The sequence below is a fragment of the Ambystoma mexicanum genome, chromosome 5q, assembly GCF_040938575.1.
Source record: "Ambystoma mexicanum isolate Mex_15411 chromosome 5q, UKY_AmexF1_1, whole genome shotgun sequence".
In the NCBI taxonomy this organism is placed as follows: Eukaryota; Metazoa; Chordata; class Amphibia; order Caudata; family Ambystomatidae; genus Ambystoma; species Ambystoma mexicanum.
This window is the reverse complement of record NC_090933.1, coordinates 354,022,805-354,311,162: the sequence shown is the minus strand read 5'-3', so window position 1 is coordinate 354,311,162 and position 288,358 is coordinate 354,022,805. Positions and strand designations below refer to the sequence as shown.

The 288,358-nt window shown below is 46.0% G+C and overlaps 1 long non-coding RNA gene across 1 annotated transcript; it reads left to right on the top strand.

Annotated features, from left to right (window-relative positions):
- Positions 1–56,871: 56,871 nt before the first annotated feature.
- LOC138497390 (uncharacterized) lies at positions 56,872–192,615 on the top strand. The gene is made up of 3 exons (XR_011278572.1): positions 56,872–57,074; positions 156,422–156,484; positions 189,332–192,615. It is a non-coding gene; the product is annotated as an uncharacterized lncRNA (long non-coding RNA).
- The last annotated feature ends 95,743 nt before the right edge of the window (positions 192,616–288,358 follow it).

The window sequence follows — 288,358 nt, the reverse complement described above, 5'->3', positions numbered from 1 at the left end:
ACATGTGCCATCCTTGGTATTTGTAAGACGTGGGGTTGAGGAACGTCTGCCCCAGGGTGTCTTGACAGTGGCTGTGGCCCATGTTGCTGCTTTCAGACAGGCTGGTGTTGTCTGAGACAGTTCAGCTCCACAAATGGAATCTTGTCCTTCCTGTGATCCGTGGATTCCGCGTGAGAGTGCCGGCCTACATGATGTGGATCAATTGGAGCCTTTTGCCCTTACAAGTTCTTGAGGGATTTGCACATTTGCATGTCTGGTAAACAACACGAGGGCCCAGGCTGCTAGGCCTGTACATAGAGGGGTGGGTAGTGTGTTAGAAATAAATCTGGCATCTGCATGGTTGCATTGGTGTGAGAGCGTGGCAAGGGATGGCGGTCTAATATCTCTGCCAATGTGTTTAGTATTTGCCAGAAGGAACATGTGTGTGCATAGGGGCATGTGTGGTTGGTCTTTGGTCATGCCTTCAGACAGCTCTTAAAAATAATAATTTAGCATTTGTATAGTGCTACTTATTATTACCCACAGTGTGTGGTGCTCATTTATCGACCTCGGAAGGATGAAAGGCGGAGTTTGGCCCTGCCAGGATTCAAACCTGCATCAGCAGGGTTTGCACAGATGTCAAAGCGAGCGCTCTACTCACTGTGCTACCGGACCGGCATCACTCTTATTCTGTGTGTTTTCCATAGCACCCTTGTGAGGGTTTTATTGCCGCGCTGTGAATGTAGAATTTACACCAACGCATGTCTGCTTCTTTTCCTTATCATATGTGGTTTCTGGCCCATTCACAAGGAGCGCAATGACATTTATGTGTGATGGTGGTGTTGTCAGGGCAGGAGTCCTGTGGGATGCATGCAGTGTCGAGTTGGACCAAAGTGCCCAAGTACTGGTGAGGTAGATGGGTACGTAAAGGGGCTAGTGATGGGCGGCAGTCTGTATTGCATGTACAAACACTGTCTCCGATACATAGGCCTGCTACGGAGTGGCCTGCGATGAATAAGAGTCTACTTGTGTGTGAGATAGCAACAACACTTATCAATTGATTGCAAGGCCATGGACCATGAGGTGCTTCTTGTAAAGTGAGACTGTCTCACCGTTGCCAACTGAGGTGTACTTGCACTAGGGTGCACATTGGTAGTTATGCAGTGCACATGTACACATGGACTGAACTTAACCTGGCAGGATAGCTCAGAGGCAACACGCTCGCCTTGGAAGCAAGACGACGTGAAGCAACACAGGTTCTATCACGCACTCCAGGCAAAATGGAACAAGAGGACACACTGAAAAAGTATGCCAGTGTGTTCTGAAACATATATGGAATCAAGTGAGCAGGCAGCGCTGCAAAAGCCCCAAATTCCCCTTCAAAATGTAACTTTTGTCACCCTTTCAAAATGCTGTGTTATGATATTTCCATCCGTTCATTCTGAAACGACTGTGATGGAAATGGTCCTGCCAGGCCCAGGATAATTAATTGTGACTCAGAAAAACCGGGCATAATTCCTGAATGACAGGTCCTGTCAAAGTAGATTTGAAAGAAATCAACAAGCATCTTTCTTTTCACTTGCACGTTTATTTCTTGCCAAAATGTATCCAGGCGCAGCAGTTCAAAGAGACTTTTAACTCTTTGAGCCCCAGGTCAAATGCAAATGTATCTATACTTTGGATAAAACTCCTGCTGCAATGAAATTACTACAGCTGCAAAGACAGTGTGGGCAATCAGATGAGCTGCAAACCGAATTAAAAAAAAGAAATGCTAGCAGTTTTTAATATGGAAAAATGGGCTGTGCTGATTGAAGAGAAAAAAAATTGTTTTTGAAAGCCTGTTTACTTAGCAATATAAAGGGATCATATTAGTGGTGATAATACACACATAGGCTATCTTCTCTCACAGGTTGGTTTAAGTCAAGACCCCAAAGTAAGAAATTAAACAGGTTAAAACACATGGGATGGATTTGCAAACTCTCAGAAAAACCAGTCATTCCAGTTGCCAGCCATGAAACTTCACAAAGGAAGGGAAATACACCATAAATGCAGGACATGTAGGTGTGAATTGCCAGCTTGAAAAAAACTTTGAATGGGACAGGGTAATGAAAGTTCACACCCTCATCAGACATTCGTCTGTGCTCCAGGCTGGGACAATAGCAGTCCTGGGACATTCACCTGTCAAGTGTGAAGGGACAATAAAACCTTCAATTAAGAATGGAAACCCCCTTGCCTGGAAGGAAATGAGAGCTGCTTGCAGTTGGAGGAAGAAAAAAAACAGGATCTAGTAACAAAGGGACTGCCTTGTGGTTACGAAGACTATGTTATAAATACATTTTAAAGACTTTTATTTCTGTAGTAATAATTAGCAAACATTTTAAAGTTTGCAGTTTTAAATCTAATTTTGTGGGCTATCTTTTAAAACTTGGTAGAACTCATTGCCACATGGGGAACAGAAGTTACGAAATATAACAGATTCCAAGGAAAGTATTAATGTGGCAAACATAACATTTTGTACATACATCACTGGGGACAATTCGCATTTGTGTATAAAATTGTGGATTTTTAGGCCACATTTTTAATGTGTAAAACTACCAAAATGTATCAGAATAGAGAAACAAGGTCGCACAGACCTGAGGATTGGACTGATCTGGGATGCACATAATATTTAACCTGTGTGTATAATTTGCCAAGAGATTGCAAGTGAAAACATTTATGTTTTTGGCAATATCAGCTTTGAAGTAAAGTAAATGTGGGAGTTTTTGGACATTATAAACCTCACGTCATAAATCTGACATCATTCCTTTAGAAATCCAACCAACTGAGAGCGAGGTGGAGACTAGCTCCCCTGCCCAATCCAAGTAGTTTAGGGGAGGGCGTAGTTAACCCTGCCCAGCCTATACTTTGATGATGTCATTTTGCATTATAAATAAGGGTCCCTGACAAGACCCTAGACAGACACTCTTCCTGATTTCCTGCACTGCGTTTTGGTTCCTGTTTCATCTTTCAGACTCCAACTAAGGCCAAGCATTGCTGATCCTATTCCTCGGCCCATTGCAAACCCCAAGCATTGCTGATCCTGTTCCAGCCAGGCCTACCCTACAATATTAAAACCCACTATTCTCCCAGTAACCAGGAGAAACTGTGGTACATGTGGGATCCTAATCCAACTTGGCTTGCCTCCACTCACTGCATGCTGCTGCTATCCTACTACCCTGATGACCTATAGTATCCAGTAACCTGAATTACCAGTCCAGAAGAACTATCCTTTGGTATCCAGTCCCTGCGCAGCTGATCCTGTCCCACTGATTTTGTCCAGCTGTCCTTTGTTAGACCAGATCCGTGTGGTGACCAGAACCGCTGAACGTCCAAAATCCAAACTAAAAAGTGGACTTTGAGTATCAATAGGAACCATAGAAAATCATAGTATACCTTGCCTTGCCTTGTCCTTAGGTCCACTCTCTTAAGTCACCCTATCCTTATCCTGATGACTTGTAATATTGTAAAAAATCATTCCTGAAACCCTGCCTTTGATTTCTTGTGCTAGCGCCTATATCTTTAATAATTTTGTCGTGTGAAATCCTAAACCCTTAGTCCTCTTTCGAGTGATCGGACTGGTCCGCCAGGGCGGGTGCGGAGGTGCTAGGGTTGAATTTGCGAGTCAACCCTGGTGTTTACCGTGCCTCAATCTGGTAGCCTAGCCTGAATTCTCTACTTAGTGTAGAGTTAAATTGTCCTTGTCAAAACTGATTTCTTTTTCCTTTTTCGTGCATTCATTTTCCCAAAATGCACCTGACTACATCTTGCATAACTCCCTCAATTTACCAGCTGGAGACCTTTTTCACTTCCATATTGTACCTATGATCAATAGCTACACTCCAACACAAAAAATGCATCGCGGTTTACCCGCTATTTACCAACATTTCACCCGTTTTTATTAAAAATCGTTTTGGCAAATTCAGGCGGGAATTGCAAAAGTTTGCTAAATTTACAACGTGTCATTTTGATTATAAACTGTTTTAAATCTTCCATTCAATTTCAAATTGTATGCTTTTGCTCAATCCATTGCTTGTGATTGCTAGTATCTTTCCAGTGTTGCTCCAGTAAAGAATTGTTTTTGTTTCAAGAGTTTTATACACATTCATTGTTTTATTCATCCATTTCCGAGGGTGATTTTTAGCATTGCCAGGGTTTAAAATCCGTTTTCCTCTCTTGTTTGGGGAGGGAAAGTCGGATTTCAATTCTATTTTCCTTTTGTCATTCCCGATTACCTGCTGCTTCTGTTTATCCACTTAGAATTGATTATTTGTGGGTTGAGGGAACATTGCAGAGGGAAATTCTAACTCAAGTGCTATCTTACCTAAAATCAAAAAGTGTTCCTATTCCCTGGTGTTTTGTAGTTGTGTCAATAGAAGGTTAAACTAAGTGCATTGCTTACATTCCTATTGTTCTTATCACCCCATTGGTGATTGCTGCCCCATATTAAACATTGTATGATTTCTTTTGAATTTTAAAATAAATAAATAAATATTACCTTTTATCAACCATCCTGGTTCATGGTCCATTGTGACCCGGGGTATTTGAAAAGGGTGTGTGATATGAGTAGTGTATCATCTCAATATTGAATCTAATATAAAACATAAACATTTCAATTGCGCGCTGCATACTAGGCCGAGACTAAGGTGTGTGTTGCCTGATTGACATCCTTAACATATTTGGGGGCTCGAGTCCGGGGATTGATTTGCTTGCCACCCGTGACAGTCTAACACAGCAGACTAACCTGCAGGGTAGTAATAATTTGTGTGGTGTGAATACTGTGTTACACTGTGCAAGGACCTCCCAAAACAAATAAACTAAGCAACAGGCCTGTCTATAAAAGTAAAATTAAATCAACCCCAAAATAATTAATAAAGACAGAACATTTCCAAAATGGCTGTTCCAGTAGAGATCAATATGGCTAGGGAGCACCCCCTGCACAAGCTATTTGTCAGAGCTGAGTGGCCAGAACAGGATGAGAAAGTCTGGCTACAAGACATAACCCAACAGGTCACTGCCATGACCTGGATACATGGCAGGACGGTGGCCTATTACACCAAGCTCTGAGCGTGCTATATATGACCCCACAAATTAAAGAGGAGCAAAGCAAAATTGCCAAAATCACGGTCTAACTGTATCTCCACACGGGAGTGATGCAGGAAAGGCAGCAGGAAAATTTAATTTTAGCGCAGAACCAATCTGAGCTGTTAAACAAAATCCAGATTGAGTTAAGTTTAGAGGAACAAACATTACAAAAGAGCCAAGAATTAGAGGTAGAATCTGCAACCTACATCCTACAGCAAAATAATGTCAGGAAAAGGCTGACTCTCTAGAAGAGAGTCAATGGAAGCTGACTCAACAGTTAACCTATAACAGGGCCTGCGCAGAGCAGATAGTTACTCTACAAAATCAGATAGATGAACTGAAAGAGGAAAATAATAATTTAATCTTGAAAGACCTCCACTCTCAAACAGAATTTGATGAAGAGCGCCAGAAATCCAATGCCATCAAAAAACAAAGGGATGACCTGGCTGAACAGAGGGGCACCCTAAGTCAAGAGAAAGATGCCCTAGGCCAGGAAATAAGCAAGTTAAAAACCGAGTTAGAGGAAAGAGAGTTAGCCCTCCAGGAGCTCAATGAACTAAAAACAGAGTATGGGAAGCTACTGGGGCACACCAGACAGGTAGAGGGTGCTCTGGAAGAGAACACCCAGACCAGGTGAGTCTCCTGCAGCAGAAATTGTCCCAGTATTCCCAGACCATACAGGAAGCAGAGAGAGACAATGAGGCTCTCTGTGAAAGAAATGATGAGCTCCACCAACAAGTGGCAGCGCAAGAGCGGATCATTGAGACCAGTAAGGCCTTGATAGATGACAAAAAAGGCTCAGATCTTTGCTTATTACAAAGAAGTAGGGGCTGAAAAAGAAAAGCTAGCAACGTTGGAGAAAGAGGATGCTAGACTAAATCCTAACTGGAGGGACCCTGAACATGCAGAGAGGGACAGGCCAACCCCTGATCATAGCATAAGGACCTCTGTACTCAGGGGCTCAAACCTATTCAATACCATGAACACTGCCGACTTCATGTCTACTAGCTCACATGAGCCGGGAGCCATAGGGCTGGCAGAATTCAATAGGTTTGGTAAGATGGGTCTGACAGATCAGCACCCCCCAAAAAATTATGGATGGGCATCCCTGTACAGATGCCCAAATATTAGGGCTGATATCTCTGACAAGGAAGACTCCTATGAGGGGAGGGTCAGGGAATCAGATCCACTGAAATACCGCCTTCCAAGGGACCAGTTGGTTAAATTTGATAGGGAACTAAAGGAAATAAGGCCCAAAAAGAGCATCCTGAAGACCTCTACCGAGTTATGGCAGTGGGGGGATACTCCACCAATCCTGGGAGCAGGGAAGAGTCAGAAGACTCTTCTGAGCACCACAGGAGTAGAGAAACTAGGCCCCAACCGCGAGCCCTTCTCAAGCTCGCAGAATACGGGAGTGCCTAGAGGATCAAGAAGCGACTTCCAGTCTGAGGGCGAGTGGACTCGGGTGACTAAAACAAAGAAGGCGAACAAACTTAAGAGAGCTATGAACAAAGATCCCATTATGCAGATTAAGGCGTTTAAGAGTTTCACAACTCCATATCATAAAAATGCAAAGTATTCTGTTTGGGAACACTTAGAACTATATGAGCAAATGATGGATACTTTTCATATGAAGGACAGCCAGAATTGCAGAGAGTATGTAAAATGGACCTTCTCCCCTAAATACTCCAGTTTCGTTGCGGAACTGGAGGACCAGAACCACTCCAGATGGTCCACCTACAGGGCGGCCATCTTGAAAAAATATTCTGCTCACAGAAACCCCGAACAGGGCCGCAAGGCGGCCTACAATCTGCAGTGCGGGGAAGATCAGGCCCCCCAAGAATTTGCGCAGGAGCTCAAATGCGCCTTTGCACAGACCACCAGGAGGATGCGCACAGACAGTCGCGAGTTCACCACCACCTTCTTTCATGCCCTACCAAAATATATAATGACCCAGCTGGTGAGGGACTTTCATGAGAAAAGATCGCTGCACTGGTTCATAGAGTAGGCGAACTGCATTTATGAGGTCCAAAAACCTGCAGATAACAAAAATCCAAACAAAAACCCCAAACCAGCCGACACCCCTGCTGCTGCTAAGGTGGCGGAGGTGAAGGTTTCCCCCATTTTAGATCTGGAGATGGTGGGTGCTAAAAATATACCTGTACCAAATCAACCCAATCAAAGACCCAGAAGGCACTCGGGCCAATCCCAGACAGGTGGTAGTCAGGGGGATAATCCCACAAATGGGACCCCTAACTCCCCTGATTACATCAGCCCCCGATACAAGGGTAACATACCCATCCTGGGCATGTATGGACTCCCCCAGCACAAGGGGGGATCCAACCAGGTAGGTACCGCCCCAGGAAACTTCCCTCCTAACTTTTCCCAGGAGGGCAGTAATACCCCAAATACCAGGTTGAGTTTCTTTCCCCAGTACCCAGAAAACCCCAACCTGCAGGACAACCCTCCTTTCTGTCCCCGCTTTCAGGAGCCCAGACAGCCCAATCTGGGATAGGGGAGGCCAAGGGTGGAGGGTTACCAAAATACTCAATACCCAGGGTACTATGGGAGAATGTATAGCCACCCTTCCCGTGATTTACCTAGGGTTGACCAGAAACACCCGTACCAGCCAGAACGGGTGTCACAACTGGAGTGCCAGGTCCAGAACCTATCCCAGGATCTGGTTCGCATGTTGAGTGCTCAACAGAACCCTCAGAAGAACATGCCGGCTCAGAACCACACCAACCAAGGGTCTGGTACTCCAGAGCAATGACGGGGGAGCACCCTGATAACGCACTGGTTCCAGAGGAGGAGGCACGAGGGGAAGGGAGGTGTGAAGCCCTAGAGGAAGCTTCCTTCCTCACCTGTGAAAAGCCCCTGGACACCCAGGAACCGGAATAAAAATCTCCTGCCCCCGAAAGTCTGCAACCCAGGGAACAGAGGGTGGGTAGGAGAAATAAAGAATCCCAAAGAACCCATTTTGTGGAGGAGGTTAGTGTCCTCCAGTTTGAAGGGGAAGAATCCTCAGAGGATTCTGGGAAAATGTTCTTCTCTTTCAGGGAAGTGGGGGACTCCTCCCAAAGAAAAATGGGTCCCAAGAGATCCAAATGAAGACTGGGTGGGAGTGGGGACTGATCCTGAATCGCCTATCCTTGAACCCCAGAATGAGCATCAAGAAGACCTAATCATAGAAGGGGGTGCCCAAACTCCCCAAAGCCATTCTGGTGGCTATCTCCAAAAAAGGGGGGACGGGGCAGCCCAGAATCAGAAAAGGGAAAAAATTTTCTTTCAGATTCCCAAACTACCCAACTCCATTCTGGGGGCTGCTTGCTAGAAGGGGGAGGCAGCCCAGAACCAGCACAAGAAGATTCCCAAACTACCCAACTCCATTCTGGCGACCCCCTCGTAGAAGGGGGGCTGCCCAGAACTAGCACAAGAGGATTCTCAAAACTACCCAACTCCATTCTGGGGACCGCCTCCTAGAAGGGGGGTAGCCCAGAACCAGCACAAGAAGAACCCCAAACCTCACCAACCACTTCTGTTGACTGCCTCCAAAAAGAAGGGGGAGGCAGCCCAGAATCAGAAGAAGGGGAGCCTGAAACTCCCCAAATAGCGGTGTGTCAAAATTATCTGTCAGATTCCCTAACTCCAACACAGTATTATACCCAAACTATCCGTGTGTCGGAGTCAAAAATAAGGAAATTGATTACACAGCTTGCCCATAATGCCCATTACCTTTGCCCATTGGAGAAGAAAGAAGGTAGACACTACGCCTCCGTCCAAGTGCAGGGGCAATGTGCAATTCCAGCGCTGTTGGACACTGGATCCCAAGTCACTCTTCTGTCAAAAAGAGCCTTTGAGCAGCTAAATTCAGGAAGGGGGAGAGATACCAGAGCCCTCTCACGCATCTTCCTGGACAACTCCAGAACTTCGACGGGAAGGAAATTCCTGTCGAGTGGACTGCAGAGCTGGAAATTAAAATTGGGCGACACAAGATGAAGCACCCAGTCGCAGTTGTGGCTCCAGAGGGAACCCCCTGTCTATTAGGGAACGACATCCTCCGTAGGTTGTCTCCCCTAATAGATTATGTGAAAAAGGTACTCTGGACCCAGACTCACAGGCCAATAAAATTAAAACAGAGTGTCAACCATGTTAGTCTAAATGGCATATGCCACATTGTTGAACAAAAACCAGATCAAATTAAGTTTCATCTTCAAAATAATGAAATACCAGACGTCGCCATAATTGCTGTGGGACAACAAACTGGTGATGGGAACTCCTCTCCATTCCTGACAATCAACCTTCCTTCCAGTCTCAAGTGGCATTCCACACTGGAAGGAAATACTTTGAAATTGTATACCAATTCACAATCTGAAAATCCCAATGTTATAGACAAAATTGATGACAAACCAGCACCAAGTGTAGCTGGCATTCAGAAGAAGGGCGAACAGCTCTTCCTCCCGATTCAGTTAAATGACGGGAAGGAGTCTGTCCTCGCCCGAGTTGACTTGAATAGCGAAGAAAGCTTCATCAGCGAAGTATTATTCAAGAAACTCCCAAAAGACCAGACCCTGCCCACTGTTGAGTCAGTTTATCAATGGGTATGGGGCCTGGAAATTCCGCGTTCAAAACATCTTCTGCTTAGCAGTTGTATGATCAAAATTTCTAGAGGTGACAAAAGCATAGAACACAATTGTTGGGTCGTGCAAGGTGTTGCTTCTGCCTTTTACATGGGCAGTCACATCCTCAACCGACTCGAGATTAATTTGGATCCCAGTTATTGCCAAGCCCGGTCCCAACTGGAGAGCAAATCTCAGGGCCCTGGCAGTCCTAAAGAAAGCCTTCCAGTCAGCCCCAGTGCTACCGCAGGAAGTTGAAGTTCAGAAATGGAGGAGAGGTCACCATCCCGGACCTAGCCTACAGAATCCGCATCCCCAAAGGCAAATTGACAGAAGAGAAATGGGTGTTATGCTCACCTGGCTCCCACAGGGGCGTTGATCGGAACTGGACAGCTGCGGTCCCCCCAAACGTGATGCGTAGTGCAGAGATGACAGATTGGACTGGCCCGCCTAATTTCATCTGCTTGATCCGTAGAAGTATTTTCCTGAAAGTGGAGAAAGGGAATTAGCCTCCCGTGGATTTGAGTGATAACACCCCACTGTTCTTCCCACTAATCACCTCTGATATCTCCTTTCATAGTCTCACCTTATGTTTATAAAAGATGAGCTCTACATCCTGCGTGGAATGCAGGGGCGTGTAGATAACCAGTTACTTCACTGGTCCGAAGGAGTTGGGAGAGTTCCAGATCAATATTGACTCTGAGGTGCCTGGCGAGGAACCATAAGTATATAGTTTGTAAGAGTTCAAAATGTCTGATATTCACTCTTGTCCGATTCCTTTTGTCTTGCAGCTTGACCCAAGAGAAGATTGCCTTATGGCAGCTGGTAGCGTTCAGGTAAGAGTCTGTATTACCCAACACTGTCCGGTAAATGATACCTGTGTTTAATCTGTTGCTTTCCATCCTTTTACAGGTGCGAGGTGAGAAATTATGACGTCTTGATGAATAATGCCTCCGGCGGTAAAATCAGGTAAGTCTATGGTGGTAAAACAGATTGTCTTTGTTTATTCACTCGGCTCACCTTGCTGTTCTTTTGTTTTCCTTAGGTGACGGAGTTCGGCGAAGATGAGATGGAGATTGCAGCGAAGCGTGTGCTGCTCTTCGGGTGTGGTTTAAATAGCCTTCAAAGTAGTCCCAGGTAAGAAGTTCCCCCAAGACCACACCCGAGTAAGAAAATAGTCCCTGAAGTAAAGTAGTTCCCTTCAGGCTTCACGTTGGCTTGGATTCTTAGCAGCATGGTCTGCATGAGGTAAGTGTAAGCATATGAGCCTGGCGCCTATGGCGCCAGGACTGACCCCTTCTATGAGCCTGGTGCCTATGGCACCAGGACTGTACCCAGATAGCCCCTAGCCGGGGCTGCTGGGCTTTTTCTAAGCATCTGGATGCCTGCTCCCAGGACTGATGGACCTGGTCCGGATGCCCGGGGGTAGGCATCATGACAGCACTCCCCCCCAAGGCCCCTCCTAAGGTCGTTCTTCCTCTTGGCCCTGGTTTGTCTGGGAAGTTCCGATGGAATCTTTTCACCAATCGAGGTGCATGAACGTGGTCACTAGGCTCCCGTGACCTTTCTTGTGGTCCGTAACCTTTCCAGTCAATTAAATAAAAAAGTCTTGAGTTCACTATCTTAGAGTCCAGGATATTTTTCACTTCAAATTCGGGTTCCCCATCTATTAGGATGGGGTCAGGTGGTTTGGTTAATCTTGTCCCGGGTTGAACTGGTTTCAGAAGTGAAATGTGAAAGACGGGATCGATTCGCATGTTAGAAGATAATTCCAATTTGACGGCCACCGGGTTGATAATGGCCTTTATAGTGTAAGGTCCCAAATATCTAGAGTTCCTTTTAGGGGTATGTGTTTTGTAGCCAGCCAAACTTGATCCCCAATCTGGTATTGTGGAGCATTACTCCTATGTTGGTCAGCATTTTTTTTGTATTTTTCTTTTGCTTGTCTTAAATGTTCTGTTGACTCCTTGAAGGCTTGTGTAATAGTAGAGTGCAGATGATTCACCGCGGGCATTTCTAGGTGTTGGGGCGAATTGAGTTCTGAAGTTTGAGGATGATGTACATAAATGGTATAAAAGGGGCTTTGTCCAGTTCCTGAATGTACAGAGTTGTTGTATGCATATTCGGAAATCCACAAAATATCCTTCCAATTGCCTTCGGTTTGGTGTAGCATGCAACGTAGGTATTGCTCAAAAGTCTGGTTGGTTCTCTCCGTCTGACTATCGGTCTGGGGATGGTGGCTGGTAGATAACCTCACGTCGATTTGCGCTAATTGACAGCATTTCCTCTAAAATTGCGAAATGAATTGACTACCTCGGTCTGAGACCAATACGGAAGGGAATCCATGTAGTCGAACAATATTTTCAAGAAATTCCTTGGCCAAAATCGAAGCGGAAGGTAATCCCTTCAAAGGAATAAAGTGGGCCATCTTGGAAAAAAGATCCACTACAACTAGAATGTGTTAAATCCACTACATGGAGGCAGATCAGTAATGAAGTCTAGGGACAAAGTGTGCCATGGTGTAGGTGGAATATCCAAAGGTTGTAGAAGACCGGCTGGTCTTTTCTTCAGGCTTTTGTTTTGGGCACAGATCCAACAAGATAGTACAAATGACTTTACGTCTTTTCGCCAGGTGGGCCACCAAAATTGTCTCTTAATTTTAGCTTCAGTTTTTGCGACTCCTGGATGTCCTTCAATCAGCACATTGTGATAATTGGAGATAACCAATTCTTGTAGTTCCTTGTGTGGTATGAATAGACAACCTTGATAGTAAGGTAGGTCATTGGTGACTGAATAATCTTGGCCTTTCTTTACCCAGACCTGTAGGGCTGCTGGATCGAAAAGTTGCTTGATTTTTAGATGAATATCTTCTAGAGTCTGTGGAGTAGTTATGCCAAGTATTCTTTCTTCTGAAATTATAGGTACCGGTTCTGGGTTCGAGTATGCTTCTGCCATTCCTATTCGGGATAAGGCATCTGCCTTGCCATTTTTACAACCTGGTCGATAAGTGATCACGAAATCGAATTCTGCAAAGAATAATGCCCACCTAAATTGACGTGATGATTGGGCCTTGGCTGTCTTCAAATATTGCAAATTCCTGTGATCGGTGATTACAGTGATGGTATGCCTGGCGTCGAGAAGATAATGCCGCCGAGCCTTGAAGGCAGATTTGATGGCCAATAACTCTCTATCAGTAACTGCATAGTTTAATTCGGGCGCCGAGAATTTTCTGGACCAGAATGCTACTGGATGAAGTCGGCCGGTTTCAGGATCCTTCTGAGACAGGACAGCTCCCATGGCTAAAATGGATGCATCCGTTTCAACTACGTATGGAAGCTCGGGGCGTGGGTGCTTTAAGACAGGTGCAGACGTGAATTTCAATTTTAGATCTTGGAAGGCTCTTTCAGCTTCTTCGGTCCACAAGAAGCGCTTGTTCTTTTGCAAGAGTGCTGTGATGGGATGAACAATATGTGAGAATTCAGGGATAAATCTTCAGTAGAAATTAGCGAAGCCAAGCATGCTTTGTACTCCTTTGAATGAACTGGGCGATGGCCATTTGAGAATGGCGTCCATCTTCCGAGAGTCCATTCGGGCTCCTTTTGGGGTCAGGATAAATCCAAGAAATTCGACTTCTGTAGAGTGAAAGACACATTTTTCCAATTTTGCATATAACTTGTGCTGGCGTAATTTCTCAAGGACTGCACAAACGTGCTTAACATGGTCTGATTTTGAGGAGGAGTACACTAGAATATCGTCTATGTATACGACAACACAGACGTCAATGAGTTCACGAAAGACATCGTTCAAAAAATACTGGAAGGCTGCCGGTGAATTGCACAACCCGAAAGGCATCACCTGATATTCGAATAATCCGTACTTGGTGCGAAAGGCAGTCTTCCATTCATCGCCTTTCTTCACACGTACCAGATGATATGCCCCTCGGAGATCTGACTTAGTGAAGATACAAGCATCCTTAACTTGGTCCAGTAATTCGGGGATCAGAGACAATGGGTATCGTTTTTTTACCGTAATTTGGTTTAATGCACGGTAATCTATACATGTTCTAAGGTCACCTTCCTTTTTAGGCACGAAGAATAGAGCTGAGGATGCAGGAGACTTGGATGGGCGAATGAAGCCATTAGCAAGATATTGGTCCAAGTATTGCCGTAGGTGAAGGTTTTCGGGCTCCGTAAGGGTGTAGATCCTGCTGCATGGGGGTTGTGCACCGGTAAGAAATCGATTTGACAATCGTAAGATCTGAGAGGTGGTAAGGTGTTTGCCTGTTCTTTCTGAAAAAACATCCTGGAATTCTTGATATTCCTGAGGTAACTGCTCGACTGGATTAGTGACTGTGGCCAGGCCTTTGTTCAAGGTTTTTTCCGGGAAACAGGTGTGTGCACAATCTGGGAAGGTCACTCTCTTCTCTCGCCATTCGATACAAGGATTATGTGTTTCCAACCATGGCAGTCCCAGAATTATTTGGAATTGCGGAGCCTTGATTAGGTCAAACACAATGCTTTCTCGATGCCCATCTTGACCCAACAGTGTCATCTCTGTAGTGGAATGAGTTACTGGCCCAGAGGCAATTTCAGTTCCATCGGCGGTAGTGATGACGTCTGTAGTGGTCCTTTTGCAAAGAGATAGGTTCATCCTTAAAGCCAGTTTGTGGTCCATGTAGTTTCCTACGGCCCCACTATCAATTTACGCTCTTACTGCGTGCATACATGATGTCTGCCTTGGATCAATAAGGACCATTGGTATGATTAGGTGCGAGGTCTGAGTGTCCTTCTTTAAGCTCGGCAAGTGGACCTCTACTCTTGTCGGGCGTGGTCGTTTCCCGAATCAGACTCTTTATGGCTTTTGTCCGCAACTCCTACCACCTTTTTGGGTGGTTTTACCGGGCAATCCTGTAGAAAACGTCCCGAGGTTCCACAGTACAGACACAAGTGCATCTGCCGTCTCTTTTCGCTTTCCTTCTGAGTTAAAGGTCCTTTAACCCCCCGATCTGCATGGGTTCTGGTGCATCTGTTCCTTTGAGGGTAACGTTGAGTTTAACCAACACTCGATTCTCGAACCTAGCTCGATCAGCCTTTCTTTTCTGAAGTCGGTGATCTATCTGGACCACTAAGTCTATATATTCAGTGCAATCCTGAGGTGGGTTCATAACTTGAGCCAAAACATCTTTGAGTTCCCCTCGCAGCCCACGATGGAATAATGTAATTCATTTTACCTCAGGCCATCCGGTTTCCACCACCAACCTATTGAAGGTAGCGATATAGGTTAGCAGATCTTGGTTACCCTGTCGCAGGGACAAGAGTTTGGTATCCAGGGCCTGTCCCTGTGAATGTCGGGTGAATAGTCTTTCCATGCTCATTCGAAAACCCTGAAAATCCCGAAGAAGATGGTCATCCTGGTTGACTAGTGGAACTCACCAATCAGCTTCGTTGCCACTGAGGTATGATAGTACAAAGGCTACTTTGGCTTGGTCGTTTGGAAAGGCTCAAGGTGTGCATAAAAAGTGCAGGCGGCATTGGTTCATAAACACAGCAAACCTTTTGGGGTCCCCAGCAAAGCATTCGGGTGGAGCTAAAAGAATAGTTCCTGGTAGAATTACTTGCACAGGGTTGCTTGATGAAACAGGAGTTGGGTTTCCGCCGAGTCCAGGTAGGGGTGTTTGCCCAGCCTGGCTTTGCAGTAGTTGTCTAGCAAGGTGATCAGTGCGCTCCTTTGAAACAATCAGTTCTCTCCTGTGGGCATTAGTTTCTTGGCGGGCAGAATGTACTTCAGACCTAAGTTCCCCTAATAATTGAGCCAGTTGGTCAGTTTCAGTGGTCTCCATAACACCCGAGTGGGAATTTGTAGGGAGGCTTCGCGTTCTGTTACACTCACCTGGCTCCCACAGGGGCGTTGATCGGAACTGGACAGCTGCGGTCTCCATCAACGTGATGCGCAGTGCAGAGATGACAGATTGGACTGGCCCGCCTAATTTCGTCTGCTTGATCCGTAGAAGTATTTTCCTGAAAGTGGAGTAAGGGAATTAGCCAACCGTGAATTTGAGTGATAACACCCCACTGTTCTTCCCACTAATCACCTCCGATATCTCCTTTCATAGTCTTACCTTATGTTTATAAAAGATGAGCTCTCCATCCTGCGTGGAATGCAGGGGCGCGTAGATAACCAGTTACTTCACTGGTCCGAAGGAGTTGGGAGAGCAGGAGGATGTTGAATTGCAGGCGCGGTGAGCGTTACGCTGCTGGATGCAGAATAACGCGAAGCGTGTGCTGCTCTTCGGCGTGGTTTAAATAGCCTTCAAAGTAGTCCCAGGTAAGAAGTTCCCCCAAGACCACACCCGAGTAAGAAAATAGTCCCTGAAGTAAAGTAGTTCCCTTCAGGCTTCACGTTGGCTTGGATTCTTAGCAGCATGGTCTGCATGAGGTAAGTGTAAGCATATGAGCCTGGCGCCTATGGTGCCAGGACTGACCCCTTCTATGAGCCTGGTGCCTACGGCACCAGGACTGTACCCAGATAGCCCCTAGCCGGGGCTGCTGGGCTTTTTCTAAACATCTGGATGCCTGCTCCCGGGACTGATGGGCCTGGTCCGGATGCCCGGGGGTAGGCATCATGACAATGGGTCCATGTGAATAAATTAAAGAGCTGTCACCCTAGGCACACTTTGCAACAAATTAAGGAGCCCAGAGAGAATCTAACAGAGGAGACATCGGAAACATGAGAATGAGGAAAAGAAGAACCAGAAGGGAGCCGATAGGATTTATAGATATGATCATGTAACAGGGAGTATTTTCTTCATTATCAATTGTTATTATTAAATACCTCTGTATCCCACTGCTGTCAACCCAATTGGTGGCCAGTTAGTGGGAAATTGTCATAACCGGCTTGTGTTGTCTGTCATAGGTTTGTACTGGTTGCGCCTATCTAACAACCAAGGGGGACTGCCGCGGCAGCCTGGAAGGGAGAAACCAAAGCGGATCCGGGAGTGTCGCTGCAGAACCATGATAGGAAGATCCCAGGGAAAGCAGGGAGTGACGTTCCACATTTCGACCAGAGACAAGAGGAGCAGGACGCACCGTTCTCTGATGGAAAAGGGACTCATACTTGCCGGATCTTGCTGTGGCCCATGGAGAAATCCCACTTGCCCGACTCCCCCTCGACTTGGAAGCCCAGGAGAAGTCGGGGGGATGTGTGGGATATATTGACCCATTCAACGAAATTGCACCACATCACCAAGCTTCATTTGCGCAAGAAACAGCAACCCGGCGGCGCTGGCTCCTGTGCGCACCAGGACCTCAAAACTGCATCTTGGCAGCAACAAAAAATAAATGGCTGCACCAGCCTGCCTAGCACACTTCAGGCAAAATGGAACAAGGGGATACACTGAAAAAGTATCCCCATATGTTCTGAAACATATATGGACTCAAGTGAACAGACAGCACTGCATTGCTGTAAAAGCCAAAAATTAGCCTTCAAAATGTAAGCTTTTTCCCCCTTTCAAAATGCTCTGTTTATTTCCATGTGTGCATTCTGAAACCACTGTGATGGAAACGGCCGTGCCAGGCCCTGGATAATTCATTGTGCCTCAGAAAAACCGGTCATAATTCCTGAATGACATGTCCTGTCAAAGTAGATTTGAAAGAAATCAACAAGCAACTTTCTTTTCACTCGCACAGGAACACACGTTTATTTCTTGCCAAAATGTATCCAGGCGCAGCAGTTCAAAGATACTTTTAACTCTTTGAGCCAGGTGTGATGCTGGAAATCCATCGGAGCGACAGGGCCTCCGTATCCTTGTCCTTTACTGCTTTTTATCGTGTGTTCTGTCGTGTTTTCCGCACAGGAGTTCATGTGGGACTCCTGGCGGTGCAGCTGTATCTTTTGGTTTTGGTGAACAGACCCATGAGATACCCTTACGGCACCCATGGGTGGGGGTACAACCCTGTGCCCCTAGTATATGTTTTTGGGCACCTGTGTGTGGCCCACAGAGCAGGGTATGGGCTGGTGGCATTTCCAGGCTGAATTTGAGAGGTGCTCTGAGTATCCTCCATTTTGGGATACCCTGGCCCTGCCATTGGAATTAGTTGATTCCTGATAGGAAACAAGATGGCCCCTGTGGCCTCTTGTTTTCTATTGCCTGTTACCTTGTTTTCCCAAAGTCATGGGAAGCCCTGACTCTGTCCCTTCCCCCTGACTGGCTGTTGAGTGGAAGTTCCGTATATGGTGTTGTTAAGTCCAGGCCAGACTGGCTGTGACTGTATGTTGTGGGTACACCCTGTGGGTGGGACCTGGGTGAATGGAGTGTGTGATTAATACGCATTCTGTGTTATGGATGTCTAGTATCTGGTGTTTGACACAATGACTGAGACAGCCCTGCCCGAAACTGGTATGAATGCAGTGTGGAGTGTTGAATGGCTGGGTACTTGTCCCAATACACATACATTGTTATGAGTGTCTGGAAAGAAGTGAATGGCCTGAATGCACTATGCACCTGATTGGATGCCTGCCTGCATGAATGCCCTTCTGACCGATTGGTTGCCTGAGTGTGACCCAGCAGAATGCATGGGAGATCAACTAGTATATCTGGGGGCCTCTCACTGCTAGAATTTGTGTTCAGAAGCTGAAGTCCAAACTACGAAGAGTAACTGGAGTGAAACTGAAGCTTGACCTTGAAGCCCTGCTGGAAGAGAAGAATTGCTGTTGCCCTTCTTCATCAATCTGAAAGCTGCTGTGTCTCCAAGGACTGACCCAGAGAGGACCTGGTAAAGCGCCCTCTTCCCGAGCTACAAGGGACCATCGTGCACCAGCTGGTCTTTGCCAAAGCTCCCTGGTAGACAGACCTACGACAGGCTGCCGACCGGAGATGGGGACTGCCACGGAATCCCAAAGAGAAGTGCCCGGACTGCTGTCCACCACCATCGATGACCGCCGTCGCCGACCGGAGCCGCTATGCTCCCGTTGCCTAAGAACTTCATTTGATCCAAAGACGCTCTTGCCTGCACCGTCGCCCGCCTTATCCCGCTGGAGAAGGCCAGGCCGTCGATGCGCAGAGGAGCATCCGCCGGTGGGTTTCCCGCCACCCAAAGACCACAAAGACGCTGACGACTCGACACCTTTGCTGGGCCACAGTTCTTCAAACTGTTTGCGGTCCAGAACTATCGACATTGAGATGCACCGCACGCCTCTTCCTTGCAGGACGTTTATGCTTCCCCGTCGACGAGCACCGCTAGGAACAAAGCTGCCACCTCACTGCGTAGTTCACCGTGTTCATCACCGGACGTTCAACGAACCGTGGCTCCTGCCTTAAAAGGAGTGCACTCAAGAAGGGCCGTTGATTTCCCAACGAGGAACTCCACAATACCAGGTACTTTGGGGTTGCAGAACTATTGGAAAGTCTCTTGTGAACAATATATGGACTGGGCTTGTGATATATTTTTATTATACAGTTTGCCCAGGTGGGGGGACCTCCACACCGAACTGTGTCTAGGTATCGGGGCCAGTATTCTGCCAATTGTACTACCCAACTGCTTCCCCCTTATATCTATTGTTGGTTTCCGTTACAAACTGATTTGTGTGCCATTTAACCGTACAGTTGATGCACTTTAAAGAAATCTAATAGTAATTGTGGTACCACGTAGAACTGTATATTTGCCATTATAGATAGCCGAGTACAAAGTGAGTTATTGTGATATTGTACATAACCTTGAATATTAATTATATAAAGACTGTGTTTTAACTAATACAGTGTGCAGACAACCCTTTGTGGGGGCTTGGGGACTACACTGTACTTAGGAACCAGCCTGCATCACCTCCTGAGAAGCTAGGCCTTGATTGCTCGACCACGTCTACCAATAATAGATAATCTTGGCTGGTGTCCTCTGTGCTTCTCCTCTGCATATAGAGAGCAGAAGTACAGACACCCCCCTCTGATCCTTACACCAGGTGAAGTGCAAATGTATCTATACTTTGGATAAAACTCCTGCTGCAAGGAAATAACTACAGCTGCAAAGACAGTGTGGGCAATTTGAGGAGCTGCAAACCGAATTAAAGAAAGAAATGCTAGCAGTTTTTAACACATGTGGAAAAAAACATAATGAAAGCCTGTTTACTTAGCAATATTAAGGGATCATGTTAGTGGTGATAATACACACACAGGTTGGTTTAAGTCAAGACCCCAAAGTAAGAAATTAAACAGTTTAAAACACACGGGATGGATTTGCAAACTCTCAGAAAAACCAGTCATTCAAGTTGCCAGCCATGAAACTTCCCAAGGGGAGGGAGATACACCATAAATCCAGGACAGGTAGGTGTGAATTGACAGCTTGAAGAAAACTTTGAATGGGACAGGACAATGAAAGTTCACATGCTCTTCAGACATTCATCTGTGCTCTAGGCTGGGACAATAGTTGCCCTGGGACACTCACCTGTCAAGTGTGAAAGGGCAATAAAACCTTCAATTAAGACTGGAAATCCCCTTGCCTGGAAGGAAATGACAGCTGCTTGCAGTGGAGGAAGAAAATAAAACAGGATCTAGTAACAAAGGGACTGCTTTGTGGTTACAAAGACTATGTTATAAAGAAACTTTAAAGACTTTTATTTCTATAGCAAGAATTAGCAAACATTTAAAGGTTCGCAGTTTTAAATCTAATTTTGTGGGCTATCTTTTAAAACTTGGCAGAACTCATTGCCGCATGGGGAACAGAAGTTACGGAATATGACAGATTCCAAGGAAAGTATTAATGTGGCAAACATAACATTTTGTACATACATCCCTGGAGACAATTTTCATTTGTGTATAAAATTGTGGAATTTTAGGTAATACTACCAAAATGTATCAGAAAGGTGAAACAAGGTCGCACAGACCTGAGGGAGGATTGCACTGATCTGGGCTGCACATAATATATAACCTGTGTGTATAATTTGCCAAGAGATTGCAAGTGAAGAAATGTATGTTTTTGGCAAAATCAGATTTTAAGTAAAGTAAATGTGGGAGTGTTTGGACATTGTAAACCTCACCTCAGAAATCTGACATTGTTCCTTTAGAAATCCAACCGAGAGCGAGGAGACTAGCTCCGCTGCCCAATCCAAGTAGTTTAGGGCAGGGGTAGTTAACCCTGCCCAGCCTCTACCTTGATGATGTCATTTTGCATTATAAATAAGGGTCACTGACAAGACCCTAGACAGACACTGTTACTGATTTCCTGCGCTGCATTCTGGTTCCTGTTTCGTCTTTCAGACTCCAGACTCCTGCTGCAAAGCCAAGCATTGCTGCTCCTATTCCAGGGCCCATTGCAAAACCCAAGCATTGCTGATTCTGCTCCGGTAAGGACTACCCTACAATATTTAAACCCATTAAGCTCCCAGTAACCAGGAGAAACTGTGGCACCTTTGGCATCCTAATCCAGCTTGGTTTGCCGCCACTCACTGCATGTGCTGCTATCCTGCTACCCTGATGACCTATAGTATCCAGTAACCAGAATTGCCAGTCCAGAAGAACTATCCTTTGGTATCCAGTCCCTGCCCAGCTGATCCTGTCCCGCTGATTTTGTCCAGCTGTCCTTTGTTAGACCAGATCTGGGTGGTGACCAGAAACGCTGACTGTCCAAAATCCAAACTAAAAAGTGGACTATGAGTATCAATAGGAGCCATAGAAAATCATAGTATACCTTGCCTTGCCTTGTCCTTAGTTTCACTCTCTAAGTCATCCTATCCTCATCCTGATAACTTGTAATATTGTCAAAAATCATTCTTGAAACCCTGCCTTTGATTTCTCGTGCTAGCGCCTCCATCTTTAATAATGTTGTCATGTGAAATCTTAAGCCCTTAGTCCTCTTTCGAGTGATCGGACTGGTTCCGCCAGGGCGGGCGCGGAGGTGCTACGTTTGAATTTGCGAGTCAACCCTGGCGCGAACTGTGTGTCAATCTGGTAGCCTAGCCTGAATGCTCTAGTGTAGAGTAAAACTGTCCTTGTCAAAACTGATTTCTTTTCCTTTTTCGCACCTTCATTTTCTCAAAACGCACCTCACTGTATCTTGCATAACTCCCTCAATTCACCAGCTAGATAATTTCATTTCCATATTGTACATATGATTCATAGCTACACCCCAACACAAAAACCGCATCGCGATTTACAATATTTCACCCGTGTTTATTAGAAACCGTTTTGGTAAATTCAGGCGGGAATTGCAAAAGTTTGCTAAATTTACGTGTCATTTTGATTATAAACTGTTTTAAATCTTCCATTCAATTTCAAATTGTATGCTTTTGCTCAATCCATTGCTTGTGATTGCTAGTATCTTTCCAGTGTTGCTCCAGTAAAGAATTGTTTTTGTTTCAAGAGTTTTATACACATTCATTTTTTTATTCATCCATTTCCGAGTGTCATTTTTAGCATTGCCAGGGTTTAAAATCCGTTTTTCTCTCTTGTTTGTGGAGGGAAAGTTGGATTTCAATTCTGTTTTCCTTTTGTCATTCCCGATTACCTGCTGCTTCTGTTTATCCACTCAGAATTGATTATTTGTGGGTTGACGGAACATTGCGGGTGGAAATTCTAACTCAAGTGCTATCTTACATAAAATCAAAAAGTGCTCCTATTCCCTGGTGTTTTGTAGTTGTGTCAATAGAAGGTCAAACTAAGTGCATTGCTTACATTCCTATTGTTCTTATCGCCCCATTGGTGATTGCTGCCCCATATTAAAAATTCTATGATTTCTTTTGAATTTTAAAATAAATAAATAAATGTTACCTTTTATCAATCAGCCTGGTTCATGGTCCAATGTGACCCATGTTATTTGAAAAGGCGGTGTGATATGAGTGGTGTATCATCTCAATATTGAATCTAATATAAAACGTAAGCATTTCAATTGCGTGCTGCATACTAGGTGTGTGTCGCCTGATTGAAATCCTTAACAAGGGGGAGGGAGAAAAATATGCATGTTTTTACAAAGATCTCAATTTTGTTGTGATCTAAGATCTCAATTCTTATTGAGTGGCAGAAGAAAAGAGAAAATACATCACAAACATCAAATGATATAGTGTGGCAAGTACAGTTAGGGTAGAGGAGTTTTTAGGTGATTCAGAAGAAACAATGAAGATCTTCATTTTTCAGGCAGACAGCGCTGAGGATCTCAATTCTTATGAGTGGTCAAAGAAAAGATTAAATACTTGATAAACCCCATGTTGTGTAGCATAAGAGAACAAACTGAAAACAAATTATATGACATCAGTTATGATATCAGATAAAAGGTACCATTACTGGTGGTGGAATCTATAGCATATCAAAACCCTTGACATTCAGTGGAAAATGCTCTAGTTAAACCACAGTTAAGGTGAATAAGTTCAGTGGAACAAAACCCTTGACATTAATTGAAAAAACTTCAGTTGAAGTGACATAAAGATGAAAATGCAATTGAATCAAACCCCTAAAAGCCGGTATCGGTTGGGAACTATGTCATCTTTAATAAGAGTCCCTCATTGCGCAGTCCCTAAGCACTTTAATATGCATTTCTCGTGCCACCAAAGAGCAGCATTGAAGGGTCCTGCTAGAATGCTCGGCATGGAGCGTTCATGAGTCATGGCTTGGAGCAGGTCATCATCAGCAACAGGGGCCTTGGCTGTTCTGGTTTCCATGTGCTGTGAGTCCCACTCCACAGTCTCAAGGGCCAATGTCAGTCCTTTCCTTGGGCTCCCAAACACAGGGGAGGCAGGCACACAACTTCAGGGAACCTGCAACACGTTGAGGTCCTATGCAACAGGGTAGCTGGCAGAGAGGCAGGCTTATGGTCTAGCAGCAGATTTCACCCCCAATGGTCTCTGGGGATGGTTAGGGGACAGAGCTTGCCTCTACCTTTGGAACACCTGCCTTTACCTCACTAATGGAGGTCTTTAGAAAGGACTGCTCTCTCAGAAGGGTCCAACACATCTTCTCGAGTGATAACACTAAGATGCTTCAAGATCATTCAAAGAAGTGGTGGGAGAGCTCTTTTTTATAGGCAAAGGTCTCCAGGTGATTGGCCTAAAGCTAGACTACTTTAGGTGTCTAATCCCTGCTCTTGAAATGAGTGGACCTTGCCTTTCTGATGTCACACCCAAAGTGGAAGTCCCCTTCTCTTGAACAGAGTTTCCCTTGACTTCTCTAACTCCACCGATTGCCTTCTCGCTAAGAACATAGGCCTTTAGAAATGCAGTACCCCGGTGTAAGGCCTGGTTCTCTGTGAATGGTTGTGCCTCTTTGGTTCAGTTCCCAAGCCAGCGTCCTGTGGAGTGGCTGTGCTGGGGGAAAGCGTGTTACCTGCACTTTCAAAGGAACAAAGGGAAGCAATTCCCTTAGGATACAGACAATGTTAGTGGACAGGGGTGGGCCTTGTCTTGAAAGAATGCACATAATCCTTGCACAGCAGAACTGGCATCACAAGGCTGACACATGTGCAAAATCAATGTAATGTGGCTAGGATAACTCTGAGAGATGATCGCCACCATAACTTAAATCAATTATGGCTTATATTTACAGCTTAGTGTACTACCAGGACATGATCTCCGTAGTTATACAGTTTTTGGATAGGGTGCACATTTTAAATGCAGCCCCTGTGTTGCAGAGAGTTGGGTGTCACTGCAGCTGTCAAGAGGGCACCTGTGACCTCTGAACCTACTCTGTAACACTGGTAGGGCAGGTGCTGTTAATCAGGATACTGATGCAGCAGGGCATACTATTACACTATGCTCTTGGCATGGGACTTTTGACAGAGGAATCTGATTAGCAGGTTTCGCATTCAGAGATGGAATTACCCGCATCATTGTATTACTTAATACAAATCAAAAAAGCCAGGGCTTTCACACCCTTGCCAGGTGGCAATTTAACGCAGTCTGCGTGTGAGAAAGTGAGTGTTTGTGGGCTTATGTGTGCATGTATGTAAGAGTAAGTATGTGTGTCTGGATGAAACATTCAAGCAGGTTAATGTCGGTTTATTTTTGGTGGTGCTGATATAGGTGTGTTTGTGTGTGTTAGTTTACATGTGTCCCTGAATGGGGTTCTTTTGCAGATGTGTGGTGTGTACATCCACGTGAGAGAGAACAGCACGCAGTCACACAGAAAGAGTGCTGGAAGGGATATGTGCAAGTGTGTGTCGAGTAAGAGCATTGAGTTTCCATGCGTGAATGACTTAATTTCGGGGGTGAATGACAGTATTGTTTTTAACTAGTCATAACAAAATGTAACAAACACATAGTACATGCAAATATATCAGGGTGGGGCTGCTTATGCAGACTTGTTGAAAAGGAGTAGAGCCAACGGCACCGTATCTTAAGAGTCTGTACCAAGGAAATCCGGCATTCTCTTTTTTTCACACATGTACCCAGTACGCCAATATATGGAAATGGTGTTCATATTAACTGCACAGTGTACAGTCCAATGAGTGTGTTTTTAACAGCTCAGTGTACAGTCCAAAAGGTGTGTTTTTCTATGACTCTTGCAGCCTCCACAGTCCTGCCGGTTTTCAGCACAATAAACAACAGGCATCATTATTCCAAATCGAAAGATGCTCTTCTTCTCATCCTTGCATTGCTGAATGGTTGAAGCAGTCCAATTGGGATTTCAGCTCACGACCTTCAGGTTTCTCACAGATTTCCGCAGCAGGTGCATTAACCCACTGGCCCATGCTACCTTGCCCAGCTAAAGCAAGTGCTGAGCTGGGAAGGCAAGAGGCTTATGCTAAATTCTCAAAAAGCCATTTCTTGCAACAGGGAGCTCATTGCCAGTCAGTCGAAAAGAACTGGGTTGGGTCGATTTCCTGCTAAACTGTTGATATCAGATCACTGCTCTTGATAATTATTGTAGAGTATACCCATTGGTTATGTAGGAGACATGCTGCCATATATTTATGTTGTAATTATTGTTGCCCTGGAATTGAACGTCTATGTCCCCATTTCTTCTTACAAAGCATATCAGCTGGTATTTTGATGGTAGATACCAGATATCTGATGTTCTTGATACCTTTCTTCACGCCCCAAGAGGTCCCCAAAATGGAAGATATTGCTCGCTATTAGACCCCTTTACAGTTCATTAAATCACATGCCTGAAAGTCACAAGGACTTTATTAGAATGAAGGTATGAATGGAGAGCTATATAAAGGTGTACTTTAAACATAAAATATGTTATTTCATGATGTATGTGCTTGACATGCATTCCTTGTGCTCTCTGAAGAGTCGGGATGTGAATGCATATTAATGACCTATACAGTGGGCTTCTCCTCCAGGCAGGTATTAGCTTTATTCTCAGAATGTTCCACGTGACATTGCTCTATGATTCAGAGAGGGTGATTAGTCCGAGAGCTTTTTGTTAATCAGGCGGCTTTGTTACTCTGCGAGCACGGATATTTATAGCTGTTGAGGACGAGTGTACTATGGAAGTTGTGATTCTGAGTGTACTGCTTTGACACTATCACTGAATCTTAGTTAAAGGGAGGGCTTGAATGTTGTGACATTTTTTTTGCTCTTGGATATGTCTTTAATGATAGGATGTCAGACCTTGAATTGGATTCCATTATCACTGCTTGTTAAGAGGATACTTTGTTAAAAAGCTAAGGTTTATGCGGGCTATGAACGGAAGTGGAGGAAGCACAGAACTCCTAGCTACGCGATCAAGGTCGAACTAGCTTTGAAAGAATGCAAAGTAGCGATATTTAAAGCAAAATCTGATTTGTCACATAAGCAAATAAAGGCAGCAAAGAATCATTCAAGAGAACATTTCTCAATTATTTCAAATGCCACCTGAACTGTGCCTGCCATCTGAGGAACCTTTTCTGGTGCAGGTTGTAAGTGGTTTTAACCCAGCACTCCACCTAAGTCAATGCCTAGCGTGTGATGCCCAGCTGGAACCCTTAATTATATATTGTTATGTCTAAAGTTCTTTTATTTCTGAATGATGTACCCTTATATCACGCCCCTCTCTTTGAATCCCCCCCGGTCTCACAGCCACCAGAACAGGGCATTTCCGCTCTGACTTTTGCCCGCCGAGATACTTGTCTTTCTTCAGCAAATATATTAGTGCAAAGATGATATTATCACTACAATTAACAAAGGACTATATGGATGAGGGAAAGATTCAGAACAGACAAAAGAGATTCTACCATGCAGTTCTAGATATGCTAGAATGGGTTGGATAGGATTACTTAAGGATAAGAGATTGGCTATGGACAATTCTATGCTAGATACTCACAACTATAGTTTTGGAATAGGCCCGTCAGGATCTGGTCAAAGGTTTTGGACTGGAATTCTGCTAGCCCACCAGACAGGATTCAAGCACCCGGTTCTGCACTCAGCACGGCACTCTGGTCTCTGCACGGCACTCTGGACTGGATCTGACAGGTTGATTCTAAAGTTTACAGCTATCTGGTTTCAGCTCTGCTCTACTGGTTTGGATCTCTGGGTTCTGGAAGGGTTCTTGGCAAGAAGCAGAAAACAGCACAGTCAGGCTGTTCCATTTTTTTTATGTGCCCCTTGGAAGCCTGTGGTTAAAATCAGGTTGTAAGTTTTTAAAGGCCAAGCTGAGAAGGGTTCAGCTTTTGAATTGGGCCTTCTGCTTTCAGAGTTTTGGAGTCTTGGATATGGGTTCTCCTGCAGAGTGCTTCGCCAGTAAATCAGTTGATGGGTGAATGTGTGTCTGTCTCTAGGCCCTAAACCACTCCCTATTTATCTATTTCCCAAAGGGGTGGATAGGCTGATTATACTAAGCCCACCCTCTAGGAATCCGATTGGTCAGAGTATTCCCCTTCTCCTGGTTTGAGAAGGAAACTTAGTGTCATAGTGATGCTGCAATTTACAATCCAGGGAAAAACCTCCCCTTTGTTTCTACCCAGAAAATCTATTTTTCATAGAAAGCATATCTACAATATCACCAAATTGCTAATAATACATATTCACATCACATATTTAATAAAGCACGTATCCGTCCGAGTCCCATCCTCTTGAGTGTTTCGGTTCAAAACTGACAGTTTTTCGCACTTTTGGTTAGTTACCCAGTGTCAGATCTGTACACATTTTTCCACATACATGCGCATGACATCTGAGCATAATCCTGTAAACTTTCATATTCCTAGCATGATCACAATTGCTACAATATCAACATTTTAGTAGTCCGGTCACTGAATATCGCACAGGGTTCAGAGTAGTTTCAAACTGTGAGCACCATTTTCATATTAACAACCTATAAAATACAGATTTTTCCAAATTGTTCAAAGTTTCCTAAAGTCTTTTTTCCAAAAAGATATTTCCCTGGAGTTTCAGATACACATATTAGTCTAGCACCGCCTATAACGTTTGGCTGGGCCAAGAGCAACCTGAGCCTCTCTTCCTTAGCAGTTGGTTTCTGTTGACGCCCGAATTTGCATTTCCTTTCAGTCAAGGGAGTTTTTTGTCCCTACTCAGAGCAACAGGCCAACATCTCCTCCCACTTCATTAACAACTCAATGCCAGTTCCTGAGCAGAGAGCAGGAGGAAGATTCCTTTGTTTGGGAGCAGCTGTGGAATGTCTTTGAAGTCCAGTGTGGCTGACTTTAGTTCACTTTAAAACACTGTTTAAAAATGGGCTTTTCTAAAATACAATTTACATTTTCTACAAATATACACACAAATCTCTTCATTCCAATCTTTTTAAAACATAGAAATTGAATTGTAGCAACCCATATTGTTATTGATGGCAAGTCTCTTCTTTTCTACAATTTGATTTTAAGACACAAGTTTTAAACTGACAGTATAAGTAATGACAGCTAGGACGCAGGCGAGCGGCTGTACTGCGCCCAACTCTGACATATTTTTCCCATGCCAGCACCTTTTGAATGTGGATTTTTTTATGATGAATGGTGTTTCTCCTGACAGCTTATGGGCATTCCTTAAATAAGGTGATGGTGAACACCCCACAAGGATGTTGGATCTTCTCTGCTGTTTGGGAGCCATAATTTCGCACTTTCAACAGCCAAGGAAAGGCAGTGTGGTCTCCTGTTTTACGACTGACATAGGCAAAAATAGATTTGGCAGCCTATTTTTCAGGTTTACCTGCGCACTTCTCACAGATTTTTAGCACGCATAAGGCTTTCCGGCGGGCATTCTGTGGTTTTTGATGAAAGCAGTACACAGTGATGTTGCAGGGCATAGACTAGTGTGTCAGAACACCCCACAAGGTTAATACCTTCAGTGCATTCTTTCAGAGAAAAATTGAACGGAAATTCAGTCGAATTTACAGCCGGCAACTGACATAGACTAATTTCAAATGAAACCTCCTGCTGTGGTGGGATCGGGAAATCCTCATTGTGCCCCACCTTTTGAATTAAGACCAATATCAGAGGATACTATCCAGTCTTTACTTGAAGGACTCAAGCTCAAAAATGACCTACTCTTTCCATTATCAGCTATCGCCATAAGACGTCTGGCACCTGACATTTCCCTGTTCATGACCCTGTTGTTAAATAAATCATTATCACATGGTGTAGTACCTCTGGAGTTGAAAAGGGCAATTGTTACGCCCCTACTGAAAAAACCTAACCTACAACCGGACAATCTACAAAACTACCATCCAGTGGCCGGCCTTCCATTGCCGGGAAAGATTCTAGACAAGGTAGTCACAGCTCAATTACAGGTATACGTTGTGAAAGAGTGCCTACTGGACACCATCCAATAAGGTTTTTGTCCAAAATGTGGCACTGTGACAGCTTTATTAGATTTCTGAGACGGTCTGCTGCAGGTTGCTGGTCAAGAAGAATTATCACTACTGGTTATGTTGGATCTTTCTGCATCGTATCTTATTTAGCCGACTTAGAGTGACTGGAAAGGCCACAAAGCAAGTCATCAAATGGATTCAATCATTCTTAACAGATCGGCAGCAACACATGAGATCCAGTGGGTTTATCTCAGACCCTTTACCTCAGAGCTGCGGAGTACCACAGGCGTCCTCCCTATCTCCCTTGCTATGCAATAAGTACCTCTGCCCATTGATGGACATTTTGAGGAATCATATAGTACATTTCTACTTGTATGCCGATGATACTAAGATGCTCATTAAAATAGGTAATGTGGAGGAATCATTCCTTAAGGTCAAACAGTGTGTGGACAAAGTCAGCCATTGAGTATCTTCCAATTGGCTACAATTCAATCCAATCAAGAAGGAAGTAGCACTGTTTGGGACTAAAGATCTCCTTGACACTGAGAAGCACCCTCACTCTCCTTGCTTTCGCAGCTCTGAATTGACCTTTGCCACAAAGATCAAAAATCTGTGTTGCTTCTGGCAGGAGAACGTGAGCAGTAAATGTCAGATAGGGGCGTTTTACAGACGTTTTCGTGGTTGGGGGCCTGTATGCTGATCCACTGGCATGTGCGCCATGTACGGGATTTGTGCGCTGTTCATGGTGCACAGGGAGGGGTTGGGGCGTAACTGCGCTGCTGCAGGGTCGCTGCGCTACTCTGCGCCACGGCTGGTTATGGATGTTGAAATCCATGAATACGCTGTGCGCGGAAATGGATTTTGGCACACGCTGCTGGCGCAGACTGCCACATGCGCACACTGTGCACCAGCCGCGTGCGCCACTTGTGCACACTGAATTCTATGAATTACCCCCTTAATCGTGAGGGAGAAGATATAGCCTAACAAAGCCCTTGAAATCAGTGAAAACACTTTAACTAACACAGATCTGATTTCTCTCACCAAAACCCCATAGAATTCGGCAGGTGTGTAAAGTACTAAACGTCTTTACTCATGCCCCCGCTGCTGCTCAACCCATGTACACATACATGAGATCACAGCACGGATCAACATTGAGATAAAAAAATGCCATCATGGAGGGCATCTAGGGGGCAGGTCGGAGTTAAGATGGCTGTCACTTCCCACACCCACAGAATTTCATGGGTTTTGTTACGATAAATCGGATCATCATCTCTGTCTTGAGAGCAATTCAGCAAGAATGTCAAACTGGATGGGCTCTTCCTAAAAGCTCCACCACTCCAAAACAATTTATATATTTGCTTAGATCATCAATAGTAAAAAAATGAAACTACTTTCCTCATTGCAAAAGATTTAAAGAAGAAATACAAGGAAATAACCAACGTTTTGCTGACTTGCTTAATCATGGCTGGAAAACATGAAAAAGGACTCACATTGAAAATGTCAGTGAAAGGGAATACAACTACATTACCCACAAATGTGTAGTTTAGCACAAAAAGAGAAGAACGTGCAAACAGACAGGTAAAACATTAAAGTGCAAGTGTGCAAAAGCATAAGGTGCTCAATGCTAATTAGAACACTGAAGGGGGCCGCCAGCAAATTGGGAAGCTCAGAATGCGGGCTGTACTGTATGGTACACGCCCACATTCCGAAGCTGCCTGAGCAGTCAACGCCCCTCCCCCCGCCCCTCCTTCCCACTCACCTTAGCACCTGTGTAGCTCCTGCACAGCTTCTAATGACGTCTTTTTTTCAAAAACAAAACATAAAAGAAACGTACCTTTCCTGCACAGCGCCGGCCCATGCACTGTTACTGTCCCCCAGTCTGTTTTCATGTTGATGACGTTGCAGTCATCAACATTGAAAACGGATCCCGGCTTCCAGTAGCACTCTGCGGCCTGTTTGGGGCCGCACAGGAAAGGAACGTTTATTTATTTATTTATAAAAACAAAACATTAGCACCCGTGTGGCAAACTACACGCGTGCTAATGGCCATATGCCCCCCTCAGCACAAGCCCACCGTTTCGGTGACAGCACTGTCGCCCTTGTTAAGGGACCCTCACTGCGCTCGGGTCCTTAACTTGGCGGCGGGCCGTTACCTACAGGTCAAACCCTAGAGCTGAATGAACTCGAACTATCGTACAGACCATGTTATGCAAAACGAGGTCACTTTCTATTTCCTGGATTCTGCATGTAAAAACCTGACTGGATAAGATAAAGGCACATACATATTTTTTTCCAGAGATAACTAAGACCAGAAAAGGCTGCAGTTTTTAAAGGAACAGTTGGTTAAGACATCTTGTGAATCAGCGGAATTGGTAAAGCTTTGCAAGAGCAAGCATGTTATCTTATCAACTAGTACCATTCGGTAGGATCTAACATGGACGCATTATGCATGTGAGAGTTGTCTTGTGGCCAGAGCAAGATTTAACTGTCTACCCTTGAGATTTGTTACTGCAGTGTGGTCAGGCCAGATACATGACCATTATGTATATCATGCAAGGCTGTTTTTGTCCAGCTTTCAAAGATATTAGATCTAGAATATTAAAGCCTATGTTATGAGAAGCAGCCTTTGCTCACTGTCGGCCAGCATTTCTCTCTTCATTAAGATCAGAAACACAGAGAATGAGCTGGAAATTATCTCAGACAAGCTATTTATGTATTTGATTGTTTTTTTATAACGTGCCTAATACCATACCTGAGTTCGGTTTCTAAGCACGGATCCCAACCTCTGTTGCTCTGCGTGGGCTTGCTTACAAGACCAGCACGTTGCCCCTGTGCTATCCTCCGTTCATAAAAAGATGGGGAACTGCTTACTTATCAACGGCTAAGGGAAATGTGACTCATTGATAATAATGAAATCGTAATGTTGCTCTATTTTATATGATCTGATAATAGTATGAAGTCTTTATTTGCATTTCTAAATACCTGATTTTACTGTATTTATGTTTGGACTTTGTATTTTATCAATGTGATGTTTTTATTCCTTAATGAACTTGTAAGATTCGACTCGATATTCACTTGATGCTAGGTTATGGTGTGTCTAATGACATTCAGCTATCTCTCAAAAAAGTGCAGTGAATGGCAAGAGAAAGCGATACATTGTGACGTATTAAAGGACATGTACAGAATAAATATGAAAGTTATACAAATCATAATGACATAATAATGGATCTCAATTAAAATGAAACGAGGAACATCAAATTGGACCAGAAAAGACACCTAAAAATTATGAACAACTGGTTAAAAAATATCTTTCTAAAAGGAAAATTGAAAGGAAGAAATTAACAAAAGAGAGCGCAATGTAATAAATTGATAAACAGCTATGAAAGAGCAGCCGGAATTCTTCAAAGTATTCAAAAGCAGATTGAAAAAGGAAACAGATTGTGCGATTTTTAAAAATGCTTGATGTTTGTACGGTAGGCAGCGTTTAATAGTACATGCTGCCTGCCATGCAAGCATGGCAGGCAGCTTGTACAATGGATCGCCATGGAGTCTGCTCGGCGGGCTCCATAGGGATCCCCAGCATTTGCGCCCACATGAAAATGCATGCCGGCGCAAATGCTGAGGCCTTTGTATAATGCCGAGGAAGCGAGGCTGCGGAAACGCAAGTTGCGTTCCACCCTTCCTCTCCTCCATACAAATGAATGAAAATGGGGAGTGACGTAAGAAGCATGTGTAAAAGCCTTGCACTTATGCATGTTTCTTATTTTGCGCCCCCCACAAACATGAGCCACAAGATGCCACACATGAGTTCACGGTTACCCTCACGTGGGTTCATGGGGCTTTGGTTTAGGCACACTACAGGATAATTTGCATCTGTTTTTTTTTTATTTATTGGTCTTACATGTTCTATAGCAAGCATTTTAATCTTCCATATTGCACTCCCTATATGAAACCTAGGACAGGGGCATAAAAGACCATAAACAACATGGTCCTTATTGCAGTGAATGTTATCTCTGCTCTAGTGCTTCCACTTAGCTCCCAATATTTCACGTCTTTAGCATTAGTTTACAAAGGCTGCATGGACTCCCGGGAAAACACCCAGTGATTGTATTCAGCTCGTTTAGAGAGAAAGTGAGAGAGAGAAAGAGAGAGTGGTGCTATGGTGGGTTGAAAAAAGCATGAAAGAAAACGTCTATCTATAAGGGAAGAGTATGAGTAGCAATTCCAGCTAAGCCAGACAGTAGAGCACCACTCAGTAACTACCCCAGGAAGTCCACCCCCAGTTCGTAATCACAGGGCAATGCATTGGGTGTACACACATTGGGCCTCATTACGAGTGGGGCGGTAAGGGATACCGGGCACTGGTAAGGAGACCGATGCCGGTAATCCCTTACCGCCCTACTAAGAGTTCCCTTATCGGGTCCCTCCTTTAACGCCTGGTCTGACCAGGCATTATGGACGGGACCCGTTAAGGTAATTCAGAGCCAATAACGGTACCGTTATTAGCGCCTTCACCATTCCCATTGAGCCCGGTCCCGCAAAGGTCGAACTACACCGGTAAGTCCCCATTGAACGAGACCAGTTCCGGAGACGTTATTGGTGGCAGTCATGGTGCAAATAGCGACATGACTACCACCAATCTCTTAATGAGGCCCATTATCTCAAAAGCATGATTTTGCATCCAGAAATAAATTGGCCTTGTCTATTATTAGGGCAGTGCTCTTTGAACAAGAGAGCACATTAGAATTGCAATGCTGCATTAGGTGAAACTGAGAATCAAAACCCATAGTGAACCGTGTACGCATTTGGAAAATACAATTCTGCATGTGGGAAAACTAAGACTGAAAATCCAAAGTGTCTGTTATGTTGTTATGTTATCTAGTCTTCTGCGATGCACTGCTGCCACTTTCATGGTCTCTTGGCTCTCTGGCGGATCTGCCAAGGAAGGAGGGTTGGGGGCTGCTATAGGGATTGAGAGGGAGAAGAGCAAGAGAGCTTTGATGTGCTGTTGGCAGCTTCATTTCAGAGAATACGGTTATTGAGCTGTGGTGCGTTTTGGTTGGTAGTCGTCATGTGGTGTTGAGGTATGATTGCTCATGGGTGCTTTGTGTGTACTTGTGTTTGGTTTCATGTAGAAGGTTGTGAAGTGTGTGCGGTTTGTGGTGCGATAGAGGTAGGACTGTGTTTGGATTAGAGTGTGATGGGCCATGAAGATCAAATTAAAGGTCTGAGCACAGCAAGGCTTTTTTACAAGGTCTTCGGGCCCATAACTCCGAGTACAGCCCAAGGGTGTGATCTATAAAGCTATTATGCCCCTTGAAAAAATGTAAAAATAATTTACAAAAAAACAGTATGCCTGGTGTGGTTTCTTCATGTACGAGGAAGGAGGGGCAGAGCTTAGAAAGAGCTTGGCTACTTCTGACAGGCGCAGCCCGGCGAACAGTGAATGCAGTAGGAGGGAGCGGATGGCTGTCACCCCACCTATCCAGATAAGGAGTGGAGTGCATGTTTTTCAGTGTGCCTGGGCCGTGGCACTCATGTGAGGCCTGGGCAAGAAGAAGAGCACCACTGTCATGGAGGCATCCGCACCTCACTTGATGCACGTAAGGAGTGGGTGGAGTGGGTGCATGATTTAGGTGCGCGGGCCATGGAGGAGAGCTGCACTGACTGAATGGCTGTCAGCGTGGCGCTCCCGTGAAGAGTGGGAGCATCACAGTGAGCTAGCCACATGACTGACAGCACAGCATTACCGTCATGAGGGAACACTGTGCTGACAGTCATGCTGTCAGGGCAGCGAACCCCGTGGAATGACGAGGCCTTCCCTCATTGGCTAATCTCCAGGCTATATGGATTTACAGATATATACCAGCTCATATAACCCGGAAATTGGTCTATAGAGGAGCTCCACACCAATTTCTTCGTGACACATTACCTAGTAAAGCTATCTTTAACTATACTTCTGAGCGTGTCTTCAATGTGCATTCTTATCGAGTCAATCGCAGTGTTTGTGTTAGTGTATGTGAGTATGCTTAATTTGCACCTGCACTCATGTCAGTGTAACTGTGGCTTTATTGCACATGCCCTAATGCATATTTTTTTATTTGCAAAAGGGCATTCGGTCCACCTCTGAGCTGGGAGCATGCTGAATATTTTGAAAGTCGAAGCAGTCAATTTTGAGAAGGTTTTCTGAACGTTTGTTTATGGGTCCGTTGAAAACCTAACGCAAAGAACATAATTTTAAACACCTTGGACCTGATCGAGGAGACCCATAGTCGTCCAAAAGTGAAAGTATAGAATCAGTATTTGTGCGCCGTACATTAAGTACCGAAAATATGGTCTTGCCAAATACTGAATCGAGGAATGCAGAAATGCTCTTCTGAGTAGTCAGAAGTCGGTGGGCACCTACATGTAAAGCGTCTATTGACTACCAACTTACCTAGATATCCACCCGTGCAGCCCAAAGTGACTATGCCAATTACAAACGCATCTTGCCACAACAAAGGGCAGGCACTGCATTTGTAGCTCTATTTGCATCGTGTTTTGCGTTTTATATAGCGCAAACCTAGCTAAGAAGCAACGGAGCACTGTTGGTGTGCTTGAGGGTAGCATATGAGGTAAGTAGGAGGGGTTACACTTTTTGGTATAGGATGATCTAGCCCAGGCGGTGGGAACTGATGCAGGAATGCTAAGAGTCTAGATGGCACACATGTATCAACTGAAGGTCTTCAGTTTCTTCCTGAAAAGCAAGTGCGTTGGAGTGCTCTGGATTGCCACCAGCATGGTGTTCCCATTGGCAGGTGTTGGCAAGGGAACATTGGGCCTCATTACGTCTGTGGCGGTAAGGAAACAACGGTGCCGGTAGCTTGTCAGAACCCTTATTTCCCCAAATGAAGCACATCACAAGAAAACGTAAGAAAGAATGGGAATCTCGCACTAGGGAAAGAGCGCTCAGCCAATCAGTAGGCTTGAACAGAGGGTGAGAACACACTATGTACCGCCCACTGTTTCCAGCCACCCGAGGCCCTTCCCCAGGTGGCACCCTCTTGATTGTGGGGAGGCTACAGGGAGCATCTCCCTGTTGCCTCGCCACATCCCCACCCTTCCCCCAACCCCAATGACATCCAATCTCTTTCCCCACCCTATCCCTCCCCAATTACCTGCTTTGTGCTCTGGTCCTCGGTGCTCCTCCTGTCCATGGCCACCACGGAAATGGAAAAGTCCTTTTTCCTATGGCGGGGGCCATCTTTCTTTTCGCCTTGTTGTTTGGACCTTAACCCCTATTTGCAGGATATTTGCGCTGTGCCCTCTGTGGGCTTTTTACCTCGACTTGTCTGGATGGATGCAGTTCATTCAGTTTTTCAGCGTGTAGGTGAAGATGACTTTCACTTCATTGTCGCACTGAACTTTAAGTTTACATTTCCTAAAATGGTCCGCTTCTTTTCATCATAAAAAAATTAATCACAGGGTGGTGCTAGAGAGCCCGAACACAAAGGCGTCTTCTCCTTGTGCTCCGAGCGGAGCTCCATAAAATCCTGAAAAAAGCAGGAACTGAGGCAGTGCAGCTGTCACACACAGCGTGTCTGAGAGCCCCGAACATCCCTCCCTATGCTGGGTAGCCTCATGTGGTAACCCCCGCTGTGGCCACTTTGCAGTGCGGAATGACCCGTCGGCGTGTGGAGGAGCCGACATGCAGCAGAAGACATTCTGTGCCTGACCACCAGAGGAGGCGGCGAGAACCAAGGCACCCTATCCTGTGAGGCGAGCAGGAGTTGGGCTGGCAGAGTAGTTGGGGTCGTCCTGTTGAGCGGCCTATGCGGTGCTGAATCCAGCTGAGCCAGTGTGCAGAGTTTATCAGCCCGCCGGCTTGAGGAGGAGCCGGCAGCCAGTGAAAGGTGCTCTGCAGAGTTGGATAGCCTCGCCGGCACAAGGAAGAGCCAGCGGGCAGTGGAAGGTGCCCTGAACCCGACCACTGTTGGGAGAGTGGAGGAGCCACGGCACCCGCACCTGCAGGGAGTATTGCAGCCAAGCCGGAGTGGATGCCCGGGCTATCCTGATTTGGACTGGGCAGAGAGGAGAGAGCGAGGCACTGGTAATCTTGAGCCAGCCTGGGAGCTGAGGCAGTTCAGAGCCCACCACCGGGACCGGCGGTAGGGGCTGTGGCTGCGCTGTGGTCAGCAATTTGGAGGTGAGCGGGCAGAAGTGCTGGGCGGCAGGATCCATCTTCACACACCCCCCCCGGAAGTGTTGTAAGTGGTGCCCCACGCTCCCGCGAGGAGGAGCCGGGACTGGCCCAGAGTCTTGATTAGGGGTGCCGGTCGGCACACACAACCTCAGGACTGTGGGCTGTGGCGCTCCTTGGGGGGTGGTGCAGCTGGCACCTTGCTCCATCCGAGAAATAGCATCCCCTCAAAACCAAGTCCCATATGCAGGGAGCAGAGGCAGTTTGGAACCTGCACCCCGCCACAAAATCACAACAGATTCAATAAAGGAGGGACATTACAGCAGGGAAAGGACCCGGTGGACGGGGGCCCAGGGCTGGTGCCGCCCTCCTGGGCATGTTTGATAGCGGCGTAGAGTGGTGCCTAGTGGAGACCAAGGGTCATTTGAACTGGTGCTTGGAGTGCAGGTCAGTCTGACCTGAGTGTGTTGGAGAGCAGGCCGGTCCAGGAGTACGCAAGGGGATGGCACATGGACTAGTGGGTGTTCCTGCTGGGCAACTCCACCTGGGAGAGGGACCAGATAATCAACAGCAAGCCGCAGGCAATATACCTGATCGCTGAATAGATTGAGGGGGCGGCCTGGTCACTGCCACTTGGGGGAATGCCGCGGTCCCAATAAAGAGTCTGTGGACCCTGTGGACCCCATTTGATAGGCGCTATCCGGGCCCCTCAGGGGTGCATGACACAGGCAAGACACGAGGTGAGGTCAGCGACAGAAAACCTCAACACCACCATTATTTCCGGCAAGGGTTCCAGCGAAGATCCAGGCCTTCGCCAGTCTAGATCTGTGGCTGGACCACCCCCAGTGGACTCCCCCATCACCTGGAGCAGGGGGAACCTCCTGTAATGTGCACAAACTCACTTTCGTGGGGGGAACATCCTTTAAGACACCTAAAGCACAACAACAGGCTGAGACATCCGAACTTGCGGGGGAGGGGATGAGGAAGTCGCTGTGATCCCAATATACAAAGACCTAGAAGGGAGAGCCGGGAGAAATATTATACGACTGGTGGGGTTACGGGAGAGGCACACCAGCTCAAAATGGAAGAGTTTGTAAAGGCCTTATGTAAGGAGCTCTTCGGGGGAACCAAGCTGTCCCCATTATTCCTGGTGGAAAGAGCTCACCGCATAACTGTGGCTCCACCGATACCCAGGGCGGCCCCCTGCCCTATCATCGCATGCCTCCTTAACTACAGGGATTGGGATATGATTCTGCGTCTGGCCAGAATGAAAGGAGATCTCCAGTACGACAGGGCCAAAATCCACATATATCCAGACTTTTCTGCCGTAGTGCCGGCCTCGCAGCGGTCCTTTGTGGGTGTCAAGAGATGACTGAGAGACCACGGCATCCAATACTCCATGTTGGGTCATGGTCCAACTCACAGGCTACCAGGGAGCAACCATTATCTGGGAAGGAGATCTGAATACAGTGTTGGATTCCATACAAGATAAATCCAGGGTGAATAGGGGCGGCACGACTAAGGCGAGCCTGCAACTCCGAGAAATGTGCGCAGTATATAATCTAATTGATGCATGGAGACACCAACACAGGGAGGTCGGAACTACACATATCACTCATGGGTTCATGGATCCAGTTCTAGACTGGACTACTTGCTGGTGTCCCGAGAAGGGTCGTTCCAACGGGGCGATAGTCATATACTCCTGTGCACCCTGTCGGACTACTCCCCGGTGCTTCTGGAATGTAGCTTGTGGGGGAGAGGACAGGGAGGATACTTTTAGATGTTCAAGACAGGCACAATTAAGGACCCAGTATTTTTCTGGGAACTGCGGGAGAAAATCCAGACCTTTCTTTAGAAAAACAAGGGCTCCTTTTCCACAGCGGCCGTACTCTGGGAAAGCCTCAAGTGCTATATAAGAGTGACATGTCTACCCAAGAAGAAGGGGATTCTCCGAGACATCAGGCGAGAGCTCACAGGCGCTAGAGAGACAATATGCAGTGACAGCAGACTCACGGACGCTGGTGCGGCACTGTGAGGAGTTAGAGAAGTTCAGGATCAATGCAGACCGGGAGATTCGATTTCTAGCTCACGCCCATCAGGTACGCCACTACGGAGAAGGGCAGAAGCCGGGGGCGCTGTTGGCATGGCTAATAGCTGGCCGATAGGCGACCCCAGCTGGTGGATTGTGTGAAGAACTCATAGGGAAGGCTGGTGCACTTGGAGGAGGAAATTACGGTGGCATTCCAGTCCTTCTATGAACAACTGTATGGATCCCAGCACTCGGGGGACCTGGATGCCTTGCATGACTATCTGGAGGGAACAGAACTCTACTGGGTGGATGCAGCCCTCCGAAAGCCTCTGAATCAAGAGATCTCCATAGAAGAAATTCTAGCAGCAATCAAGGAGCTCCGGGGATCCAAATCACTGGGGCCTGACAGCTTACCAAGCGAGTTTTATATGGCCCATGCCCCTATTTTGGCCCCACTGCTCCTCAGGGTGTATGAAGAGTCACTGGAGATGGGGTCTTTACCCCCTACATTGTGGGAGGCAAACATAGTGCTGATACACAAGCAGGGGAAACCACCCGAGAACTGTGCCTCATACCACCCAATGTCCTTAATAAACTTTGACAACAAGAAAGTCCTGGTGAAGAGACTGCTGCCTCTGATGCCCAGCCTCGTGCTGGTCGATCAGGCTTGGTTTATTCCCAGGCAGACTACCACCTACGGCCTTCACCGTCTCTTCTGGGTTATTGAGGCACTTGATCCCTCATCCCAGGCGGTTGCTGTGTTTTTGGATGACCCAGTCGAATGGCCCTTCTTATTCTAGGTACTTCAGAAGATGGGGCTCAACCCCTACTTCATTAAACTGGTCTCTCTCCTCTACACTGGCCCCTTAGCAAGAATAGTAATGGGGCAAGTGCGATCTGCAGGCTTCGTGAGGGGTAGCCCCTTCTCTCCATTCTTATTTGCCCTGGTAATGGAACCACTGGCTGCATTCCTAAGGGATCGGCATATTCAGAGGGGATTGAGTGTAGGGCTGCACAGATTGATAATATCGCTGTATGAGGATGACGTGGCCCTCTTCGTCAATAACCTATGCTGGTCATGAGAGAAGTGTTGAGGTTTGAGGCTTTCTCGGGTCTGAATGTTAACCACAGTAAGTCTGTGATGTTCCCCCTCATGGAGGTGACCAGGGCATTCGCAGAGGAATTTGGCTTCAGGTGGGAGAACACCAGAGTCTGCTATCTGTGGATAATGGTGTCCCATAGCCGTGCAACCTTTACCGGGACAACTATTGAAGGGTCGTCGGGAACCTTCAAGAGGCTGTGTCGAGATGGCAGCAGCTTCCGCTCACGCTAATCGGGCTTGTCTCCTTGGTCAAGATGGTCTTTCTCCCAAAATTACTTTATCTCTTCAATAACGTCCCCCTACTGTTATTGGGCACCTTTTTCCAAAGGTTGGGAGGGCTTGTTTTGACCTGCTATGGGCCGGGAAACCAGCTAGAGTTGCATATATGACACTTATACAACCAATGACTAGGGGGAGCTGGCTTCTCCCGATCTGGAGAGATAGTACTGGGCTGCGCAAGCACAGTTCCTTGGGCACTGGTATGCCACACAGTTTGAGAGGCTGCACAAACAGGTGGAAAGGGCTCTGGTGTCCCCCGCCCTCCTGCGAGCAACGATCATTGGGGAGACCAGGACATCACCTATAACACTAAATATCGTCAGGATCACTATTTTGTATTCACCCCTTATACCAGCATGGTACATCCCAGTGTTGGCTATCATTAGCGAATGTGTATATCTGCAGTGGGCAAGTAAACTGGGAATTGAGACCCTCAGAGATCTCTTCATAGAGGGGGTGTTCTTCATGGTACAGCAGACGAGAGAACGAGGGGGTATCTCGGCGTTGGATTTTTGGGGGGATTTTTGATTGTGGCTGGCGATTAAAGACCTACTTCCCACATTTCCCAAACAGCCCCCGGTGTGGCCATTGTTGCAGGGGGTGATCCAATCACAGGGGGAGGGCCACAGGTTTCACAAATCTATAAAGGAATTGTGGTTTCCACGCCACAGGAGGGGGAGGTCCTGCGAAAGAGGTGGGAGACGGCTCTGGGCGGCCCTATCAGGGACGAGGACTGGATTTATGTACTAAAACAAACCCAGAAAGTGTCTTTAAATTCCAAATATAAGCTCATGCATTTCAATTTCTTGCACCAGATCTATCACTTCCCGGCCAGGATTCACAAACATCATTTTGAGTATACGCAGTATGTAAGGTTGTTTTTTACATTTTTTCAAGTTCTGTATTGCTTTTGAAGAAGGGGGTTTCACCCCGAAACGTCTCATTTTACCACAGACTGCCTGACTGTATGAAGATACCGACTTCATTAAACTACGACATTACATTACAATATTTTGATATATCTTCATGTATTGTTTATTCTTTTCTATATCATTATGAGTCTATAATCTAAATTGTTTGATGTTTTGTTCAGCACTATAAAGTGTGCAGGGAGACGCGAAGGTCCTTTCCTTGGACCATCTTTCTTCTCCAGTATTTCATGTGACCTTGTGCCAGGGTCATAGTTCCTTCCCTGCACCTTACATTTTTTTAAATATTTAGTCAAATTGCAATTTATATGATTTAAAAAGGTGTGCACTAAAATGTTTACGCTTTGGGCTTTCTCCATCTGGCATGGGAGTACCCACGGATCGCCAGGTTCTGGGTAGAGGTGCTAGCGAAAATATTGCAGATTATTGGGGAACCGCTGGAGCCTGATCCTGTTGTTGCCCTGCTGGGATGCATAAGGGCCCTGCAGCCCACATTGAGACGACTGGTGGGACTGCTGCTCGTGGTGGCGCGCAGGAGGGTGGACATGTACTGGGGAGGGGTCGCTCACCCAGTCCTCATGGGAGGCTTCAGGATGTTGCCTATTGCTATAATACTGAGACTGCCTTTATCCGGGCCTTACCCCTACATACTCGCCCCCGGAGATCGGGGGCCTGTATGTTCAATACACGATTACAACTGCGGATTGATAATGCTGAATGTTCCAATCACTGCACCGATATTTACTTTTTTGTGACTGTGTCTTATGCTTCCTGTCTGAAAATGTATGTTGGTGAGTGGCACCGAGAGGGAATTGGACTATGAGTATTATTTTTTGTTGTTGGCAAAATGCAAAAATAAAGTTTAGAAAAATATATAAATGAATCACATTTCAGTAAATTTGCCATGTGTGTTCTGCTGTGCTCAAACCATTATTTCTCCAAATATGGTTTACATTTACGCACAAGGTCAAAGATTTGAGAAGAAAATGTTTTCACATTGAAGCTCATTTTTTTTTAACTCCTCGTAATTTGGCAGTGGGGAACTGGAACATTAGCACTCTGGCATAACTATCTCTCAGTCACCAAATGTTTCGTCATTTGCTTGTCCAGGTTCCCTGGAAGGAGTGATTGACTGTGAGGGTGTGTAAGGCAAGAAAAATCCATGGCTCATGATACAAGGCGCTGCAGTAGATGAGGGGGCTGTGTTGTTTGAGATTTAATGTATTCCCCCACTCCACACCCACCAGAGTGTTAATGGCTCCATCGAGTCACTGAGGCCACCACAGGAAAAGGACAATCAAAATGGGGAGATACTATTAGTAGCTTATCTTGGGAGGGGACATCGTAGTAGTTGCCAAGCTGCAAACAATGCAACAGTCCGTCAGTGGCATTCACATTCGACTTTCCAACTTTTGGCAAAATTGACTCCTCAGATTCCCAAGTATTTTCTTGCAAGAATGTCTGCCCACTCCCCCCCATTTCTGCAAAATGGAAGGTGAAATCTATTAATGCTTTTAGGGCAACCATGTACGTCCCCTTTTGCACTCCAGGGGGTAGATAGAGTAAACACTGCCAGCTATGTACGCATAGCAGGCATCTTTTACAATGGATTCCTATGGTGTCGGCCTACTTTTTGCACCAGCATTTACGCCGGCATGAAAATACATGACCACGCAAATGCTGGATTATTTGTATCGCGGAGAGGCAAGGAGCGGCTGAAACGCAACTTGCATTCCGCCACTCCTCTCAGCCATACAAATGAATGAAAATGAGCCGTGGCATGAATGGATGGCTTCAAATCTTTATGCAAGACTTTTATGCCACCCATTTACATTAGGGCTCGAGGAAAATGAGCTCCATTGTATTTACAGTGCTGCATATGTCCGAGCAGAACAATGCTTTCAGCCAATTATGTCGCACATATTTATTTGCTTTCCATTCACATACCATAGTTGTTTGTGAATTGCTTTTTGACTTCATCCAGCATCACAATAACAATGTATGAGCCCCGGAGTGGCAAACCAAGTGTCAAACCAGAGCATGGAGCAGTTTACGCCTGCTTTACAGCTCTGGGAGATTTTCCTTATTTTTGAAAGTGGATCGTTGTTTTCGTTCTCCCCTGTTCCCCTCCCTTTGCTTGGTCGCGCTCTGAAACACTTGTGTACGAGCGCGACATGAATAAAATATCATTAATTTGTACCCTTTCGTGCTCTGTCTCCAAAGAGCATTTGACTTCACGGAGGCCCATATTTTTATTCTGTTTAAACGTATTGATTCACATGGAATCCGCATGCATTCATCTCCTGCTGAAGGCAGGCGGATTCCGCAGAAATCCTCTGTAAAAGGTATAGCGGCTAAAACACTTTTGCAGACCCTCCTGAGTGGGATTGTGGGATCTCTGGAACAAGTGGGTGATAAGTTTCTTGGATCTAGCCCATGGATTGGAGAACTTTGGAATTTGGAGCCTAAAATTTGCACATAGAATACCACGGGTGTTTACAGCATATATTTCATACTTGAATCATCAGACTGTTACGCTCACCTGGTATCCACAGGGACGCCACCCAGCCGGGTTACTCGCTGGTATGCTTCTCAGCTTTGCCCTGATGTGGTCTGTGGGGAAGGTTCTGCCTGAAAATACAGGAGGACTGTGTTCAAGACTGACCGACTGGGGTAGGTATCCTCCGTCCACCCCCGTATGATTTCAGTCCCTCTGGCGCCCTCTCCTCACCTTGTGGTAGAATTAGGTGTACTCCCCGTCCTGCCTTCTTTGCAGGGGCGCGTTGTGTTTCATGCGCGAGTGCAGTCCAGTTACTTCACTGACCCCGGCCCCTTTGATATTGTTCAGGTAGGTCTTATTGCTGTTCTTTAGTTTTGTTTTGTTGCTATCCTACATGCCTTTCTTTGTTTAAAATGTCTCTTTTTTCTCCCTTAGGAATGCAGAACTTCAGCGCGGCGAACTGCCTTAGTTGAGCCCCGCTGGCAAATGATGGTGCATTAAGAGCGCTATGATGCGGTAAGTAAGCGCTATGCGCAGCGCTGCAAAGTCCTGCCTTTGCTAACCTGTGTTTTCCTTCCTTGTAGGTCGTAGTGTTCTTCAGCGTGAGTGGAATGTCCGGAGTGGTGCCAGCCGAGAGGCGACCAGCCAGGTAAGCCTTTTGAGCAGTTTGTAATTTGTAAATGTCTTTAATGTTGCCTCTATCTTCCTCTTTCAGGTCGTTCTGTCCGGGAGGCGTGCAAATTCAAGGAAGCTGTTCTCAGTAGCTGCGAGTGTTTAAAGATGAAGACTGCAGGTAAGATGCTGCTGCTAATGATGTTCCTTTTGTCTCCTTGCAGGTTTTGCTTTGCCGAGGTTCAAGGGAATAGCTGGACACGGTGAGCATCACGTTGCAAGCTGCAAATTAATGCAAAGCATGTTGTCTTGCTCGGGTGTGGTTTAAATAGCCCCAACAAAATAGTCCAGGTAAAGTAGTCCCTAGGCTACCACACCCAAAACACTAGACCGCATAGCTTGGTTCTTAGGAACCAAGCTATGTGAATGCCTCCATGTTGGCTGACAATACAATAAAGTAGTTCCCAAGCACATTGTTTTTCATGGTGTATGAGCCTGGCGCCATAGATGCCAGGACTGGCCCCATGATGGCTTTTGAAGAGGATGCCAGGCTCTAGAGGCCGAGTCCTGACTCCACCTGGCCAATGGGTTTGCCAGAGGGGGTTTTGGGTGAGGGTCGTGACAGCACTCCCCCCTAAGAACCCTCCCATGGTGTTCCTTCTGTCTGGCCCAAGTTTGGTTGGGAAGTTCCTGATTAGACGTGGTGTGTGGATATTCTCACTGGGCTCCCAGGATCTATTATGTGGTCCAAATCCTTTCCAATCGACGAGATGATATAGCTTGGTCCTAGGGTATTTAGAGTCCAAGATATCTTTGACTTCGAATTCTGGTTCTCCGTCAACAAGTATGAGCTTAGGTGGTGTCCCAATCTGTGTGCCGGGTTGCATTGGTTTCAGGAGGGACACATGGAATACCGGGTGGATGTGTAGATTAGGTGGTAAATCCAGTTTCACGGCTGCTGGGTTGACAATTGCCTTAATGGTATAGGGTCCTAAGAATCTGGGATGAAAGGTCCGGGTTCCCTTGATGGATACGAATTTAGCGGCTAACCAAACTTTGTCTCCTACTTGATAATCAGGGGCCTTTTTTCGGTGTTGGTCGGCGAATCTCTTTTGTTTTTCTTTGGCATGAATAAGGTATTTCTTTGCCCTTTTGAAAGCCTGAGTAATGGTTGTGTGTAGAGTCTTTACCGCTGGCATTTCCAAGCTGGCTGGAAGGTCTAGTTCAGAGGTACGTGGATGTCTGCCATAAAGGGTATAGAAGGGCGTTTGTCCCGTGCTTGAATGCAAAGAATTGTTATATGCATATTCGGCTATCCATAGTAGGTATTTCCAATTCCTTTGTTCGTGGTGCAGCATGCACCGCAAATATTGCTCGAGTGTCTGATTGGTTCTCTCAGTTTGGCCGCCCGTTTGGGGATGGTGACTGGTAGATAGCCTAACGACGATCTGCGCCATTGCATAACATTTTTTCCAGAAGTATGAAACAAACTGGCTGCCTCGATCAGAGACCAGAACCGAAGGGAAGCCATGTAACTTAACCACGCCCTCCAGGAACAATTTTGCTAAAGTGGCTGCGTCTGGGAGGCCTTTGAGAGGAATAAAATGGGCCATCTTCGAGAATAAGTCCACAACTACAAGGATGGTGTTGAACCCTTGGCTTGGAGGTAGATCAGTGATCAAGTCAAAGGAAAGTGTGTGCCATAGAACTGGAGGAATGTCCAATGGTTGTAGGAGACCAGATGGTTTTTGTTTCTGTGATTTATTTTGTGCGCAGACACCGCAGGACTGAATATACTGAATGATGTCCTTACGCCAGGTAGGCCACCAAAAGTTCTCTTTCACCTTAGCTAGGCTTTTGGCGATCCCAGGATGCCCTTCGATCAGTGAATCATGATAGTTTGAAATAATATGCTGTTGTAATTGCTTCTTGGGTACATATAGGCGATCCCTAAAAAAGGGTAGATGGTCCTTGATGGTATATTGTTCTCTTTGAGTTTGCCATACGAGGTAGGCACCAGGATTCATTGTCCGTTGGATTTCTTTTAGTAGTTCTGCTTGTGTTAAGGCGGTCGTGATTCCCAAGAGTTTGTCTTCAGGTATAATAGGTACTGGGTCTAGAGTTGTATATACTATTTCATCTATGCCCATTCGAGATAAGGCATCCGCCTTTCCGTTTCTGACTCCTGGTCGAAATGTGATTACATAATCATATTCGGCAAAGAAAAGGGCCCACCGTAATTGGCGCGAGGACTGGGCCTTGGCTGTTTTGAGATATTGCAGGTTTCGGTGGTCTGTGATGACTGTAATGGTGTGTCTGGCCCCCAGAAGGTAGTGCCTCCAGGCTTTAAAGGCGGATTTGATAGCCAGGAGTTCCTTGTCCATGATGGCATAATTAATCTCTGGAGGTGAGAACTTTTTCAACCAGAAGGCCACAGGACGTAGCTTGCCGGTTTCCAGGTCTATCTCTGAAAGGACAGCCCCCATTGCGAGACTGCATGCATCAGTTTCAACGACATCAGAGAGGTCTGGACGAGGATGTCGCAGGATTGCAGCGGAGGTAAACCTTTGTTTAAGTTCCTGAAAGGCTTCTTCTGCTTCTTCGGTCCAAGCAAACTTTTTATTGTTTTTTCGTAATAGTACTGTGATTGGGTGCACAACCTGAGAGAAGTCTGGGATGAACCGGCGGTAGAAGTTCGCAAAGCCCAGCATTCTTTGTACCCCTTTCAGAGACGTCGGTGAAGGCCATTTCAGAATGGCATCTACCTTGTGCACGTCCATTCTGATGCCTCCTGGAGTAAGGATAAAACTAAGAAATTCTACTTCGGTAACATGAAAAAAGCATTTTTCAAGCTTTGCAAACAAACAATGTTGACAGAGCTTGGTGAGGACTGAACGAACGTGCCTGACATGATCTTGTTCCGAGGCTGAGTATACTAAGATGTTGTTTATGTACACTAAGGCGCACACATCAATTAACTCCCTTAAGACGTCATTCATGAAATATTGGAATGCCGCAGGAGCGTTGCATAACCCGAAGGGCATGACTTGATATTCAAACAAGCCATACTTAGTATGGAAGGCGGTTTTCCATTCATCTCCTTTTCTGACTCGGACCAGGTGGTACGCTCCTCGAAGGTCCAATTTGGTATAAATCTGGGCATCTTTAACTTGGTATAACATCTCAGGGATAAGTGGCAAGGGGTAGCGGTTCTTCACAGTGATCTGGTTCAATGCACGGTAGTCAATACAGGTTTTCAAGTCTCCTTCCTTTTTTGGTACGAAGAACAAAGGACTGGCTGCGGGGGACTTCGAAGGACGGATAAATCCGTTTGCAAGGTACAGGTCTAAATAGGATTTCAAATGACGGTTTTCTGGTTCTGTGAGAGCGTAGATCCTGCCGCAAGGGATTTGTGCACCAGGAACAAGGTCGATCTGACAATCATAGGGCCTGTGCGGCGGCAATGTGTTAGCTTGGTCCTTTCGGAAAACATCCTGAAAATCATGGTATTTACTTGGCAAGGTATTAGTTGCTCCCAGGGTTGATACTGTCGCTCCGGGAGTCATGGGGATACAGACGTCGGATTTCTCCTCTTAGTTATAGCAGGCAGGGGAGCAGTCACCGGGGAAGGTTAATTTTCGTGCCCGCCAGTCTATCAAAGGGTTGTGAGCAACCAACCATGGCATCCCTAGTATTAGCCTGAACTGAGTTGCCTTGATGAGATCGAATGAAATAGACCCCGATGTCCGTCCTGGTACAGCAAGGTTACCCTGGCTGTGCACTGGGTTACTGGTCCGGAAGCGATTTGTGTCCCATCCACAGTGGTTACCTTGTTCATAGTTGGCTTGGAACACAAAGGAAGCCCCATCTCTGCTGCCAGTTCTTGATCAATATAATTTCCAACTGCTCTGCTATCGATGTATGCTTCAACGGCATGCATTCTTGACGACTGTTGGTGGTTAATTAAGATGACTGGTATTGCAAAGTGCGAGGTCAGCAACTCTTTCTTCTCACTCAACAAACTGACCTCTACGTTTGTCGAGCTTGGTTGTTTTCCGATTCCTTAGCTTCATCCCTCTCTGTGGCCCGGACTGTTCTTCTTGGGGGTTTTACTGGACAGTCCTCCAGGAAATGGCCTGGTTTCCCACAATATAAACAAAGCTGTTGTTGTCTTCTTTTGTCCCGCTCTTGTTTTGTTAATGAAGGCCGTATCCCTCCAATCTGCATGGGCTCTACAGCATTTACAGATACACATGGTGTGTTTTCCCTTGGTCGAACATACACAGTCCGAGGGTCCGTCTTAGACCGGTCTGCCTTTCGGTCCTGCAACCGGTGGTCTAGCTGCACGACCAGATTTATGAATTCTGCACAGTCTCTGGGTGGATCAACCACCTGGGCTAAGACGTCCTTTAATTCGCCTCGTAAGCCTCGATGGAATAACGTGGTTCTTTTGTTTTCTGGCCACCTAGCTTCGGCAACCAGTCTGTTGAAGGTAGCAATGTACGTTAACAAGTCCTGATTCCCCTGTCGGAGGGACAAGAGTTCATTGTCTACTGCTTGTTTCTGGGTATGGCGAGCAAAACGTTTTTCCTTTTCTCTCTGGAACCCCCCAAAGTCATGTAATAGAGGATTGTCATGGGTTACCAACGGCACCGACCAATCTGCGGCACTACCAGTCAGGTATGATAAGACAAAAGCTACCCGAGCTTGGTTATTTGGAAATGCTCCAGCCCAACAAAGAAAATGAAGGCGGCACTGATTGTGGGTTGCCTAAGAACCTTTCTGGTGGTGCCAGGGGCACTGTTCCAGGTAACGTGATCTGTACCGGAGTGGGTGGTATGGCGGGGTTTTGCATCTTTGGATTGCTTCCAGGTAGAGGTGTCTGTCCTGCCTGTGATTGCAAGTATTGCCTGCTAATCTCTTCGGTGCGTTCTTTGGTCACTATTAGGTCTCTCCGGAGGACATTAGTCTCTTGTCGGGCAGAATGAACCTCAGCATGAAGCTCTCCTAGTAATTGGACCAATGGGTCCATTTCTGATGTCTCCATGGCGCCCAGGTGGATTTGTTATGGTAGGCTTTGCGTTCTGTTACGCTCACCAGGTATCCACAGGGACGCCACCCAGCCGGGTTACTCACTGGTATGCTTCTCAGCTTTGCCCTGATGTGGTCTGCAGGGAAGGTTCTGCCTGAAAATACAGGAGGACTGTGTTCAAGAATGACCGACTGGGGTAAGTATCCTCCCTCCACCCCCGTATTATTTCAGTCCCTCTGGCGCTCTCTCCTCACCTCATGGTAGAATTAGGCGTGCCCTCCGTCCTGCCTTCTTTGCAGGGGCGCGTTGTCTTTCATGGGCGAGTGCGGTCCAGTTACTTCACTGACGCCGGCCCGTTTGATATTGTTCAGGTAGGTCTTATTGCTGTTCTTTAGTTTTGTTGCTATCCTGCATGCCTTTCCTTTTTTAAAATGTCTCTTTTTCCTCCCTTAGGTATGCGGAGCTTCAGCGCGGCGAACTGGCTTGGTTGAGCCCCGCTGGTAAATGATGGCGCAATAAAAGCGCTATGACACGGTGAGTAAGCGCTATGCCTAGCGCTGCAAAGTCTTGCCTTTGCTAACCTGTGTTTTCCTTCCTTGTAGGTCGCGGTGTTCTTCAGCGTGAGTGGAATGTGCGGAGTGGTGCCAGCCGAGAGGCGAGCAGCCAGGTAAGCCTTTTGAGCAGTTCGTAATTTGTAAATGTCTCAACTGCTTTCTTTAATTTTGCCTCTATCTTCCTCTTTCAGGTCGTTCTGTCCGGGAGGCGTGCAGATTCGAGGAAGCTGTTCTCAGTAGCTGCGAGTGTTTAAAGATGAACACTGCAGGTAAGATGCTGATGCTAATGATGTTCCTTTTGTCTCCTTGCAGGTTCTGCTTCTCCGAGGTTCGAGGGAATAGCTGGACACGGTGAGCATCACGTTGCAAGCTGCAAAGTAACGTGAAGCATGTTGTCTTGCTCGGGTGTGGTTTAAATAGCCCCAACAAAATAGTTCAGGTAAAGTAGTCCCTAGGCTACCACACCCAAAACACTAGACCGCATAGCTTGGTTCTTGGGAACCAAGCTATGTGGATGCCTCCATGTTGGCTGACAATACAATAAAGTAGTTCCCAAACACATTGTTTTTCATGGTGTATGAGCCTGGCGCCATAGGCGCCAGGACTGGCCCCATGAAGTCTTTTGAAGAGGATGCCAGGCTCTAGAGGCCCGAGTCCTGACTCCACCTGGCCAATGGGTTTGCCAGAGGGGGTTTTGGGCGAGGGTCGTGACACAGACTCATCCATCCAGGATTGGATATCTCAATTTTCAATGAAAGATCACGTGTGATCAACATCATTCAGACCTCAATTTGAGAGACATAGAGATTTGTTATGGGCCTTGAGAACGACCAGTGGTCGAAACACATGTCGGCTGTGTTTTCTTGCTGAATTAAAGACATCCAAATTAGAAAAGCACTACGCAAATGAATTTCTTGGATTGACTTTGAGTTATTTTGAAGATTAGTGATGTTGAACTTATATTAAAGTTAAAATTAAGATTATGGGCCTCATTACACGGTAGGCGGTAACCATGACGCTATTAGCGCCATGGTTGCCGCCGGTACCGTACCGAGTCTGCCTTGGTGGATGGCGGAATTACCGCCCTACTCCAAGGTGAGCGGGGCGGTAATTCCCCATTCACCAAGGCCCTTCCCCATTCCCATTTTTGCCCCATAGGACATAATGGGAATGGGGAAGGTGCTAATTACGGTACCGCAAATTGCGGTACCGTAATTAGCTCCGAGGTCCCTTTGCGGGTCCCGTCCTTAACGCCTGGAAAAACCAGGCGTTAAGGGAGGACCCGCAAAGGGACCTTGTAGTAAGGCGGTAAGGGTTTACCGGTGCCCTTACCGGTACCGGTAAACCCTTACCGCCTACCGTGTAATGAGGCCCTATGTGTATGGTGTGAGTGCGAGATATCCTCCCCAACAACGATTTTCCTCCTGAGTGGGAACCATCCCAGAAACCCGATTATTTGGCAATGTTCGTTCTCAGTAGAGGGGCTCCCAAGATTTTGCAAAAAAAAACATTTCAACTTTTGACAAACGAAGTGCAAAACCAAGGCGTTCATACAATTGCCTGGTTTTACACTCTGTTTTTGCACTGGGTAGGGGGTGATATTTTACAGTGTGCCGGAACATAAGAGTAAAGCTTAAAATGTTGTTATGCTTTACTTTCATGCTCGAGCAAATTTTGCTGCTGCACTTCCGAGATGCAGGAGGGCGGCATATCTTCTTTGCTTTCCTCCTCCGTCTCTGAAGAGCATCTGCTTTTACACCTGATGGAAATTTTCATGCAGGCTTAAAACTAATGGGTGCCAAACGAATAAGCCTCTCGTTAGCAGCTGCTAATGGAATAATAATAATAATAATGTATTTTTTATTTAGCGTTGCAGACCCAGAGGCCTCAGAGCACTTAAATAACAGAACACATTATTATCCCACAGAGTGGTACTTCATTTATCGACCTTGGAAGGGTGAAAGGCTGAGTTGACCCTGCCGGGATTCGAACCTGCCACAACAGGCTAAACACTGATATCAGAGGCGAGTGCTCAGTTCACTGTGCTATCTGAACGGCAATCCCTTATAAAACCCCACCTGCAAAGCGTGTTTTATTTCTCTCAAAGTGGAGACTAAAAGTGAACAGTAAAGGTGATTTTGCCCTCATTTACTCTTTGGTGTTACACTCCGCTTTGTGAGTGATTCAAATAGGTGGTCCCATGCAGGCAATTACCAAATGTTGCAAAACGACCCTTCTCCGCACATTTTATAAAAATTGAAAACTACATGCAAGGGCCCCAACAGCACAAAAGTACTAAGGTTAGTTCTCTTGGGCATGCAATTTGCTTTTTTAATGGAAATGACCCCACCCTGGTTCCGACAGCAGGGTGCCACATCGTGCCTTTCAGTGTAGACGGTAAAACCGTTAAGGGATTTCAGCTTTCACTTTGCAGAAGTGATGGGAAGTGGGCAGACGTTCCTGCTAGAAAACACATGGGAATCTGAGGAGCCAATTTTGCCGAAGGTTGGAAAGTCGAATGTGAATGCCCTCTGTACTGTGTGTATGCATATCACTACTGAATCCTGTACGACTTCTTTGTTGTGTAACATATTTTGTAACCAGCTAAGTGTTCTAAGCAATCTATGCTGTGATAGCTCCAGGTTTGGGCGTGTAATAATGCAAGCAATAAATAAATAAATAAATAAATAAATGCGACTGACGGCATGTTGCACTGTTTGAACTGGTTGCAGCTTGGCAAATACTACACTGCCCCCTTCCAAGATAAGCTACGAATAGTAGCTCGCTGTTTTGATTGTTATTTTGCTGTGGTGGCCTCTGTGACTCCATGGAGCCATTAACACTCTGGTGGGAGTGGAGGGCGGAGGGGGAATACATCACATTTCAAACAACACAGCTCCCTCATCTACTGCAGCGCCTTGTATCCCGAGCCATAGAGGATTATGCTTGCCTCACACACCCTCATAGTGAATCACTCATTCCAGGAAACATGCTAGTTATTCATGGCCCTTCCTTATTAGTACTTGTGTTTCTACTATTGTAAGTGCTGCAATCCCAATGATTGGCTGCACTGGTCACTGTTGACCTTTGGTACCTCCTCTTTTTTCTGCAGGATGGTCTAGCAAAACTAGCCTTTCCACTGTGCCGTTAACCAGAAGCGTAGGTGGACATATCTCAAATTGGCCAAACTAGGTTCATCTGCCTCTAGCAAAGCATGTTACTCCCAGGGGCAACTGTGGTTTTCTTATATCCGCTCCCACTGCAGAAAGGTACCACTGAATTTCTCACTGCAATGCCCCCTTCCTTTGGACTGGATGAGGCTTTACAGTGTTATTAGCTACAAAGATGGGTGACAGTGACCCGCGTCTATCTTTGCAATGTAAACAGTGTATTCACAGTATAGAAAGAGAGTAGCCATACTGATTGAGCAATGCCAAGCTCTGGGGGTTCAGGGGCTTGATGTTATCCATTGCCAGGTGGGTTAGTGGGGTGGCAGATGTCTCTTGCCACAGCTGTGGTCGAGGGTTGACTGCTGTGTTTGTCCAGCTGAATGTTGTTGGTGCGGTTGGTTGTTATGTGTCTTGTTGGTGTTACAGTCTCAGGGGGTCTGGTTATTGAACACAGTAGTAAGTCTGTCACTGCTCGGGGAGGGGGGTGTTAGCAGTCAGAGCTGTATTGGCAGGTGAAGATGGGGTGAGGGCAAATACAGTGCAGAGTTGCTTGTCCTTACCAGTTATACAGAACATCACGGTATTTTTTCTTGGTTACTGTCCTTTTTTCTTGGGCTTTAGGACCCAGCTCTCTTTTTGGGTCCGCCGCCTTTTGATTAGGAAAGGGTGCATGACGGAGGGTCAGTATACACCTGCCTGGCACAATTGGCGTTGTACATCACTATATTCCTTCTAATCAGCAATTGATGCCATCAAGCGATTATATCTTCAAAAATGCAAACACACAATAACTTCACGAGCTGTTGTATCGTTTTAGATTTGGGCTTTTGCAGGCGAATGTGTACCTCTTTGCACTCGAGGAGGGCAGGTATTATATGCCTTGCCCTGCCAGGTGTTGACTCTAATATTTCGGCTGTTCGGGTCTCATCTACTTGGCCAGCTGATGCAAGTCACGAAGGGCCATAGATGACTGAAGCAATTGCCTTGATTGGCGTTTTCATTGTAGGTTTGTAAGTGCTCCCAATATTAATGACAGTCGCCCCTGATAGGGACTCACGGAACCAAGCATCGAGGGTCAAATTCTCTAATGAAAAAACCTCCAAGCCCCTTATCCAAAGGTCTGCAACCTGGGGCTCAGCAAATGTTGTGAACTACACCTCCCATGTTATTTCACCATTGAGTATTTTGGCTAGGGCTGATGGGAGTTGCAGTCCAAAACATCTAGAGAGACCCCGACACTAATCAAATCGTGACATTCATCAACCAGCAAACGTGCACAAATCAGTGGTCCTACCACTCTAACCATCCCCTATAAGACAAGTACAACTCTTCATTCACCGACCATCGCATTGCTGCACAGTCCTTCAGACCCACTGATGCTTGCAACGCGTATCATGTCAGTACACAACTGACAAAAAATACTGGAGACTCCTGTACAGCAAGATATACCTCACGTCCCCTACTGTTCACACCTACAATCACACTAGAACATAGGGGTGGTAATGTTTGTTTATATAGCACCTATGCACAGACAAGTGTTTCAAAGCGCTCAACGAGGGAGGGAACACAGGGAAAAACAACAGTCGCTCAGGGCCCTTGAATTTCTGAGACGATAACGGTCTGCACATGGTCGGAATGACGGCCATTGTGTTTCATTTTCTTGAAGCCTGTCTTTGGGAAGCTCTATTTCAGGAACAACGTTTTGTTTTCTTTTTTTATTTCTGTTTACCAGCAGAAGCAGGCCACAGAGATGTCAGCTTGGAAGCACATTTCCCTTCCCTGGAGACTGTCAACCTCTTGACCAACAACAGAAAATTCGGCGATTACAGTTGCGGAGGAAAGAAAAAAACTTAGGTTACAAAAGGTTGAGCACGGATCTGACATGAGATGTGCTGCAGTCTTAAGAGTCAAACCAACATGAATGCTGCTGTATTAGGTGAGGCCAGACCAATTCACCTCTGCGCTGGTCTCCTTCGATAATTGGCTCGAACTTGAAAACTGTACACGCTTGCATACGAGATGTGTTTCAGCGGGCACTCAGAAGCGAGAAAGAATATTCGTGTCACATCGCTCAGACATTGCACAGTGAGGTTGGTATGGTAACCTACATCTACTTATGATGACACCACCGAATACTGGTTGACACCGCTTTGCAGTGGAAACTAGATAAGCAATGACACATCCTCTAAAACAAGCTCCCAGCTGCAAGCTGACATGTGGGCGGCTCCACAAAGGGCCAACGCAAGTGAGCTATATACCTAACTTAGACAGGCCCTGAAAAGCTTTCTGTTTTAGATCTTACTCTAGTTGTCTGTCCTACCCTGTACTCCTCATGCAAAGATGCCCTCGAAGGAACGTGCGTGCTATAAATATACATAACATAACTACTCTGAAGTTCTTATGATAAGCTGGAAGCCAGGGTTGGCCTGGCCAATAGTGAGCTCTGGAGATTTCCTGGTAGCCCTCTGCACCCTGGGCCTCTTTTGTGTGGTCACCTATTTTTTTCCAAATGTTCTCATAGGAAAAAGGTTGGGCTTGCTGGAAATGTGTAATATAGGTCCACTTTGACATTTATTTCCAGGGCCTCTTTTGGTTCCCAGTCCACCTTTGCTGGAAACCGAAACAGATCTCCTTAGAAATGACTTCATGAGGATTTTTTTTTGTTTTTTATAAAATTATAAAATTTTATAAAATTATTTCTTTTTGTACATTTGGAACAATCCAACAATAAATACAACCCGCCTTTAAACCAAAAAAAAAAAAAAAAAAAAAAAAAAAAAAGAAATGACTTCATGAGTAGATAAGTCCACTCCTCCCTCATAGGTTTCAATGTTTTCGAAAGTGTAAAAGAACTTTTACATTACGGGATCGCCGAGGCGGGTGAATTTGATTTGAACCTGTCCTGTCGATGTGCATTTTGCTTTTGCTTTGCTGCAATTAAACATTTACCAAGCCTACCTCATTCATTGTTGTGACATGAAACATGGCCAGCCCACCTTAAGGAGAGAACCACCTTAAGGGAAAAAGAGGGAATCCAAGGAAAAGGGGAGGAGGGAGGAAGAGGAGGGGCAAGTAGAGCCCAGGGACAGAAACCCGGAAAGGGAAATAAAGGAAGGATGCAGAGCTCCCTGCCTCTGTGTGTTTATGTAAATGATGTGCGGGGCACAGGCCAGTGGCACAGGAAGAGAGGCAAACTCGGCCACAACATTCAGCATTTGGATCTCGTGCCTGGATTATTCCCCTACAGAGTGTTACTGTGTCATGCTTCAGACGACTCGGGCATTGATTGTTTGAAAAAAGCATAAAAAATAGGTTGTATGTTTACGTTTATGTTTATTTTCGTTTGTAACATGCACAATGCAAACTGAATGAGCTCTTGTCGCTTGCAACTATGGGGCGGTGAGGAGATGGGCGGGAGAATGTTGGAGGGACGAGGGAGGGGAGAGGAAGAAGATGCAGATGAAAAGGAAAGGTGAGAAGAGGAATGTGAAGAGGGGCTAGCAAGGAGAGCAGGGTAGAAATAAGATAAAAGAGGAAGGGGTTGAGTGCTTCTCTGAACTGTATGAGTGATTTGAAGGCTCTCACCTGTTACCTGGAGGGCAAGGTGTTCCAAATGAGTTCTTCATTCTCTGATCTCTCTCGTGCAAGTTACTCCACTCTTTTCTGCCTCTTCCACACTATCCTTCCACTCCGGTCCCTTCACCTCCCCCTGGCTTGCTCTCCTCCCTGTTCTGTATTTGCTACGCTTCCTTGCTGCGCGTTGCCACGGCTAGACTCCTGATGACACCCACCGCTACTCACATTCCAACACCAGCTTAGATTCAAGCCATCTTTTATAGCCACACAGACCCACCTTCCAGGTCCACGAATGTCAGTGTGCACACAGCCGTGGTGCGGGGAGAGCTGGGTGCAGTGACAGGTCATTGGAATTGGAATTTGCCTTCTCTGGTGTTGTGCATTGTTCTACACTTAAAGAACAGACTGCAATATCAAGGTTTACTGTCTGATGGTGCACTCTAAAGAGCTTAAGGCATCAATTAAAATCACTCATTAAACGTCTGTAAAAAAAGTTCTGTTTATTCATGAGAGCATTGTAAATATGATCATTGTTGGAGCACATTGGGATAAAATGTGACTCTGGCACCAAAAGTCGCCAATATGCAATCACGAAAAAGAAAGTGTCCCAACTTGGTGGACACTCGCTTTCCCTATTCATGAGAGCATGCCAGGGCTGGCACAATCAAAAGTAACCACCACATGTAAACACATGTAAACAGTTCTGTCTGTTGTGCAAGTGTCCATTGCAAAAACCAAGGGATATGTTAACATCTCAAAAAGGGAATTTTCAAAATCCCAACATGAAAAACAACATAGTCAGTGTATTCCAAGGTATAATCTCAGTGAGAATAAATGGCGTAACGCAATGCATTGCAATCCAAATGACCCTCTCCAGGAGCCCAAAAGGTCTAAAGAATAAGAGATGGGCATGACATAACAAATACATATCGCTATCACTTACATCAGCAATAAATGAAAACGCTAATGCATGAATAACAAGTAGAAGGGTGCTATTAACTCTGTGTAGCAGAGAGGAGCCATCATAAATAAATATCCAGTGAAAGCGAGGTTACATTTCCTTCATAAATAAATAAATGCAGGATTGTAAATACTGGGATTGTGATGGGGCAGGGGGAGTGGGGTCATTGCATTTGGATTGGGTACCTCCCATATCAGCTTCAGCCATGAATATCCTATCGCTAGCTATGATATTGTGCCCCGTGGGACCATGAAGGGATAAAGATCTCAGGTCTGGAAGAAGGGTTAGGTTAGTTAGGTGAGGTTGCTATGCTGCCTTCCTTGACGTGCAAGACAGTGAATACATCACCTCTGTTTGCCCTCTTTAGAATAAACGATTGCACCTGATATTTTCCACAATTCGAAAGTCCCGATTATAAAGAAAACACTGGGCAACCTTCAAAAACACACCAACACCACACAGGAGGGTCTGTACATCCAAGGAAACCAATACATAATCCACTCCTCAAAAATCTGCAAGCCAGGCAACCTTAGCTACAAGTGTAAACAGCAAACGTAAATGTGCCCAAATAAGAAAAGTTTTAATTCCCTAACATTCCAATGTAAACCAGACGCCTTACGAAAGCTCAGCCAAACACGAACATGAGGCGAACTCATGGTCTGAGTGTGTACAGGCCCAGCGAAGTGATCCCCAAACCAGAAAGAGAATAGAAACAACATCATGGGCGCAGACACCCATAAAGAAGCAGAGAGAGGTCCAGGTCCAGCCTGGCGGTGAATGTAGTGACGTCACTGCGCCAGTACGAGCGCATAGCTCTCAACTCACACGCTTTTGGCGGGTGTCACCCGCCTTGTAAACAGCTGACTCAGCCGCCTAGCCTCCTGCACGCCCATTAGTTTCAATGGGCCTCTCAACCGCCAAAAATAAAATCGTGTTTTCACCCCTTTTCCAACATAAATGGCTGAGAGCTATGCGAGCACTGACGCCACTGCAAATCAAAGACAGCCGTAGAGCGTGCAATACAGAAGGCCGCGCTATCGCGAGAATGAAGATGGAAACAAACGACCGCCCCACCAATGAGAGAATAAACACAAACGAAGCGGGAACAAATCAGTCTGGAAAATGTGAGCAGCCATCATTAAGATGCATCGATGTTCAAATGAAATGTCATCTGCAATAACATGCACAAGTGCAGATATACTTAAAAGCGCCCGAGTTACAAGGGAATTAAAATAAAATCATAAGATCAAGGTACAAGCATTAAAAAATATATGTGTATCATAAATCGTTTGCAAATAAACCATCAAGTTGTAGCAATGCATAAAACCCAACAGATGAAGAAAAAAATGACATCTTCAAGCAATACAATTTAAGCAATAAGCGACGCCATAAAACTACGGGTTCTGCTCGCGGGTGCCTTTTCACCTGCCAGGTCGGACCTGGTGGGCGGACCGGAACGCCGCGAGCAGAGCATGTCGGATGCACCGGCACCATCCGACCTTCCCATTCCCATTGATCCCTATGGGGCTCAAATGGGAATGGGGAGTAAAAGTTTCCGGCCCCGGCAATGGGAAATACTGGGTCCACCAGGGGCTGGAAAAATTCGCAAGTTTGACGGCAGCCTGCCCGTTTTACCGCAAGGCTACTGCCAAACTTGTAATGAGGCCAAATACGTCTGTGAGAAAGGTTAAGACAGTTTCCATGTGCAATAAGTATGATGATGTAGCACAGGGAACACCAAGAAGTCGGGCAAGGAAAATATTCCCCTTCCCTACAGTAGGGTCTCCGAATTCCCACGGCCCAATAGCTCACACTCATAAGCCCCAACACCTATCGCCTACCCCATAGATTTCATCATATGTTTAACCGAATACTGCCTCATTGACTTGGAAACTCTAAACAAGCCTCCAATAACTTGGTTCATTTTGGACCTTTGTTTTTCAATAGTGCTCTTGCAGGTGAGGCGTTGATTGAAATTAATCCCAAGGTAAGCAAAATCCTTGCAGACAGGCAGCCTATGACCATCAACAATATTGGAATCTGGAGAGATCTTCTTGCGGCACTCGAGAAGCGCACAACAAAGTATATCCCTGCATTCGCCATCAAACCACAATCTCGTATGAAGCTGCCATACATATCAACAAGTACCTGCAAACATTTGGGAGTCCTAGCAGGTAAAACTGCCTTGTCAGCGTAACTTAAGAAGGGCAGCCTTCTGCCTCCACTTTGGGGGGCATCAGTGTTTGTGGCTTCTTGGGTGGATGTGAGGCACTTTGTATAAAGATTAAACAAGATGGCCGCAAGAACACACCACTGCCTAACTCCCTTCCCTACCTCTATGACATCACTTGATACCTCCCGCCCCTGCCAGAAAGAACCAAGGCTTTTGCATTGGTATGAAAAGCCTAAGTCATCCAGATCAAGGCCAAGCCCAGGTCCATTAAGGCCACATAGACAGGAGAACCCAGAAGGAGCGCATATTTTGCCAGAATCAAATATAAATTGAGGGACTGATTAACAGTGCCTTTACCCACCCTAAACGCTGGATGTGTGTCTGTCAGGAGATTGTGCTTCCTTAAGCAATCCTCCAGTTTATTTAGTAATATCTCTGCAAAAATCTGGCTGACTGGATGATAAGAAGAAGCAGTGGATGGATTGCCCTTCTTGAAAATTGCCAAAATAATGCCAGTGCTCCAGCTGTCTGGAATGTTTCTAGTAACAACAAGGGTGTTAAAAACCTGTGTAAGGAAAGGGGCTCACAAGTTGGGGTTAGCATATAAAAGATGTTTTGGCAACCCATCAAAACCAGCGGCTTTACGTGATTTATGTATCCCTATTGCAGATGAAAGTTCCCTGACCAAAAGGAGAGGCAGGGTCACTTCCATCTCAATTGGAAACTCCGCCCCTACCCACTCAGATTCACAGTTTCAACCGTATAAAGTGCTAAAGTTATTCATCCAGTCCTTCTCTGATATGTGTACATCTTGGACTTCCACAGACCCTAAATCGAGCCTATCCAGGTTCCTAGCTATAATCCTCCAAAATGCTTTTGTGTCACGAGTAGCAGCTGCCGCGCATAGAGCATCCCACGGTTCCCTAGTAATCTCTGCCCTTCTATTTATGAGTTCCTGTTTAAAATCCCACCTCCTTCCCCTAGTGTCGATAGCAATAGAGGAGAAGCATTTTCTGTGTGAAACTTGCTGAAAGCCATGAATTTGATCCAGCATGGCTACTAATCTTTGCAGGCTTATTGATCCTAAAAATACTCCTGCAACTGCCACGAAGAGGGTAGAGGAATTAATAATAACCACCGGGGAAGACGAAGGATTTAAGCAAGTCATTAGGACTGTCTTGTTTAAAACGACTAGCTTAGTAGATAACTTGAGCTCCCTATCCGCTTTCCAGTGGAGCACCCGGCCAAGTGAGCCCTTAATTATTAGTTGGTAGTAAATATCGTTAATATCAACCACCTCCCTCCCAACACCCAATTGAGGGAGAAATGAAGGCTGTCACTCTCGAACCTCACAGGAATCTCAAAGCAACGAGTACAACCCACCACTTCATACGAATCACAATAAAGTCTATGAGGCCTAGGAATCTATCTTAATCAAAAGTGAAGTTTCCTGCAGTATTTGAATGGAATCTACGGTTTACCGCTCTAAAACCAGCCTTCATCAAAATATCCGAAAGACCTAAAGCACTACTTGAAGTAGTGGGATCCACGGAATATGATTTTGGAATTGACAATGCAGTTTCTTCTTCATTATCATAGAGAAAGTCCTCCCCAGATACTAAACGAAAATAACTAACACCCCCGCTATTACAGAAAAAACAGGTCCCTTACAGTTGTGACTATTTAACATAATATGTTGCAATGATTTTAATATAGGTTACCATCCCCTCGTCACTTTTATTGTTATAAAAGTTAAACAATCCAAGTGATTTAGCTAGATAGGAATTGGGTCTAGCACAGAGAGAATATTTCCATTTGATTGGACAGCTAATTGAACATTCCAGCCCACAGTGATCGAGACATAAAATGCTACACCCAAGATGTACGACCTTTCACACTGGTCCTTACGGCTGGCATATGAAAGAGACAGAACCTGTGAAGATAGACAGGCTTAATTGTCCAAATTGCCTGCGACATAACTTGATAGTCATTAAAAAACTCCCATCAGGCATTGTCCTGGACTTTGCTATTTAAGTCTGCAATGTTCCATACCATAATCTCCCAACTGACCCTTTTGGTCTACCCTAGGAATTCTAACAACATTCCCCTTAAATAGCGTTCGCTTCATTCCCCCAGCTAACCCCCAAGTCTCTTTTGAGTCATCTGTCACTGCCAAAATCTAAAAAGAGACAGTAGATGGAGCAGCTTCCTATACCTGGTCCTCCTGTCAGTCGACCTTCTCCAAACCCTGCAAACAATCAAACCTATTAAAAATCATATGGTTCAGGGTAATATTCCCCAAACCCTTGGGCCATAAAAAAGATCTGGATTCTGCTGATGGCCTGTCTTTGTCCTAGGTAACCCAGAATGGACAGTGGCCAGAGCAGTCCCCACGTCTGATCATCCCCTCTCCAGCTGGTCTATAGAAAAAACACAGAGAAAGAAATTGGATATTAGATGGGGCCTAACAGCTTTGCAAACCTCTCCATAGCAGGTTCAAAATCTAGGTCGGATTATTTAAAGTAATAGTATGCAATCATACGGAAACATTTTCTCTGCAGCCTACCCAAGTAGAAAATCTTGCCATCAGTAGCTTTCTCTCCCCCTCAGTAAAGCGACACCACCTTATGCAATGATTGACCTTATTCATAAGGGAGAGGAGTCCTCTTCATTTGGGGTAGTTAGAGTTGGGATATTTGTCATAACAACTAAAGAAGCTGCCTGGAGGGGGGTAAATCTACGGTGGTTTCAACGATCCCTGTGAGTCTTCCCCCACCTGCACCCTGGCTGTCTCAAGTGCACCCCTGTTCTCCCATTCACCAAATGCTCCAAGCTTCCTTGCATTGATACTAAGCTTGTAAAATCTATAATTTCAGGGTAACAATGCCGACTCCCAAGGTTCAAAGTATGTATATTCATGAAATTGGGTTCCTTTGCCACATGTTTACCACAATCCTTTATGTCTGACCCGAGTCGCCTAGCATTACAGCTCTTAATGGGCCTAAACAGTTGATATAGAACCCTGTGATTAACCATGCCTAAATGGTTAGCTCCCGAAGCCCCTTGTATTGACCCGAGCCGACCATTGTGTAGTTCTGCCAAGTGCCTAACAGACTGGTTGCTACCCTATGGCATACATTGCTTAGGGTTATTCCCATCCACTCCTGTGCCCCTTACAACTCCCAAGAGTGAGTCTATTTTAGGTTCCAGTCCTGAAAAAACCTTGTGAATATTTAATACCTGGCTTTCCATAATCTATAGCCACGTCCGAAAAGTATATTCCGTATATGTGTCCTTCATGTTGAGTGTTTGAGCAAGGTCAGTCTTGGGGTTACTAGTCATTGAATGATTATACGTCCCACCACCATCACTCACTAGAACTGATTCCAGGTACCCTTCTGCTGCCTATAGTCAGGGATTGTAGGAATGTTGCTACTCTTAGGGTTCTGTGAGAAACCTGAAGGTGTCTCCCTAACTAGTCCCTGGGGATCTGTCATCCAGGTGACCAGGACATGGCCATCGCTATTGGATCCAGTTCCTGGAGGAGGACCAGTGAGGGAGGGTCACCTGGATGGGGGTCCACCGGGAGTGAAAGTGGTACACCAATGGGTGACACGTGGTATTCCCCTTCTTGTAACCCCTCTTCCCCATCCTACCACAGAGGATGCTCAGAGACTTTCCCCCCCTTCCAACATGAACACTTTCACATACCCCGGAAGACAATGGTCTAACACCAGAGCCGTTTACCTGACATGTCCAACCACAAGGTTCCAGCAAAGTCAGGCAATTGACCAGAATCACACACATCCGAAGGCCCTTTCCCTTCCCCACATGGATAAAAGGTGGAGCGTGAGAGCACACTACGAGCAAGGCAGACCGCACAATGAGACAGCTATCCCAGAGCGGCAATTCAAGAAGGGGAGGAAGGCGACGAGAACCAAAGGGGCGACAAGAAGAGAAGCAACCTTGCCCTTTATGACCCAGACCCGCAAAGCCTCTGTGGAATCAACCATAAAACCGCGAACACTAGCCAGCATGTGTTGCAGCAAATGTCAACGGTACACGGAGCACGCCTACACTGATAATCAGGACTGGGAGAGACGCTCGATACCATGGTACCGTACTTGACTTCAGAGACAAGAAAAGTCAAGCGGTTCATCACAGTCAGTGAGTCGAGGGGAGAACTGATAAGAAACCGAACTGCGTTGAATGAAAGTTATGAATGGGAAATTAAGAGAAGTTCAAAGAACTGTTAAACTCTTAGGGGAAAACCAGCTGCAGAGGGGTCCAGCACATGTGGGTGCTCATTCAAGAGACTCTGGTTGATCCCCCATTTGCTGAAACTACCGATACAAGAAGGTTTTAGGAGAGCCACAAGGAAGGGGTCAAAATGGTCATACAGGGGTCTAGCAAATTCCCTTGTACAGTCCAAAGTCTTTGACCAGAAAACCATTGGAAAAACTAAGAGAAATGAATCACACATATGTGAGGAAGTAGAAAGAATTACAAGGTTGGCAAGCGTGAACCCGACGAAGGGATGCCTGCAGAACTGTGGAAACGTGGTTGGAGTAGAAGCTCCTTGTTATTGGACCGCAACGATCGCCTGTAAGGCAGTCTCCTGATAAATGCTCCAAGATAACTAGAAGGAATACCTGCAAGGCATTTGTACACCAGACAAGATGCTTTGAAGGGGATTCTTTGATGGACAGGGAGCCAGTGCAGTTTCCTCCGGGCGTTGGAGAAATGATCTTTCCGTCCAATGCCACATACAGCTCTGACAGTCCCTTTTTGAATAGTCTGCAGTTTCTCTTAATTTGCTTGTGTGGTGCAGATTTACAGCCCATTGCAATAATCCATCCTAGAATTAATGGTAGCTGTCGCTATCAAGGCTCAGTTTCCCTCTGACACATATGTCTGAATCTGATATTGCAGTTGAGTTATATAAGTGCAGCTGAAGTTTAGGTAAGAGGCATGTTTATTGAAATTTTAATTGCAATCAATTTTGTAAAGGAAGAGCCAAAAGCCCCTACCAAAAGCTCTGCCCCCATGTTGCTTATATGTTGGGAACCGGAAATTGCGACACGTGCATTACCAGTGAGAATGCCTGTACCTCAAAGGATTCTTGAAACAAGGTATCCATTGAGAAAACCCTATATGCATTCACAAAGATATGATGCTCTTCTGGACAGAGTCCCGGAAGAAGTGTGAAAATGGATGGAGAAAGAGGACTGGTGATGTCATGAAAAGCAGCACTGACGCACCAGAAAAGACATTCTATGAGATCTGAAGAGGAGGTGTCAAATTTTGGGCTCAAGATGAAGATGCTCATGCATAGAAACGTTGAAGAAAATGCAAAGTCATTTTACAATTGTATAGATGCAGTAACGCAAGTAGACAAAGTGGTCTTGAGGCTGGCTACCTAGTGAATAGATTGCAGCAATGCGCATATGTATGTACATATGAATGTATTTGAACCTGGATGTTCCACGATGCACTTTAGCAAGGCTTGAACCCTGTGAATTGAAAGGGTTTTATTGTGGCGCAGTTGAAAAACAGCTAATGGCGAAGGAGAATCCAAGAAAGGCTGGCTGGCCCAGCACCAAGAGTTGAGGCCACCGTGAGCCTGGTTCTCTGTCAATTAGCTACATGAATGTGAGAAAGAAACAAACTTCTGTTTGAGGTGGAATGAAAAAAGACTTAAGGCGTCAAGAGTTTATCATTTAATAATATTATATACAGCAAAAGAGCTCGAAAACGTGGTCTCCAGTCACATGGCCAGATTGTTTTGTTTGTTTGTTTGTTTATTTATTTGTATTGCGCACCAGAGCTGGAGGTAGCAGGGCACAGAAGAGTTACAAGACAATTCACAGCTTAGGTTACAGAAATAAATTACATTGGAGGAAAAGCACAACGTCAGGCAAGGGTACTCATTAAGCATAAGCAAAGGTTGCAAAATAAAGTACACAAGACAAAATAAGGAAGAAGGATAAATAAAAGGTGGTAATTGAGCGTCGTCAAACAGAAATAAAGGATCAGGCAGGAGCAGTGTGCGGGTGGCGGGCCTTAGTGGTCTTTGGACTTGAGCCAATTAATGCAGTTAGATCTAAAGGTCTGGTATGGTTGATCTGCTCGGAGTGGGGGCGGCAGGGAATTCCAAAGCTGGGCTGCTTTGACAGGAAAGCTGCTGCCCCCAATCTTAGAAAGTTTAAACCTAGGAATAGAGAGGCAGTTAGAGTTAATTAGTTTAGATAGTCTAGTAGAAGACCTTCTATGGAATCACTCAGATAGATAGATAGGTGCCGCATTGTTCAGTGATTTGTGAATGAGCAAGGTGGTTTTCAGCCAGATTTTGTCCTTAGTAGAAAGCGAAAGCCAGTTGTTTTGTTTCCTAAATTCAGATATATGTTCTCTCCTGGCTACGCCTAGTGCTGCTCTGAGGCTGTTATTTTTTGGAGAGTTTGGATTTTCTGGATGATGTATTTGTTGGAGCCGATGTAGAGGGGGTTACAATAGTCCAGCTTGGAGAGGATGAGGGCTCTGGCTAGGATAATGCAGCTATTATTAGAGAAAAATAAATGGTTTGCCAGTTCTAATGAGTTTACAAGTATAAGCGGTAGCAAAGGCCAAGGCATTGACTTGTTTAGAGATGGTAAGAGTAGAGTCAAGGTAGAAGCCTAAGGTTTTAACCTCGCTGGCAACTTTGATAATATTGCCATCAATTATGAATGAGGTGTATTCATGGCCTCGTTTTTTGAGGTTCGTGGGGATACCCAGGATGATGAGCTCTGTTTTGTCATCATTGAGGCATAGACCATGAGTAGCCATCCATGCCTAGATGATGAGGTAAACTCTATTCACCAAGGTCAAATCCTCACCGTAATCCCCGGAAAGTGGGAGGAGGATCTGAGTATCATCTGCATAGTTAGTGTAGGTGATACCAAGACGGTCCAGATCATCGAAGAGGGGCTCAGTGAATATGTTATACAATGTGGGGGGACGCAGGATCCCTGGAGCACCCCACAGGTAATGGGAATAGAGTCTGCAGCTGCCGTGGGGGAGAAGACTCTCATGGTCCTATTAATTAAGAATGACTTAATCCAGACCACCGCCTCCTTGGAAAAGTGTGCGACCGAGTCTAGATGGCTGCAGAAGACCTTGTGGTCTACAAAGGTCGAATGCAGCCAAGAGGTCAAAGAGGAGAAGGAGAGCTGAGGTTCCCTTGTCCCTCAGCTCATTAACTTGGGCCTTCAGGTCGATGAGGGGAGCATTGAAATAGACTTTGGGTCGAACTACACCAAAACCAGAAGATAAAACCATGCCACACTCCTTTTTATTCTCAGGCATAGAGAGCTTCTGCAAGGCCAAGTTCAAAACCTTAATTGAATAGCAGACCGCAAGAGGGATGATAGATGTCAGACTAATTGGGTGTGAAGCAATGGTCGAGACCAGCCCACAGGCACCTGTGGGTACCAGCCTGCATGCTGCTAGCTTGTGGAATATTCCAGAAGGGTACAAGCATGCTAACCAATTATAGAGGGCGATGTAACAGAGAGCCCTATAGTTTTTATAAACAATGGAGCGTCATGTATTTTATAACGATGAAATTGACTTGCTCTAGAGGAGGGCTTAGTTGTCCACCTGATGTTAGAGACCCAATCACTACCCCGGTTAGTATGGAACATATACTTAGATGTTCCCTGCAAGGCTATCACATCCCCAAGTAGGTTTTTGTAGTTTGCCATGTAGTGTGACATCACTGATGATGAAGTTTGACTATAAGCGTTGTGTTTTTTATGAAATTCACTGAGACTGTGCTTTGCGATGTCCGTTGCTGTCTGTTGTAACTCCCTGTTTTTCGACAATTGCAAATAAAACAGCACTTAGTTTTGCCAACTTCCTGAGTCAGTTTGATTATTAATGTATCAGTAAGTTCTGTATCCCCATCCATCTCTTAGTATAGATACCTCGTCTTAAAGGACCCAGGTCTATGGATTCATGATTAAGATTTGTGAATTCCACACGTGAAATTGTTTTGGAAAAAGCTGTGGTGAACCCAAGGAAAGAGGCAAAGATTTGAGACGGGTGTGAGCCCCGAAGAAGGGGATCCAGCGGTAAAAAACAATCATCCAACATACATACAGAAAGGAACATTTTGTTTCTTATTTTATAACATCAGGTCCTCTGAGACAAGAGACTTTTTGTAGAAAAAAGACTTAACCACTGGAGGTCCTGATACCTGAGAACGGAACTGTACTTTTGTGCTGGGAAAGTTTGAGTGTGTACTGTGCTCCGGAGTCCCGCCTTGTCCCTTGCTCAAAACGTGGGGAAGGGAGACCCTGCCTACCACATCTTGACTTATCATTTGTGAACACTTCTTTCTTTCTTGTGAACCCTATCCCACACTCTTTTGTATTTAGTTGTAAGGATTGGCAACAGGTTTTCTTTAGTATAGGCCCTTTTATTTGACAAGACGCCACTAGGACTGCCTTATTATTATTTGATTTTCGTAGCTTTCTCCCATCTTAGATTTAGGTTTAGAATAAGCATTTTACTTATACCATTTAAAAAAAAAACCTCGAACTGTGGTCACTGTGTCTGTCTTTGCGGTTGCAACCATGAGTTCCTTACAGTTTTCTGCCTGATGAAGGATATCTTCCAATTAATCTGGGACTGTTTCAAGTACATACTTGCTTGTAATTGATTATTCTTCCAACGTGATTTTTGCATTCAAGGCTGTACCGCTTTCTTTAGAAATGTGCCAGCATACCATACCCATTACAGGGGGCTTGCTCCTGACAATTCCATTTGCCACCCCTCCCCTGTTTTCTTGGGGGCTAAACATCCTTTAATATTTCTTGCCACATTTGTCTTATTTTTAACTGTCAATCCCTGGTTCATCTCAAGCTTTGCCGTTGGTCATCTTAAAAGATCGACATAACAGCCCAATTAGGAAATGTCTGCCAAAATAGAGCAAATGGGAATATAAAGAAGCAAGACGCAAAATGCATATATAGAGGGAAAGTACTTATGTGTTTATATGATTGATGTCATAAGCAATGCAAAACCATATATATAAAAAACACAGTGCAAAGTGCCAATAACAAGAGTCAAAGTGCTGGTGCATAAAAACCCAAATGCAAATTCCCCAAACTAGGTTTAAAAACAGATAAATGGAAAAATAAAAACTCTTCTTGTTAAAACTCTAAGAAGCACTAATTCACACATGTGATCAACAATCATAAAAACCAGAAGAGACATACAAACGGGAAAAGGTTGTTAATATAATAAAAGTGATACACAAGTAACTGGTCCACACAGCAGAGAGCACGCACGACTGGCTTGGGTGGTGTTACTGAAGTTTGTCTCCTACCCTCACCAAAATAGGGGCTGAGTTAGTAAAAACCAAACTGAGAATCCAACAGGATTAGAGCAAAGTGAAATAAAAGGGGACAAATCCAGCTAACTGAGAGGCTTCATTCGCTTCTCCTTTCTGCAACTAAGTTTGCAGAAACTGATGAAGGTTGTTGAGAGCTTTGGGACCACTATGAGCGGACAATAACCTTATAATTGACTCTGGTAAAACCATCCTTCCGCCTGTTTCTGTACGAGCACTCTGTCACAGAACCAGAGTGTCGCAGTTCCCCAAGTTCACACAATCTACAAAAAGACACTTGATACAACACACTCCTTCCCCATCCACCCCACCTCCCAGCACGACAAAGAAGGTGGTGGTAAGGGCAGGCCCTAAGCAGACATTATGGAAATAACAGGGAGATGAAAAAATACCTTAAATCATGCTGGACCTGTACCATCCCACCATGCCTATTTTCTTGTTCCAGGCTTCACCCCAATGGTATCAAACTCTACTCCTCCTTCCCCAAGCAGCCATAAGCCAAAATGTGGAGAGACCAGAGGCAGCACGCCAAACACGACAACACGCCAACTGCCCCAACTGCCAGCACCCTTTAACGTGCGGGCTTCATTGCAAGGGTCACCAGCAGTACAACTGACAACAAGTGGGTATGGCCAACGAACGTTGAAAGCGTCAGAAATAGGCTCACTCTGACTTCTCACCCCTCTCATCTATGCCCCAACTGCCAGCACCCTCTAACGCGTGGGCCTCGCTCAGAGGATCACCGCAGTACAGCTGGCAACAAGTGGGCGTGGTCAATGAATGATTTTCACGTCAGATATAGGATCCCTCTGACTCCTCTCCTCACTCAAATCTGACCCAACTGCCAATGCCCTTTAATGCCCAGGCATCGCTTCCAGGGTCACCGTAAGCGCAGCTGACAACAAAGGGGTCTGGCCAATGAACACTGAGTGCGTCAGCGCTAGGCTCCCTCCGGCTCCTCTCCTCACTCTCCTCACCTCTCTGACATGTACAATACAAATCATCAATCAAAAGACAATGAAAATGACCAGTCTTTGAAAGAGGTGAAAACATTTTTAAAATCAATATCTAAATAGGTACATTACACATGTCATAAATAGATAATTAAATAACCATCAGGAAAAAAAGCTACAGGTACAGGAAAGAATGACATCGACAATCTGAACCCTTAACGAAAAAACAATAATTATAGCCAGAATTACAAAAAAGTGAAGACAAATATAAAAATAAATCAAAATAAATATACAGACATAAACAAAATATCAAACATATAAATAAACTCCTGAACACAAGAACAGAATCAAATAAAACAAGCAAGGTCTTTTTTATCATTAGTACCGGGCAGGGGTCGGGTGTGGCAGCCTCCCATCCAATGAGGAGGCTCAGAATGGGGGAATTACCCCCCATTGTAATCCCCCGCTCTGAGCCTGCTCATGGCTGGAGGCCCCCACCTCCCTGGCCGGGGAATCAGGCAAGTGCTAACGTCCCTTCCCTCCCCCTCCACATATTCGTCCCTTCCCTCCATTTACCTGCTTTTTCACTCCTCTTCAGGAGCGTAGGTGCTGGAAACACTTCGGCCTCCAGCGCGTCAGCCCCCCATCTGCGACACAACGCCATGGAAAGGAAGAAGGGACTACATGTAGTTCCCTCTCCCATTTCCATGGCAGCCATTTTTTTGTTTACTTTTTTGTAATGGCCACCATTGAAAGTGAGAAGGGACTTTGTGTAGTCCCTTCACCCGTTTGCATAGCGGGCATTTTTTTTGTTTCCTTTTTTTTTACTATTTCTGATGGCCGCCATGGGGAAAGTGAGAATGGACTACAGGCTACGGGCTTCACTCAGGCCTGTAACTATGGGCCCCGGGGCTTTACTTGAAGTGGTAATGCCCCCCCCCCGTTTGGTGCTTATTGCTTAATGAAGGCCCTTAGGAGTCAAAGATGATAGAGTCTTTTTCCAACATGCTTTACCCATGTCCAGTAATTGATGAGCTAATGGGACTGCTCCATACTCATACAGCCTATAAGGTAAGGGTAATGAGAGAAGGAGCTCACACTAAATCAGTTAGGACACACATAGAGCTCAAGCAGGGCTGCAACTTAGCGCCAACACTTTTTAACCTTTATTTGTGTGACCTTGACCATTAGTGGAAATAGTCAGGAATGTACGCTCTAAAAATAGGGAAGCTGCGATTGCACTGGTTAGCTTTTGCAGATGACATCATCTTGTTAGATCTCACACCATCAGGTCTACAAGCGAAGCTCCACTGCTTTGAGGAATTTGCTCACACTCATAATCTCAGGCTCAACGGCACGCTAACCAAACCAGCATGATGGTGTTCAATGCAGAGAAAAAGTTGAAACATTATGAATGGAAGATTGATGGAACCTATATTTTGCAAATTTCTGAGATTATATATCTTGGCTACTATATGAGCAATGCATCTTCCATTAAACATTGGTGTGACAGGCTGCAATCAAAGGCTAGACCTCTGTTTTGTCAAATGAAGGTGATCTTTGCGAAGTATTGCTAATTCTCTCTAATTCCTTTATGGGTCTTCCTTCTTCTCAAAGTAGAAGATGTGCTGCTTTATGCACTTGACATGTGTACGTTAGACATGCATAAACAACTAAACAGCACCCAGAGGTGCCTAATGAAAAATGCACTACACCTAGCCCTCTCGATACCCAATTGTGTAATTCGACAAGAGTTTGAGCCGATTTCATTGTCTTGCAGAGCTGAATGGCGAGCTTTAGCTAATTATTCAAAATGTCTTGATCCTCCTAAAAATTTTCTGTATCTGTATCTGAAACAAGTCCTGCAGGTAAAAGGTGCAACTTCCATAAGGCAATATCAGACGAGAATGCATGGTATTCTTGAAGAGCTTGCGGTGACAAATTCTGACTTATGCCTTAGACCTGCATTTGTGAGAAAAAAAATGATTTGAGATGGACTGGAGTCGTACGTTAGAGCGGCTCAACGAATATAGTACATAAAGGGACTATGCAAAGTACACCCGGAAAAGGGTGCCATGTTGGACCTATATTAGTATTTTTCCCTGCACGGGAACTCGTGCGTACTATTGGCATTTTAAACGTAATCAATTTCCCACTCATGAACAGTGTAGGTATTGGAAAACTAATAATTGTAAAGATCAACTGGAGAACTGTCGATTTCAGGGCTGTAAAGAGCCAACAGAAGAACTCAAGCACTTAGTGCTTGAATGTCCACAGTTCATGGTTCCTAGAACTAAATTCCTGATGAAATTTGTTGAAGTCCATTTTGACGACTCTCTTGGACTGCTATGGGCAAGGATGATGTTTGGTAATCATAAATCTCTTATCTTTGCCTTTGTACACCTATTATAAATCATTGAATTTTATCTAACGAAGAGTTTGTAACTGATTGTAAAGGGAGTGATATATTACACTGACGATCATGAGTTGAAAGAACCTAAACATCTATTTTGTGTATTTAAAGCTCAAGTTGTGACAACGTCATTATATGAATTGCTGGTCTTATTGGCATCAAGGCAAATACGAGCCCTTTTAGCCTATTGTAATGTATGTAACGCCATTGGAACGATGGTCACATATGCAACTAATGAAAATGAGGTCTTACTTATGGTTGTGTTGTATCATGCTTGTAGTCATTTAAGCAATTAATATGTATGTAATGACCAAGAAATGTAGTGTCTCACATGAATTGTGAATTGTGTAACAGCTTGTAGCCCAACCCAAATGGGAAACAATTATTTTTGAAAAATGTTTTTATGTACGCATTTATAAATTGTATATATGTAAAACTCTTAGGGCCTCATTACACGGTAGACGGTATGGATTTAACGTTACCGATAATGGAATATCGGTAACGTTAAATCCCCATGCGAATTACGACCCGTCTCACCGTTATTAGAGGCACCGCTAAGTACGGTGCCACTAGTAGCGGGCAGTCCGCGTGCGCGCGTAAATTACGGCATGCCGCTATTAGCACAGCATCACGAGGCGAGCGGACATGCCAATAGCGGCATGGTAAAGCCCCCAAAACCCCTTACCGCCATGGTGCAAATACCGGCATTGCGAACCACACGTTAAGAGAACTGAGCAGTGTTCCCACCTGCCACAGGTGGACACAATCAGCACAGGTGGAGGCAATGGAGACTGTGGCAGCTCAAAAGGAGCACACCACACTCCTTCACACACCCCTTCCCACACCAAGATGGTTCCAATACTAGCAGCATTATATGGGCTGGAGGACATGATTGCAGCGCAGCTGCAGCAACAGCAGGCAGCCCAAAGGAGACGCAGGAGGAGGAGGGCAAGACAGGCACAGCAAGCACCACCACGGCACCTAATCATGCCACAGAGGCACCCACCAATCCCCAGGATCAGAGCCAGTCCATTTAACCTAACCCCTGAGCAGATACACACCCTGTACCGTCTGGACCGGGATACCATCACCAGCATCGTGGACATGATACACGACGACATTGTGAGCCTCATAGATATCAGAACTGCCATCCCCCCTCTACTCAAGGTGGTGACTGTGCTCCACTTCCTGGCCACAGGCACCTACCAGCATACAGTGGGCCAGATGCATGGCATCTCACAACCAGTATTTTCACGCACGCTGAACCAGGTACTGGATGCCCTCCTGAAGCATGCACCTGAACACATATTCATGCCACAGACTGCCCAGGAGATTGCCAACACCAAAGTTGGCTTCTATTCACTGGCAGGCATCCCAAGTTGCATTGGGGCCATCGACTGTACACATTTGGAATTGGTGGTCCCACATCGTAATGAAGTGGTCTACTGAAACAGGAAGCAATTCCACTCCATCAATGTCCAAATGGTATGTGATGCCAACAAGATAATCACACATTGCTGTGCCCGATTTCCCGGATAATCCCATGATTCCATGGTCCTGCGGAACTCAACTATCCCACGCTACATGGAGCGACAAACCGCACAACGTTTGTGGCTACTTGGTGAGTAGCAGGGCAAGCACATGGCAGTGTGATTGGGGGGGAGAGATACATACTCCAACTGGGTGTGATTGGGGGGGGAGACATGCTCCAACTGGGTGTGATTGGGGGGCGAGAGATGCATACTCCAACTGGGTGTGATGGGGGGGAAGACATGCTCCAACTGGGTGTGATTGGGGGGGGCGAGATACATACTCCAACTGGGTGTAGCTTGTCGTCTGTCTGCAAAAAAATGCACATACAGATGTACGCCAATGTCCATCTGGGAAGGCCGCAACGTACTTGAGATGAACCGACGTGCAAGTATGAGCTACACAACACAGATGACATTTCAGGTCTAGTAACATCAAACACCCATCCACATACACATTGCACAACATTCCACGCCACAAAATACACAGATTTCATACGTGCCTTCAGGATAGTCATCCGGAATCAGTCCAGCACAACATCAATAATGCAATGTGCCCTATGATGCATGCAAAGGGATCAGCCCTAGCCATAGACATAGCATTTCACCCGCACCTTTACCACCACTGAAGTGATGCCTCACTGCATGGCAACATCTATGTTGGAATGGCAGTACAACAGCAGTGAGGAACCAAATCTGCCTGGGCCCAGGGACACCTAAGACCTTGCGTCGCCCAGGACATGTCAATTACTGTTGGAGGCATCAATGGGGCATGTCTACTTGCAGGGTCGAGCTCACCCTTGCACATTGCTGTCACACAGACCATCTGCATGTATTCTGTTGACTGTGTACTTGAATCACAATGCAATGTCAATTTGTGTGACATGAACAGGCCGCTCTTGAGGTGAACAGTAACAGGACCCCATTCGTTCTATCCCCTGAAGAGCTGGCTCCTCACACCTGTACGGAACTCACAGAACAGGCACGAAGAGAAATACAATTTTGCACATACCCGTACCTGCATCGTGATCGAGCAGACTTTTGGCCTTTTGAAGTCACGGTTTAGGTGCATTAGCAGGTCTGGTGGCGCTCTCCTGTATGGCCATGAGAAGGTGGCCAAGATCACCATGGCATGTGTCATGCTGCACAATATGTGTATCAGACGGAATGCGCCACTCCCCCCTGACGTTGCTATAGAAGCACCTGATGAGGATAATGATGGTGATGAGGACGGAGGTGAAGGGGATGCAGGTCTTGCAAGAGGGGATGGGCAGGAGGGACGTGCTGTGAGACAGCATCTGATCAACCAAATATTCTGAGGAACATGTTTTGGTACTGTCACATGGACATGGGTAGTAATGCACTGGTGTATGTTTAGAAGCATGCAATGGACCCTGTCGCCAATAAAGTACACATGCACAATGAAGATGTCCAAGCCTGTGTTTTGATCAGACACCAGTGTATTAAGTAACGGAAAGATGAAAAAGTGCATGTCCCCAAACATCCCACCACCCTTCAACCCACCCCCCACAACAGACCCATAACACCCTTCCACCCACTCCCCACAACAGACCCATGACACCCTTCCACCCACCCACCCGCAACAGACCCATAACACCCTTCCACCCACCCCCCACAACAGACCCATAACACCCTTCCACCTACCCCCCACAACAGACCCATAACACCCTTCCACCCACCCCCCACAACAGTTCCTCACATGTCTGCCATGTTTGCGTTGGCCCATGCACGCAGAAGAATCACCATAAACCCCCTATTGGCCATTATCTGCAGCAGCATTTGGAGGATGACCAGACATGCGCCTGGTGGTGCGTTTTGAGCGGCGGAGGGAGCTTGTCTGCGTTGACCCGGCGGATGACGACGTGGCAGACTGTCCTGGTGGTGTGAAGTGGCGGTCCATTTTGTCAGCTATTCGAGTGAGGACCTCCCTTAGCCTAGCTATCTCCTCACACAGCCTGTCAGTACAGGCCTCCATCCTCTCACTGGAGTGCCTTGCCGTCTGTACAATATCCTCCCTGAGATGGGCAGCCTCCTCAACATGCTGGCCAACCAGCACAGTCAGTTCCTGTTGACACTGCCGGATGGTGGCCAACTCGAGGGCAGTGCTGGGTGATGGTGCAGTGGCTGCTGTGCCCTCAGATGCATCCATGACAGCAGGTGAAGCCACCATGGGGGACATTATGGCTGGAATGTTGTCCTCACCAGTAACATCAAACCCAGGTGTCTGGAATAGTGCTGGCTCAGGGATTCTAGGGGGGCTTGGGGTGTGCATCTGCATTTTGCCAACTGTTGTGTCCTCAAGATCAGATATGGGCGCAGTGGCGGCTGCCTCTCCTGCGGAGCTTGGCGCTGCTGATGTTGGGCCCTCGGTGGCTGGTATTGGTGGTTGTGGGTTCACCTCCGGTGGTGGGGCTGTAGTTGGTGGCGTGGCTACTTCAATCCTGGCAGTGGCACTCCTCCGATGCTTCACACTCATCATGTGGAACCTTCCCCCTTGCCCCTAGATGTCGTGGGGGTGTCCTCAGAGTCCTGTGCCCTTGGTCTCTTACTTATAGGCGGTGCCTGGGATGCATTTGCGGCATCCTCACCCTCTGTATGTGAGCTTGTCAGGGACAAGAAGGGGGATGGCATTGGTTATGTTTCTATATATATATATACATCAATAATGCAGTTGTGGCCATTGGGACTTAATAGTTCTGGATGCAGGTGATGTGTCAGTTCAGTGCCTCATCCATGCATGTTTGTGTTTGGCACTTGTCTCTCGTGATGTGTGCATGTGTGTGTGTTTGGGTCTGACACTGAGATGGGCAGGGATGGATGCATGTGTGGATGTGTGTCCAGGCATGAGAGGATTCTAGGCCCACATTTCAGGGGAACAGTACATTCACATAGCATCCTGTCATGTGTACACTCACCTCCATCCAAAGTGGTTCCCACGCCTTGCTCCATAGTGCCTACTCCCTCAATGGATTCCACTGCGATTAGGTCTGCACAGGTCTCCTCCCATTCCTTTAGTCTGATGGGTGAACCGGCTCCACCTGCAGTGGCTATTCAGTGGTTTTCGGCAAGGATGCCCCTCCCCCGCAGTCTGAGGTCGTCCCACCTTTTCCTGCACTCACGCACCGTGCGGGTGCTGGTGCCCACTGCACTCACTTTAACCGCAACTTCTTCCCAGATGGCCTTTTTTTTAAGTAGTGTCGGCCGCCGCATGTCGTTGGCAAAGACAACCTCAGCATTGTCAGCCAGGGTCTGGGTCAGCATGTTCAACTCCTCTGAGGTAAATTTTTCTTTGCGCTGCCTGTCAGTGCTTTTTTTTAAATGCCTTAGGCATGTTGAAGGTGTCCAGGATGATTTGCAACTGCAACCTACTCCAAACAGGTCCAGGGGGCAGTGGATGGCAATGGACTGTGTTTTTAAAGATGGCCGACGTGCTCTTTCCCATTCCTGGGCGATGACGCTATTTCCGGTTCCGCAATTTAACGGTCACCGCTAATTGCGGTGACCGCTATTTGCATGCAGCATGTGGGCAGAGGTGCTATCTGCACTTTCGTTGAGGGCAGTAAGTGACTTTTTTGGGTCTTTAACGGCATGGCGGTAGGGTCTTTACCGGCATGGCGCTATGCTCGTGTTCACGTACTCGTAATGGTACGCTATTAGCGCCCTCTTGCGAGGGCGGACACGTTAAGAGCACCATGCCGGTAATTTGAGGTTTTTACCGCACAACGTGTAATGAGGCCCTTAGTTTTGTAAAGATTTATTTTAACCTTAAACAAATAAAAAAATGGGGATTTAAGATCCTCTTTTTGAATTCTAGAGCATTGCTGCTTCCTATGTATCTGGGCAGAGAGGCTGATCTGAGCCCCACAATATAAGCCACATGGGCAGCAATGGAATCAACAATGTTTGAAGAATTACATGTGGCTTATTGGTGAAGCCAAATAGCTTTACCATTATACAGACGAAATGTTCTGTCATCTTTAACAATATTGTGGCAGTTTTGCAGCTGAAATGGAAAAGTACCAGAGTTCTTAGCAACTATGCTAATTGTGTATCGTGGGGTGTGCAATCAGCCCATATGTGAGTCAAATGAATATTATTACAGCATGCATAAGTGCATGTAGCTGTTGTTGGAAACAATTTAGCAGTGCATTGGTCTAGTTGTAACATTTGCCAATTGGTACAAATAATGTATGCTATTTGTGAACTCTGAAAAGGGTATGCACTTGTATGGGTCACGGCAGGGCATCTCCCAGCAAGTGGAGTTACAAGTTGCTTTTATGAAAATGTCTTAGTTTTAACTAATTGAAGATCACAGTGGACAGATAACCCCACTGCAATAATGATTAGTCATCCGGTTTTGTTGTATATGCAGTTCAATATTGTTAGACAAGAATCTTTCACCATATATATGAATTGGGAGTACTAATTCCCAAAGGGTTGGTAAAGCCCTAGGTCCTGATTGCACGCCAGGTGATATATTCAAAATAGATAACAAATTATGATCTGCAGGGGAGCTAAGTCAGCGGCTGAACAAGATGGCCACAGTTCAACAGCTCTGCTGATCCCAGGATGGATGGGGCCCTGAGTTCCCCCTGGTTGTGGAGCGCTTGGCTGACAGTGCACTGCTTTCCTACAGGGGGACTGGGGCAGTTCACCGGAGCAGGGTCTTGGCCAGAACCGATGTCGGTGCTGGGATTGGAGCCTTGGGCCTGGTGAGCCACATGGCAGTCTGACTCACCACGGGCGGCCGAGCTGGTGCCGCCGCCGGAGTGGCACAGTAACTGGAGCATGGAAGCGGGAAGAAAGGGGGCCGGCATGTGGTAAGCCTGGGCGTCTCTGTTAAGCAGTCTCGCCAGAAAGGGTTGAGGTGGAGACATTGGCCGGCTCAAGGAACGTCCGCTACTATGTGCAGTGTCAGTGGCAGAGTCACTGAATGCAGCAGTTATCCAGCAATGTTGAAACAGGCCAGAGCATGGAGAGGGACTCCGGGACTTGCTGAAGCATGTGCAGAGTCACGCCTAGTCTGCTTCTTCCCTGTGTGATGCAGAGCGGCCATGTGGGGCCCCGTGGCCCTTCTGAGCCTCACTGTGGACTGCTCATCGGCTCACAAGAAGTGTGCAGTAGCCCAGGGGCCCCAGTGGTGACTTCCCCCTGCTGACTGAGGGTACAACTTCTGCTGCCCTGCTTTCTCTCTCCCTCTGGGGGTGCGAGCTACATGACTGTGTGCTGTGGGTTAGGGAACTGGGCTGTGAAGGTTTGGTGGAATGATGGGCCGCAATCAGGCAGAAGGAAGTTGGCCGGGGGTGTTCTGTGGGTCCTGTGGAGTGCACCCTCTAGCTGCAGTGCATGCCGGCCTTCCAACATGGGAGGCTGAGCTGTGTAGCCCATTGTCTGACCGGGGCAAGAGCGGGGGACTTGAAGATCCGCTTTGTGCTGAGGTGTCTATGGAAGTGTGGCTTGATACTATGAGGGTTGATGGCCAGGAAGAGACACATGGCTGCGCTAAGATCTGGAGAGTGTGGAGGAAGGCCCAGGGGCGCCAGCTAAGTATTGGTGGTTGATGCACCCATCTGCATGTTTCCCCATAAGGCACAAAAGAAGCTGCAATTTTTGACATCACTGTGGGCTCCAGTGTCAGAGTCTGGAGACACTGGCAGTGCGGGTAAACAATTACGTGAGAAGACCTCTGTGGCAACGATGGTGGGTGCTAGGGATTCCCCTTCACAAAAGCAGATCGTCTGGAGTGCATGACCACCTTAGAAGAGAAAATCTCTACCTCAGTCAGAAAGGAGCCCACATCGGCAACAGAGGGGCTCCAAAGGTCCATGGACTTTCTCTCTAAGGAGCTGAAGCAGATTAATACAAGAGTGGGAGATGCTGAGGAGTTTCCCTGCAGGAGGACGTCATACATCTCAGCTGGGTGAGCTGGCCAGAGCTAAACAGGGAATGGAGGAGGTCATCTCCCCTATTGAAAATCTTGAGAACAGGCACAGGTGAGGACCTTAGAATTACAGGCCTGGAGGAGGCAATGGAAGGAACCGACTTGTAGGCCTGGACCCTATGCCTCTTCAAGGATACCTTTCTTGGCATTGCTGCAGACCCCATTGTACTTGGCAGGGCCCATTGAGTAGGGCGCCTGCATAAGAATGCGTGGGGTCAGACTAGAGTCATCATTATGAAATGTCATGCCTTCACTGTCAAAGAGGAGATCTTCTGCGCCGCCAATCAATGGGAGATATCACCTATGGCTCACAGAAGCTTCTCATTTTCCAGGACCTGGCAGCCCTAATGCTCCAGAAGCACCTAGCGTTTCAGCCAATTACAGGGTGTGAAGGTGAACCAGTAGTGAACCAAACAACACAGTATCACAATCCAAAATAGAGGGAATGTCCAATCAAGGTTTCTGTAAAAATATAAGCACTTTAATAAACTACACCATATGCAAGTAGAACGAAAAGAGATTACTAGGTGCTATCATAAAAAGGATATTGGGTTGAAAGCAGGAGAGATCGTGACCTAACCAGTCTCTAGCAAGTAGAACAAAAAGAGATTACTATACAAAAAGAGCACCCCCAAGGAAAGAACAGGGAAGATGTGACATACTGGCGAAAGTAGCACGCTGAGTATAATTCCAGGGGTGGTAGGTAAGGTATTACCATAAAAAGGATATGGGTTGAAAGCAGGAGTGATCACGAACTAACCAGTCTCTAGGGTCCCATTGAACCATGGGGTCAGTTCAGTGTCACAGTACCTGGATTAAGTTCTTGTTGGGCTGACACATCAGACCCGGGTTCGATCGATGATGCAAGCTGATCAGGTTCAGTTGGGCATGTACAATCACGGAGGCCCTGGCAGCAAGTGGGCGTAGAGTAAGGCCAAATGAGGGTGCTCTGTGCGGTCGAACTGTGGTGGTTGAACACTTGAAAGTTGGACAGGCCGAGTTGAGCTTTGGCCGCTTGGAGAGATCTGTGAGGGTTCCGATAAGACCAGTGACGCGCAAGGCTACACCTCCACCCGTTCCCAAACGAGAGTGAACATATAGAATAAGAAAACTAGAGTAAGATATCATTTTGTGTATGCCACCGCCAAGTAGGATGTAATGCAAGCAGAATAGAGTTAGTTTGCCACACTGTAGGGAGCCAGTTGTCACACTGTAGGGAGGGTTATGGTGCTGATTACATAAAAAGGGAACGTAGTGAATGGTGGTATGCGCAGTTAGATAGGCCCAAATAAATAAATCAGCATTATAAATGATAAGAGAAACAATTTTTTTCCTTTTGCAAAGCCCTTCACCACATATAGTTAATAAAACACAGCATTGCAGTTTAAATAGCTAAAAAGGGATATATGTTAGTTTACGACGGTGTTCGGACAAGTGAAAATGCCATGGCTGAGAGATAGGGAGGATATCTAAAACTGCACAAGTGGGTATTTGCCATTGTTTCAGTTTAGATACGGAACAATAGAGTGAATTGTGTTGCTAGCCGACAGAATTGTACCGAGTTAATTGCCAGGTGCACATGGTAATGTTACCAATAACATACTAGCAAGATATATCCACAGCGCCTCCAGTGTTGAAAGCAGTTCAATGCACGCATGAAGAACACATTGACAGTTTGAATACATTGAAGCTCGAAAGTCCCATATACTGGCCTCACACTTTAATGAATAAGCTATGCACGTCATAACCCAATTAGATCAGACACTTTCCAGCAGCAGTATGTATCAAGGGAAGTACAGAACGAGTTGTCCAAGGTTGGGCAAACTGTCTGGGAGATTAGGGCCCGGCATGGCACAATAAGAGTGGAGTAAGTTTGATAGTTCTTTCGCTAAGGAAATGTTTCAAAATCTCCTTTCCCACCAGATGTTAATTGGATTGTTGCGAATACGTGTTACACCCAAGTCCATATTAGTAACAGACCCCAGTATTTTAACGATGTCAGCATATTGTGGTGCCAAGCCAATCAATTGAAGCACGGTCCAATGATGTCTGAGACATGCTGTCTAGCATAGTGAGAGAGACCCTGGGTGGCCTTAAAGATAGTGATTACCCAATTACAAGAAGAAATATATATACAAATGCATGTGACTTTATTTTAACAGCCAATGGTAGCTTGTAAATGTAATTTTTTATGAATATGACAATGTCATGTGTTGGGTTTGTAACCCCTGAGCAACCAGGAAGTGAGTGAGAACACCTGTGGAACTTCTATTGGCCGAATGTATTGAATAGAGCTGGTTTCTTCATGCTACCTGGTTTGCTCCCTGATTTTGGTTGGTGTGTATTATTGGGAGCTTGTTTATAGGTCGGCGAGTGACACTCCACTGGTTCGAGCCGGCAGGAGACAGCAATTGAAGTGGTGATCAAGGGTGCATCAAGGTACAATCAATGAGGCAGCTGGGCTGAGCCATGGTTGTAACCTCTGGATAGAGTCGGCAATTGACCCTCCAGGAATTCAGTTTGGTTGGGAATTGGGCAGACACTTTTGGCCTTAAAGGTGACGTGCTTCGATAGGACACAATTCAGTGTTGAGCTAGTTTAAATGTAGTGCAATAGTTTGGCTGTTTGGAGGAATACAGACACAACCACCAGCACCTTCCCTATTGTTCAGGATTCAGGGAATACAGAGCAATCAGTTTGGTGTGGGAGAATGGGGAGTTTTGGCTGGTCTGGCCTTCGATTGCTGTGAGGCCTTTACAAAGGACATGGACAGGATGCTCCAGTTCAGGGTCTGCTCTTCTGGCACAGAAGATCCATTGCTGAATGATTGGTCCTGGTCCACAGCACTGGTCACTCCCTATGTCCCCTGTGTGTGGTTCGGGGAAAGATCTTCCTTCTGTCTTGGACGGCTCCTTCTTCACCTCCAGCGGAGGACTTTGGACAGTGCAACTATCCCAAAGGAAGCCCAGGTGAGAATGTTCAAAAAGTCTCTTCGGCCTTAAAAGATCCTTGAGGAACTGAGGGAATTCTACTAAAGGGGTGCAATATTGCTTCTTTTAAGAGCACAAGTTCCCAGGTGATTGGTCTAAAGCTAACCTGCTTTAGGGGACCAATCCCTGCTCCTGGCTGGAGTGGACCCTGCCCTGTTGATCTTGTACATAAAGTGCTTTGCTCCAGAGGAAGTGGAAGAGACAGGAAAGAGAAAGAAAGACAGGAAGAAACAAGATGGTGGAAGGCTTATTCCAGTGTCCAGAGCACACCTGCCTATCCTACTCCTGCCCCCTCTCTCCTACTAACAAAGACCTTTGTATATGCAGCACCCTGGTGTGAGTCTACTCCTCCTGAATGGGTGTGCTCCTTTGATACCTGGGCCCAGGAAAGCTGCCTTCTGTGCCTCTGCCTCTGGGTGAGGGTGTAAAAGATGTCCCAAAGAGAAACAAAGAGAGGCTGGGTCCTCGGGTTTCGGTCCTGCTGTTTGACAGTACTGGCCCATCTATCCCGAATACACATTCCCTTGCACAGCAGAGGTGACTCACAGGAGCTGACACATGTGCAATATCAATTGAGATGTGGTGGCCATAATCATAAGTATCGCCATGCACCATGTCTAACCTCAGACATTGCTTATTCTTAGAGATTACCCTGCCACCAGCATGGGTTATTCATGATCATTATAGTTTGGGTACAGTGGGCATATCTCAAATGTCACCCTCTGCGCTGCAGTGACTTTGCTGTTGCTGCAGCAGTTGAGTGGGCATCTTGGGACCTTGGAACCTGCTCTATACCACAAGCAGAGCAGGTGCTGTGAATCAGGCTATTGATGCAGCGGGGCACAAGTACATGATGCTTTTGGCATGGAGTTGTGACAAAGGGGGATGTGGTTAGCAGATTACCCCTTTGGAGAAGAAATCACCCGCATCATTTTATGTTATAAAAAAAGTTTTAAAAAACAAAGCTTTTCACCCTTGCCAGATGGCAATTCATCACAAGCCCCTCAGCTGCTAATGGAGTATGGTGATTGTTCCACTTCCTGAAAGCCTCTGATGTTATTTTATTTTTTATCTATTGAACATTTGTATGACGCCTATACAGCAAAAAGTGTTTCTAGGCACCACAAGACAAAAGAAGGGGTGGGAACAGAGGAGAACAACAACAATAACGATCTTACGAGGCCTTGTGACATTCGGATCGCGTAAGTGCAGTATCAAGAAGTGCAAAAAGCAGATGGCGTGTAGATGAGGGCAAATGGGTGGGATCTATCTATCTATCTATTCTGGTTTTTATATAGCACCCTATCGCCCATAGGCCTCAGAGCACTCACAACAGAGACAGAAACCATGTAAAACACAAGACTACAAAGAGAACGAGGTAGAGATTCTAGTAGACTTCTCCTTCGTCAAACAGATATGTCTTAAGCAGTTTCTTAAAGATGGTAAGAGACGTGCTGTTTTTCTTATGTGAGAAGGCATAGCATTACAAATCATCGGAGCCCATTGAGTAAAGTGTGTGCCACCAACTCTTTCCAAAGTTTTCAGTGGTTGTTGTAGATTATTTTTTCCATTATATCGTAGAGTTCTTTCAGCCGGGGCCTTAATTAGTCTCTTAGTGAGATACTTAGGAGAGATGCCTGTCTGACATTTGAAGGTCATAACTGAGCATTTGAATTTTATTCGCTGTTGAATTGGTAGCCAGTGAAGGTTTTTCCTGGCAACTGATGTTTTCTCCCGCTGGCTCAAGCCCCAGACCGCCCTAACTGCACCATTCTGAATGGTCTGCAATCTCTTGATGTTAGCCTTAGAGGTGCCCATCAAGAGACTATTGCAGTAGTCCAGTTTGGAGTTAATTATAACTTCTGCAATCAGCGCAAGATTTTGTTGTGATAGATATGGTCGAATTTGCCATATGAGATTGATGTAAAAGGCGCATGTGGATTTATGATAGGAGACCTGTCTCTTATACGAGAGATGCAAGTCCATAAAAATGCCCAAAGTCTTAACATGCTTCGATACTTCGATGAAGCTATTGTTTATCTTGATTTTTTTGTATTGTTGATCTAGTTTCCCTATTTTTTGAGGTGTGCCAAGAATTAAGAGTTCTGTTTTTGCCTCATTGAGGGCCAAAGATTTGTTTGCCATCCACTTTTGGATAGCATTGAACACTTTGTTTATTCTTTCCACGTCCTTTTCATAGGAACCTGACAATTCAAAGACTAGCTGGGTATCATCAGCATAATTTGTGAATTGAGCACCCAAGTCGTTAAGCATATCGCATAGGAGTTTTGAGAAAATGTTAAAGAGCAGAGGTGACAGGCATGAACCCTGCGGTACACTACAGAAAGATTTAAACCAATTTATTGCTAGGGGGAACATCTGCCAATGGATTTCAATCTCTCAGCCAAGAGATCATGGTCTATAAGATCAAAAGCTGAGGAAAGGTCAAGAAGCACAAGTAGGGCAGTGTTTCCTTTCTCAACAGTACTAGCAATGTTGGCCTGGAGATCCAGAAGCGCGGTCTCTGTTCCAAAGCCGGATTGGGGATAGGTGTAGATGGAGAAGTCCAGAAGGAAGGGGGCTGAGGGAGGGGGCCCAAGAGGCTGGCCAAGTGCTAAGGGGTGCTCAGAGGGGCAAGTGCCAGGGAGAACCAAGGCAAAGGGATGGGATAGGGAGAGGGTGAAGAGGGAGAAGTGCAGGAGGGAGAAGGCCCAAGGGTCTGGGAAGTGCTAAGGGGTGACCAGAGTGCAAGTGCCATGGGGAACAGGGTAGGGGTAAACTAGTTTGATGATGGGGTGGACCAGTTTCAGAAAGCTAGTCAGGGAAGAGTGCCAAGGGCAAGTGCTGGTAGGCAGGGGCGAGGAGGGAGAGCTGGACGAAGGAGGGCCTGACCCCAGTAGGACTCATAAGGGGCAAGACACCAGTCACATGTCATGATGCCTACCGCCGGGGACCCAGACCAAGTCCAGCAACCCCGGAAGCAGGCATCAAGTTATCCCAATTTGGGTCCAGTCCTGGCGCCCATGGCGCCAGGCTCATATGGAGAGTCAGTCCAGTCGCCATAGGCGCCAGGCTCATAAATTAAAACTTACCTGATGCAGACCATGCTGCAAACTTACCTGATGCAGACCATGCTGCAAGAGCTCCAAGCCAAAAGCGGCTTGGAAGGGACTGCTTTACTTAGGGACTATTTTTTACTCGGGCGGGGCTGGGGAGGAATACTTACCTGGGACTACTTTGGAGGCTATTTAAACCACATCCGAAGAGCAGCACACGCTTCGCCTTATTCTGCATCCAGCAGCGTAACGCTCACTGTGCCTGCAAGTCTGCATCCAGCCTTCTGCCACGCCCGCCTCGAGTTTGGAGCTCCTAGAAAAAGGGAGAAACAAGGAGAAAAGGTTAGAACAAGAGCAATACCTTTGATCCTTACCTGAATTCCCGATCCATCGCGCCTTCGAGCTGGAAGAAAGAAGCTATTTATGCACGTCGCCTCGCCTGCTGCAGCGCCGCGCTGAACTCACCAGCCTTCGCAGCATCTTCACATTCCACCACATCCTCCTGCATGTTCCCGCCGCACTCTGGCACCTAAGGAGAAGACAAGAACAGCAAGGTGAGCCAAAGGAATACACAGAGGAATATTAGTTACCCCCCCATAGACTTACCTGATTTTACCACCGGGGGTACTATTCCTCTTCACGGGTCGGCACAGCTTCCACTGCATCTTCGCCGAACCCAGGCCCCTAAGGGGAAACAAAAGGACAGCAAGGCGAAACAAAGGGACTAACAAGGGGAACCCTCCTCACCACAATAGACTTACCTGATTTTACCGCCAGAGGTATTATTCCCCGAGACTTCATAATTTCTCTCAGCGCCTGAATAAGGGAGAAAGCAACAGGTTACATATTGACATTATTTTATCGAACTGTGTTGGAAAATACAAATCCTTACCAGAATACTACCGGTTGCCACAAGGAACTCTTCATTAGGATCAAGCTGCAACCTGCAAGGAATCGGACAAGAGTGAAAGTCAGGCATTTGAACTCTTACGAACTTTATACTTACGGCGTCTTGCCGGGAATCTTGGAGTCAATATTGTTCTGGAACTCCCCAATTCCTTCGAGCCAGTGAAGCAACGGGTTATCAACGCGCCCCTGCGCTCAATGCAGGATGGAGAGCTCATCTTTTCAAACCATCAGGTGAGACTATAAGAGGGGACATCAAAGGTGATCTGTGGGGAGAACAGCGGGGGTGGGGGATTTACGCTCAACTCCACGGGTGGTTAATTCCCTTTCTCCATTTGCAGAAGAATATTCCTACGGGCCAAGCAAACGAAGCTAGGTGGGCCAGTCCAGTCCGTCATCTCGGCCCTACGCGTCACATTGGTGGAGACCGCAGCTGTCCAGTTCCGATCGACGCCTCTGTGGGAGCCAAGTGAGCGTAACATCACAGCAGTGGGGGAGACTAGCAGGGGAGGGGATCAGGGAAGGTCCTGAGAAGCTTCCAGAATTTAAGGAGACCCGGCTCAAGTCAGAGAGGGGCAGGGAGGCCGTTCCAGAGGGAAGCTCATGCCAAAGAAAGACATCTACCCCCCACTCTCTGATTTGGGAAGCGTCATATCTGCAGAGAGTTGGAGCTAGAGGATCAAAGGACTCTAGCAGGGAGGTATTTAGGGAGGGAGAGTTGGATGTAGCGTGGTCCCAGGCCCCAGAAAGCCATGTGGATGATGCAGAGGGTCTTGAATTTGATCCTTGCAACCACTGGGAGCCAGTGGAGAGATTTAAGGGCTGGAGAGATGTGGTCCCTGGGCTTGATGCCAAGGATAAGCATCACAGTCCTATTCTGGATTAGTTGAAGAGAGCAGAGGGAGGAAAGAGGCAGATTAAGGAAGAGGCTGTTGCAGTAATCAAGCATGGAGAGAACCAGAGCTCTGGAGCTGTTGAGTTTCTGTATACGGTGAGGAAAGGGAGAATGCCTCTGAGGTGGTGAAGCTGATAGAGGGTCTTTTTGGCAAGGTCAGCCATATGAGAAGAGAAGGAGAGAGAGGAGTCGAAGATGACACCCACATTTTTAGCCTCACGCGAGGGTATGGGGACGGGGCTCAAGGAGGGTGGCCAAAGTGTAGGAGTAAAGGACAGGGTAGGAGTCCCAATGAGAAGGATCTCCGTCTTACTGGTGTTAAGGCAGAGATCGTTAGCAGCACATCATGTCCGAATAGCAGCCAGACAGTCGGGGATGAGAGAGGAAGGAGAGGAGGAAGATGAGGGAAGATTGAATGTGAGCTATGTGTTTTCTGCATAATGCTGCAAATGGGGAGAGAAGGTGGAGATCAAGTGGGCAAGAGGGGCAAGGTAAATGATGAAAAGCCTCAGCGAGAGGATAGAGCCCTGAGGGACGTCACAAGTTGAGAGGGAGGTAGAGGACAGAAAAGGGCCCAATTGCACTTAGGAAGGGCCGATTTGAGAGAAAAGAGGTCAGCCAATCCAGTGCCGGGCCCGTGATGCCCAGGGTATCACAGAGCCGATTTCAGGATGGAATGGTTAACAGTGTCAAAGGCAGAGGAAAGATCAAGGAGGATAAGGGCGGAAGGAGAGTTTGAGTTGAGGTTTGAGAGCAGGACATCACAGGTCTTCAGGAGAGCAGTTTCTGTGCCTCTGGCTGCTCTGAAGTCAGACTGGTGGTCATAGAGGCAGCCAACATATTCAGTGTCATGGATTAATTGGAAGATCACCAACTTCTCCAGGAGTGTGCCCAAGAAGGGGGTAGTGGAAGTGGGGCAGTAGTTAGCTGGGCAGGAGGGGTCTGCAGGTAACCTTTTTAGGAGGGGGTGCCCAAGGGAGTGCTTAAGGAGTGAGGGGAAGGAGCTCGTGGCAAAAGAGTGGTTACAGAACTCAGCCAGGGAGGGAGAGAGAGAGGCAATGTTGTCCTTGATAGTTCTAGAGGAGCAGGAAAGCACCTGTTTGGATGAGACTTTCATAGAGCAGACTGTCTTGGTGATCTCATCCGCTGCTATGGGTGAGAAGGAGGAGATTCGGGGGGAGGGTAAAGGGGGTCAAGGGAGGCCTGCATGCAGGCAGGGGGGGCATAGAGGTGAGAGAGGATAGGATGTCCTGAGTTTTGGTTGTGAAATGGGAGGCCAACAACGTGCAGATGGCCTGAGAAGGAAGAGGAGAAGTGGAGACTGCAGTAGGATTGGCAAGTTCCTTGCAGATTCTGAAAAGTTATGTCTGTTGTTAGTGGAATCAGAGATGCAGGCCTGGATATGGGCCTCTTTCTTGGAATGGATGGAGAGTCTGTATTATCTTTGGAGCAAGCGACCGTTCAGTTTGTCAGAGGATGTGGTAGAAGCCAACCGCTTCCGTCTGCAACTTTCCACTTGCATTTCAGGGAAGCTAAGTCCAACTCATACCAGCTGTTGCACTTGGAGGCAGGCCTCATGTGGACCCTCATGGCAGGGAAGGATATCAAGGGTGTTGAAGATGGAGAGGCGGAGATTAGGAAGAACTGTGCCAGTCTGAGAGTGAATAGTAGGAGGAGGGGGATGAAGGAGGCAGCAAAAGCAGCTACTGACACTCGCTTCATTGGTCAGATGACGGAGAAGGAGACTGTTAGTGTGGTCAGAGGCTTATCCGGGGAGTCCAGGAGCTCAAAATTGGAGGAGAGGACAGCGTGGGCAGGCCAGGAGACAGGAGTGGTGAGAGGGTTAGAGAATGAGATATCAGCTGAGATTAGCGCATCCAAGGTGTACCCGGCTGAGTGGAATGGGCCAGAGGGAAGAATGGTGAGGGAAAGAGAGTCACAGAGGTTGCGGAAGAGTAGAGTTGCTGCATCAGGAGAATCCAGATAAGTCTCTGGGGAGGAGAAGCTTAGGGGTAGAGGTCAGAAGAGAAGAGGTGAGGCCATCCCACTCTGAAAGGAAGGGGGAGATCAGCCCATGGGTCCTGTAGATGATAGAGAGAGTGAGCAAGATGGTAGGAGAGATACAAAGCTTCCAGACAAGACATTCAAAGGAAGAGTAGGATTGAGTGGCTATGATGGAGGCAGGGACCCATTCAGGGAAGACAATGGCCACTCCACCTCCAGACCATTTAGACCTGGGCTTAGAGAGGATCTTGTAGTCCTCAGGAAGGAAAGCGTCAAAAGCAGTGACAGAGCTGGCATTGAACCACATCTCAGTGAGAGAGAGGATGCCAAGATCAAAGTCTTCAAGGAGGTGACAGATGTCAGAGGAGTGTTTGACAGCAGAGCAACAATTGAGTGTAGCTAGGTGAAGCTTGTTGCTGTCTTTAAAGGACTTCCGAGGCGCAGAACAGGGACAAGGTACATCCGTTGGTGGGGGTGAAGAGATATGGGGGGTGGCAGCCGGAGGGAAGGCAGGGGAAGGGAGGAAGTTGATGAGAGATGGAAGGTGTCTTTCAAGGAGGAGGTTTGGCTGAGAGCCCTGGGCCATGACAGTGCCATTCTGGTAGACATTAATGATGCACCTAGATGATAGGAAGTATGCCAAGAGAACTTCCCACCTGGTTCCACCATTAAAGGGTGAGAAAAAAGGGGAGAGTATAGAGACCATATAGGGAATCCATAGGTCAGAGGAGGCAACAGTAAAGTGGCTGCCAGTAATAGTCTGTTTAGAGGAAACATTGTCAGCAATGGGCAATCCTGGGTTGGAGACCAGGAGTGGTTTCTTAAATGTTTTCCTTCCAGACTTCGAGAGAGGGGTAGGAAAGGTGATAGAGTAGTTATTAGAGTAGATCGGAGAGATGGAGAGCATCATAGTTGCAGGGGTGTGGGGGGTAGAGGGCCGATAGAGGGACTGAGGTACAAGCAGGGGGAGCACCCATAAGTCACAGTATGAGGGGCAGCCAGTAAAGTCAGCAACCAGAATGAAGTCAGGCAAAGGAGAAAGGCCTAGCGATTGCCAAAGCAGTAGTTTACAAATAGTACTCAGATTGAGCTTCACAAATAGGTAAAAGGGCCTAGTATATGGCGCAGCACAAGGATTATTCAGAACAACAGGCTTTGAATAGCATGAAACCATCCAAAGGCCAAGAGTTTGAATAAGGCCATCAGATTTAGAACCACAACCAGATTTACAGAATGGGTGAAAATCAGCAGAGTAGCACCCAGAAAGATACTTGTAATACGGGAAGAGGCCTTGCATTCAAGCACAGCAATTGTATACAGTAGAGGTCTGATAAGGCTCGCAGGGCAGTGTAGAAAGCCTAACAGTTTAAGGGCAGCAACTGGATTTAGAGCATCTAGGTTAGACTAAGACAGTGAGAAACAATTGCAAGAGCTATTGTTGGTTCAAATATAGATTATTTTTGCAGCCTCCTAGTTGTATTTAGCAAAACAGAGGGGAATAGACTACAAGTTTCCAAAATGGGGCAGTGAGGGTGGTCATGGGGCTATACCACCAAGACCATGTCTCGGATGGCAGACGAGCACTTCACTGACTTTCGTTGTTACCGCCTGTTAGTGTTTACGTTTAAATGCCCCCCTCCCCTGCACTTGTGTGATCTCAATATCCCCTGGCCTAGTTAGATAATTTTCTATATCTTCCCTCTTGTCGCCCTCCCTTGCCTCGTTGCGCGTTGAAACACTTGTGTACAGGCACGTTATAAATGCCATATCATATCATGTAAACAGGGCATTATGCCTATTTATTTTCAGGATCTCATTGTAGAAAAAGGTCACAGCAGATCCCTCAGATCTAGCAACCATAAATGTGTAATGCTCCCTAGGTGCAGAACCAGGAAGGCAGAAAAGGGAGCTTTGTACATTGCTGGGCCTAAAGCCTGGAACAAACTTCCACTGGATCTTAGATGTCAGTTCAATATAGAATCTTTCAAGAGAAAGCTGAAAACGTGGATGTTTGTATTACTTCCTCTCCTGGTCTACTCCAAATAAGCTTCCTCGCCTTTTTTGCTAGTGCTTTGCTTTTTTGTTTGCTAGCGCCCTAATGTCTATGGGTCCAAGGTCTGCACTTTATAAATGTTTTAAAGTAAAGTAAAGTGAAAAGAATGAAAGTTGCAGCATTTGGATAGGAAAGCAGAATAAAAGACATCTAGATTTGACATTCAGCCATACAGGAAAAATGCAAAACATTAAAAAGGTTAGCAGAATAAAGACATCGAGATTCTACCTTCAGCTATGCAGGACAAATGCAAAACATTAAAAAGGTTAGCAGAATACAAACATATAGATTCGACATTCAGCTATACAGGAAAAATGCAAAACATTAAACGTGTTGCAGAATAAAAAACACCTAGATTTCACAATCACAAACATTTACAAAGGGCAGCAGAATCAAGTTGGATGGCCTTACAATTATGCATAACCAGTAGAAGCAAACATACTTAGAGATTGGTTTACCAGATAGAAGAAGAAAAAAACATAAAGTAGGTGTAGCAGGCATATGACCAGTAGTAGGTGTCCAAGGAACAGCCAGCAATTAGATAGGCAGTTTTAAACAGATATAAAAAACATAAATTTGCCTACTGAGTAAGGTATCAAGTGAGCAAGATTTGGGGTGTCAAGTAAGAGCGCTGTCTTGTGTGGAGGCCCGGTAGTAGATTGTTATGCAGGCCAATGAACACAGAAGTGAGGGTGACCAGCCAGAAGGCCAGTGGCAAGTCCTGTAGCAGTGTGACTTGAAGATTGGTAGAAACAGTGAAGTTTGTAATAAACAGAGTCAGAAGCCTAGGGAATGCGAGGGTTAAGATCATCAGGAGGATGAGGTCAAGGACAATGAGGCCCTACAGGCCAGGGCCCAGGGGGAAGCAGTAAACTGGAACCCAGGTGGGAACCCGCAGTGAGCATGAAACAACCCCAGGATGAGGAGAGGTGGGGAGTTGCTTACCAGTGAGGCAGAGATTCTGGCTTCGATGGAAAGCAGCTCTGGGAAGAACAAGGCGGGAAGGGCAGAGGGACCTGCAATGCCCGGATAGGCCCAGTCAGGGGAGCCTCAGCCCTTTGATGGTGGCCCTTAGAGGGGGGTGGCATTGCCTGTCGGCTCCCGGGGCTGCTGTGATAAGTGAGAGTAGAGGACCAATCAAGCGGCTTGTAGGAGGCAGGTCGAGTGCCACAGCAAAGTTCAGAAAGCCTGCGGGCCATGTTTTGATAGGGAAGGGGAATTTTGATTCTCACAAGGTTGCAATTTGTCTGCCTTTGATTGATAATGGCAGGATTGAGCGGAATCACACCCAGCATTCTGCCACCACCACACAAAAGAACTAAGAAGAATTTATTTCTACAGATAGAATATTTCCATGCGGGACATTTTTCTGTTTTTGCTTATATTGCCCTTGTCCTGTCCAGAGTTGGGGATGCCCTGAAGTTTATATTCTAACATGGGTTTCTAGACACAGCATGTGCTGGAAATACCTCCAAAGAACTGGGACTTTGAAATTGTTTCTCACTACAATAGGCCACCATTACCTAGAGCTGGCGAACCCACATACAGCAAAGTGGTTGGATGTAAGACCACTTTTGCTCACCTGTAATGCCTCCCCTGGGGAAAGGAAAGCCAGCAGTTGGCCTGGGGAACCAAGCCTTGGGAGCCAGGTAAGGGAGAGAGCCAATGGAGAGGGAGGTGGGAGGAGTAAAAGGGGAGCAGGAAACAGGAAGGTATGGGTTATTAGGGTGAGATCAGGAGAAGGGAAGGGGGACCAGAGGAAGGGCCATATAGAAGAGCATGGAGGAGGATTACTGAAGGAGAGCACAAGGTGAGGTATTGGCGTGTGGGGGAAGGTGGTTATTTGGTTTGAATGAACATGCAAGGTTAGTCAGTGAGACTGATGGAGGGGCAGTAGGGAGTGATTGAGAAGATAACTTGGGAAGTGAAAGGAGAGTGAATGTGAGAGAAGCCTTGGGTGGAGAGTATTGGAGTAGAGAGGGGAGATTATTTGTGTAGTAAAGGGAAGATTAGTAGTAGTGGAATGGATCACAGTAGTGGAGTGGGGAGGGGAGGGTAGCTTTGATGTGCAGGAAGGAGAGTGTAGCAGAGGGCAAAATCGGATGTTTGTGATAGGCAGAAGAGAGGGGAATATCAGAGGCATAGAATAGGAAACATGAGGGAGAGAAAAGGGAGATGGTGGGTGAAGTATTGGGGAGGAGAGTAGGAGAAGGAAAGGGAGCGAGATATCAGGTCTGCTGTCGAAGCCTAGGACCTCTCTCACCTGCATGGTGGCAATGCCCTTTTGGAAGGCATTTCAGCTACTATTCTGGTACCCCTGAGATATGTCCTGCATGGGTCATCATGACTCAACAAAGAACTCTGCAAATTCAATCACATCCCCACAACCCTCTTCAAACTGCACAGGCTCCTTCTGCAAGCAGGTATCATATCTAGATCCTGCTGCATCCTCTACAAGGTTGTCACCCTGACGTCCCCAAGCTACCTCACTAAGAAACTCTGCATCTCTGGAGGCCTGTGATCCACCATAAATAAGGACATGTGCAGACTTGAACACAGCTGATGAAGAAACGAAAGAACCAGAAGACAGGCCTTCTCAGTCTCTGCCCGAAGACTCTGGAACCTTGTCCCCGTCAACACCAAAATTACCCCCTGGAATATACATTTTAGGAAGGAGCTCAATACCCTGCTCTTCGAGGAATGGCTCCTCCCTAACAATTAGGTTCAGAAGTTGATCTCCTCCCCCTGTTTCCTCCCCTGGTTGCTTGTAGATCCATTGCTGCGAAATTGCTCGCACTCCATTTCCCAATTATTAGCTCCCTGCTCCCCTCTATATCTGCTTCCCTCAACCATGTTCTTCCCCTTATGATTTGTAAAGCACTTTGTTGCTTCCTGAACCTAGGTCTGCACTCAATATTATAATAATAATAATAATAATAATAATAATAATAATAATAACTTTACAAAAGCACTCCTAGGCAAAGCTTGGTACCAGTAAATAATATTGCAGGATCACTATATTAAGGATTCTTAATTAAGCAATAAGCCCCAAGCTGGGCATGGGGGGCATTACCGCTTCAGTTAAGGGCCCGAGGTCCATAGTTACAGGCCTGAGCGAAACAAGCAATAACGCAGCAATAATCCAGCATCTAGTGCCCGGATACTAGAGGTCAGAGCTTCAGTATCAATGTGAAAACCATTTATAATTGTGCTATTTGTTTGCAGATAAACATTTACTCACGTTAAAGTCCCAAGTTATGTTACTCTGCTGGGGCAATACTCACACCTAAAAAGTTCACCATAGGAAGGCAGATTGCAAAAGGTAATAAATCAGATATTTTGTAACTAGCACCACACCCACACTTTCCAACATGAAATCGGGTCACTCTCTTTAGGCAAACCTTAATGGAAGACTAGGCATGCATGTCTAAAAACCCTTCCAGACCTAAGCTAATTGGAAACTGAGAGTTGAGGGATTATCCAATACGAACTGATGAAATGCATCCCTTCCTCCGGCGTTACATGGGTGGAACATTATAATGCATTTGACTAGACATAGGGCCTCCTCACGAGTGTGGCGGTCCGAAACAAGGGTTTCCGGGCTGCATACTACAAGTCTGCCCGCAGGGGCCGTGGGCTTTGCAGGTGGGACCATGCTGAGCGCAACGGCCCCAGTAGGCAGTGTTGTCACGAAAGCACCAGCACCATTAGAAACAGCACCGGTGCTTCTGAGTCCCCATCCCCATGGAGTTCTAGGGGACTTGAATGAAATGGGGACTTACCAAATCCAATGCATGACTTACCGCACTGCCGAGGCTTGTGTGCCAGAAAAAGTGTGTTTCGGGGTTGGTGGCAACCTGCTGGTTTCACCTTTACAAAAAATCACGGCAAAAATGTTGTGGTTTGACTCCGTAAAGATGTACCCCATTATACCATTTAGGGGAGCAGGGGTTGGTCTGGGGGTTGCAGGGGTGTCATGTATTGCATCGGCAAAACCACAGCCTTTTTACCACGATTTTTGTGTAAACTACCATTTTTGCAGCGATTTTAACACATGGAACCCTTTCACATCAATCACACAAATCAATTTGCTACTATTAACCATGCTAACCAGGAACAAAAACCATCACTAGCTACTGAAAGCACTCTGCAGGTAGGCAGCTGGCTTCCGCAATAACTTACACGATCAAAAGCTGTATAATCCCCACTACAGAAAATCTGTTCAAGTGATCAAGCCTCCAATAAAAGTAACAGTAACAGGGGTAATCATATTTTCCCCACCCAAAAAAGGAAACAACAGTTCCAAAAGAAAGTTTTTTCTTCTTGAATAACCTGAAAGATCAGGCAAGGGAAGATGACAAACAGAAGGTGGTGGAAAGAACTTAACCATCGCTGGTTACTGATGAAAACAAGTGCTTTTCTCTATTTCCAAACAATGGCTCACTCATTGTTTTCCATACAATGAACTTCCAATACTGGCCCGAAAGATGATTAGTAAGCATTGTACTGTAGATGGCCTCATCACTTTTCTCATACATTTCATGACCTCTTGAAGGTGGTTTTATTGCAAAGACAATACATCCTGCAAGCAGTATGGCAGTTCAGATGCCACTAGTCACCTCATACACAATGCACATTTACCTAGAATCATGCAGATATACACATACACTAGAGAGTGACAGGCTAGTGTACCTGCATACTCAGGTACACATTTAAGCCCATTAAGCCATTTCTCGATTTACCAGCATTGAACCACCATAAAGACTCTTGTGCACCTTTAAATGTACCTTTGAGCACACACTAGTAGTGGTAGATGAGTCACAGCTCAGCGCCCCATTTCCAGTGCATCATCAAATAGGCGTATGGTGTAAAGTTCAGAAATGCCTCCAAGTGGCAGCATCTACTCCTGCTGAGAACAGGTAGGAAAGGTCCTTTTCCCACCACACCAGCAAAAGTTCCAGAAGGCCGGGCCCCTCTGGACGTAACACCTGAGCAAGTTAGAATGAGTTTGAGACAGATCTCAGCCTGCCTACGAGTCAAGGGGAAGGGAGCATCTGGGATTTTATATCTCAGGCAACTCTTTCCCTGAACCAAGAAATGGTGCAAGACTCCTATCATCCTTAGCGGTTCACTTAGGATAATGAGTGACGCCGCCCCTAACGAGACTCATCCCCTCATCTGCCAATTCCCTAATCCATTTTGTGCACTATGTACAATGTATCTTTTTGAGAAAGAGATAGAATGATGCAAAGCGAGAGACAGAGAGGGTGGTTTGGGAGTGGCAAAGTGAAAAAGTGATATGGAAGCTGTCTGCTGAAGCCAGTGGTAGCAATACGGCAAGTAGATCAAATTGCTTTTCCTTGTTAGGCATATTCATGCCATCCTATGACTTTAAATGACATGCTATGCATTTGTCTTGTTGCTGTAGGCCTCGCAATTCTACTTTCTACCTCATACTGTACTGCTCCCAGGCATACCATTGTGATTATGCCCCAAGTTGTCCCACTGATGTTGTGCTTCTAGGTGTCACTTTGTGATTGTGATGGGAAGGAGGGATTTTTATTTGTCCGACAGGTATTGTTGAAAGAGACTAGCAATAGGAAGGAATAGAGTCAAAGCTACCCCTATTCTTAGACGCACTGTAGGTACGTGCAAGCTGCAATAAACGAATGATACTATTCCTGAGTAGTAAAGGAAAATGATCTTTTATTTTTCTGCCACACTATTCTTCTGCTACTAACCCACACGAAATGTATGACTACTTTTGTGATTGATTTTGCTTCATCTAGACCTTTCTGTCTCTGGTCTTTTTAGTTCGTCCAGTGACTAATTAAAATATACCCCTGTGGATCTACTTCCCTTCTCTGTGATCTTTCCTTGGCTAATATTTGCTAAAACTAGCCTATGGTGCAGCTTGCACGTACCTACAGTGCGTCTAAGAATAGGGGTAGCTTTTGACTCTATTCCTTCCTATTTCTAGTCTATTCACCCTCTAGAGTATGGCCCCCCTTCATCAAAAAAGAGGGTACCCCCCTTTGCCCTACTATATCTCTGCTATTGTTGAAAGAGATACATTTTTAGTGTTTTGCAGAACTGAGGAAGGTGGGGGCAATCTCTGCTGCGATTGAGCTCCAGATGGTTGGGACATCCCAGGAGAAGGACTGCTTATTAGTCTTCCCTTTACAGGCTATTTTAGACTGCAACCTTTTGTTAGTTTTGCTGAATGAGTTGAGAAACCTCCAGAGGAGGTGGGGAGTTTAGCTGCCAAGTATGTTGGTGTTCCGTTCCAGACTGTTTTGTAGGTGATACATGCAGCTTTGAATATAATCTTGGCTCGAAGGGAGAGCCTGTGAAGATCGTGCAGTTTTGGAGGTATACAATTTGCGTGCACCTGTGACAAGGCAGGGTGTGGAGAGATGGTCTTCCTTTAGGGAGAGATGTGTGTCTGGAAGCCCAGTAAGGAGGGTTTTTCCCCTGTCAATGTGGAAGATCACAAGGGCTTGGACCCCGTGCAGAAGTCACGCAGGGGGATGAAGGGTTTGATTTTGTGGAGTGTGGAGATCTGCATCTGTTGGTTATGTACTTTTGAAAGGACAGTTAACGGTTAAGCCCTGGGATTTGGCTGAGTTTGACAGGTGAGGGCTAAATCCTTCCTAGCACGTCATCCAACCATTATTGCATGAGTTGTTGTTTGGTCAAGGGCTGATGAAAGCAAATGTGTTCTTCTTGGGGTTCAACTTGAAGTAGGTCTTTGACATCCATGTTTGGAAGGTACTCAGGTATTTGCTGAGGCTGGTAATGTCCAGGGCCACTGGTTTTAGGGTACAGCTGATTGTTGGCTATTTTGGGATCATTTAGGAGATTTCCCAAAGGTGCCTTGGTTAGATTGAAGATGGATGAGGAGAGGATGGAGCCTTAGGGGACCCCACACATGACTGGGAGTCAGTTGGCTCTGAATGAGCCAATTTTTACATCCTGGTGTCTGCCGGATGGGTAGGACACAAACAATTTTTGGACTGTTACAGAGAAGCCCATCATATCACCATGGAGGGATAAGAGTGTTAGGTGGCCAACTTTGGTGAAGGCATTCAAGAGGAATTAGAGGACCAGGAGGCATGAGTCCCCTGTGTCAGTGATACGCAGCGCAGCAGCCACTACATGGATGGTTGCAGTCTCAGTGGTAACTTTAAGGTGGAAGCCGGACTGGTAATCATGGAGGCGGCCAAGTTGGTCAATTTTGGAAAGCAGTTGGGTTGCAACATACACGTGTGTACAGACATGTTATAAATGACATATCCACCATATCATATCATACACTCCCACTGCCCCTATGTCCACTGCTGAAACAGATGCAGCCCTCTGCTGATCAGCAAAATGGTCCTTACATTTGGGAGGGAGCTACATATCTTGAATCAGGGATTGCAGGTGATGTTCTATGTGGAGTCTCCAGTCTGCGAGGAATGGGTTCCAGGAAGGCGAACTGCATGGTTGTGGGGCCACGGATGCTGGTCCACCTGACGATGTCCCTTCAGTGAGCTCGTCCTTGCAGGGGCATTATCCATTGCCACCCACTGACAGGACCTCAGTTTGATCACAGGCCCTGTCTGTAAATTATCCTCCATTGCAGGGGCTAAGTTTGCTTCTGCTCACTGGAGAAGGCCTCAGTTTGGTCTGATTTCCCTGGCTTTCAATGCGATGCTGCATGGATGGCTGACTATATCTCGATCATGGGCACCTGAGAGTCAAAGCTGGCCATATTCTCTGACTTCTGCAGAATTTACAGTCTGCGTCTTTCTGGCAAAAGTCTGAAAATGGGGCATAAGTGCACACACATGTCAACATGTCCATTCCATTCAGGGGATGATAGTCCATCCCTGGTTTGAACTTTGCACTCTGGGACCGGTAGTACCATTCGTCTGTCCAGGAGACCTAGACGTGAACTTAATGTAGTTCCATTGTTCCTTTTCAGTTGCAATAGTTTTCTTTGCTTGTTATGTGTATGTCCTTTTTGTGTGGCATCCTGCAAATAGCAAGCAGGCATTGCCAATGAGAGTTACAGAGCTTTGAAGTGTCTGAGCATTCCATAGTCCCTAGGATACTGTTTGTACAACATAGGCAGCATGGTAATATGAATTCCATTTTGATACGTGCTGTTGTAATGTTTCATAAAAAGAGTTTGTATTTTAATATGGGCTGCTTTTTGAGATAAGCCTGTTAAAATATGTTTCACTATCGAAGATACACTTTTAATTAAAAAGCATTCACCCTAAAATTTCATATAATTTAAATGAAATGAGTTGTGCTTTTATATTTGCCGATTCAGGCTCTAGAAACGTTGCTAGCCGCTCCCAGTATTTCTGAACACCAGAAGCCTTCTGCACAAAGCAGCTCTTCACACACAGAGAAGTTGGGATTTGCATGTCCAGTTTACTGTGTGCCCTAATATATGGCTATGAAACATAGCTGGTCTGGCTATTTTTGTTAATGCTTTTAAAGCCAGTTTGTAACTTACATATATTAATAATGTTATGCTATGTTTTTCCGTTCTTATAATGAAGGACACTTTATAATGTATCAATGCCTTGAAAAGGAAGGACAGCAGACAGTGCACATTCTTTGCTCACTGTTCAAATGCTTTTTGTTAAATATTCGTGAATATGCCACATGATGTTAGAAAAGGAGGGGTTTCCAGCATGCAGATGGCACACCAGTACAGCATGCACCATTGTTAGAGAGGCTATTGGAAGCACTTGCATGTCCATTAGTTATCGCCATGGTCAAGTGAGTAGTGCATACAAGAGGAGCAGGCATGATTTCTTGTGGCAACAAATCTGTGGATGCAAAAACCAAAATGGCAGCATATTTTCCCAAGATACTAGACATTACAAGTGTCCCAAACAAATATACACGTACACGATACATGGTGATGACAGAAGGCTTCAACACCACACTGCCGATCACGCATATTGTGGAGTTGCAGGGACGCACTCCGCAAGAAGAACAGGAGTTGTGGAGGAAGAGCGGGGTGCTCATTTTCCCCCATTGAATTAGTCTGGTGCCTGGATAGCACAAGGAAACCTGTTATGCCTGTCGAGTTGCTCACAGTAGTGCTGGAGCAACTGCACTACACAGCACATATCACCAGAGGATGTCTTGCAGTGTCGTTTTTGGATGACTGGTTTGTACCCAATTTGAATGAACATGTGACACATTTTATTTTAAACTGCATGACATGTCAGAAATGCACTGCTGACATACATTGAGAACTTTGAGAGGCGCAATAGCCCATCCTAATGGACCATTTTGGAATTTGCATATTGACTATGTAGATATGCTTCAAATATAGAATTGTAGTCATATGCCCTTTCTCCCACTGGATCAAAGCAGGTCCATGCACACATTCAGATTCCATATCAGTTGCAAAATTCCTCGTACAAGGTATTTCTTAGATGGGGAGTATGCAAAGTGCGATGCTCCGACAACAGACCGCATTTTGTAAACAAAGACATAACATCCCTATTGGGAATAAGACACACATTCTCATCTGCCTACCACCCACAATTATTTGTGAGCACCTCAACTGCCTTGCAAACATAAAAGATACATTGCATGAGAATTGGCTGCATTGCCTTCCCCTTGGTCTTTCATGGCTTACCAATGCCACGCTCTGACCACCACCTGACACCTCATGAGCTGGTGACAGGACGCAGAATGACTACCCCAATTGCTCCTCCCACACTGGCACAAACTGATGCTGAGAACTCAGATACTGTACTTGGTAAAGAAATGCACGACTATTTGATGGCTATGACTAACTGTCTGAAATGTATATCCAAACAGGTGTAGGCAAGACGGGGGGGGGCTCAAGAGTCACTGAAGATTCAACTGGACATATTGATGTAGATAGTTTGTTACAACCCCTCCAGCTCCATCCAGGGGATGAAGTTCTTTGTAGTAATGTTCAGAGATGTTGGCACAAGCATAGGTTCGAAGGACCTCACGTTGTCGAAGCAGCAACCTCTTCTGCCATTAAAGTAGAGGGATGGAGAGCCTAGCTTCATTTGAGTGATGTCAAGAAGCACAGTCATGATGCCCCCCTGTTCAACAGCACGAAGGTCGATGGAGAAGAAGAAATTTGAAGACCCCAGATGCGGGCGATGGCCAGAGCCAATCAGCAGCAAGAGCAACAAGAAGCATAGTGACTGAGTGCTGTTGTTTCTGTCCCATGAAGACTTTGATCATTCCCCAAAGACTCTTTTGAAATGCCCCCTTTTTAACGATTCTTTTGAAAAAACACTGTTTTATGACAGTCTTCTTTAGAACAATATATACAATGATTTATAAACAAGAACTATCTTTTACCTTTTAAATATGTTTTTCTGTTGACACTTAGGGGGTAATTCATAGAAATGAGCGCACAAGTGGCGCACGCGGCTGGCACACAGTGTGCGCGTGCGGCAGTCTACACCGGCCGCGTGCACCAAAACCCATTTCAGCGCACAGCGTATTCATGGATTTTAACATCCAAACCAGCCGTGGCTCAGAGTGGTGCAGCGACCCTGCAGCAGCGCCAGTTATGCCCCCAACCCCGCCCTGTGCGCCATAAACATCACACAAATCCAGTACATGGCGCAAAGGCCATTGGACCAGCATACAGCCCCCCAACCACGACAACGCGTGTAAAACTCCCAGTGCACCCCTCAGAATACACGTACCCCTCTAGCGCTAGCGAAAACGTGTGTAAAACTCCCCGCGCACCCCTCAGAATACATGTACCCCTCTCCTGCTATCGAAAACGCGTGTAAAACTCCCTGCGCACCCCTCAGAACACACGTACCCCTCTCGCGCTGGTGAAAACGCATGGGAAAAGTACCCCCTGTGGTGTGGACTGCCTGTGGGGCATGCACTGGGGTGCTGGGCTGCCTGTGGGGCATGGGGAGGGTGGATGCTGCATGCGTGTATTCTGAGGGGTGCACGGGGAGTTTTACACGCGTTATCGCTAGCGAGAGAGGGGTACGTGTATTCTGAGGGGTGCGCGGGGAGTGTAACATGCGTTTTCGCTAGAGTGAGAGGGGTACGTGCATTCTGAGGGGTGCGCGGGGAGTTTTACACGCGTTTTCGCTAGCACGAGAGGGGTACATGTATTCTGAGGAGTGCGCAGGGAGTTTCACATGCAATTTGGCAGTGTGGGCCCTCCCTGGTGTGTCCCTACCCCCCTCCCCATGCCCCGCAGGCAGCCCGCATGGCACCATGCACCGGGAGCCCTGACACATGTCCCCAGGCCCCGACTCATGTCCCCCCACCCCACCCCCAGTGACGGGCACCTGCCAGCAGGCCCCGACTCATGTCCTCCACCCCACCCTCAGTGACGGACACCTGCCAGCAGGCCCGACTCATGTCCCCTCACCCCACCCCCAGTGACGGGCACCTGCCAGCAGGCCCGACTCATGTCCCCTCACCCCACCCCCAGTGACGGGCATCTGCCAGCAGGCCCGACTCATGTCCCCTCACCCCACCCCCAGTGACGGGCATCTGCAAGCAGGCCCCGACTCATGTCCCCCCACCCCACCCCCAGTGACGGGCACCTGCCAGCAGGCCCCGACTCATGTCCCCCACCCCACCCCCAGTGACGGGCACCTGCCAGCACGCCCCGACTCATGTGCCCCCACCCCACCCCCAGTGACGGGCACCTGCCGCAGGCCCCGACTCATGTCCCCCCACCCCACCCCCAGTGACGGGCACCTGCCAGCAGGCCCCGACTCATGTCCCCCCACCCCACCCCCAGTGACGTGCACCTGCCAGCATGCCCCGACTCATGTCCCCCACCTCACCCCCAGTGACGGGCACCTGCCAGCAGGCCCCAACTCATGTCCCCCCACCCCACCCCCAGTGACGGGCACCTGCCAGCAGGCCCCAACTCATGTCTCCCCATCTCACCCCCAGTGACGGGCACCTGCCAGCAGGCCCCGACTCATGTCCCCCCACCCAACATGACATCACGATCCAGACTCATGGCCCTTATGGCCACCCAAATCCCACCCCACGCCACCCCAGTATAAACACCCAACCAAGCCTTCCATCCTCGCCACATTGAAATCCCCATGTCATGGTAGACCCCACATGGCAAGTATGCCAATTAATACATGTCCGTCAGACACACACAATGGCCATACATGAATGAGAAAACCCAGATCGTGACATGCACGAAACCAATGAGAGAATACCACACAAATGAAGTATGAAATAAAAATGTATTATATACAAAATATAAGGAACGAAAGAAAATCACACAAGAAAATAAATAAGAAATAAAAGCCTGAATGTCCAAAATGAATGAAAAAATGTCAATGTTGATTTCAATTAAATCCAAAGTAAAATTGCTCCAAAGCGTACCTTCATTAAACCAAATCCAAAAAAAAAAGAGAAAACCATTGCTCCATGGGAAACAAAAATATGCAGTTAAATCCATTCCAGAACTATATACAATGTAAAAATCCAGGGTCCATGAGCACAACAATCCAAAGGAAACCTACAAAAAAACCCTACCTAATAAATAACTATATACAAAAAGGTGGGGCATAGTCCATGCGCCCCAAATGAAAGAAAAATAGAAAGGAAACTTACACCTACATAACTATTTGCAAAGGCGGCGGGCCAGTCCCACGACTCATTTTGTGATGTTCCGGGCCAGGGCATCATTGAACTCCATGTCGATGTCCCGGAGGTGCGCCTGTCCTCTGGCCTTGAGGTCTCGCAGGGATGCAGCAATTGAATCCCTCAACTCCCTGCGAGTTTCCTCGAGGCCCTCCGCCCACCATAACGCCTGGAGCATGGAGTTCTCCGCCCTGACCATCCTGAGCCGTGCACTCTCCGCCCGCCGCCTCTCTGCATCTATTTGCCGGCCTAACCGCTGCCACACAGAAGACACTCCCAGTCAGGGGTCCTCCTGCCCCTTGGCCGATGCCTGCCCCTGGGGGTGTTGATGGCCCCAAGCCATGATGCCTCCCACACTGAGCCCGCTGCTGCCTCAGACGCAACTGCCTCTGCTGCCACGACGGCCTCTGGGCAGATGTAATCCCCCGGCGCTGTCGTGCACATGCCCTGCCCGATGATGCCGGCACATCCTCCATCTGCTGGGGTCCAGTTGCTGGGGTGGCCACCCCTGCTGGACCTCTGACTCCCGACTGTGGCAGGAATGGGATCTCCACCAGGCTGGCTGCGTTGTCATGATCCTACTAGGCCAGGTGTCATTCAGATCGCGCAAGTGCAAAGGGTAGAGGGGAAGGGAAAAAGTGCAAGGGGAAAGGGAGAGGGGAAAGTGCAGTACAAGGTTAGTAGAATACAAAATAAATAATAAGGGCCAGCTGGTGGCAAGTGCAAGGAAAGTGCAGGGAGGAGGGGCTGTAGGGATACAGAGACAGTCCCGCAGTGCAGGGGTTGCCAGGGAGGCAGTACAGGGATGAGTGGCTGGGCCAAGGACCGAGATCGGTGAGTGGACCAGTTGCGGATTCAGTGCAGGTTCAGTGATTTTAGCAGGGGAGAGGGGGAGAGAAAGCGAAGGCAAAGAGGAAGGTTTTGAGGGGCTTCCGGAACCGGAGATGGTTCTCCTCAAGTTTCAGGGAGGCAGGAAGGCTGTTCCAGAGGGAGGCCCCTGCTGCGGAGAGAGATCTACCCTCAACTCGTTGCTTGGAGAAGTGGCTGACCCTGAGGGAGTTGGAGGCGGATGAGCGAAGAGCTTGAGAAGGAAGATATTTAGGAAGAGAGAGTTGAAGGTATTTTGGCCCGAGGCCCTAGAAGGCCTTTTGGACAATGCAGAGGGTTTTGAACTTAATCCTCGCAGCCACTGGGTGCCAGTGTAGTGATTTCAGTTCTGGAGAGATATGGTCCCTGGGCTTGAGGCCAAGGACAAGTCTCGCAGTCCTGTTCTGGGTGAGTTGCAAAGGGCGGAGAGTAGAGGCATGCAGATTTAGATAGAGGCTGTGACAGTAGTCCAGCTTCTAGAGAACCAGGGCTCTAGAGACAGTGAGCTTCTGGGGGAAGGAGAGGAAAGGAAGGATATCTCTGAGGAGGTGTAGCTGGTAGTGTGACTTCTTAGAGACGTCAGAGATGTGAGGAGAGAAGGAGAGTGTGGAGTCGAAGATGACCCGAGGTTTTTTGCCTTGCAGGTAGGAGCAGGAAGAGGGCCGAGAGAGGCAGGCCAGAGAGCTGCAGGGAAGGAGAGAGTGAGTGTGCAGATGAGTAGCATCTCAGTCTTAAGGCAGAGGTCATTGGTGGCACACCATTCATGGATAGCAGAAAGACAGTCAGAGTTGTGGGAAGGGGAAGAGGAGGCCGAAGGTAGCCTGAAAATGAGCTTGGTATCAACCGCATAGCACTGAAAGTTGGGACAGAGAGCGGCGATGCGGTGGGCAAGAAGTGCCAGGTACTGGTTGAAAAGCCAGGGAGAGAGGTTAGATCCCTGGGGGACACCACAGGTAGAGAAAAAGATGTCAGAGAGGAAGGACCCCAGTTGGACCTGGGAGGGTCGATTGGAGAGGAAAGAGGTCAGCCACGCCAGAGCCTGACCAGTGATACCCAGGTTATCACGGAGACGTTTGAGCAGGATGGTGTGGTTGACAGTATCAAAGGCAGAAGAGAGATCGAACAAAATGAGAACACATGGAGTGTTAGAGTCAAGGTTCGAGAGCAGGTCCTCACGGATGTTCAGGAGAGCAGTTTCCGTGCTTATGGCAGCTCTGAAGCCAGACTGATGGTCATGAAGACTACCAACAGATTCAGCATGGGGATTAAGTTGGGAGATGGCCATTTTCTCCAGGAGCTTGCCCAGGAAGGGAGAGATAGAGATTGGGCGGTAGTTAGCCGGGCAGGAGGGGTCGGAAGAGGGTTTCTTAAGAAGGGGTGCACAAGGGAGTGCTTGTGGGGGATGGGAAGACACCAGAGGCGAAGGAGTGATTGCAGAAGTCAGCCAGGGCAGGAGACAAGCAGACGATGTGGTCCTTGATAGTTTTGGAGGAACAGGGGTGGACCTGTTTTGATGAGACTTTCATAGATCAGACTTCTCTCGAAACCTCGTCAGCAGAAAAAAGGGGAAAGGCAGAGAAGGAGGGAGGAGGGGTGGCTGCAGAAGGGCCAGAGGAAGAGCAGGGAATAGAAAGGGGGAGGTGATAGGAGGAGTGAGGACAGGATGTCCTGAGTTTTTGAGATGAAGTGAGAGGCCAGTGCCGTACAGAGGGCCTGGGAGGGGACAGGAGAGGTAGAGACTGCAGCAGGATTGGCCAGCTCCTTGCAGATTTTAAAGAGTTCGGACGAATTTTTAGATGCCGCAGAGATGCGGGCTTAGATTTGGGCTCTCTTCTTGGTGAGAACGGAGAGCCGGTATTGCCTTTGGAGCAGGCGGCAGGCCAGTTTGTCAGAGGATGAACATGAAGCACGCCATTTCCTCTCTGCCACCTTGCACTTGCGTTTAAGGGTGACGAGATCCGAGTCAAACCAGGAGTTACATTTGGCTTTGGGCTTCAGGCGGTTTCTCATGACAGGGGCAAGGATATCAAGAGTATCAGATATAGCAGAGTGGAGGGTGGAGAGGGCTGTGTCAGGGTGTGAGTCAGCCAAAGGGGGAGGATGGGGCTAGAAGGTGGCAGCGAAAGCCTCAACTGACACGCGCTTCATGGGTCGGATGACCGAGAAGGAGGGTGGCAGTGATGAGGGTGGCTTTGCCCGTGGGGTAGGGAAGGTGAGGTGGGAGGATAGGAGAAAGTGATCACTCCAGGAGTGAGGAGTGGAGAGAGGTACAGAGAGGGGAAGGTCAGAAGAGATCAGAGCATCAAAAGTGTGCCCTGCAGAATGAGTCGGCCCAGCCGGGAGAATAGAGAGTGAGAGAGAGTCGCAAAGGTCGCGAAAGAGTCCAGAGGGAGGGCTGGAGGCATCCAGGTGGATGTTGAAGTCTCCAAGAAAGAGGAGTTGAGTGGTTGAGGACAGGAGTGAGGAGGAGAGGTCCGCCCACTCGGAGAGGAAGGAGGAGATTTGACCAGGTGGCCGATAGATAGTAGCCACGGTAAGGGAATGGCTAGGAGAGAGAGAGAGTCGGCAGACAAGGCATTCAAAGGAAGAGTAGGTCTGCGTAGGAGTGACAGTGACAGGAATCCACTCAGGGAAGATAAGGGCTACACCCCCCCCAGCACGGTTGGGCCTGGGCACGGAGAGGATCTTGTAACCGTCGGGTAGGAGTGTGTCAAAGCTGGTGACAGAGCTGGCCGTGAACCATGTCTAAGTGAGACCGAGGATGTCAAGGTCCAGTTCCTCAAGAAGGCGACAGATATCAGAGGAATGTTTGACGGCAGAGCAAGAGTTAAGTGTGGCAATGTGGAGAAGGTTGCCATCCTTGAAGGACTTCCGGGGAGGAGTACAGGTCAGAGGTACGCCCTGCGGAGGTGAAGAAGGAGCCTGAGAGGGGGCAGGGTAGGAGGGTGGAGGCAAGGTAGCCGAGGACAGAGGAGAGGGGACAGCAGGAGAGGAAAGGAAGTTGATGAGGCGTGGGAAGCGTCTATCAAAGAGATGGAGGTTGGCCTGAGGGCTTTGGACCAAGACGGTCCCATTAGCGTAGGCATTAATGATGGCCTTAGAGGAGTGGAAGGAGGCCAAGAGGACATCCCAACGGGTGCCACCATTAATGGGAGAGGAGGAGAAAGGAGAGAGCACAGAGACCATATGAAGGGTCCATAGGTCAGGAGAAGGCACGAAAAAGAGGATGTCAGTAGGAGTTTCCTTGGAGGAGGCACTAGTGTAGGTGTCAGCGATAGGGAGGCCTGGGCAGGATGTCCTTTTTAAACTTTTTCCTACCAGATTTAGTGAGGAGAGCAGGATAGTCAATGGAGAAGCAGTTAGAGAAGATAGGCAAGAAAGAGAGCACCATGGAATAAGGAGGGAGTGGAGGGGAAGACAGACGAGAGCAAGCGGACAGGAATGAGCGGCAAGCAACAGTAACACAGTAAATGCGTATTAGGTACCCAGTGGAGAGGCCACCTAAGTTTGAGAGTCCTGCGAGTGGAGAAAAAGCCCTAATTATTACCACATTTCAGAGCAACAGTATCACAGTAAATGCGTATTTGGTACCCAGTGGAGAGGCCACCTAAGTTTGAGAGTCCTGCAAGTGGAGAAAAAGCCCTAATTTTTACCACATTTCAGAGCAACAGTATCACAGTAAATGCGTATTTGGTACCCAGTGGAGAGGCCACCTAAGTTTGAGAGTCCTGTGAGGGGAGAAAAAGCCCTAAGATGACGTGGACCCCCCCCTACCTGAGGACGGGCCTGGGATGGGGCATCCCTGCTGGTGAATGGTGGTGCAGTCACAGTGTCAGGGACAGTGACATGCACAGGCCCCTCCACAGCGACCTGTGCTGCCTCCTGCCGCTGGCCCTGGACTGCACCACTTGCACCAGTGGTACCACCCCACCAGGCCCCATGTGCGCCTCAGTAGCGGCCTCCTCCTCCTCTGTGCACACCACCAACCTGGATGGCTCCACACCATCTCCCGCCGTCGCAAGCCCCTGTGGGGGCTCACCCGCCCCTTCCGCTGCAGCCGTAGTGGCAGATGCGGCACCAGTCCCCTTGCTCCCGGATGATGGTAATTCCTGGGAGGGTGACTGGGCCTTTTCCCCACCGCTTTGCTCCACAGCGCCGTCTCCGCCCTCTTATTCACTCGCTGTGTGTAGTGGGAGACATAGAACACAAGCATCAGGGTACTGTACAATAGTCCCCTAGACAGGAAGTAATAGCACATGAGTGGCACTGTCAAATGTCCCTTCCATCATGTCCCGCCACAAAACATGGGCCAGTGCAGGCAACACACATGCCGAAACAGGCATGGCGCATGCAATGAACAGTCCAAGGAACTGTTGAGACATACAATGGTGGGTTGAAACTCACATGCATCATGGGTAATACTGATCACATGCACACACATCACTGTAGTTTCATGCATCTGGCCTCGTACACCCCAGACACAGTGGATACAAGGATGACTAGGCTGCATCAGTGAATCAACACATCGTCACGGACATGTGTCATGCATCCATGGTGTTTACAAGTCACACACACGCTACTCAGACACACAGACATGTACACCATACATGCCCATGACAGCAGCACCCATCTCTCACACCCCAACCATGTCCAAGAACAGAGACAGGCATGCATTCATGTGTGCATTCCGCATGCTGCTCCGCTTGTTGCATTGTAAGACATACACCATCCATGTGGTTCACGCATGACTGAACTCACATGCAGCACCATCATGTCCCTGCACACACACATCATACATGGCCCATGTCACACATACAGGCAAGTAGCTAACTACCAGCACACTACAACATGCCCTGTTTCACACAGCAATGCATGGCCACTTACCGCTCGACTCCAGACGGGTCTGCATCCTGAGGATCTGGTGGTGAAGCACTGGGCGAATGCGCTCCAGGACCCTCATCTGCTGGTTGGTAAGCTGGCCCCGGTGCCCCACTGCACCCGCTGCGTCTAAGAGGTGCCGGGCCTTCTTGAGGGTCCTGGACTTGTAGTCCTCCCAGTGCTTCTGGACGTGTTTGATCTCATGGGGTGCCACCCCCTCCGTGTTGATGGCACCCACTATGTCCGTCCAGATCCTCCTCCGTCCTTCCTTGTCGGCGCGTGATGGTGTGAAGAGGGCATCATAATGGAATACCAGTCAAGAGTCCTATGTTCCAGCAGGGGTGGTCACAGCAACTGGACCCCTGAAGATGGCAGATGTGCAGGCACCAAATGGCAGGGCATGGTGGCAGCAGGCAGGCATGCAGCAGCAGATGGCTTGTGGAGGCTGCTCGGGGCTCTGGGGGGCAGAAATTTGGCCTTCTGTGCAGGAGCGTGGTCTTCCGTGTGTTGTCGCATGGCCAGCTTGATACGGAGTGAATAGGCATGTGAAAAAACTGTACATCAGCATGTAATTCGAGGAAAGGCCCTTAGCGCGTAAGCGCATATGTGACTTAACACGCATGGGCGTTCCCCTCATCACGGGTGCATAATAATTCAGCACGTGAGAAAACAGCACTTCCGCGTGTGTATGTGTGTAATCCGAGGAAAGGGCATAAGCGCGTAAGTGAAGTGAGGCGCACAGGCTTTTCCCTCAGCACGGGATAAAGGTGAGCAGGGCCATCCATTCGCTGTGCGTGCCTTTCGTGGAGACCGACGTGTGTGTTGCTACTTCATGTTGTTTCACGCGCCATCAGAACTTCACAGCGGATCAAGGACGTATCTCTTCTTTTGGCGGGGGTATTGGTTATGCGTGTTTTTCATTATCACGCTAGTCTGACAGTGAGTCCCGCACGCTATTTCTCCCACTGCGGGTGCCCCTGTGTATCACATACCCGTTTTCAAGGTCATAGTAGCCTGCGTGTCCTACGTGTACGTGTTTTTCGTGTCCCTGGGTGCCACTGCGTACTGCGGGAGGTTAATTCCACACACGTGGGCTACCAGGGGTTGCGTGCACAGTTTTACTGCAGCTCTGGGGTGCCTGAGCATTGCATGGCCCGTCACTTTATCACTGGGGTCACATACAGCCTTGCAGGTGCAGGGGTTCTGTTAACATCTTGTATCCCACCCACTTCACCCCAATTGCCCAGGACAATTGTCGTGTACACCTCCCATTGGCACTACTACATCTGTGCCGGCACTACTACATCTGTGCCATGGCTGGGAAGCCACGTAAGGTGAGGGGCGCCTCAGCTGGGCATACTCCACGTGGTGGGCATGGTCAGGGACGTGGCCCAGGGTGACCAGGGAGTAGGGGGACTCCAGGGTGTCCAGGGTGGCTGCAGAGGGGGAAGAGGCAGGGGTGCGCCACTTCGGCACGATGTTGTGCCACGTGTTGGTGCAGTCATGCCACCACCCCCTGCAGCCCCAGGAGACGTAGTTCTTGCACCTGGCGCCCATGTGACCCAGCAGTCCATTTCATCGACTGCCACAGGCCCAAGGGTAGTGGTAGCTGCAGGTGCAGCTTTGGACACCACCACCCAGGCTCAGGGTCTGCCAGTGCAGCCTGTGTTGACACCTGAAGAGTCCCTGGAAGATTTCCAGAAGGTCAGGAGGCACACCGTATGTGCACGCAGGGCTGCCCTGACCGAGGCACGTGTCCCTGTGGCAGTAATGTCATCTGGTGCCCCGACCAGCCGGATGTTGGCAAGTGCATGGGCAGATGCAGCCGACACCACCCCGGTTGTGAGTCTACCATCCAGAAAAGTCCTGGTCAATGACCCTGGCACAGCGGATGTTGCTGCGCAGGGTCCATTCCAGGGCACCCAGCAGCCACTGACGCAAGTCAGGGCTTCCGTCCTTGTTCCACCTGCCACTCCCTCAGTTCAACCCACCAGCACCACAGCCCATACTGATCAGGGCGGCATTTGCCAGCCAGGGTCCGGACCACTGTCCAAGAGGAGGAAGGTTGCAGCTGCAGTAGAGGCTGGGACCCCAGACACAGCTCTGGCCTCCGGCATGTCAAGGAAGAAGCCTTTCTGCGTGCAGGAACTGGACTTCCTTGTGGACTACGTGCAGGACCACAACCATGATATGCTAGTGGGGCCGAATTGTCAAACTATGGCTGCCCATCGTATGTCCCACTGGAAGCAAGTTGCGGATCATGTGAGTGCATTCGGCCATGAGGTGCGCACAGCTCAAGAGTGCAAAAAGTGTTGGGATGACCTCAAACGCAGTACTAAGGTGAAGCATGCCTCTAATTACAACATGACTCTGGTGACTGGCAGTGGGCCACCACCTGAGGAGGAAGACCTCACTTCTCACGAGTCAGTCGCTGCAGAGTTCATACCAGCAGGAATGGTCGAAGGAGTGGGAGAGATGACTTTGATGCCCCGTCCAGTGAGTGTTGTTGCGTGTTTGTCGAGGCCATGTGTGATTTGCTTGTGTGATGTGTTGCACTTGACTGCCACTACATGTTATGTGTACATGGTTCCCATGTGCAAGTCATGCAATGCTTCACTGATGTGTGCCTGCTGTGCAGGATGCTGGACATGTAGAGCAGACGGGGACTGTTCTCATGGCCACACTTGCACCCTACTCACATGCTACTCACCTATGAGTGACATGCATGTGTCTTCTGCTTGCATGCGCGTACTCCACGTAGGCATGCTCCCTTGCCCCTCCACCCCCCCTGCACCACAATTTCACCATGGCACTGGTGTGCATCATGTTGGCGTACTGCAATGGCCTGTTCAAGGCTCCTGTGTACATGCAAACTTCCACCAGCCAACCTGCCAGACACATGCAGTGGGGCACATCCTCTGTCCTTGATGCAGGGTGTCTCACTTGGACTGTGCAGATGGCAGATGCTCCGCAGGGACATGAGTGCCCATTCATGCTGAATGTGCATTCCATGCATGCCCCTATGTGTCCTTGACAGGATGATCATTGTAGTACATGTCCAGGATGACCTACATTTCATGGCATTTGATCATCCATTCTATGCCCACTCTGGCTCAGTCCAGCATCACACACAGGTTTAGGGTGTCACAGTCTGTGTGAGGCACAGGCCTCACCCTGTTTCAGGCCCACTGACTCTGTTCAACTGGTGTAGTGGCTTCTGCACACATGGGTGTACTACTGAGGGTTCATCGTGTGTCCTGCTTACTGTCCCATCATCATCTGCTGTGTTGTCAGTTGACTCAGATGATGCAATTGACACTAGTCAACACTGTCTGCCAATACACAGGTCTCTGGTCACCCTTTCGCTGCCATCCAATGCCTCCCTGCATTTTCACTTAGGGGTCGTGGGGGGTTTGCTTGTAGCCATGCAACCCATTGCATGCACATTGCACGTGATGCCTGAAATTGCCCTTGCACTGCCTTCACGTGAATTGATAGACATCATAATGTACTTGTTCATGTAGATAGTGGGTAACGTACACATGTTCTGCACTGCATCAACCCACTTCTGAGCCGTGTTACACCCTTCTACATGCCTACTCACTGATGCAATGTCAAAGTCACCTGGCAGGTATGGACAGGTTTTCATCCCTTCTCTGTCATGTATGCGACAGGCACAGGTACATCCTGTGACACACGTACTCAGTATTGGAACTCCCTAGTGGTTGTTTAGATGAGTTGATTGGTCAATGTGTGGCCTATACCAACTGGCATAGGGCACTGTTTGGATGTAGCCTGCCAATCGGGTTGTAATGACTGTGGAGCATCCTTCATGTGTGTATGTGTGCACTTCCACATACATCAAAGCAAGCAACGTTATAGCTGCTTGCTTTGGTGTATTGGGTGCTGGTCATGTTCACAATACAGGTGCATGGGGAAATCAGGACGCAGGGTCACCCTCCACTCCAGTTGCTGATGTGCCTGGGGCATCCCGTCAATAGTGGAATGTAGTCCTGCAGCCACGGGCGGTGCCAACCCAACAAGGATGTCGGTTCCTTGGGCCCTGCAGGTGTCAAGGCTGTGCACCACTGGGGTATACTGAGTGGGAGCAAGCCATGGTTGCCAATTCAGAACACCAGGGGGGAGCAATTGATAACATCGCTGAGAGCATGGAACGTGTGGCCCAATCTGTGCTACCCCCTGCTAGGCAAGTGGAACTCCAGCAGCGGGTTGCACAGTCCACGGCCCGTTCGCTTTGGCTGGGCATGGTGGCCTCAGACAGGGCACGCCGGGCTGAAATGGTGTCTTTGCATCAAGCAATTGCTGCTCATGCAGAGGCACACATGGAGGCCATGAGGGTTGACTATGAATCCCTCAAATCTACTCTGGCTGTGCTCATGATGTCCCCGAGGAGGCGGTCAGAGGAGAGGTTGGAGCAGCTAGAGAATACCATCTCCGCTGAGCTACGTGCTTGCCGGGAGGTGTACCAGTTGTCCAGCCAGGCCATGCAGGAAGAACTCTGTGATACACGTGTTACCTTGCAAGAGGAAGCACGCGTATCACACAAGGTTCTACATGCTGACTTGTGTGTCATTGCCGTACAGAACCAGGCTCACCCGTCCTGCAGACTTGCTGCTGACGAGGGGCATGCTGTGCCTAGGCATGGTCAGGGTACTGTGCCACGTCAACCTTTTCAGCCAGTGGGTGATGAGGACAACGAGTTATCTCCCACTCAGGTCGGGCTGTGCAGGTGTTGAGCCCATGGAGGTTTTTATTTTGTCTCAATATCATCGCATGTGAGTTTTGAGGTGCACCCTGTACCTCCCCCCTCCTGGGTGCCTTCCCCCCCGGGTCGTATGTGGCCATTTCTATAGTTAGTTTAATTAGTTAATATAGTTTAAAATTGCTTGTCTATTGTGCATTAATGTGATGGTGTGGTGCTTTGTAGCTTTTGAAAGCATCCACTGTCTGTTTCCGCTGCACCCTTCAAGCTTGTCTTGTGTATGTGTTTGCAGCTTGGGGTCCTGACTCACATAGGCCACTCCTGCTTCCCTTATCCATGGGCTCGCAAGGATGGTTCAGTGTAACAACCATTTACACAAGGGCTTTGGACTTTCGTCATATCTGTGGCCTGTCTGCTGCTGTACTACTCGTGTTAACACCCCTAGTTGGGATTGAGTGGGTTTTATCCACGGCATGTCTGTAATCAATTTGAGTAAGTACATGATTGATGTGTCCATTAATTGATGTGGATAGTGATGTATGTTATTTTCTTGCCTGTATATGTGCTTGATGCACTTCATGCTGTAGACAGTAGCCTGCACCCTTTGCCTGTCAAAGTCACACTGATGGTGGGAGGATTTCGGATGTAGATCTCTAACATGGCCCAGTGACAACCAGCATGAAGACACACACACAGGGAACTTTCCAGCATTATTAATATCTTTTATGCCCTTTCTGCAGGAAAATGAGCCTCCACACTATCTTTGCCAGCAGACACAGGGCCAAGTACTACTGAAACCTGGCCATGTTCAGTTGTGTAGACGTGCGCATGTGTGCGCAAGCAGAAGCACAGGGCTTGTGCTCGGATGTCCGACAGAAGCAGACGTGTTTCCAGGAGCTCCAAGCAAGGTGAGCAGCACAAGGGGCCACACCGCAGCCAACCTTCCACCAGGCCACTTGTACATGCATGCTAAGTAGCGCCAGTGCTGGGAAGCTTGGACAGGTATTGTTGTAAAGCGCACAGTACAGTTAAGATGTGTTGAGGGACAAATGCCAAGTAGCTTTACAAGTTGTCAGGGGCACACACAGGGGCCGTCGCACATATCCTCCAGTCCCCCCTGCTCCACAGAAGCTGAGTTATTAGCGCAGTAGCATTCCTAGCCAGAAACTAATACAGCGCACAGGGACGACTTGTGTGCAGTGCATATCATTTGCATGTGCAAATTGCCACGTGCACTACCTATTGAAATCCACGGCTGCCAGAACACGACTTGTACTGAAGTCTCACCTCGCTATACCCGTCTAGCAGCACACCCAGGGACCATTCTATCATGTGTGATTCTTGACGCATTGGTCTTCCATTTACCGCGCGCCCACATGCGCCTGCCTTACTGCATTGACAGTGTATGAGCCATCAAGGGGGCAAGCTAACATATACGTACATAGCAGCAGACAAGAGTGTTTGTGAAGAAGTCACTTACTTTGGGGCATGAATGGTGTTGTGTGTGTGTGTTGTAAACACACACAGGCCCTCATTCCAACCCAGGTGGTAAGTTCCCTACTTTACCACCATGGTGTAAACTCTGTTTTCTGCTAGACGGGTATAGCGAGGTGAGACTTCAGTACAAGTCGTGTTCTGGCAGCCGTGGATTTCAATAGGTAGTGCACGTGGCAATTTGCACATGCAAATGATATGCACTGCACACAAGTCGTCCCTGTGCGCTGTATTAGTTTCTGGCTAGGAATGCTACTGCGCTAATAACTCAGCTTCTGTGGAGCAGGGGGGACTGGAGGATATGTGCGACGGCCCCTGTGTGTGCCCCTGACAACTTGTAAAGCTACTTGGCATTTGTCCCTCAACACATCTTAACTGTACTGTGCGCTTTACAACAATACCTGTCCAAGCTTCCCAGCACTGGCGCTACTTAGCATGCATGTACAAGTGGCCTGGTGGAAGATTGGCTGCGGTGTGGCCCCTTGTGCTGCTCACCTTGCTTGGAGCTCCTGGAAACACGTCTGCTTGGTCGGACGTCTGAGCACAAGCCCTGTGCTTCTGCTTGCGCACACATGCGTAAACTCTGTTTACACCATGGTGGATGGCGGATTTACCGCCCCATTCCAAGGTGAGTGGGGCGGTAAATCCCCAATCCCCATTTACCCTTCCCCATTCCCATTTTTGCCCCAAAGGGCATAATGGGAGTGGGAAAGGCACTAATTACGGCACCGTAGATTACGGTGCCGTAATTAGCGCCAAGGACACTTAGCGCCTTAGTACTTAACGCCTGCTAAAAGCAGGCGTTAAGGTGGAAATCAGGCATTAAGGGTTAACGGCGCTGACGGCGCCGTTAAACCCTTAACGCCTGGGTTGGAATGAGGGCCACAGATTAGTAACTCACACTCTCTTTGCAGCATTGAACTGATCCTGTTACTGGACCTGAGAGTGCGCAGGCAGGAGGCCAGCACTCACCCCTGAGATAAGTCTCTCTTTGTCTTGTATTTGACTCATTTAGTACAATGCGCATGTAGAACATGGTTTCTCTGATTGAGTATGTGTTATTGTCAATAGTTGTATTTTGTATTTTGCCTACTTTCCCTTGCCAATTCAACTCCCCTCTCCTGCCCCTCTTTCTGGTTATCCTGAATACCAATGCCTGTCCAAACAACAGATCCCTGACTCTCTTTCCCCGCCGGGGTCTCAGAGGCCTGTGTAAGTTTTACCTTGCAGGCGCCCAGACCACGGAGGGGGTGGTTGGTTCGTGCCACCCCTGCGCCTGTAGACCGGAGCTGTGACACTACCCATCAGTTGTCGCATCCTCATTGTATATTGTGTCCTGAAAAAGGTACCCATCCTGTTGAACCATTGTTGAACTGTGCTACCTTGGTAGTTCTATCATTCTGCTTGTGCATGTGCCTGGACTTTTTTGCCACTTCAAGTAATCTACTGGAGACTCTTCCAGGGGTTTTTTTGTGCCGAGATCCTTTTTCTCTGGTTTGGGAGTTTGGCTCCTTGGAATTCTCTGCGATTTGGTATTTTTATCAGTCACGGAGGCCTTTGATGGGGCTGGACCCTATTTGCACGCAAGGTAGAACATGAAGACTAAGGGGTAGTGGGATCCTGTAGCCAGGTATACTAAAAGGGAGAAGGCTACATACCCCAGACACAGTTGTTCAGAAGGTCATGGTGATGTGTAAATGAGGGAGGGCCTTTTGTTGTTGGACAGTAAGCCTGGGCTACAGTGTTTGGGCACTCTCTGACAATGTCATTGTGTGGTACTATGTACATGATGTGTTCTGCTGGTCAATGGCTGTTCCTGTGTTGTATTTACTTTTCAGGTGTCAGCGGATTGTTGCGGTTTGACATGCTGGGGTGTACACATGGGCAATGTTCGCATGTGATATGTCCAGGACACTGTGGGTCACTTGATTTCACATGCATATATTGAGTGCATGTCCCTACTGACACACACAGTTACACAATGCTCCACCACACATACAACCACCCTTCTATGCCCACAGGTGCACACAGATTGCCTTCTCGAGCACGCTGTGTCACTGCAGCGCATGATCAATTGCCATTTGGGGATCGTGTACATGCGTCAATAGGTTGTTTATTTTGATTGTCCTTTTGATGTGATGCTCTAGCTGTATCCCCAACACAATGGCTGCTCACTGTGCTGTGTGCTGAGCAGTGTGTTGAAGGAGACACACACAGCACACGGGCTAGGGAGTAGCCATTTTGCCTTGCCCAATGTGCATGTGAACTGGCATTCAGTGTTTTGTTCATGCTAACACTGGTGGAAAGCATTTGTGTATGACTTGGTATGTGTGGGAGGTTGTTGGTCAGTCATTTCATCTGACTCCATGTCAGGCGTCGTTGTGTCGGGCCACTTCCCATTTATCACATGTTCGGGAAGTTGCTGTGACGTGTGCGCCCGTGCGCGCCACACTCGGATTTGGCGCACATCCCGCAGTAAACACACGCAGGCCCTTCCATGAATAGCATGCATGCACATGCACTTGCTTTTTCACGCTTGTGCCAAGATTTTCAGCGCACATTTTTTCCATGAATCGGCCCCTTATTTTTTATGAAATAAAGTTTTTAAAAATACCAACTATTCGCTTTTATTGCCTTGAAGAGCTTGCACATACAGATATCTTCAAAAGACTTTTGAATATGTTGGCTATTATGGCCATAGCAATTTTTTCTCATTTTGTTGTAAGGCCAGTATCCAGTGAGAATATCACAAGTGTAGCCACTGAAAGAATGGCAAGTGAAATGACACCTGAAGCCTTCCCTGAAGCAAATACTCTAATTAAAAGATTGAAAATAGGTGTGCAAGATTTCCAAAACCCCAGCAAGAATTCGGATAATTCCCTCCATTCCCTCCATGGTACCAATAACATCTATATATATAAAACACTTAGATATATTTCCGCACTCAGCTGATGCAATTTATCAGTGTTAAGTTGCTGTCCAAATGGACAAGGAAAATAAATACCTGGTAGCTGGAATAGAGGCCAGTAGCAGATTAATACGAAGTGTATTTACCACCGAAGGGTGGGTCAACGGATTGATAAGCTGCAAAGCTCAAGCATTCCTAGAACAGCCTAGCCTGAGGAGGTTGTGCAGAATGCAAACAAAGTGTGCCGTGAACCATGGCCTGAATACACAAAACTGCTCACCTGTGTAGAAGATGAAGGAGGACCAGTACCCATAATACCACTAAAAAATGCAACTGTGTACTTTAGAAATAATTGCGCAGTGAAAGTTGGAATGAACACAGGTTGCAAACTCATTTTTGATGTGCCAGGAATGAAAGTAGGTGCAACTCTATTAATGGACCACTATTGGGCTTGTGGTTCAAAGGCCTACATGCAGCTTCCCCTCTGCTCCATAGTGATAATAAGTGCAACAACACTGGTTGTCACTCAGAGTGAGGTGCAGATTTGTGATTTTCACCGGATGAGTAAAAACATTCAACGTAAAAGGTCTCTTGTCCTAAAATGCACCAAAAGGGGAAACAACTTTTGGCAAAATCAGTAGAGGCCTATGATGACATACCAGTTGCACATAAACTGTTCGGGAAAACAGCAATGTTCTTTACCTCCTATCTTGCTCCTGGCTTGCAAGCAGCAAAAAATGCCAAATTGTTACAAATAACCAGATGGGAGCTGTTGCAAACAATAAATGCAACTATAACAAGGTTTAATGCGATTAAAGAAGAGTTGAGAGCAGTGAGGTTGATGACTCTTCAAAACAGGTATGTCCTTGATCTGCTAACGGCTATGGAGGGAGGCATTGGTGAGAAGATCTGCCCATCTTGCTATACATACAAAACAGCAACGGTGAGAAGAATAGGACCTTTACAGAGGCTAATTCAGCCATACAGGAACTGCAAACAAAGATGGTGTTCGAGGTGGAAGACATTGAAGATGATGACTGCTTTCATTACCTGTTTTCCGGGGGAACCCACCTGGTTGGCAAACACATTAAAAATATTATTGGCCATACTGGTATGGTACTGGTCCTGACAGATCTCTGCATCCTAAAACTAGAATTGAACCAATGTAAAAATTGGAGCAAGAAGGTGATGGAAATGACCACAATAATAAATCTAGATACCCAAGCACATGAGTGCACATGAACTACCCAGGATATACCCCCTAGACCATTGTATTGGACCTCCTGGGATATTGTCCAAATGTCCCATTGACCCTGACAACTACACCGAATATTGGGTGGATTGTGAAGCGGATGGGGATTGTTGCCTCATGACTTGTGGTCCTGAAGAATACATAGCACAAGGAGGCAGCTTGAGAGGGGGTGAGCAAGTGGTTTAAAATTTGGCCTTTGGGGTGAATGTGATGACGCAGATGAATGCGTCATTACCACCTTTTGCCCAGGCCCTGCCCCATTAACACACGAGTGAGAGACGTTAAAGACTGAGACAGCCTTACCACCTTATGAACCTAGGGGTGGTTGATAATATAAGTGAAACTGAGATCTATAAAACATTATGCTTAACCAAAGTAAATGTACATGCAATCTGCCATAAATAATTAGTTAGGGTGTGCAACACAAGTAAGGACTAAATGTAGTTTGTAGAATGCACAAATAGTGTGAAGTATAGATAGTGCAATACAGTATAAAAGGACAGGGGGTTCCTGTGTACCAAGAAAGGGACTTGCTAAACCGATAGGGCAGATGGATTATAGGTAGATAATATGCTGAATACACAGGCAGGGACATGATTGTATGGCAGACATACAAGCTGAATAGACGCGGCTATAGGTCGCCATCATGTAAAATGAATTCTTTTGGCCCTTTTGCAACATTTAATAATGACCATTTTGTTGTGCTCGATTCTTAATTTCTTTTCTTCTATATATACAACAATGAATTAATTGTTGCAGCTCTAGTGGTGTGCGGTCGTACAGGGTAAAATCATGCGCTTATGCCAACCGTGGCATAAGCAACTCCCCTATTTTAGGAGCTATAAAAGAGGCCTTTAACAGGGATTCCCCAACATCCGCCATGTACATATTGAAAAGACAAGGGGCCAAAATGCACCCCTGTCCAAGGCCATTCCTTGTCACAATTGGTTTAGACACAGTTCCCTCGTTGTTGAGCCTTACTTGCACCGATGTCCCTTCACGTGTATGTATAAACATTTTTCATAGACCAATCAGAAAGCCCCATTTCTTTAGTTTGGCCCACAACAGGCTGCGGCCAACCAAATCAACATCCATAGATAGGTCAATTTACACTACATAAGTAGGGCTTCCCTGCTCCCCCCAGGCTAATGTTTGTAAACAGGACATTAAGTAGCCCCCACAATCTGTACCCACCTGCCTTCTGAATCCAGTTTGGATTTGATCTAAGATGCCATTCTACAAGCTCCAATGGCTTCATGATCATTGCAGCAAATATTTTGAAATCCGCATCTAATTGGGTGATGGGTCAATAATTACTAGGGGGTGTTTTCTCACCCTTTTTTATAGACGGGGATAGCAAATGCTATCTTCCGTGAGGCTGTAGTAGTCATAGTACCCATCATATCTTTAAATAGAATCATCATAATGTTGTTCCAAACCCCTGGGGCCTGTATGAAGATTTTATTTGAAAGGCGATTTTGTCCCCCGCCCAAGAGGCACTAGCTTTAAGAATCTTGCTTTCAATATCTTAAACTGAAAAATCAAGAAACCATTTATCAAGAGTTTCCATCCGGCATCCTCCTCCTCCTGTTTGCTATATACCTGCCCAAAATGCTTTGTCCACACCTCCTCAAATATGAGATTTAATTGTACCCCCACCTGATTTAGTTCAACTGCATTGACCAGTGACCAACATTTGGCCTCGTTTCTCCCATTTATTATGGCCAACATTAGCTCACCATCTTGTTGATATGACTGATGCTGGTAAACTATCATACCATTCTTCAATTTTTGTTCTCCTCTCTTAATACATGAAAACCTTTTCTCCTCCTTAAGATTGGATTTTTTTAAATCACACATCACCTTTCAACTTGCTTGTTTAAGGCCCTGGACACAAGAATCAAATTTGAGGGTATGAGCCATCCCTGAAACAATGGGAGCTTGACCTTTGTAAAGAGGCAGTTGCTAGGTGAATGGCAGATTTTATAGATCTAACAGAATAATAATTCATCTTAGATTCATAAGGACATTGTGCAAACGTGTATGCTATAAACAAATTACATCTATTGATATTCTTATCATGGAACCTTAAGCGATTAAGACCAGCATTTACTTCCAGGGTACTCAAGCAAGATTACACCTAAATACTGCTGCCAGCACACTATGAGCACTGGTCTTACTGTCGATCTCAAAATTGACACAGCTATCTAACAGTATCTTGCTTACAAATATATAATCAATCACTGAGGAGGAACTCCCCCTATGCTATGATGGGTGGTTGTATAGGTTTCCTTATAATTGTTCATTCAACATACTCAGGGGGCCTGTCTTAAATTCAGTCTACGCCATTGGGAGCTCTGTATGTTTTTCCGTCTTGCTTCTTTTACCCAATGTTCCCAATTACAAGTGAGGCTGGGATCTAATCCCTCTCCACAATCCACATTTAGATCCACAGCCACAATAATCTGACCCCATGGGAAGGATAGAAACCAGTCCTCAACGATATATCATACAGCGCATCTAATGTCTCCATGATATCCCTATGTGTTGGAAGCCAATATATCTTCACCAAAAGTAGTTACAAGAAACCACTTTGCACCACATGTTTTAGCCCCAGAGCTAGCACCCCTTTCAGCACCTTGATTTGCTTAATCATTTCATAGCCTATGTTGTTTTATTTATTATTTATTTATTTGTTTTTTTATATAGCGCCTAACTGCTCGCAAGCATCGGGGCGCTTAAGTGAAGACACGGACAGACAGTGAGAGACAAGACAATAGACGGGACAATTCATTACACATGGGGATTAAGCCAGCAGAAGTCATAGGGCCTCATTACACGGACGGCGGTGGACCAAGGTGCTATTAGCATTAGCTATTAGCACCTTGGTCCATGCCGGTAAAATACCGGCACCGCCTTGGAGGAAAGGGGAATTACCGCCCTATTGCAAGGTTGGTGGGGCGGTAATTCCCCCTTCCCCCATTGCCCTTCCCCATTCCCATTTTTGCCCCATAGGGCATAATGGGAATGGGGAAGGTGCTAATTACGGCACCGCAAATTGCGGTACCGTAATTAGCTCCCTGGTCCCTTTGCGGGTTGGTTTTTAACGCCTGCAAAAAGCAGGCGTTAAAGTCTCCAACCCGCAAAGGGACCTCGTAGTAAGGCGATAAGGGTTAACGGTCACCGGTACCATTAACGGTGACCGTTAACCCTTACCGCCGTCCGTTTAATGAGGCCCATAGAACCTTATCTGGGATTACTTAAAAAGCATGGTTTTAAGTTTTTTACGAAAGGAGTATAGATTTGATTCCAGTCTGAGGCAAGTTGGTAGTTTGTTCCAGAACGCTGCCGCATGTGTGGGGAATACTTTTCCTAGACCTAGTTCTTTTTTGAATTTAGGAGTTGTTATCAATCCCTTGGCTTCAGATCTTAATGTTCTGGTAGGGTTGTAGGGTGTAAGTTTGGTCTTAAGGTAGGCGGGTGCTTTTCCATAAAGGCATTTATGGGTTAGACACAAGGACTTGAATTGTACGTGGTCTTCCATTTTCAACCAGTGTAGGTCGCGTCTGGCTTCGCAGATATGATCTCTCCTTGATTTTAGTTTGATAACTCTTATCGCCTGATTTTGAATCAGTTGATACTTGTGTAAGCTTTGCTTACTGGCACCAGCAAAGAGAGCGTTGCCATAGTCCAAACGTGATAAAATGGTCGCTCTGGCAATAGTGGCACAATTATTTTCATTGAGAAGGGGTCTAATTGCTTTGAGGAGTCTAATATAGTAGTTGCAGTTTTTGCTGACACACATGGCTTGAGCATCTGCGTTGAGTGTTGCTTCCAGAGTAATGACAAGTGTTTTAATTTTACCAACTACTTCAATGCAAGATTCCTTGATTTGAAATGCCTTGTAGTCAGATGTCAGTTTAGCGCGAGCCTGGGTAGATCCAAATACCATTAACTCGGTCTTGTTGCTATTGAGGCACATCCAGTTATTGTTCATCCACTCTTCGATATTCTTGTAGAGGGTGTTCAATGTAATACTGTCTTTAACATAGTCACCACTCAATTCCATGACTAGCTGGGTGTCGTCAGCGTAGTTAGTGAAAAATACTTGAAGTTGTTCTAGTAATTCACACAGGAGGCGTATGTAGAAATTAAAGAGCAATGGGGACAGGCTGGCTCCCTGAAGAACTCCACACGAGATGTTATGTTCGGTTGAAAATTTGTCTCCCCAATGGACACGTGAAATTCTGTTCTCCAGGAAGGAGTTGAGCCAGTTTATTGCTTCATTGGAGCAGTTTGCAGTTTTGGCTAGTGCTTGTTGTAAAAGCTGGTGGTCTAACAGGTCAAACGCAGCACTTTTGTCTAAAAGCACTAGTAAACCGGTTTTGCCCTTGTCCATGATTTCCAGCATTTTTGTTTGTAAATCTAGCATTGCTGTCTCTGTGCTTTGTACTGCTCTAAAGCCGGATTGTTGTGGATGTAATAACTCGTTTTTATCTACGTATTCCCGTAGTTGAGCTGTAGTGATTTTGTCCATGACCCCAAGGGTGAAGTTGTAATTGGTAATGGGCCTCAAGTTGTTAGGGTCGCATTGGTCTTAGTTGTTTTTTTTGACCAGTGGAGTAATGGTGACTTTTTTATATTAACTGGCACTGTTTTGTCTTGAAAAGATGAATTTACAATTTTTGTGAATAAAGGGGCGAATATGTCAGGGTGTTCAAGAATAATTTTAGGTGGAAGCTTGTTTTCTGCGCAGGATGACGGTTTCATAGATGCCAGTGTTTTCTTCATGGTATCAATAGAGATTTGTTGAAATTGGAATTTCTCTATCCCCATGTCAGTCGTCGGTTCGACTAAGGGGTTAGGTTGTGGCTTGGTCTGAAGGGCAGATGCAATTCGTTCTCTCGCTTTGGTGATTTTATTGGCAAAAGCTGTCTGAGTGTTATCACATTCTAGTTGTGAAGGATTGAAATTGGGAACCAGGGCCTGGGGTTTGTCAATAGATTTCAGTATGTCGAAGAGTTTACTTGCTGAACTCGCAGATGCTTCGATTTGACTGTTGAAGTAGTTCCTTTTGGCTTCATTAATGCAGTTCTTATATGATTTTTCTAGTGACTTACAACTGATCTTATTGTCGTCAGTAGGGTTTTTTTTGCCATTGTGCTTCTCTTAGGTTTTTTTCCTTTTTAAGATTGGTCAGTTCTGATGTGTACCATTTTTGATGGTTGGAATTGGGCCTGACTGTTTTTTCGCGATTAGGTGCTTTTTGGTTTATCAAACATAGCATCTGATAGTCATATTTGCTAATGATGGTGTCACAGGAGTCTGTTTCCTTAATTTCGGCCAGGATTCTGTTAACACAGGATTGTAAATCTGTGCTTTTGATATTTTTAAAGTTTCTTGAGTGAACTTTCTTGGCGTCGTCAGCAGGTTTTTTGCTAACTGAGGGATCTGTAGATTGAAAACTACTTTGTAATGGTCAGGCCATATACAGGGAGTAGTGGTAACATTGTTTGTTTCGATGTTGTTAGAAATAACCCAGTCCAATTGGTGCCCATTGGCCATGGTAGGGACATGGTTTGATACATTGAACTGGATTGTTTGAAGATTTTTTTCAAGATGGATTGCTTCTTTATCTTTGGAGTCACCGCGCCATCGGTTCAAATCACCAAGGATAATTGTAGATTTGCTCTGTCCTATTAGTGAGTTAGCATGGTATATGAGTTCATCATTGAACTCAGAGTTGAGTGATGGTGGTCTGTAGACAAGTAGGAATTTAATACAGTTGTTATTTGTAGGACAATATTTAAGGTGTAAGGTTTCACAACCTGAACATATTGTAGTCGTGGGGAACACAGGTATGGAGTCTCGTGATATTATGGCGACCCCACCCCCTTTCCCATTGTCTCTGTTGGTGTAGTGGATTTTGTAACCTGTGGGGACTGCTATAGAACATGTGGGACCTATTGGGTCCTGTAGCCATGTCTCAGTAATGCACATGATGTCTATGTTATCTGACAATATCAGGTCATGGACGCATTGAGCATGATTTTTAAGAGATCGTGTGTTCAGTAGACATACTTTTAAGTCATTCAAAACAGGGGGGTATAGAGTTTTCTCATTTAGTTTGTGAGTGTTTTGCGCCTTGACTTTTTTAATGGTGGTATGCGTAGTATGTGCTTTGGTAGGAGAGGTCTGAGTGCTAAGTGGCGTCGGACTGGTGTCGTTGGTAGAGTCCTGTTCAGTGCATGGCAGTTTATTATCAGGTTTATCAAGGATCTCTAATATGTGCGCATAAATAGCTTCAGTTTTTTGTAGCTCTTGTAGCTTGGCGAGGAGTGCATTTACTTTAGAAAGGCCCATTCTTACCAGAGATTAGGGCGTGATGTCAAGGAATCTAGTAGATGCAGAGTTTCTGGCCGAGGGCGACGGGCTCGGCGAGGACCAGCGCAGACCGGCTTGCCCCAGAAGCGCCGGCGCTGAAGCGCCTGATGTTACTGGAAGTAGGCAGTAAGTGCTTCTGGGAACTGTAGTTCCCGTTAGGTAACTTGCACACAGCTTGCACACAACAATCAAAATACGAGTGCTAGCTCATTGCTCAGTGTATCACAAACACAATTCGTGCAATTTCAATGCACAATGTGAGAAAACACAATTCAAATGAGCAAAGTAAGAAAAAGTAAATTTGTCTAAGAAAGGCTATATGGCACTTAATTCAATCTAACACACAGAAACAAAGAAGTGGTCTGAATGCTAATGGAGTTCTAGTTACTCTTTTCCTTCCCAACCCTGGACTGCAGGGTAACTAACCTTTTATACTGCCACCAACAGCCCCCATGAGGGTTGTCCCATCTTTGCCTGACCAGCAGGCTGAAAAGCTAAAAAGCTATCACAAAGTCATCCATACGGGTGGGGACATTAATCATACTTCTTGCAAATAAGTTATTATAAAGGATTTTAAAAAGGTACACAGATTATGATCAGTCAACAATGTGGAAAAGCTCCTGCAATTTCAATGAAATACATGGCAGGTTCTGCTTCCCCCTAAAGATGTTGTTTCAAATCCTTTAGTTCAGTTATGGATTTTTGCAAAGCAAGAGTCAGTCACTCGGGAGGATAGCTCAGGGGCAATGTGCTCGCCTTGAAAGCAAGAAGTCACGGAGCACCACAGGTTTGATCCTCGGGTCCGCGATTAGAAACCTCAGAGTATTAAGCGCGTTATATATAACCTATCATATCATATCTCCAGTCACTCTCCATTTCCCGAGTTTCCACCCTCACATTCCCAGGTTCACCTTGCCCCACCTCCTTCCCCTGTTAGTACTTGCAACTTTCCTTCCCAGTCCACTTCCACCCTGTTTATCTAACACATTTTCCCCCCTCTAGGGGCAAGAGGTCATACCCCAAATTTCCAATGCACGGAGCCTCCTTCAACAAAACTTCATAAACCATTCTTTTTTTATATTGCATTTTATTGAATTTAAGCAACAACACAATCAACGAAAACTACAAGAAAAACAAAATCAAAACATACGCATTCAAGGAACGAATCAATATGTGAGGGCACGGTAAGAGTCAAATGATCTCCATTTGTTGCCCTTTCCATCTACAGTTCAGTCTAGTATCTTAGGGCCTCATGAGGTTACTGGGATTCTCTCTCCTCCCATTTGTCCCAAATCTTAGAAGCTTTGGTCGGGCAGCCTCTTGCCTTATAAACTCTGCGCTCTAACATTGCAAGCGTGTCCATATCATCTGCCCATTGTTCCAGTGTTGGGGACTCTGGGGCTCCCCATTTTTGTGCAATGTTCCGCTTCATCAGTCCTGCGGCCGTAGATAGGAGCAATCCTTCCCATTTATCAGTAGTGTTCTCATCGGGAGAGCCCAAAAGCAACACCTTTGGGTCCATTGTTATATTGCGGCCTAGCATCCTGGATAGTTCATTGCAGCATTTTCCCCAGAAAGTCTGGATCCGCTGACATTCCCAGAGGATGTGTATGAATGTACCAACCTCCCCCCCACAACGGAGGCAGTTCGGGTTTGGGGCACGTTTCTAGCCATGCATCATGATTCTTGGGTAATATATTCTGTGAAGGATTTTAAGTTGGACCAAGCGGAGTCTGGAGGAGATAGCAATCTCCCTGGGATGCATTAGGATCTGGATCCAGTCCTCCGGGTCTATGGCTCTCACATCGTCCTCCCATTTAGATTTAAGACGAGGAAGTTCCGGAGTAGCAAAGGAGGACATGGCATTATACAGTATAGAGGTGACTCTAGTAGGGATATGTGCTGGGAGTATATTGCGTTCTATGGGTGTGTACTCGGGAATAGCGGGGTCCAACTGGATATGTGTTCGTAGGGCGTGAGTCAGTTGAGTATGGTGATAGCATTCGGTCGCTGGAAGGTGGAATTTCTGCTGCAATGCTACAATGGAGGCGATTTCCCCATCTATCAAGACATCCCCAATCCGTGTGATTCCGTCATCCACCCATTTGGGCCATGGTCTGAGTTTCCCCAGTTCGGCCAGGTTACTGTTGTGCCACAGGGGTTGTGCCGTGGTGATCTTCTCTTTCCATCCCACATAGGCGTGGGCCCGTCTCCAGACCCTTGAGACATATGTTGCCATTGTTTGGGGTAGGGGTCTGTGGAGGGGCTGGTAGAGCAGGGGTAATGGGTCAGTGTCATGGATGGCTGCAATTTCTGCCTTTATGTGCGGGAGTTCCCTATCCCCATGCAATAGGTCGTTAACCACCGCCAGTTGGGAGGCCCAGTAGTCGGAGACAGGGGACGCCGATACCCCCCTCCCAAACCGATCTCTGGAGTGTAGCCAGTGCAATACGAGGCTGTCCCCCTCCCCATATGAGGTCTCTAAGGAGGGAGTCAAGGCGGTCAAATTCGGCGTCCTGAATCTCCAGTGGTGCATTTTGTAATACATAGAGGAATCTGGGCAGGGTGATCATCTTAAAGAGGGCAGCTCTGCCCATTAGTGTCAGGGGGAGAAGCCTCCAGTGGCGGACATCGTCTTTAAAACGGTCCATGATCGGCTGGAGGTTATGGGCTGCGTAGCGCATCAGGTCCTCCAATATCCAAATCCCAAGATACCGGAAGCCGCTTGGTTCCACCTTGTATGGGCATTCCCGGGGGACGGCCAGTGTACCGCGCTTTACCGGCAACAGGATAGATTTGTCCCAGTTAATTCTCAGCCCACTAAATTCTCCGTATCGGATGAGCATTTGCGTTACCATGGGGCAGGTTCGTATCGGGTCACCCAAGTATATCAAGAGGTCGTCCGCGTATAGAGAAGCCCTGTCTTCGTGCCCCTCTGGCCACCTGAATCCCAACCAGTCCTTGCTCTGGCAGAGCCACAGGGCGAGTGTCTCTATCGCGAGGGCGAAGAGAAGGGGGGACAGGGGGCATCCCTGCCGTGTGCCCTTGCCCAGGGGGAAAATTTCAGAGGGCCACCCATTTACCTTCACCTCTGCTTGTGGGTCTGTGTAGAGAAGTTGTACCCATCCCAGGAAGTTGTCCCCAAATCCCATTCTTCGCATAGTTTCCCAGAGGCTGTCCCAGCGAACCGAGTCGAACGCCTTTTCAAAATCTATGGCAAGTAGTGCAAGCGGTTTGTCTATGATAGGGGCCCTTTCCAGCAATAGGTGGAGGCGCCCCAAGTTCATACGTGCCGATTTATGTGGGATAAACCCACATTGGTCTGGGTGGTCCAGGGAGGTAATTACCGCTTGCAACCGGTTGGCCAGGATCTTGGCAAGGATTTTGGTTTCGCTATTGAGTAATGAGATAGGTCTATAGGAGGCACATTGCTCGGGTGGTTTACCTGGTTTGGGAATAACGACTATCGTGGCTTTACGCAGATCCGGCGGGAGAGCGCCCTGGTCGCGGGCCCCGCGAAACATTTTGTGAAGGTATGGTGCCAGTTTCTCCCCACCCAATTTCTTCCAGGTCTCGACCGGGAACCTGTTGGGGCCTGGTGTTTTCCCCGACTGCAATTGAGCTACAGCCTCAGCGATCTCCGCTTCGGTGAGAGCCGAGTCCAGTTGTGCCCTCTGTTGTTCCGATAGGAATGGCAGGGTGATATTATCTAGTAGGGAGGGATCCAGAGGGGACACTGGGGCGGCGTACAACGTAGCATAGAAGTCAGCAAAAGCTTGTGCTATATCCCTGTCTGAGTGGCATTTCCCATTCTGCAGGGTTATGATCTCTCTAACGTGGCGTCGACCCTCATCTCTTCTCTCGAGCCAGGCCAACATTTTCCCAGCTTTGTCCCCGTGTTCATATACACTTGCCCTGGAGTCTTGGTCGGCTTGCCTGGCGTTGTCTAATTCGTTATGTCGAAGGCGTTCTCTAGCACCCTTAAGGGATCTGAGAGACTCCGGGCTTGGGTCACGAACATATTTGGCTTCCCAGTCGCCCACATCAGTTTCCGCCTCCAGCAGCTTCCGAAGTCGCTCCCTTTTGTTACCCGCTACCCAGGAAATCGCCTCCCCTCTCAATACCGTTTTGTATGCCTCCCATATCGTGACTGGGTCATCGACCGTAGGGGTATTCATTTCAGAATATTCATTAGTTACTTCTGTGAGGTGGTCAACAAGATCAGGGGAGCCCAGATAGTAGCTATTCAGCCTCCATGATCGGGGTGGGGTTTCCCTTTGTATACGCAGTACCGCCATGAGGGGTGAGTGATCTGAGATGCCTCGAGAGAGTAGGGCTGCAGTGGTCGCCCTGTGTATATCAGTGTTTGGGAGGAAGAGATAGTCTAGTCTGGACATGGACCCGTGTGCTCCCGAGTGGAACGAGTAGGCCTCGTCCACAGGGTGGAGATGCCGCCACACGTCCCGAAGGCCCAGGGCCGATGCAAATTTTGCTAGTTTGGTGGGAGTGTTCGGGTTACGGTCCCTGATGTGAGTGCGATCTTTTATATTACACATGACATCATTAAAATCGCCCCCCAAAATCCACGTATCAGGTTGGTGTTTTGCCATAAGGGTGACCAACTCCTCCAGGAATTCCTCTCCCAGTCCTGGAGGGAAGTACACTGACGCAATGGCCAGTGTTTCTTGTCCCAGTGTTCCTATAACCACCACATAGCGACCCCGGTGGTCTTGTTCAACTATTAGCGATGTGAATGGGACACGTTTATGTATCAGGATAAGAGTCCCTCTGGATCCCATAGTTTATCCCGCATGTAGGGCCAGTCGGTAGTTGGTTCTATGAAAGAAAGTGCAGCTGGTCCCAGCTAAGTGTGTCTCATTTATCAGGGCGACATCGGGAGAATGTCTGTTCAAGAACTGCAGAACAAGACGTCGCTTGATTCCGGACCCCAGCCCGTTCACGTTCCATGTGATTATTTTGAGAGACCTGGGGCTCTCAGGGTTGATGCGTGTGTCAGTGTGGTCGCCATTTATTATGTACAGTATTAGGTTCGCAGACATTATGGGTTGTTTCATGGAGTTGCCATATTTCGGGTGTGTTGGGTGGCGTGATTCATTAGTTTTGTGAATGCGCAATAAATGTGTATTAATACTATAACAAAAACAACATAAACTCCCCCATCCGCCCTCCTTATACTCCACCCCAATACGAAGTACCTGTCGCCCAAACATCGTTGGCACTCAGAACTAGAGTGTCAGCTCAAACTTGGGGTCCTGGCTGGCAGGCGAACAGAGGGGGTTCCCTCTGGTCCGCAGCTCCTACCGCCTTTGAGCATTCCGTAGTTCTTAGGGTCCACTTATGAGATCGGACTCTCTTCGGTTCGATATTCCATCGCTTCCTAGTGTTCGTTGGTTTCCCTCGCTTTAATTGGCGGGGTTTGCCGCTTGTTCCAGGATCGCTGGTTCCTGGGCCTCCGGGTGCCCCCCCGATCAGTCGGTTTTGCCATCCAGTCCCCTTCAATGTGCATTTCCGCCCATCTCCAGGCCTCCTTCGGATCCGTGAAGTGAACTGTGGTTCCCTTGTGGTGGATCTTGAGTTGGGCCGGAAACAGCAGTCCCTATCTTACTTTCATGTGGAATAGTTGCCTCTTCAGCGGTTCAAACGACTGTCTTGCCCTCTGCACCTCCCGAGTGTAGTCAGGGAAAAAGGCGATTCGGGACCCGTTATGGATGGTTGTACCCTTAGAGCGAGCCATTTGAAGGAGTGCATCTCTGTCCCGATAGTTAAGGAATCTTGCTATGATCGTTCTGGGTGGTGCGCCTGGCCTATAGGCCTGCCCGATGGCATTCTGTGAGCTCTCTCCACCGAGAAGAACTTAGAGAAGGGGTGAGGCGCATAGATGTCCGCCAACCATTGTTCCAGGAAGAGCTCCATACTGGGCCCTTCCTCTCCCTCCGGGAGGCCGAGGATGCGTATATTGTTGCGGCGCGATCTTCCTTCCTCCTCATCCACATGGGCCTCTAACATTTTCAGACAGTTCAGTGTCTGGGAGAGTTGTTGATTATTGCCTCTAATGTTATCTTCAGTCCCTGAGATGCGCCGTAGGAGCGGAGAGTTTCTGTAAGTCGTGGCGCAGAAAGGAGACATCCTCCGCTATACTGTCAATTTTCATCTCCATTGAGGAGCGGGAGCTGGCAATGGCGGCCATCACGTCTCTCAGGGAGAGGGCAGTCTCGTCCTCGGGGGGGGAGTTTCTGTGGTGTGTGTGACTGCGAGGCCTGGGCCTGTGCCAGCGCAAATTGGTCCATCTTGCTTTGCGTAAAGGCTTTTTTCAATTTGTCTTTGCCCATCCCTGGAGAGAGGCAGTTTTGCGGGGTTATGTGCGCCCAGGAGGGACCGAGGCTTGCTGTGGATCGGGTAGGACAGCGTGTGTGACGGCAGTCCCGGTCAGGCGAATTTTTCAGCCAAGGTCTCTCGCAAGTGTGGTTCGGAGAGGGGCTTCCACCTCGGGTTTACCAATGCGAGGGTTTGGGCTGGTGACTGGGGCCACTCACCAGCCTCGCTGGATGTCGCGGTAAGAGAGTCTTCCCGGCTCGGCCGTCAAGCTCCTCGTGGGCCAGAGATGGTCCGGCGATTTCCGTCAAGTCGGCTTGCAGTACCGTCGCTCCCCGCAGCCCGACAGGCCCCCGAATTGCATCACGTGCCAGCGGCGGCCATCTTGGGAGCGTGGGAGCCCTCTCCGTTTCGCTCTTCACTCGCCTCGGGTTCGCTCTTGGGGCTCCGATTTTCCCTGAATTTTGCATCCGATGGTGCCCGAGTGCGTCAGCTATCGATGCAGGTGTCAGAAGTGTATAGAACTCTTAGGAATCAGGCTATAAAAGACAGGATATTTGCAGCGGTCACGGAGCCGATCAAACTCACGTCCGCTCCATTGCGCTGCTGACCACGCCCCTCTCATAAACCATTTTTGATGGAATCTCTAACCTAACAGAATCCACCCTGGTGGGATTCATAAACCCAACAAATTCGGTATCTTTAGTAGTAACTAGGCAGAGTGCTGGAACCTCATTAAAGAGGACCAGGACGCAAGATCTACTAGGTGTGTCTGGGAACTCTCTATCAAACATATATTTCAACAATAGGTTGATCAGTAACACGAGATGAGTAACGCCGAAAGACTTTATAGACAGTAACTGACTAGCGCCCCAGGTGGCCATAAAGAACACAACATGCACCTTCAGAATAGGCTAAAACGCTAATAAATAGAAGGGAATCCATTCTCAAACATGGTACCCTAACACGTGACCAGACATGAAGAACACGGCTGCAGAACTTCCTTAGTGCACACAAAGACACCAGACAGCACACATGGCAAAGGACAAAGGAAAGGGAAGGCCTCATCGCCCTGGGATGACCAGGGGTATTTTTTTATTGGAATTATTGCAGGCTACAGAATTCTCTTCCCTGTTTTATGTCCCACTCATATCTTGATATCTCGTTAAGTATCCAAAGTTGGTGAGCTAAATGCCAACCAATAGAATTTTCCCCTGCCACACCGCCTGTGATGGATGATGCCAACCAATTAGCTGTCCCTGTAATGATGTATTAGCAATAGTATATGTAATGAGATGGGTCCAGGTATGAACAAACAAGTGGAGTGGCATAAATGTTGAACCCTGTTCGGGTGGCATGTGACCACATGACCTGCTCCGCTTGTTGTTCATTTTTTCATTATATCAGTGGACACTGTGGGTATAGTTGCACATCCTTGGACTATAGATTGTCAACCCAAAGTTGACCCGCCGACTATTGTGTTTACATCTGCGCGTTGCACACCAGCTGCCCATAGAGAGAGGTGATACACCTCCATTGACTACACGCAGTGAGATCCATAGGAGAGATGCATCTGGTACTTAACACGTACAAGGTCAACATTGAGATCAGAAGCTATTAGAGACCTGCAGAGGTAAATTTAGACCCACGCGGGGCTGCGGTGAGTACACATTATGACAAATGGCACACGTGACGCGCACGCTACCTACACTCACGTAATCCTAGTTTCCTAATGATGGGAGACGTATTTAAGAGTCGCACCCAGTCACCTGCACTGGGCTCGGCACAGGAAGTGACGTCCTGTCAGGAGCGACACGAGAGCCTTGTTGGTAAGTGGAGTGTCCATGCATGCGAACCGTTTAACAGCCTGATACTGCTTCAACAACCCATTTATTCTGGGTTCATTCACCTTAGCCTTTTTATTGCTTGTCAGACTTTTGTCTCCCCAGCATTGTATGCAACTGGTCAGTACCACAACATGACCGATGCGAGGTGCCCGGGGTAGTGTGCACGTCTGTAATTTTTGACGCCATCTCGATAGCATTAAGCAGTAGATGCCTGAAGCAGACGTTCTATGAGCGCAAGGTAAAATGATTTTTTCTGCCGGCTCCATACATATCCAGCATGTCCTAGTTACACCTTTGAGACGGCTTCAGTTCCCACTCAGAGCCCGGTCCGTTCACTGAGCCTAGGCTAAACGATTCCACAGGATGCAGCTTACCTGTGTGCACACAGGCATGATACTCCGATTCAGAGATTGTATTTATTAAAAGCATTTTCTTTTCCACCGCAGGTGCGCGTGTTTTTGTCTATTGTTGACCTCTAGTATACCAGCGGGACAGACACGTGGGAATACAGGTGGTCGTTCCACTTCTGCTCAGTTGTCCATACTGGACATGAGTAGACACCTCAATAGATGAAGACTATAAATTGTATGCAGTCAGTCAGATTCCTTGAACATCTCATTAGCTAGTTATGTTTTAGGACGTTATGAGTTTTGAATGTCCGGTTCCTTGTGCGTGCATTTTATTCATACTGTTGTCTCATATTGTTTCAGATTTGTGTCCACTTTAAGGACGCTTGATACCAACCGTTTGGCGATTACTTGGCTAAATTTAGTACACAGTAAGCCTCCTTTGGGTAGACTGGAGTACTCTAGGAGTTGAGCTGCTGGTGGTCTTAATTAACACAAAACTTCAATTTGGGAGTTCTCTTTTTCTTCCCTATTGTTTCCGTTAGGAGCACTTGTTGAAGTGCGTTTGTTTGATTTGTCAAAGTGTAGTTGGTCCCCTGAAGGAGTTCTCGGTTAATTTGTTCCAATAACCAAGAAGAACGAAACATGTTGGGTGTGTTGACACTGGAAAACTACGCAGTATCCATATAGACAGATTGGGCCTAATTACGAGTAGCCCGGTAAAAGCGGGTTCATTACCGGCATGCCAGAATGAGCAGGTCCGTGCTCGTATGAACCCGCTAATAGCGGGTGATTACGAGTGAGCGAGCATGCACGTCCCCCCATGCCGGTAATGGCAATACTGCCGTGCCGCTAAAGGCCCTCCAACCCCACTATACCAGCATCGCGGGACCCACCGATAGCGGTACCGCCTCATACCAACCCCTAAATACCAGCACGGTAATACCACCATGGTAATACCGTGTTTGCAAGAAACGGACCCGGAAATTACATAATCGTGCAGGAATGGGAAATGGGGTTTGCGGCCATCTTTAAAAACACAATCCATTGCCATGCTCCCTAACCACCAGTCGATACTCAGAGAGCACAGTGGAAATCCATAGAGAATGTCAAAGGCTACCAGGAAGACCACCCCCCGGCTGCGTAAACAGCGTTACTCAGACGCAGAGCTCACCAAGTTAGCGGACACTCTTGCTGCACATGCAGACACAATACAATCCCATGACAAGAAGCGGGAGGTGCAGCAACAAAAGAGGCAAATGTGGCAGGAGGTAGCCCGCAAGGTATCAGCCGTAGGTACCACCCCGCGCAGTGTGAGGGACTGCAGGAAGCGGTGGGATGACCTCCGGTTGAGGGTACGCAATATCATGGCCAGCAATCGGAGGGAGGCCATGGCCACAGGCGGGGGTGCCCACCCCCCTGCCAAATTGATGCGCTGGGAGGAGACGGCCAGCAGATTCATCAGTCCTGAGTCCATCGAGGGATTATGCGAGATGGAGACGGGTGTGGCATCAACTGCGGAAGGAGGTGAGTGACCCTGCAGATCCCTGTAGGGGAGACCATGACGTAGCACAAGTGAAGTGGTAGAGAGTCTAGGCAAGGCAATGCATGTCCCAACACCCACATGACCATATCCAAATACAGATGGCGGGCCAAACGCTGCCACACTGAAATGCATGATGAGTGCCAATTCCCATAACCAACACACAGTCAACACACCTGGAGCTTGCCCATGTGATACATCACACAAACCCAAAATCAACGGCATGCCACCTGCCATGCAGTGAATGCTAACATGCCCCCTCTGAATACCCTGCGTGACACACCTGTAAGACATGAAAGCATGATAAAATGAATAATGAACAGCACCATCTCATGCCTCTGCCATGTCACACCATCAGTGATGCCCTGCATCTCTTCTACCCCCCCAGGCAGTGATGAGGAAGAAGCAACCCAGGAGACAACTGCAAGGGCATCCACCTCACACCCTAAGAAGAGGGCAACCACCACCACCACCTCCGCTGGAGGCAAGCAGGCCACACCCACACCTGTCCAAGGGGAGTCCCTGGAAGCACCCACCTCCACTGGGGAAGAACTTGATGCCAGTGTGGAGCCTGAAGGAGACACTGAGGTGACATGCCCAGCCACACCGAGCCCTGTGCCCACCCCCTCGCCCCAACACCTGCAGTCACCCACCTGCAGTGAAGCTGATCCCTGCCTCTGTGACTGTGACCTACCCACCTCTGAGGAGTACAGTCCCGAAAATGCCATCCACGTGACTGCACAACCCACCACTCCAGCCCCCTCCAGAACCCTGGAGACACGATTGTCGATGGTGGAGGCCCAACAGGAGGCCATGTTAGACCTACTCTGCCAGTACATAACGGACGGGGAGGAAACCAGGCGGGGTTTTGCCACAGCAATTGCGGGGACCACAGCGGCCATCGAAGCCAACACAGCCGCTGTCAATGCATCGGCTCGGCTAATGAGGGACTGCCTGGGGGCGGTGACACAGGTGCTGACCTCAATGCTGCTTCATATGCAGAGGCCATGGCTTGCAGGAGGTGTGGAACCTGCCAGCGAATCACCTACTACCTCCACACCAGCTTCATCTGTCCCCACCAGCCCAGTGCGCCACACACGTAGGAGTGCAAGGCACACTGAAATGCCGCCTCTGGACAGGAAGAAGTCCCGGAAGTAGTGTGGGGGGACAATGGTAGTGGGACACAAGGTTGAGGGTGAAGGGGTGCATCTTGTGGAGTCTATTGGGGGTGTTGGTGTTTGTTGGGGGGTCTGGGAGTTTGTTGGGGGGGTCTGGGAGTTGTTCGGGTGGTCTGGGAGTTTGTTGGGGGGGTCTGGGAGTTTGTTCGGGGGGGTCTGGGAGTTTGTTGGGGGGGTCTGGGAGGGGGGAGTGGGCACATTTTTGCTGTTGTAACTAATACACACGTTGTGATTAGAAAAATCCATGGCTGGACATTGTTATTTTCGTGTGCATCCATTTAATGTGTTACGGTGTTCAGTGCCCAACTCCCAACATTCCCTTTGTGCATGTCCACATTGGCCCAGTGTCTGACTGACACATGTCTTTCATAGTCCCTGTGTTCCAGAAGTATTCGTGAATTAGTGCTTGGCGTACAGCATGGACATCCCGTGCATCATGTACTGGCAGGGGGGCTACTTCACCTCCATCTCCATCCTCATCATCCTCACCTGGGCCCTGCATGTCAATGTCAGGTGGCAGTGGTACATTTCTCCGGATGCACATGTTGTGCAGCATGACACAGGCCATGGTGATCTTTGCCACCCTCTCAGGCCTATATAGGAGTGCCCCACCAGACCTGCTGAGACAGCAGAACCGCGCCTTCAACAGGCCAAAGGTCTGCTCAATTACAACACGGGTACGGGTGTGCACACGATTGTACTCCTCCTCATGGCTGTCTGCGGGTTCCGCACAGGGGTGAGTAGCCACGGCCTCAAGGGATATCCTCCATCACCTGCAAGCAGATACAAATAGGTGTGTGTCACTTCGAACTGCCACCTTCAGGGAGCACAGTCATGGCGGCAGCTATTTGGTGTGGGCATGCACATGTCCCTGTACGCATGCAAAAATGTTACCTAGATGCAATCTATGAGGTGTGGTAATCTGGATGGCGTTCAATTGATGATGCAGGGTGTAATCATGCATGCTGAGGCAGATATGCTGTGGTAGTGCAACAATGTTTAGCCTCCAATTCAAGCTGTTCATTCTTTACTATGCATGGTCACACTGACCACATTGCCACAGTTGCCATCCGGTTCATTCATGCATTGCTTGCCATCACCATGGTGGCCTGGTTGTGACACTTACTTGTTGTCATCGATATGCATTATTTGTGATACGTGGCCCAGTGATGTGTCATGTACCGTTTGACTGGTTCAGGTCAGGAGTGTTTGGCTATGCATGCATTCTCCAATAACCGGCTATTCCCAACCAGGTGCAGTACCCCCCCCCTTTCCCACCCAGGTGCAGTATGCCCCCCCTTATGCATCCCCACACATCAGTACCCCAAAGCACTGCCATGGGACAGTTGTGCAACTCACCAAGCAGCCAGGCACGTGGTCCAGCATGTCGCTCCATGTGACGGGGTAGCGTGAAGTTACGCAGTACCATGGCATCATGTGTTGATCCCGGAAATCGGGCACAGCAATGTGTGATGATCTTGCTGGAGTCACATACCATTTGCACATTGATGGAGTGGTATTGCTTCCGATTGCGGTACACCGCCTCTATGCAATGGGGGACTACCAATTCCACATGGGTGCAGTCGAGTGCACCGACACAATTGGGCATGCCTGCCAGTGCATGGAAGCCTACTTTGGTGTCGGCTATCTCCGGGGCAGTCCGTGGTAGGGATATGTGGCTGCCTGCGTGCTTCAGGAGGGCATCCAGCATTTGGTTCAACATGCGTGAAAATAATGGCTGTGAAATGCCATGCAGCTGGCCCACTGTGTGTTGGTAGGTGCCTGTGGCCAGGAAGTGTAGCACAGACACCACCTTTAGTAGCGGGGAGATGGCAGTGCATATTTCAATGAGGCTGGCAATGTTGTTTTGTATCATGTCCACTATGGTGGTGATGGTGTCAAGGTCCAACCGGTACAGGGTGCGGATCTGCTCAGGTGTTAGGTTAAAAGGGCTGTGTCTGGTGTGAGGGATTGGTGGTTGCCTACGAGGCACTGCTGCTTGCGCTGGTGGTAATTGCTGGGCCTGTCTCACCCTCCTTCTCCTCCTGCGTCTCCTCTGTGCTGCCTGTTGTTGCTGCTGTAGTTGTTGTTGTTGTTGCTGCTGTAGTTGTTGTTGTTGCTGTAGTTGTAGCAGTATGGGCATGTCCTCCAGCGCCATGATTGCAACAGCTAGTGGTAGCATTTTGGTGTTGGAAGGGGTGTGCTGTGTGGGTGTGCTCATTTTAATCTGGCCCAGCCTCCATTGACTCCATCTGTGGGGATTGTGTGCACCTGTGGTAGTTGCCTTGTATCCTGATTGCTGTTTGCGGGTGATCCGCGATGCCTGTATGGCCGGCATCGTGCAGCCCGTGATTACCTGTTTTGCGATGCCGGTATTTGCAGGTTCGCGTGGGTTGGGATTTCCCCCTATTAACGGCATGCGGTATTTGCTCCCTGAAGGTGCGCGTGTACGCGCCTAGGCCGCTATTAGCGGCACCGTTATTTAGGGTGCCGCTAATAGCGGGTTTGCGGGTCGGAATACACCGGAGCGGTAAACGATGCCGGTATTACCATACCGGCATCGTTTTTGCCTTACCGTCAAACTTGTAATGTGGCCCATTGAGGTGTATTTCAGTCCTTTCTTCTGCAGAGGAAGCATTCATTCACACATGACCATTTATTCAGGTGTAGAGAGGCTACCTTCATTTTAAGGAGCCTCCTATTCTGCTAGCCAATGTTTCTTTGCACTTGACTTTGCACTTTAAATCTGTATGTTGCACTTTGTAACTAGTTGCAGTTAGTATAGGTTTTTTTAGCATTGTATTTTTTGCACAAGGTTTTTGTTATTTTTAAACATTTGATGGTAATGTTTTTATATGATGCACTGTGTATGTTTTATGATGATGTTTGTGTAGATTGTTTTTAGGATGTATTGTATTACCCTGCTGTTTTCTAAATAAAATTGTATATTTTTAACTGTTGTGTAAGAACCATTACTCAGTACCTATTTGGTACATGGACTGAGTAGTCCCACAGGAAGAGAGTTTGAAGAGACACTTGGATTCTTGAGTTCTAGATTGTCCTTTGCCGTCAGTGGGGTCGAATCCTTGTGTCTTTAAATCCTACCCCAGGTCTCCCTTTGTCATAGTATGGGTCCAGGCGGAGCCATCAGATAGGTGTAGACCAATAGTGTAGCTCACCCCTATGCATCCTATATGTAGTTTGAGACACTAACCAACCCCAATTCCCTGTAGGTTTTGTACAACTGATAATGTAATGTGACATCATCGCTCATGTAGTTTTGGTGCAAAACTTGTTTGTAATCGTTGAAAATGTTGAGAGCTATGAGAATGAGATGCTTGCATGCTATCCCAGCTAGGATTCAATATTTGAATAAAGCTGGGTTTTGATGTGCACCTGAATCCTCCATCATTGAGTATTATTCCGAATAATTGTTTGATCTCGGGTGTACCTTCACATTTACTAAGCAACAATTGTATTAGCTTCTATGAGGTAAGTTCGACTTTTAGAAGCAGATTTCATGTATCCATGAGAATGGGTTAATTATTCTCAAAGCCAGTCTGTTCTGCATTAGCTACCACCATGTTGTAGTTTTTCAATTTCTTGACATAGAGATGAGTTGGGAAACTCCTTTTGTCCCTTCTTTGTCAAGAAGGCCACCCTTTTGACGCATGAGTACAATTTAGCGTGTCATGTCTCACATGGCTCTACAGGTTTATGCTTGGCAATGGAAGCTTGCCAGCTAGAATCTACATTATTGATGTATATTGTGAAACAATGGGAATGATGTCTGTAATATGACATTGCTTTTGTCGATTATGATGATTGGATGCTTTTGTTACTCTCTATAAGAAAAAGAATATGTATGTAAACGATAAAGAAGTAGTGCATTCACATCTTTCCTGAAAATCAGGTAGATGTTCCTTTAAAATAGAGCACTGAAATCTTTTATGGGCAAATTCCTGTCCATGTAAGTTTCAATGAGATTCTCTTTGTGCATTTCTGAGTGTAATGTAAATTCTATTATGTCTTTGTTACAGTACTACGATTATAATGTTGCTACAGGCAAAATCTGTAAGTTCCACAGAGGTATTGAGTTTTTGCCACACCACAGAACCTTGCGAATTCTTCTGTGATGTTTTTTGCTGAATTCAGCTCTATACTTCGCCACTTCAGACCTTCTCACCATCAGGCAGGTTTGTAAATTGCCTTTGACGGTGAAGTTAGGCTCTGGCTAGCGGGTATGTTGTGAAATCCATGACAGATAAAGTGCACGTTCGATCTGCACAAATCATCACTTCCGGTTTTGCACCTTCACTTTCTCTGTTTCCACTAACTTCACCCCAGGCCTTCCTTGCACAACTTAGCAGCACGAGAGACCTTGTTTAAAAGAGCCAACTAGGTTACATTACAAGCAGATCACAAGCTCCATGCCAATCTCTCCTCTGGGGTCTTCGAAAAAGCATTAGTGCTCTGTGTGCAGAGGCTGTACTCTAGTCTTTCTTATCTTTACAAGAACTCCTGGCACCTGGACCATTGCACTGCAATCGATTCATTCTTTGACTTACTGGAGTAACAGAAACTGCGGCACAGCATGCAGACCTACAGGTCAGCAGAGCGAGATTTGTTACTTGTACATTAAGGCTAAAATCCCAACAAAGGTATTCAAATCACGAATGCTCAGAGATCAGGGAACCTTATACTTCTGGAGACACCTTCAAAAAGGACTGAAAAAATAGCTGCTGGCACTCAGACATGTATTATCACTCTGGGACAAATCCCAGTTGGGGGCAAGGATTATCAAACAGCAAATATTCTTCTGTGCTCACTGCCTATTACTGTAATGTGGCTGCAAGCTCTTAAATCACAGAAGGTACCCTATTACAGCACTTACCTTTCGGGGAGCATTTGAAGCACTGTATACATTGTTTGCAGCACAAAATGTACCTCTCCAAAGATGGCCCATCCTTTGCGGGCTAATTATTTATACAGCACTGCGTGCACTCGTTCAGTATCTGCATGTTGACATTTCTGTAGTATACTGACCAATCACGTTACTTTTTGCTTAAAGGAAAGGTCACCCACGTGTTTTAGTTGACCAATCTTTATGACTTTTGTAAAGGAAGCATCATGTAGTGATGCATCTAGGGGCCGATTCATGGAACAAACGTGCGCCGAAAATCTACGCGCAAGCAGGCGCAAGCGGAAAAAAACAGGCGCACGCGCACGCGTGCGATTCATGGAAGTCCCTGCGCGTGTCTTCCTCGGGATGTGCGCCAAACCCGTGCATGGCGCACACGTCACTGCAACATCCTGAAAGACGTGCGCGACGCGCACAGTGAAAGCGCACAACCTCTGCGCATAAACTAGAAAGTGGGAGGAACACGGGGCGTAACGCGCGGAATGGGGAACAACTCGCGAAAACAAGGGCGTAACTGGGGATGTACTGCAGGGAAGCAGACGGAACGCCCACACGCACCCGAACCACACGTATTCATGGAATCGAATAGGGCAAAGCCACGCACAGCGAAAGACACGCACAAGCCCAAACATGTCCGCCACACGAAGGCAGGCGGTAGCGTCCGTGCGCTTTACAAAAGTGGCAACATACAGCAATAGTGCCCGTGCGAGCAGGGTACGCGCGTATCTCAGGGGTGCGCGGGAAGTTCCACACGCGATTCCATCAGGGTACGTGTATTTCGGGGTGCGCGTGAAGTTCCACACGCGATTCCATCATGGTACGTGTATTTCGGGGTGCGCGTGAAGTTCCACACGCGATATCAGCAGGGTACGTGTATTTCAGGGTGCAGGGGAAGTCACACACGCGATTCCAGCAGGGTACGTGTATTTCGGGGTGCGCGTGAAGTTCCACACGCGATATCAGCAGGGTACGTGTATTTCAGGGTGCAGGGGAAGTCACACACGCGATTCCAGCAGGGTACGTGTATTTCAGGGGTTTGCGTGAAGTTTCTCACGCGATCGGGCCTGGGGGAGCGGGCTACGTGTATTTCAGGGGTTCGCGTGAACTCTTACACGCGATCGGGCCTGGGGGAGCGGGCTACGTGTATTTCAGGGGTTCGCGTGAACTCTTACACGCGAACGGGCCTGGGGGAGCGGGCTATGTGTATTTCAGGGGTTCGCGTGAAGTTTCTCACGCGATCGGGCCTGGGGGAGCGGGCTACGTGTATTTCAGGGGTTCGCGTGAACTCTTACACGCGATCGGGCCTGGGGGAGCGGGCTATGTGTATTTCAGGGGTTCGCGTGAAGTTTCTCACGCGATCGGGCCTGGGGGAGCGGGCTACGTGTATTTCAGGGGTTCGCGTGAACTCTTACACGCGCCCAGGCCATTCGCGTGTGGAACTTCCCACGCACCCCTGAAATACACGCGCCCAGGCCATTCGCGTGTGGAACTTCCCGCGCACCCCTGAAATACACGCGCCCAGGCCAATCGCGTGTGGAACTTCCCGCGCACCCCTGAAATGCACGCGCCCAGGCCATTCACGTGTGGAACTTCCCGCGCACCCCTGAAATACACGCGCCCAGGCCAATCGCGTGTGGAACTTCCCGCGCACCCATGAAATACACGCGCCCAGGCCATTCGCGTGTGGAACTTCCCGCGCACCCCTGAAATACACGTACCCTGCTGATAGCACCCCGAAATACACGTACCCTGATGGAATCGCGTGAGGTACTTCCCGCGCACCCCAGTGATACACGTAGCCCGCTTGCTGTGCTGGTACAGGGTTAGCGCAGCCCTTTGCGCTGGATTGGGTATATTGATGGCTTTTCCCTGCGCGAGAGGCGTTCTTGGGGGCGTAACTGGCGCTGCTGCAGGGTCGCTGCGCCACTGTGCGCCACGGCTGGTTTTGGTGGCTGGAATCCATGAATACGCTGTGCGCGGAAATGGATTTTAGCGCACGCGGCTGGCGCAGGGATTCGCACGCGCACACTGTGCGCCAGCCGCGTGCGCCACTTGTGCGCTGAATTCTATGAATTACCCCCTAAATCTTTTTCTCGTGGAAGATTAGTTACATTTTGAAGGATTAATATCTGTGAACCACACCTGTTCCCATCTGCCATGTTGTGATAACATAATCTCAAGCAATCTAGCTAAGGTCAAATGCCATGGCAGTGGAAAATCATAGTACACTCCCCTGCCCGAGTCGTATGCTGCAGCACTTTCAAAACGGTGCTCTCGTCTTGACCTGAGCTGATGACGTAGCTAAACGCACGCCCTCTCTACGTGCATGTGTCACCATGGAAATTTGAAATATGCTTTAGCGTTCCATACATATCAACAAAGCATTTCTATGCTTGCTTGTGTATTCTTGCGTGTGTCTCAGTGTTTGTTGTTTGTATTTCGGACTAAATTGAAACTTTTGTTAAAGTACTACTGACTCTAAGACCTGCAAATCTAGAACCGGTACATTTATCTATTCCTTTCTTTTACCAACAAAATTTTTTTGAGAAACATGTTCCATTCTTTAGGCTTGCACTGAAATGATTGAACACTGTCAGTTACCTCTTTATCTGAATATGTCTCTGCTGATGTCTTTTTGGCACCATTTACCCATTGATCATTTTTAAGTTTCTCATTGTCAAACACATTTCTTTAGCCATTTTTCTCACCTATCCCTTTTGAAGTCTAGCTTTTATAAACCATATTGGGAAGTTTTTTATGCTTATATATTGAAATCTAATACCATGTTTCAGTGTTTTATCAACAGGTTTGTTTTTTGTTGCGTCCTCTGTGAACAATCACGGCTAGACTTCATGGGTTTATGTATGAACCTGAATACAATGACGAAGGAATGGATTCAAAGGAAAGCCTGGAGGAAACAAAGGCGATTTCTTACACCAAGAACTATTCTCGTGATCCTGACCCCAGTAGAATGGAAGATGTTACAACTTGATGTTGATGACATCATTGTCAAATTATACCGACATTGGAAAATACATGTGGCAGAGAAAGTTCCACCTGCAGGACTATATATCGGAAGATGGTCTTTCGCCACTATGCATAACACACAGCATGGGGACTTCAGGATAGCGTGCCTTAAACGTTTGGTTCCTCGAATGCTGATGGCTCTTCTGCATGAACCTCTTGCGCGCAGTTTGTCAATGTGTTCCCAGTAATGAATGAATATGGTGCCAATTTATTTTAGAGATTTACCAATCTGCATGTTTGAAAATATTACGGTAATTAGATCATGCCCAACAATATAGATTTTTTTCTACCTGCTGGTGCTAATTCTTTTATACGCTGTCAATCAATGATCATTTGCCTGTTCTTATTCTTCTAAAAGTTCATCAAATATTGTCTTCAAATAATACAATTATATCGGGCCTCATTACGACTTTGGAGGTAGCCATGCCCTCAATAAGGGCATGGCTGCCTCCAAAATCGTGTCTGGGTCTGGGTTCCCTGAATGGGGAAATACCGGGCCATTCTGAGTATGGAGGGCCTGGTATTTCCTCCATCAGGGAATCTGGGCCCGGCCCTTCCCCATTCCCATTCGAGCCCTCATAGGGGCCCGTTGTTAGCTCCCTGTTCCCCTCGCGGGACCCGCTATGGACGTCTGGAAAAATCAGGCGACCAGAGCTGGTCCCGCGAGGAGTCCTTCTAATAGTGCGGAGTGGGGTCCTTGTAATAGTGCGGAGTGGGTTTAACGGCGCCGGCACCATTACCGGCGCCGTTAAACCCATTCTGCACAAGTTGTAATGAGGCCCATTGTCTGTCCATTTTATTCCTTGTTATGCAGTCGCTGGATGTTGCAACAGCCTCAAGGCAGCCTTTCAGATTGCATTTGTTACATTCATGTATGTAGTGTCTAGCCTTTATTGTGTGTATTTTCTGACTTCCGCTGTTCCAATAGATATATTTATATTTATCATAAAGCATTGTACTATATACTTCTCTTCTGTCAAGTGACAATTTCCTTTTTTTCAAAAGATGTTACTGCCTTATCCCAGAAGACTGGGAGTGAGAGTCCTGCTGGAAAGATTTTCCAAGTGCCACTGATCAATAAAGAATATTCATTGACATCCAGCCCATTTTTTCAAACAGCCTTTAAAGTATTTTTTTTGTTTTGCTTAAAAAACAATAATTGTATTCCGAATGTTCATTTCAAACCGCTGTAGACCTGTCTAATTAAAGAGTTTATATTTCTGTATGGTTATTGTACGCGTTTCTTGATTTGTATACAAAACCTGGCAACCAACCAGTTTACTGTGAAAAAACAAATGCATACAGGTGAACTTTCTGGACTAATAGTCAATGGGCCTCATTACGAGGTAGGAGGTAGCCATGGTGCTATTAGCACCATGGCTACCTCCTTACCGCATTCCGGGTTCGGGTTCCCAAAATAGGGACTTACCGGGTCATTCCAACCTTGGAGGACCCGGTAAATCCCCATTCCAGGAACCATTCCCCATTCCCATTCGCGCCCCATAGGGCTCAATGGGAATGGGGATGGAGCTAATAACGGTACCGCAATTTGCGGTACCGTTATTAGCTCTGAAGTCCCTTAACGGGTGCCTTCCACAACGCCTGGTAAAACCAGGCATTAATGAAGGGACCCGCTAAGGGACCTCGGAATAGGGTGGTAAGGGATTACCGCACCGGTGTCCTTACCGGTGCCGGTAATCCCTTACCACCTACCTCGTAATGAGTCCCAATGTATATCTAGTATCTACAGTGTACTCTTGGAAACAGAAACATTGCATCAATAATCTACCACACAAAAAGAACATACTGTACTAATATATTGCATCTCATTGGTATAATTACAAGTCAAAAAAGGTTCAATTAACACTGTGCATTTTACTAGTTACCATGGTGATGGTTGTACTTGCAACAGCACATAGGTTTCCATTTATTTTACTTGTGGTTTTTCAATTATTTTACTATTTCATATCTGTTACTTTGCCATATGAAAAACAAAATTGTGTCTTCTTACCTTTCTATGTCAAACAGCATGCATGTTATTGGTTACCCCCATATTTTTGGTCTCAACACATACTTTGAGAAATCATATCAAACAGATTGCCTATACTAGACCGCATTGCGCGCAAGCGATATTGACACTGGCATTCTGTGGTGCAGTTAAGCTAATTTCAAGCCCAAAATCTTTAAAAAAAACTATAGTTTTGTGAAAATAGCTCATTATTATACTTTGCACACCTCAATAAAATAATGATATTTCAATTGGGACAAAACGAAATGCATGGACATGTCTCAAAACAATGTTAGATGGGATCCAATTACTTATGCTCAGTTATATATATTTTTTTAATTCTGCCATGGGTCTCTTTTTGTGTTCATGTGCCAACAGTCCTCCTTTCTTCAGATCATTTATCTGTCAAAAAGGGTCAAGCTACAGTGGCATGGGCATAGATTCCAGCAGATGAATGGACTGCAATACTGGATAGTGACCACGCGCTAACGTGGGATCTATAGAAATGTAATTTATTATTAATTTTAATGAATCAGATAGAACTGTATGAAGCTTGAATTATCCCCCTATTCAATAATAGAAGGGCTATTTTTGACATTTCAGCCTATGAGGACACTAAGACCCACAGCATTTGTGTAACCTATATAGCGGATATTCATTGAGGTTTCTACGATTCCAGCTTTTGGATGGTAGGTCATTTTACATTGCTTACTGAATCAATTCCAAGATATTCACAACTTAGTGCACTAGAGTGTTTCTTTACCTATTCCCATATATCTGTCAGATGATACACAACCTGAACCTTGCAATAATGTACTGGGGAACATGAATGCTAACCTAACATTAGTTGAGTTTATGTCATCATTTGATCATCAACTTTACTGAGGAGAATCACCTTCCTATATAGGGAATACCTGTAGCCACATTTTCAGAGAGTGTGGTCACTATTGTGAGTGTATCCCCTTTTAATTTATTTAACAGACATAAACATTCTTTCGATGCTGAATGATAGGAAATACATTCTGAGGTGTTGAGGGATATCATCACCACGCCCATATACGGACTTCGAGAGTCAGCCATGTAAATAGCAGAAAGACAACATGTGAGGTTTAAAAACAGTTTGTGCATTCAAGAGTTAATATTCATGTAAGGAAATACTGATTATACTTGTTCTAATGTACACTTCAGATAGCTGAAGCAGACAGAAGAGCCTATGTGTTGAAACTTGCTCCTGATGAAGGCATACCCCGAAACGTGTTGAGCTCTTTTAGTTTTTTTTTTTTGCTTAAGTTGATTTTGTTGAATTAAAGACATTGGGCCTCATTATGAGTATGGAGGTAGCCATGCCACTTTTAGCAGCATGGCTGCCGCCGGGTCCCGCAAGGGGACTTACTAGGCCATTGCAACCTTGGAAGGCCCGATAAATCCCTTTTCGCGGGACCCAGACCCGGTACATCCCCATTCCCATTTGAGCCCCCAGAGGGCTCAATGGCAATGGGGATGATACTAACAACGGGCCCATTAATGACGGGACCGTTGTTAGCATCCTGGTCTGCTAGCGGGTCCCGCTAAGGACACCTGGTCTGACCAGGCGTTCCAGAGTGGGACCTGCTGCAGACCTCATAGTAGGGCAGCCCGGAATGAACGGTGCCGGTCCCTTACTGGCACCGTTCTTTCCGTGGCCGCCGACCCTGTAATGAGGCCCATTGTCTTTAAGACATAAATTGTTTCAGAAAAATTGTTCATGTTGAAAATAATGTAACTTCTTAAATTTGAATGAATTTGACAGATATCTTTTCAGTATACAAGGTATGCAGTGGACAGGAGTGCCCACTACTCAAGGACACTGCTTTTGTTGTTGATCGTAGAGCAGCTTACAGTACCAAAGCTGCATTTTTCTCCACAGCACCCAAAATTGCAATACCTTTGTGCTTGAGTTCATTAAGAGTATTCCCACAACTAGAGGAGTGCACACTATAATATTAGTTATTGATACATTCCAGTAGAGACAGACCTTGGAAATCCAAAGATGTGATAAACTGTGACATGTACCTAAAGGCCTCCATAGACATATGTTTTCTTTCATGTCAAAAGTAGGTGCTGTTTTTCCTAAAATATATTTGTCAAACAGTTGCTAGGTAGATGTATACATAACTGACATGACAGAAATTGTTTTTCTTCTCTGTCAACATCAGATGCTGTTATTTCAAAGCTACATGTATTTCAAAAAGATGATAGACATGGCATGCAAAAAAATGCCGCCACAAATAGTATCTCTTTATTGTCAATTACAGATGTTGAACAAAGAAATATATTTTGCAAGATACCATTAGACCTCCAGGTCAATGTAGCTTCATATCACTGTAGAGACGTTGTCAAATGATATGCATTATATCTAACAAAATCAATTATGCATCATGTTGGATGTTTATGGATTCAATTATAGATATCACTAAGGCACTTCTGTAATTTAATGCCGTTGATACACAATCCACCACATAATTCTGGGACAAGAAACAGGCTGTATTATGAATCAATATCTTTTTTTAATTAAAGTAAAATCAATGCAATGTTGTGCCCCTACATTTATGCTGCACAGGTCACCACAATTAAATCTCTATATAAGGTAATAGCTGATACACAGAAATAAAACCTGTTTGCCTGTGACATCTCACTAAGAAACTGTGCATACATGTATTCACACAACAGAGCTATTAATGATATTTCTGGTTCTAATTCTAAGAGAACAATCTAACTTCTAAGCACAATCTAAGTCTTTAATTACATCACTGCTGACCGGGCAGGGTATCAAAAGCAGGTATTAGCATCAGAGAGAAATTACACAGACAAGTTAATTTATTAGATGTTTCACATTAATAATGTGTTCTCACGTGTCCTGTGGTTAGTTTCTAGCATATGCATGTTGAGTGAGATGCATTATCATTTTAGAATGCACAGAATATTTATTTATCTAATCTATGTATCCTCCCAATATTATGATTTTCTGAAAGGGCACCAGCTATGCTCCACCAACTCCTTTGCATTATTTGGGTGTAGATAGTTAAGTGGCCTCTAATTTCAGCACAAGCTCATTAGTAAAATTATAATGTTAATTTGGAATTGCATCTTTTCAATGGAAATGGAAATGCCACACTCCCTCTCCCACACTCGTTTTCACAGGTGTTGATTTATCAAACTTCTATTAGGCTATGAAGTGTGGCCACCTATTCACAGCCTGGGGTGTTGACCCCGTTAACCCTGTTTCCACAGGTTTATACCTGTGAAAACCTGCAGGATTTCAATTTATTTGGCATTGGTTGCAAGGGATTGTGTCCCCTGTGCAGAAAGGATATTAGGTTTCAGTTTAAATGAATCTTCCCTTGGCTTTGTTTATGCTTAGAATCAGGACATACTTCGCACTAGTGAGCTACACAATCCTATTTTCATTCTGTTAGTAATAATGCATCACCCCTTGCACTCTGTGCACACCAAAATGCTGTTTTCTACCACAAATCAGATCTCACTTGGCTTTAAATATAGTGAGAAAGCACTGTTGAATATGACAGAGTGTCAAAATATACTATTTGGGTTTTTTTTGAGAAATGCCAATAAAAATTATAAAACAAAAAAAATATATACTATTTGGAATGAACTCCGTCTAGCGAAAACCACCTCCCAGTCCACCCACTTTTGGGACTTAGGAGAGTAATGGTCATAAAGGGAATCTTTGCAATTACTTTAGGGGAATTATCATACACACTGTTGAATAATTAGTTATGGCACTGAGGTAGGATGGACCCTCACAAGTTCTCAAATGACCTCCAAGGCAGCCAGCCTACTCTTGGTCTCTTTTTCCTTCCTCTTGGAAAGTAGGTCTGCCCCAGGTACAGTTGTCCTCATGAATAACTTCCAATCCTCCAGGTAATATCGAAGCTCCACTCTCATCCATTTGGACTTGCTGTTCTCCTTCTATGCAGCCTTTAATTCCAGAGTTCCTTGCTTTTATTAAAGCAACTCTTCCCACCCTATGACATCCTTACCTCACACTTTTTGATTGGTCAAACCCTTCCATTGGCTTGTTTGATAGGCAGACACGCCAAGAGAATACACCCCAATCCTCATAGGTTGATAATATTTTCAATACATATAAAAAGGTGGGGTTGCCTGTTATGGATACTTTTCAATTCAAAATAATGTTTGTTTCATATTTTATCATAGCAACATGACAGATCAAAGAAAATTGATTTTTGAATTCCCCTGGACACAACAGAGGCAACCCCAACATGAAAATGTGCGATGAAATATGAATTATTTATTAATATTTCTAATTTTGTCAATTTGTAATCATCCTCCAAATATTGAATTTAAACTTTTTTGATAGAGGAGAATCTACCAATCATAACACACTTTTCCTTTTGATTCTAAATTATATGGCTGGGTACTTGTATTGGGAATCATTTTTAAAAGCATTTCTCAGCATAACTATGAAGGAACCTAATTTCCTTGAATCGTGGAACCGCATGTCTAGGCATGCATTTCAGTTCATGATTAATAGCGCTTGTTGACATGGTTTCTTGTGCTTGCAAAGCCGTTCTTGATTCTTCCAGGTTGTTGGTTCCATGTTCTTGGTTCTATTGGGGAAAATGTCATAATGTGAAATTTTAAGTGCATTCCACTCTTTGAGGTTGGACCTGGCTTCTTGCCAGCTGGGCCCCTAGATGAACAGTTCCAATTCTTATCAGCCTCAATCACCATGTTTCAGACTCTCCTGGAATTCACTCAATTGTATTTATTAGAGTTATTCACTTGAAACGCCCCCGTGTGGATGGGAGATGTTGCATTACTGAGGGATCTTTCACAGATGAATGTTTGTTATATGAACTTAATGTGCTTACCTTGCAGAAAGGCAAATAAGCCTATTAACTCCAGATGGTCACGGAAAATCTCTTAGGACACTTAAAGTCCTCCCATGTGGTCATGCATGCCAGGCCAAAATAGAAGAAATTAGCTTGCCACAGGTTTCACCAGAGAGCTAACAAAACGGACATTACCAAAGCCATGTTACTAAACCAGTGATTTCCTATACATTTACACAGTAATGTATTCCCATTTTTTAAGGTTTGGCATGTGCACGTCATTGTCTAATCACAGTAGACTTCTAGATGCATTTTTAAAGGCATCACTTATATATTTTAAACAGATATTCTTGAAAGAGTAGTCCCCGTGATTTTGAATACATTAAGCTCTGTTGACATTGTTATATAATTTCTGGGTAATCTAGGAAGTGGTGCTGGTCCTTTGGCTTTCAATATGTTCTTCCAGTGTAACAAGACATAATTTTAGATGACTGCAAAAAGTTGTATTTTACCAAAAGAGGTACAGCATACCTTTCTGTTAGATTATTATACCGTTTAAAGAAATGTTCCTGTTGTGTTGAAAACGATGCGCCCTTTGTTGGGGCGGTCTCTCAGGTAAGCAGGTAATTTCATGCATCCCACTGGTGTACCCTTTTCGTGGTAGCTGATAAAAACATTCCAGCACTTCTCACTTAAGACTAAGGTCATCTCAATTTCTCTTTTAGTCTTACCTACAATCATTTCACGACGGCTGTAGGAATGCATATCCGAATGGATTAATCACCATTGTGTCATTTAAATTACGCAAACAAAGGGGGGTCTGGGAATCTCTCTACCAGCACGAACACAGCCCAATGACCTGTTCTTGGGTGAATAACCCCTGGGAGAGACTCTACCAAGTCTTTAGCTCACTGTCCTTTTCACAGAGAAGAAATTTCCCCGCATATCAGCCTTTGTCCTGCCCAGGGGCAGCACAGTGCCGAAATGCTAGGCAATTCTCCTCTGAACAAGAGTACCATCAGTAACCCCAAGTCATTTAAATTACCTTGACTTTTCCAATGGATAAAAGCCTCAATTCGATTCATGTATCTTTACCCACAGACACTTGGTCTCTAGCTAGACAACATAAGACGATGTGATTGTGAATAAGCAAATATACCTCAACAGGCCCGTTGACCCCAAGCAAATGGCTGTCTGTCAACAATTTCAGACCCCCCTCTTACTTCAAATATAGATGGAGCTAATATATTGTGCAAACATGTAGCAAGGGTATTTATTTATTTATTCATATTTGTAAAGCACGCAACAGCCCGTATGCATCGTGGCACTGGTTACAGTGAGTTGGCAAAACTTAATTACATGACAGAGCTTTATACAGTTTTTACATTTGATCATTTTCAATACATTTCAAGAGTTTACACAGTTACATTTACAATAGGGCGGTGGTGGGAGACATAGGGAGGCAAGAGGTACGTAATGTAAAGAGTATGCAATGTGCTGCTGTTTACTGTTTACAGTCAGTTAACTACACAAAGGACTGCATTCAAAGATTTACCACCAGAGGCAGAGGGCCAGATTCTCAAAAAGGTATTTGGTGGAAGTAAGGAGAAGTGCTCGCACAACTCCTCACTTGTACCAAAAAAGTAGCAGCCCAATTCACAAAACGCATCTGAAACAGCAAATTATAGATGCACTTATTCAGATGCTCTTTGTACATCCTTTGAGCATTTGCACAAATAAGGGGGCATTTCTGCACATTTAAAAGCTCATCCTGAATTAAAAGATGGGGTGTGCATTTAAATGCATAGAAATGAGGGTCAATCCCCTGCGCCTGTTGCAAACAGGCACAGGGTGAGACGTAAATCATGGCAGGGTCATTTCTGACCATGTGATGATTTATTCACATGAGGAATACGTAGGAGGACACAATCCATCCAAAGAAGAAGTTACTTACCCCTGGTAAAGTTATTTCGACTGGATGTTCCTCCCACTTATTCCTCATCGTCCCTCCCAGCATCCATGTAGCTCTGACAACAGTCAATAGATGTTTGAATCACAAAAAGTGTTGCTACAATGATTAGTGCTATTGTTTGTCACTCTGTGCCAAAGTACATCTGAGGCAAGAATGTTTAATGTCATGTTAGTATGTTGCCCAGTTATAAGGTATTCACCATTTCTGTTTGCTTGTGTAATAAAGCATGTGATCTGGTTTTGTCCATCTTCACTACATTTCAAAAGACATGTATGCTGGCAGTCTTTGCTTTGTGCATATACAGGGATAGGTGTTGCAGGCTGGGTGGAAGGACACATGTCATCAGTGTATATACCTGCTCTCTTTTTTCCTTGTTCTCATGAATGCTAACATTTTGTTGACTCTTATGTCTGCATCATACGACACAACCGAAGGAGAACAGGTACGCCAGGTGTATTGATTGGGTGTTTATACGAAACTCGTTTATAGAAGGATAGAATTGTATGTCCTTGCTGCTCGTAGTTTCCCTTTCTAATGCATAGAGCCATGCTTTGTACATGTGTCAATATTGTGCCATTTACTAAAGTGCCATTCTTTTCCAGCAGGAGAAGACTCTGATGGAAAGCATTGAGTCAGGACCACATGACAACTCCCCAGCATTACAGGTATGACATCCTTATCCTTATTTTATTGTGTTTATTTATTATTGTTTTCATTTTGCAATACTTTTAAATGTGTTGTACTGATAATTTTCTGGCTGTCGTTCAGGGTAATCATTTCCAAAAACAGAGAAATTTAAATCAGAAACAAGAGCACACTTTCCTTTCCATGTTATCTTTATGTAGATAATGCACAGTGAATGCCATATCATAATGAAATGTGTCTAACTTTGCCTTATTGTCATTGACATATCGTAGAATGAGAATGACACAGGCACAAGTTCAGTGCTTGTTACCCATCACATCAAAGAAACAAGGGTAAGACTATAAGGTAAAGGAAATGTACTGTTGGAAATCACTGTCGCTTTTCAATATTGATATCTAAGATTGGGTCTCGGGAGGATAGCTCGGGGGCAACGTGCTCCACGAGCACCACAGGTACGATCCCCGGGTCTGCGCTTAGAAACCTCTGGGTATTAAGCGCGTTATAAATATCATATCATATACTTTCTATTGCTATAGTTTGTAGTTGAATGTTTAGCACTGACACACCCTTCTTACCCTTTTATTAACCCACTGAAATGGAGGCCTAAGAAAAATGAAGAACAGGAAAACTCAGACCACACCACAAACAATGGATGATGGATGTCGAACAATGGTGATTTGGTAAGATTTGTTTTTGCAGAAATCTGAACCTAGACCCAATGATATAATAAAGGATGCGAGTGTGTTGGGTGGAATTCGAGTTGAACACTACCACAGAGCTGTGGAAGGTAATTAAAGAACATTGTTACTCCAAAGAGTCCCTGTCCGCCTGACTTCTCATACTGCCCCAGCCACTCATTGATTAGCTGGGGCAGGATATAAGTGCTTCCCGGCGCAGCTGTGCAGTTGCTGGCAGTAAATTCAAAGGTAAGGGACCACAATGAGTTGGAAGGCAGGGCCTGCCAGCTCTTTATTTTCCTCTTGTGCTCACTCCCCTCCCAAGCGCTTCCCCACGGCTAAGACACAACTATCCCCCCTTTCCCTTCCCCAGCCACTGCACCCTCCCCAAAATACCAGCATTGTCCCTAAACTCCAGTACCAAACCCCTTTTCTGGCCCCAGCACTCTTTAGCCCCTTTGCTTGCCCCAGTCAACGCGTTAGTCTTGGAAGCAAGACAACGCATACCAACACAGGTTTGAATCCCGGTCTCGAGCTTAGAAACTGGTCTCCGGTATTAAGTGCATTATAAAAGAATACTTATAATTATAAATATTGCCCCCTTTAGTCCCTTTTCTTGTCCCGGTCCCTTTTAGTCACTTTTCGTGCCCCAGACCATAAAAATATGTAAATACATAAAAAGTAGGGTTAACCTCTGCCCCTTTCCCTCACATGGGTCCACCTGCCTTTGCAATGGAAGCCAACTCTGAACAAGGTCCCAGTTCATGTGAGCAATATTGTAGTTCCAGTCTTCTGCAGGGAGCCGCTCCATGGCTGGCTCACAAGTGAGCATGTTCTTGTATGGGAGCAGTATACAGCAGTCCTTGCTGATGCTCCTTGTGAATGCAGGTGCTGCATCGCCTAGTGGTTCTCGCTCTCATTTGAGGGCTGGGAAGTGCTGGCAAGGAGCATTTCTCTCTCTAGTGGGCTCCTCTGCTGTTGATGATCATCCAGGAATGCTGGTGCATGTAGTTTTCTGAAACTAATAGACAGCAACGAGCCAGGCATTTCATACAGATGTATGAGGTAATCAAGAGTGGTGCAACCATCAGTCATACGGCAGGAGGGAAGGGCCAGGAACTGGGCCCGGCCAATTTCAATCTTCCCCCTCTGGGTAGGAATGGCTGTGATTACCACATTGGTGGGCCTGCCTCCTTCGGCTAAGAAGGGTCCCCACCCCTTTTTTATAGGATCAGATCAATGATCCTGTAACAGCACTTAACCCAGTCATAAAGTTCATTGTTATTTTTATGGGACAGCTGGATAGGATCAACCTAGAAGTTCCCAGAGGAACTCAGATAGAGAAGTGTTTGTTTTTAGGCCATCACAACCAACAAGTCAGATTATAAACAGTAGGTGTCACTAATCTCTAGTGAGAACCTCAGGGTCTACGGACGCCCAGGCTGGGAGGGAAAAACCCACAGATGAGGAGAGGGACATCCTTTACCAAGCTCCTCTGCAGAAATTCAAATAAAAACCCTTGAACTATCTTCAAGAGCTGGTGATTGCTGAAGGTCGTATGTGACAATTGGTATCAGAAATTAGATTAATCAGGACCCGATACAGAGCTTCCCAGAATAAGAGAAAACAGAAGGGAAGTCAGAAGCAGGAGACTCCTGGGTGACTGCAATAATAGAACCTTTTGACCAAGCAATCTGGTAAGTAGAAGTAGAACTCGAATTTCTTGATGTTGATCCACTACGGTAAGAATCAGAAGAGTCCTGTTAAACAGCTGAGTCAGACAGTACTTCAGCCAGAGCCGACCTTCTGGAGGAATCCTCCACCCTGACCGAGGAACAGAAGAAGAAATCATTAGAATTCCAGAGGCCTGGGATAGAACCTGCCAATTAAACCAAACTCAATCCAGCGGGAGCCGACTGCTGAGCCTTATGAGCAGCCCCACATACCAGCAGTGGGAAAACCCACAGATCCAGATGAAGAAGACAAGGAGGCAAAACTCACAGTTACACCATGATGATGACCCCAGTCCCAGAGAAGAAAGCTCTGCTTCAACACCCATTGAGGACTTATTAAGGGCCCTGGTGAACAGTTAACTGGCTAGTAGCCGTCAGCATAAAGGGACTCTTGTGGTCTTGCAGGGGGCTATTACTGACAGATGAGAACAACCAACAGTACTATCCATGATCCTATGGAAATTGAGCAATGGAAAGGATTTCACCTTCTTCATCAACTTTGAGAGGGTGGCCGAGACTGCATGCTGACATTGAGATTTCTAGGTCTGATACGTCGACTGACTTTAAACAGAAGTCCAACAGGCCTTTCAGACCCTCAAACGAAATGGGAGCACCCCAAACAAAGAATTGAAGCAAGACAGCAGGGCCAGGAACTTTATATACTGTGTCTAAGATATCTACCTTTGAAACAAGGGTAAACACTCCCACTGGGTGTCATTCAGGGTAAGTGGCCTACTAAATAAGCAGCTAAATAAGAAGACCTATAAAGAAGCCAAAGAAATGTTTGTCCTGGAGCAGTTCATTGATTTCCTGCCCTGTTCCTGCATAAAGTTGTCTAGCTGCTACATGAGCCCAACTTGAAAGAAGCAATCCATACAGCAAATGCTCATCAAAGAGCCATGCACTTGAGGGAGGCAGAAGTTGGACCCAAGAAACCCAACAACACAAAATCAGGCATTTTGGGAAGAGAGGAAAGTCTGGGCAAAATGAGACCAGTCTCTACCAAATTAGCACCCGTAGCAAATATGAGGCTGGCCAAAACCTCGGTCCAGAGCATGTCCCACAATAATGAGCTGCTATGCCTGCAGACAACCAGGACATATTGCCAAGTTTTATCCTGAAAAACCCAAAGAAGAACCCTTGGAGATCAGGCACATGACCCCCAGAGTATCAACCGCCAGAGAAGACAACACACCAGAATGGGAGGAAAAGTATACTGTGAAGTGGGAGAATGGGAGAAAAGACTCCCCCCAATCTCCTCGCGCCCCTGGCCTAGAGGATCGCGCCCCAGACACCCACCACAAGATGAATTTGCCTATCTACCAGATGACCAAATACCTTGGTACAGAAACATACAGATGTGCCCACCAGCCTGCCCAACAGCCTGCCCTGCTCAAGCCGACACCTGCGGCATGGATGAACTCGACTAAACTCTTCAACAATAAGGAAATACATCGTTAGAGATGCCATGACGACCTAGCCAACTGTCAAGACCACCCGTGCAACCATGCACACTGGACACCCCCACACCAATCCACACGAAGAACATACTCAGTGCTATGACGTAGGTGACGAACACTCCCACTGACGCGCATCTTTATTATTTTTCACATAGGTTCTCCGAAATGCAGAAACGCAAGACGCACAAAGCATTCGTTTACATGCTTGCTGACGCTTCTCCCGACCCTTGCATTGTGATGAAAATACAACGAAGACATGATACTGCCTATGAAGCAATGTGATACCGCAACTTAAGTGCCGTGCATTAAACATCCCCACCTATGCACCAGGCCCTAGTAGGCCGCAAGCAAGAGCCTCCATGAACACTGGGCGAGCAAGAGTACAGTTGCTGACCCTGCAGAACGAGCCCAGCGAGAACTGATAGCCAAGGGAGCGATGTTGCAACTCGTATATTACCAGCCGACGCCAAGGTCACACCTGTAAGCAAAGCCAGACACGCAGAGGCAAATACAACTTTAAATGTGCAGAATTCTGCCTCAGCCACGGTCTCTCCTCACGTGACCAAGCCAAACCTGACAGGGTGCCAGACCCACGAGGGAGAAGTCGCCTGGGTCCCACGTCTGAGACACAGGCTGCAACAATGAAATGACCCAATGGACACCTACAGCGATGGGAATGGTCTGCTCTCAGGCATATGAGCAGATCCACGCATTGTTTGCACAAACACATAGTTGCATATTGTTGCAAATAACAGGTACATCGCGAGCTGGGAACAACGATGGTCCCAGGCTGGGGGGCTCGCGAGTGGACCAATCAGAACATGGGGCACTCATCACTGACGCCACTAACATTAGCCAATCATTAGGGGTCTTCGTGTAACAATTTTCAAGTATTTAATAGAAGGGACAACCCAAGTATACCACCTGACTGACCCTTAACCACTAACAGCGTTCTCTATACGTATGCTATACTAACCCTACCACTCGAGGAACCAATCCAGAGTGCGATAGGTTTTTTGCTAACTTTCCCAGGTGATGCAAGTAGCGCGTCATACTGAGGCAAAAAGGGGCCTGCGAGCCCCACGAATTTCGAGAGTCTGGACGGACGCGTACGATCCTAGACCCATCCCTGCCGTTATTCAATAAACAGCAGAACCACCTTGCTTCTTGTGTGTGTCTCATACTCATTTTTGGGATAGGTGGGAGGAGTTGGGGCCTCCCAGCCCGGAGGTCCGCGGAAGGCCCAGCCGACCCCGGGAGAAACTCCCCGACAAGTTGGAGGCACTGCTGAGATCTGTTTAAGATCTACCTTTTATTTTATTTTTCCGAGTACTCTCGTTGCGAGGAGACCCGGCGGCGCGGCCCCCTCTGCCGCTGCCCCCTTTTTGAGGACTACAGGACCATCGCGGAACTGCGAGAAGACCGGACAGCGCAATCCGGATATTGGCCCTCAGGAGCCGGTTGAGAAGTATCCCGCCCGCGGTTGGCGAGTGTCCAGACGTGGTCCAGACGAGGGGAGGTGGCGAGCCGCTTGGAGTGGTGCACGCGGTCGAGCGGCCCCGCATCAAGAGAACTTGGTGAGTATGCCACACCCAACAAGCAATGTGAAATTGTGAGGGAGGGGGAAGGAATAGAATAAGGGAGGTGGGAGGTGTTACCAAGGCGCGCGGCGAAGATTTGATAAATTAGTGTTGAAAGTGAAGTGAATGGTAGCTGGACAAGTGCAAGAGCAGTCCGCAACGCTACGAAGAAGAGTGGGCTGAGCAGGAAAATATCACGTGCGGCCGCTCGTAGACACTGATTGGCCTAGGTCGCGACCACCTGTAAGGGTGTGTGTGTGTGTGTGCGGTTTCCTATGAATTGGCGATTATTGATCAATGAGTAGATGAGGATCCCTATTGATCGAGCAGAGAAACTCGATAGATAGATGACGTTTTCCTGTAGGCGGTAGCTAACTGGTTGCCTAATACAGAAGATAATTGGCTGGTTAAGCCCTCCTGTTGAGGGGCGTATCGCACGCGAGGCGACGCAGCGTGCGCAGTCTGATTATATTATTGGTTACCTTGTTCCAGGCGTGACAAGAGGACAGCTGTGGGGTTAACGGGGATAAATAGCAAAACTTATTTCGAGCTTTCTGAAATGTGAAAAGAGCTTACCGGTAGTTTTGGAAGAGGTCGGTGACATCACCTGTAGGGCTTTCATAGGATACCTCGAGCACAAAGCTTGAAGAGTGGTGGGGAAGAGAATAGTGGTAAGGGAGTGGGCACGGAAGTAAATGGCAATGATTATATCGGGGCAAGGTGGAGAGGGGGACGTGACCGCGCACGGAGAACGCCGGCCACGACGAGTGAGGAAAGAGGAGTAGGAGGGGTGAAGTAAAGTGGGACGGCTGTATAAGCACGTCACACAGGGCACGCAGCCGCAGGGGGCTACGTGCGCCTCAGCCGTAGGGGGCCTTAACGGTGTTAGGCGAAAGAAACAAAGACAGAAAAGAATACATAATTGCAAATGCTATATTTTATTACTTTCTTTTAGCGGACGATCGCAAGTCCCCAAAATTACAGGGCCAGGTAAAACATCTGAAATTGTATAGAGTTCATTATTAGCCAGGTAACCACTACCATATCGAGGGAGGATAACAACACAGTGCTACCATGTCATACGGGATAGGATCGGGAGGGTGGGGGAACACCCTCACTACCCCGCTACAGCATATATGTAAAACACTGTCACCCCATAGGGAAAAACTGATTAAATACAGCATAGAATGGACACAGGGGACGGACAACAAAATGACGACACCCTGGCCGCCTAACGGCAGTTTCGACCCATATGTCCAACACTCACTATTGACCCATCTACATAACACATACAAGGGGAAGAAGTTGACACACCATGTGGAGGTGTTTAACTTATGGAGGATTTTCCAGGGGTCCCGACCAGGACCGACCGGAATGTTCACTGTGGGGGAAACAAAGGAGGAGAAGAAGGTTAAGGAGGAAGAAGAGAATGGGGAAAAAGAGAGTGAAAGCACACAGTGCACGGGGAAAGGACAAGAGGGAGGAGAAAAGACTAGCAACGTAAATAAAACAGAAATAAAAAAGGAACAGGGCGACGACATGCCCTTAGCGAAAGTAGTGAAAAAGGAGGAAGGGGGGTTATATCCTATAACGGAACTACGAGAAGTAGTGAGACAACAATTAAGGGCGGCTGAGGGGTATTCGAACCCAGCATACAGCCCACCACCATATACAGCTACAGGTGGCTACACGGGAGGTGAGGCGACAAGTACGGTAGGGTCAACTTATACGAAGATGCCCGCAGGGGAAGGGAAGACTAGCGAAGAACAAATTGCAGCCATAGGACACGATGAGTGGGTAGCTGCGCAGGTGTTATTAAAATTGCGAGCTTCATTAACAGGAGAAGAGAAGGAGGTAGTAAGGAAAATGAACAAGGACAATGTGAGTAAGAGCGAGATAAGAGGGGAAGGGGGAAAAGGAAGGAAGGGGAGCTGTTACGAGAAGAGGAAGAGATTTTTGAGTAACGATTAGCGGAGTTAAGGAATGAGCAAAACGCCCTGATCAAACAGCTTGAGAGGGAGGAAAGAGAGAGAGGAAGAGAAAGGAAAGAAAGTAAGAATGAGTTGGAAAAAATGAGGGAACGAACTGAAGAACGAAAGAGGGAAGCTGAAAGGGTGAAGGCAGCAGCAGAAAGGGTATCTCGAGCAGCACAGCGCGACAAGAAAAGGGAGGAAGAAGAGAAAGAAAAGGAAATGGAAATATGGAAGAGGAAAATACTATCAGAAACGACAAAGAAATACGAAAAAGGGAGGGTGATAGAAAGCATATTAGAACAGGAAAGGGAGAGATGGGAAAGGAGGAGAGAGGAAGAAAGACTATTGGAAAAGATGAGTAGTGAAGTAATGGAGGAATTAAAAAAGAAAAGAGAGGAAATAGGTGGAGAGATAGTAGAGAAAAAAGAAGGGGAAAGAGGAGATAGGAGAGGGGAGAGTGAAATAAGGAAATATGTACGCAGGGACACAGAAGTAGCAACAACATCAGCGCAAAGGGGAGCAATTGTTAAAGAAGAAACGGGAGGAACGGATTTAATAGATTTAAAAACAGTGACGAATCGGGGGAAAAAGACAGATTGGGGGTTGTCGCTCCTGGATGATTTTTGCAGCGAGGAAGAAGAAGGAATGGGGAGAGAAGGAAGAAATAGGGAAAGGGAAAGCTTAGATAAATTGTACATCACCCGGATCAACAGGGAATCACCATGGGCCTGCAGAAGGAAGGAAGAACTGGGGGGAAGTGAGGAAGAAGAGCAAGGAATGGCGGGAAGGCACACACGTGCAGCTACACCCTCATCATCCCGTCCAACATGTTCCACCACCCCACACTCATCCCGTCCAACATGTCCACCTACACCCGCACCCGCCCCTCACGAACACACACCCCACGCTGGCAGGCTTAGAGATCTCCCTGGACGCAGGCAGGAAGAACGAATGCACACGCCCACATCAAATAAAGGAAATGATAAACGGAGGGGAAGAGATGGAGGGGAAACAGCTACGAGCAGGGGAAATATGGACATAACAGACGATGTAGACGACATGGAAGAAGAGGAGGGGTATACGGACTCAACACCGGGAAACCCGGGGGGTCAGATAGGACACAACCTAATGCCACTTTTGGAGAGAGGAGGGGTTAGACCACAATACGTCCCTTGGAAGCATGCAGACAAGGAAAATATAAAGTGCAGGCTCCCATCACTAAGTGGAGGAGCGGGGAAATGGATATATGAGATGGAAAAACACACTGCAGGACAGAAACTGGCAGTAGGAGACGTAAAGGGCCTACTAATATCAATATTAGGGGATGCAGCAGATGACATCTGGAAGAGAGCGGGCTTCCCCGGGGTCACAATAACAAACACATCACACGACGGGGCGCCATTTGCAAACTGCAGACATGCATTATGGCAAGCACTAAGGGTACAATACCCAGACACCTCAGACATAGGAGCAATTACATCGCGCAAGATGCGCGAGAACGAAGATCCTGTTGATTATATCCAGGAAATTCAAGAGAAGTGGCGTATGGAAACTAGAGAGCAGTGGGACAAGACACCAGCAATATTTTATCATATACTAATACAAGGGCTCCCGGAGGCAGTGCAGAAACAATTGAAGAAAGTAGTGGGGAAGGAAGCAAAGGCTTGGCCGGAAATACAACTGACGATAGTACATCATTGTAGGACATGGCAAGAAAAGATCAAACAAAAGGAAGAAGATAGGAAAGCGGAAGAGGCTAAATTAGTGCAGAAAAAACTGACTAAGTACACGATGGAAGGTGCACTAATAACTACACCTACAACAATGACACCAAACCCCACGCAAGTAGTGGCCGCACAAGATCCCTCCCAAATACAATCACTGCAGATTATAGCACAACAGCTGCCACCACCCCCACCATACACGACTAATATGGGAGGAGGATACTCGACATCAGGAGCTGGATATTATAATTACAACAGGGGAAGGGGAGGAATGATGAGGGGGAGGGGATATGGCTATTACGCACAACAGCAAGGGGGAGGATTCAGAATCTTCTACCCCACTGGGCAACCAGTATACCAGGACAATTCAGGAAGTTTCCCATGGCAGACCAGGGAACCACCTGTATGTTGGATTTGTGGATTGTTAGGACACATATCACGCACATGTAGAATGAGACCCTCCACACCAGCGTGGGGAGAACAGGGACAACAAGGGCCTACAAGGGAACAGCAGGGTTACCAACAACAGCAGGGACTGCCACAGGGCAGCACGCAGCAACAGTTAGTAACACAACAACAGCCACAGACATATTCACTACTTCAACAACAGGTAGTGATATCACAACAACACCAAGTGCAGCAAGTACAGCAGCCCACTCAAATTCAGGACCTTAAGGTAACCTCCACCAATACACAGCTACAGCAAACACAACTGGGAAGGGTGACTGTCCTGGGACACAACCCTTACACAGGAAGTGGTCAATCATTATACCCACAATAGGACAGCCCACAGACGTCCTTGGTGTGTCCATCCTGTCGGTAACACCTAATAGTGCGGAGGAACCACGCATAGAGGTAACGATAGGTGACAAAAAGTTATCATTCCTTGTTGATACTGGGGCAACCCGGTCTTGCATAAGGGAAGGTAAATTTATGATGTCAGGTGAGGCCATGAGCACCCAAGGATTCTCTGGGGCTAGGGGGTTAGTTCCCTTTACTGATAACATCTCCTTATCAATAGGGGATTATGACATGTCCGTCCCGCTCCTATATTCAAGGGAGTCGCCAGTAAACATACCTGGGAGAGACATAATGAGCAGGTTGAATATGACAATCTTCTTCACGGAGGACGGCATAATTTGTTCCACCCCTGGAATAAACATGCTCACTGCACGGCAAATTATGCAAGCATACTGTGGGCAGACAGTGACTCGGTCTGAGCCAGTAGATGGCGAACTCTTCCAGTACGGAACAGACATGGCATTCGCATGGATGCCAGGAATAGAAGGGAAGATCTGGAGGAGGCCAGCAGCCTATCTGTTCAGACCTGAAACACCAGCCAATGAACCAGAAGGAAAGGTGATTTCAGTGAGCATCGAGAGCATTATAGCGACTGCTGATTATATCGCAGTACATGCCCAAGACCGGGAAGGAAGCGCATGGAGGGCAGTGATAGTGCTGGCTGAGGGATGCAGGCTCACCCAGGTGTCCGATGAGGAGCTCTTTTCAGAAGACAAGGAAGAGGGTGAAATGGTATTTATGATGAGTGTAGATATATGGCTAAGAGTGACATACAAGCAAGTGGCACAGAAAATTGCCATGGCAATTGAAGCACCCGCATCTACCCCAGTTCCCTTTTACGAGGAAGATATGGCAACAGTTCCAACATCACTGTGGACCACTAGTCCCTATGATGTGGGTTGCATAAAGAGTATCGGGGGAGTAAGAATAAAACTGAAAAAGGGTGCAATACTCCCTAGAGTGAAGCAATACCCACTATCAAAAGAGGCAGATGAGGGCATATACGAAACAATAACGGCCCTAATAAATAACGGCATACTGGTACCATCAGAATCACCATGTAACACGGCTGTGTACCCAGTGCGCAAAGCTAAAGGAGGGTCTTGGCGTTTCATCCAGGACCTCAGGCCCTTGAATAACATTGTGGAAGCTGAATACCCCATAGCAGCAAACCCGGCCACCATATTATGTGGAATTCCAGCAGAGGCCTCACGGTTTACAGTGATTGACCTCAAAAATGCCTTTTTCTCAATACCCCTGCATCCAGATTCACAAGACCTGACAAGCTTCACGTACAGAAACACAAAATAGAAACACACCAGGTTACCACAAGGGTACTGCGAGTCACCCTCAATTTTCAACAGAGTAATACAGATGGACTTGGGAAACGTTGAATTGGAAAGTACAGTGCTGCAATATGTTGATGACATAATAATTTGCAGCACAAGCGAAAAAAGGTGCAGGGAGGACTCATTGAAAATGCTGACAATATTGGCTGAAAAAGGTTACAAGGTAGACAAAGAAAAGTTACAGTACTGTCAGGAACAGGTATTATACATTGGTCAACTGATATCCCAACACGGAAGAAAGATTGCACCACAAAGAGCACAGGCTATATCAAACACGCCATTGCCACAAACAGTGAGGGAGCTGCAGCAGTTCCTGGGATTGTGCAACTACTGTAGAGCATGGGTTTTTGATTACAGCTCATACATAGGACCCCTACTTGAAGCATTGAGAGAAGCAAACAAAGGGGAGAAAAAATTGGGGTGGACAAGGGAAATGAAGGAAGCATTTGACGAGTTAAAAAACGCAATATCAACTGCTCCGGTACTGGCCACCCCAGATTATGAACGACAGTTCCTTATCTTTTCACATTGCGACTCAGCAGTAATGAAAGCAGTGTTGGCTCAGAAAACAAGCATGGGATACAAACCAATAGCGTTCTACAGCGGTCACTTGGACCCTGTTATGTTAGGTCAATTCCCATGTGAACAAGGTCTTGCCGCAGCTGCCTTCGCAGTAGAGAAATCATCATCTATTACAATGGGGTGCCCAACCACACTATTCGTGGAGCATGCACTATTTGCAATATTGAACAAGCCTAAGTCCACACTAACCACGCAGAGGGCGTCAGGTTATGAGATCATCTTATCTAGACCAGAACTATCTATTGTTAGATGCAGCACAGTTAATCCTGCAAGGTTTATAGCGGAAGTTATTGAGGAAGGTGACTATGCTCACGACTGTACGCAGACTACTGAAATGTACTCATGTACTAGAAAAGTTGAAGAGGATGCGCTAAATGGAGGAGAGCTCTTGTTCATTGATGGGTCATCGACAATAGACCAGAGTGATGGGATAAGGAGAACTGGGGCAGCAGTTGTAAAAATGACAGAAGAATTGGTGTGTGTCCCGGTGAAATGTGTACAGTTACCACAGCATTATTTGGCTCAAGCAGCAGAATTGGTTGCACTGATCTTGGCGTTGAAGGAAAGCTTTGACAAAAGAGTTACTATATATTCTGATAGCGCATATGTCACGTCAACTGTCCACTCGGGGTTGACAAAATGGCAGAGAAGAGGGTTTAGGAGAGCTGACGGCACCCCAGTGCAACATGCTCTCTTGTTAGCTGAATTAATTGAAGTAATAAATAATCCCCAAGAACTAGCTTTGGTCAAATGTCCCGCACACACTAATGGAGAAGATCATATCTCAAAAGGGAATGAAGCAGCAGACGCACATGCCAAGCATGCTGCATATTTTGGTGAAATATGGAACCCCCCAGAGTCAGAGAGAGGGAGAGGGAGGGGGATAGCTAAACAGATGTTGATGAAAGAAGGGTACACCCATCTCCCAGCCACACAGATAATGAAATTACAGGTGGCCGCACCAATGGCAGAAAAGGAACTATGGGTAAAAAGAGGATGTACAATGTCGCCAACTGACGCACTATGGCGTCAGGGTAACACTGGAAAGATGGTCATGCCATTGGCACTATTGAACACCGCCCTGGGCCAGCTCCATCACCCAGCTCATACAGGGAAGGAAGTTATTGCAGCACGAATTAGGGAAGACTGGTTCTGCCCCGAGTTAAATTCTCATGTAACAAATTTTATCAGCAACTGCCTTACATGCCAACAGTTTACGGCCGGTCACACGCTGCAAGTGATAAAAGGTACTATACCCCGGCCAGAGGGACCCTTCCTGCACATTCATATTGATTACGTTGATATGATCAATGTATGTCAAGGAAATAGGTATATGATTGTAGTGGTATGCCCCTTCTCCAGGTGGATTGAGGCAGGACCCTGCTCACATGCGGATGCTTTCAGAGCAGCCAAATTTCTAGTGAGGGAGGTTTTCCCCAGGTGGGGAGTGTGCGAAGTACTGCGGTCAGATAACGGCCCGCACTTTGCTAATGAAATGTTTCAGCACATCACGTCCTTACTGAACATCAAGCATAAATTTGCGTGTGCATATCACCCGCAGGCCAATGGTATATGTGAATTCCTGAATGGCCTATTGAAGGAGGAAATAGCAAAGATACAGCAAACAACAAAGAAGAGTTGGCTGTATTGTCTTCCGCTAGCTCTATTTGAGCTAAGGAATAGGCCAGGGCATGACCACCACCTCACTCCTCACGAGGTGGTGACCGGACGTCAAATGCGCCTTCCTCTAACGCCAACATCAAGAGCATTCACAGACTATGAAAACACTGCAACTGTTCTTGGTGACGAAATGTACCAATATGTGTCTTCTTTGATTACTAGTGTAGCGTTTGTATCTCAACAGCTCGAGCGCACGCGGGGCGGGTCTAAGAGTTACCAACAAGAAGACGCCGACAAAGAATTGGAAAAGGAAAGACTGTGCAAAATTGCTAAAGGTGACCATGTGCTACTCCGCAACTTCAATAGAAGGTGGAACAGCCCACGCTTCACTGGTCCCCACTTGGTAGAAGAGGTATCTACGAGAGCGGTGAAGTTGCAGGATAAGCGTGCTTGGAATCACCTACACGACATGAAGATCTGCAAACTCCAGACCCGCCCTAGCGTTACCGACAGGGCCATTGGAAGAACAGCGACAGCATCACCTACGGAGAAGGAGACGTCTACCACAGTTGACGACCTTAGTATCACTATACCCTATCACCCCCCAGAGTCCCCAGAGACAAGTACTGAAATAGACACTCGGCATTTGCACACCGCCCATCCCATGGTCACGAGATCGAAGAGTAAACAGACTTCCGCCAGTTGAGCTCCAAACCCCCTGCCCACTACAGTCACCACCCAATTGAAGGACATTGTTTTGCGCACATACACATGTAAACACTTGTATGTTTTCTTTTTTCTTTCTCGCACATGCAGGTACCGTGTGTAATTGTATTGTTAAGAAAATAAGTAACTAACAGCGTACATTGCCCAGGAGTAGATGCTACCCACAGACGATAACTACCCTGAAGCCCTATCACACCAATTTGTATATCACATAAGAAGGCCAAAGTACCTAAAAAGAAGGAGGGTACGTGTCTACTACACCGCATTTATTTTGGCCATAGAACAATCAATGCCCCATCTTCACCAGCACTTACCTGCTCTAAGAGATAGATTGCTTAGATTGGCATGGGAGCAGCTGTTCGCCTGGGCACTGAACGACTACTTGATAGGGAGGGCTTGATAACGACAACTAACCATAATAACAAGCGTATTGAGAATTTTCAGGCGGGCAACTTTAACGTCGCAAGAATAAGCTGCCGGACTGCAGCAAGTTAAGAGCAAATGCCGGTGAGACTAGCCTTTGTAATAAAAATGATAAGAGTTTTGGTCATCACTGGTCTATTGGCTGCCTCTGTATGGCAGAAAAGTTATGCTATCAATATTATGGCTGCACCCAAACCTAACGTACCCCCACTCACGGCTGCAACGGGTGTTATGTCAGGTGGTACTAGCAACCCTCCACATAAGGGGAGTAGAGTTAAACGCAGCACATACACAGATAATAGGGGTGTTGACAATTACATAACGGATTCAGCACACGTCTCCAACAACATGTGGTACCAGCACATGACCCAAATAGGTAAGCAGACAACAGAAGACAGCTGTTATGTTTGCTCATTGATCCCATACGCCATGAGCGCTTCTCGAACGTTCGTCGCCACAGAAATAGAAGAGAAGACGGCACGATGTATAATATATCTGGCACTATTCCAAACGAGAGGGCGATTTCAAGGAACGGTGGTGAGAATGGTGTGGAAAACGCGAGACACATACCCATACGAAAACAATTTCCTCAAGTCATATTTGAGTTACCACAAGAGCAGTTTGCATGCTGAAGCATTCAGGTACATGACAAGTGGCCCTGAAAAGGGAGAAGTGAAGAAAGTAACACTACAGTACCTACCATGCGATTGGTACGCCACTGAAGTTCCTCGTACACAAGGCTGTTGGGAAAGACCACTGGTAACAATAACAGGGAAGGTATACATGAACAATGAATGGGACATAGGAGTGGTTGGCAGCAACATGGTAACAAGAGAAAATATTACCACCATAAATGAACACAATAACAGATGTTGGCCAATATGGGGCAAGTACGTACCCATGCTGACATGGATGGAGAAGGATGAAGACCCAATGAGCATACTGCCGCTGACTGCGCCCAAGTTATGCTACCAACACAGAGGAGATGTGGAAGTGGGATACAACACCAACTGTGCAAGCGTGTTAGAGTTACCAGAGGGGGGAGCAGGAACAGCAGTGTTAATGGACCACTATTGGGCCTGCGGAAATAAGGCATATCACACCCTGCCCCCGCTGTGGAATGGTATATGCACAATGGTACACATTAATGTACTATCACTAGTGGTGCCCCAAAAACATGTGAACATGGCGAACTTCCCCAAAATGGATGAAGGGAACAAAAGGAAGAAGAGATCGGTACAAATACAGAGGGGTTTGGACAACGACAACAACAACAATAATGTCCTGAACAGGAAAAAGAGACAAGGAGAGCCTTTGACAGGAAACTACCTGTGGGGAAGGTCGGAAACAGCACTCACTTTCATCCCACCAGAACACAGATTATTTAGCAGAGCAGCAATGTTCTTCTCGTCAATAATACACCCTGGACTACAAGCTTATGCAAACGCTAAATGGCTCCAGATAACCCGATGGGAGCTGATGATGACCATTAATTCAACAGTAAACGGATTCAACGCAATAAAAGAGGAATTACGAGCGGTGAGGATGGTAGCACTACAGAACAGATATGTATTGGATCTCCTTACAGCGATGGAGGGAGGAGTTTGCGCAAAGATAGGACAATCATGCTGCACATTTATTCCTGCTAACGATGCCGACAATGGTACGCTCACCGAAGCAGTATCACAACTGGCCCAGATGCACTCCAAAATGATGGAAGAAAGTAAAGGAGTGAAGAAGGATGATAGCTGGTTTTCATTGTTATGGTCATGGATGCCATCATGGCTGTCGGACGGGCTGAAGATTATAGTTGGATGTATAATACTGGCTGGGGCTGCATTGATTATAATAAGGTTCTTGAAAGCCCGGAAGGCACGCACTACAGACGAAATGATCGAAATGGTTTGTATGCACCCCTTGATGCCAACTGATGATGACCAGCACACAGACACAATAATAAAGGAAAGAGAGAAACTGCGCAAACAGATCATCACCAACCACCTGGACCCGCCATCCGTAAAGCTCGAAAACCCAAGAAACCCGAGGAGCTACATCGGGAGATGGGTATACTGCACACCGGGAGGAAGTTGTGTATATATGTATTGGTCATTTGAGGACCATGTCAACCACTATGGACACCTGGGAGGAGTAACTCAAATATGGAGAGTAAGAGGAGATAAAGAAAAGGATATGTTTGTGGTCGACAAGTCGACCAGAGGGGGGACTGAAGTGGGAGAATGGGAGAAAAGACTCCACCCAATCTCCTTGCGCCCCTGGCCTAGAGGATCGCGCCCCAGACACCCACCACGAGATGAATTTGCCTATCTACCAGACGACCAAATACCTTGGTACAGAAACATACGGATGTGCCCACCAGCCTGCCCAACAGCCTGCCCTGCTCAAGCCGACACCTGCGGCATGGATGAACCCGACTAAACCCTTCAACAATAAGGAAATACATCGTTAGAGATGCCATGACGACCTAGCCAACTGTCAAGACCACCCGTGCAACCATGCACACTGGACACCCCCACACCAATCCACACGAAGAACATACTCAGTGCTATGAAGTAGGTGACGAACACACCCACTGACGCGCATCTTTATTATTTTTCACATAGGTTCTCCGAAATGCAGAAACACAAGACGCACAAAGCATTCGTTTACATGCTTGCTGACACTTCTCCCGACCCTTGCATTGTGATGAAAATACAACGAAGACATGATACTGCCTATGAAGCAATGTGATACCGCAACTTAAGTGCCGTGCATTAAACATCCCCACCTATGCACCGGGCCCTAGTAGGCCGCAAGCAAGAGCCTCCATGAACACTGGGCGAGCAAGAGTACAGTTGCTGACCCTGCAGAACGAGCCCAGTGAGAACTGATAGCCAAGGGAGCGATGTTGCAACTCGTATGCTACCAGCCGACGCCAAGGTCACACCTGTAAGCAAAGCCAGACACGCAGAGGCAAATACAAGTTTAAATGTGCAGAATTCTGCCTCAGCCACGGTCTCTCCTCACGTGACCAAGCCAAACCTGACAGGGTGCCAGACCCACGAGGGAGAAGTCGCCTGGGTCCCACGTCTGAGACACAGGCTGCAACAATGAAATGACCCAATGGACACCTACAGCGATGGGAATGGTCTGCTCTCAGGCATATGAGCAGATCCACGCATTGTCTGCACAAACACATAGTTGCATATTGTTGCAAATTACAGGTACACCGCAAGCTGGGAACAACGATGGTCCCAGGCTGGGGGGCTCGCGAGTGGACCAATCAGAACACGGGGCACTCATCACTGAAGCCACTAACATTAGCCAATCATTAGGGGTCTTCGTGTAACAATTTTCAAGTATTTCATAGAAGGGACAACCCCAGTATACCACCTGACTGACCCTTAACCACTAACAGCGTTCTCTATACGTATGCTATACTAACCCTACCACTCGAGGAACCAATCCAGAGTGGCGATAGGTTTTTTGCTAACTTTCCCAGGTGACGCAAGTAGCGTGTCATACTGAGGCAAAAAGGGGCCTGCGAGCCCCACAAATTTCGAGAGTCTGGACGGACGCGTACGATCCTAGACCCATCCCTGCCGTTATTCAATAAACAGCAGAACCACGTTGCTTCTTGTGTGTGTCTCATACTCATTTTTGGGATACGCGGGAGGAGTTGGGGCCTCCCAGCCCAGAGGTCCGCGGAAGGCCCAGCCGACCCCGGGAGAAACTCCCCGACAACTGATTCGAAAGGCCTTACAATAATTTCTCTAGAGGAGGTGAACATACCAGTATCGCCCACCTGGGCAGCCTTGGTATACGTTGAATATTGCACGGCAGAAAACATTAAGAATGAAAACCTCAAGTTTTTTGCGCCGAATTTCAATGCAAATATATGTGGGGGGGTGAGTTAGGGTTATAACTGATGTGGGGGTAGTGTAGTAGACCGTAAGGGGTCTCCTCACACATACATGTTGAAATGACCTTAAAGAAAAAAAGCTCAAGGTTTTTGACCTCAAGGATTTATTTTCATTGTAATCAGACCAATCCACAGCCTACGCTCCAGGTGAGGAAGATCAGAAGTTCCATATACATGTTATGGTCCAATGGATTCCAGCTAAATACTTCTTGGACTTGGGGGTAAGATGATGGCCATTAGGTCTGATATGGTCACCTCTGAGCGACGTCCACCAGCATTTGCAGGTAAACTGGTGCTTTAGCAGAGCCCTGCTCGGGCTGTGGGCTCAGGGCTGGTCTCGCGGCCACAGCCCCTGTCCTCTATGCCACCAGAGGAATGTTCCATGCTTAATTGAGGAGAAAGCAGCAAACAGCAGCCTGGACATGTACATTCCATCAGCAGAACCCAGAACCTCAGGCAAAGGACAGGCCACCACGTTCTGGCAACTCCACTTCATGACAGACTGATATGTTAGATGTTAGAAGTAAAGTATGAGACAAAGTCCTAACTAGGCAAATTGGATAGTGCAGAGTGGTCGGGGCATCTGAGTGGGAGTTGAGCGAGTGAGTGGGCAGAAGTGTATTCAACATAGAAAAGAGACTATGCTGATCTGAAGACTGGGAGAATATAAGTGTACGAAAATAATAGTGTTTTCAAGAACATAGGACCTGAAATTATGAACGTTGCAAGGAAATAAAAGATGTAAGATTCACAGTCGATTTATATTTGTGCTAGAAATGCTCCTCTATGAGAAGGTGGCTAGGAAGGGTTTTAAGAGTTGGTGAAATGCAATTTAGAGAGGTTATATGCTGAGGTCTAAATGTCATGGCCAGATAAACAATGTCCAAAGATAACAGAATAGACTGAATCAAGGTTGAAAGAGCTCAAACTAGAATAAGATTGCAAAGGGTTAGGATATATTGGTTGCAAGGGTAGCCACAGAAATGTGGTGGAGGTCAGGCTGAAAATTGGTCAGGGTAGAAAAGCATTTGCTATAGGGCCCTTAAAAAGTTGGAAAACTTGACAATAGACCAGACAATGACCAAGCCCAGGGACCGTATCTCTCCAGGACTGAAATCTCTTCACTGGCTTCCAGTGGCTGCGAGGATTAAGTTCAAAACCCTCTGCATTGTCCACAAGGCCTTCTGGGGCTTGGGGCCTAAATACCTTCAACTCTCTCTTCCTAAATATCTTCCTTCACGAGCCCTTCGCTCATCCGTCTCCAACTCCCTCATGGTCAGCCGCTTCTCTAAGCAACAAGCTGGGGGTAGATCTCTCTCCGCAGCAGGGTCCTCCCTCTGGAACAGCCTTCCTGCCTCCCTGAAACTCGAGGAGAACCATCTCCGGTTCCGGAAGCACCTCAAAACCTTCCTCTTCGCTTCTGCCTTCTCTCTCCCTCTCCCCTGCTAAACCTGCTTAACTCCCCACTGAAGTCTGCACTAAACCTGCATCTGGGCCACTCTCAGTGACCTCGGTCCAGGGCCCAGCCACTCTCCACTTGCACTGCCTCCCTGGCTCCCCCTGCACTGTGGGACTGTCACTGTATCCCTACAGCCCCCTTCCCAGCACTTGCTCTGCACTTACCTCGCACTTGTCACCAGCTGGCCCTTTTATTTATTATTTATTATTTTATTACGCTACTTACCTTGTACTGCACTTCCCCCCCTCCTCCTCCCCCTGCACTTTCTCCTTTTCCCCTTACCTCTGCACTTGCGCGATCTGAATGACACCTGGCCTAGTAGGATCGTTTGTCTGTCTTCCCCTTGTTTCCCTCCCTCCCTGCCTCGTCGCGCCTTGAAACACTTGTGTATAGGCGCGTTACAAATACCATATCATATCATATCATATCATAACCTGTGGAACAAAGACAGCTGCTAAGGGGCGGGGGTGGGAGGGTGGATAATTATAGTACAATTAGTAAATATAATATCCAACGTAGCCCTTGAGTTTTTAGATGAAAAGTAAGATCACCTATGATAAGGGGCCCTAAAAAAAGATTAAACAATTACGACGAGTCTCATAAAAAAGCTTTAAAATATTCAGGTGAGTAGATAAACAATAGGAAGGAGTAACGAATAAGGTAAAGAAAATGTTATGTCATGTTAAGTTAGGTTATTAACTATGTATCTGCTCCCATCAACAACGTAGTGGTGTGGGATGTTTCAACCCACTAGTCCAGGCCCTGCAACATTCCTGTGCATTGCTTGCATCAGGAACATTAGAATGGCCGCCGGAAAGCATGCTGCTCGCTAAAAATCACCCAAAAGTGTGCAGTAGAAATCCAAAAAATAGGTCGCCGTCCACTTTTGCCTACCTCAGTGTTAACACAGGAGACCACTGCCAAAACCCATCATTTGGCTGTCTACAAAGCAAGGCTGATTGCAAAAGGAACACAGAGCTGTGTGAAAATCTGTTTTTCTTGGTTGTCATTTTTGCAAAAATCATGGCTATCAAACCACCCAAAAGACCCAACCTCCTTGTTGGGTGTTAAACATCATTCTACTTCAAGAATCCACATAAATACAATGTCCACAGAAGTACACTTATCAAAAGAAAATCCACATTGAAGATTGCTTGCTTGGAGAAATATGTCAAAAATGGGTGCAATACCGTTACTCACCTCTGTCAGAAACTGGCGATTTCTAAAACATGTCATGTGTAAAGTCGGACATTGAACTCAAAGTATGCCAAAGAAAGACTTGCTATCAGAAGCTTAAGAGGTGGAGACAATTCAAAACTATATTTTAAAAAGTCTTGAATTAAGAAACTGGTTGATGTATTTCTTAAAAATGTAAGTTATATTTTAAGACAAGACAATTTCAGACATTGGGCCTCATTACGACCCTGGCGTTAACCAATGGCGCTATTAGCGCCATAGTTAACGCCAGTAAATTACCGAATCCGCCAAGGTGAAATGGGGAATTACCACCCCATTCCAAGGTTGGCGGGGCGGTAATTCCCCATTTACCATTGGCCCTTCCCCATTCTCATTTTTGCCCCATAGGGCTCAATGGGAATGGGGAAGGTGGTAATTACAGTACCGCAAATTGCGGTACCGTAATTATCTTCAAGGTCCATTTGCGGGTCCCTACCTTAACGGCTGGTACAGACCAGCCATTAAGGTCAGGAGCTGCAAAGGGACCTCGTAGTAAGGCGTTAAGGGGTTAACGGTGCCGCAACCTTTTACAGTGCCGTTAAACCCTTAACGCCTGGGTCGTAATGATGCCCATTTTGTTTAAAAGTTAAAGTTAGCCACACTGAGCTTCAAAGACATTCCACACCGTCTCCCAAACAAAGGAATCTTCCCCCTGCTCCCTGCTAAGAAACTGGCAGGCTGGTGTGACAGGAACTGGTAGAGGCACTCTGGCAGGTTGCTCTGAGTGTAGACAAAGCACTCCCTTTAGCTGAATGAAAATGCTAATTCGGGTGTGACTGACATCAACTGCCCTGGCAGGAAGAAGCTCAGGTGACTCTCTGACTCAGCCAAGCTTGGAGGCGGGCCAGACTGGAAATGTGGATTGGAAACTAAAGTAACTGTCTGTTTTGGGAAAAGACTTATAAAATATTGTGCCGAATTGACAACACTATGAAACTTAGAGATTATTAAAATGAAAAATTCACTCACAGTTTAAAACTAATCTGGAATCTGTGCGACATTCAGAGAGTGAACCACAAAATCTTTAATATTGTAGCTATTGTGATTATGCTAGCAACATGAAAAATTACAGGAATATGCCCTGAGGGTATGTGCATGTATGTATAAAAAATTATACAGATCCGAAAATGTCTAACCAACCAAAAGCGTGAAAAATTGTCATTTATGAACCAAAACTCGTAGGAAGATAAGATTTGGACCGAAACATACCTTAGTCAATCTGGCATGTAATTATGCATTATTAACAAGTTGTGCATATTGAAAATATGTTTTTGGGGAAAAAAAGATTTTCTTGGTAACAGAAAAGGGGAGGTTCTTCCCTAGATTGTAAATGGCAGCATCACTCTGACACATCATGACACATCATGACACACTGTTCCTTTCTCAAATCAGGGGACAGGGAATTCTTTGACCCATCAGCTCCTTAGAGGGTTGGGCATAGACAATCAGCCTCCCCACCCACTTTGGAAAATAGGTGGCTGTGCTGTCCGTGTAGTTTGCGGCTCCATAGGCTCCCTAATGTTAAGAAATATTTGTTCTAAATCTTCAACAGCGCATCTTTCAATTCGAAAGCTTGACCTTTTTTAGAACAATCTATCTTCACTAAAACCGCTGTAACTCTTGAACCGTACCTGCTAGGAACAAAATTTCTTATAGTTTTTCCGTAATTACCTTTCTCGCACGCGGAAAAGTTGCTGCGATTTTGTATTTGCCTCAATTACACTCCATGTAAAATAGCTATTTCTTGATTTCAACTTCTGAATTTCGTTTTCCATCTGCTAATCATTCTACAATCATTGCTAGTGTCTACCTGAACCAATCCAAACCCACTCTCACTAGTTCTGAATTCAATTTAGCGAATTAAAATCATTTTTAGCATTTTTCCCATCACTTCATATTACATTGAAAAGCAACTGACCGGTTTTAAAATCATACCTGTTCTCTCTAAGCTTGCTGGGCGAATCGGGATTGAAACTGCAATTGTTGATTGTTATTCCTGATACCTGTGTGCCCTCATTCCATCTCTTTATATTGCATATTGGGGGGAGTGAGTAGTAACAGAGGGAAAGAGTGATCACATTGTCCTTGATTGAAGTCATATCAAGTTTTATTTCTGTGTTGCATTCTTTCCTATCATTGCATTTCCTTGAACCCGCACAAAGTATTCTCTACTACATTATTCTTTCTATTCCTACTCCTACTTGATTAAAGAGTTTGTTGATATTGTAATATTATCCATTGCTGATCATTGCATAAATATTCATAAGTGTGATATTCAGATATTATTCATATATATAAAAGTGTGATGTATATTGTTCAATTTTTCAAATAAATCTTTTAATTTGCAAAACAAACCTACTTCTTGGCTCAGTGAGGCAGGGGGGATTCAAAGAGAGGTGCATTATATAAGGGTACATCATCGAGAATTAAAAGAACTTTTGACGTAAAAATATATAAATAAGGGTTTCCATTGGGCATCCCATACTAGGCATTGACTTAGTTGGAGTGCTGGATTGAAATCCCTTACAGATTGGGGGCTCATCCGGGATTTCTGGATTAGACCTACCACTTGTGCAGTTTAATACAGTGTGCTAACTGACAGGATACATAAATCCTGTTGGGCTACCACGCTGTGTTACACTGTAAAAGCAGCCCTAAATAGGGAACGCTCTAAGGAAACGGTCTGTTTTGCAAAAATAAAATAAAAAACTTCTGTAAATCAGGAAGGAAATTAATATTTCCAAAATGGCGACATTGGTAGACATCAAGATAGCTAGAAAACACCTTTTACATAAGTTATTTGTGAGAGGTGAGTGGACTGAGCAGGATCAGAATGTGTGGTTGCAGGCAATCACACAACATATCACTGCAACAGGGTTAGATATCTGAAGAGATCAGGGTCCCATACATGTGGCCCTGAGTGAACTGTATATGGCCCCTAAGGCCAAGGATGAGCAAAATAAGATTGCCAAGATAGCGGCGTATCTATATTTATCTATGGGAGCCATACAGGATAAATATGCTGAAGGCCAAGATCTGGCAAGTAGGCAACTGATGGCATTAGAAAAGGCCCAATCTGATCTGGACTCTTCTGAGCAGAGGCTGCAGAGGAGCCAGGAGTCAGAAAATGAAAGCAGGCAGTACATAGTTAAAATAAAAGAGGACATGGGTATCCTGCAACAGGAAAAGGCAGACCGGGAAACCAGAATTCTGGCCTTGCAGAAGGAGTACCAAGAAAGTTTGGACTCCCTACTGCAGAGCCAGAAAAAGCTGGAGCAACAGATAGATTTCAACAGGGCATGCACAAAGCAGGTAGCCACCCTGCAAAGCCAATTAGATAGAGAAAAAGAGGAGAGCGATACATTGATTTTGAAAGACCTGGATACCCAGGCAGAGTTTGATGAAGAGTGCCAGAAAGCTGGTGCCCTTCAAAGACAGAGGGATGACCTGGCGGCACAGAGGCAGGCTCTTGCTCAGGAAAGGGACACCTTAGGACAGGAAGTCGGTCAGTTAAAAGGGAAACTGGAAGAAAATCACCTGGCCCTCCAGGGACTGGGTGACCTCCAAAAAGAGCATGATAGATTGTTAGAGCACACCAGGAGGGTGGAAGATGCTCTGGCAAGAAAGGAGCAGGCCAGTATAGACAGGACTCAGGAAATAACTCTCCTGCAGCAAAGACTGGCCCAGTTCTCAAAGACAAACCAGGAAGCACAGAAAGAAAATGAGGCTCTCTGTCAGAACAATGATAGACTCCACAGGCAGGTAGCCATGCAAGAGAGACTGATCGAGACTAGTAAGGTCTTGATTGAGGAACATAAAGCTCAGGTTCTTGCATGGCAACAGGAAGCAGGGGCTGATAGAGATGAGGTTCGCTGGGAAAGAGAAACACCTGAGCATAACCTCAGGAACCCTAGTACCAGAGGCCTTCATCTCTCCCAGTCCCTGGACTCTGCCACCCCCATGTCCACTGGCGCACATGAGCCCAGGGCCACAGGGATGGCAGATTACCATCCAGTCAGAAGTATGGGGCTCATAGACCAGCACCTCCCAGGAATGGATGGGCGGGCATCTGGGTATGGGTACCCAAGTTCAGTGAAATTTAGTGGGGAACTCCAGGAGAGTAGGCCCACTAAGGGCATCCTAAAAACCTCTGCCCAGTTAGGACAGTGGGGGGTGGTACCCATCAAATCCTGGGAGCAAGGAGGAATCAGAAGACTCCTCTGAGCGCCCCAGGACACAGGAGACTAGGTCCCCACATTCAGCCAGCCATTCCCAGGCTCGCAGAATCCGGGAGAACCTAGAAGACCAGATGGGCACCTCTGGGAGCAGTGCCTCTGAGTCAGAGGATGATTGGACCAGGGTTAACCGAACCAATAAGGACAATAAGGCAAAAAGGGACTTGCTTAAGGACCCCTTAAAACAGATCAAGGCAATAAGGAGCGTCATCACGCCTTATCATAAGAACGCTAAGTATTCTGTTTGGGAGCACTTAGAGCTCTTTGAGCAGATGATGGAAACTTTCCATCTGAAAGACAGCAGTAGCTGCATTCAGTATGTGAAATTGACCTTTTCACCAGAATACTCCAGTTTCTTTGCAGGGCTGGAGGACCAAAATCATTCAAGATGGTCCACATATAGGGCGGCCATCTTGAAACATTTTTCTGTTCACAGAAATCCCCAAGAGGCTCGCAAGGCAGCCTACAACTTGCAATTTGGGGAGGATCAGGCCCCACGAGAATTTGCGCAGACTACCAGAAGGGTGCGCACGGACAGCAAAGAATGTGTTAATACTTTTTTCCATGCCTACCAAAGTACATCATGGCCCAGATAGTGAGAGATTTTCATGAGAAAAGATCACTAGAGTGGGTCATTGAACAGGCCACCCGGATCTATGAGGTGCAAAAGCTCATAGAAAGCAAGAATACTAAAAAAAAAAAAAAAAAACAACACCCCTGCTGCTGCAATGGTGGCAGAGGTAAAGGTAGCCCCCATTTTGGATTTGGAGATGGGGGGGGCTAAAAACCCACCTGCACAGCAGAATAATCCCAAGCCCAGAAGGCCCTCGGGACAGTCACAGACAGGGAGCCAAGGAGGTAGTCCCACAAATGGGAACCCTCACTCCCCTGACTATATTAGTCCCTGCTACAAGGGGAACAGACCCATCCTGGGTTATGTGTGGACTCCTCCTGCCCAAGGGGGGGATCCAACCAAGCACCTAACCCAGGGAACTTCCCTCCTCACTTCCCCCAGGAGGGCAGAAATTCCCCAAATCCTGGGCAGAACTTTTTCCCCAGGTACCTGCAAAACTTTCAACCCCAGAACAATCGATCCTTCTTTCCCCAATTTCCTGAGCCCAGACAACCTAATCCGGGAGAGGGGAGGCCAAAGGTGAAGGGGTACCCAAATCTTCCCAACCCGGGGTATTACCAGAGAAGGGATAGCAACCCTTCCCGGGATCAGCCCAGGGGAGAAATGAGAACCCTGTATCAGCCTGAGCGCGTTTCACAGCTAGAGCGCCAGGTCCAAAATATGGCACAGGATCTTGGTCGCATGCTGAGGGCGCAACAGAACCCTCAGATGGGCATGCCGGCACAGAATGCCTCAACCTCTGGACCTGGTGCTCCAGAACAATGACGGGGGCAGCACCCCGACAACCCACTGGCTCCCAGGGAGGAGGCACAAGGGGCAGGGGGATGTAAAGCCTTGGAGGAAGCTTCCTTCTCCACTTATAAAAAGCCCCTGGAAACCCAGGAACCAGAAACAAAATCTCCTGCCCCGGAAAGTCTGCCACCGAAGGAGCAGAGAGGGGGTAGGAGAAACAAAGGACCCAAACAGACCCATTTTGAGGAGGAGGTACGAGTCTTCCAATTTGACGGAGAGGGATTCTCAGAGGATTCTGGGAAAAGGATCTTCTCTTTCAGAGTTGGGGAACTCCTCCCAAAGAGAAATGGGTCCCAAAGGATTCAAATCCAGCCTGGGTAGATGTGGGGACTGAGCTAACGCTGCCCATCATCCAATCCCAGAACCAACAGCATGATAATCCCCTGGTTCAAATCCATCCTGGTGACTGCCTCCAAAAAGGGGGGGGTGGCCCAGAACCAGAAAAAGGGGAACTCAAAACTTCTCCCATCTCTAGTTGCCACCTTTTCCTTTCAGATTCCCTAGACTCCCCAAAGAATTCTGCCCAAATCACCTCTGTATCAGTGTCCAAAACTAGAAAACTAACCCACCAATTGTCCAAAAATGTACATTATCTGTGCCCCCTTGCAGAGAAGGAGGGAAGATACTATGCCCTGGTTCAAGTACAGGGGCAGGGTACAATTTTGGCACTGGTGGACACTGTATCCAAAGCTACCCTTCTGTCCAAAAAGGCCTTTGATGAACTGAATTCAGGAAGGGGGGAGAAATACCAAATTCCTCTCACCTCTCTTCCTGGACAACTTCAGAAGTTTGACGGGAAGGAAATTCCTGTCGAGGGGACTGCGGATTTGGACATTAAAATTGGGCGACACAAGGTGAAGCACCCGGTCATAGTTGTGACTCCAGAGGGCACCCCTTGTTTACTAGAGAATGACCTCCTGCAAAGGTTGTCACCCCTAATAGATTGTGTAAACAATGTCCTCTGGACCCAGACTAGCCGACCAATAAAATTGAAACAGAGTATCAACCATGTTAGTTTAAACGGCACATGCCACATGGTTGAAGAAAAATCTGACCAAGTAGAATTTCACTTCCAGAACAATCAAATTCCAGACGTGACAATAATAGCAGTAGGACAACAGACTGGTGATGGGGGGTCCTCTCTATTTCTGAAAATCAACCTTCCTTCCAGTTTAAGGTGGCATTCCACATGGAAGGAAACACTCTGAAATTCTTTACCAATCCACAATCAGACATTCCCACTCCTATAGTCCAAGAAGATGAGAAATCAGCTCAGAGCCTGGCTGATATTCAGGAAATTGGAGAGCATTTGTTCCTCCCTGTTCAGTTAAATGAAGGGAAGGACTCTGTTCTCGCGCGAGTGTGTGTGAACAACGGTAAGAGCTTCATCAGTGAAGCCATGTTCCGCCGACTCCCAAAAGATCCAGCCATTCCCACGTTCAAACTGATAGACAAATGGGAAATGGATCTGGAAGCACCCAATTCCAAACATCTCCTGCCAAGCAGGTCTATGCTCAGAATCTCCATTGGCAACAAGAGCATAGTCCATAATTGTCGTGCGAGACGTCACTGCCGCCTTTTACTTAGGCAGTGACATTCTCAATCGCTTTGCCATGAGTTTGGACCTAATAAACTTCAAAGCTTGGTCCCAATTAGCGGATAATACCATGGGCTTTGATGACCCAGAGAAAGCATTTAGGTCAGCTCAACTGCTACCTTATGCAGTTGAAATTCAGATTGGAGAGGAAGTCACCATCCCAGCAAGGACCCGACAATTCTCACTGGAAGTGAAAGTTAAAAGAGGACAGAAATTGAAAAACCCAGATGCCTATAATCATCTAAATGCTTCTCTCCAACAGCAAGGGTTGGGGGGAAACCCAACCCCACTAGTCAACATAGAACATGACACCATTCCAATAGAGGTGGATAACAGCGACTTAAAGAGTATCACTCTAGCCGCAGGCACCATTATTGGAATGGCGGTTGATGACCGACATTGTTCCATTGATTTAAGCAATGAACTGTTAGGACCAATCCCCAAGGACTGTTTTGACAGTGACAGTGATGACAACACAACACCAGACAGGATCTTTACCCGGCATAGGGGGAGCTTCCTGGTGTACACTTCCTGCCCTTATGGTAAGTAAGATGTCACTTGTGACTTCAGGAGGGATGAGGTGATCTTCCAGGTCCGTGAGGACTGCCTTCCCCACCTGAAGCCACCAGTACAAATCAGCACTCTGACCAGGGACTTCTCCACCCAGCTGGAGGAGGCCGCTGAGATAGCAAAACCAGACGTCTTTCCAGGCTTCAGGCAGATGGTTGAAGAGAGAGTCAACCTAGCTGATGCCTGTGAGACTCTGGAGCAGAAGCAAAAGTTGAAACAAGTTTTCTTGGATTTTCAAGATCTCTTTGAGGTGGACTCATATGACTGTGGTCGCACCGACATCCACACAACAACAATTCCCACAGACCCTGGCATGACTCCAGTGTTTGTGAAGCAATATTGCTTGCCTCTCACATCAATAGAGTCCCTTACTGAAATAATTAAGAACTTTGAGTCCAGTGGGATAATCCGTCTAGTTCACAGCACCTTCAATAATCCGGTGCTGGGGATATTGAAGCCAAACGGCCAGTGGAGACTCTGAACCGACCTTATGGAGCTTAACAACGGGTCCATACTTCCCGATGGCCTCTTCCCTACATTGACCAAGGCTTGGCCCAGATCCAGGGGTCGCAGGTATTCACTGCAATAGACCTGACCAATGGATACTGGACTGTACCTGTCAGTAGGGAGGACCAATACAAGCTGGCCTTTACCTTTGGGGGGCAGCAGTACACATGGACCCGGACTCCCTTCGGATACATCAACTCCGGCAATGAATTCAACATTTTCCTACATAAGGCCATGCCCGACCTGGGTGAAAGGGATAACCTGGCTTATGTAGATGATGTCCTCATCAAAAGCTCAACTGTGGAGGAACACATAGCGGAGATCCGTTATGTTCTGACACAGTTGAGGGCTGCCGGAGCAAAACTTTCCTTTCAAAAGGCGCAGTGGTGTAGAACCCGTGTAAACTTCTTGGGGCATGAGATTACTCCTCAGGGTCTCTGTCGCCAGGAAAAGAAAGTGGAAGCACTCCAGAAATTAAAAGACACCACAACTCTGCGGGAACTAAGGAGCCTCCTTGGACTGACTAATTACAGTAGAAAGTTCATTGAGGGCTTCGCAGAGATCACAAGAGCCCTGATTCATCTTTTGAAGGGGGGGTCAAGTGGGAATGGGGTCCAGAACAAGCCGAGGCAGTAAGAAAACTCAAAAGAAGCCTCTCACAAATGCCTTGCCAAGCTTACCCTTTCAGAAACAAGGAGTTCTTCTTGGAGACAGGGTTCTCTAATACATGCTTGACTGCAGTATTATACCAAAAGCATGACAAGGTCAATAAAGTAATCTCCTATGCGAGTAAAACTTTATCCTCTGTGAAGGAGAAATTCAACGATTCTGAGAAGGCACTCCTGGCAACGGTGTGGGCATTGAAGAATTACTGCCCGTTTATCCAGGGGGAACACATCATAGTGGAGATGCCACACCAGCCTCTGCAATATCTCCAAAGTGACAGAATCTGGGCTGGAAATGTGAGTAATTCCCGAATTACTTCCTGGATTCTGTCAATGCAAGGCTTTCCTGTGGATGTCAGATATGGCCAAAACAAGAAGAGTCCCCTCGCGCAAGGTCTGGCTGACTTTCATGATTGTGCCAGAGAAAACTGTCTCGAGGACGAGAGTCTAAAAATCAAGGACAACATGGAGGCATACCTCAATTCCCCACACAAAGTCTTTGAAGAAGACAAGTGTGAGGGAATGCCCACTGTCTATGTGGACGGATGCTCTTACCATGTTGACAACAACAGGGAAAAAGAACTTGTGGCCGGTGTAGGGAATGCATGGGTGAATGAGATCCCAGAACCCTCCGCTGGGTGCAAGATTGGTCCCCGAAGTAGTCAAGTGGCAGAGTTGATGGCTGTGTATCAAGCCATCCTCACTGCTGTCCAACATCAACTCCACGAACTGGTCATAATCACAGATTCGGATTATGTATGGAACGGGTTCGTGGAGCACCTGGTTAACTGGAAAACCAGAGGCATGTTATGTGCTAATAATAAACCCTTGAAACATGGGAAATGAATCTAAAATATTGATGATCTGGTCACCTCGAATGGGATGACCATCTACTGGAAAAAGATCAAGGATCATTCCAAAGTAGAGGGACCAGACAAAACTGGAAATGACTTAGCTGATCAGCTGGCCAAAACCGGGGCCATCCAAGGGGATCTAATTGAGATTGAGTCCCTGTTGGGGGAAATCCAGGTCACTGCGATCACTAGGTCCCTGACAAATGCTCACAATGATCTTTCAACTGCACAATGGAGTAAGGAGACCCCAGATGCTGATCTGATTACGGCTCAAAAAGGGGATCCAATAATTGGTAAGTTTTATCAACACATTGAGGACCCTGAGAACTTTCCCCTAACGGATACCGATTACATTGGGAAAGAGGACCTCAGAGTGTTGATGAAATGTCCAAAAATGTTCCGAATCCAAGACGGATTGTTGGTGAGGAAATCCCTAGCTGGCCATGATCAGTGAGTGGTTCCTACCTCATTCCTGAGCCTGATGTTAAGTCACGCCTATGATGCGGCCACAGCCATAGGGGGTTTCATACAACACTTGAAATCTTAAGAAAGGTTGCATACTGGCCACACATGGGGCAGGACCTCGACCAATACTTGAAGGGGTGTCTTGAGTGTGCACAATTTCAGCCAACGTCCCTCACACACCGTGCGCCTCTCCAAAAGAGGGGGATGACACTGCCATTGTCAGATTTGCAAGTCGATTTTATCGGGCCTGTGATTCACTCCTCTAGGGGAAACAAGTACATGTTGACCGTGACATGCTTGTTTACTAAATGGGTGGAATGTCTCCCGGCCCCAAACTGCAAGGCAGAAACAGCAGCTGCCCTGATGATCAACCACATCTTTTCGCGTTTTGGTCTACCCCAAAGGATCGAGTCAGACAGAGGTAGCCATTTCACGAGCGAAGTAATGACAAAGATGTGGGAAATACTTGGGGTCAAAAGTAAGCTACACATTGCTCACCGGCCAGCCTCGAGTGGTGCAGTAGAGAGATATAATAGAACAATTGTTAGCATATTAAAAAAGTTTGTGGCAGATTCTGGGGCAAGTTGGGATAGTCGATTACCTCTTGTCCTAATGGCCATCAGATCTACCCCTTCATCGGCAACTAAAATGTCACCATTTGAGCTGATGACTGGACGCAGGATGGTGCTTCCCTAGCATCTGCTCTACAGAACCCAAGAGCAGACATTGATCAATGCCTCCACAACTCATGAGTATGTTGAAAATCTAAGAAAACACCTTCAACATGCTTTTGCCTATGCTCAGCGAAATCTAGAAAGATCAGCCGACAGCATAAAGATCCACTATGACTTGAAGACTACTAGAAAAGAATACAATGTAGGAGACCGGGTCTACTTATACAATTTCCAAAGGAACCAGGCCAAACAGCACACATTTTTGCCTACCTGGAGGGGTCCTTTTGAAATTGTAGACAGAATCTCACCAGTCGCCTACAAGATCTGCATCCCCAAAGGCAGTTTGGCAGAAGGGGAAGATAAGTGGGTCCATATTAATCAACTAAAGTGTTGCCATCCTAGGCACACTGTGCAGCAACTGGAGGAGTCTTCAGGCACCTCAAGGAGGCCACTCCAGCTCCATAGAATTCAAACTCTAAAATATTCCATATATAGTCTATGATATACAATAATAAATATGTGTCCTGATTTATCAAAATGTATGTGTCCGCCCCACTACATTAATAGTGGTGGGAAAATGTCTACAAATATGTTTTTGCTTTGTCATCCTAGGATAACCTATAGTTGATTGGAAACCATGGAGACTAACCAAGGAGGACTACCCGGGGACCGGGAGCAAAGATCCGAGGGGCCCGGAGTATCGCTCAATACTCACATCAGGACTGGCGAGGAGAACCGATCGATCCACCTCTGAGGAGGAAAAGATGATGAACTTTGCCAATGGTGGAATCAGAAGAGATGAGGCTGACATCCCAGTCTTGCGAAATTTCCATTGATGGAAGATCAACGTTAAATCGCAAGAGGGGGGGCTTGTGGAATGTTTCAACCCACTAGTCCAGGCCCTGCAACATTCCTGTGCATTGCTTGCATCAGGAACATCAGAATGGCCGCCGGAAAGCATGCTGCTTGCTAAAAATCACCCAAAAGTGCACAGTAAAAATCTGAAAAATAGGCCGCCATCCACTTTTGCGTATCTCAGTGTTAACACAGGAGACCAGTGCCAAAACCCATCATTTGGCTGCCTACAAAGCAAGGCTGATTGCAAAAGGAACACAGAGCTGTGTGAAAATCCGTTTTTCTTGGTTGTCAAATTTGCAAAAATCATGGCTAACAAACCACCCAAAAGATCCAACCTTCTTGTTGGGTGTTAAACATCATTCTACTTCAAGAATCCACATAAATACAATGTCCAAAGAAGTGCACTTATCAGAAGAAAATCCACATTGAAGATTGCTCGCTTGGAGAAATATGTCAAAAATGGGTGCAATACTGTTACTCACCTCTGTCAGAAACTGGCGATTTCTAAAACCTGTCAATTGTAAAGTTGGATATTGAACTTAAAGTATGCCAAAGAAAGACTTGCTATCAGAAGCCTAAGAGGTGGAGACAATTCAAAACTATATTTTAAAAAGGCTCAATTAAAAAATTGGTTGATGCATTTGTTAAAAATGTAAGTTATATTTTAAGACAAGACAATTTCAGACATTGTGTTTAAAAGTTAAAGTTAGCCACACTGAGCTTCTAAGACATTCCACACCTTCTCCCAAACCAAGGAATCTTCCCCCTGCTCTCTGCTAAGAAACTGGCAGGCTGGTGTGAAAGGAACTGGGAGGGGCACTCTGGCAGGTTGCTCTGAGTGTAGACAAAGGACTCCCTTGAGCTGAATGAAAATGCTAATTTGGGTGTGACTGACATCAACTGCCCTGGCAGGAAGAAGCTCAGGTGACTCTCTAACTCAGCCAAGCTTGGAGGCGGGCCAGACTGGAAATGTGGATTGGAAACTAAAGTAACTGTATGTTTTGGGAAAAGACTTATAAAATATTGTGCCGAACTGACAAAAATATGAAACTTAGAGATTATTAAAATTAAAAATTCACTCACAGTTTAAAACTAATCTGGAATCTGTGCGACATTTAGACTCAACCACGAAATGTTTAATATTTTAGCTATTGTGATTATGCTAGGAACATGAAAAATTACAGGAATATGCCCAGAGGGTATGTGCAAGTATGAAAAATTGTACAAATCCGAAAATGTGTAACCAACCAAAAGCGTGAAAAATTGTCATTTATGAACCAAAACTCGTAGGAAGATAAGATTTGGACAGAAACGTACCTTAGTCAATCTGTCATGTAATTATGTATTATTAACAAGTTGTGCATATTGAAAATATGTTTTTGGGGAAAAATAGATTTTCTAGGTAAAAGCAGAGGGGAGGTTCTTCCCTAGATTGTAAATGGCAGCATCACTCTGACACATCATGACACATCATGACACACTGTTCCTTTCTCAAATCAGGGAACAGGGAATTATTTGACCCATCAGATCCTTAGAGGGTTGGGCATAGACAATCAGCCTCACCACCAACTTTGGAAAATGGATAAATAGGGACTGCTGAGGACACACACATTCACTCATCAACTGATCCACTGGCGAAGCACCCTGCAGGAAGATCCAGACTCCAGAACCCTGAAGCAGAAAGGCCTAACCCAAAAACTGAACCCTTCTCAGTGGGCCCCTTAAAAAAAATCTAGCAACCTGATTTTAACCCCTAAACTTCCACAGGGCCTAAACCATTCAACAGCCTGGCTGAGCTGTTTTCTGCTTCTAGCTAAGAACCCCGTGCTAGAACCAAGATCCAGACCCATAGAGCAGAGCTGTAGCCAGAACCAACCCGTCAGATCTAGTCCAAGAGGCCGTGCAGACCAGAGTGCCTTGCTGAGAGCAGAGTCCCGGTGCCCTGATCCTGTCCGGTGGTGAGTGAAGTCCAAACCCTTGACCAGATCTTTAACAGGCCCATTCCATTCCAAAGCCATAGTTGTAAGTATTTAGCATAGAACTGTCCATAGTCATCTCTTAGTATTAATCCCATCTAACTCGTTCCAATATATCCATAACTGCATTATTGAATCTCTTTTGTCTATTCTAAATCTTTCTCTCCTCCAAATAATCCTGTGATAACTGTAGTGATAAGCATCTTGGCGTTAATATATAATTTCTGGAGAAAGGAAATTGTCTCAGGCAGATAGAAACCATCCGCAGGAGCCTGTGGATAGGTGGCTGTGCTGTCCGTGTAGTTTGCAGCTCCATAGACTCCCTAGTGTTAAGAAATCTTTGTTCTAAATCTTCAACATTTTTTGCAAAAAATCTACCTTCACTAAAACCTCTGTAACTCTTGAACCGTACCTGCTAGGGACGACATTCCAATTCCTTGTAGTTTTCCCGTAATCGCGCTTCTCGCACGTGGAAAAGTTGCTGCGATTTTGAATTTGGCTCAATTTCACTCCATGTAAAATAGCTATTTCTTGATTTCAACTTCTGAATTTCGTTTTTCATCTGCTAATCATTCTACAATCATTGCTAGTGTCTACCTGAACCAATCCAAAGCCACTCTCACTAGTTCTGAATTGAATTTAGCGAATTAAAATAATTTTTAGCATTTTTCCCATCACTTCATATTACATCGAAAAGCAATTGACCTGTTTTAAAATCATACCAGTTCTCTCTAAGCTTGCTGGGGGAATCGGGATTGAAACTGCAATTGTTGATTGTTATTCCTGATACCTGTGTGCCCTCATTCCATCTGTTAATATTGCATATGGGGGGGAGTGAGTAGTAACAGAGGGAAAGAGTGATCACATTGTCTTTGATTGAAGTCATATCAAGTTTTATTTCTGTGTTGCATTCTTTCCTATCATTGCATTTTCTTGACCCCACACAAAGTATTCTCTGCTACATTATTCTTTCTATTCCTACTCCTACTTGATTAAAGAGATTGTTGATATTGTAATATTACCCATTTCGTGACCATTGCATAAATATTCATAAGTGTGATATTCAGATATTATTCATATATATAAAAGTATGATGTATATTGTTCAATTCTTCAAATAAATCTTTTACTTTGCAAAACAAACCTACTTCTTGGCTCAGTGAGGCCGGGGGGATTCAAAGAGAAGGGCGTTATATAAGGGTACATTATCCAGAATTAAAAGAACTTTTGACGTAAAAATATATAAATAAGGTTTTCCATTGGGCATCCCATACTAGGCATTGACTTAGTTGGAGTGCTGGATTGAAATCCCTTACAGTGGTCTTATGGTGTCTGAACCTTGTCCGAGAGGTAGCGTATTGAGACCTCGCAAGGGTGTCTCCAGACCTTATTTTGTGGATAGTAAAGAGAAAGGGTGGGGTTAGGATAGAGATAAGAAAGGGGGTTCACCAATGAATGAACAAATACATAAGGGCAATGATATGTGGGGATAGGGGGAGATAATATGGTTGTGGTAGCAGAGATGCATGTTTCTTAACTGTGATTAGTTATCGGTAAGCATGAGAGGAAATTTCAGGAGTACTCGGTTTGAAACAAAGGCTTTACTGTGAGGGCAATATCTAGAGAAGACAATGCATTATATTAGATGTAGTTTGTGTGTGGTTGCCTGGTGGATATGAAATGTAAACACGCGTGCCCTTCTACAATAGAAAATTGTGTAACTCAAAAGTGGAAATGAAAGGACTATGGAGGCTAGGTGTAATAGGCATCCATTCATCCACGATTGCGAGATATTTAAACTAGGGAGACTTGAGGGCAGGATTTGAGCGAGCATCGCAATGAGGTATCTAAAGTTCTGTAATGCACAAAAGGTAAACTGAAAATACAGATAGGTTAAGAGTAAGAATCAATTTGCTAACTAATGGCCTGTTCTTCCAAATGCCTAATTTAACTGTCGGTGGTAAATTAGAAAGCAAAGTCATAAGAATGTGTGCGAGAATGTTTGAAGATGCTAGGTTAATATCGGGTCATGATTGGATTCCCATGAAAGCAAAAGGAAGTCATCCTGAAAAAGCCCAGCCACTGGTGTGGCCACCTGCTGGAATATTATTGCAGGGTTCTCCTATGAAAATGCAGGCCAGGGATTCTCCTTACACATGTGATAATCCTCCAAGCAGGAACCCTATAAAGTACTTCTACCGGACGGTCGCAGCAGATGTGGGAAATATGTATATACCCGCCCCCCTGTGCACAATGTGTCAAGTATTGTTGTCTCTAGATAGACTGATGAGGCTAACACAGCAGAGGCACATGGCATTATTAGAAAACTTTTAATCTGTGCTTTAAGTAGGATACAAAATCGAGGGGGGCTCTTGAAAGGGCAATGGCAAAATTGTATTGGACATGGCCTAAACGAGAGGCAGGTGGCTTGTGCAAGCCACCATCAATATAAACATGAACTTTGGACCAGGCCAATATTGTTTCAGGTGCCATTGGTTCCATTCATTCCCCATGATGTAAATGCTGGTTCAGTGTCTCAATAAATCGCTGTCTGTAAATCAATCCCGTTCTTATTCGGAATATAAGCAATTCAATCAGTGAATAAATCAGCTTCATTCTGTAAGCAAATGACTCATGGCCACTGGGGCTAAATAGTTCTTCTTAAGTGCTCATTTAGGGTTCCGGCTCCCCTACTGTTGCCTTTCCTGTGATAATCTGTAGCTATTAACCACCTGCAAGGAAAAGTTAATACTACGCAATAATCCCTATGGAGCCAACCACTCTTCTCAAACTAAAGGCTGTGACAAAACGTGATGTTGCTGCCCAAAGACAAAGCCCCAAGTGTTAACTTATCCCTGATATCTGCAGCTGGCCCTGAAATCACCCAGAAGTGCACTGGTGAAAAAAGGGGCGGGGCACAAATAGCATCAAGTGCTGCCCAGCCCACCTAAAGCCCTGCTTACAATAGAGGTGTGAGGTGCCATTATTTTTCAATGTAGTTGTATTCTTTTTATAGTCTGTATTTTGTTGGCAGGCATATAACGTGTTTTTATCAGTTTATTGTCTCCAAGGTTGGTCCTTCCCCCTGCATGCGCTGACCACAAAAGAACCCATTCTTAGGTCACGGCATGTTAGGACAATGTTCAGCCAATGATCTTCACACCTATGCCTCAGGCATCCGTCAAATTGTGGAGAAGCAAGAATAATCCTATTGCTCCATCTACTCCTGTCATGGGTTGCACCAGTGTAAGAAATATCAAATTGTAAGGCTTAACATTGCCTCACAAAAGGCAGTTCCTGTGCATTGAGCCAAGTAAGTAGATGAATCCAGGATTAAAGGACATCTTTTGTGTATATAGGGAGATTCTGCTCACAGCAAAATTGGCAGGCATCTCTGTCAGATCTGATTGTGGTATTCCTGCAGCATAATGATGGTGGGGGAACACCAAGGTGGACCCTACACATCCTGAAGAGTAGATATGGATGAAAATACAGAGCTAATTTTCCAGGGCATATCAACTACTCTGGAATTACCACAGAGATCTGGCAGAATTAGTGCTGGGGCTAATTCCACCGGCGGAATTACTGCCAGAACCAGAAATTTTATTTCAACCGTATTACAATTTGAAAAACAGCTGAATGAACACCAAAATGTGTGGGAATTCAGGCAAAAACACAATGCAGTTACCTCCACCAATGTTGTAGAGGTAAATGCACACAGGTGATGGAAATCAAGTCACAGGTGCACTCAATCCACTCACGAGGAGTATATAAGGCCTGCACCTTAGTCAAACACACATCCAAGCAACTTCCACCCACACGCAGATGTTGATTATGGTATCCACAACCTGCTACTATTCATCCAGCTGCAGCAGCATTCAATACCCCAGCAGGGAAGGAGATAGGCACCACAAAGGCGCAAGAGACATGTGCTGCGGAGGGCACCCATACCACGTGTCCACCCATCCCCTTGGATACTGACGAACAGCCAATTAGTGACACTATATCGCTTGGACCATCCCACCATCACAGACCTGCTTACCCTTATCAAGGCTGATCTCCAGAGCGCCATCGCTATCAGGAAAGCCACCTCCTAATCCCCCCTAGTAAAGCTTGTGCCTGTCCTACACTTCTGTGCCACAGGAAGATTTCAGAACACTGTTGAGACGCTGCATGGGATGTCCCATCCAATTTTTTTAAAGGTGCCGGTACAAAACCTGGATGCGCTCATGAGGTATGCCCATCAGCACATCTACATGCCTACCACCCAGGTGCAGGTGCACGCAGCAAAGGCACGTTTCTATGTCATTGTCCAGTTCCCCAACACCATAGCGGAAGTGGAATGCACACATGTGGCATTAGTGCGGCGCGGCAATGGAGCAGGCATATCAGAACAGGAAACAGTTCCTTTCCATGAATTCCCAAATTACATGTGATGCCGACCTCACAATCAGCCACTGTTGTGCCCGATACCCTCGTGCCACACATGATGCCATGATACTGAGGAACAGCACCCTAACAGTGCAGTAGTGTAAGTAGTAATCAATCTGACTAAGACATAACACTGTGACACACATGGAGAAGGGCATGTGAAGTAATGTGAGCAAACAAGTCCCATAATGCATCACCAAGAAAGCAATGAATAAGCGATGAGCCATGACTGACTTACCCCAAGACACATGCTGACCTCAGCTGACTCCACAGGACATCCTGGCATGCAAGGTAGCAGAACACAATCAGTGACACCAAGCAAGGCACATGTCAAAGCCACTCCCTGCCAATGCATGTTTGTGGTACTGTGCATGGCCTACAGCCATCTCCATAGTGTCAACTGCATGGGGGATGTCAGCGCATAAACAAATGCATGATTAACGATGTTGCATACACTGTGAATGACTGAAAGTGCACTTTGTAGGCTAATGCCTATCCTCCTCAATCGATGCAAGGTGCGTCATCCACATGCACGAAAGAGCTCACATAGGCCAACGGCACAATAGGCACAACAAAGGGGTGTCTGGGAATCTCTCTACCAGCACACACACAGCCCAATGACCCTTTCTTGGGTGAATAACCCCTGGGAGAGACTCTACCAATTCTTTAGCTCACTGTCCCTTTCAAAAAGAAGACATTTCCCCACATATCAGTCTTTGTCCAATGTACAATAGCTCCATATACATGTCTTCACAGACAAACGGCCATGTCTAACACTGTACATTCAATTTCTTGTAGGTAACTCAGGCTCTCTACAGTTACCATGGCTGATTACACCTGTAAGGAACCCTGGTAAACTACAGGAGGCTGCCCATAATGAGGCCCACAGGAGTACCAGGACATGAATTGAGCACACCTTCGATTTGCTGATGGCTAGATTCAGATCTCTCTACCTCACAGGTGGTGCACTCCTGAAGAGTCCTGAAATAGTTGGCAAAATCTTAGTCATATGCGCAATTCTGCACAAAATGAGCATACAAAGGAACATACAAATGTCTCCAGATGAGAACCCTTCCCCCCTTGACTCTGATGAGGAAGACGCTGCAGGTGAATACAGGGCACCCCATGACATACGTGGGGAAGTGAGGGAAGGAAGAATGGTCCGCCAGGACCTAAGGGACAATTTATTTTGACTTAGTACATATGCTCCTCTGAAGTCACTGATGATTCACTGAATGTACATGTATCACCACCATAGAATAAACAATGTTCAAATTGTCTAGACTCAACAGTGATTTATTTTCAAATCAACAGACCCTGATCGCCAACTCCATCACCCACCCAACAAACTGATCCACAACTCTATCACCCACCCCACAAACTCAGTCTGTCCCATGTGTTGAACCACTAGCACTTCTGCTTGTCCCCTTTTTGCAGAGGCAGGGGAGCACAAGATTGCAGTGCTGAGAGTGCCCGGGCGGCGTGCTGACCAATGACCCTTCAGTAGGGGTGGCTGACAAGTAACTCACTGGCTCATTGCCCCAGAGGTGTTGCATGGTTAGATTGATTCCTCTGGCCATAGTCTCATGTGAGGCCAAGATTTGTTGATCAATCTCCCTCACCCTAGGGTACTAGGGTTTCACAGTGTGCTAGGCCTCCAGGGGGGCATCCTTCATGTGACTGACAGTATGGCAGTTGACATCATTGATTGATGTGCATGCATGTGGTCAATATGGGAGTCATGCCTTGCTTGGCCCATGCAGTCATGTGCATCACTGACATAATGGGTCACATGTGCACATGTAGGGCAGGACGGATGCTGCGTGCATATCCACTAGTACTGTCAGTTGAGGGCTGCCCTGTTAGTTGTGGTGGAGTCATTGCGACATTAGTTTGGACATTGTCTTCATTGGGGCCTTTCAACTACTGGTCAGTTGCAGTTGTTGTTAGTTTGAGACAAACATCCAGAGGTGTTGTTTATCTGGCATGCGCTACATGTTTGGAACAATGCTTTATGTGGTGTTTGTGCATGAGTGACCTGTGTGCAAAGAAACAGTGGTTGTGATGTGTAATGCAGATGTGTGACAGTCCTTGTTACTTGCAGTTTGATGGTGGTTGTATTGTTCATCATGCCCTCGTCATTCTACTTGGATGGAATTTAAAGAGGAATCATGGCTTCCATGACTCATGATGTAATGCTGCAGTGTCACATGGATGGGTCATGCATTGTCGGAGTTACTGTCGCCTGGATGCATTACAGTTTGTGTATGTCTACATGTTATTAGGGTTGTTCTGCAATGGGCCCATCATTCACTCAAGTACTTAACAAGTTCTCCCTGGCTGCTTGCTCCGACCTCCTCAGAACCCACATCCTCCAGGCCCACCATGAGGAGGATGCTGTTGACCATCTCCTTCCATAAGGTCAGCTGTAAAAGATCTACTGTTCCTCCACCTGTGACAGCCGTCTCCTTGTGGTGTTTGGCAATTAGGGTCCTCTTGCCTTGAGGTTGTTCTGCCTCTTTTTAATGTCCTCAATGTCACGCGGGATACAGCCACCACTTTGGTTATTATGTCTGCCCAGATGGCATTCTTGCGCTGCTGGGTGGTATTACGTTGTTGTGACCCGTAGAGCTCCTCAGAATTTGCCACCACCTGATCGTTGAATTTGGGTTTTCTCACCCTCATATCTGGTACCTTGACTTGTCTTTCCCTGCAGACATGATTGGGATTGCCTCTGGGGATGGATGGCACGCCTAAGGTTGATATTCAATGGATTGTGTTTTTAAAGATGGCCACCGCAGTACTTCCTTTGCCTGTGATGACGTTATTTCCACTAGCGGTTATTCCGCCAAGGTTAATCCCATCTGCAGATTTAGCGTGGAATGACCCGGCGGTAACAGTAATTCCACTGAATATGGGCAGAATTACCATTGAGTGCTTAGTTTTCGGCAGTAATTCCCCCAGTTGGAATTAGCGTTACTGTCAATGGTGGGTGCGTGCTCCTGTCAAGTTGTAATACTGCAGTCACTCCGACACACACCACCGCAGTAACGGTATTAACGCCAAACTCGTAATCAGTCCCTTTTTGCCTTACGCAGTGCACTATTTTGCCTTAGTCAGCTAGGTAAGGCAGAAAAACAAGACAAACACACCTCATGTTTTTGATACGTAAGGATCAGGCAGCAAGTCACTTTCACTTAAAAATCGATGGCACAACAAAGCAAAGCTTGGAGCAAAGTGACATCCTTCAGAGCATTGCAGTATTTCAAAAACTGTGCAACATAGCTCCCAACCCCCTGGCCCTCCACCCCAAAGAAAAGTCCCAGGGCAAACCCCCAATACCCACGATCTTTTTTTAAAAAAAAATAGAGCACACACTATTTGCCTGCTACTTGCCTACTGTTGCCCTTCATTGCTGCTGCACCGTCTTGCATCAAGTGGCCCATCTGCCTGCCACTGTCACCCATTATCCCCATGCATTTACTGCCACCTATCTGCTTCTTCCCCCTCACTGCGACTGTCACTGACTGCTACTACTACCCCACACCACAAATGCATCTTCCCTCATTTCTGTTACTGCCCCTGACTGCTACTGCCCCAACTGCTAATGGCCCACTTGAGTGTATCTACCCCGAGTGTGAATGCCATCAGTTGAGTGCAACTGATATGTCTGACCCCCTTGAGTGTGTCCTCCCCCTCACACCCCATTTGACTGCTGTGGACCTGACACACATGCTCCCCACCCATGCTCCTGGCATCACCATCCAGCACCTACAGTAAACAACCTCCCAGGCTTGCCCTGAGTCATCTCCTCACTGTCCTCCTTCACACACACCAAATCCAGTAGCAGAGCTGATTATCTTCTCCTGCAACCACAAGTTGTGGTCCACTCCACACTATAGCAAAACCAAAAACCGGGCTCAGCTCTGGGCCACGCTCCAGACCATCGTCTTTTAGCCTGCCATGCCATTACAGAACGGGAAAAACATATGCAAATTAGGTTTGGTCCCACCCCAAAAGGGGCAGTTCAGCCTGAACTGCCAGGTCACATCCCTTCTGCATGAGACCACAAGCATCCCCAGACATGTTTCAACCTGGTTTGGCATCATCAGTGAGAAATAATTTTGATCTCTAGGCGCAGCAGGCTCAGGAACCACGCCTGGGCATACCTGTCCCACTTGGGGTGACTAAAGCAAAACCAAAGGTTGATGGCTACAAGGTTTTGAATAAATCATAACCACGGGCACAACTCTGGGCAACTCTCCAGACAGTCGTTTTTTACCTGATACCCCAAGTCTTTACAGAAGGGAAAAGACCGTATGCAAATCAGACTTGGTCCCAAAGTGCAGCCTGGGCTGCCAGGTCGCATCCCTTCTGCATGAGACCACTAGCATCCCCAGACATGTTTTAACAAGTCCAAAACATGATATGATATTTTATTCATAGTGCGCCTATACACACGTGTTTCAAGGTGCGACGAGGCATGGGAAGGGAACAAGGGGGAACAAGACAACGATCTTACTAGGCCCAGTGAAATTGAGATTGCGCACGTGCAGGGAGGGGAAAAGGCGAGAAGTGCCAGGGAAAGGGAAGGGGGAGAAGTGCAGGACATAAGATCAACAACATAAACAAAGCAATAGAATAAAAATAAAAAATAAAGGAAGTGCGGCCAGCAAGTGGCAGTGCAAGGGTTAAGTGCAGGCAGCAGGTAATTGAAGTGCCGGTGAGGGAACTATAGGGTAACAGATACAGCCCCAAAGTGAGGTGTTGCCAAGCAGCAGTGCAGGTGTGCATTGGGGGGCAGGGACCTGGGCTCGAAGTTCTGAGGGTAACCAAGTCGCCAGTGCAGTGACAGACAGGTGATCAGCAAGGAAAAGGAAGAGAGAAGGCAGAAGCAAAGAGGAAAGTCTTGAGCAGTTTTCAGAACCCGAGATGGTTCTGCTCAAGTTTCAGAGAGGCAGGGAGGCTGTTCCAAAGGGAGGCACCAGCCAGCAGCTTCTGGAACCTAAGATGGTTCCGGAACAAGGGCAGGTGAACATTCAACGAGGCCAAAACATGGGTGGGTCCATGTATACATTATGTCAGAAGGGAGACTTTAGTGGCCAGCTCATCTTCTGCAGAAACCATGCAATCACCTACCTGACTAATACATACAATTCCTGTGTGCTGCAGGTCTGGCGTGTCACAAGCTTCCCGTCTCCATTGTTCACCCAACAACATGTCTGTACAGAGCCTCTCAAATCCATCCTGACCCCACCCCCTCAAACAATTGAATATTCTGGATGATTCCACAGAGCGGGGGCAAAGGGAAAATGAACATTTAAAAGTCAACCATCAGCCTTCTGCAACCATGCATAAGGAAACACATGGGAGACAACGAAATGATTTCCTCAATGACAGGCACAAACACAACAGGCTTGTGGCAGAACGGCAACATGTGATATGCACATACACTACAATTACTAGGTAAGCAAGAGTCAGCAGCTGGCATGTATCATGTCACCCCATATTCAAACTGCTTGGTTAGTGCAGTTCAAGAATATTATACCACCAAATCGACACTTTCAAACAAGTGAAAGTCCCTATGTCAGGGATATTAGTAACTGGAGTGTCTATGTGTTGTGGTGAGTTGGAGGAACTACACACATTCCCGTATGAAGGGAGCAAGACACATAGGCCGAGGCTGCCCAGCCTTCCACCAGGTGTGAGCCCATAGGGGGATTACATAGGGCCTCATGGGAGCCCTGTCCCCCTCTCAGAGAAAGTGTGATCAAATAAGTTCCCGAGCCAGTGTCAGGTCATTTAGCTGGTGCCTCTCAGTGGACTTCATTGCCCAGCCCAGCATAGAGCACAAGATAGATCTGATACACAAAAGAGAAGTCCCGGAGAGACACAGTAGCCTGACCACAAGAGCAACCCTATGCATTCTCACACCCAGGCATCCAATTCCTCAGAAAACACCACGAGGAAGCGGACTGTCCCTTAGACCGGAGTCTAGAAACAAGCAGCAGGGGCGCTCGCTGACCAGGTATATAAACACATAAACCAGGGGGAAATGCAGCACCCAACTGAAGAGACACAGAAAGCTGCAGGTTCGATTGAGGGAATTCTAAGACGTTACAGCACACCACAGACACCTATAAAACATTGCTGGTCCAATAAAACCGTACTAATAGTCATTATCACATGACTGTCCTCCGCCAAACACTGTGCTCAACCAATAATCAGATAATGAAAGGAATTCAGAGTCATAAGAGGAATGGCTAATCCCAGAAGGTGATACAAGAGCACAGAAGGAAGAACAAATCAGTACGTATCAGCTGTAGTGAAGGCACCGCAGCCTCATGGGTTAAAAGGGGGTGGAGAAATTAATTTGGTCTCCTGAACGACAGAGGAAGCAGACATACCAGCTGATGTTCCCTTGAGAGAAGGAATGGCTGATGGAGAAAAGAGACAAGAATGACTTCTGGGGAGACTGGAAGGAGAGATAGAGAGCTGTCTTGCCCTGGAAACCCTTCTAGAGCACGGCTGGCCAACAGGAATGAAAAGCCTCTCTTAAGTACCCGAGGGAATTGGAAAGCAAGATCCAAGGATGTTCCACCAGCGACCCATAGAAGAGAAATGAGGAATCCAGTCTTTTTTAAAATCCATTGGGATAGACTGCATCATGCCAGCATGAACAGCCTGTGCTGCAATAAATTAACATCTCTTTGACAAGTGGAAGAAGGAGGATAAATCTAGCATCTTGATTTGGGCATCTGCTCCAAAGGCTCAAATTATTATCCTCCCAGGTGTTTTAACGCATGTGAGCAAATATTCCCACCCCTTAGGTGCATGTGACATAGTGGCACACCCCCAACTAATCCTCATTTGTCCTTGCATAGCCTGTGTGGTGAGAAGTGATACTTGGTAGGTAGTTTATCTTGCACAGAAATCATGCAGTCACTTATCTGACTAATAAGTCCAATTCCTGTGTACTGGAGACCTGATTTGTCAGTAACAAGCTTCCCCTCTCCCTTGTCTACCCAACAACATGTTTGCACAGGGAAAACCTCGCCTAATTTGTTTTACCATACATGTTTTACCTATTATTTGCCACACAATGCAGAGGGTAGGTTTGGGTGAGGCAATATGGGTTAGGGAGAGGATTGGGGTGGGTGGTGGTGCAGTCGAAGGTAAGGGGAGTTTCCCCCCACCATTTGCTGCACAATATCAACAGATAATCTGCAGTCAAAAAATATGCAGTGCAAAGGTGTGTGGAATGACACCAGAGGCCCGTGGCAAGAGGGCCTAAGGATTGTAGCTGCCTGACAAGGACCCTCAATGTGGGGGTGAAATACCCATTAATTCTACGGTCCAAGAGAGAACTGTCATGAAGCTTGAAACCCAAGGTCCTGGAGTTACCGGCCGGGAATCCTGAAACACAAGGTCCAGGAGGGATCTGCTGTGAAATGCTGAGAGACATATGATCTAGCAGAGACCTGATATGAAACTGAGCAACCCAAAGGTCTAGTAGATATATGCAGAAAATCCTGAGAACACGAATGAGCTGAACAATGAATATTGTAAGGCCCCATAGAGGTTTACGAAGAAAAGCTGCTGAACTGAATACATGGGAGAGGTCCTGGGAGATGGGGTGAATAGAGAAAGACTGAAGGAACTGCTAGACTATGAGGAACTCCTAAAAGAGTCTTCCTGGGAACAGTTGTTTGTTTTGGTTTTGATTAGCATAGGGCTGTATATTCATAGTTTTGTATTATTGATTTCTTGTGTTGGCCAACCTTGGAACATTTCTTTATTAGCTTGGGGTAGCTCGGTGGCTAAATACTCAAGTCTAGGTGGGAAAACCTTCTTTGTCCATATTGTTTGAACATTTTCTTTGTAGCGTAGGGTGTCCTAGAAGGAACACAGACCTTTAAATATTAGGTATTACTTTGAGTTGAGACATTGAGAAGATCAGAACCCAAGGAACAGTTATTATTTCATTAGCTCATGACACCGTTTCAAAATCTCTTTAATTTAGTATGTTCCCCATTTTCTTTATGCGTTTGTCCAACCCAAATTTGTATTAACCGAACACTGACTAAAGATTTGTTGAGTCATAATTTAAGTGTTACATGTATCATGAGTTTGCTACAGTGTCAATATGCCACCCTCCCTATGGCATTACCACACATCACCTAGCTGCATGGATTGCATGATATCTGTAGCACCACAATGTAGCAATGAGACCTACCCAGCCATTGAGTAGAAAGAGTGATATTGATGTGCAGCATTCCCATACCAAATGTGTAAACATAACTGCTGGAGAAATGTTAGTTACAGGAATGTTCCTATTGGGAAACGTTGTGAATGGCTCCTCTGCAAGACTAGGTCATCAACGTTGACCTCTTTTTGCTACAACCCTGCCGACTCCCTGTCATAGCCATGTCCACAATTGCCACAATCTGGATCATCATCATCAGACACAGGCAAGTTGTGTCAGATGGAAAAATGTTGTGCAACATACAGCACATGGAATTTTTGAGGCAGACTTCCTCTGTTCAGTCCTGTGCATGCACCAGAGGCAGTTCTTGAGAACCCCAAATACCTGTGTGATAGTATTGCAGGTGTGAGCAGCGTTAGAGTTTACAGGATTCCACGAAGCTTCGAGGCTTCTTCAAAGCTTCCCATTCAGTTGAACGTGGCTTCGCCATCCATTTTATTCAAGATGACCACTCATTATCATTGCATTTCTATGTTTAGCAAGCTGTATTGTATGTCGTTAATGTTGTGTTTCAGCGCATACATTGATTATGTTATGTGTTTCATGTCTATATGGTGCAGGTAATATTCTTCATGTGTAAATGCACATTTAACAGAGTGTCTGTGTTTCTTCATGGTGAGTGCATATCTGCTTCATGTCTGTTGTATTTTCGTGTGTCAGTTAGGCAGTGAGGTTACTTGCTCTCGTCATCTTCGCTTACAGCATGTTAACTTCTTCTTGAGTTTGCAGGTTTATTTCTTCTTCTGTTGTTCCAGGATAAGGTCGGTATGGTTGCCTCACTGCTTAGCGTTTCTCATATTTCTGGTATAGAGGCGGAGGAGGGCCAGACGCCATGAATTATGTACCCTTCTCGCTCTTATGATACAGAGCCGGGGCAAATGCTAACGCCATGAATGACATACTCATCTGCCTCTCAGCATTCCCCCCTCTGGTCGAGTCCTTGGCCACATCTATTTTAGGGGCCTCTCCCCAGTGTGGTACTTTGGGTGTCTTCTTACGTTGGCTTATGGCTATTCTCAGGATGCAGAATCCTAATAGTACTAATACTAGAATGGCTATTAGTATTGTTGAATGCATTAGCCAACCAGGAGAACAGATAAGAAAGCCAGTCATCATTTAAGATTTCTTTCACCTCCTTGGTCATTTTAGTTTATGGATTTGTTAACAAGGTTGTGGCCTCTGTGAGTCGGTAACTATGTACAGCAAGACATGCCAATTTTTGGGCACACATCTCCCTCAATGGCCTAACAGAACAAGGACATATCTGTTTTGGAGGGTCATTAGTCTTATTGCCCTCAGACCCTGGCATTGAAGCCTTTCACTGTTGTGTTAATCATTTTCTACAGCTCCTATCTCGTAATTTGGTGTCATTTCGAGTTTGCTGCAGTCTGTTTTCCAGGGAGAAAAATAGCAGAGAAAATCATTGCTGTTTTGCTAAACAATTTATGCTCATCTGGTATGTCATAGTATGTCATAGTAAGCATCCTCTGATTTCGCTGAGAAATAATGTTCCCTTTTTTCTGGGGGTAACTTCATGTAGGCTCTGGACCCACAAGCCCAATAGTGGTCCATCAATACTTCTGTTCCTTTCTTCATGCCTTTTACACCAAAGATGCATTTACACTAACTATTTTTTCCCAGCGTTTACTGTGCCATTATTTTTTAAGCATAGGGCAGCATTTCTCGGGGTATAATCTGTACTGATCCCAGCTCATCGTCGACCCATGTGAGTAGTTTTATAATTTTAGGCCACTGATCAGGGCATTCTTTATTTACATATACCACAAACTCCTTCCATTGTTCCAGCAGTGCTAGTTCCTTGCACACAACTAGCCCATTGGTCCACTCCTCAGGTGTGAGTACAATTCCCTCTATTTGCAATTGGCCTCGCTCCCAACATCCAGGTATTTCCTTCCCTTTCTTGTCATTACAGTGCTGCCTATTATTTCCCTCTAGGGTAATCCCTTTTCCATTTGTCATAGGTTGCTCATATTTTATTACCTTGTGCTTTGTTTCAGTTTGTGCCATGGATTTCAGATCTTGTATATAATTATCTTCTCGCTGGGATTTTGCTATATTTACCCACGTCTAGTAAAGGCAGTCTGGCCTTGGAATTGGCCTCTAGTTAGACAGAATACAAGGTGCGCCTTTTCTGTGGGTACCTCTGTGGCTATGAAAACCCTGGAAGCACCCATAGGTCAGGGAATGAGGGAGCACAAATAGCAGCTCTCATCAGATGCCCCTCTCCCCACCTGACTCATTTACTGGTACCACATATTATTAGTCACCTGGGCAGAATCAGGGATGCACGCATTTATGTGTTGGAAGTCGTCCCTCACATTATCTTTTCAGTATCTTCATCTGCTTAGTGGCAGCAGGACATTTTTGAGTTGCTAATTAATTTTCTATAGTGATAGGAGTTACATTATCGTACATTGGTTTGGATACATTATAGAGAACCTGCACATACAAACACAGGAGCATGATAATTTAAAGACTATAAAAGGTAAAAAAAAAAGAAGCTACAAGCATAATTACCAGTGTATCAGTGTTTTGTAAATAAGCATGTGCATTCAGTTGTATGCGGCTCAAAAATGTATATCTAACAAAATGGAAAAGGCCCATCTTCTTTTCACAGAATTGTTCAAGTTAATTTAAAAATGTTAGTGTCTACAAGAAAAACTGCACAATTATTGCAAGAAGAACTCTATCAAGAACGAAACAAGCTTTCGGTTCACCAAAATGAAAGACAAGAGTGATGTTTCTGGTTCACAAAGCAGGATAGGTATTGACTATGTACTAGAAGATTGCAAATAATGTTGTTTGTAAGGGCAACAGTGAATGTCTATAGTTCTTGCCTTGTGAAAGTGTTATTTTCTTATTTGTGCAGGTAAAATTCTTAGGGAAAATGTTTAGTCAATTATTTTCGGTTGCTGATTAGATAAGATTTGTTTATTGTTTGTCTCAGTCTGATGGTTGTTGTCTGCTCCTTGTGACCGATCATGTCTGCATCCGGTCACCCCTTCTTCACCTTCAGATTCAGGGAGTCATGACAGGGGGGTCTCTCCTTTGTAGGGTTTGATGTCAATGAGATGGAGCCATGGTCCCCTTCCTTTGACTCTTCATGCAGTCAGGGAGACCTCCCCGATGAGGTACAGTCCTTCAAAGTGTGGGTTGTGTCAACGCCTTACACAAAATTTTATTAGGATCTTGCCACATGGATACAATACAGGGGCCTTTAGTAAATTCTGTGGTTCGCTGTCTTCCTCATTCTTCTTTGAACACCCCGGCTAGGCTCAAAGCTGTTGAGACATAAAAGCGATACTCGCCGTCATAGCAGCCAAGTATTCATGCATTTCAGAACAAAGCACATCAGCAACATTATGGCCATCAGTTTGTGCTTGAGTGGGAGGAGCAAGAGGTACGTGCATACGGCGTCCCATCACCAGTTTGCGAGGAGTCAGGTGATGGTCTGAACTGGGCTGATTGCTTAATGCAAATAGGGCTAAGGGTAGTCAATGGAGCCATCCCTTCTTCAGGGTCACTTTTATTGTAGCAATTCATACCTTGAGAAGGCCATTGAGGTGCTCACAAATTCCGCTTGCATGTGGACGATAAGCGAAAGAGAATTTATGCTTAATACCCAATAGGATTGTGATGTGCTCAAATACTTCATTTACAAAATGTGGTCCATTGTCAGACCGAAGAACTTAGCACACTCCCCATCTCAGGAAGACCTCACATATGGGGAACTTTGCAACACATGTAGCATCAGGATATGTGCATGGCCCTGCTCCTTGGAAGCAACACGTCACGGAGCACCCCGGTCCGAGCCCCGGGTCTGCGCTTAGAAACCTCTGAGTATTAAGCACATTATAAATAACCTATCATATCATATCATATAATATCACCACTAGCATATATTTGTAGCCATTACAAACTTGAAGAATGTCTACATAACCAACATGCTACTGCTGGAAGGGTCCAGTAGGACAGGGTATTGATTCTCTCACTGTTCACAGCGTGTGCCCTGCACTGAATTTGTGGCAAATTAGACAATATGTGGCAAAAGCAGCAATGTGCTCTGTCAGGTTAGGCACAAAACACTCTTCTGATTTCAGAGCTGCAACACCCACTCATGTTGGGGGTGCTAGGTAGTGCAATTGGTCAAAAGAAACATTAAGTAATCCAAGGGGCATAACTGGTATGCCCATGCTATCCTGCCACCACAGTGCATCTGGAGGGGACAATGAGCACCCCCTACACTTCCATAAATCTTGCTCTTCTGGTGGAGCGCTTACCTGCAATTCAGTGATCTATGCTATGGGCAAGTATTTCATTACCATGCTGTGTGTGCATATATATTTGTTAGGTGATGTGTCAAAGTTAGATACTTTGGGAAAATACGCTGCTTTTTTGGCCTCCATATCAGTGGTTTCGTTTCATTGAGAAATTAAAACTGCCCCTTTAGTGTGGGCTGCACACTTCACAACGGAAATGGCTGATGGTAGTTGTTGTGCACTTGTGAGCCTGTACAATAATGACGCATGCTGTGCTGGTGTGCCGTCTGTGCACAGAAAACTCTGTTTCTTCCAACGTCACTGTCCTGCGTGTACTGTTGACGTCACATAGGCAAAATCAGAAAACACTGTTACTTCCACATCCAGATGCATTTCAAGTTCCACAATAAGCGTTACTAATTCTACTACTTGCGTTGAAAAATGTAAAGGCAATCTCAGACTCGCCACTGTCTCAAAGCTACCATTCTGATTTACTTTTATCACTATGGTCCCTGTGTGTCTCTCACCTGAGCTCTGGTCAATCATCGAAGGCTCGTCAATAAGGAGGACCTCTCCACCTCTTAGGGTGTTTTCTTTGACATGGGGAACATCGTTGTAATATTCAGGGTACTTGGTGCAGTCATACACGTAATCTCCTTCCTCCACTGGCTCTGCTGTGAATGTTGCTGGATTCATTGCTCTGCATCGGCCAATTTTGCTAATTTTGAGATGATCACCTCATACCCAGATGCTCTCTGTGTGGTCAATGTGCTTTTGTGTTACTCAAGGATGGCAAATATGGCATTCTCCACATATAACGTTACTGAACAGCCCATTGTGATACTTGCAGATTTCTCAATTGCAAAGGCTACTGCCGCCAATGATTTTTCACAGTGATAATGGCTTCTCATCGCTGGATCTAAAATCCCACTGTAGTATGCAAGTGGTTTGTGTCCTAGGCTGGTCTTCTTTGTGAGAACTGCTGCCATTACTACTCCATTTGAATGAGTGAATAGGAACAATTCTGAACTGTAAACAGGAATCCCTAGAATGGGTGCTGTGCATATTGCCCCTTTTAATTTATCAAATTATTCTGTAATTTCACCTGTCCAGGCTATGTCAGGTTGACACCCAACAGAGAGTGCTATTCCATGATTAGCAAAGTTAATAGTCCTCTCACGTGTCCTACTAACAATACCAGAAACTAAACTGTTTTTGCATAGTAGAGACAGACGACACCACAATTTGCTTTTTGTTGAATGTCTTTTTTATGGAACAAGTTGTGTTTCTAACAAATTCTGTTTTTTGAATACAATGTGCTAAAATTGTTTACTGACCCCTTGGCCCTACCTAAGAATGCGTAGTAGAGTGCCACTGAACTGACCCCTAGTGTTCACACCTATAGTGTGTAAAAGCAGGGTAGCTTTTTGTGGAACTTGCTGTATTTCCTTGTTATTATCCTCATCCACAAGCACCCCTATAACACAAAAGAGGACCTTTTTGCTCTATTAGCATTTACACAGGCTCTGTCACTGTCATCTTTCTGAGATTCTTTATGATATGATAGGATAAGTAATGTATAATGTACCCGTACACAAGTGTTCCTAGGCGCAACCATTCAAGGAAGGAAAGACAAAATAGGACAAAACAATGTTCTTTTTAGGCCTTGTGTCATTTAGATCGTGTAAGTGCGGGCGGAGGAAGGGGGAGAAGTTCCAGGCGGGAGGGCGGGTGCTGCTAGGGAGGTGGCTCATAAGTGCAGATAGTCAGGGGACTGTAGGGTTGTAGATCCAGATCCTGAAGTGGTTGGGAAGTGGTTGGGAGGCCCAGAGGCAGTGCAAGGGCAACTGGTCATGCAGGACCCTGGTCCCGTAGGTCCAGTAGTTCCTGTAGGTTCATAGGGTGGCCAGGTAACCAAAATGCACAGCAGACAGGGACATCCACAAGGGAGAGAGTCCTTTGAAGAGGGGTATGATATATATGGATATATATATTCACTAAAAAAAAATTTGTTAAGGGGACGTTATGGTTAAGTTGCCCTACCAAAAACCTGTGCACTTCACTAAAAAACCTATTCAAATGTGCAATTATGGGTCAAAGTAAAACCGACAAACCCTTGAAAATCACCAGTTTTGGTAAGCTAAGCGACCATAACTCGTGCCACCACCGTGCACTGCTAAGACTAACACCCAGGACATCAAAGATGACATCACAAGTATCATAGATGACATCACTGATGACATCACATGTGCATTTACCTTTCATACAAGGGGTGGTGAATGTAATGTTGGCAAAAAAGTGTCAGGGATTATCGGGAGATGTGTAATAAACTACATACTTCATCACGCAATGTAGTGTTCTAAAGAACATTCCATTGCAGTGTTCTTTCTAGTACAGGAACCTACGCATACAGAAATGTAGGTATTGGCTGCAACATAGACCACAGAGGTGCTATATTTGTAATTTTCCAAAGTTATATAATAAAACAGAGAATGCGTCTGTATCAGACTTTTCCGTACTGTGAAACATGTACTAAGTAGTTAATAATGCATCACTTACTACATAATTCTACTAATACACACAAAACATAAATAGACTACAATGCATGCACATATGGGGCTTATTTATGGAGAGTAAAGTAAGCAAACATGAGGTAGTATCATTAGCAACTGTGTATAACCTACATGATTGTATTCACGTACAAAAATGATTGCTGTGTTTCAGGCCTGCTTCTTTTCCTATGTATGTAGATCATAAGATGCGATTAAATTCTAAGGAAAGTAGTGTAAGAACATGTGAGAATAGCAATATCTATAAATGTAATACCTTTTGAAAGTTACGTTTCTGACTGTCAGTGAATAAACCCACCTGGCCTAGATATGGCAGTGAACAAAAAAGAAGGGGCTATACATGTGATGTCATCAGTGATGTCATCAATGATACTTGTGATGTCATCTTTGATGTCCTGGGTGTTAGTTTTAGCAGTGCACGGTAGTGGCGCGAGTTATGGTCGCTTAGCTTACCATAACTGGCGAATTTCAGGGGTTTTTCGGTTTTACTTTGAACCATAATGGCACATTTGAATAGGTTTTTTAGTGAAATGCACAGGTTTTTGGTAGGGCAACTTAACCATAACGTCCCCTTAACAAAGTTTTTTTTTTAGTGAATTGTCTGGGTTTTTAGTAAGGCAACTTAACCATAACGTCCCTTTAACAAAATTTTTATTGTAACTGAATTTCACAGATTTTCTGAAGGGGAACCTAATCATAACATCGCGTTAATAAAGTTTTTATGCTGAATGTACACTATCAGCATGTGATTTTGGGAGGTATGTAGTATAATTTGATTACTTTACAAACATATAACGTAGACCATACAGAACATTCTCGCTATCGATATTGTGAAGGCACGGATTGAGCGCCTGTCTGCGGACGGACGCGGACGAGGTCATCACTACAAAACCGTCAGGGGCCATCTGAAATTATACTATTGTGTTACACAAAAAATGCTCAACTTTGAGAAAGCACACATAAAGCCATTATAATTACTAGTAAACAAATAGGGAAACCTAAACGTCTGAAACAAAAACCATGCATTTAATGACCATGTAGAATGAAATGGATTGTACCATAAAAAAAGAAAGTATGACTCCAACGTAAGTACCTCACAGAAACTCTGTAGGCAGGACTGACAGTAGACGCTTGCACTTCAACGAAGACAAATTACAGCAAAAAAGTAAGGTAACTTAATTTTTCTTATATGAGTGTGTACTTTCTTTGGTATAAGGGGCAGAAAAAATAATTTCTTTCTGTTCTTTCATACAGAAATATGCAGTACTTTGGAGTGACTGGAGGAGAATTTTCCGCATGGGAAAATGTCCGAAGATAGCGACAGTAATGGTACACAGTGCTCTTCATAAGCAAAATAATGTTCAGTATTTTAAGGCCATTTAACAAATATATATTTATTTGTAGGAGACCAGGAAAAAAAGAAGAAAAGCCATGAAAGGACACAGAGGAAGACAGGCTGAAAAGGATAGAACTTAAAATGGAGACACTGAATGACAATTTTAATAGTTTAAGGGAATTTCTGGAAGAGTTTGTTAGAGGAAAAATATGTTATCACTGTACCACCTGTACCTGTCCCCCTTCTCCATTCCCTAGTGAACCGTCCCCAAACCTTCAAGAAGAAAATAGACATTTTGATGAAACATCCATCCCTTCTTCCCCAGACAAATCATCTCCTCACAATCAGCCCGCATTGAACCCTAATTCCCCCATATTCATGTCAGTGTCTGCGTTTTTAGAAAGTTGTTGTATAGTTGTTGTTGAATACGGGGTGGGGATTTTATTTTTTTAAAAAGACTTAAAATGTTCGCGAACAGCACGCCTGTTCAAGCTAGCTGTAAGCAATAAAATGTGGATGTTCTAACAGCAATACACCTACCCGTACCAATGCCAACCAAGATGGAACTGATCTAAGAATACACCATCTGTGCAAGTTGTGTGTAAAGCAACAGAATGGGGCATGCTAAGGACATAATACCTCTCCGTATAGCTAACAAACGAGATAAAACATGTTCCTAGAACATACTAGGTGGGCAGGATGTATATAAATGAGGCCAATTGGAAGTGTCCTAAGGACATTATATCTGTCCGTATCATTCGCAGCAAGATGGAACCGTCCATAGAACAGGCGCGGTGGCTGGCATGTTCGTTAGCAAACAAAATGGAGGTGTCCTAAGGACACTGGACCTGTCCTTACAGTCATCAGATCAGGTACGCACATGCGCAGTACACCCATAAGTACTGTGAACATCCCGCCGGTCCCCAACTGTCCATCTCACTTGTGTCGCATTTTTAATTAGTTGGAGGACCCGAACACTGTCTGTAGAACATTGGCACGCATGCGCACGTTGGTTAGTCTGCATTTGATGTCGTGAAAGCATTATTTTCCCTCGTGGATGTGTTCAAGACGTCATCATGTGACCGCACCCACGCTGAGCGTGTGGACTAATTTGCGCACTTTGTCTGCTTCCGCAACATTGCAAAATAACTGACACATACATGGGAAATTATTTTTCAGTATAAAATCACCATTTGACATTTCCCATACAATGACTCCACTTGTGAATGTGTTGTTTACTATTTTTGCAGCGCTTTTCAGCGAGCAATATGGTCATGAGCCGCATCCTTCGACTCCTATAAATGCCCACACCCCCGAGCTCATCTTCATTGTGCTTCTGGCTATAGCAGTTAGAGTTGTGCTGCCTTTACTGCTGTAGGGACCATTTGGCAAATAATCCTTATGGCATCCATGGCTGCTGTTGCTGCATTACCCTCAGCACCACCCCCAAACCCTCCACCGCCACCACCTCCCCAAGGGCCTGCAGAGGGATATACGGGTGAGGATGTAGAGCTCGAGGAAGAAGAGGAAGAAGAGAATGAGGTGGAGGAACTCTGGACTACAAACACTTGCCGGGAGTCGTGGGTGTGGCGGTTGTTTTCCATTTGTGGGAACGTACCGAAAGAATGTGCAAACCTGGTCAAGTGCAACCAGTGCCAGTTGGTGCTGAGTCGCTGGAGACCTGCTGCGTACAGCTTTGGTACGGCAATCATAAAGCGACACCTAACGACGTTCCACAGTGCAGACATTCGCAAGGTGGTGCCATGTGAAGAACGTAGTAGATTGAGTTCCTCCACAGCGTCCTCCGTGTCCGATCCTCTCACCACAAGAGACACTCCTGTGGGGGAGCACATTCCTCCAGCTGCCTCACAAGCCATTCGCAATGCTGTTGACCCTTACCTTTCGAGGGTCACAATATTGTGTGTGTACTGTGACGCAGTACTCTGCAGGGGGAGAGTCTTCAAAGTGCTTTTGAGGCTACAGTCACTGAGCACGAGAAGATCTGCCCCCTACCTAAGTGAAGGCCACCCTATATCTTTCTCTCTCCACCTGGCCCTTCTTATCCCCGTGGTTGGTGTCCCTTCCTTACCCTCCCTTGCCCTCCTAGTGTGTCATGTCCATAAAAGCAGTAAACTGAAAAATTATGAAAATTACAAAAAAGGCTCTTTTCAGAGCCGCCTTTCTCAGTTTAACAATAGAGCTCTGAAGTGACTGTTGTAGGCCCCCTCGCTTTTTTGAAAAGTCTGCGGACAGTCATGGGACACACAAAAATGGAGGGTGCAAGCAAAGCAAAACCAATGTACTTTTCGCTGGGAGTAAGTGGTGGCTCTAAAAAGAGCCTTTTAGTGGTGTTGTGTATGCTTCAGAAACTGTAGGATGGAAAAATCGGATTGCCAAATAGGTGACTATGATTCCAAAAAAGTTGCAATGCATTTTGTGCATTGCGAAGAAAAATGTGATTGCCAGCATATGTGACATGGACTCCATCTCTGCGAAATATGAAAGAGCTGCAAAACAAAATGTTTTCATTGTGGAATGAGGACATGCCAACATCTCTTAGAAAGGCACAAACAGCCTTATTCACATTGTGACTCGCTTTCTCCATTTGTGGTCCAAATGCAGATGAACGCAGCCACTTTTGTCTTTGTGCAATACGGAAAAAAAATATTTGGCAATTTGGAAACATGTCCATGACTTTCGCAAGTCCTTCCTTCATTGCAAATTGCAAAGAAATGCCAGAAACATGGCCTCAACTATTTCCTCCACAGTGAATGATAAGTATATCAGGATGACGCTCTGTCTGTAAAGTAGTGCAGAGAGGTACCAAGTCCAACCATCTCATTCCACGCACACCATGCCAGAGCACTTCCACATGAGGAAATCCAAGATCTGCAGATAGACCGCAACCTTCTGCATGCACCTTCAGCCAATGTATCCATGAGTCTCCCAAAATCCAGATAATCTGTTTTCGAGCACACAGACGCATGGCTGTCTGGTCTCCTGTCAGGGAAAAGACGTTCTGACTAAATTTCTCCATACAGAACACACCCACTGACCTTTACTGACCAACCCCTACCTTCGCACATTCTCATTTGCATGCGTCTCCACCCCAAAATCCCCGTTGGTAAAAGGCGCCGCCTGCAAACTACTGCCATGTTCGCGGACACATACAGGAGCAGAGCGTGATGACTGTACATGTAAATATTATTGCCCTTTTCCCCTTGAAGGTGGGCTCTGAAAAGAGCCATTGTTTTCTTTTTTTCTGGGCAGATGCCCTACAGACACGTTATTTTTCTTTTTTTTTGTTTTATTTTTTTGTTCTTACTTTACTCCTACAACCATTACAGAACCTTCTCCAAAGCAAGCCTCACATTCCAAAAGAACATGGCATTTCCCAAAGAAGATAACGCAACACCATCTGCTTCAAAATAAGATGCATTACTGGGAACAATGTTCTTGTGGCTGCAGAAAAACATACCAGCATGTAACATAAAATAACTAATGCCGCAATTAATGTTACACCTCCCAATACATTAATCAGGACAGGAAACAGAACTATTGTCCCATTTTCCTCTAGGCAGTAACCCAGAAAAAATGAATTTCGCAGTTGGAAAGATGTTCATGACTGTTTCAACCAACTGTTCCAAATCTTTCAACAAACTACGTGAACTCACTTGGCCCAAATGGCAAGCACCGTAGTGCAAAAGTACCACATGAGGAGTGGTCATCGTTCGCATCTCGGTGCAAACTTGGAGAGGTGCCACAACATTGCGATCAGTCTCAGTACTCCACACCACCTCCACTCCTCTCACATCAAAATGATGTTCCCCATGCCTACTTTTGGCATGCAGCTGTAAACCCTGGACAAAAATATCTCCAAGGACCAAAACCCTGACCCTCTGCGCCTCTGCCATCTTCAGTATATGCACCGTCTTTCGCCACAAAGGAACAATGTGAACATCTGATTGGCTGATGCCCACAGTCCCCTTTTAATGCTCGATTTGCTGTAGATACCCGTATGTGACACACCCTACCCTCGGTCAAGCAGTGTCTATGCGCGGCACGTAACTCTTAGCCAGTCCTTCTACCCTTTCCACATCACTCGCAATTCCATTTCCTCATTGGACACAGCTAAGCAGTCACACAACCATCCACCAATCACATTAACCATCCCTACATCTAACTCCGTCATCAATATTTTGCACTTCAAATGTACTATTGATCACTGTGAATGCAAGTCGCATATCATTGCAAAGCACCTACTTCAAAAACTACTTTGCAAGTGTCGTAGATTTCTATGTACAGCTCCATCCATGCGCATATGCATGCGTATAAACTACAGGTATGCATATTTTATTCTGAGAACATGTGCAATCCTTATGATTTCATTTAAACAAATTAATACCACTAAATCTGCATAGGCAATACATACCAACGGTCGTCCTTTAAGTACAAGAGGTCCGATTTTTCTTACTGTCTCCCGCATAACCTATACATATGTTAGAACCCTCCCTATTTAGTGGGAAACTCGATTTTCCTTAAGAAAATGGCACCATTTTTTACTGTGTACCGTCTACATAAATGCTAATTCCAATGCGATCGTATGAGAAAAAGTAAACACTCCCGATTGCTGTGGTGACATCTCCCTTCGAGGGTCTCCGGATTTTTTTGAAATCGTACTTATAATGTGAAAGTACAGAATTTTTCCCCATTTACTATAATGACGTATCGCTTACAAACCTCTCTGCTATCGATAACACAGCTTAAAAGAAACAAGACATTGTCGTAACCTAAAAAGTGTTCACATTTCTGAAGCACGTGCAACTGATATATTGAAAGTTACATAGAAAGGCAGCACATAGTGAAGTGAAATGCACACATGCACTGTGTTGAAATATCAAAGAAGAGTACTCCGACAAAAAAAACAAAATTAACGTGTACTGTAACATCACAGCTTTAAACACACAAAGTTACTAACATCTTCTTTTTACAATCGCAGTGAAGACTACGCTCCTGAAAATCAACAGCATCTACACTTCAAACGACATATCCGAATAAACCTGGTCATTCTGCAAAAAAAAGTAAGTACAGTACAACCTTTATATTCTAACTATTCCTCAAACAGACTGTGTGGGTTATGTATTTAATTTGCGCACCAAAGCAAACAGTGATTTCTGAACCATTCTACCCACAAATCGTCATTTATTAAACAAAGAATAAAAGGCAGAATGACTCACAAAGCCCTGTATGTTTGGAACTCAAATAACATACAGATCCCTTAGAATGTTAGTACTAGAAAACAAATAGCTGTTTCAATGTTATGCCAGTACGTTCACTATTAATGCTTCTCCTCACCACTAGCCCACTTTCTACTCTCATCTGAAGCACATTGTAGTAGTATGCAAACAGAAAAGTAGACTTCCCAAATCATTGTAAAAGGCCAATGCACATTCACACACCACCACAAAGTGAGTGCCCATCAAACTCATGCACACAAGCACACAGCACACATACATTGTACAACAGACCAAACCATCCCTTCTTTTTTTCAACAGACCCCAAAAAATGCCTAACAAAAAGCAAGTTCGTAGAAAGGAACGCAGAAGTAGAGCAAATAAAAATAAATGTTTCTAACCTAAGCATCCATCTGTAGCAGAGTTTGTAGAGAACGTTGGAACAAAACGGCTAATACATTCGTTTACCAAAACAAAGTAAGCCTCAACTACCGAAACTTTACCTCCTTCAACAAAATGTGGCATGAAGCACAAAACTCTTCACAAAAAATTGGCTACCAGTACTGCTAACAATGCTCCTATTAATCCTGATATAGTAACAAGAACCCATAGTAAAAAACATTTTTTGTAAATTTGTAAAAATGTTTCGCTACAGAGTCCTTCAGAATCTAATAAGAAGAGCACTGAAATAATCCTCACCCCTTAAAACCTACTGTAGAAAAATAATCCTACAAGCTCTCGTGGGCAGTGCAATCATTCTCAAAAGGAAGTTGTTTATATTGGTGTTAAATAGAATGAAACCACTAACAAAACTAAGTACCAAACTGCAAAAGAAACTTATCAATAAACGGAATGTGAACAAAAATAACTTCTTACATATTTGTGGAGGTGAATGAGTCACACAACAACCACAGAACCATATTTTAATGAAGAAGCATACAAACAAAATCAAACAAACACAATTTCCATCCATAGCAGCAGACGAGGATATGAAAAAATCAATAATACCATCATGGAACAAGAAACACTGCTTAGAAAAGTATCCCCTGAAAACTCAGAATTACCTCTCGATTCAACTGAACCAGACCGTCCAGTATACAAATGGCCGTGCACGTCAATGTGTGTCATTCCTAACAAATCTTTCAAATCTTTACGTCAGTCCCTCAATCAGTATGTGAAAGGTAAGACAAAATTAAAATGAAAGTGCTGCAAAATATGGATACACAGGACTACAAATACACAGGACTACAAGGACATTCATTAGCCTGCATTTCTGGACCTATTTGCAAAAAGCACCTTCCATGATATCAAAAGGATATCAATACATCATTCAAATGTAAGAAATCTAGTGTATAAAATATATTATGCTAAAAGTCCAGCTTCAGAATTCGCCCATTTAAATAACACTCTTCTGCATGGTACACCCAAGTATCTACAAGAAGAAATTGATCGGATCCAGAGAAAATATTTTGGAAGTGAAAGTCACTTACAAAATGCAATAGTTTTAGAACAGACTACCAACATTTCTGCACATAGCAACCTTCTATTACACACATACAAAAAATAAATACTTAAATTTAAAAGTTCATCAGCTGAAATACCAAACCACGTGTGTGTGTGTTGCCGCAGAATGTTTTACAAAAGGAACACAAAAAATGTAGACATAGCATACAAAATTGAAGACAATGAAGATTCCAAATGGTTTGAATTAGCTCTCTACCTTTTAGCCGAAAACAAATATGAAATAAGTGAACCCCTAATATGTTGTAGTTACTGCTCTACAAAACTAGACAACAACTAAAGTCCTTCACTTGCTATCACAAATAATTTGGAATTGTTCCCACTACCAAACACCTTGCAACAACTCAATTTGGACGAAAGCATCATAATTCAAACAGTTCATCCATTTCAAGCAATTATACGCCTTCACTTAAAAACAGCAAAATTACCTCCCTCTGAATATGTGAAAGTCATTCATGGCAAAGTAGTTTATTTGCCATTATATCTTACAGAAAATGTACACACTCTAGGAGTGCAATGTTCAATAGAGTATTCTTTAATTGTGTTGGTAAATCGTGTACCAACCAAAGACAAAAGAATTTGGCAACAACTGGTGGACTTGCATAAAGTTAGACAAGCCTTGCAATATCTAAAAGACAATAACGAATACTACAAGGAAATAAATATTGAAGAAAGCTTAAGGGAAACAACTGAAATAATTGAACAGTCATCAGAAGCTGGACAATTTGAACTTCTGGATCCTGCTGCAGTGTCCACTCTTTTGGACCAGTACACAATTCATCCATTGCATTCCAATGAAAGCATAGATGATGCACTAAAAACTTACCAAATGCGACAAACCAAAGGATCACCAAGGAGCATATTGGAAAAAAGTATAGAAGCACGTGCTTTTCCACTGCTATTTCCTACTGGCAAAGGTGGACGGTACGATGATAGACCCACTCAGATTACGGCATCAGAATACCGCTCATTACGAATGTATTCGCAAGATCCGAGGTTTAGACAAAATGTGGAATACATATTCCACCTACTCTTTGAAAGTGAACTAGCAACCCTATGTTACGGAGTTGCACACATTTTGAAATCTGGAACCCACCATCAAAATATGTCAGCTACGCAATTAATACAAAAAGTACAAGAAAAAGATGAAGGTTTACAGTCAAGTATAACAAATTTGTTTGCACACATGCGTGGTACAAAAGAATACTGGTTCCGACGGCACGGAGACGTACGTTGTATGATCAGAAACCTTGGAGCACCGACTTGGTTTGTTACACTAAATTGTGCAGAATATGCATGGGAAGATTTACATGAGTTCCTACGCATATCAAACAACAACAAAACCAACATAAATTTATTAACACCTGGATAACTTTGCCCTCTAGATCCACTTAATGTGTCAAGATATTTCCATCATTGTTTCATTGCTATGCTACACTTTATTTGCAATAAAACAGTTTCTCCCCTCAGAGAAATTCAGCACTTCTTTTGGAGAAAAGAATACCAAGCGAGAGGAGCACCACATATTCACATGCTTTTATGGATCAAAGGTGCACCTAAATGTGGCCACTGTTTTGCAGTTCATCCAAAAATATGTCACTTCTGAAATCCCTTCACAACGGACACATAGTGACCTACACGGGCAGATTTTACAATTTCAAAGACACAAATGTGGCAAATATTGTCGCCACAAATACAAAAACAAAGGGAAATACTACACCAAATGCCGGTTTGGTTTCCCTAGACCAGTTACAGAAACAGGTGACGTGAACAACTTCATGTCTTCAGTTCGACATAGTGTGAAAGGTAAATCACCTAAGAACACGTACTACATAAAAAGAACCAAAGAAAGTAAATATATCAATGATTACAATGCAATCATTTCCCTCTTATAGAATGCAAACATATATGTGCAGTAGATTGCAGACAATTCCACTGCTGTTGCACAATATGTTACAGCCTCTTAACAAAAGCTGAAAAAACAGAGCTTCAAGACCTCTGGCATGACTTATCATCAGACAAAACACTATCTCAGAAATTGTACAGCCTAGGCATAAAAATGCTCTCTAATAGAGAATGTGGCGCCTATGAAGGGGCAGATCATTTAACTGGTACTGCTTTGTACGGAAAATCAGACAATATAGTATGGCTAAGTCTTGGTCCTGCGAAATCTAGAAAAGAGTTCTCAAAGCATATGAGGACATAGAAACAATTGCCAGAAATGATCCCACCAGCCAAGACATTTTAAAAAACAATTTACTGGACACATACTATCCGAACAGGAGTAGCACTTTGGAAAGCATGTGTCTATACCACATAGCTCAAAACTTTGCATACAAAAATATTATAAAACCCGATGAAAGCAAAGGCAGATATACAGTCACAGATTGTGAAGGCAGCTTAGTGAAACTTACAAAACGAAGCTTAATTAATCATGTTAAATTGTCATTAAAAACTCCTCAACAAAAAGAACTATTACATGTATCTACTACTACTTTTTAAACCATGGAGAAAAGAGGAAGATATACTAGATAACTATGACTGCTATGAAGATGTTTTCAAAGCAAATGAAAGCACTATCACCGATGTGAACTTCACGCAGTACAAAGCAATGTTGCACAATGAACAGCACCACGAAGAAGAACTTCAGGCCCAACTAGATAAGGACTCTTGCGACAGCAGTCAACCTTCTGTAACAGGAAGTCAAGAACCACTAGGACAGCCACTAGTAGCAAATGAGGCAGAATTAGCTATGACAGAAGTGGAAAACACCATGGGCCTCATTACGACCCAGGCGGTAAGGGATTACCGGTACCGGTAAGGTCACTGGTGTCGGTAATCCCTTACCGCCCAATTGCGAGGTCCCTTTGCGGGTCCCTACCATAATGGCTGGTTTTACCAGCTGTTAAGGAAGGGACCAGCAAAGGGACCTTGGAGGTAATTACGGTACCGCAATTTGTCGTGCCGTAATTACCGCCTTCCCCATTTCCATTGAGCCCTATGGGGGCAAGAATTGGAATGGGGAAGGGCCAAAGGTGAATGGGGAATTACCGCCCCACCAACCTTGGAATGGGGCGGCAATTCTACCATTCACCATGGTGGAATCCGGCGTCAACCATGGCGCTAACAGCGCCATGGTTAACGCCTGGGTCGGAATGAGGCCCCATGTGTCACTATCAAGAAAATATAGAAGACTTAACTGTACAACAAGCAAAACTTAACAAAGATCAGCGCACCATTTTGAAGAAGTAACAAAACAGATTGCACATGGTGTACAACACGGAACTAAAGAATGTACCTGCCAAAATTACAAACCAATACTGCTGTACGTCAGTGGTGAAGCTGGGTCAGGAAAAACATTCTTAATCAAAATCATCAGCAAGTTCCTTCAGCAATTGACAAGCAAACTATCAGCTGTTATAACTGCCCCCACAGGTTTAGCTGCATACAACATAGGCGGTGTCACTTTACACCGATTACTACTTCTTCCAGTAGAACATCAAAACAAATTAGACTACTACAAACTTTCTGCAGAAGCTGCATTGGAACTACGCAGAGTATTAAAGCAAATGAAAATGCTACTTATAGATGAAGTGAGAATGGTCTCCAACCTAATGTTGGCTTTGATTCACCTCATATTGCAAGAAGTACTTAAAACAGACTTCGAAGAACTCTTTGCAGGGAAACACATTATCATTTTTGGAGATCTTCTACAATTGACATCAGTGAAAGGTTAACCTATTTTTTAAACCGTAGGACACAAACTCTGCCGTAAAACTGTTGGCAGCATCGAAAATGTCAACCTTTGGCAACATTTCCAAAACAGAGAATTAACAGAAAACATGCGACAATCTGAAGATCTCTCTTTTGCCAACATCCTAAAAAGTATTAGAGTTGGTGTACTATCTCAGGAAGCACAAGCAATATTGAAAAACCGGCACATTCATGCACTTTACGGCAATAATGCATGTGCTACTGATGTTATGGAACAATTAGCGCACAAAAATGTCAATTGTATGGCCTTAATGCCAACTCTTGCAAGCTGTGTCAAATTCAATGAAACAATGTTAAATAAAGAAATGCAACCAATAATTGAAATTTGTGCAACAGACAAACTAGACATACATGGTATGACACTACCCATGTGTGAGCAAGCCACAACAAGACTAAGTAGTTTAGAAAATTCAATATCCAACACAGCTGGGTTGGAAAAAATATTAAAATGATCCTTAAATTGTAGAGTAATGCTGAAACGTAACTTTGACGTGGAGCAAGGGCTAGTTAATGGGGCACTGGGTACAGTTGTTGGCTCTCAATCATACTCACATGACAGCAACATTCAGTTTGTCAATATTCGCTTTGACAAACTTTCAGAAGTGAAAAGGATAGGGCGCTCAACTGCTCGATTCCTTCTGTTCAAAGACATGTATGTACGTAGAGAACAATGTTCTCTAACTCTTGCGAGAGTAAGTAGAAGGTACCGATGTAACATGTGAAAGGTACGGATGAAATACGTGGAAGGTACTGATGAAAAATGTGGACCGGGTGCATAAAACAACCTAGAATTCACAAAAATGATCGGTTACATGAACAGATCCGAGTGCATGGAACAGATCCGAGTGCATGGAACTGATCCGAGTGCATGAAACGGACTGGAGTGCGTGGAACGGACTGGAGTGCGTGGAATGGTTCTGAGTGCGTGGAATGGTTTGGAGTGCGTGGAATGGTTTGGAGTGCGTGGAATGGTTTGGAGTAGACTAAAATGCATGGAGCTGACTGGAATGCATGGAACAGACGGAAGCGCATGCAGCGGACTGGAATGCATGGAACAGACGGGAGCACATGGAGCGGACTGGAATGCATGGAGTGGATTGGAATGCATGGAGCGGACTGGAATGCATGGAGCGGACTAGAGTGCATAGAAGTGCGCGACATACATTAATGGTTTGGAATGCATGTATCGTTTGAAAGAGCAGGTAAACCATCTTATCACATCACCATGCTTACTCTCCTCTTTACATCACCATTCAACTAGAACACAGAGATACTATGACACCATTCGGTATAGCTGTTTTCATACCAACATCTGCCTCATACTCCACATCACTCTAACTAATCACTGCTGGTTTCACACACCCCAGCCAGGCGTTCTCCTCAGGCCTAACGCAGCCAGAACCGGTCTGGATAAAACCTGCCAGAACGAACACATACCCCTGATCTCTCAACCACCACACCTACCACTATGAAGCAGCTATTACACGAATGCCACACCAGCTGTTCACATATCCGGTGCTCACAAGCACCTTTGACTCTCTCCACTGACTTGAACTTCGGTTCCCGAGGGCGTTTAACCTACCAGCGCCTTCAGACCATACCAATGGTACATAAGGCGCTATATATATATTCAAAGTAACATAACATAACATATGCAGTCACCATTCATAAATCCCAAGGTCTTACCCTAGACAAAGCATTAATAGATATAGGAAACACAGTCTTTAAAGAAGGCATGAGCTACGTAGCACTATCACGCTTACGTACAATTGACGGTCTATTTCTAATCAACTTTGATGCAAATAAAGACCGCTGAAATTCCTTGCATCTTGGAATACAATAGACTGCGTTCACTGTACACCCCCATCTGAAACAATATCCTGTTCCAGAAAAATTAAAACGTGGTAAAAGAAAAGTAATTCAATCAGAAATGCAACAGAATCTGACAGCAAATCCTTCAAAGAAAACAAAAGAAGGAAAAGGTCCATCAATTACCACAAGCAAAGAAGAATCTATTAGGGAAAGTAAACCAGGTACTTCTTCAAAGAAGGAAGAGAAACTCCGAAAAAAGCACTCTGATACGGAATTAGCTGGTCCATTCAAATTTTCAAATGAAAGTGGTGTAAGTTGCTATGCAAATGTGCAATTAATATTCTATTTCAATTGCCACCAATGGTTAACAATATTTACTTACACAGTACAGACCAATTGTGTTTGCAAATGTTAGTCCTTCATAGAAACGCAACAAACAATCCAGACAACACGTACAGTGTTCATGGAATAAGACAAAAATTGGACTACTGTGCTGGAATGGTGAGATTCACTATAAACACACAGGAAGATCCACAAGAATTTCTAATGTACTTACTACAAGTACTGGAAAACAAAAGCATACCTATAAATGAAATCTTCCAGATTTCATACATGTAGAAACATACATGCACTCTCTGTAGCAATGTCATACAGGAACAAATCCCAAATGAGTGATGTATGTATGTATCCATACCTAATTTTGAATCCATTCCATTTCAGCAACGGGTACAGAATGCAAACCATGCCAGATTCTGTACTATGTGCAAGTCAGACAATCGCTCCACCTTACTGATACAAATTCATAGTAAGTACATAATACTTATGGTGCTACGTTATAATGCATATGGTACGAAAAATAACTGCAAGCTGACCGGATTCACCCACGGTCAAGTGTCACTGGAAAGGAAAACCTTTACAACAGTAGGTATAATCTACCATGCAGGATCTACAACCAATACAGGTCACTACACTGCATCCATTAAAAAGAAATGTGGGTGGGTGGAACGTAATTATAGCACCATTACTCTGAAGCAGAGATTGCCAGCTAATCTTACAAATCCGTATTTACTCTTCTTAAAGCCAACATTATATGACTAATGTGTACTTCAACATTGCCAAAAAATGAAGTGAAAGCCTACATACAGTTAGAAGATGCCAACAGGTATCTAACTGCTGTTAAAGATAGCAACAAGGCTACAAGCATAACATAAATCAGAAAGAACAAGGAAACACTCAACGAAAGCAAAGAAATAGTTTGTAGCATAGCAAATGAAGGTTTTTTTTTAATCCGACAATGATTTTTTTCTTTTTTTAATTTTATTTAAAGTGCATTAGCTACAATTTGACTTTTTACACATAAATGATTTTTTTCTCCCAGACCCAAGGATTTCAAAATCAAACACAGAAACTGAGCACAATGCACAGTACACTGGTTTGTAAACTAATTATGAGGGTAAAAAAAAAGCTAAACTGTCTATTATACAATATAAAATGTCTCCATAAAATGCAAACACTAACATGCTTTTTTCTTTTATCACAGAAATGTAAAAAAGCTAGGTGCGCCAAGTACTCCACTAATGTAAAACATATGTGGATTCTGCACATATCAAACAGTAAGTATAATTATACTAATTTCATACATATGTGAATCAACACGGCTAATCTATAGCATTAATATGGTACAGTGACTATAGGCTGGACCTAGAATCTTTGATGTATAACCCACCACCTACGCCCTACAGGCAAGCAACCCACACTATAGGTCCTACCCACAAACATCGCTACATATCAAAACCATGGTGCTTCTAATTTCACTACTTTTAAGGTTAGCTTTGCGTGCATGGTCTGCAGCCATGTAACCAAGACACTAGAACATGCACACAAACACAGCACCACACCACGCCCATGTTCACTTATAACCTGACTCCTTATCACTGCTGTCTTGGGTGCATGGCCTTTGGCCATGAACCCAAGACTCTGGGTCCTGGCCAGAAACAGCAAAACATATCACAACCATTGTGGATTCTAATTTCACTACTTATAAAGTTGGTTTTGGGAGCATGGCCTGCGGCCATGCTCCCAAAATGCTAAACCCTCCCCACAACCACCTGACTGATGTTTCATAGTACAAGTGTACCTATACCTGTTATATGCTGCAGTAGTTGCGGCCACAAGCTACAGACTTGGGTGTAAGGCCATAGATTTTTGAATGTATGGGTATGCAGTGTATGAATTCCATAGTGGCTTACAACTGCAGTGCTTATAACTTTGTTCTTGGGTGCATGGCCTTTGGGCATGCACCAAACACTCTAAGTCCTCGCCACAACTACCACACCCTATCACACCCATTGTGGCTTGTAACAAGACTTCGGCCATGCAGCCAAGGCTCTACACACTCTCCACAACCATTTGACCCATAAGCAATACTACAATTGTACCAATTTCTGTAATATGCTGCGGTGGTTGTGGCCAGGGCCTAGATTCTTGGCAGTATGGCTGACGGACTACGGCCTATGGCCATGCATCCCAGACTCTACGCCCTGGCCACAATCACTGCAGCATATTACACCCATGGTCGCTTACACATAAGTGACACACCCATACAATGAAACATTATAACTATAGCATTTACTGAATTTGTACCCAGGACTCTAGGCCCTGCCCACACCTACCAGATACATAATCGAATGTGTGGCTGAGATGTATGATTGTGATATCCTGCACTGCTTGTGGGCAGGGTCTACACTCTTCGGTGTATGGCCTACAGCCTGCAGCCATGCATCCAAAACTGTACGTCCTGCCAACAAGCACCACACTATGTAAAATCCATGTTGGTTTATAACTTTAGGGTTGACAAGTGTGTTCTCAGCTGCATGGCCTTCAGCCATGCATAGAAAACTGCAGATCCTACCCACAACCACCTGAGTGATGTGCGGTAGTACGGGTATATCGATAGTTGTGGTATGCTTCAGTGGTTCTAGGCAGAGGCTAGACTCCTACCTGCATGGCCATAGATGTTACAATGTATGGGTGTGCAGTGGCTTATACCTCCAGTGCTTATAACTTTGTTCTTGGGTGCATGGCCTTTGGCCATGCACCCAACACTGTACACACTCCCCACAACCATATAATTGATAATCAATACTACAGGTGTATCCATGGGTGTGACATGCTCCGTGGTTGTGGCCAGGGCCTACAATCTTGGAAGTGTGGCCTTCGGCCTACGGCCTACGGCCATGTATCCAAGACTCTAGGCCCTGGCCACAACCACCGCAGCATGTCACACCCATAGCGGCGTACTACTCAATAGCACACCCATGGGAAAAATAATGTAAGAACGACATGTACTCAATTTCAATGTTTGCTAACACCACCCGTGTCCTTAGAACAGTTTCAAGGTGTCTGTGCGCAGCATGGACTGAAATAGTACCCCTATTAAAACCCTCATTTTCTGTGAGTGATGTGCAATGCTATAGGCATATCTATAGCTGTGATATTCAGCAGTGGTTGTGGCCAGGGCCTAAAGTCTTAGATGTATGTCCATACATATTTCAATGTATGGGTATGAAGTGACTTATAGCTCCAGTGCGTATAACTTAGTTTCTTGGGTGCATTCTATCAATTTATGTAATATGCTGCGGTTGTTGTGGCCAGGGCCTAGAGTCTTGGAAGTATGGCCTACAGCCTACGTCCATGCTCCCAAGACTCTAGGCCCTGGCCACAACCACCACAGCATATTACACCCATGGTTGCTTATAAATGAGTGACACACGCATGCAATGAAAGATTATAACCATAGCATGCACTCATTTTGCCCCCAGGACTCAAGGCCCTGCCCACACCTACCAGATACATAATTGAATATGTGGGTGTGATGTATGAATGAAATATCCTGCACTGCTTGTGGGCAGGGTCTGCACTCTTCCGTGTATGACCTACAGCCTGCAGCCATGCACCCAAAACTGAAAGTCCTGGCCACAACTACTGCACTTTGTAAAATCCATGTTGGTTTATAACTTTAGAGTTGACAAGTGTGTTCTCAGGTGCATGGCCTTCGGCAATGCACCAAAGACTGCAGATCCTCCCCACAACCATCTGAGTGATATGCGGTAGTAGGGGTGCAGCGATAGTTGTGGCATGCTTCAGTGGTTCTGGCCAGAGGCTAGACTCCTACCTGGATACCCATAGATATTACAATTTATGGGTGTGCAGTGGCTTATACCTCCAGTGCTTATAACTGTGTTCTTAGGTGCAAGGCCTGCACCCATGCAGCCAAGACTGTACACACTCCCCACAACCATCTAATCGATAATCAATACTACAGGTGTATCCATGGATGTGACATGCTGCGGTGGTTGTGTCCAGGGCCTACAGTCTTGAAAGTATAGCCTTCGGCCTTCGGCCTACGGCCATGCATCCAACACTCTAGGCCCTGGCCACAACCACTGCAGCATGTCACACCCATGGCGGCGTACTAATCAATAGCACACCCACAGGAACAAATAATGTAATAACGACATGTACTCAATTTTAATGTTCGCTAACACCACGCGTGTCCTTACAACAGTTTCAAGGTGCCTGTGCGCAGCACAGACTGAAATAATACCCCTATTAAAAGCCTAATTTTCTGTACGCACAAACATTCTGAACAAGGCATGCATAGAGAATACAATATTAACACCTACCACCTGAACAAATACATTTTTTCACCCATCTCTTACTGTGTGAACCACCCCAAGCACTATGACACACCAAAATAGGTTACGAAATAGCATGTTGCCGCTGGTCGCCGCTGCACTGTCAGCGGATCCAAGATATCGGGCGCATCCAAACAATCTGATGCACAACACGTCTCACTGCAGCCATTCGACAGAGACGTTGCGTGTCTGCGGTCATGATGGCAGCCCCTTAGCCGATCGGTATCTTGTCCGCCGAGCGAACAGGGAAGGGTGACCGCGGAGCGGACATAGATATCACACATTTTTTGAGACCTACTTTTTGGTCATTTTAAAGAAAAGTACTGCACGGATTGTCACCAAATTTACAAAAGCACGCTTTTGGGACCAAGCCCCTGCTGCAGATTTGGTTAAAATCCGTCCAGCGGTTTGGCCTGTAGCCGTGCGCAAAGTTTTTCCCCCATTCAGTCTATGGGAAAAAAAAGACATTTTGGGACCCCCCTATAACTTTCCCCCCCTGGACCAAACATCACCAAACTTTGCAAAAAATTCAGAGTGGCCCATATACTTTTTTTGCAAAGTTTGGTGAGGATTCGTCCAGGGGGAGTGGAGTTATAGGTCGCCCAAAAAGTGCTCTTCCTATGGAAACAGCAACTTAACCATAACTACACGGCCACTACCATGGCCGTGTAGTATATATATATATATATATATATACTGTAATCAAAGACCCATGCCCTGCAATAATTACAAAGGGCCAGAAATGTTTTCTGTCTTTCGTTAATTGCTTCTGGTCTCTCAGGGGTCACTTTACTTCCTTCTTGAGATATCAACTGCCCTATGTACAAGACCTTTTCCTGGCAATATGGTAATTTCTTATTGTCCACTTTGTACCCCTTCTCCCCCATCAACTGTTTTGAGTCTTCTCTTCACTGTTCTTCTGTCTCACTGCACACCAGAATGTCATATAAGTACTGGATCACTCTACTGTCAAGGTGTACGTTCCCGAGGTCCAGCTGAATCACTTGATTGAATATTTAATGAGACTCACAGTACCCTTGGGGTAAACAAGTATGTTTCTATGATTTCTATACGAAAATGAAGTCAAGTCTTGTGACTCCTTATGAATGGGAATTGAAAAGAAGGCATTTTTTAAATCGATCACTGTAAGATATTTGGCGTTGGACAGAATATTACACAATATAGTTGCTGGATTCGGGACCAATGAAAATTCTGCTTCAACATCATTGTTTAGGGGTGTCAGTCCTGAATACATCTCCACAATCCCCCTGTTGATTTCTTCAATGGGTACACCGCTATGTTACATGGGGATTATGATGGCACTAGTGTTCCAGGCTGCATTACAGCAGAAATTGTGTCATACATTCCCTCATCTTCTTCTTTTGACAGTGGGTACTGTCTCAATCATGGCAAAATTGCTCTTGGCTTCAGTTTGATTTTAACTGCACCTACTCCCTTCAATAGACCAATGTCATATGGACTGCTGGTCCACAGTATGCTCAGCACTTGTGCCAAATCTTTTCAAAATATGTATGGTGTCTTTTTTATCAATGTGCTTCTCTGTGGCATTTCCCTATCCTCAATTCTCACCCCATAGGTATGAGCTATGAAGAACACTACCTCATCACCTGAGTCATCATCTGTAAACAGTTCTTTGTCTGTCAAATGAGTTAGTCTATGCCTTTTTTCAAGAGCTATCACTGCTCTCCATGCTTTTCCCTCGTCATCAGCACCGTGAATAATCACTCTCTCCTCTCTCACTATGACTGCTTCTAATTTTATGGGACTCACCTGTCCTTCCCCCTCATTCATAGGTACTTCTGGTCTAAACAACAATTCTGCAGTTAGTCACAATGTTTTACCCCTTATCCCAGGAAGCCATGCCAACAAGATTTGTACTCCACACAGAAATACTTCTGGGTCTAGTGGTATGCCCCGCTGTGCTTTCTGACCAAAAATGCTGATAAACATTCTTGTGCATTTACATAGTGAATCCCTGGAGTAGAGCATACTATTTGCTGGTCAGTGAAGGATATGGTCATATTAAGTTTGCTCATTAAGTCCCTCCCCAATATATTAACCAGTGTCTTCTGGGAGTACACTAGTGGCATAGAAAGGTCATGTTCTCCTATAGTGATAGGTAAGTCATCAGTAAAAGGAACCAAACGTGTTGCCCTAGAAACACCTTGTGCATTCATGGCAATGCCTGACATTGGGTGTTTCCCCTTCCTAACACAGGACCTAGTTGTCCCTGTATCTACACAGAAGAAAATGTTTTGTCACCTATGGTCACCCCAGCCCGTGGTTCCTCTTGTGGGTCTGGTGTAATGGATAGGATGGAACACATCAAGTCACTCTGTGGACTGTCCTATTGTGGGTATATGTTCATCCCTTTACCAGTAAAAGAGTTCCCTCCCACCATGGTCACACTCCCCATTGTGGGTGTAGGTGTCTGTGAACCTGCACTTGCATTCTACGTTGCCATGGTGTTCCGTTGTACAGGTGATTTTGGTAGAATCTGTGTCCATTGTGTCTGCATGGTGACTTGCTGGGCTTGAAGCAGTGCTTGTTGTGCTGGCATTTGTGCCTGTTGCACGGGTTGTATTTGCGGTGCATACGTCTGATATTGTTTGTGATCTTGGGCATAATATTCAGGTCACTCTGCATGGAATGGTGGAGGATATGATATCCGTCGACTTGGAAACTGCCAATTTTGTTGCATCCCTCCCCTGCTTCTACATGCTTGGGAAAAGTGCCCCATTTTTCCACATGTCCAACACTGTTCAGGCTCTGGGCTGTCCCCCATTAAAACTTTCTCCTTGTGGAGTGGCAACTAATTGTATTCTCTCCTTACTGTGAAATTCCCCCCAGCCATTGGCTGTACCTTCTGTGTGTCTTTTGTAACCACTCCCTCTCCACTTGTCAACAGGGCTCCTTCCACTGAAAACTTTGACAGCTTTTTCTGACCTAACATCGCTTCCTACAACTTTCTTTCCTCAAGTTTCTTTCTGGCTTTCTCCTGCATTAATCAACAATGGTAATCTATAGTGAATTGCATCTCTGGCCATGGTTTTGCTCTAATACCACTTATTTGTTCAATTGTCTCTGCACTGGCTCAGGTAACCCCTGACACAATACGTGATAAAATATAGCTATTGTCTTATCCAATGGCTCTCTCGTCTCAAGACGCCATCTCTCTTGAATGTAAGCAACTGGGTCTTCGTCATCACGCATTTTGCACATGATGATTGCACTCATGCCTAATGTTTTGGGACATTACACTCTGAGTGCTCTCCATACATCTGCAGTACAATTGTGAAAAAGGTGATTCGTCCTCAGTCGCGTTCCAATTTGTCACTTCGGAATACCCCACTTGCTTCCAAATGTCATCAGCTCTCTCCTCAATTGTAGCAGTAAGCAAGCTTTTTATGTCACCCACCGCTTACGTCATCCCTGTCGTCATTCTTTCTAATTCATGAATCCACATACCCACTACTGATGTCAAAGTTGGTAATGTACACCTTAAATGATCCTTATCTATTTGTGTTCATGGTGTATATTGCGCCCGTCCTCTGCATTTTCTATCAATGTACACTGTGTGACCTCTGTGGTTCCTTTGCTCGCAGTTGGTCCCCGTTGCTTAGTTATGGCACCTGTTAAATCAGTTTTCTTCTATCCTGGTAAATGTCTCAATCTATTCACATAAGGTGTTATAGCTTCTAAGCTTCTTGATCGCATTTTCAGAGCTCTGAAGCTTTTCGCAATCTCTGACATTGCATGTGCTCCTTCTAAGCTCAACTACATTCATTCTTCCCCTGCATTTACTCCTGTCAAAGGGGTTTGTGTGCCCTCTTCCTGATTTTCACCTTCATTTCTTTTCTCATCTGAAAGCATGTTCCCCCAACTTCCATCACTCCCTTCATCTTCTCTGTCTTCAAACTCTAATTTCCTCAAGGGGAATATGACTTTTAGATTCTGGTGTTTGACTGTGATGAAATATGTCGGCACTGTCCTTGGATATATGGTTGTTGAAAGTGTAAAAGTCACATACTAACCCCCAGGCACCATATATAGAACATTTCTTTTAGATTGTCAATGTCTTTTTAAATTCAGTTGTACTGAATGTATTTGTTTTGCTTCTTTTATTTATGAACCATAGGTGTTATTCAAAATAACAAAATATTTTTATCAATGAATATTAAAAATACATTTATATTTTGGGGATAAAGACAAACCTCTGTTTTGATTAGATGTTGAAAGCGTCTGTAGCATAACGTAGTGCAACTACGAATTGATGTGACACATAGGGAGGGGTAACCAGTTGCCACTTATTTTGCTTTGTAAATAATCCATATAAAGCAGGGACAGCAATAAGCATACAAGTGTCAAGAGCTCTCTGATTCTCCAATTCAAAGCATCAGGTTTTAACCAAGAAGTACTTCATAATTGATGTCACATCATAATCTTGGTTACAAAAACCTATCTGGTCAAGGGATTGGTTATGGGAATTGTCTACACCTAGATTATGTATGGGTTAGTCTTTTAATTGGATTTAACTTTCTGATGGCCTTGGACCTTCCCAAATTTGACAAAGGTAAGAAATATACCATCTTAACAACAGGTAGTTGGCTACTGCAACAGTTACAGTGCGGCATCCTTTTGAGAGTTGTGATTAGTTGGCATTGGTCTTACCAACCTTGAGTGCTTGCCAGGTCATCAGCACATGAGCAAAAATAGTTGCGGGGAGCGTCATCAAGGAACTGCTTCTTCCAATTAAATAAGATACCATCCCTTATTTCCTAGGCCACAGGTCAGGGCATCAAGCTTTGAACTTGGCCTTGTCTGGCATCTCTGTTCTGAGAATTTCTGGGGAGTGAAGGCAGGTGTCTGTGTCTGGAGTTAATGTGTTGGTGAGGTCTGGTATGCAAGAGGTCTGGGTGTTACTACAAGCTAACCCGTACAGCTCCAAAGGGCTCAACAACCCCTACCCCAGAACAAATGGAGGATTACCATTCGACCTTGCCATTGGCCCAGGGGACAGAAATCCAGGGGTGGGTGGCAGGGGGCAAGGACCAATGGTTACTACAAGCTCACCCGTTCAGCTCCCAAGGACCCAACAATCTTAACCCCAGAACAAATGGAGAACTCAGCCAAGGGCAAGTTAAAACTGTTGTTTATTACAAAAACCGACAGTGATCATACAGGACATTTAAAAATCTCCAGAGTCACTGCACCCAAACGTGCCAAGCCCTTTTGTTCCAGGGTGTCGTCCCAACATGGGTCTCTATGGGAATGGAGACTTACAATTTGCCAGTGCCTGGCTTCCCAGGCCGCCAGACTCATAATGAGCCAGTGGCACCGGGAAGTCAGGTGCTGGTATATTATTACAGGTCTGGCGGCAACCCATCGGTAGTACCGGCAGGGTTACCGCCAAACCCGTAATGAGGCCCATTTTCAGGATAAGGTTTAAATGGCTGTCTGAGAGAATATTTCTCTGCATACGTGTCATTCACTGGTCTTCCTGGGGGCTTTTTGACTTTTCGGGCTGTCATGTTCATGGGGACGAGGAGGGACATTCCAGGGACCCGCTCGTCAAATTAATAGACACTGTCTTCTGATTATAGGTCACGTGTGAGGAGACCATGTTTTGAATTATTCTACTCAACTTTTACTAGCATTTTAGCTCATATCAATGCAGGTGTTATTACTCTCTTTGGCTACTTGAGACTTGGTCAATTCCTCATGCAGTATTAAGCATTTAATTAATTGGGACCTGGCTTTCAAAGGTTGTTTGTTTTATACATACTTTAAGAGAAATATGTCCTACGCCTGGGAATTATTATTCTCTGTTCTCTTCGGAGCCATGCAGACCTCCCTTTTGCACAGTAACCTTGGAAGGGGCGGCGCAGCCACTATCTGGCATGCACAGATCTGTATTTCAGCTAATCCAGCATGTCAAATCTCCCTTCAACTTCGAGGCTTCCCATTCACTCTAACGTGGCTTCGCCGTCCATTTTAATCAAGATGGCCACACATTATCATTGCATTTCTACGTTTAGCAAGCTATATATGTATGTTGTTCTTGTAGCATTTCAGCAGGTAATATTATTCATGTCTGAATCCACATTTGACCAAGTGTCCGTGTTTCTTCATGGTGAGTGCATATCTGCTTCATGTCTATTGTATCTTTGTGTGTCAGTTTGGCAGTGAGGTCACTTGCTCTCATCATCTTCAGCTAAAGCATATTAATTTCTTCTTGAGTTTGCAGGTTTATTTCCTCTTCTATTGTTCCAGGATAAGGTTGGTATGGTTGCCTCAGTGCATAGCATTTCTCATATTTGCACTCTAGAGGCGAAGGAGGGATAGACGCCATGAATTACATACTCATCTCGCTCTTACAATATATAGGCGAAGGAAGGGATGTCTCCACGAATGACATATTCATCTGCCCTCAACAACATATTTAAGAAAACAGTATCTGCACTGGTCTACACACTTGCCATGGGGAATTGGGTAGCATAAGGGAGTTCTGACCTGGCAAGATCTGGACCCTTCCAGGTCTAAGAAGAGGTCTGAGATCCCTATCATCTGACGAGGAGCTCTTCAATGGGCCTCCTGTCTCTCATCATATAGACCTGATCACCTGCCTGGCCCTCTGGGGGTCTGGGAAATGTTGAAGGCCATCTGGCTTCATGATGGTCCACCCAACTTGCATACTATGTACAGACACCCGGTCCCCAGATACCCTGGCATCCGGCATCATAGCTAATGGTCTATAAGCTAAGGGCAGTGTGAATTTGTCCACTTGAGGGCCCGATACTGGTAGGTCCTTAGGCTTCATTATCTGTCTATTCCTTCCCTTATTCGGCTCATCTGCTCCACCCCCACTGCTTTGTGGAGTTGTACCGTCAATGCATGTGCATTGTGTGCTTGACCTGTTCACATGGATGTTTTGTTCCCCATCTAGGTGTCCAGAGAGTATTTTGCATTGTTCATATTCTGGTAGCCTAACACCCTCTGCCTCAATGCATCCATTCATTGCCACTGTATTCCCCTAAGCCCTCGCTCCTCATTGTTCAGTGGATACCTCTGGCCGGCTGCATATGTCCTGTCACTGATGACACACAAACCATTCTGAGTCTCAAAGATGGTTCATGGGTCTTTATTAAGATTTGTGTGAGCCTAGGGCCGTCTCTTTATCTCTCATCTCCCTTTGGATTCCTCCTTAAACCTAGCATCCATAACCCCAGTAAGTTCTAATGAACAGTAAAGTCTGCTGTCTAATTGCTTCCTTTGGGCTCGAGGTGTCTCCCTAAATACTGCATATCTAATCTCCCTCAGAGGCTCTCCAACTGTCCCTAATTTCACAAGCTGTAGGTGTCCTAATGGTAATTTGGGATAGCCCTTTGCTGTTACTCAGTTGGTGAGTTGACTCACGCTCCCCTTTTCTCTTTTACTCTTATTGACTCACCATCTTTCTTACTCCTACCACCATTCTTCTTTCCATCTGATATTTCCCTCCTCATGGCCCTCCCCTCCACTCTTTTGTGTTACACCTCCTCCCACACCACTCAACTACTCTTCCTCCACACCACTTCTCCCCTCCACTACACCACTCTTCCCCTTCTACCACTACTACTCTCCTCATCCCACTACTACTCTCCTTCTTTCATTACCACCCTCCTCCTTCCCAGCTATTCCTACTCTCTTCTTTCACTCTGCAACAATAATTGCACAGCCACTCCTTCCACTAATTTACTCGAATCACTCATCACTCAAGCACACACAAACCCACACTGCAGAGCCACTTTTACTACCAAGCGATTACTCACCTGCTACACAAATCTCCTCCAAACTCTGCTGGTGCCTCCATCCTCCTGCTGGTCTCCTAGTCCATCTCCATGTCCACTGCTGACCTCACCTAAATAGCCCAACCTTCCTACTTCCTGTCATGGGTTTAAATTCCCCAACTTCCCCAGGATTGGCTAGCTCTCCCTGGCAAATCCAGCCCTGACCTTTCCACCCGCAGTGTGTATGAGCAGCCAGAAGCTGTCAAAGGGAATTAAGTCCCTCACAGTTTCTACACGTGGGCTTGTGGGGGACTGAGTTTCATGGTGTCTGAAGACCAGTGTTCATGTTTGTACCATGGGGCACTGCCTCATGGGTTTTCGCAGTCGGGTTTGTTGGGGAGGATAGGTCTTGCTCACTCATTCCTCCCTGGTGCTCTGGGGGCTTTTGTGTCTCGGAGCGGGTTCACCAGATCGCTCCAGTGGCTCCGCGCATTTTCCTATACTGCTGTGTATGCCTGTAGCTCTCTCTTTCTTAATCGCACAGGGACCTCTGGCTTTCTTTGGCTTTGCTTGTGTTCCTGGCGGCTCTGTCTTGCTCTGGTTTGGTGGTACTGAGTTCTCTTCTGATGGGGTCGCCTTCCAGTGCTGGTATAGGCATCCTAAAAGGAACAAAAAATATTGGAGAGTATCAAATGTAGGAGACAATGCTGGAGAAAAGGGTCTGCAAATAAACATACTTCACAAGGTTTGGGAACATGACTTGGTTCCTTTTCTATTGCTCTCATCTACCACCTGGTTAGGACTGGCATTTGATCCCGTCCTGACAAGGCCAGTTTTGCTGGCCTTGTCACAGTCCCCGCTGTCACTGTACTTCTTCTCTTATAATGCATCCTTCTATCCCCCTGATGCTATTACTTGGTCTCGTCTTGCCATTCTCTCATTCTATATAGAGTTGATTCTCCTTGCGTTTCCCACTCATCTCTTCCTTCATGTTCTCTTCCACTTTTTATTGATATCCTGATCTTCGCCCCACCTGTAATATGCATCCAGGTCAACTATCTCTCTCTAAAAGTATCTATTCATCTCACCGTCCCCCAGTACTCCTTATCTCTCCCTCTTTCACACACTCTCACACTTGGGCCAAGGAATGCTGCATGTGACACTGACACCCCTTCATCCCTGATTAGTTGGATTCTCGATAACCCCCGCTGACATCCATGGCTGTCACTGAGAGTTCATTCCCTCCTTGACCCTGCTACCCCTGTTGAATTGTGTAACAACTGTGCTCCCTTCTCATACTCCTCCCACCCCTCAGCAAATAGAAGCAGGGTTGAGCTGAAGAACAAAAAAGCCCATTCCTCAGGTCCCTTCCTTCCTTTAACTTTCTATCATTTGCCTTTGAAATCTCTACAACACAAATATGCTAAGTCCTTTTCCCATCGTTCTGATATTTTGGTGACAAGCGGTTCTCATCGCCTTCTTCTCTGATGTACACATCATCCTCTGCTCTTTTTAAATGACATCCCTCGAGATTTCAATTATGACTCTGACCAACTCACGTTCTACCCCATCCACCAGGTCTGGGCTTTGGTAGAGTCTGAATACTCATCTGTCATGTGTTCCTAACGCAGCTGCTATGCCACCAACTAAAATTGCTCCACATATATTAATCTCCAGATTATATTCCTCACATTCACATGTTGTGCACTCTGAGGGGATCAAGTGCACAGTGGGATGGGTGAATGGCATACATTTGTAAGAGTGTGGGTTTTCAAGTACATACCCACTAGCTTTGTCTAGCATTATTGTAATCCTTCAATGATATGTGGGAGGTTTATCTGAGCCAGGAACATGGAGTCATGTGTGGAGTCGAGATATATGGCCGACAAACTGTCTATTGTTGGAGTGTTGCGTGCATCTGTTTAGGTAGACCTGCTCACTTGTCCTAAGGGCGCAGGGCACGTCTACAGCCCAAGGCTCCTACCATATTGGGTGAGCCGGCTTCTACTTAAAATTGGGCCTTGATGTGGTTTAGATGACACTGAGCCAGGGGGGAAGAAAATGTGGTGGTACTGCCATCTCAGCATAGCTGACAACACCTGTGAGAGTATGCAGTAAGAAGTATGGCCTGTGATGCCATGCAGCATGGCCAACATTTTGTAATGGGCCAGTGGCACAGGCATGGAGCACTGTAAGGAGCTTCAACGGGTAGAACGGATATCGCAGCCTGGCTGTCAAGGCTCAAAAGAGCACTCAATTCCTTCCTGGCCATTGCAGATGGTTAGGAGACCCAGGTGGTAGGTAGCAAGGGCCTGCTTGTCTTTGAGCTCTTGCTGGGCACAGCTCGAGCCTGCACACTCTCAATGTATAGGACCATCGAGCTGTCCTATCCCTCCTCCTGTCATGGCGCTGCTTCACCAGGAATGGCGAGCAGGCTTATGGGTTACCCAATGGGAGTTGGTGTGCAGGCAGATGCGCTGACTGAAATAGGCGTGGACTAGAGTGCAAGCTGATGGATGGCAGCTGTTAATACTGCTTTGCCAAATATTCCTGTAACTGCATTCTTGCTAGCTGCTTGAGAAGTAGTGAAAAAAGTCCTCCTTCCAAGGCGGTGGGAAAGTAAGGCCGAGTTGTTTCTGTGTTTTTCCCACTGCCAATGGGCAATGTTTTCCCACGTGAGACTTGTTATGGGTAGTGGGAGGGCATGTTGAGTTGGCCTTGGTAGCCTGTGTGGGTGGCGACTTCTGCACCTAAAATCGCATCTGCTCTTTAGTAGGTGCTATTTCTAAGTGCAAACGTGTGTGCTAAATTAAGTGGGGCAGCATTTGGGACCACATTGATGAATATACAACAGAACTTAAACCCAAGTCGTAAACCGTTTACCTTTAGGTTTTATCCCTTGGGTATATGCTTTTTGGGCTTACAAAATGATCCCTTTACGTAATTTGCCATGTTTGCAATTTCTTTATAAAAATGGGTTTGCTCACCATGTTTGAAACCTTGTCATGCTTGGACACATATAAATGTCACGAACTTAAGTTGGCTGTGTCAATACAATGCTGGAGGCTGGTGGTAGCAGCCTTTATGCAGTTTCAGTGCAGAAATATAGGCTCTGGCCCAGGCGCTATGTCCTTTGAAAAAGGGCGCCTGTTTTATTTCTGCTTTATTTTTAACAGTGGACAGGATGTATGTTCCAACTGCTGATCTACGTATAATTGTGTTATAGTATGTTCGATTCATCATAAGACTTATTTAGACACCAACAGCTGTTTAAGAGAATGGGTGCTAGAGACAATTATATGCCAGAAAGCAGAAGGACAACCAAAGTACAGTGACTGGCAATAATGTAACCGCGAGCAATGTGGTTGACTGAATCATTGACATTGTAAACGCCAGGGATTCGGTATTGGGTCCAGTGTCCCACTCATCGAGCAACAACTATAGGTGTGCAGAGTAGTAGATGACAAATGGGTATGAATTCACATCCACCTCAGTGACATGTAATTATTCCACATCTGTGCCTTAGTTGCCATTGTTTGCCTCTGCTGTCAATTCGTACTCCTGTGTGTGCCTATTTTGCGCCATGTATGTTCATTGCAGTGATCCCTTGTAAAGCTGTGGAGCTTTCTGCTGTCCTTTAGTAATGGCATGAAGTTCATTGGGCCATTTGGAACCCCGCTTGACATGTGCTATTCAAAACCTTTAAGGTTTGCCTCTGCTTGTCATTTATTAATTCTAGCTCTAAGGGAATGACCAAAATATCCTTTTTTCGTTTTGAGTTTAATACCTACAATTAGGATTCCCCTTCCTAAATGTGTTCAAATAATGCAGCATCACTGACCTGTACAATGTCCTCACAACAGGTAAGAAAGGAGCTGTCCACTGTAAATATTAACAACGCTGAAGGCTCCTACTCATTGGATTGATGCCACTCTTCATAGCTGAAGAGACACAATGGGCCTCATTTCATGACAAGGTCGGCGGTAACCAGCCAGTGCTACCGACGGGTGACTGCCAACCTCGTAACACCGTTCCGCCGCCTGAGATCCCAGTGTCACCGGGGCATTAAAAGTCCCAATGGCCCGGGGTGGCAGGCGGCAGAAAATGGAAGACGGACTCCACGGGAATGGGGACACGGAAGCACCGGCAACGTTGCTAACGGTGGCAGTGCTTCCATGAAAAACATGCCTGCAGGGGCCCGTGCTCCCGGCAGGTCAGACCTTCTGGGAGCACAGCCCCCTGCAGGTGTACTCGTAGTCTGGGGGCCTTTAAGGGTGCCGTTACATTGCTACCGGCACCCTTATTTCCAGACCACCAGACTTGGAATGAGCTCCAATGTAACTATATGGTAATTAGACCGATTATATTTTATATTAGTACCTGTTTATTTTTACCCGGGGCACCTTTATTCTTATGTGGTGCCTATTGCATTTGTTCATTCCATCTCAGAAGTGTGTATTGATTTTCACCCCATTACTGGACAGCAGAAAATGCTCAGGACGAAAATGTCGACTTTCTTCCCGCAAATTTCAGCGCAATTATATGTGGAGGTGGGTGGGATAGGGTAATAGATAATGTGAGGTGAGTATGGGGGGGCTTGCGGGGGTCTCCCCTGCAAATAATTGCACTGGAAAGTGCAAAAAGAAAAACAAAACTTTGTCATTTTCGTCTTGGGCATTTTCTATTCGCAGTAATCACACATGTGCATTGTTTTATGCAGGTATTGTACTTGCAGCCTTGTTGATTTGCTGATTACGCAGTGGCATATCGATTGCTCTGTTGAGCCTTTGTAAAATGCTGCCTCATTTTGCCTGTAAAAAGTCCCTGAATGATTAGTGCCTCTCCCAGGCCTGTCTTAAACCCACAACATAACATTTAATGGCCTCGCCTGCTTTTTGTTTTTGGATGTGGAGGAATCCTTTAGCCGTGTGGTTTACAGTGACAGCAGGCACAGCATGTGCTTAGTGTCACTGTATGCGATTAAAAAGATTGATCTGCTGCTTAATGTCTTTTAATATATTGCTGCACTTTGCTGTGCAACAAATATAACCAAAGCCTGTGCCTCAGCTCTAGTGCTACTGTGGCCAGGCGTTTCCGCATCCTTTCCAACTAGGCATGTCTTCTTTTGTCTCGAAAAGGGGCGTAACAGACTCCCCTGCAGCCAGTACTTTAAGTGGGGGTGAGAAATCGAGGGGGGCTCTAACAAGGGTGTGTGGCTGAAGTGCTGGGCATTGCCAAAAGTAGGGAAAGGCGGCTTAGGCAAGGGCTGCCTGGTGGTGGTTAATAGGGTGGGGGTTTAGGGGGCATTATGAGAATTCAGGTATTATTTACACAAGTTGTGTTATGTTATGTCATGTTATTAAGAGTTGTACTGTGCTCCGCTGCCATTTGCATGGTCTCAGGGTATTCTGGCAGATCAGCAAAGGAGTGGGTGGGTTTGGTAGGTTAGGAGGCGAGGTAATGGCAAGATTGTAGTGCTTTGTGTTGAGGTTGCAGATAGAAAGTACCCGGGCTCCTTCATTCTTGTAAGCTTTCTAGGTGAGACGTGTAGGAGGCATCAAAGGCTTCGTATCCAGAGGGGCCGCCTCATGCTTATAGTGTGGGTGTTTGTTGCCCGGGGGGGGGGGGGTGAGTTTGTCAGTTGTAGTTAGTGGTGTACGTTTGTGATTTGGATTTCTTGGATTTTTAAAGCACTTTCGCCAAAGCGCTGCTTAGAAAGGAGACGATACAATAATGAGTGAAAAAATAACAGGTTACAAAATCATAAAGAGGAGGAGTTTTTTGAGCAGAGAGAAAAGAAGCCAAGGTTGGAAAAGATCAGATAGAGAGAGGTAAAGTGTTCCAATGTTGAGGAGCCAGGAAGGAAAAGATGAAAAAGGAGCGGAGGCACAGGGAGGTTTAGGGACTGCAAGAAGGAACTGAGATTGCGAACGTACTGGGCCAGCAGGAGTGCAAAAGGAGACAAGAGAGGAGAGGTAAGGGGAAGCAAGACCAAGGGTGCATTTAAAAACAATGGATGAATAATGGAAGAGAAGATGCAAGTGAAATGGGAGCCAAGAGATAGACCAGAGGGAGATAGTAATAGTTTCACAAGGCGAGAGCAGAAAAGAGTATGGATGGCGGAGTTGAAGATTGAGGGTAGGGAAGCGAGTTGTTAGGCAGCCAGACCAAACAAGAGCGCAGAACAGTAGTCCAGGCGACAGAGATCGAAAGTAGAGATGAGGAGTTTATTGGCTTTGAAAGACAAAAAAGAACAGGCTTTACGAATATTAAAGAGCTGAAAACAGCAAGAGCAAGCAGTGTTGTATATGTGGGAAGTGAAAGAAGGGGAAGGAACAAAGGTAACATGAAGGTGAAAGGGGGTAAGGGAAGGAGTAAGGGATATCACAGAGGAGAGAGGAAGAAAGGAAGAAATAAAGGAGGAAGGTAAAATAAGTATTTCAGTTTGAGAAGAATTGAGATATAAGAAACGAGAGCACTTCCAGGATTGAATGAATAGAAGCAGTGAGAGAAGAAAAAGAAAGAAAGAGCATTTAGTCATCTGCGTAGAAATAGTATGAAAGTCCAAATGGTACATAATGAGAAGAGAAGAGGCCCAAGAACTGAACCTTGAGTGACATAGAGTATTGGGACTAAAGGGGAGGTTTCATCACCCCAGGTGACAGAAAAGGAACGATTTTAGAGATAGTATTGAAACCAATTAAACACAGAGCCAGAGATACCGAAGGAATCAAGAGAGGAAAGATGAAGCGAGTGATCCAAAGTGTCAAAAGCTGCAGACAGATCAAGAAGGATGATAATAGAGGAATGCCTAGGATGGCATGCAGAAAGCAAAGAGTTTGATACACTTAGTAGAGCAGTTTCAGTGGAATGTAGAGGGCGGAATCGAGATTGAAGAGGAGGATGAAGAGAATTATGATCTAAGTAGGTAGAAAACTGAGAATAGACAATTCGATCAGGAACATTTGAAAGAAAGGGAAGTAGAGACACAGGACAAACGTTGGTTGGAGAAGAAGGATCAATGGAGGGTTTTTTAAGAATGGGGAGAACTACAGCATGCTAGCATGCTTAAAGAAGAGATGGAGCGATGAGGATGAAAGGAAGAGATTACAGATGCATCTGAGAAAGGGGAGATTGGAAGGGAAGACTAGTAATGAGAGCGGAAGGAATAGGGTCAAGGGGAGAAGCAGAAGCATGAGCACGAGAAATAAAAGTGGTGGTGTCAGATACAGAGAGAGGCAAAAAAAAAGTTGATAAAGTCGAAGGAATAGGAGAAGTGCAAGTGATGGAAGGGGGAGAAGGAGACAGAGCAGATTGGGTAGAGGCATGTAGCTGAATAACTTTGTTGGTGATGAAACAGGCAAAGGTACAAGTGAAGATGTGAGCACTTTGCCGGAGAAGGAGGGGAAAGGAGGTGATTTCAAGTCTGAAAGAGCTGGTGAGGATGAGGGGAAAGACTCAGAATAAGTTCTGAGTAGTAGAGTTTCTTAGCGTTCTGCAGGGATGAATCATAAGAAGACTGTAGGGAGGAGGGAGTAAGAAGATCAGAGGAAGACTGCGATTTTTTCCAGCAACGTTCTTCTCACCGAAGAGAAGAGCGCAGAAGCAAGAGAGCCAGAGTAAGCCAAGACTGAGGAGGCTTACGGGATGGGTGAAATGGACAAGCGATGTGAGGAGCATCAAGGGTGTAAAGGGGAGCAGCGTTATGGGTAAAGGGGGCTGATTCTACAGAGAGAGAAAAAAGTCCTTGATGGAAGGAAAGGAGGTAGAAGTGGATTGAATGAAGAGGTAGGAGTCAAAAAGACAAAGATCATGATAAAAGAAAGTGTGAGATGAGACTGGGGAGAAGTTAGGAGGGGATGGATGAAATGAAAAAGAGAGAAGGGAATGGTCAGATGAGAAGAAGGGGGAAATACAAATTTGATGTTCAAAGTTTGGGCAGAGGGTCTTTTTTTTTAAAGCCTTGTGCAAGTGGCTGGTTTGTGTGTGGTGAGTAAAGTGGAGAGAAATTGAGGGTTAGTCAAAAGGTGGGGAGTATTCATGAGGTTTCTCTGGTGCTTTAAAATTATTGGTCTTGCTGTCAGTTGCATTATGGTGAGAAGCATTTAGCTTTATTTATGGATTTGTGAAGTTGGCAGTGCCTTGATGTGATACCATCTATGCATCATAGGTTTCTGAGTGTCGTGCATTGTGTTCTAGGTAGATGGACAGGAGCCAGTATGTCATTCCCCTAGGCTCTGTCTGCCCATGAAATCTGAACTTTTGTTCTTTCCACTGGTTGATGGGCGTTGATTAAGCTTGCGGTCTGTGAAGCATTGAAGAGCCAGATTGTTGGAATTCTCTTGAATCTCAAGTTGTCACAAATTGGGGATTTATCCGTAATGTCCAAATCACTTTCTAGTTCTGTTTCCTCCACTTCCTCCTCACCTGAAGAAATATTCTTGGAAGGTTTCTTTCTTCTTTCTTTTACGGATAGTTTCTTTTTAGGAGATATGGTCTACTACGGAACGACGCCACGCTGGTTGTGGAAAACTTCCGGAAACCAGTGGCCCCGGGACCGTAATAGCGAGAAAGGGGGAAAAAGCCACGTAGGCAAAAAAACCTGGAACGGCCTTGCAGAAGGAATGGTATCAAGGAGGCACTGAAGATCGATGAGTGACACGAAAGCTCCAAGCAGGTAAGTGCGTTTCAAACTGCAGGACAGGGACTTGAGGAGAAAGCCCCAGTAGAAGCGGAAACACTCGGGGGAACCTGGAGAAGGCGCCACCGAGAGCAGCCCAACTAGAAAGGAGAGACGAGAAGCCGAGGCAAAACATGCCGAAGCTTTCTGGGAGAAAATGCAGAGAGAGAGGGCGAAGGGAGGCGGAACAGAGAGAGACTTCCAGCAGGCTAAGAGCGTAGAGAGGAAAGGAGAAAAAGAAGGAACGGAGAGAGGGGCAAGGACCCGGAGGAAAGGCAGGGCTCAGCAGAGCCAAGAGAAATAAACAGGAGCGTGACAACAGCAGGATAGCGCAACACACACAGTTGCAACGCGGCGAGCCGGCAGCAACTGAACGCTGATATGCTGGGGGCGGCCATGTTGGAAAAAGACTAGACCGCAGCTCAGGAGCATGTCAAACGTAGTGGGACAAACGATGGCGGCCCAATTTCCATCTATCCCAATGTTTGATGAAAAAGGGGCGCATGACAGTATGCCCCCCTCCAGTGCGGGAAAACCCTGGCTTAGCCGGATGGGCCCAATAGAACTGTTTTATCAGACGGCGGGCATGAATATTGGAACTGGGCTCCCAGGAGTCTTCGGATGACGGGTAACCCTTCCAAGAGAGCAAAAACTCCAAACGTCCACGATGATAACGGGAATCCTTGATGTTGGCTACTTCATATTCTTCCCCCTCAGGACCTTGTTCCTCCACTAAGGGACCCAAAGGGGCTGTTGGAATGTCAGCCAAAGCCGGGCGTAACTGGGAAGCATGGAACACAGGATGACTTCTCTTCATGCTGTTAGGCAGCCGAAGTCGTAAAGCAACCAGATTTATTTGAGAAGTCACCGTATAGGGTCCCACAAACCTGGGTGACAACTTGGATGGGTGAATCCACCTGGGAAGAAATCTGGTGGACAGACAGACCCTTGATCCTGTCTTAATTGTGGGTGCCTCAATGCGTCTCTGATCCACCAAGCGCTTGTATCGGTCGCGAGCTTGCACCAGGGCTGTTTTGGCAGTTCGGTGGGCCTCCGTAATTTGTTGTTAACGGTCTTCAATAGTGGGACATACTGATGCTGATTCTGAGACCGGTAAAATACTTCTCGGATGTATACCAAAGGTATTGAAAAAAGGAGACAGTCCCGTGGCAGAATGGCTGCAATTGTTATAAGCAAATTCGGCGGTAGGCAATAGATCATACCAGTTGTCTTGTGTATCATTGGTGTAGCATCGAAGATATTGTTCCAGTGTTCCGTTGAGTCTCTCGGTCTGTCTGTTGGTCTGCGAATGGAAGCCGGAGGATAACGCTCGTTCAATACCCAGTCTCTGACAGAGAGCTGCCCAGAATTTCGAGGTATATTGACTTACTCGGTCCGAGATAATTTTAGTAGGCAGTCCGTGCAACCGAAATATGTCTCGTACAAACACCTCTGCCATCTGGGAGGCCGTAGGAATCCCCAAGAAGGGGGAGAAATGAGCTAGCTTAGTGAGTGTATTGATAGTGACCATGATACATGTGTGGCCTCGAGATTCTGGGAGATCCACTACAAAATCTGTAGAAATCTATTCCCAAGGGACCTTGGGTAAAGGAATCTGTTCCAATAATCCGATGGGTTTCTTATTACAATTCTTGTTTCGGGTACATTGAGCACACGCTTGGATGTACTTTTTTATGTCTGAGGACATTCCTTGCCAAAAGAACGATCTTTGAACTAGACCCTCCGTGTTCTTTATACCCCGATGTCCTGCAGTGGGGTGGTCGTGACACCAAGATAACACCTTCTGCTGCAAGCTGACCTTCGGCAAGAACAATCTCTTGTCAACAAAACACAAACCGTCTCTCATGTTCACTTGAATATGATGTGAGGAAGAAACTGGTAATGGTACTTTAGTGGTAGCGGACCTGACTTGAGAGAGAAATGACGAAACAATGGCAACAAACACTCTGTCGGGGAACAACCTCTCTTTAAGGCTCTGTGAAGAGTCTTCCGTGGTATGTCAACGGGAGAGTTCATCTGCAATCACGTTCTGCGTGCCTGGTACGTAAGTGATCTCAAAGTCAAAATGGGCAAAGAAGTGTGCCCACCTAGCTTGTCGAGAGTTTACACATTCCATATTCTTCAAAGATCTGAGATTCTTGTGAACTGTTCTAATGAGGAAATGATGTTCTCCTCCTTGCAACAGATGCCTCCACTCTTCACAGGCCAATTTGATGGCTAATAGTTCTCGCTCAATAACAGAATAATTCTGTTGGCTCGTAGTGAGAGTCTTCGAGAGATATGGGATGGGGTGTTCCTCTCCTTCCTCTTCCTGCAGGAGACCAGCTCCCACTGCGTTGGCTGAGACATCTGCCTCTACAATAAACCTTTTGGCTTGGTTAGGTTGAACCAGAATGGGTGCAAAACTAAATCTTTGCTTCAAGGCTAGAAATGCCTTCTCAGCTGCAGGAGACCAAACGAAGGGTTGATTTTCTTTCTTTAAAAGGGTGGTAATGGGAGCTACGGTGGCAGAAAATTCTTGAATAAATTTCCTGTAAAAATTAGTGAAACCCAGGAATCTCTGGACCTCCTTTATAGTCTTCGGAGATGGCCAGTCCATGATGGCTGAGACCTTCTTATTGTCCATCTTATCCCCTCTTGGGGGAGTATGAATCCTAAATAGTGGACAGATGAGACAAGGAATTCCTATTTACTGGGTTTTACTAAACGATTGTTCTCTTGTAGGCGATGGAAAACTTCGTGGAGATGAATGATGTGATCTTGGTGGGTTCTTGAAAATACCAAGATGTCGTCAAGGTAAATGATCACTGAATGAAATAACAAGTCCGAAAAAGTGCAATCCATGAATCGCTGAAAAATGGCAGGGGCATTAACTAGGCCAAAAGGCATTACCTTATACTCATACAGGCCGTAGAGTGTTCGGAACGCCGTTTTCCATTCATCTCCTGTCCGGATGTGCAAGAGATGATAAGCATTTCTTAAGTCGAGCTTAGAAAAACTGTGGCTCCTCTCACAGCTTCTAGTATGTCTGCAATCAGGGGCATGGGGTATCTATCACGAATAGTTACCATGTTCAGCCCACGATAGTCAATGCAGGGTCTAAGCTCCGTGGAGTCTCTCTTGGCGATGAAAAACAACGGAGCACCAGCTGGAGATTTTGAGGGTTGAATAAGGCCATTGGTTAAGCTGGCATCCAAGTATTTCCGGAGTACCTCCTTTTCTTTTAGTGAAAGCGAAAACATTCTGCCAAAAGGAACTAGGGCATCAGGTACTAAATCGATGGCACAGTCTTCAGGACGCTGTGGAGGAAGATCATGTTCTGCCTTTTCCATGAAGACTTGATGATATACCTGAAACTGAGGAGGAATCAAGTGAATAGTTGGTGATTGAGCTTCTACCGTCTGCAGAATTGCAGGTTGATAGCTTGCAGATTCTAGGTGCCCACAAGGTGTCCACAAAATTGCCAGCCGCTCCACAATCTATCAGAGCGAGAGTCTCTACTGACTTATCCCTCCAGGATGAGTGTAGAGTAACCACCATCAAACGGGGGTATTCTGACTGGGTGGACGGTGTGATGGATAATGAAACATAGGGACTTTCTGTAATTCCTCGAACCATGGTACCCCCTAGGTTCGAGGCACCCCGTTTCCCGACCGTCTTGGAGGGAGCTCGGGACAATTCCGAAGCAGATGTGAAGAGGATCTACAATACATGCAGAGACCCGAGTCTCTGCGTCTCTTCCGTTCTTCTTGAGTGAGTGGAGCCCTCATGGATCCGATTTGCATTGGTTCTTCCTTGCTTAGGGTTGTAGACGACGGTGAGGGAGGAGGAACGGGGCAGGGAAACTTGTTATTCCTTTTCCTCTCTTCCTCTTTTGTCTGCGTTCGTTGATTTGGTGTTCCATCTGAAGGATGACCGACAAAAGCTCTGAGAAAGAGGTGGGCCGAGGAACTCTTGCCATTTCATCTTTTAATTCCTCCATGAGGCCTCTGCGAAATATGGTAAATTGCGCCTGTTCTGACCAGGTAGATTCAGTGGCTAGTCGCATGAACTTTGTGATGTAGGACAAAAGATCCATCTGACCTTGGTGTACCTCCAGGAGCTCCTCACACGCCATGTAGGTTTTTTCAGGTCTTTCAAAGTTCTGCCTTAGCTTGGTAAGGAATGCTTCCCAATCTTGTAGAACTGGATCATTTCCGGTGATCAACGGGTTGGCCCAGGCCAAAACGTTTCCGGTCATATTGGACACTGCAAACCCTACTTTGCTCAGACCTGTTGAGTATGCTGTGGGTCGGAAGGCAAAGTAAACATTACAGGCATCATTGAATTCTTTAAGTGATTTAGGTGTGCCATCAAATCTACCCACAGACAGAGGTAGTGAAGGGAGATCAGAGCAGGCTTCTCGGTTAGACACCAATTGTTAAAGTACATTGTTTTCCATCTTAAGGTTCTGTACTTCTTGATTGAGATTACAGACTTGCACATTAAGGGATTGGACTGCAGTAACCAATTCCTGGAGTTGTTCAGGGGTAGCCATCTCAGTTTGTGTTAGGCGTTGCAAACTGTCACAAATTGGGGATTTATCCGTAATGTCCAAATCACTTTCTAGTTCTCTTCCCTCCCCTTCCTCCTCACCTGAAGAAATATTCTTGGAAGGTTTCTTTCGTCTTTCTTTGACGGATAGTTTCTTTTTTCGGAGATACGGTCTACCACGGAACGACGCCACGCTGGTTGCAGAAAACTTCCGGAAACCAGTGGCCCCGGGAACGTAATAGCCAGAAAGGGGGGAAAAGCCACATAGGCAAAAAACCCCGGAACCGCCTTGCAGAAGGAATGGTATCGAGGAGGCACTGAAGATCGTTGAGTGACACGAAAGCTCCGAGCAGGTAAGTGCGTGTCAAACTGCAGGACAGGGACTTGAGGAGAAAGCCCCAGTAGAAGAGGAAACGCTCGGGGGAACCTGGAGAAGGCGCAACCGAGAGCGGCCCAACTAGAAAGGAGAGACGAGAAGCTGAGGCAAAACACGCCAAAGCTTTCTGGGAGAAAATGCAGAGAGAGAGGGCGAAGGGAGGCGGAACGGAGAGAGAGTTCTAGCAGGCTAAGAGCGTAGAGAGGAAAAGAGAAAAAGAAGGAACGGAGAGAGGGGCGAGGACCCAGAGGAAAGGCAGGGCTCAGCAGAGCCAAGAGAAATAAACAGGAGCGTGACAACAACAGGATAGCGCAACACACACAGTTGCAACGCGGCGAGACGGCAGCAACTGAACGCTGATATGCTGGGGGCGGCCATGTTAGAAAAAGACTAGACCGCAGCTCAGGAGCGTGTCAAACGTAGTGGGACAAACAATGGCGGCCCAATTTCCATCGATCCCAATGTTTGACGAAAAAGGGGCGCATGACACAAGTGGTGCTGTAGGGTGCAGATTTCCATTGATAGCATGTGTCAGTGTTGGGCTACTTGAGTGTAAAAGGTGGAGTCTCCATGTCTTTCTCTGCAAAATCATCTGGTTTCTAATAGTTTGTCATTTCTTTATATTACGTTTTTGGTTGGTTGGTAAAGTGACATTTTGTTTTGGCGGAATTCTGGCCCTTGCCCTTCAAGTGCTCTGTGGTGATGCAGAGGACCGTGAACTGTATCCCTTTTAGTTTAGGCTATTAGGTGGTGCTTAAGTGCCACCTATTAGCTGAAACTAGTGCATTTGAGTACAGGTAGAAGAATGATGAGGAGGGACACATAACTTGTGGGTGTTGTTTGGCTATTTACCCAAATTGGCGAACCAGAAGAAGGAGTCAGACTCGAGGAAGTCATTTCAAGGGTGTTAATTTACATGAAACTGAAAAATGCCTAATTGTCCATATGGCGAAGAGGGATTTTGCTGCCTATAAACTGAACTAAAGGTGCTAATTGTATGGTAAAACGTAATGAGCCCTCAGTCCAAAAACTATTTACTATATGGCTCTACCACGTCAGGAAAAAACAACATGAAAATAAGCCAGAACCATAGCCTCTTAGCTCAAGCTTCCTCCGGCCAATGTTACTTGGTATCTTTCAGGATTTTGGTCACAGTTCAAAAACATTTTGTTGACAATTCACCAAAGAAACGTTTTCAGCTCTCTCTTTAGGCTCTCCAAGAAACGTTGTAAGTCTCCATACAAATCGAACATCTCAAGTTCTTTAAGTGGAGTGATGATTCCCTTAGCCCTTCTCCAACAACTTGGTAATTTCCTTCGCACTAGTTGTATGTCTTGGACATACTGATTGAACCTTCCAGGTTCCCTTCTTCTTATAGATTGAAAAATGTCACTTGTTTCTCTAGGGCTCTCCAGACCCCTCTGACTCTTTGGCTTGCTTAACTTTTGTGGTTGTATCTTTGACTCCTGCCAACATTCACCACTTGTAATTCTAGGGCTCCTGTGATCCTCCTGGTCACTTTCTCTCTTCTCTTCTCTTTGTTCCGCTCACTGAGAGGGGAGGATTTGTTCCTCTGTGGCTTGGGCTGGTCTCGGCATCTGTTTGCGGGCCCCCTGCCCACCACGGCTGCAGCATGGTCATACCACTAGAAAAGACTGTCTTTCTTCTGTCTCAGCAATATCGCCCTTTCTGATGCCGGCCTCTATCTCTTCGTTTGGTTTCTCCACACCACCGCTAGCTCCACAGTGTAGCATGGCTCCACCCATCCAGCTCCAAGAAGTTCTCACGTCAGAGGTTTGCCTCTGAGTAGGATTCTTTTCTCTGCATTCAAGGTTACTCAGTTCTTTATTCTCGCTATCGTACTTAAAAGGGGCGTGTTATTCTCCATTAGCTGCTGAGTTTGAGAAGATTCCAACATTACCTTCAGCCAAAATTATGGGAGCAATGTCTGTGTTTAGGATGTTGATCAACTTAAACAACATTAGTCATTTCTATTCCCATATAGGCAGACAGAGTATTCTTTATGGGGCATTCCGGACAGGATTGGTAGACCTTGTCCCCTAGAGGGGAGTCACTTCCAGTGAGGTCCCACATTCCCAAACCCCTAGGCAGGATTTTGCTGAGCGGGCTCACCTTTCGAGTCTGAAAGGGGGTGGCTCCCGCCTGGGAAGAAGGGACGAATTTCCCAGATTCCTCACACCGCCCATTGACAGCCCATGACATATTAATCCCTGTGTCTATTTCCACCCACTACCTGCCCCTCCCCGCCCTAAACGCATCCTGCTGGAATCTGTTTGTACTCCTTCTATCAATTAGTATCTTTATTCATTAGCCTGGCAAAGTTTTTTTCTAAGCAGTCTTCTGAGAGTTAGTGGCTTAATTGCAGCTGCACATAGTGTAATAAAGAGGTCTTAACCAAGTGTGACTTCAGCCACTTGATTTATACCTCTTCCTTGCATTGAAATACTATTAAAAACAAGCAATGATAAAGCCAACAGTTTTTGATTGAGGTATTACATAAGCATTTGCCAGGCACTGACATTATATGCCCAGTTAATCGCTCCATTTTCAAAATAGTAACGTTTCTTTGATTAAAAGGTTTCTGCTTTTTAGTGCAGGAGCTATCTTTGGTAGGCAACCTTGTCTTGTGGGTTGTAGTGTGTCCTCCATGTTTTTTCAAGTATTCTATTTCTTTTTTTCACTGTTTGCAAGTGGGCTGTGAACCATATTGCTGAAGTCTTTCTTTTCTGAAAGGGTGGTGTGCTTAATTGGGGTAAGGGTGTCTAGTGCTTTGGTTATCCAATGTTCTAGTGTCGTCAAAATCCCTTTCAGCAGGAAGAGTTCTAGTTCATTGGGATTGGGCTTGGTTTTGGTCAATTCCATAAGATTTTTGTGTCTCCACAGCTTTAGAATTGTCCAGCTTCTCCTGGTGGTGTTGTTTGTCCTTTGTGAGTTGGGTGTCGACATATGGGCGTGTTAATAGTAAATGGAATCATTAGATGATTGCTTCATAGTACCTAAATGGGATGGGTATTAGACATTTTTCACAAAAGATTGCATTTTGATTGTGGCCTGTATTGTATGTTGCTCCTTTAACCATTTGTTTGAGGTGAAAGCTGGCCATGTAGGAGCTCGAGCTTTCATGTGCTGTCTCTGTTTGACTTTGAACAAAATATTGAAGTCTCTGTGGACGGGTAGATGTTTGTGTGGTTTTCCTAGGTTAGCAATTAAGTCTGGACATTTATTTTACCCAAAGGTTGGGTTGTAGGATGGTGGTCTGTAAATAAATAAGAAGGAGACATTGGTTTGATGGTTATGTGTGAGGTGGATGCCCTGAGGTGCTTCCCTGTTCCATTTGCAAACTGGGGTCTGAATTGTCAGATGATAGATTGGTTGTGGGCGCAGCCATCTAAATAGTGTATAATGTTTCATTGTTAAACAGGTGCCACAGGTTACAGGTTTGGTTGTTTATTTCATCTTATTCTAGCAGAAATGTGACTGTTGGGTGCTCTACAGGGAAATGATATCATAGTTTATTTATATAGCGCCTATACACAATGTGTTTCAGATCGCTTCAAGGCAAGGGAGGGAACAAGGGAAAATACAATGACATTCTTACAGGCCATGAACAGTAAGGATGTGATATTAACAATCCTACTCGGCCTGATGACATTTCAGATAGTGCAAGAGCTAAGACATAGATAAGGAAGGGAGGGGGAGAGTGGGAAGGAAATGGAAACAGGCAGGCGACTACCATACTAGGCCTGACCACATTTGTGGTAGGTGTGACCAGGGTGTGTAGGTTGAGGGCTTTTCTTAAGGTCATGTGGTCTGGGGCACCTGTGGCGTGATGAGTGGGCTAAGTAACTAAGTTGCAGAAGCCAATGTGTGGTTTTCAGTTTAGGGAAATTGTTTTGCTTCATAACAGCATTTTGTAATTGAATATTTTGTAGGGAAGTTCGAACTGCTGGTTACCAAGACAAACAGTGCAGAATATGTATTTTTAATGCAAAAACACAACAGGATCTTGCAGGGGCTGCTCGACAACAATAAGTAACGGGGCTCTGACCCACCACCATCGTCCATTATGGATGAACCAAACCAGTGAAAAAACGGAGCGCTTCCAGGCACTTCTGGGCTAGCTTTAACTTTAAAAAGGGGAAACATATTTTGCCTTTGACAGTTTAATATACCCAACATGTATGTCCAGTGGGACATGCAGGGCCCGGATTATTTTACTTCCCCAGCTGTACACATCACATTTCTGATGCAGGCTGGTGAACTGTGAGCCTAAATGTGCTTAGGGGTGCTTCTGCACCTCCCAGGAGTTTTAGGCCATCAAAGAAGTGCTGCAGCTCCATGTGCATGCTCTCCTGAACCAGGAAACTCTCTCTGCTGCCTGATTCCTGACTGTTGCATGCTGAGTGGGTGCCAGAGAGCCATTGTGACACACCAGATCCGAACAAGGAGCTGCAGGTAAGATAAAAATAAATAAATATATGTATGGATGTTTGTATATGTGCATGTGAGTGTTTGTACCTGTAAATGTGCATGTGTGAATGAGGGAGTGCCTTTTGGATTTGTGCACGAGTCAATGAGAGGAATTAATGGAATTATGAATGCATGTGTGCCTGGGAAGGGACCTCTGATTGTGGCAGAGGGGGCAGGTTATTTGTGCAGGGGCAGTCAGTGCATGTTTCATTAACTGTGGCATGACATTGTTTACTGGCAATAATTGGTGAAGCAAACATGATAAGTGTTATTATGTTGCTAGAATTGGTACACTGGTGGCACCAGTCTGACCATGTATTCTTATTGTGGCATGGCATTTATACTGGAAATCAAACATGATAGGTGTTGTTACATTACAAGACTGCCCTGCCTTGGTGGTGCCAGTCTTGATCTATTATCTGAATGTTGTGTTGCTGTTTTTACTGTCAGCAAGGGTAATGCCAGCATGATGAGTGTTCTTACCTGGTTAGATTTTCCTATAGTGGTGCAGCCAGACTAGACATGTTTTCTTAATGTGGCATGACATTTTTTACTGGGCATTAAGTGTAAAACCAACATTGTACATTGTGTGGCTATACTGGCCTACATTGATGCAGCCACGTTTGGACATGTTTCATATTGTGGCAGCAATATGTTCTTACAAAGCAATACTGGCATATTATTAGCAAAGCCATCATGGACATGTTTCATTATGGTATCAGTACTGGCCTTATGCACATAGCAATCATGAGTATCTTCTGATATGGGAATGCTGTTATATATAGGTGCAGCCAGCATGGAAATGTAGCTGCACAGCGAGCATGATTTTCTGTTTCTATTGGCATATATTGTGGGAAAAGTCATCATGAACATTTTTCTGTGTACTGTTGGTGACTTGCACCTATTGGATTTTTTAATGAATTACACTCCAACACGGACTGAAAATTGTGTGACTTTTTACCCACGCTTTTGCAGAAAGTGTGCTGTAAAATGCACAATTTTAACTCAATATTTTTAAAATGTTCAAATGGGAAGAACCCCCACGAGCCTCACTTACTGGGTTTGGGCTCCCTTGTTGCAATCAGTCACTCCTGCATTTCTGTGGAAAACATTTCTGCCGCTCCAATAAAAAATTCACAAGACACCACTGCCTATGGTGACCCCTGTCAGCTGGGGCAACCTCTTCCCTTTGTAGCAGTCCCAGTGTGCTTTGCTCTTGGCAGAGCTGTTTGGTGGCAGGCACACAGATTCCTGAGGAATCTAAAATAGCAGAATCCATCCTTCTTGACCTGTGTTACCTGAAAGCCCTAACTCCTACCATGTCAAAAACCATTCTTGTTGCAGTGAGTATTTTCCTTGCCTAAATCACTCCCTGCTAGAGAGGGTCATAGAGTCTGTTGTGATCCACCCTAATCCGTTAGAATTCCATTCCTACACACCCTGATGAAGTGCAACATTCCTTCCGGCTGACAAAGGGGCTTCCTGTTATGGACTGAATGCAGTGGGTTTCAGTTACGGGTGTGCAAAGTTGCTGGGCTGAGTTTGTAAACACTTCACAAAGTCATGTGAAAAACTTTACCAAAATTCATAAAGTTGCAAGGTTTTCTGCACGTACCAATATGAAGCAGAACAAATTTGGGATTTTATTGGCATTTAAGTGTGCATATGCCATATTAGCAGGATATTGTTTTTGGGATCTCAGCCCCTCCCCCGCCAAACAGCAATAACCGAAAAAACAAAATCATTTTGCATATTGGTTATTCATTTATATTTCAAATACAGATAATTAGTGCTGAGAAATATTCCAGCAAAAACAAATTGCTAACATATTTTTATGTAAATCATTAACCATTACTATCAGGTCAAAATAATAGTTAAGACGTGCCTGTAAGGCAATTCAGTGAACCTTCCAAGAAGAAACATGTGTAATCACTTTCACTTAGTTTCTAGAGATTTCTAAAACAAAGATATAAAATACATTTAACTTTTATAGACATTACACAACTTTTTTTGCAATTTTATTTTCAATGAGCTTGTGCAATTTAATGTAAGTAAATGTTCACCTTCTGGGGCAATGAAGTGGATATAGTAAAGGGAAATCACAAGGGATGATGGCCAAGGAGAATAGCAAATCTATATTAAGAAGGAAGCATGGAGAGAGACATGAATCCTTGGTGCAGTAAGACCGCACTGGTACAGTGCCACTTGTGGCATCTGGCAAGTGGCCTGAGGGAAATACATTAAATGGGAAAACAGCTGTGCATGGTCAATTCATTGATTGCTTAACCGCAAAACTGTTGAATAAGCACAATTCGGAAGTTTGAGATTGAGAACATACAGTAACTTCCTGCTATGATTAAGACCATATTGTTTTAATAAAGTAAACCAGATAGCGTTGCATCAAAAAAGTGAGGAGAAAATAAAGTCACAGAAAGATCAAGCACTGGGGGGAAAAACAAGATCAGCCGTGGTTGTAGGCAAGGTACTTTTTTCAGATAAGGTGACAATGTAGATGAAAGTGTCAGTGTCGAACAAGCCAGGGGAAGCGATTCCTCGTTTTACATGTCAGGCAATGGTATCAGTGACCCCCTATTAACCCCGGATGCTTGGTATTGTGTTGAAAAAGAAAATGAAAGAATCAATGATGCACTCTAATGATGATGATGGGAACACTGTCAGCCCTAGACGTTTAATTAATTGTATGTGCGACTGGGCAACAGAAGAAAGCCAACAGCATCTATGGCACCCTTCAATGAAACGGGTTTGCCAAAGAAAAGAAAGGTTAAGCCACAGTAGGCCAAAAGGTCCAGAAAGAGGCTGCTAGACATTTGTGTGACTTTCATGGGAGGGAATTATGTGTCAACTGCACACTAAGAGAAAGGGCTGTGCATTCTTGGAAGCAGGGAACACATTACTGTACAGGTGGACTGCAGAGACGTTTGGGAAACAATCTATGGGGTTGATTACGTGCGCATGAGTAAAAAGAGTCAAAGTGGGACAGCTGCTGGAACCTCTTCTGACGTCACAGAGCTTATGGTGGAGGAAGAAGTGTACCATGCTGCAGCAGCTGTCAGAACACACCCTTCCTGGGGTATGAGAAAGCAGCAAGACCCTCTTCTTCATCCTCCAGGTGGCACAGAGGGGTCGCTCTGCATGGTCGTGTCATCACATAGAGATCCAAACAGCCCCGCAGAGAGCTTACTTTCACAGCCTCTTGTAACAAGGGCCACAAAAAAGCATGCTGCAGTACTTTTTCAGCAAGAGTATGAGGTACCCACAAAAACATCCACTGATGCATTTACAATGGAAAGCTGGTCAATCTGTTAGCAGTTTGATTGTCGCTCGATTATTGGAAGACACCAAAGGACTTTGGGAATCAGGAGTAGCTATTTTCCCAAAACAGAAGGTACAGAGAGGCACATGTTCCCCATTTGTTGAGCCTGATCGTCAAAAAACACTGTTATTGACAGTCAAAAAGCCTCTCTAGTAATGTGACAAGAAACATGTGGACCAATGGACAGATAACCTACTATGGGCTTGCTTCTGTGCTTGGAGGTAGTAGCAGTGCTAATTCCTCCCCAAAGAAGTACAGTTTACACCATTGGTCATTTTGGAGTGTCCACCTTTTTATGAGTTGGGGTTAGTCCCTGTTCTGAAGTACCATAAGACTCCATTAGGGGACAGAGGAATTACCTTCAGAGGCCATTCCATTATCGGTAATCCCCCTACTTTTTTAAGGTTATAGCTCAAAGCATATGCTAAAGGAATTACTGTAATGTCCTACCTGGATTTTGGCTTCTAAGGTGGCATCTTTGAACTCGCCTTGGATGCCTTCTTCTAGAGACCTACACCCGTCCACCCCCAGCAAATACTCTATTTTGCTTGCATTGTTTGCTTCCAGAAGGTTGCCCAAGGGGGGTGAGGGTTTTGTTATTCCTGGTTGCCTCTGTGGTGTGGGGATCCTCTTGACGGAATGTGGGCACCCTCTCTCCATCTGGATGATGATCTGTGGGCGGAATGGCAATGGTGAATTCACTGGTTCCCTGTGTGTTCCTGTACTCGCTCCCACCAGCTTCCCTTCCCAGTAGCATTAAATACTTGTATAATTATGAGGGCTGGCCAGAGGAGATTGACCCAATGCTTCACACTCTCATTCAGCAACAATTGGAGGCTTCCACTGTTGAGAACTGTTTTTTTATTTAATGTGTACGTTATTATTTAAAGCACAGACCTACTTCAAGAGCAGCGTAGCAGAGTACAAGGTTTGGGTAGCCAGCGTTAAGGCTGGCATCCTTTAACAGTAGCGCAGTACAGCAAGTTGCATTCTGTGCATCCATTGGGATTAGTCCATGCTCAGGTGCTGTTGAAACAAGCCAAGTTTTGAGAGACTTGTGAAACTGGAGACGTGTGGGGACATTCCGAGTCAATACTGGGATTGAGTTCCAGAGGGTGGATGCGGAACAAGAGAAGGATTATTTGCGGGTCCTCTCTTTGCAGGCTATCTGTGATTCGAGATGATTGGTGAATTTGTTGTGCAAGGAGTGTGTGCCACCAGACATCTGGAGCTTAGCCACCAGGTAAACTGCTGTGCTACTTGTGACTGCTTTGTAGATAATACATGCAGTCTTGAATAGTATCCTAGCCTGGAGAGGGAGCCAATATCATTTGCATCAGAGGGGGCTGATTCGGTCAAATTTCCACGCACCCCCCTAATTAGATGTGCTGCAGTGTGATGGACTGCTTTTAGGGGAGCAAAATGAGCAGCTGGGAGCCATGTCAGGTAGGCATTTCCACCTGTGATGTGCGAGACCACAAGGGCCTGCACTATGATCTGGAAGCCCAGTGGTGGGAATGTGGAGTTTAGTTTCACTCTGGAGTCAAACAATTGTGGTCACCAAACGAACAACAGTGGTTAGCTCTTTACCCTGTTTTAATTGTTTACAGAATTTTTTGGTTTGTTTTTGCCATGGCTCTCTTGATGCTTCTAGGTTTCTATGAGTCCATGTTGGCTTAATGTGTTAAGCTAATGTTGCTTTTTTCTCCTTTTGTCTAGGTCAGTGATGACCCTCTCGACACCTGAGTGCTATGCCAATTGCTATGGTAAATTCTGTATTGGGGCGGGGTTTGCAGGTTTTCTTATGGCATGGACTGACCTTTTTGCTCCTTCTTAATGTAGCTAGCGGCCCAGAAACAGCTGCAAATTAAATGACTGGCACGTGGAGATTAACGCAAGAGGTGAGTTCTTGCTTGGAATTCCTTCTTCCTCTTCTTCTTTTGCCTTTCTTCTTCCTTCTTCTTTATCTGCTGGGCTGTCTTAGTTCTTCCAGGTGGAAATCCTGGAACGTTTGGCATGTGCTGCCAGGAGGCGTGTCCTTAATACAGGCTCTTCAGGAAATCTTGTGAGGGTTCAGAAGTTTCGCAAGTTTTTGCTGGAGAGTTTGAGTTTCCAGGGGAGCCTGGAGTGTATAATCCTGGCTGTCCATGTGTCTCTTCCTGGCTTGGCAAATGTGGTGGTTGCAGTGTGAGGGGCAACCCTCCTAAGAACACACATGACAATTACCTCCTTATGCGTTTTCAACTCATAATCAGGAGGACTGAAAATACTGGAGTAAACATTTATCTTCAATTTTTTCAGTTTCCTCCCAACTTTTAATGAATACATCACTGCACAAGGACCTACTTTTAGGAACATTGCACGGGCCGGACAAATGCTACCTAAACTTCCAGATGAGGAATTCATCAGCAAGCAATTATTTCAATGTTTGCCATTAAGAAGGGCCATAGAGCAACAAACATCCTGGTGGCATTCAATGTCAATGTTGTGGATCAAAACATTGAGAGTTATGTTTGTATAAGTGATAATGGCAGCAACATTGTGTGTGCAATGGCATATGGAAATGTATACTTATAGTACAGAACCTCCTATAAAAGAAAACAGGCTTCTCAACCAGCTAGACACATAATGAGTCTCTTGCACTCACACACTCTCATGACCTCCACTGGCACACAACAACACGCCTGATCTCTGGGGTTGCTTACAGGGGCCCGGCCAGCCCGCCTAACTGCTTATCTTGACCAAAATGCACACACACACATTCTAATCCTCTGTGAGAATTTGCCATACTCTTGACTGTGGTCATTAACAGTGTTCCAACCATATGCGCATTAAGACTATGGAGCCATTACCACAGGGCGATTGAGAACAGAAAAATTGAGCTTGAGGATTGGGCATAGGAAGACTTTCATGAGGCTAATAGGACCAATGATAGCAAAAGATTTTGGGAATTTGTTTAGGGGGGGCTGGCATACAATCTGAAAGAGAGCCATAATGGCACCCGTGTTCGCAGCGGAAGCCCGTGTGCTGCATTTTGGTTCTCTATTTGGAGCTAGTGGTGTACCAGAGGAGAAGGGGAACTGGAGTTTGACCCTTTGTTTCAAAATTGGTGAGGTCTCCCTAGCAATCAGGGCACAGGCACATAACGGAACCCCAGGACCAGATGCAATACCAGCCGATCTTTTTTTGGACCAAATTGACCTATGGATGCCGGTATTGACCATAGCTTATGATGCTTGCGTAATTTCTGGTCAATATCCGCCCTCCTGGAAATCCGCTATTATTTTTCCAAATTAAAAAAAAAGTAGATCCTACCAGCCCAATGTCCTACCGCCCCATATCATTATTAGACACCTCATTACAAAATTTGAAACGGGTCCACTTAAGTTACATTGAGTCTTGGCTTGCGGAAGGGTTGTTCCTGTCAGATATTCAATTTGGTTTTCGCCCAGGACTGGGAAAAATGGAACATGGCCTTAATCTGTACCTCCTTATTTGTAACTTGGTATTTTGCAAAGGAGAGGCGGTTTACCTTGCCTTCATGGACCTCAGCACATCCTTTGAAAAAGTTGACACACATAAGCTATGGGCCGTGCTGGGGTCCTTCAGGTGTCCTGAAGAAATATTGGTGGTGCTGCGAGAGATACACTTGGAAAATAAGGCCAGCGTTCGCCCTGGACCGAGGGGCTGGTGTACGGAGTGGTTCACTGTTGGGATGGGGGTCCGGCAGGGGTGTGTGCTTGCCCCAATATTGTTTACATTGTACATTAACAGGCTATTAAAGGCTTTGGTGGGTACATGCGTGGATTACCTGAGTCTGGGTGGTAGGCCCTTTCCGGTTCTGACCTATGCCGATGACACAGTTCTGATGGCCAGAACACCATGGGCCCTGCAGGCCTTGATCGATACCTATGCAACCTTGAAATGGGCAAGCAGAATATCAATGATGATCTGCATTTGGCTGTAGATGAGGGGTCTTGCTTTAATGGTACAGAGACACGAAGCAGCGGCCAACACTCAGCAAGCTGACAAAAATGATCGTCTGACACGACCCCCTCATCATGGTCTCGCACTGGCTGGGTCCCCCGGATAGCTCCCTCCGATGGTAGCGGCTTCTGTCACCCGCCTCGTAGTTCGGGACATCCTGCTTTGCCCTTCATTCCTCCATTTTACTCCCAGACTACTTTACTCCCTCCCCCCTAGCGTCTTCTTTTCTGCTGATGATCAGAGCGGCACCGTTTGTCTGGATCACTGTCCGCCATGTCCTGCTTCTTGGCTCCTCTACTTAACAGACATCCAGATCTTCATTGACTTTTGGACATTCGACAAATCTTGCTGCCCCTACATCATACCCTTATGTACCTGGACTTCTCATTTTGCATTGCTTTTTTATATACATAGCTTCATCAATGTTCTGTGACTCTGTATGTTGCAGCCCGGCTTGCTTGGTATTTCTCCTGTCTGCAGCCTTTAGTTTTACTCTGTTTCTCCTTGTTGATCTCCTTTTCTGCTACTCAATCTGTGTCATACCTACACGCTCCACCTTGGTTTCCTCATCCTTTCTTGCCGCACGTATTGTTCCTGTATCTGTTGTTTTCAGCCCAATGTTTCTCATGCCTCTTGATGTGAGGCTGTACCCTATCGTGCGCCCTGCCAACCTTCTCCTCTTTTCCTACCTTAGTATAACTTGAAATGTACACTCTACTTTTACTTTACCTTCTACTCCCTGCCTCCCTTCTTGCGCCTTCCTGCACTCCTCCCCTTTCCCTCCTGCATTCATTTGCACCCTCTTCAATTCGCTTTCCGCCTTTGGCTCCTGCCATCCAGCCCCTTGCACCTCGCGGTGTCCTCCTCTCACTCTAATATGTTTGCCTACTCCCGTCTGTTGTTACCCTTGCCTTCCTCTTCCTGCTTTCTCCCTGTTGACGCCTCTGACCTTCCGATTCTATTGTTTGTCCCTCAGCTTTTTTTCTATGGCTTTCCTCTGTTTATCACCTTTACCTAATTGCTTCTTCCTTTGACACTGTTGTTGTCCCAGGACAGCTTGCTCTTTTAAACCTGTTTTTGCACTTTACTAACCTCTCTCCTTTATCCCCTCCAGCACTTCCCTTCCTCCTCCTGTCCCTTCCCGTCTTTTGTATGTTTTAGCACTTGCGCAATCCAAATCACCTCACGGCCTAGCCAGGCTGTTTAGTTTGTTTATTATCCCTTCCCCCCATCCCTCCGCCACGCCCCCTTCTTTATTGCTATAACACTTGCACATTCCAAATGTTTCAAGACCTTTTAAGAACGTTCTTGCTTTTATTTTATACTGCTTCCTCTTCCCTGCTTCCCCCCTTGTCTTGATGTGCCTTGAAACACAATTCTTGCTGTATAGTGCGCATTACAAATGATCAATAAATAAACAAAAACATCAACTCCAAATGCCTATTTAGTGCAGCAGGAGCAATCACCATGGACAGGAAGACAAGTCTGCCAACTGAAAATGTTAAAATCCTAACAGAGCTGGAGATGAACATGCGTTTCCTTCCCTACATGTATGGTTTTCCAGAAGGGCCATCAGATGATTTGGAGCAAACACAACTGGGAGACTTAGAAAGTGTTCCTGCTACCGACTCACATGACAATGATGCAGAGAGTGGTACAATCACCCACTACTGTTGTTTGAGGTGAGCAAAGGAATAAGAAGGGCAAAGAAGGAATATTTAGAACCAATCAATGCAGATATGTGGGAAGAGTTATCAATACTTTTTTCCTGAAAAGGGAATTGTAATATATTATTTAATTTACTTTTGTGGAAATCCTTCTTTCTTCAATGTAACTCCTTTACACTTAGAGAAGTGCTCCCTTAGAATTACCCACACAGCAGTACAGTAAAAGAAGACTTACTATCTGAGATTAATACATGCCTTTCCTCACCAGGGGTTTTTGCAGGAGTCTTAGTGTATTAGTCCAAGAAAGTGTCTCAATAGTATTGATTATGGAACAAATACTGTAGATGATTTGACACCCATACTTTTTTAGTATTGAACTTCACTTAATGTATCCAGTGAAATTATTTATTTAATGAATGTATTTATTTTGTTTGTTGGTATCGCTCAGACCCGGAGGTATCACAGCGCTAGTAAAATTGCATTACATGTATGTAACAGGATTGCTGTTAAAGTTACAGACAGTAAGGTTCTGGTGCAGTAAATGAATACAGGTTGTAGAGTTACATATCATGATAAGCTTGCAGTACATACATGGTGTCGTTGTGCAGAAGGTGCAGGAGTATTTGTTGAACAGTGCCGATTACATTTTTTTGCGAAAGCCTAGGTAGGAGGGTTCGTCCTGGATGGAGTGCGTTAGGGTGTTCCACAAGGCGGGGGCAAGAGTGGTGAAGCAGGATCTGCCAGCTCTCTTTCTGTTTACAGATGGAAAACGTAACTCTTCAGAAAAATAAAATATCAGCTTTTAAAAGCTATAGAGGAAGAGACCGACATAAACGACTATGGTCATGTGACATAGGCCCTATTTACACATATATCCTACAAGCCACTCACCTAAACAGTGTGACACTGGTCTAGCAGCTCCAGAAATCTAAAAACATGACTTGACATAACACAACAGAAACAGAGCATAATATAGCATAGCATAACAATGGATTACAAATTTTGCAAGGGAGCAACATCTTGGTTATCCTTGAAGAGGGTGTCGGGATCTTGCTGCCAAGTTCATGACAAGACGAAAGGCCAGAAAATACTGCAGCCACCCATTCTATTTCAGACGAATCCCAAATGCACCAATGATTGACAAATACACAGAGAGGTACCCCCTCAGCCAGCCATACAGATCAGGTGCGGTACAAATCTATCCATGCATGGATGAAGAGCTGAAGACTATGGTCAGAGACACCTATATGGACAGCCTGGACTAAGCACCAAGAAGCCATGCTGCTGACGTCATTAGAGACACCACAACAGAGCAGCATTCGACGTGAAGCACATGTGGACACAAACACACACTCGAATACATGAAGAACACGAGCGTACAGTTCTATAGTTAGAGGACAGATACATATACATACTGACATTGCTTTTATTATTTTGTCATTAGCCAAGCGCAGTAACGCAGAACCCGCAAGCCACAAGAGATCCTGAGCAACAGCTTGCAGATGCTTAAATGCGAATAACTCTATGGAACTGCAGGAGCACCTATAGGACCTGACTAACCAATGGAGAATATAGTCACATGGAAATACAGGAGTATATATGGAACCTTGTCAAACCACATATAGCTAGCTCTTAGAGAATGTAGTGTAACATGAACAATGTAGAAATCGCATTATAAGGGTTAGGAAAATTACAGCGGACCTCAAATTGTGGTGCAGGAGACAAGCCTAACTTATTTAGGCTTCATAAGGAGCCATGTGTTTGATACACATCCAAGGACAAGAGATAGGAAGACATACCAGTCCCCAGATGACAAAGGGACCAGCTGCTGAAAAAGGGAATACCTCCTCATAATTCGACGCTGCAGAGCTACATTTCGTGATCTCCAGACACAGGATGCAGCTGAAGTAGACAGTGGACAGTGATCGGTGGTGAGAAAGGGAAGCCGATCCCAGGCCACCAGGTGCAGGCTGCAACAAATATGCAACAAAGTGTTGTGACGAGTGGGACATGGTCTCATAGGCAAAGATAGTACAAACAAGTTACAATTCAGACACATAGGCCCTTATTACGACCCAGGCCGTAAGTTACCGCCTGGGTCGTACCCTTACCACCATGGCGTAAACTATGTTTACGCCATGGTGGTTGGCGGATTTACCGCCCCATTCCAAGGTGAGTGGGGCGATAAATCCCCATTTCCCATGTTACCCTTCCCCATTCCCATTTTCGCCCCATAGGGCATAATGGGAATGGGGAAAGGCGATAATTACGGCACCGTAAATTACGGTGCCGTAATTATCGCCAAGGTCCCTTTGCGGCATCGATTTTAACGGCTGCAAAAAAGCAGCCGTTAAAAGCAATCCCGCAAAGGGAACCTTGTAATCAGGCGTTAAGGGTCAGTGCCGTTTACGGCGCCGTAAACCCCTTAACGCCTGAGTCAGAATGAGGGCCATAGTCATTTGCTTGAAAAGGTGCACATTGATCTGAGAACCGTTTCGGGTCCCAGACCTGGGGACGTCAGCTCTAGCCAATCACAGTTTAGTACCGTAGGGGTAGATAGCAACGGGCAAGAGCCAATGGTAGGTCCACTACTCAGCAACAATGTAGTAAGTTAGAATTTGGGGAAGGTACAAGCCAGACACCTGACATGCCAGATCCAGAAGAATACCATATATATGTGCCCATATAGGTTATTATGCTGCTGACAGCCAATCCCACACCAGGATGAGTTTTGGAGAATGGCCAAAGAAATGACGGAGTAGTGATGTGTTTTCAAGAGAAAAGTAGCCTGGGTGCCATTTGCTGTGTGACATGTTGGGAGTTCCTGTATCGATCCCTGTTGGTTTTGACTGTAATAAACTGCAGTGTGTACTTGCCATCTGACTGAGTCCTCCATCTCTTCTGGGGAGGGAGTTAAGCCCTCCGAGTCCGCTGACACCTAGCATCACTCTTGCTTACCTGGGAGTCCATCCCCAACAAGTTGGTAGCAGAGGATGATTGGCTGTGTCAGTCCAGCGCAAGGCCATCTCCCCCGCTCAGGAACTTGAGAGTCTGCAGGACCTTGGCATATTTTGAGAAGACGGGAAACGCGTACCCATTGAAAGGCTGTCAGGAGCCATTTGGAAATCATCCTGCCCAAAGACAGCGAGGAGTTCAGGCAGACCAGGATTGGGAAGTGAGCACCTGGGGGAAACGGCAGCCGAGCAGGGTCAGCAGACCACAGAGTGTGAGTATCGACTCAGTCGAAAGGCAACAATGGGTGTGAGGGAGGGTATTGAGTTTGTAAAGTGATGTTTAGTATCGTCGAGTATTGTCAAAGTATTGTCTATCATTGTCAAAATTAGTAGGGATAGGAGCAGAGATAGATGTCCCTTTTCTATGTCTAGGGCACATTTGAATTTAGAGGTAAACGGTTCTGGTGAATAACCTAGACTTTTGACTCGAGTACACGGATAACAGAAGATATGTAAATAGTGGTTTTCCTGTGGGTTGGGCATTTTTGCTCGGGTCATAGCGGGTACATTTAGCTCACACAAGAATATTGGTATACTCTCCCTGGAGGCGGGGCGACAGCTGTGGGGTTTTTGTGTGTTTTGGGCGTAATGTGCTATAACGGTGTACATGAAGTATTTTATTTTTCAGCACTACCTTGGTTAGTAGATTGGTGATGTCACCCATAGGTTTGCACATAGGACACAGAGAGCATGAAACAGTGAGGAGCTAGCATTAGAAACTGGGGATTGGCAGATGAGGTGAACCAGTGATGGTGCACGGGAGGTGCATGTGTATGATTGTGGGTGTGCATGAGGAGGCAGCGAACTTGTAAACTTGTAAGGAGGAGCAGTGCGCGGAGCATGCCTGATAAGTTGTAGAGCCAGAGAGGCTCATAGTAACCTGAAAAGTATTGTTATTGCATTGTGCCTTTTTCCTTTAACAGCGGATTGTCAAAACCCTCGACGAGGTCAGGTAAAGGCAGGAAAAATGTATCAGGTGAACTGCGTGGGTGACATGCCCGTAAAGCACCTCTATAAGACACTCCCACCCAATCGAGAAAAAATATGTAAATACAGTATAGAATGGTCCAAAAGAGGGAAAGTTAACTCAATCATGGACACCATGCGGTAGTTTCTCCAAAGACGTGCAGCAATCAATATTGACACATATGCAGGATGCTTACAAGGGAAGAAGTTAACAAAATGCATGGTCATATTCAAATTGTGGCACATGTTCCAGGAGGGCGAAGAGGGCGCATCGAGGCATCAGTGGATGCTGAGCCAGCAGGAGGTGAAGGAGCCAGGGGCTCATCCCTCCGCTCCTCCCCATGTCCTTCTGAATGTAGCATCTGATGACGCAGACGATGAGCAAGGGATGTACCCATTGCAAGAGATAAGAGCCTTACGAGAATTGAGAGCAGCAGAGGGGTATTCATATAAGTCACCACTATATACAAAGGATCAAAGGATATACAAAGGAGGAGGGTCCGAAAGGCGCAGGGTACCCAGCTACTGAACAAGAGGTGAGCAGCGAGGTGCTGAAGGGTGTGAACGAGGGGCTCGGGAGCGTAGCCATGAAGGAATGGCTATGACGACAGATACTTCTGAAGTTGGAAGGGAAAACAGACAGGGGGGGGCAGAAAGGGCAGCTAAGGCAATAGAAGGTCTGAAGGAAAGCAGCAAAACATCAGACTGAGTGGAGATAATGGATGAGGCAGGCAGGAGGGAGAGGGAACAAGTGAAGAAGTTAGACAGAGAGGACAGAGAGAGGAGAAGAGAAGAGAAGTTGCAGAGGGAGGATGGGAATGAAGGAAGGAGGAGGAGAAGGAGCAGGTGGAGATGGAAAGAGAAGAGAGGATTGAAAGGGATCGCAAGGAGAGCATAAGAGCGGAACGGGAGCAGTGGGACAGAAAGACAAGGGAAGTGGAAGTGATCAAGAGGCGGAGGGAAGTAGCAGAGTAAGAAAAGCGCAAGTTGGTCAAGAGAGATCAGAGGAAGTTACAGTTAGACAGACTGGCAAGGGAACGAGCATGAAGGGAGGAGGAAGAGCAAGCAATAAGGGCGGTAAAGACACAGAGGACAGTGGACAGGGGAAACGACAGGCATAAGGAGAACTGACAAACAGAACAATATAGCACAAGCTCACGGGGCAGGAGCACCATGGACAGAGACTGAGCAGGCCTAGGGGCCTGGGGAGGAGGAAGCTGATATGACTTAAGGGATATAGACCTCAGCATGAAACCTAACACAGACTTGACATCTAGGAGACTGAATTTCACAGATGATTTTTGCAGTAACATGGGCTCAGGGTCTGACAATGAAGACAGTAACAGCGGGGACGAGAGGGGGGAGCAATATTTATCCCAGTCAACAGAAACAGGGGCAGACAAGCCAGTGACATGGGAGCACAGGACGCACACAGAAGAAAAAGGAGGGGGCAGCACAGATGAGGAGGCACGGCTGGCGAACAGCTTGCAAGCCCTACGTGACGCCACAACATATGTTGATAGACTAAGAGACCTCCTAGGATGAAGGAAGGGAGAAACAGCCCTAGCTTGCTCAAGGGGAAGGTTAACAAGGAGATATGACAGTATCCAGGTACCCATACTAGAACCAATAGATGTATGCCCAGGAATTGAAAGCGAGAGAGGGGACAGACATGTCAGACTGACTAGAAACACGCATGGGAAGGAGGGGTTCACAAAGATGCCCTTATTGGAGAGGGGAGGAATACGACCTCAGTATATACCATGGAAACATGCTGACAAGGAGAATGTAAACTGTAGTCTGCCATCGTTGAGTGCAGGAGCTAGGAAATTGATTTACGAGATGGAAAGAATGACAGCAGGAAACAGGTTAGCAGTGGGCAATGTAAAGGAACTACTAGTGGCGATCCTCTGGGATACTGCTGATGATGTATGGAAAAGGACGGTGTTCCCTGGAGTGACAACACAGAACATGGCCTACGATGGTTTGCTGTTTGCAAAATGCAGAGCCGCCATATGGCAAGCACTAACCCCTTAAGTCCCAAGGGCGCGGTATCTCGTCCTTGGGATTACCTCCCTGTCGCCAAGGAGGAGATAACTCGTCCTTGGCACTTAAGGGGTTAATGAAACTGAAAACGTTAGAAGACATTGAATGGCAAAATACCAAAATCACCAAAAAAGGCTTTGGCACTGGGGGGAAAACCCATGGCAGTTAAAAGGTTAAGGACACAATATCCAGACACCTTGGACATTGGGGCAATTATATCCCAGAAAATGAGGGAAGACGAAGACCCCTTACAGTATATTCAGGAGATTCAAGAGCTTTGGCGCCTTGAAACTCAAGAACTATGGGACAAAACCGTAGCAACATTCAAACATATATTAGTGCAGGGGCTACCAGAGCCCGTCCAGAAACATTTATACTAGTTGGTAGGAATTGAAGCAAAAGGGTGGCCAGAAATACAGTTCACAATAGTTCACCATTGCAGGCTAAGCCAGGTGAAGCTAAAAAAAAGTGAATGACAGGAAGATATATGAAGCGAAACTGGTGCAGAAAAAACAATCAAAGTAGGCGGTGGGGGGGGCGGTATTAACCAGTCCCACCCCACAGGGACAGCAGCAGCAGTACCAACGACAGCAGTTTGCACTGCCCATGGAGGGAGGATCATGGGGCAGGGGAACACACAGCAAGGATTTCAAGGAAGAGGAGGCCAACCGAGAGGGCGCGGGTTGGGACCACAGATGCATCATAACCAAGGAGGCTTCACAGGAGGGTTTTGGGATATGGGCAGTAGGTGCAGCAGGGCCCAGGGGATTTTTCAAGGGGTTTCCAAGGGCAAGGGAGGGAGCCACAACAGTGTTGAATGGGTGGGCAATTAGGACATATTTCAAGAGTGTGTAGGAGCAGGGAGATGCAACAGAACTGGGGAGCGCAGGAGCAGCAGCCATATCAAGGGGACTGGGATGACTACTATACAAATGGCCATCAACAGCAAGGACAGATACAAGGCACACCCCAGCAGATGACATAAGCACAAGTACAAGCACCACAGATGCAAACACAGATACCTTATATACAAACACTGGTACCACGATATTTACAAGCACCATAGGCTCGGGGGAACACAAAGCAACTGGCACAGATACGGATGATATTTCAATCTCCAGACAACAAAGGGACACGCTGCAGAAAAGGAAATAAATCCTTATATTTCAAAGCTGCACAGCTCAATTTCGTGGCCTCCAAACACGTGATACAGCTGAAGCAGACAATGGACAGTGATCAGCGGTGGGAAAGGGGAGCCAATCTCAGGAATACAGACACGAACTGCAACACATATGCAACACGTGTTGCACTGAGCAGGAGAGCATTCTTTTAAGGCAAAGGTGGTGCATACAAGTTACAATACAAACACATAGGGCCTCATTACACAGTAGGTGGTGGACCAAGGTGCTATTAGCACCTTGGTCCATGCCGGTAAAATACCGGCACCGCCTTGGAGGAAAGTGGAATTACCGCCCTATTCCAAGGTTGGCGGGGCGGTAATTCCCCCTTCCCCCATTGCCCTTCCCCATTCCCATTTTTGCCCCATAGGGCATAATGGGAATGGGGAAGGTGCTAATTACGGTACCGCAAATTGCGGTACCGAATTAGCACCCTGGTCCCTTTGCGGGTTGTTTTTTAACGCCTGCTAACAAGCAGGCGTTAAAGTACCAACCCGCAAAGGGACCTCGTAGTAAGGCAGTAAGGGTTAACGGTCACCGGTACCATTACCGTTGACCGTTAACCCTTACCGCCTTCCATGTAATGAGGCCCTATCATTTTCATCACCTTGGGAAGGTGCACAGTGAGCTGAGAATCATTTCGGATCCCAGGCCTGCACTAGCACAATTGTCCGCTCTAGCCAATCACAGTTTGGTACCCTTGGGGTGGGTAGCAATGGGCAAGAGCCAATGGTAGGTCTACTACTCTGCAACAATGTAGTAAGTTGGTATTTTGGGGAAGGGACAGGCCAGCCATGTGACAATGAAGAGCCAGTGGAATAACATATATAGGTGCTTGTATAGGTTATCGTGCTCCTGACGGCCAATCCCACATAGTGATAGGTTTTTGGAGAGCGCCCCGAGTAATGACAGAGTGATGATGCATTTGTTGAACAAAGGCATGCCATTTTCTGTGTGAGATGCTGGAATTTCTCTGAGTTCGTGTATCTATCGCTGTTGTTTTTGGCTGTAATAAACCGCAGTTTGAACTTCCCATTGATTGAGTCCTCCATGTATTCTGGGTGAGGGTGTTGGGCCCTCCGAGACTGCAAACTTCCAGTATCCCTGTGGCATACCTAGGAGTTCTCTCCAACAAAAGTCATCTGCCTGAGCTTTTAGATAGATGTTAGGGGGCCAACTGAACTGGTTGCGGCCACAAGTCACATGATGCTTGGCACTGTGGTGGCATGAGGAAGATTCCATGAGGACGATCCCATGGCTACCACCTCCCCCCCCCCCCCCCCCACGATGCTGCATGCATAGAGCATTGAACAAATGCAGTAAAAGACGGGTTGCAAATTATCTTTTTACATTACAAATAATAAATGTGGATAAATGCAGAACGAAATGGCCAAAAATAAATATGGCTAACTAGAGACGGTAATGACGGAAACATAAATACCATCAAACCGGGAGCCCTAATCATGAGCAACACTTGAGTTTGAACTTTTTGGTTTGCTTCGAGCGCACAGTATATCCCACACCTGTTTGTCCTCACTATAAGCTGTGTGAAGGGACCAGTGCAATGTGGCGTAAGGTGGCTGGATAAGAACATAATTGACATTATTTAAGTCCTAGAGAGGCACTTCTTTTACGTTCTACAGAGCGCAGATCGCCCCTTGTGAAAACCCCAACCTTGCAACTTTAGCCCTGTTTGTTATTTTGGCCCAATTTGTAGAACGCTGTTTAATATATCTTTTGATACACACATTTTGTATTGGTCTTTTGAGTATCAGTTGTCAACCACCTGACACCTTATAAAAAGAAATAAACATTAGAAAAAAGAAATACTGGAGAAATAGATAGAGCTTAAAAATAGACCGCTGAGGATGGCCCGTTCCAGATTTTCCTCGTAGATGCGGATCATGGCCCCCATGTATTTCAGCAGAAGCTGCATGACCCGCAGCTTGCCACTGATATGTGTCCCTTCTCTTGTTAGGAGATCGATGCGCCATTTCTGGGGTGGTGGTGGCTGTGCCATTGGTGGGGCCATTTGGGGTGTTGGGTGGGCTTCTCATTATTGAGCCACTTCAGCAGGCATCTGAGGCTTGCTGCGCTGCAATGCCTACTCCCATGCAATCTTCTTCTGCCAGCCCTGCTCCTGCTTGAAGGTCCCAAGCCCAGCTGTGGTCCCGGCTCTGGCCACTGCAGCTTTCCACATGCGAGAAGGAAAAAAAACACGTCCTAGTGCTTGCACAGCAGTAGTCACTGTTTTTGTGTCGTATGCTAGCAGTATTAGTAGGAAAAACAAATAAGGTAAAAATGACTTCAAATGCTGACTCTCCTGCTGCACTCCTATGTGATAATGTCACCATAAAAAAGTCGCCAGGTAGGCAACTTTTTTCCCTATCCCTAAAATTCTTTTCCCAAATATTCTATGAGGCGTATCATTATATATTATTACCTCCAATCCTAGAATATTTGGGGAAAGTGATTGATTGTCTGGAGGGTGCATTTTTAGGGAAATGTCACCACGTGGTGGTCATTTTCACAGCAACATTATCACTGAATACGCCTGCTACTACGTCTCTTCACCACCACTGCCAGTGCCTTCAAGCCTCAGTCTCTGAATGTACTTCTATCCCTCTCTGTATACTATCATTTTGCCGACAGTTATTTTTCCGATGGACTTTTTGCCGAAAAAAGTCCAGCAAAAAAACTCAATGAAATGTATATGTGGGGTAGGGAAGAGTAAAAAATGGGTGGGGGGAGTTGGGGTAAAACCATAGGGCAATGGAGGGATTTGGGAGGGCACAAAAAAATTTCAATTCGTTTTTTCGATGGATTATTGGCAGTAAAAAATCCATCGCCAAACCAAGCGTCGGTAAAATGACATAGAACCATCCCTCTCCACTTCCCTCTCTCTCAGTCTTACTTTTGTCACCCAGATGTTTTTTTTATCACCTACTACATCACAGCAATTTAAATATTTAGACGAACTTTAGTTTAAAAAACATGGAGAAGGCACGAATTGATTCATTTTACTGGATTAACTGAAAGTGTGATGCAGAGACGGAAGAGCGCATCCACTTTCAACGTCTCATAGACTTCTTCCTCAGACGATGAAGAGTGCAATGCAAAGGAACACGCCACAAGCAGCCTTTCTCAGACAAAACAAAACAGCATTTTCAATTTAAAATGTATTGGTATGCAGTAAATGTGGGCATGGTATTGCCACTTTATGTAAATAGCGCACATCTGGCAGCAGGGAAAACACATAACAGCATTCACTGAAAACAATTCACAATTCTTGGAGTATTGAGAAATGCATTGTAAGAAAGCACACCTTATGCACACAACAGTTGAACATTAAGGGGGTAATTCATAGAAATCGGCGCACAAGTGGCGCACACGGCTGGCGCACAGAGTGCGAGTGCGGCAGTCTGCGCCAGCCGCGTGTGCCAAAACCCATTTAGGTGCACAACGTATTCATGGATTAATACATCCATAAGCAGCCATGGCACAGATTGGCGCAGTGACCCTGCAGCAGCGCCAGTTACGCCCCCAATCCCGCCCCATGTGCCAAAAACATCGCACAAATCCAGTACATGGCGCAAAGGCCAGTGGACAAGCATACAGCCCCCCAACTACGAAAACGTGTGTAAAACTCCCTGCGCACCCCTGGGAATACACATACCCCTCTCGTGCCAGCGAAAATGCGTGTAAAACTCCCCGCTCACCCCTCGGAATACACGTACCCCGATCGCGCCAGCAAAAATGCGTGTAAAACTCCCTGCGCACCCCTTGGAATACATGTACTTCGCTCGCGCCAGCAAAAATGTGTGTAAAACTCCCTGTGCACCCCTCAGAAAACACGTACCCCGCTCGCGCCAGGTCAGTCACGTGTAAAACTTCACACATACCCAGCTCGCACCAGGCCTATCGCGTATGAAACTCCACCTGCCCCCCCCCCCGGAATACACATAACCCGCTCGCACCAGGCCTATCGTGTGTAAAACTTCACATGCACCCCTCGGAATACACGTACCCCGTTCGCACCAGGCCTATCGTGTGTGAAACTTCACACGCACCCCTCGGAATACACGTACCCCGCTCACGATAGCCCTATCACGTGTGAAACTCCATGCACACCCCCGGAATACACGTACCCCGCTCGTACCAGGCCAATCGCGTGTAAAACTTCATAGGCACCCCTTGGAATACACGTAACCCGCTCGCACCAGGCCTATCGCATGTGAAACTTCACACGCACCCCTCGGAATACACATACCCTGCTCGCGCCAGCCCTATCACGTGTGAAACTCCACGTCACCACGGAATACACATACACGTACCCCGCTCGCACCAGGCCAATTGCGTGTAAAACCTTACACGCACCCTCGGAATACACATACCTCGCTCGCGCCAGGCCTATCACGTGTGAAACTCCACACGCACCCCTCGGAATACACGTGGCCCACTCGCACCAGCAAAAATGCGTGTAAAACTACCTGCGCACCCCTTGCAATACATGTATCTCGCTCGCGCCAGCAAAAATGTGTGTAAACCTCCCCGTGTACCCCTCAGAATACACGTACCCCGCTCGCGCCAGGCCAATCGCGTCTAAAACTTCACACGTACCTCGCACGCGCCATGCCTATCGCATGTGAAACTCCACCCGCACCCCCGGAATACACATACCCTGCTCGCGCTAGGCCTATCGCGTGTAAAACTTCACACGCACCCCTTGGAATACACATAACTCGCTTGCGCCAGCCCTATTGCATGTGAAACTCCACACGCAACCCCGAAATACATGTACCCCGCTCGCTCAAGGCCTATCGTGTGTAAAACTTCACATGCACCCCCTCGGAATACACGTACCCCGCTTGCGCCAGGACTATCGTGTGTGAAACTTCACACGCACCCCTCAGAATACATGTATCCCGCGTGCGCCAGCCCTATCACGTGTGAAAGTCCACGCGCACCCCCGGAATACACATACCCCGCTCGTGCCAGGCCAATCGCGTGTAAAACTTCACAGGCACCCCTCAGAATGCACGTACCCCGTTCGCGCCAGGCCTATCGCATGTGAAACTCCACGCGCACCCATGGAATACACGTACCCTGCTCGCGCCAGTCCTCTCGCATGTAAAACTTCACACGCACCCCTCAGAATACACATACCCCGCTCGCGCCAGCCCTATCATGTGTGAAGCTCCACGTCACCCCCGGAATACACGTACCTCGCTAGCACCAGGCCAATTGCGTGTAAAACTTTACACGCACCCCTCGGAATACACATACCCCGCCCGCGCCAGGCCTATCGCGTGTGAAACTCCACCCGCACCCCCGGAATGCACATACCCCGCTCGTGCCATGCCTATTGCGTGTAAAACTTCACACGCACCCCTCGGAATACACGTACCTCGCTCGCGCCCGCCCTATTGCATGTGAAACTCCACGCGCACCCATGGAATACACGTACCCCACTCGCGCCAGTCCTCTCGCATGTAAAACTTCACACGCACCCCTCGGAATGCACATACCCCGCTCGTGCCAGCCCTATCATGTGTGAAACTCCACTTCTCCCCCGGAATACACGTACCCCGCTCGCACCAGGCCAATCGTGTGTAAAACTCCACATGCACCCCTTTGAATACACGTACCCCGCTCGCGAAAGGCCTATCGTGTGTGAAACTTCACACGCACCCCTCGGAATACACATACCCCACTCGTGCCAGCCCTATTGCGTGTGAAACTCCACGTGCACCCCCAGAATACATGTACCCCGCTCGTGCCAGCCCAATCGTGTGTAAAACTTCACAGGCACCCCTCGGAATACACGTACCCCACTCGCGCCAGGCCTATCGCATGTGAAACTCCACGCGCACCCATGGAATACACATACCCCACTCGCGCCAGTCTTCTCGCATGTAAAACTTCACACGCACCCCTCGGAATGCACATACCCCGCTCGTGCCAGCCCTATCATGTGTGAAACACCACTTCACCCCCGGAATACACGTACCCCGCTCGCACCAGGCCAATTGCATGTAAAACTTTACACGCAACCCTCGGAATACACATACCCCACTTGCGCCAGGCCTATCGCGTGTGAAACTCCACGCACACTCCCGGAATACACGTACCCCGCTTGTGCCAGTGAAAACAATTGGAAAAAGTCCCCCCTGTGCAGTGGGCTGCCTGCGGGGCATGCCCAGGGATGATGGGCTGTCTGCGGGGCGTGGGAAGGGTGAATGTGCTGCCTGTGGGGCATGGAGAGGGTGGATGGGCTGCCTGTGGGGCATGCCCAGGGGTGATGGGCTATCTGCAGGGCATGGAGAGGGTGGATGGGCTGCCTGCGGGGCATGTGGAGGGTGGATGGGCTGCCTGCGGGGCATGGGGAGGGTGGATGGGCTGCCTGCAGGGCATGCCCAGGGGTGACGGGCTACCTGCGGGGCATGAGGAGGGTAGATGGGCTGCCTGCCGGGCATGTGGAGGGTGCTGCTGGGTGGTAAGCTGGGGCCAGCGCCCCACTGCATCCGCTGCCTCCAAGAGGTGCCGGGCTTTCTTGAGGGTCCTGGACTTGTAGTCCTCCCACGCTTCTGGATGTGTTTCATTTCACGGGGTGACACCCCCTCCACATTGATGGCACCCACTATGTCCTTCCAGATCCTCTTCCGTCCTTCATTGTCGATGCGCGATGGTGTGAAGAGGGCATCATAATGCCCCAGAACTTGCTCCACCAGGATACCAACTTCATTTTTACTGAAGCTGGTAGCCCTCTGCCTCTGTGCTGGGGGGTGGCCACTGGTGCCGGAAGGTGTTGTGTCGGACATGGCAACCCCCGAGGCAGGTGTGGGTGGGCAACTGGGTCGTCCTGGGGCTGGGCTGTGGAGTGATGGAACACCAGTCGGGAGTCTTTTGTTCCAGCAGGGGTGGTCACAGCAACTGGACCCCTGCAGATGGCAGATGTGCAGGCACCAAATGGCAGGACACGGGGGCAGCAGGCAGGCAGCAGCAGCAGTTGGCTCGGGGGAGGCTGCTCGGGGCTCTGGTGGGTAGTAATTCAGGTCTCGGGGCTGGAGTGTGGTTTTCTGTGTGTTGTCGCGTAAGCAGCTCGATACGGCGTGATTTGGCACGTGAAAAAAAGCACATTTGCGTGAATTCCGAGGAAAGGCCCTTGGCGCGTAAGCACGTAGGTGACATAACGTGCGCGCGGGAGTTTCCCTGGCAAGGGTTGAAGATCCCACGTGGGTTTCCATTGCTCTGTACGTGCTTTTCTTGGAAAGCGGTGCGTGTGTTTCCAGGTGTTGGGGTTCACACACGATTACTTCACAGCGGCTACAGTGCGTACTTCTTCTTTTTGTGTGGGTGTTGGCTACACGTTCTTCTTCTACAGGCAAAGCAGACGGTGAGTCACACACACTATTTTTCATGGTGCGGGTGTCCCTGTTAGTCGCGTACCCGTTTTTTTCCGGGCATACTAGCGTGCGTGTTGATCACGTACATATTTTTTGTGTTCCTGGCTGCCACAGTGTACTGCATGTGTTTTTTTAAATGCACGTGGGCTGCAGGGGTCGCTTATCTCTTTTTCTTGCTTTTTTGGGATGCCTGAGCATTGCGTGACACGTCATTTCTCCTAGGGGGCCACAGAATGGGACAATCATCGTAGCTGTATAGACGTGTTTGTTGTTTGCGCACACTTTTGTAATGCACAGAGACGCTACTGCCTGCCTTCATGTGGCGGAAGTGTTTAGGCCTGTGCGTTTCTTTGGCCGTGCGTGGGTTTCCCCTATTCGATTCCATGAATACGTATGGTTCGCGTGCGTGTGGGCGTTCCGTGCACTTCCCAGCAGTACATCCACAGTTCCGCCCTTATTTTCATGCGTTGTTCCCCATTCCGCACATTCCGCCCCGTGTTCTGCCCCCTTTTTGGTGGGTGCGCTAACTTTGTGCACTTTCACTGTGCACGTCACGCATGGCGTTCTGGATGTTGCAATGACATGTGCGCCCATGTGCGCCACGCAAGGATTTGGCGCACATCCCGGGGAAAACACACGCAGGCCCTTCCATGAATTGCATGCGTGCGATTCGCACGCGTGCGCTGGCTTTTTCACGCTTGCACCAGCTTGCGCCACTAATTTTGGTGCAAATTTATTCCATGAATTACCCCCTAAGATTCATGGAATTATTTGCGTGAAAACGCAGATGTGCACGTCTTTCCGCCTTAAAATCCCTGTTTGAAGTATGGGGATTTTTTGGCAGAAAGGCGTGCAAATCTGCGTTTTTCACGCAAATAATTCCATGAACCAGGCACTAAATGTTCTCGAAATTAGGTACACGCACTCTTAAAGTGAGCCTAACTAAGTTCCCAAAATTATTCATGTTCTTTAAGCATCCTATTAAAATTAAAGTTTTAAAATCACACAATTGGAAAGCAGGGTACGTGCTGCATTAACCTCACACAAAGTCTTAAGATGTGCGTTGCAGGCTCTATGTAGTGTCAGGGTCGTGTAGTGATTTCAGGATAGCTCTTTAGGTTTACTGGCTGTTGGGAAATGTAACCACCACAAAATATGTACCGAAAGTTTAAATGGTGCTGTGTCCCATTATGTAATGGCTTCCTCATATACAATGTCGAAAATACAAAACACGTTACCCACTTTTAAATTAAATGGTGCAATGTATGTTGTTATATTTTTCAGTGAGTAGTGTTTTGTGTTTTCCCTGCTGCTAAATGTATGGTACTTTAAATAGGTAATGTGGCAATACCAGACCTGCATTCCATGTAAACTATTCCCACAGCCAATGAAATTGAAAATGGAAATTCCCTTTTTTCTCTATGAGAAGGAACTCTCCAGGCTGTGCTTCTTTGACACTCATTTCACTTTGCACCATCTATTGAACATACCAATGTAATTTTGTATGGGACTTCGAAATCTGTGTTCTACCATCTCTGCATAATAAAACTGGACTAAAGCAGCATTCATGGGCGTAATTTTAGGGGGGCACGGGGTGTTTGTCCCCCTCCAACTTTCATGGCACACCATTTTGTCCCCATTCTTTTGGCTGAGGCACCTTTTACTCAGATGTCATGTCCCCCCAACATTTGCAGCAAAGTTACTCCACTGGCAGCATTGAATCCTTCTTTGCACTGTTTAATACAAGAAAAGGTTTAAACAGAATTAAAAACAGTTAAAAAAAAGTTCACTTTAACTTAAAACGTTAAATGCCATTAAGAAATTGTTAAGACGGGTTAAAATAATTAACTAAAATTTAAAAGAGTGAGCACCTTTAAAAAAAAATGTTCAAATTGTAAAGTTAAAAGAGCCAGAAGATTTTTTTTTAAAAGTGTATTTTTCCATTTGTAACATGCATATCCAAACAGAGTAAGGAACCTTACAGGAGACCTGTATCTGGGCGCAGATGTAACAGGATTCATGCTGTATTGGGATTTAGCCACACTAGAAGTGTACTGATTTAGTTAACACTGCTTTTGAACTTAGCCATACTAGAACTGGATTGATTTGACATTTGCTGCTTTTGGAATGCAGCCACACTAGAACTGTACTCATTTGATTTACGCTATTTTGCAATTTCGCCACATTAGAATTGTTCAGATTTGTCTAATGAGGTTTTCGAATTTAACCATACTAGAACTGTACTGATTTGCTTCACAGTGTTCTGGAATTCTATGACAAGACTGGAGGCGAGCATTATGCTACAACTTCTTTTATTACTACTCCTCAGCAGTTTCAACAAACCAATAACAAAACACTGTAAAATGTCCAAGGTGACTTGTCTTTCTTAAAACCTCAATCCCCATATTCTCTGTAGTCCATCTCCATCCATGCTCAGCTATGACCACATCCTGTCCCTGAGCTATTCCTCTCTTTTATGTGCTCTGAACTGTCACTCGCTAAACTCCACACCATGTCCTGCCAACAGAGCAAAGACTTAAACCACTCGAAACTGAAACGTTTCTGTTCCTCGACTTCAATCGACCATTGTTGCTAGTGTCTCTTCTCAATTGTACTGCTCCTCCCCTAGGGATGAGACAAAGCAGAAGAATCAGGGTGGTGTCCATGTATTGCAATTTTCATACGTAATAATATCATTAGCAATACATAAATGGGCGGGAATGTAATGCTTGCCTCCTAGTCTTTAATAGAATTAATACTCCCTGCGCAGTTAGCAGAGGTAATCTTCATTCTATGACAAGACTGGAGGCGAGCATTATGCTTGTTCAAAGCTTCCCAACACAGCAATCGCTAGGCTCTCGGTTGGCTTAAAGTAAAATTCCTTAAAGGTATGATCACTAGCCCAATCTGCTGCTAGCATAATCTCTCTCAATGACACCCCTGTCATAAAGGCTACTTTTCAATTTAGCCGCAACAGAAATGTACTGACTTGCTTCATGCTGTTTTGGAATTTAGCCATACTTGAACTGTTAATATTTAATGCTGCTTTCGACTTTAGACTCACTAAAACTGTATGGATTTGTTTCATGCGATTTTGGGAATTCAGCCACACTAGCACTGTACTGATTTGGCCTTCACTGCTTTTGAATTTAGCCACACTAGATCTAGACCGATTTGCTGTCCACTATTTTGAGTTCAGCCATACTAGAATTGTACTGATTTAGTTAACGCTGCTTTTGAATTTAGCCACACTAGAACTGTACCAATTTGGTTCCTACTGCCGTTGAATTTAGGCACACCAAAAACTGCACTGGTTCAATCTCTGCTGCTTTTGAATTTCTCCCGCATAGCAGGTGTATTATAAAAATGTCCATTGGTGACAAAAGCATAGAACATAATTGTTGGGTTGTGAGAGATGTCCCCCCACCTTTTACATAGGCAGTGAGATTCTCAATCGATGTGGTCCTTAATAACAAAGCCTAGTCCCGACTGGTGGGTAACCCCATGGGATTTGACAACACTGAAAAAGCATTTTGATCAGCTCAATTGCTGCGGTATGCGGTTGAATTTCAAGTGAGAGAAGAGGTTACTATGCCAGGACAGGTGCGACAATATACAATTCCCCTATATACAATTCCCCTAAAAATTAAGCAAGGACAGAACCTAAAAAACCAGGACGCCTGTATACATTTGAATGATCATTTCCAACAACAAGGTTTGTATTTATATCCGACACCACTAGTTGACCTAGAACACGACACCATTTGAATATTGGTGGATAACAGCGACCCTCGAAGTATCACTTTGGGCGCAGACACCTTTATTGGAAAGGCGGTTGATGCCCAACATTATTCTATTGATTAAGGTAATGAGATCATTGGACTAATTCCAAATGACTGCATACATATAGACAACAGTATCCCCCCTGAAAAGTTTTTCAATAGGCAAGGGGGGAATTTCTTGGTGTACTCATCCTGCCCTTATGGTGTGTAAGAGGTGACCTGTGACATCAGGAAGGATCTCTCTGATGCCTGTGAGACCGAGGAACAAAAACAGAAGCTGAAACAGGTGTTTCTGGATTTTCAGGATATCTTTGCAGTGGATTCATATGATTGTGGATGCCCAGAAAAACATTCAACCACCATACCCACGGACCCCGAGGTGGCTACATTATTTGTGAAGCAAAAAGGTTACCTGTCGCGTCTATGGAGTCACTCACAGAGAGTATTAAAAACTTAGAATCCTGTGGGATAATTTGTCCAATCCACAGTTCTTTAACAACCCGATACTGGGGATACTCAAACCCAATGGCCAATGGAGACTTTGCGCAGACCTTAGGGGGTGAAATAAATGGTTCCACCTGTCAAGATGGCCCCATCCCTACATCGATCAGGGACTGGCCCAGACCCAAGGGTCAAAGGTGTACACCGCCATTGACCTAGTACACCTGAGTAGGGAAGACCAGTACAAACTTGCAGCAATACATGTGGACCTGAACCCCCTTTGGATACATAAACTCCGGCAGCAAATTTAACATTTTCCTTCATAAGGCCATGCCCTATTTGGGCAAAAGGGAAACATGGCCTATGTAAATGATGTCTTAATCAAGAGCTCAACTGTGGAGGAACATATAGCAGAAATACGCCTTGTTCTGATCCAGTTGCAGAAAGCCGGAGCAAACCCTCCCTTTCAGAAGGCACAGTGGTGTAAGACCCGCATGAACTTCTTAGGGCACAAAATCAACCATGAGGGTCTCAGTCAACAGGCGAAAAGGGTGGAAACATTATTGAAATTGAAAGACCCTATGGGTTCGTGGAACACCTGATTAATTTGAAAAATCAAAGCATGCTGTGAGCGAATAACAAACCACTCAAGCACAGGAAATGAATCCATTCAATGATGATCTGGAAACCTCTAAAGAGATGACCATCTATTGGAAAACATCAGAGGGCACTCCAAAATAGAGGGGCCAGTCAAAACTGGAAATGACTTGGCTGACCAGTTGGCCAAAACCAGAGCCATTCCCAGGGATATCATAGAAACCGAATCCCTGTTGGGGGAAATCCAGGTCACTGCTGTCACTAGGTTCCAAACCCATGCCAATAATTAACTCTCCAATGCCCAGTGGAGTAAAGAAACCCCAGATGCAGATCTGATTACTGCACAAAAAGAGGACTCAATTATTGGGAAATGTTATCAACATATTGAAGACCCTGTGAATTTTCATTTTACAGAATCCGATGATATCAGGAAGGAGGATCTCTGGGTGTTGATGAAGTTTTCCAAAATGTTCAGAATCCAAGATGGTTTGTTGGTACGTAGATCCATATCTGGATGTGACCAGTGGGTGGTATCAACATCATTCTGATACCTGATGGTAAGTCACGCCCATGACGCGGCCGCTGCCAGTCACAGGGGGTTTCATACGACATTAGAAATCTTGCGCGAGGTCGCATATTGGCCACACATGGGCCAGGACCTCGACATCTACTTAAAGGGGTGTCTTGTGTGTGCTCAGTTTCAGCCAAGTTCTCGCACACACATAGCTCACCTACAGAAAAGGGTATTGATACTGCCTTGGTCGGATTTGCAAGTGGATTTCATCGGGCCAGAGATTCGCAGCTCTAGAGGAAACAAGTACATGTTGGCCATGACATGCTTGTTTACCAAGTGGGTAGAATGTCTTTCGGCACCAAATTGTAAGGCGGAGATAGCTGCCGCCCTAATGAACAAACACATCTTCTCTCGTTTTGGCCTTCCCCAAAGGATTGAGTCAGACCGAGGAAGTAATTTTACCAGCGAGGCGATGACCAAGATGTGGGAGATACTAGCGGTAAAGAGAAAACTCCACATTGCGTACCGCCAAGCCTCAAGCGGCGGAATTGAGAGGTACAATAAAACAATTATGGGGATCTTGAAGAAGTTTGTGGTAGACTCTGGGCCAAGTTGGGACATCCGATTACCGCTTGTCCTAATGGCCATTAGATCCACGCCATCTTCTGCAACCCAAATGCTTCCATTTGAGCTCACGACTGGAAGAAAAATGTTGCTACCTCAGCATCTGTTCTAAAGAACTCAAGAGCAGACCCTGATCAACTCATCCACTACCCATGAGAACATTGAGAATTTACAGAAACACCTTCAGCATGCTTTTGCTTACTCTCAGTGCAATTTAGAAAGTCGACAGAAGGAATGAAAGCCTACTACAACTTAAAAACTACAAAGAAGGAGTACAAAGTAGGAGACAGAGTCTTCCTGTACAATTTCCAAAGGAACCAGACCAAGGAGCGGAAGTTCCTCCCCTCTTGGCATGGTGCCTTTGAAATTGTAGATAAAATCTCACCTGTCGCCTATAAGATCTGAATCCCTAAAGGAGAACATACGGAAGAGAAATGGGTCCATTTCAATCAGTTGAAGAGCTGTCACCCCAGACAGACTTTACGACTGATTGAAGAGCCCAGTGAGGGTAGAGCCATCTGAAGAATGAAAGGAAAGGATGGAAACCCGGATGGAGAATATCGCACATTAACAGGGAGTAAAATAATTTACACTCACAAGGAATGTATAAAATCAAAAAAATATATAAATAATGTGTGTAGAAATGTTCATGTAAGCAAAATCAATGTAAATGTGTAATGTGATGTTGTTTTGTTGTTCAAGTTGTATGACTATTTACTGGGGAAAGAAGAACTTTGCAATATACTTAACCTCTCTTTTTTACTCTCTGCAAACTCAATAACTCCTTACCTTCACAGCCTGGAGAAAGGAGGTTCCAAAAAGGGATGGGTTCCAGGACCAAACCCAAAAATCCAAAAACAGTGGACTGCAGACCAGAGCGCTACCCCCTCAGGACAGGAAAAGAGTGGACATGCTCCAACGAGGAAATTCATGCAATGTGCCAAAGCAAAAAAGAAAATAAAAATCCCACTCTCCCTTGCTCTTTTCTATGGGTCCACTGAGTGAAAGACCCGGGGCGGGGGACTTGTGGGGTAAAAATACAACCCCAGAGTTGCAGAGATGGAGGGCTGTGCTAGGCCTCTATTGTGCGAATGAAGCTGGCTAATGTGGCGTTCCATTGAAATATAAAAGCCAGTACAAAACAGTGATTTCGACATAAGGCCTAGTGAAATGGAAAGAAATGATGTAAAACTGAAGCAGTGCAGTTGGAAAGAAAAGACTCGTTGGAAAAACTGTGCATTTGGACGATAAAGAGGAGGAAAGATGCCTGACGTTTAAGAAATGAAGTCAAGTGACAGATTGCATTTATCAGGAATAAAGAGACTTTATATTCATCTTATAAAATGACAGCCTGTAAAGAGAAAGGCCTATTTAGTTTTTGTAGCAGTGACACTGGTTCCCTATGTTAACCATGGCCTATTGGTATGCATTAGAGTAAGAACAAATCTACCTCTATTCTAAGATAGTAGAAAAGAAAGTTTGTTTTGTAAACCACATGCCCAGATACAATGCTAAAATGTTACATGTAAGCACATCTTGTCAATTTAAAGTGGTATTTTCTGAACTGTGCATGTAGCTGGTGTTTCCCCACTGAACTGGAGGGTCTGTGCCTTTGAACATTTGAACTCAAGACCCTTTGGCTGGCCCGCCCAGGAAAAGCAGGTCTGGTTCAGTTGAAAATATAAAGAATGATGAGTGAGAGACCAAAATTATGGGATTTACAGATAACATGACCAAGAGAAATAACCCTTAAGGTCAAACCTCCCCATACATTGTGCATTAGATCAGAGCAAAGACATTTCAAGACAAGAAAGAAGAGATTAGAATAAACATTGGCCCCAGCAGATGGCCTGATCAAGTAGATTCATCTGAATGCCATCAACAGTGTGAGGGGGAAACTGCCAGCCTTAATCTCCATCTCGCAAAGTGATATGATATGATATGATATGATATGATATGATATGGTATTTGTAACGCGCCTATACACAGGTGTTTCAAGGCGCGACGAGGCAGGGAAGGGAGGAACAAGGGGAGAAATACAACGATCCTACTAGGCCAGGTGTCATTCAGATCGCGCAAGTGCAGGGGTGGGGGAGGGGGAAAAAGTGCAAGGGGAAGGGGAGGGGGGGAAGTGCAGTAAAGGTAAGTGGCGTAAAGTAATAAATAAAAAGGGCCAGCTGGTGGCAAGTGCAAGGTAAGTGCAGAACAAGTGCTGGGGAAGGGGGGGGCTGTAGGGATACAGAGACAGTCCCGCAGTGCAGAGGGGTTCCAGGGGATCAGTGGCTGGGCCCAGGACCGAGGCCGTTTAGAGTGGTCCAGTTGCAGGATCAGTGCAGTTTAGTGAAGAATTAATTAGCTGTTCAGCAGGGGAGAGGGAGAGAGAAAGCAGAAGCAAAGAGGAAGGTTTTGAGGTGCTTCAGGAACCGGAGGTGGTTCTCCTCAAGTTTCAGGGAGGCAGGAAGGCTGTTCCAGAGGGAGGCCCCTGCCGCGGAGAGAGATCTACCCCCAGCTCGTTGCTTCGAGAAGCGGCTGACTATGAGGGAGTTGGAGGCGGATGAGCGAAGGGCTCGGGAAGGAAGATATTTGGGAAGAGAGAGTTGAAGGTATTTAGGACCCAGGCCCCAGAAGGCCTTGTGGACAATGCAGAGGGTTTTGAACTTTATCCTCGCAGCCACTGGGAGCCAGTGTAGGGATTTCAGTCCTGGAGAGATACGGTCTCTGGGCTTGAGGCCAAGGACAAGTCTCGCAGTTCTGTTCTGGATGAGTTGCAGAGGGCGGAGAGTGGAGGCAGGCAGATTAAGATATAGGCTGTTACAGTAATCCAGCTTCGAGAGAACCAGGGCTCGGGAGACAGTGAGCTTCTGGGGGAAGGAGAGGAAGGGAAGAATACCTCTGAGGAGGTGCAGCTGGTAGTGTGACCTCTTGGCGACGTCAGAAATATGAGGAGAGAAGGAGAGTGTGGAGTCAAAGATGACCCCAAGGTTTTTTGCCTTGCAGGTAGGAGCAGGGAGGGGGCCAAGGGAGGCAGGCCAGAGAGCTGCAGGGAAGGAGGGAGTGGGAGTACCGATGAGTAGAATCTCAGTCTTACTGGCATTAAGGCAGAGGTCATTGGCGGCACACCATTCTTGGATAGCAGACAGACAATCAGAGATGAGGGAAGGAGAGGGGGAGGCTGAGGGTAGCCTGAAAATGAGCTGGGTAGGGGGGTGGTGTTGGGGAGACCCTTGGCACATTTTATTAAGTCTAATTAAAATTAATTCTGCTATAGAAAATCACCCTACCCATTTAAATTGAATTATGTTGGGAAACGCCTGTCTTTATCCTTTCCATTAAATTGTGAGGAGGGGGGAAGCTGTGTAGATCCTTAGCGCATTAAATTGAAGTTAAATCAATTAATTCCCATATAGAAAATCACGGGATGGGTGTTGTTAGAGTTTG